This window comes from Megascapheus bottae, chromosome 14, assembly GCF_031878675.1.
Source record: "Megascapheus bottae isolate mThoBot1 chromosome 14, mThoBot2.hap1, whole genome shotgun sequence".
Taxonomy (NCBI): domain Eukaryota; kingdom Metazoa; phylum Chordata; class Mammalia; order Rodentia; family Geomyidae; genus Megascapheus; species Megascapheus bottae.
This window is the reverse complement of record NC_143522.1, coordinates 2,812,181-3,100,538: the sequence shown is the minus strand read 5'-3', so window position 1 is coordinate 3,100,538 and position 288,358 is coordinate 2,812,181. Positions and strand designations below refer to the sequence as shown.

The window sequence follows — 288,358 nt, the reverse complement described above, 5'->3', positions numbered from 1 at the left end:
GAGTGGTCAGAGATACAAAACTGAAGGAGATAACCCACTTCTTGAGACCTTTCTTTTGTCCCTAATGAATAATTTTCATAAAAAATAAAATTTAATACTTGATGGCTGTTGAGCAATACTGTATATCTAGGTGTTCAATTATACTCTAGGTCCAGAGGGACTTAAATACAATAGAGATTGGATTGAGAGGCTTATTGTTTTGGTCATAAATTGGTTATCAGTGGTTGTATTAGATTGGTCTGTAAGTACACAAAAAGAAAGAATGATAATACCAATCAAAAATTGTGAACATCTAGTGCCTGCCAGCTAGAGAGGTCTAGCTCGGTTATATCTGAAAAACTATAATCGTGTTTAGTATTAATCTTGCTCCCATTTTCAAATGGGCAGAACAAGAAACTCAAGAAAAATGTCAAATCAAGGAATAACATCCCCCACCCAATATAAACAGACAATGGAACAGTCACTGGCAAACCTAGAGGAGAGTCTTCCAAGTGCTATACAAATGCAATTGATAAACATCATTAATGAAAAATGTGAAAATATAAAGAAAGAGATAAGGGAGGAAGCCATAGCTAAACAAGAGGAAACCATAAACAAGGTGATAAGTGAAAAAGGAGAAGCCATAAAGGAGGCCATAATAAAGGTTTTTCAAAGAAAAATGGATGAATTCATAGAATCCACAAATAAAAAGATGACCGAACTCCAGCAAATGTCCAAAGAAAATAAAGCTACTGAGCTAACCACTCAAATGGAAATAAAGGAGCTAAAGAAATCCATACATGATCTAAAAGAAGAGATGCAAGGCATCAAAAATGAGCAACTAGAAGCAAGGGAGATGAAGAATAAAGTAGATAGCTTTGATAGCAGGTTAGACAATGCAGAGGAGAGAATTTCCGGGGCTGAAGATAATTTAGTTGTTATAGAGAAAGAACAGAAAATGAGTCAATCCAAATCTAGGAAATATGAGAGAGCGCTTCAGGAGGTCCAAGACACAATTAGGAAGCCTAATTTAAGGCTAATTGGTATTGAGGAGGGTCTGGAGAAAGAGGTCAATGGTACTGGAAATATACTTCAGGGAATCATCTCAGAGAATTTCCCAAATATCCAGAAGGGCAGGCCCATCCAGATACAAGAAGCTTTTAGAACCCCAAACAGACCTGACCAGAAAAGAACATCCCACCGCCACATTATAATCCGAATTGGATCAATAGAGACCAAAGAAAGTATCCTTAAAGCAGCCAGGGAGAAGGGATCAATCACCTATAAAGGCAAACCAATCAGAATAACCCCAGATTTCTCAGCAGAGATCATGCAAGCAAGAAGTGACTGGAAGTATATATATCATGCCCTTAAGTCAAATAACTACCAACCAAGAATACTGTACCCAGCTAAGCTCTCATTCATAACTGAGGGAACAATAAAAACATTCCATTCTAGGGAAAAGCTGCAACATTATGTAGCAACCAAACCAACATTACAAAAAATTCTCAAAGATGTTATACACATAGAAAACCAGCATAAATGCAATACAGAGAAAGAAATGGCACCTAAATATCATACCATCTAAGTACCACAAGAACTGTCAAGACACAGGCCCTAATGAAAGCTTTTAAAAATGGTAGGAACTAATAAATATCTCTCAATCCTAACTCTCAGTATCAATGGACTTGACTCTCCAATTAAATGGCATAGTCTGTCTAGTTGGATCAAAAAGCAAGATCCATCGTTCTGCTGTCTTCAAAAAACATCTTACCCAAAAAACATTTTTTGAAAGTGAGAGGTTGGAATAAACTCTATCAAGCTAATGGCCCCCATAAACAGGCTGGAGTTGCCATTCTCAGATCAGATAAAATAGACTTCAAACTAAAATTAGTGAGAAAAGACAAAGAAGGTTACTACATACTACTAAAGGGATCTTTCCTCCAGGAAGACATAATGATCCTAAATATCTACACACCCAATCCCGGAGCTTCAAACTTCATCAAGCAAACTTTACTTACACTGAAACCATACATAGATCGAAATACAGTGATTGTCGGTGACTTTAACACACCACTCTCACCTATGGACAGATCAACAAGGCAAAAACTCAACAGAGAAACCTTAGAATTGAACAACTATATAGACCAACTAGATCTAACAGACATCTGCAGAACATTTCACCCAGAAACACCACAATATATGTTTTTTCCAGCAGCACATGGAACATTTTCCAAAACAGACCACATCTCAGGCCATAAAACAAACCTGGACAGATTCAGAAACACTGAAATTATTCCTTGCACGCTTTCAGACCACAAAGGCATCAAATTGGAACTGAACACACATCTCCACCAACGAAACTCTCCACCCTGTAACTCATGGAGATTGAACAACACATTGTTGAATCACCAATGGGTCATCAAAGAGATCAGAACAGAAATCCAACAGTTTATGAAATTTAACAATAAGGAGCACACAAGATACCAGCTCCTTTGGGACACAGCAAAGGCAGTACTCAGAGGAAAATTTATAGCGCTGAGTGCCTACAACAACAAGTTGGAAAAATCGCAAACCAACAAGTTAATGTGTCACCTTAAGATCCTGGAAAAAGAGCAACAAACCAACCCTAATCCCAGTAGAAGGAAGCAAATTATTAAAATCAAAGCAGAATTAAATGATTTGGAATAAAAAAAAACTATAGAAAGAATCAACAAAACAAGGAGTTGGTTCTTTGAAAGAATTAACAAAATTGACAAACCCTTAGCAAATCTTACCAAAGAAAGAAGAGAGCATACTGAAATAAATAAACAAAATCGCAGACGAACATGGTAATATCATGACAGAAATTACCAAGATCCAGAGTATCATGAGGAAATACTTCTCAAACCCTTACACCAACAAATTTGAGAATCTAGAAGAAATAGCTAATATTAACATACCCACACTGAACCAAGAAGAACTAACCCAACTAAACAGGCCTATTTCAAGCACTGAAATAGAAATGGCAATAAGAGACCTTCTACTTAAGAAAAGCCCAGAGCCAGATGGATTCACAGCTGAATTCTATAAGGTCTTCAAAGCAGAGCTCACACCAATACTCCTCAAGCTCTTCAATGAAATTGAAAATGAAGGTTCTTAACCAAACTCATTCTATGAAGCCAGTATAACCCTCATCCCCAAACCAGACAGAGATTCATCAAAGAAAGAGAACTATAGACCTATTTCTTTGATGAACATCGATGCAAAACTTATCAACAAAATACTGGCCAACCGTCTACAACAACTCATCAAAAAAATTATACACTATGATCAAACTGGATTCATCACAGGGAGGCAAAGCTGGTTCAACATACGCAAATCAATTAATATAATTCAACACATCAACAGGAGCAAGGACAAAAATCACATGATTGTCTCAATAGATGCAGAAAAGGCATTTGACAAGATCCAACACCCCTATATGTTAAAAGCTCTGGAGAAACTAGGAATCCATGGAACATTCCTCAATATAATAAAGGCTGTGTATGACAAACCCACAGCTAGTATTATACTTAATGGCGAAAAGCTAAAGCCATTCCCTCTAAAATCAGGAATGAGACAAGGATACCCCCTCTCTCCACTCCTCTTAACATAGTATTAGAATTCCTAGCCAGTGCAATAAGGCAAGAAGCAAGCATAAAGGGGATCCAAGTAGGGAAAGAGGAAGTAAAACTATCCCTCATTGCAGATGACATGATTCTGTATTTAAAGAATCCTATAGACTCTACTCCCAAGCTCCTTGAGCTGATTCAAAACTTTGGAAGGGTAGCAGGGTATAAAATTAACCCTCAAAAATCAACTGCCTTCCTCTATGCCAACAGTGAGAGGAAAGAGGTAACAATCAGGAAAGCAACTCCTTTCGCAATAGCCTCAAAGAAAGTAAAGTACCTAGGAATTAGCTTAACTAAGAATGTAAAGGACCTTTTTGATGAAAATGTTAAAACCCTGAAAAAGGAAATTAAAGCAGAACTAAGGAAATGGAAAAACCTCCCATGCTCCTGGATTGGAAGAATCAAAATGGTGAAAATGACAATCTTGCCAAGGGCTATCTACAAATTCAACGCAATACCCATCAATATCCCAATGTCATTCTTTAAAGAAATAGAAGAGGCAATCCAAAATTTCATATGGAATAATAAAAGACCCCGTATAGCAAAAACACTTCTTAGCAGAAAGAACAGCGCTGGAGGAATTTCAATACAAACTTTAGACTCTATTACAGAGCTATAATTATCAAAACAGCTTGATACTGGCACAAGAACAGGCCTGAAGACCAATGAAATAGAACTGAGGACCTAGATATTGAACCACAGACCTGTGGCCGCCTAATCTTTGACAAGGGAGCCAAAAAATAGAATGGAAGAAAGATAGCCTCTTCAACAAGTGGTGCTGGCAGAACTGGTTAAGCACCTGCAGAAAACTAAAGTTGGATCCTTCTTTGTCACCTTGCACTAGAATTAACTCCAAATGGATCAAAGACCTGGAAGTAAAAGCTGACATACTGAAAACTTTACAAGAAGGAATAGGAGATACACTAGGCCTCCTTGGCACAGGTCGAAACTTTCTTAATAAGGACCAAGAATCACAACAAATCAGAGAAAGGCTGGATAAGTGGGACTGCATTAAACTGCAGAGCTTTTGTATGGCAAAGCACATAGCTAGTAAATTAATTAGGAAGCCTACAGACTGGGAGAAGATCTTCACCAACCATACAGCGGACAAAGGCCTCATATCTAAAATATATCAACAGCTCAAAAAATTAAATCACTCCAAAACTAATCTCCAAAGTAACAACCATCCCATTAAAAGATGGGCCAAAGACTTAAAGAGAGTCTTCTCTGAAGAAGAAACAAAAATGGCCTATAGACACATGAAGAAATGCTCAACATCAAAACAATGCTAAGATTCCACCTCACTCCAGTTAGAATGGACAGGATCAGGAAAACTAATAACAACAGATGCTGGAGGAGATGTGGCCAGGAGGGATCACTACTGCACTGTTGGTGGGAGTGCAAACTTGTTCAACCACTATGGAAAGCACTTTGGCAGTGCCTCAATAGGCTAAACATAGAACTATGACCCAGCAATTCCACTACTTGGCATTTACCCAACCATCCAGAATCTAGGGCATACTAAATCCACTAGCACAACAATGTTCCTTGCAGCATTATTCACCATAGAAAGATATGGAACCAACCTAGATGTCCCTCAGTTGATGAGTGGATCAACAAGATGTGGTATTTTACACAATGGAATTCTATGCTGCTGTCAGAAGAAACGACATCAGCCCATTTGTTAGGAAATGGAAAGACTTAGAAAAAATCATATTAAGTGAAATAAGCCAGACTCAAAGGAACTTAGGCTCAATGGTTTCCCTCATTTGTCATAATCAGTAGAAACCTTGGGCTCTCCAAGCAGAGATTTGCAATAGAGCAAAACCTTGATACATAAGGCCATATAGTATGAAGCTAATTGAAAGGACCTCCAGGATACTGAAACAAAAGCCATATAATGAATGATTGTTGTCCTTAATGTACTATGTTATCTCTCATCTCTTTTGCTGTCCCTTGGTTATATCATATTGTTACAGTATCTCACTTTGTTATCTGATATATTGGATATATTTGTATTTGGTTATTTGAAATTGGATAGGGAAGGGTGGAAAACCAAGATGGGGGGTTGGGGTGGAGGGTAATGGGTACCAAGACATGTGAAAGGGTATCAATGTATGTGAATTAATACACCTTCTAGCTGGCAAATATCATGTAACCCTTTTATTAATTACAATAAAAATATATTTAAAAAAAGAAAGAAAATTTATTTCAACTCCAGTAAGACCTTTAGTTCACACATGAACTCAATCTTGCACTTAAGAAAAGACATCATACCCTGCAGTCTGCCATCTGTTTCATTGTTTGAAACATGTCTAAAAGCTTTTACAATCAAATAGAAACAAAATAACTCCTATTGTGTTTGCCGGGCTAGGCAAATGGCTGATTCTGCATCAGTTTAAATGTGGCCATGTGGAAAGACAAGACAAAGAAAGTGCTGAGGAGAGTGCCTGGCTAATTCCAACTTAGTCTCCACACCTGAACACCTGTATCTGTGTCCACCTGTGTCGGGGACAACAGCAACTGCAGTGGTTGTTCAGAGCTGGCAGTGAGATATATTTTATCACTCACATTATTCAAACTGTCAGCACTGAAAATAAGCAGCAGCCTGGCTTGGCGTCACTTTCGTCATCAGTTTTGCATTTTCACCCTTGTCTGGCCTTTCCCACTATGTCACCCCTCACACAGAAAGCCAGCTACAGTAGAGAAGAGCTTAGCACAGGGAAAGTCACTCACTCATACTACACACATAAATGACTGAAAAATTGATCCAGGCCTGAGACTGGTGGCTCACACCTGTAATTCTAGCTACTCAGAAGGCTGGAATCTGAGGATCACAACTCAAAGCCAGACTATCAGGAAAGCCAGCAAAAAGCCAGAAGTGAGCTTAGTGCTGGTGGTTTTATGCTTGTAATTCTAGCTACTCAGGAGGCTGAAATCGGAGGGTCATGGTTGGGTTGGAAGCCAGCCTGGGAAGGAAAGCCTGTGAGACTCTTATCCCCAATAGACCACCTGAAAACTGGAAGTGGTGCTGTGGCTCCCAAAGTGGTAGCGTGCTAGACTTGAGGGAAAATGCTCAGGGCTAGAGCCCAGGCTCTGAGTTCAAGCCCCAGGCCCACCACCAAAAACAACAACAAAAAAAGTCAGAACTAGAGCTGTACTCAAGTAGGGGAGTACTAGCTTTGAGTAAAATAGCTAAGAGACAGTGGCCAGGCCCAGTATTTACACACACACACACACACACACACACACAAATAGGTACAGGTCAAATGAGATGATCTCATAGTCTTAGCTCCAGCCTGTTCTTAAACTGAAGCCAAGAGCTCCTGCAATGGCAGGAAGGTCGTACATTCAAGGCCAGGTGCCTCAGTGTAGCTGTTTCAGTTGAGCACTGGCCAGCTGCCCCAGAAATGAATGGCCTTTGGCCGTGCTGGCAACCAGGGCAGGAGACTTACCAGTTCAGTTGACATTCATTGTGACTGTGAGAAAGACAAGGGGGGCGGGGAGGGGGAGGGAAGCACACACTCTGCCCATGATATGTCCTCATTGCTGGAAGATGGGACGCTGCTCATTAAAATCAGAGCGCTATCCTCCAAGCACATCTTCCGCTAATTAGGCACATTAGCTTTGTGCAAGGGTGGGTATAAAATAACTTTCACCTCACTCAATTCTGATGAGCCCCACATAAGAGCCACTGTTTGCTTCCTAGAGAGGGCATTCACTAGGCGATGCAGTGAGATTGTCACAGTGGGGCTCACCTCCCAAGAAATAATGTTATAAATCACGTTTCTGTTTCTTACCTTTGTAAATGCATCAGAAAACACACGATTTACCTAACCGCTTACTCCTTGATGAATAGACATAACAAATTCCCAGACACACAGACTTGGCAATGACTGCTTTACTCCCTGAAGCGTGTTGCACTAAGCACTTCTGACACTAATGTTCATGCTTATGCAAACACATGACTGCGAGAGAAGAATGGGTCTCAGAGCTTGCCTGGGCTGCTCTGTACAATGGGAGCTGCAGCTGTCCTAAGCCTCATTAAGGCTAGTGCAGGGCCATACAGTCCTGGAGATGCACATGGGAATCCTCAGATTTGCACTCTTGCTCACACATCACACACAATCAACATCAAACAGCAGACTGCAAGTTCCTAAACAGAGAAAGACCACTGGCTCTTAATAAACCTGAAATATTTGCATCTCTGATAGTCTGTCTTCCTCCTCCTTCACTTTCTTCTCCTCTTCCTTCTTCTTTTGCTTTTCTTTCCTCTTTCTTTCCCTCTTCTTCTCCCTCCTTTGCTTTCTCCTCCTTTTCTTCTTCTTCCTTCTCCCTCTCCTTGTACTCTTCCTCTTTTTCATTATGTTCTGCCTTGTCATCCTTCTCTTTTCTCTTTTCCTCCTTTGTTCCTTTCTCTCTCTCTTTTTTTTTTTTTGCCAGTCCTGGGCTTAGAGCTCAGGGCCTGAGCACTGTCCTTTCTCAAGGCTAGAGCTCTACCATTTGTACCTCAGCATCACTTCCAAGGAATCAAACCCAGGTAGGTCTTCGTGCATGCTAGGCAAGCACTCTACCACTAGCCCAAACTCCTGGCCCCCTTTGTTCCTTTCTTTTACACACACATATTCACATTTGCACAAAAATAGCTCCATAGGAGAAGCAGCTGATTTCTAGAGAGAGCTATATTTGAGGCTATTTCTTAATCTTTTCCATTGGAGTTGGTTCCTTGGAGTGTCTACGTTCACATTAGCATTTCTGTCTGGGACTCTGAATTATGGTGTCCAAAGCAGTTTTAAAACTAAGTTTGTTACCTGGATACCCACAAATATGTGTGGTCTGTTTGCATAAATCTGAGAAAAAATCTTCTCTGTCCTTAGGAAACCAGGTCATTATGCATATTAGGAAGGGGACAGTGATCCATGCTTCCACTGGAGTTCTGAGCCATCTGGGGAACAGTGCCTGGGTAAATACTGGTGGAAGGGAGCTCAGAGTCTGTTCTTGACTGGGTGGTTTGTACCCCATTCAGTAGGAGGTAGAATTTTGTGGCTGGTGATGCAAAATTGAGCATACCATTAGCCATCCCTCAAGGCAAGCTTAAGACCACATCCCATCTGCCTACAATCACAGCAATCATTATTAAAAATCTCCCCCACATGGTACACAATATGCCACAAAATGGCCCAGCTGTTGAAGCACAGACCAGAAATAAGAAGCAAAGGAGGCAAGCGCAAAGGAAACACTGGAAGGATAACCGGATTCTGTGCCTCAAATCCTGTGCCATCTGTACCCTGAGAGAGCCAGCCCATCAGATCAGCTGAGAGATGGTCCAGACATTCCCTTCTCCTCCAGCCAGACCCAACCATTCAACTACAACAGCATCTCACATATGTCACCCTCTTTCATAGCCCACTCCCTGTAAACCACAGCCCATGAGTCAGGGTGCTCGTGTCAGGCTCAGGACCCCCAAAGGCACCACACCCATAGCATCCTGAAGAAGACTTGCCTCCAGTGTTCTTCCTATTCCTATCTACAGATGCACAAGCCAGATGTCAATTGTCAGTTTCCATCACACAAACCCCTCCAGTCAAGCTCACCGAGGTTGGCTTGCCAAAAGGGAGGAGAGAAAGACAACTGAGGCTGACAAGGCCAGCTGCCTGTGGATTGTCCTTGCTGCCGGTGCTAGGCAGGTGCTTCACCATCGTCATCTCTGCTACCCATCTCCTGTCACTTCCCAGAAGTTTGATGGAGTCTTTACGGATGGCCTAGACTCCACTTAGGGAAATGATCTAGTGTGTGTGTTTAAAATCTCTTGATGGGGACTTAGACATTTGTCCTTTTATCCAATGCTGCCGATTGATTTTCATGCATGAAATATTGAGAAATACAGAAGTTCTTTGACTACTGAGCATATGAACTTACGTTTTATCCTATCCAGATGTCAGGAGAACAAAATAGAGCAAATTCATTCTGTTTGCACGCTGCTGTCATTGTTATTGTGTTCATCATTATATTTTTGTGACCTGTCCACTCAGAGATATTACTAGTGGTTTCACTTGGGATGCATCTTGTGTTTGTGCTTCACAAAAACCATTGCTTGATTTGCAAATACCAGGTTGCTTCCAAATACATGTATACACACAGACACATGATGAATACTCTTCCTATATTAGGAACTACACATGACATTTTCTGGCACATTCAGGACCAAGACTGTACCCTTGATTTTTTTGTAGAGTGATTCATTGTTCTGCAGAACAACTCTACCAACTAAATATGATACTTGTTTGCATGTAATTTTCTGTAAAGTGATCTCTTATTGATATTTCATTTTATTCTATTTTTTGGTGGTATTGGGTTTGAACTAGGGGCCTTGCACTTGCTAGGCAAGAGCTCCACCACTACAGTTATGTTCCCACCCCTCCCATTGACACTTTAATTTGCCTTTTTCTGATTGCAAGTGATGTTGAACATCTCTCCATGCTAATTGGCTATTTGAGGATTTTTTTTGCCTAAATATTTTGTTATTTTCCCTTCTGTTTTCTAGGATTTAATGTTAATAACATTCCACTCAACTACCTATCTGTTGACTTTGTCTATGGAGTTTTTTGGTCAGAATCTCTATTTTTTTAATAGATAGAGCTATAAAATTTTCTTCTTCCTATGGGTTTCACTCTGCACTGTGTTTAAGAAATGTCTTGACTAAGCCAGACTTAAAGGAACATAGGCTCAATGGTTTCCCTCATAATCCTGTCATAATCAGTAGAAACCTTGGGCTCTCCTAGCAGAGATTTACAATAGAACAAACCTAAATACATAAGGCCATATAGTATGACGCTAAATAAAAGGACCTCCAGGATATAGAAACAAAAGCCATATGAGGAGTGATTGCTGTCCTTAATGTACTGTTATCTCTCATCTCTTTTGCTGTCCCTTGGTTATCTCATATTGTTACAATATTTTACCTTGTTATCTGATATATTGTATATATGCATATTTGGTTATTTGAAACAAGATAGGGAAAGGGGAAAACAAGAAGGGGGGCAGGGGAGGGATATGGGGACCAGGACATGAGAAAGGGTATCAATGTTTGTGAAGTCATGCACCTTCCATCTGGTGAATATAATGTAACCCTTCTATTAATTACAATAAAAATATATGAAAAAAAGAAAGCAAAAAAAAAAAGAAAAAAGAAATGTCTTCCCATCTGAGTCACCCAAATATTCACACACCCTCCCTTCTATCACTGTAGAATTCTACACTTAACATTTAAACCTTCCATCTACTTGGTGTTTCTTCTGGGGTGAGGCTGAATGGACCAAGCTTCCCTGCACTATCTACTTATCAATCTATTGCTTCCCCAGAGATTTGTCATGTGCTCGCTCTCCCCCCCCATCAATTCTCATGATTAGTGAGTCTGTATATAGTTGGGTTTTTCATTCTTTGCTCAACTTACTGAAGGTATTTTCCCCCCTCCTTTTTAAAAATCATGGCTTTGTGATTCTCGATAATGGCTAGTAAAGCAAATCTCGTTTTGTCTACCTTTTCAAAATTAGCATTTGTGAACATTAATTTTTCTATATAGATCTTAAAATTGGTTTTTAAGAGTTCCACAATTTGAAGCAGGACATTTCTTTTTACTGGAATTGCATTCTAGATTGATAGTTAAGTTTAGGAACAGCACACACACACACACACACACACACACACTTCTGTTTTAGGTTTTTTCTTCTCTATACTATTTATAGTAGTGACAATGATGATCATTTTTTTAAAATCCTGGTCCTCTTGTCATATGGAAATGGAAAGAATTCAGCAAGATCATCCCTTCAGGTTTGTTCTATCAGCTGTCCTTACTCTCTTCCCCAGGAAAGTAGGAACCTTCCCGCAGCTGCTCCAGGAGCCCTCTGCAGCTGCCCAGCCAAACCTTCTGGGGAGAAGATGAGAAAGTGCTGTAAAACAAAGGCAGGCAGGTTCACTGAGAACTTGCAACTGACTTGCAGTTCTCACTCAGAGTCTAGCCACAACCTGCCTCATTGTCTGGGACACTCAGGCCCTGTGCAGGAGCTGAACAGTGAGTGCCCAGCAGGAAGGGAAGGGTTGGTTTGTCTACAACCAGGATTCAGTCTCAGCATGTTCACGACTGTGGCCAGAGGCCATCTAAGCCCTGCCAGCCCACAACCACCAAGATAAAATATCAGTGTTCTTGATTTTCTTGTGTGATTCCAGCCACCAGAAGTAGGTTGCAGAACAGCTGATATTTTTAAATATTGAATTATCCCACGTATTTTCTGTACCATGCTATTAATTCAGGACTTTTTTTTTCTATTCACTATTGGTATTAAGATGTTCTTCATGAAATGTTTTACAGTGTTATGATTATATACTTTTCTAGATAATTAAACTTCAGCTGGGATCTGGGGACACATGCTTATAATACTAGTTTCTTAGGAGGCTGAGATCCAGAGGATCTCAGTTTGAAGCCAGCCCAGGCAAAAAAAAAATTGTTTCCAAAATAACCAGCAAAAAGTAGGGCTGGGATGGGTGTAGCTTAAGTGACATTTTCACTGAACAAGCAAGCCAAGAGAGATGGTAGCCCCTGAGTTCAAACTTTGGTAAGAAAGAAGGAGGGAGAGAAAGGGAGGGAGAAAAAGGAGAAAGAGAGTAGAGAAAGGAAAGAAGAAACACAAAAGAAAGGAAGGAAAAAAGAAAAGAAGGGAAGAGGAAAAAAAGAAGAAAAAGAGACTTACATTTATTTCCCCCAATTTTTTTTTGGTTCTTCCTATTCCTGATTATCTGCACAAACTTTGTCTTCACTTTGGTCTTGTCTTTTTCAGTTTGTCCTGTCATTTGGTTCTTCTTACTTTCCTCAGTATTCTGTTTCCCCATCCCATTTCCTTCTCCTGCAGCCACCTGGTCATCAAGTATGACCACTTAGATACCCTTTGTCTTGAGCATTTCAGAGATGTCCTCTAAAGCCATATCTGACCTGCAGCTCAGGCTGTTAATGAGGTGTATGTCTGAGAGTCCACTGTAACTTAGGTAAAAACAAAAGCCAAAGTACTGATCCTGTGTCCCAGCTTTAGGTCATGGAATGCATTCGAAATTGGATTAGTCCCAATTTGTGTCAGCTAAAGAAAAAAAAGTTGGTTCCTGGCAATTTAAAGTTAAAATAACAGCAGTCTAAATAACAGAGGTCCTTAGGATTCCATAAGATGAGAAAAGGTGAGGCAGTTGTAGGGTTGGTATTACCATTCACTGAGGACATTTTGATATGTCTTCTTTAGTATTATTTCATAACTTGCTTTCTGAGCTGCTTGATAGATGATCACCCTTGTTCCGAACATAACATTTGTACCCCACTGCACTTAATAAATGAAGGGCTGGGGCAGAGGATGCTAAAAGAATGTCCTCATATTCCTTTCTTCAATCAAGGACAAAGATCTTTCCCAAAAGCCTGCTAAAGGACTTCTCCTGCTAGCTCATGAACTGGAACACCAGGGCATAACTACTCTGATCCACAGCTGGCAAAAGGAATGGAATTGCTTGATTAGTTGGGGTGAATGCATGATTCCACCCACCCTTGGGATGGAGATATTTTCCCAACCAAACAATGTCCGCGTTTTGGTTTCAGCAAGGGACACAGGACACACACAGAATGGTATTGGATAGAAAACTAACATACTCTTGGAGTCGGTGGGAAAGATTGGAAGCAAAATGAATGATGTTCTTAAATATTAGGGCTCTGAAGTTACAAGGTTCTGGCTTATTTGTTTAGCAACATTTGGTGAATTGGATGCTGGAAATACCGTGTTGAGCAGAGTGGATTGATTAGCAAAGTATTATAAGGGATGGGCACAGGGAGTTCAAGGAGGAAATACAGAAGGCACCTGGCCTGAAGCAGGGATAGTTTTTGCACATGCTAGGAAGGAGCTAAGAGGATTGGTGGCACAGTGGAAATTTGAAATTACCAGGAAAGAGGAAGGAACCTGGAGCTGGAGGCCAGTGGCTGGGCTCCATGATTCTGGAACATCCAGTGATTAAGCCCAAATGGCCAGGTAATATCAAATGTACATCAATATTTAACCAAACCAAGGAGGAAGATTGTGTAACTAAATTACAGCAGAGATTGGAAAGGCTCTAGGAGACCCTGGGTGGGTTTAAGAACTCTATTTTCATTTGAAGCCACAAGGTCACTGACCCATAGGTATTTTTTTTCTTTTTGTTTTTAGTTCTGATACCAGGACTCAGACTCTGGACCTGCTGCTATGTCTTGGCTAGCCTTCTATCAAAGAAGCAATGCCTCCAACCCCATTTAAGGGTTGATTGTTTCTTTTCTTTTCTTTTTTCTTTTTCTTTTTGCATTTTCCCTATCTAGCCACATATCATTGTGAAAGAAAGAAGGAAAGGCCATTTTAAAGACCTGAGATTTATTCTAAATAAATGTTTGGGTAACTACAAACAGAATATATTATCCTTGCAACCAAGTTGATATGCTCCCTATTTGGTGTCTGTAATATTTCCTCTGCATTTTCTAAGGGCCATCAATATATGCAACTACTTCTCACTTCTCCCAAAAGTGTTACACTCTGGAGACCTAAAGATCACTTTTAACTCTGACTTGGCTCTCTGTGGTAAACCCTCTTCTAAACATATTCATCCAGTTTGGTTCTAGGAGAATATAACTTTCTAATCTTTACTCTCCACTAGTTAACTTTTTAACATGGGTAACAATGTTAACCACAAATAAGCTAGTATTTCTGGCACTTGCCTATAAAAAGAGGATTGGAACCAGGCCCCAATGGCTTATGCCTGTAACAATCCAAGCTATTCAGGAGGCTGAGATCTGAGGACTGCTGTTCAAAGCCAGCCTAGGCAGGAAAATCTATGAGACTCTTCTCTCTAAATAACTACCAGAAATGCCAGGAGTGGTGTGTAGCTCAAGTGGTAGAGCAATAGCCTTGAGAAAAAAAGCTCAGAGACAGAGCCCAGGCCTTGATTTTAAGCCTCAAGGCTAGCATACTACTGCTACTATTACTACTGTCTGGCTCAAGTGGTAGAGTGAGCCAAAAAGTTCAGGGTCAGTACTCAGGTCCTGAGTTTAAGCCCCAGGACTGGCATTAAAAAAAAAACAAAATAGGGGATTTGAAAAGGTCTTTAGGTTTTTCCACATCTGAAACTGTGATACAGAGGAAAGAATTCTGTCCATCATTCTGCTAAATTGGTTTTGTTCTATCAGTTAAAGGCAGCAGTCATCCTTCAAGACCTTGTGTGGTCAAGATGGATAGTTAAAACAATAAATGGTTCTAAAGGATTAACATATATAGCTACAGAGCTTTAAAATTCATAAAAGGGGGACTGGGAGTCTTGCCTAGTGGTAAAGTGCTTGCCTAGCATGCATGAAGACCTGAGTTTGATTCCTTGGTACCACATACATAGAAAAAGCCAGAAGTGGTACTGTGGCTCAAGTGGTAGAGCTCTAGCCTTGAGAAAGTCCAAGGACAGTGCTCAGGCCCTGAGTTCAAGCCAGGACTGGAAAAAAAAATCCACAAAAGGGTCTGGGGTATAGCTCAGTAGCAATGTGTTTGCCTAGCAAGTACAATGTCCTGGTTCAATCTCCAGTACCAAAAAAGAAAAACAAAAAAATACACTTAGAAAAAGAATACACAAAAGGCAAATAGAGAAATGTTACCTGTAAAAATTGAGAGCATGGGAATTTTTAAAGGCATTATAATCAATAGAAAAAATATAAAATCATTGCTCCAAATATTATTGAAATAACTCATTAAGTAGTTAGAGGGAGAAGTTAGATTCCCTGTTTCACACGACGCATCAAATAAATTTAAATGACATAAACATATAAATATTTGAAAACAAGAAAGTCAGGTGCTGATGGCTCATGCCTACAGTCCTAGGTACTTAGAAGGCTGAGATTTGAGGATCTTGGTTCAAAGCTAGCCTATGTAGTTAAATCCAAGAGATTTTTTTTTAAATCCCCAATTAACAAAAAAACTAGAAGTAGAAATGTGGCTCAAGGGGTAGAGCACCAGCCAAGCAAGAGTTCTTAGGAATCCATGGAAAGGTATAATCCAGTTTAAACTAGGCCAAATTATAAAAAAGAAAAGAGGAAAATATAATATGATCAACAAACATGAAAAGTATGTCATCTCACCAGTAATAAGTGGAATGCCAATTAAGATAAAATGAAAACACCTTTAACCAACAGAATGAGAAAGGTTTGAAAAGAACGATAATAACTAGTGTTGGTCATGGTATGAGATAATTGGTACCTTCTTACACCTTAAGAGGAATGCACATTGATTCAAAATTTCTGGAGGCAATCTAGCAAAATGATAAGAATTTATCCTAAGGAATTAGCAGGATAAATACCCATACAAGGATGCTCCCTGCTATATAATTTATCATAACATAATATTGGCAAAACTAAATATCTGCCAGAAAAGGGAAAGCTATGCAACAATTTAAAAAGATGGACAAAAACATTCTCAACATTGTGTGTGTGTGTGTGTGCTGAGGCAAGTGCAGAGCGTGAATAATCCTGTGTGACCTATGTGTACAGATGAGGCATGTGGCACGTGTGCACAGTTGTACGTGACTGTGTGATGTCTTGGGTGTGGAGCTGGCAGACACTGGTCAAGTGCTATAACCTTGAAGTTAAGTCTGAATCTGGATTCTTCAGCTAGTAATCTTAGCTAACTGTGAGCAGGCTGGGTTCCGTGATTTGTTTATGTCTGCAAGGACAAACTTCCGAAAGACAATGTTGGTTCTTGAGGCCCAAGGACGATAGGCGTGAGGGTCTGTCTCTGAGTCACTTCCACAGCTGCAGAAGAGGACTAGATAATAAGCCTGCAAGAAAGAGGCCTCTGAGAGCTCTGTCCTGCTCCGAGGGAAGTCAGAATCCACAGGAAGGCCCTCAGAAAGCCTCCTGATGGTGATTCTCAGCCAGAACACTTCCCATGTTAGTGGATTATAAAGTTTTGCTACCTTACAAACTGGTTTTTCTGTAAGAATAAAATTGGGTAAAACAGGATTTGAAACAACAGAAAGGAATCAAATAGAAGAATAGGAGAAAGTAGAAAGTAGCCTGTACTACTCAGATTCTTGGAATTTTTTGTTTCAGTTCTGTGGCAGCGGTGGAGGTACAGGTAGACACTGTCTTAGGATGTAAGATGTATTTGTTGTCACTGGCTGCATTACTTTTGTGTTTTTATTTCACAATGAGCAAATGGAGTGCACCTGAGGCAAAGTGATGTCATCTAAGGTCACAGTGAATTAGTGACAGGAACAGAATCTTTCCTTCACAGCTCATGTGCAAAAAGCCAATAGTGAGTCACTAAAAAGGACCAGAATAATAAGTTCTCTCATTCTTTAGTGGAAAATAGCATTTCCAGTTTTTAAAAACATATTACTGCTTCTCAAAACATTCACACTCCCTGTAATTTCCAAGTGAAAGATCAGAAAAGTTGACTGGGGTTTAGGATTCCTTTCTACACTGGATATGCTTGGATTCTCTGAGAGTTAAGGAGGCCAGAGAGGGAACATGAGAGTTGGTTCTTATCTGTGTGTGAAAACACTATTGTCTACAAACACTCCACATCTCAAGCTGAGCCTGCCTCCATTTCCCACCAAATACACTTGCTCAAGCTTCAGATCATTTCTATATTGTCCTTTCTCAGAGAGCAAGTTCAGACCTCTGCAAAGCATCATAAGGAGATCTCATGATAATTACATGTCTTTGTGGATTGTTGGTGTGTGTTCATCTCCTTAATTAAGCTATACGTTCATTTATTTTTTATTTTTTTCCAGCCCTGGCTTGAACTCAGGGCCTGAGCACTGCCCTTGGGTTTTCTCAAGGCTAGAGCTCTACCACTTGAGCCTCAGCATCACTTCTGGCTTTTTCTATGTATGTGGTACTGAGGAATCGAACCCCGGTCTTTGTGCATGCTAGGCAAGCACTCTACCACTAGGCCAAACTCCCTTTCAATGAGGGCAGAAAGGGACTTACCTCACATTGTGTCTATAGCACCAAGGACAGTATCTTACACATAGTGGGGGTGTTCAAGCATGGAATGCAGACTAATCAAATACATCTGCAGGGCTCTAGTGTATATATAAAAGGCATCCATTTCCCACTCATCCCTAATCAAGTGCTATATACACAGTTACAGTAGAGGTGCTAGATCGACTAGGCAAGTCTTCAGTAAATAATTTTAAGGGCGAGGAATGTAGCTCAGTAGTGGCACATTTGCCTAGCATGCTCAGGCCTTGGGTTTCTCCTTACCCCCAGGGGGCCATCAGCTCTGGCTGCTGTCAGAATGGTGTCAGAATAGCCTCTGTAGACAAGAGCCAGTGGCTCACACCTGTAATCCTAACTCTCAGGAGGCTGAGAGCTGAGGATCACAGTTTGAAGCCAGCCCAGGCAGGACAATCTGTTAGCCTCTTATCTCCGAAAAACTACTCAGAAAAAGCCAGAAGTGGAGCTGTGGCTCAAGTAGTAGAATGTTAGCTTTGAACATAAAAGCTCAGGGACAGAGCTCAGGCCCAGAGTTCCCCAGCTTCCCCACTCCCCCCCAAAAAGCAAAGCAAAGCAAAGCAAAGAAATAGCAGCCCAAGTTATGGATTTCTGTCCACAAAGCACTAATTCTAGAATATTTTTCTTTTTATAGCTGAGTATATTTCCTGACCACATCAGGCCTAGCTCACTGCAATTATCCTTGAGAGTTAATCTCTGATGTCCTTCTCATCTGCTACTTCAGAAAACACCTGATTACTCTTGGGAGTACAAAGTCAAAGTTACACTTAAAAAAAACGGGGGAGGGCTGGGAAGGTGGCTTAGTGGTAGAGTGCTTGCCTAGCAGGCATGAGGCCCTGGGTTGGATTCCTCAGTGCCACCTAAACAGAAAAAAACAAAAAAACCAACCCAGAAGTGGTGATATGTCTCAAGTGATAGAGTGTTAGATTTGAGTAAAAACTCGGGGACAATGCCTAGGCCCTGAGTTTAAGCCCCAGGACGGCAATAAAGTGGGGGGTAAGCGGGTAGAGAATATTGGGATTCAGAGTGTTCTACCACTTTAAGTAGAATCAGATTGACCTAAACACACAGATCTGTGAAAATTCCCAAGATAGCAAGTGGGGGTGGGGTGGGGTGGGAAGCAAAGGCTACGTGAGAGTTTATGCATCATGAATTCATTTAATACAGCTGTTATGAAATGAGAAAATTTTATCAAGGTATTTTCTAACCCGGTCTATAGCAGGAGATATGAGAACTTCTATGATTAATCTTCCTAAATTATTCCAGGTGGGCACTGTGTGTACCAGAAGCAATCGCTACTCAGGAAGCCAAGGCAGGAGGAGTGCTTTGAGCCCTGGAGTTCAGGATGAACCTGAGTTTGACAAGTCTCATACCAATAAGGAGAGTTATTTCAATTGTTGGTAAAATTATAGAAGTTATAGTTATTATTTTTGCCACCATTAAGAAGTATTTTCAGAGATTTGAGATAGGAACTCCTACTTGCAGCCTACTTAAGTAAGCATTTATTGTCTCCTACAAAATAATACAACTTTAAGCCAGGTACCAGTGGTTTGTTCCTGTAATGCTAGCTAGCCATTTGGGAGGTTGAGACCCAGAGGACTGAGGTTCAAAGCCAATCTGAACAGAAAAGTCCAGGAAAATATGGGACTAAATGTGTGGATTAAGTGATAGAGTGCCAGCTATGAGCAAGAAAGTAAAGGAAGAAGGCAAGACTTTGCATTCAAACCCCCCGTACTGGCACACACACACACACACACACACACACACACACACACACACACACAATTTACAACTTGGCTTGACCATTTAAAACACACTATTTGACTAGGGTAAAGTGTTGTATGTCTGTAATCCCAGTAGTCAGGAGACTGAGGCAAGAGGATTATTAGTTGGCTACCAGGGCTACATAGCAAAATCCTGTCAAAAAGATATAAAACAAAACAAATGATTTGATAAAATGAAAAAAAAATACATACCCTCTCTGTTTAAAATTTGATCTGTCATTTCCAATTAATTCTATTTTTTTTCTTGTTTCTTGTGGATTCCTCATCAGCTTCCCACTGGTGCTAGCCTGGGGAAATCTGACACAACCCCTTTAGAAACAACAGTTGCCAGAGAAATGGCTGAGAGGCAGCTATTCATTGTACTCAGTTAATAGCATTCTGGGTACTCCTGCCATTATGGGTACCAGGCTGTGTGCTCCATGCCAGGGCCAGGAGTTCACAGAAGGGAATACCCCTCCTCAACAAACAGCCTAAAGGTGTTTGCGCTGAGTGTCTGTAGGCTCACCCTGCAGGGTAGCAGGTAGGCATGCAGACTGGAGCCACGTTGCCTGCTCTGAGCTCCCAGCACCAGTGCTCAGTCTCCTCAGAGGCTTATCCCATTAGGGGTCAGGTCAGATGCTAAGAACAATAGCCAGAAATAACACAGGCTTAAACAGGGTTGCTTATTTTTGTTTCATTTAAACAAACAAGTCTGGAAGTAGGCAGTAGAAAGCTGCTACTGAGAGTGAGTTGTCAGAGCCCCAGGCTCTCTCTGTCCTTCTGCTCTGCCATCCTTAGCTGTAGCTTTCTTTTTCAAGCTTACAAGTTGGTGCCAGAGCTTTAAATCTCCTGTCTCAGCAAAATCAAAAACAAAAAGAAACCCCACAAACAAACAGGCAAGGATAAGGAGGAAGAGCAAGAAAATCCCCCATGCAAGCAACCCCAATCCTTTTCAAGACGATTAGAACATTCATCCATAAGACGGACCTCTGTTTCAATCTTAGCTGCTGAGGCTGCTTGCAAGACAGACAGGAAAGCAAACTTCTAGCTGGCCATATAGACTTATCAAGTCTGGTCAGAGTTCGCATACTGAGTAAAAAGGAACTTTAACATACTGGGAAGGCAACTAGCTGTCCCTGTTTGTAGAACAACAATAACTAATGGCACCAAATGCCAGCAGGCTAAAGAAAATGATAGTAAATGTTGTCCTCTCTTTTGAAGTCTTCCTCAGGTAAGGTCAGTCTTCCTCCCACCCCTTAGGGATCCAGAAGCACATTTTTATTCCTACATTAACAACTGGCTGCAATTTTCCATGACTATCATCCTCACTGGTAGCAAGACCTTATACATCTCCCACACCAGCTCGCTTAATAGATCCATAGTCCTCTCTCAAATAAACACATTTCCCTCTCTTTTCTTTACCTTTCATCCGGAATGAGGAATATTCCACTTCTAAATCTAAGTATCCTCCAAGGCTATAAACCTTAAATTTTTGCAAAGTCTCTAGCCTAGCTAGAGAGGGAAGAGAAGACAGGGCTGGTGTTGTACATCTGCTTTCTCCTAACCTACTATGTGGCATTAGTTTCCTCCTTTGGGAAGTGGGGATGGTATCTGTCACTATGTATATGTGAGGCAAACATGAAGAGAACATGTCCACCACCTGCCTATCATGGACTGGCCTCAGAAGACATCAGCATCCTTAGTGTTCTCCCAGCCTGAGCACGTGATCAATAGTTAACTCTTTGGGGGTCAGACTCTATGCCCCAGCGGTTGTTCATTTAGTCCTCAGGATAACCCAGAAGGAGGTGGCCTAGAGGGAGGAAGTGTTTTCCTTACTCCCATCTGGGGATCACCCAGCTCTAGGTCAAAGGCAGAGCCATAGTAATCTGGATCCCTAGGCCCTTGGCAGCCTTTGACCTCAGAATATCTGGCTGCCATCTCTTCCTACTGTTCATTGATTGGCAATCCCTCAGCATCACTCTGGGGATAGGCCAGGAGGATTCTGGGTCAACCTATCCGTGGAGATGGAACCTAGCAACTACTCGCACTCCCTAGGGAGCTCATGGAAAAGTTGAGTTTCAGAGCCTGAGAATGTCTGTGACCTCAGACCATCTGTTGTTATAAAGGGTGCCCTGCTTCATGAGAATCCTGCTAGAGAGAGGTTCAGATTTATAAAAAGAATCAGTGTGTGGGGCGGCAGGGTGGGGAATGGAGGTGGGGGTGCAGAATGATGGGTATTACATCACAATTATTCACTTCATAAAGTGACTCATTCCAGATAGTCTCAATTCAGCAGTCTTGTGCACCTACTGCAATTAATTTTTTTAAATTCCACTTATATGAAAACTTTACAAGAACTCATCTGTGAAGCCATATGATGCATAGCCATATGAAGCATACCCATACAGACCTAGGCAAGGACACTGTCCCAGACTCTGCCTGAGATGACCTGTGGCTTTGCATTTTTCATTTCCAAATTTTCCTCTGGGGAGGAATTTTTTTGAATCTCATGATAGGAAGACAATCATTGAAAAATTATTAAATTATCACAATAGAAGATAATTTTAGCTTAACCAAGAGCTTCTACCAAATACACCATCCTTTTCTTTAAGCACTGGAAAAGTACAACATTTCTTTCCCTCCTATTTTAAAAGTCACAGAGATCTGGGAATGGGCAGTTAAGAAGCTGGCCATGTGCCAAGGGCAGAATGCTAATGACATCCCGGAATTTACAGGCAGGGAAGGACGAGAGCAACTTGGAGCAGAGCTTCTAAGGCTGGCCTCAGCCGCTCCCAAGCAAGCTGTTCCAGCAAAAGCAATGAATGATGCGTCTTCTGACGAGTCTGCCTGCAACTGGGGCATAAAAACTACTGGCAAAACAGGGGCAGAAAACAGAGAAGGAGGAGACAGAGGGAGAGTAAGAGCCTATAAAATACTGGAAGAAAAAAAAGTGAAATACACAGTCTCATTCCATTTTGCAGAAATTTAAAACCATGCTTAATGTGAAACAGAATCTACAGCACGCCTGGGGCAAAAGCTACTCAGATATCACCACCAGCCTGAATTGAGAAAGAAGGAGAAATTCGAGCATTTTTACATATTTAGGAATAATCCTCTAGAGGAAAACTGGAGGCTGCCACACGTTTACATTTCAGGAACACTGGCCTGGCAAAGCGTGTCCTGACTCATGCTCCTGGACTACAGTTCTTGCTCATTGCTGGGAAATGTTGACATATCCTTCTAAAGCAATCCAATACAGAGATGGGGCCTAAGACTGCTAGAAACTCCCTCACAAATTCCTCTACATTGCCCTCTAACTACCTTCTACCTTTTAATGGGAATTGAATGCAAGACCAGATATACAGGTGCACAGGTTGCCAGATTTAAAGAGGGTCTGAGTTTGGGGGTGGGACATGGGTGTCTGAGTTTGGGGATACAAGGGGGTGTCTGAGAGTGAGCATCTTCTGCAGTTGTGTATGTAATACTCACTGAACCTCACTCTCCCCTCTACCCAATTCCACATTCGGTAACCCTCATTTTAAGCCATTTGCTTGGGCATAGGTTGTGGGTATTTTTCAGATCACCTCAGATGATTCACATAGTGAACATAGGTTGGTGGCATTTAAAGGAAGTTAACTGAAAGCTTAATAAATAATCTTAATTTTATCTTTTTTAAAGTGTATTTGTTAAGTGAAGGAAAACTTATCATTTCGGGTTAGGTTATACAGTGATTTCAGATAAAGTACAAAATGCTCAGCTAAATCTTTAGATTTAGCTGCAATGTAATGGGGGCATTCTGTATTTCTCTTCGCTCAGTGCCATCGGGCTAGTCCTACTTGATTTGCCAATGCATGCCTGGGTTGCACTGAGCCAGTTTCCAAATTTGTGTGATAGAACCCAATTTGCCATAGATGGGAAGGGTATTGTGCTACGAAAAAAGATTTCACAGTCAAAGAAGTTTGGCAAACTCGGGTGAAACCACGTTAACCAGGTTTTTCAGTTTTGTTTTGTTTTTCTGTGAAACTTCTTGGAGCCTTCTATACACAAATATGCAGTGACACCTTGATTGGAAAAAATGTGGGCTTCCCAAGATTTCACAAATGGAGGCCATCATACAAAAAAAAAAAGAATGACAGTCTAGCCATCTTATTATGGGACCCACTGCTAGGCGTTACTGAAGGGATCTCGACAGGCAAGTGCAAAGTCAGATTAATGTCTAGGCAAATAATGAGTTCCATTTTAGAAGTACAATTTTTTTTTTTTTGCCAGTCCTGGGCTTGAGCTCAGGGCTTGTGCACTGTCCTTGGACTTTCTCAAGGCTAGCACTCTACTACTTGAGCCTCAGCACCACTTCCGGCTTTTTGCTATGTATGTGGGGTACAGAGGAATTGAACCCAGGTCTTCATGTCTGCTAGGCAACCACTCTACCACTAGGCCAAACTCCCGGCCCCTAGAAGTACAACTTTGAGACAGAGAAGACTGGAAACTTCAAGCCGAGAGAGGGGTTGTATTATTTCACTGGGAATGCTATAACCAAGTACCACAGATTGAATAGCTTAAATGACAACATCAAAAAAAAATCCTTTCTTCTCTCTTTTTTTCTTTTCTATTTTCTTTTCTTCTAATTTACTTTCTTTTTTTCTTGATTGCAATGCTGGGGAGCCAGCCCAGGGCCTTGTGTGTACTAGCCAAGCACTCTGCCAACTAAGCTACATTCCCAGCGCATCAACTCCAATCTATTTTCTTTTACAATTCTGGAGTCTAGTAATCTAAGATCAGTTTCTCTTCTAGGTTTGTAGATAGCCCTGTTCCCATGTGCTCACAGTCTTCCCTCTGTGTGTTTCTGAATCTTAATCTTTTCTTACAATAACACTAATCATATTGGTTTAGGGTCCTTCCATAGGACCTCATTTGATCTTAAAAGACCCTATCTCAAAATTCTGAGTTGCATTTAGAGGTATAGAGTTGAGAGGGTTTCAGATACCATCCAGCCCATAAGAGTCTATCATAATAATCCTATAAAGAGATGTCTACATGTGAATTAAGGTGATGGTCCATGGAAATAGAAAAGAATCCTAGAAATCTCAGAAAGCCAGAACTGGAAAACCATAGTTTCTAGCTCAGAACCAGCTTTCTCATACATTTCTGTTTCTTTCTAATTATTATTCCCTGAGCCTAGAACACTCACGGAACACAAATTCTTCCTTATAATTCAGTGTTGGGTTGAGTTCATTTCAGGGAGAGAAGTGGAATGCCACCACTTGTTAAACTTTCCCCAAATATCCATTATGGGATTGTTTGCCTAATCTCTGTTATTACTTACCTCCACTCTTGGAGAGGAGGTTGAGGCATGGTGGTAGGATTGTGTGGCTTGTATACCAGATTCATTCTGCTCCAGTGGGTGGAATTACTGTGGATTCCAAGGAACACAGAGACTTGGCCAGTTTTCTTTAATTTGGGAGCAATGGCTTAGATAGATTTACTGGGGTTTTTTTTGGAGCGGGGGGGGGAGGGGAGGTATGCTCTTGGGGTCCTTTCAAGACATATGGAAGACAAGCCCCCCAAACCCTGCCTTTAACCTGTGAGTTAGTGAGAATAGCCAGTCATTTGGGGGAATGAAAATCCTAGTCAATTTTTTATAGGCTCAAGCACAAGGGCTGAGTGGTTTCAACACCTGAATATGCAGCTGAAGGGCATTTTGAGTATAAAAGAATCTACATGACATCCAGCTGATCAAAAAGGACCCTTGTGATTGCCTGTGGTGGGACCACAGACACAGGGGGGCTGTGGCCATGAAACAGCAGCCTCTGGGCTCTCTTTCTGGTCTCCTTTGGCCTGAGTACTAAAAACACCAAATGACCAGACATTATACTATGAGAGGGTGTTTTGGTAGCATCTTAAAAACCTGCAAGCACTACCACAAGCTAGGTCGCATCTTTGCTGAAGTGTGCAGAATTCCTGTTGATACAAGAATTCTCTCACTTGGAAACAATAAATTCCTTCTGGTTTCTCTATTCTTTCTCTTTAATTTAATAAGTCAATTGGGAGAATATGAATTCTTTTCCTTTCATCTCCTGGGGATTGATGTATTTTTCAGTTTTTTGAACTTCTCCACCCATTAAACAAGAATTCTAGCCAACATGCAAGCACTGCCTATAATTTTGGTCTCATTTGAGCCTTTACTCTTGTACACCTTTTTCCTATCCATATATGTTTAGAGTATACTGCTCTACAATGATGTTCCCTTGATCATTCATCTTAATATTCTGATTCTGGTGATAGAGCAAGTAGTCCCTTGAAAGGCAGAAATGAATTACTGCAGGACTCACTGCTGGCTACCACCACAAACCTAGATTATGAATGGCAGCTCGCTATTGGTCCTGGTCAGATGCACTGCCTCTTCTCCAACTGGACCTGGTCTTAAAACACTGTCTCCTTCTGTACATGCAATGCTCAAAAATTACTAGTATACTTTAGTGCTGTTATTTTTTCCTCTATATATTTATCATTAAAATTCATCTCACAAATGAAGTCCATTTCATTTTCCATTTATAGCTAATTGTTTGCAAAATTTCCCAAATCATTCCTTTCTTGTATCTCTGCTCCTTGGTAAGGTGGCTTTGCAGCTCCTTCCACAAAAAGACAGTCTTTTTCTCCTCCTAGAAGGTAAGTTGATCATGTGATGTGCTTTAATCAGAAAATGTAGCAAAAGTGATTCTGTGCCATTTCCCAGTCTATGCCTTAGTCCTGCAAGTTTCTGCTGTCTTAGAACTCTGTCCAGGTGACACATGAACAAGCTTAAGCTTGCCTGCTAGCTGGCAAAAGCCCACATGGTCAAATCAACCCTGTCATTCCTGTTGTCTCAGCCAGCAACCAGAAGCAAGGCTCCTTAGCTGACCTTTAGCTGACTATGGATGCAAGGTCAGCTATAAAGGACCCAAGACTAGAAGAATGAACAGTTGATCCACTCTAAACTACTGGTTGCAGAATCATGAGAGGTTGCTGGGGACAGATCACATCTTCATTTTCCCTGGCTCAGTACAAGGTTGAAAAACAAATGCTCAGTACTTTTAGTCTAACTAAGCTTCTCCTCTACCATGCTACCCATAAACAATCAGCTGAAACTAAAAACCCACTCTCTCATTTTACTAACCAAGATTTCATAGTTGATTCTCTTATGCTTTCTTCTGTGTAGCCAGTACAAGAAAGGGGTCTGGGGACAGTTCTGAAGCAGAACACCTGCCTAGGAGGCACAAAGCCCTGAGTTCAAACCTCAGTATATCAAAAAAAAAAAAGAAGTAGCAAGAATATGTGCAAATCTAACAGCATAATTCTGAAAACTACAAAACAGAGAATTACAAGGAGAAATGAGCAAATCGATCACCATTGAGTAATTTATGAAGGAGTGGAAAGATCTGAACAACAAAACTACTATACATAAAGAAAACAACAATTCTTATACCTGGCAGTAAACTCATAATCTTACCTTGTGCTAAAATCTCGGAGAAAGTTCCCAGAAGGATGAAAGGGTGTCGTGGACCACATTCTTGGACTACAGTACAATGAAAATTGAATTAATAAGAAATGATGTTAAAAATAACAACAAAAATAGCAACATTTCAGGGACCAGGAACATGGCCTTGTGGTAGAGTGTCTGTCTAGCATGCACGAAGACCTGGGTTTGGTTCCTCTGTACGACATACATAGAGAAAAGCCAGCAGTAATGCTGTGGCTCAAGTGGTAGAGCTCTAGCCTTCAGAAAGCCCAAGAATAGGGCTTTAGGCCCTGAGTTCAAGCCCTAGGACTGGCAAAAAAAATAGCAACATTTCAGAAAAAAATCTAGCAGAACAGCCTTTCCAGTAACTCATGGGCTAAAGAGGGATTCATGATGGAAATGATAAAATGTTTATAAGTAAATAAGAATGAAATCACCTTAAATTACAGCCTTAAAGAACATGCCTTGAAAAAATAATTCATTTAAAGGTGTTTTGGGGCTAACCAGCAAATTTGAATGAGGTCCGTACATAAAATTACACTAACATTTCTGTTATACTTAAATTCCTGACAATTAGACTTTGGAGTGAGTGAATGGTGGATGTCTTTGGTCTTAGTAAACACACATGAAACTATTTAGGGATAAAGGAATATGATGCTTGAAACTTACTTTCAAATGGGATCAAGTGACAGTGATTATGAAGATGATCAAAGTATCTGGAGAGAAAGCAAAGATGATGAAAATGTAAGTTCAGAATTGTTGAAGGCTGTAGATTTATTTTCTTCAATACTGTTCTTGCATTTTTTAATTTGAAATTATTTCAAAATTAAAAGTTCATTTAAAAATCCTGTAAGATCTTTTAAAAAATTGTTGTAAAGGTGATGGTTACAGTTAGATAAGTGAGAAAATATCCACAATTGTGGTTGCATATTGTTACTTGCTCCCTCGTTTTCTTCTGCTTCCCCTCCCCCCATGCTCTCCCCCCACACAAAGTTGTAAAGTTTGTTTTCAACTTGTGAATACCCAATAAGATCTCAATAAGACTTTACTTTAAAACCTAAATGAGTTCTATTTTTTTTTTAAAAGGACAATGTTTTGCCCTACTTCATGTTCCTTTGGCCAGTTCTATATTAGACTGGCAGGGAAAACCAGCAATCTACTGTGTGAGAAAACAGGATCTTTTACAAAGTATCTCTGTTGACCAGGATACCTTTCTTCTTGTACAGTGCATTAAACAGCATCTCACAGTTGCGACACCATTTAGTAGGAATTGCCTTGGGGATAAACATAGGCCAGTGACTACACAATGATGTCACACAATTGTTTTTAAATAACCAAACCCAAAGAAGTAACTTGCCATACATTCCAGCTAGGTCATAAAAATCATATTTAAGAGAGCTTTGGTCATAGGATTTCTCTATGGCTTTTTTTATAATGCTTTGTTTTAGCTGTTTCTTACCGTGTGCCATGATTCAAAACAGTAAAACCTAATCTCTTGTAAATGTTTCTTGGGAAGTCTGCCTCTTGACTTCAGAAGAGTTCCAAAGTGTCAACACGTTACTGAGAGATTGCTTCCAGACACTCAAATGTTATGTTGCGTGGCCTTTATGATTATGATAGAGGTTGAGAACCAGGATCCAGTGAACCTGGGTCTGAGCTTCAGGAAGTGAAGGGATAATGGCAGAAAGAGGATGGAGGAGAGAAGAGACAGGATCTACAATTGGTGTCTATGTTCAGAAAAATCTACCAGTGCCTACCTAGCCACAAGTTTTATTACCAGATAAGGGGGGGGGGAGAGGGATAAGGATGAATCATTACACAGGGGTCCCAGAAGGGCTGAGTGACGGGCAGTAACTGTGGGCACAGCAGGGGAGAGTAAAGCGTTCTTAGATGTGGGATGTAACTACTTTTCCACTGCACAGACGGAGTGGATAGATGGGAAGGGTAGATGCACTCCATAAACCTTTTCTGGCTTGTATCCTTCCTATCCATTCCAGCCCATCAGACACACATGCATGCACGCACACGTACACACACACACACACACACACACAAAACTGCTTCTGAGTTATTTGGCAAAGGCACAACCACCTTGGATGAATGGTACTTACAGCATACTGAGAGCCAGAAGGAGATGAGAAAATTATACCCCTTCTAAAAGATGGCGCTATTGAGGTTTTTAATGAGTTTTCCCATCTCTTTGGTCTCTTATGCCAGCCTGTCTGTTTTAATTAAAATTATTCAGGAAGACAAAACAGAACCAATCTGAAAAACTCACTGGCACATATAGAGGCTCAGGGGCTACCCACAAATTCCAGAGCTGTGTCTACACTCAATGAAGGTTTCACCTGGAATCCCTTTTCAACTAACCAAACTCTTAACATTGCCTCTTTCTCTAGAAGCACTTTCTAGAAGGGATGGATTGACTCAAGAATTTCTCATCTACCAGACGTCTATGTCACTACCTCTTTCTAACTACTATTGCCCCTTGATTATTGGCTTTGAAAAATCTGGATTGGATGGCAGTGAGTATCAGCTGAGCATCATCGTAAGAACTCTGAGAGAATTTCTTAGGGAATAAAAATCAGTGCTAAAAGAAAGCAACATTCAAATGTTTTTGGTGAGCTCACACTTTATGCAGGTTCCTCAAGTAATAATGACAGCCACAGGACCCCACCGAAGGATTTTACCAACACCTCCAAGAAAAACTTCCAATGTAGACGAGGGCCAGAAAATGAAGAGCTATACACCCAGGCATGTTTATAGTTGGTGGCAGCCCTAAGATAGGAAAAGACCTAGGCCCTTTCCCCCACAAAAGCATTTACCCCCTTAGCAGAATTCAGTTCATTGTGAAAAAGGACTTTCAGGGTTTGGTTCTGGCCCAAGTAATTTTCAGTGATGGAAAGACCCAGAATCTGAGCATAATCACAATTTTTTTTTCAGGCTAAAACTTAGCAAAACTGATGTTCATAGACAAGAAACAATTCCTCCAGAAGTCAGTACTGACCTCTCCTCTGCCACGTGAAGTCCAGCGTGGAGACACAGCCTGAGGAAGTGAGCACAGGCCAGGAAGGAGGGCACGTGTGGTCATAGGAACTCATGCATGGGTCCCAATACATTGCCAGCTTCCTCCACGCTGGCTGGCTTAAATTAGCCTGTCTTCACAAGTACTTAGTTTGGCATGAATGTTGTTTGTTTTTCTTTCCCCAGGGAGAATAGAGAAAAAGGTCGGAAAACATGATTCCATGTAATAACAGTTATTATAGTTTTCTGCCATTTTAAAACCTTGGACACTTCACCCACTGCACTGCACAATAAATAAGTTTCACAATAGCCTGTTCTGTGAGAAGATGATGGGGGAACTATCCTTATTTTATAAACAAGGAAAGAGAGGACAAAGAAGTCACTTAGTTCATCCAAGGCCACTCTATCAGCTGATGACAGATGGGATGGCCAGCTAGAGATTGAGGGGAGAACACACTATTTCATTTCCCAGCATTCTATAGACTAGGGTTCTGCTTCTCAGTGAACACATCCTATGACCCAAACAGACACACTGTGCTTATCTATAGGACCATAATAGACATTCTAATACACTTGGGTCAGAAAGGAAACTGCAAGACTAGGTGACTATACTTAATAATGGCTTATATTTCACAATTGCTAGAAGGGTGGATTTTGAGTAGCCTCACCACAGGGAAAAGCTAAGTATGTGAAGTGATCAATATGCTAATTAGCCTGCTTGGCTCATTCCATGATGTATAACACACGCTTATTACCTGTCAATTCAAATAAAATGAAATTTGAAAGCAGGACATCCCATAATTGTTTGTGCCTTAATATGTTCATCAAAATAATTTATACATAATACTGTATGTTTACCTATAGCTATGCATTTGCTGGATATGATTTACATATTTATCAGAATCTATTCACTGATGGAAACAGGTCTTTCCTTTGGGGAACTCTGTGTGTGTGTGTGTGTGTGTGTGTGTGTGTGTGTGTGTGTGTTGATGTTGGTCTGTCCTAGAGATCTGCCACTTGAGCCACAGCTCCACTTTCAGCTCTGTTTTGTTGTTTTTTTTTTTTTTTGTACTTACTTGGAAACAGGAGTCTCTCCTGCCCAGGCTGGCTTTGAACTGTGATCCTCAGATCTCAGCCTTCTGAGTAGCTAAGACTATAGGCGTGAGTCACCAGCACTTAGCTCCTCTGAAGAAGTCTAGGCAATATCATTTGCCTAAACAGCGAATTCAGAAAGGGAAGATTTACTGAGAGACCAAAGTGAGCCCAGAAATAAGAGGACTAATTTGGCAGCTGTCAGGACAATGAGCTTATGGGGTGGGAGGTAGGTTGAAGGGAGGCAGTTCTGTCTGCAGGAACAAAGCTGGACATGCAGGTCTCTTTTATCAATTAGATCCTCTTCCAGGGAGCCACCCATAAACCTCCTAGGAACCAACACGTCATCCTAGGAAAGGAGAACCCTATCTCTGACACAAGACTCCTTTCTAACTTCAAGTGCCTTTCCAAGGTCTGACACAGCACACAGCTTCCAGCAGCTTGTCTGAGCACTCCTGGAATTGCCTTAAAATGCACAAGGATGAGTAAGCCAGGCCCTCATTGTTGCAGAGGGCTGAGGAAAAGCCCAGCCACAACCTGCCTGTGCTGCATGATTTGTAAAGCCAGTCAAGTGAACAAGCCATTGCTTTCAGAACAAAGATTGTGGAGGATTAAGGTGTCTTTTTTGTGGGGGCAAGCCAGAGGTTGTTCATAAACCTGTTTCAACCTTCTCAGTAATTTCAAGAAATAGCAAGGTAGGAAAGCTACGTTCATTCTCCCAGGATTCTCATGGCTCAGGAAGAACAAATGTGGTTAGAAATGCTTTTAAAATCAGCAATCACTTTCAAATGCACTTTCAGAGAGGTATTGTCCATCTCCAGAAGTTGATCCTGGGAAATTCTGAAACTCAGAATGAACCCAAGAATCAATTCAAATGTTTGGGGAAATATAAGAATCCTTTCTCCCTTCCTTCCTCTCTTTCCTGAGTGAGCTGAATTAGAAGACCCTGACCACATTCCAGAAGAACACATCTGCTTGTGTTCCAAGAACTAGAAAGCTGTCCTGCATACAGCTGACCAGCCAATCGACTTTGGGCTAATCATTTAATATGAGATGGGCAAATCATAGTCAAATGTATGGTTATTGTGATACAACTGAAATGAGGGAACTTGCCTGGGCAAAGAGATACGGGGTTATAATTGGAAGGATTTATTTCCTGGGAGAAGGCAGATTACTGGTGGAAATGAAGCAGCCCAGATTCGAATGCCTGAGCAGTGAGCTTGACTAGAACCTCCCATCTTTTACTGAGCCCTCTGGGCTTCTTAGTGGGCTGTGAGGTGCACAACCTACTTTGGCTCCAAGGTGCAGAAGTGGAGTTGTCTTTGCTCACTATTGTCTTAGTACGGCAATCTTCCAGAGGCACATTTAATGTGTTCATCCCTCACTTAAAATGGCTTTGCCTTGTACTTAAAAAAAAGCCAAAGCCCCTGCCCTGGTATTAATACATTCTTCCCCATGATAATCCGCTCCTGCCAATCTCCCTGGATTTTTGCTTTCCTCATTGCCTTTATTTAGCACAAAGAACTTCAATTCCTCCAATGATCAAGTTCTTTGTATCTCAAGCATTCATTTAGTCCTCTTAGCTTTTTTTTTATGGCAGTACTTGGAAGTTTGAACTCAGTGCCTTCTTTTTCCTTCACAAGTACTCTGTGACTTAAGCCATGCCTCTAAGCCTTTGTTGTTGTAGTTATTTTTTGATAGGGTCTCACTTTGTTTGCCTAGGCTGGCTTTGGATTGGAATCCTCCTGTGTATGTCTGCTTTGTAGTTGGGATTACCACAATTGTTTGAGTTATTTGTTGAGATGAAGGTCTCACTAAATCTTTGCCTAGGTTGGCTTCAAATCACAGCTCTCCCAATCTCTGCCGCATAAGTAACTGGGATTATACGTATAAGACACCATACCAGGCTTCTGTCTTGATTTTCAAATTTGAATTTCTTTTTCAGTTTTTCCCTGTGGAGCCCTTCCTGAATTCTTCTACCAACCCTCATTAGATCAGACAAAGGCTCTTGAAGTATTCTTGGAGAAGGTTGTTCTTTTCCTTCAGGATCTTTGATCACAATTGAAAATTAGATATTTACTACTTACTTATTGGTATTAGGTATTTACTATTACTTATTGGATTAATTCCAGTTTTCCCCATTAGGTTACGAGAGGTGTTTTATTTCACTGATCATTGTACATCGAATGCCTGCAATAATGGTGTAGATACAATGGTCTCTGCGGTCTCATGGGATGAGGGTAATGTGAAGGTGTAGAAGTCTGCATTTAGACATCAACAACACTGCTAGCTCAGTCACTGCTGCAAGTCTGTTTTTAGAGAAGCATTTGTGGGTTTTCATTCGTTTTAGTTGAGAACAATGGGAAATATGAGGAGAAGTGAGGCTCAAGCTGTCCTAGTTTCTTTTGTTTAGACTATGGGTGGTGGTGGTAGGGGGTGTCTTTAACTTCATTTTCTACATGGGGAGCAGGAGATGTTGCCTCCTCTTCTCCATTTCTTGCTATGTTATACTAAAATAAGCCTTTACTAAAAAGGAAGGAAAAAAGGAAGGAGGAAGGAAGGAAGGAAGGAAGGAAGGAAGGAAGGAAGGAAGGAAGGAAGGAGGGAGGGAAGGAAGGAAGGAAGGAAGGAAGGTCTTGATTTGAATCCATTCTAGTGCCTGCCTCATGTGTGAGGAAACCCTGGAGAAAGTGAGCAAATCTATGTGCGACACCAGCTTGACAATGGCATCCAACACTAGCAGATACTTATCAAATGCACTGACAGTGGGGCTTTGTCTCTTCAATGCACAGAGAGAGAGAGAGAGAGAGAGAGAGAGAGAGAGAGAGAGAGAGAGAGAGAGAGAGAGAGAGAGAGAGAGAGAGAACCCATACTTTCAAAGCACAGCATTCATACAGAGCCAAAAATGTCCTAGTGTCAACAGTCCCAATCCTTTCTCAGTCGGCCTCAAGGTCCTGGGTCTTCCACGGATGAGCCAAAAAGCTGCCACTTACAGACCACTGTCCAGCTGGCCTAGGCCAAAGGAGAATGTGAGAGATATCTAGAGAAGCAGAGCACAGAAGGGCATTGATCTATCTGTGCAGACAGTCAAGGGTAAAACCACTAGTAAGTGAGTCCAGGGTTATACAAAGATGGAGCTGTCCTAGCTGGGTGGGCCATTCCCGAGCAGTGAATTTCCTCTGGACTCAACAGAGCCCCTTGAGCTGGGACCTTTCAGGAGATCTTCCTGATGTGGTGAATGATGTGGAGGAGGTATGACGTGAGATACCTGTACTGAAATCATTTTGGGGAATACGAGTCTCCAAAATCTCCTAATTTGTACTGTTGACTTTTGCTTGCGATTATCTTTCCTGTGACTTGAATAGATCTCCATGGAAATGTAAGATCTCCTGAGTTTCAGTGGCAGTGTCCACTTAGCTGCTGTTCACCTAAGTAGAGATTCGAGAACAGAAGGCACAAGGCATACACGCTGTAGTAGCAATTCCTTCCCACAAGGAGCCAGAGACCAGAAGAGAAGCTAAAACTTCAGGGGCTAATAGCAGCTCTTCTAAGACAAGTCATTTCCCCAGGGAAAATCTGCTGCACTGTGCTCAGGCAGAATAATAAAAGATCAAGGATGTCTCTCAGGCCACAAGCAGAGCAGCGAATACCTTGAAGTTGCTTTGCTGTTGACCCCCTTTAAAATCCAAGACAACAACAAAGTACCTATATTGCATTTTCTATCAGCTAGCTAAACACCTTCTCTTAGCCACAGAAACTGCAGTATCTGTGGAGAATAGGCAGGGAGGAACCTTCTAGAATAAGTCCTTGTGTCAGAGGTGTCCCCAACTCCCCCAAGTCCTATTTTTCCCTGAGCAGTTTTCTGCCTATCACTTCTCCTATCTTTCTCCCATTCTACTCTGGAAGTCATCCCTAGTCTATGTTCTCCTCATTTCTTATAGTTTCTGCACCTTCACTTCCAAAGGCAAAGGAAAATGATTTCGAGTGGGATATTAGAGGCTGGAAGCACTGAAGTCAAAGCTACTGACAGAGCTAAAACCAAACAGCATTCGGATCAGAGGATGGACCTGTGCCTTTCCATAAGATCAAAAAAGCCAGGTGCTGCTGGCTCACAGGTATAATCCTAGATAGATCTCAGCCGAGGTCTGAGGATTGCCGTTCAAAACCAGCTTGGGCAGGAAAGCCTGTGAGACTCTAATCAATCATCAAAAAAAGCTGAATGTGGAGGTGTTGCTTAAATGGTAGGGAAACATCCTTGCACACACACACACACACAACAACCTAAACAATCTCAAGACAGTGCTCAGGCTTTGAGTACAAGCTCCAGTACCAGCCTGTAAATAAATAAATAATAGGGAAAAAGGAGCTCTTTTGGTGAACAGATGGCTGAGACTTCCGGCGTTGTAAAGGGCTGTCTATGGGGCTAGGTGCTCTGGGTGGACAGACACCCTCTAAGCAGAGTGTTTGGAGGTATGTCTTCCACTTGCCGTGCTTCCCCACACACCCTGACCTCCAGAAAAGAACGCCAAGCACTCAAGTACTGACCATTCCCAGCAGACTTTGGCTTACATCTCTCTGTCTGCTCAATCATATGAGCAAATCCTTCCGCGATCATGTTAAAACTAGATTGTCTTTCTTATTTGCCATGTTAAAAGGAAGATTGCATTTCTTATTTGTTTATTGACAGATTTACTAGATAGTTCAGGCTGCCTCTCTGTCTCCCTCCGCGCCCCCCCCACACTTGCTATCCACCAAGCTTAGAGCCTCAGGTTTCTGTCCAGATCCTGGATTGCATTTACACTTTGAACAGCAAGAGTATAGGCTTCTGTTTACTGCCTTCCTACCCCCAGCTGGATTATGTTATTTTCTCAAAACAATGTGGTAGGAATGAGGGCCAATTACAGGCTTTTGAGTCATCCATGGTGAGCCCAGATTTCTTGCAAGTCTATTCACAAACCCCTCCCTGAAGTTTCCCATTGTGTAAGAAACCCCTTTGCCACAAAATATCACTGGCCAGCAAACCACTCCCCCCACACCCTAATTCTGAAGTGGGTGGGCAGGCAGACCTTGTGAGCTGTGCCTCCCACTTTTGCTACAGGGCACCCCACACATTTTATAATTACTTATAAGATGGGTTTCCTGATCATGTCCAAAACCAGGGGCTAGTGAGAAGGCCAGTTGAAAGAATAAAGGTGATACAAAGTACAATACCTGAAGGTGCGCAACTTTGCCAGCTACCCCTCACCTGCGGGAGGCATTGGCGAGGACTCAGCCTCCTCTCCTGTGTTTGAAAGCAATAACTGCCTGCAGGTGTAAGCAGTCTGGCAGGTGTGCCAAGTTTTCTAGGGCGAGAGCTCATAAATTTCAACAGATTCTCATAGGTAGGGTCTGGAATACTGATTTTTGTTTTCAATCAGGATTATCTTCAAGTATTTCTCATAGTGAGCCTCTCGAGTTCTAGGCTTCTGGGAACAGTAGACAACAAATGCAGGCCAGAAAGTGAAAAGGACAGAGAGGCCAAGCCTCTGAGAATCAGGAATCACATGAGGCACAAGCTGTTTAGCTACCAACCTCATTTACAAAGGAAAAGCTGAGATGGAGTCAAGTGAAGTGATTCCTTCTCAAACCCTGCACTTAGAAACTAGAACCCTGGCCTCAACAAAGAGCAGATCTGCACCTGGGGAAAAAAAAATCCCCCTTCGGTATAGCAATGGCCTGACAATGGCAAGGCATTTTACAGCCACAGTGCCAGGAGCCCAGCTGGTTATTTCTGGCTTGCTGAATGTCAGGACTCCAGGCTGCTTCTCACAGCAGCCTCTACTTGTCACAACAAATCAAGGCATTGGTTCATCAAACAGCCAAATCGGCTGCCCGAAGCGCCCTCCTGCTGGGCTAGAGCACCTGACCCAGTCCACACCCGGGCTTGGCGCACTGTGCCCACGTGCCTGAGGCATGGCTCCCACCTGAGCGTAACTGTAGCTTCCCTTGCCCGAACAGCAGCCTGTTTCCCCAGTGTCTGAGCCTCTGAGCCCTCCAACGCCTTGGATAGGACACTAAGCCTTTGCTCTGCTCTTTTCCAGATTCTTACTCTCTTTTCCTTTTTTACTCCTCCTCCTTCTCTTCCTCCCACTTCTCCCTCTCTCCTCTCTTTCCTTCTCCTCCTTCTTTGTGCTGGTCCTGGGGCTTGAACTTAGGGGGCCTGAGCACTGTTCCTGAGCATTTTTGCTCAAAGGTAGTGCTATATTTGAGTCACAGTCCCACCTCCAGCATGTACGTGTGTGTGTATGTGTGTGTGTGTGTGTGTGTGTGTGTGTGTGCATGCGTGCAGTGTGTGTTTAACTGGAGATGAGACGCTCACAGCTTTTCCTGTTAGGATTGACTTTGAGCCAATTTACCCTCCTCTCAGCCTTCTGAGTAGCTAGGATTACAAGTGTGAGCTGCCCTTGCTAGTTGTGTTTCTTAACACAACTCTCTTTTACTCCTATTCCAATTCCCTCTAAAATACAAATTGTCCAGGTTCTTTGTGCATCTCTAGAATGAACCTGTTTTTTCAGGAACCAAAGCAAACACTGGTTCCGATTGTCGCTGAAGTATTGGAGCACTTTCTGGCTAGGCTGGGGACATCCTCCACCCTCAGAAGAGGTGAAAAGCTGCTGAGGTTCTCAAGCTGTAAGCTGGTGGTTGCATTGGAGTTTGTAGGTGACAAGGGAAGAGCTGCTCTCTCCCAGGACAGGGTTGAACATAGCAGGCTGAGGAAACAGGTTCCAGAGAGAACCTGGACACTTCCTGAAAGAAGGGAGGTTGCTATTTCAGTATAGAGGTGGTGAAAATAGCTTGGATGAGTAGGAAGGAGGTAAAAAGAAAGCTGAAAGCCAGAGATCAGAAGGTAGCCTTTATCCTGAGGTGATTCAGAGCACTGGAAAGCTTAAATAGCAAAGGGACTGATCAGGACACCTAGGCCAGACTGGAGGCAGAACTCTCTTAGGCTACACCTTAGCAAAAGGTAGCAGCAGTTTAACAGGCAGGAACCATGTTCTCCTATTGAGAATTCAAATTATCCAGCTCTCTTCTGTGCTTCATCCCCACTGTGATTGATTTCATCTTCTGTATCCCATTGGCCTTGGCCTTTAGGGAAGATGCTAGGTTGACTGTACTACTACCAATATTCCCCTCTGCTTTCACTCATTTTGCTCAATGAAAAAACACACACAGAGAGTACTGGGGTTTGAAGTCAGGAGTAGACACTTGCTAGACAGGTACTCTATCACTTGAGCCACTCCATCGGTCCCTTTCTGGGTCGATTATGTTTCATATAGGGTCTTGCATTATGCCCGGGCCAGCCTGGACTGTGATCCTCTTATTTTTTCCCTTCATTACTGGGATAGCAGACACATACCACTGTGCCTAGCCATTGTGCTTCTCCCATAGTTTGAATGACAGGTATTGTACCACCAGGCTCAGTCATCGGTTGAGATGGGGAATCGTCTCTTCTTCAAGCTTGCTTTGAATTGTGATCCTCCAATCTCTGCCTCACAAGTAGCTAGGAATAGAGGCTTGAACCACCTCAACGGGCTCAGTAGCTATTTATTATGTGGTTGTTCAAGTACCAGCTGTTGTGCTAGGCACTGGAGGATACAAAAGGGAAGTGTTATGAACCTAAAGATCAACATTTGCTCAGTGGTTCTCAGACTTGCTATTGTATCAGAATTAGGTATAATTTTTTTGTGCATGCGTGCACACGTGTGTGTGTGTGTGTGTGTGTGTGTGTGTGTGTGTGTGTGTGTTCTGTAGGTCATGGGGCTTGAACTGGGCCCTGTCCCTGAGCTCTTCAGCTCAAAATTACCACCTTACCCTTGAGCCAAGCCCCACTTCCTGTTTTCTAGAGCTTAATTGGAGATAAGAGTCTCAGGTCCTTTTGTGCCCGGGGTTGGCTTTGGACCTTGATCCTCAGATCTCAGCCTCCTGAGTAACTAGGGTTACAGGCTAAGCCACCACGCCCGGCTCTCTTCTTTTTTTTTAGGCAATCAGGGCTTCACTGTAGGCTGGCTGAATCAGAATATTTGAAGGTAAGCTCTAGGAAGCCCCATTATTAAAACTACTCTAGGTTAGGTGCCAAAAAGTCAAAACCAATTATCCTTTAGGAATGTTGAACTGGAATTTTTTTGGTGACATTTTTTCCCCTGCAGAATTGGCAGGGAGAACAAAGCCAAAGTCAGGTTCCTGGACACAAGATGACCAGGAAATCTCCAGAGAAAAAGACAGGGATCTGCTTACTTGCCTTTGAAGAGTGGGGTGGGAGGTGCGGGGGGGGTGGAGATAGCTAGGATGGATGGGTCCCTGGCAGAAGATTAAAAGGTAATGGGCTGTAGTGGGTGGGCTGTACCTGACTAGAATAGAAGAAACTGTTCTTTTGTTGTTGTTGTTGTTTTTCTATCTAAGTGATATGAACTATCTAGTTAGTAAGCAAGAGACCAGATCTCTGTTTGGCTGAAACAAACCGTCTGTGTTTCAGCAGCAGCAACTTCATTTTGCTTGTCAAATAGAGATGGAAGCCATGGGAAGTAAACAATCATCGAAGTCATGTGATGGTAGCTCACACCTGCAGTTTTAGCTACACAGGAGGCTGAGATCAAAGCCAGCCTAGGCAAACAAACCTGAGAAATCTAATAGTTTCTAAATTAACTACCAAAAAGAAGAGTGCCAGGCCTTGAGGGAGAAGCTAAAGGACAGTGTAAAGGCTCTGGGTTCAAGCCCCGCCCACCCTACATGCACACACACACACACACACACACACACACACACACACACAGAGTCATTAAACATGTCTGCACAAAGTTGTAAAATTTCACCAACTTAGTCTGAATACCAAGGAAAAACTGAAATAAAAGGCATCTGTTAGTTCAGCAGGTATGGAAACGACCCTTTGAGCAACTCGGGGAAATGGCTGTACCATTGAATCCTGCCTGTAATCTCACATACTGAGTAACAGGTCATCATGGGGTTGGAGAGGATTAAATTTCAGTTGTTAACCTGATTGTTAGTGAAGACTGTTCCCAGATATTTAATTGTTAAGAATTTATTATCTGCTTGGGAAGAAAGGAATTCAATTGATATTAAATAAACACAAGACTTAGATATTTTAGACAACACTAGAAAAGATAGATGGCTTTGGGGTTATCCAAAGTGTTATGTCCTGAATACTTATCTAAACAACACACATTAAAGAACAAAGTTCTCAGAGTAACACTGATCTGTTCCTCTTTCCATTAAGGACAGGACACATAAGTATAAAATACAGTAAGTATTCTCCAACTTAGGCTTCCAGCTGCTTTTCCATTCCTGACCCCCTCCCTATCCCCCCTCTCATCCCCAGGGTCAGCAGTACTTCCCTCCCACAGAGTAACTCCCCCACGTGTGGGGGACCACCTGGGGCACCCCTGTGCTCTGCTGGGGGGTGGGGAGGAGAGATGGAGCAGGGGATCAGCATGCTTCCTGGCTTTGGACTCTTGTCTGCGCTAAGGCAGGAAATGATAAGTTTATCTCTTTCAGATTTGATTTCTCCCTACAAGTGGCTACTCATGAAACCTGGCAGTTGGGCTTTCCCTCTCTCCCAGCTTAGCTAACTCTTGCCTTGAGAGGCTCTCTCCTCTACCAGCAGCTGCAAGCAGGTACTCAAGAGGCCAGATCCATTTCTGGCAGAGGGGATGGCTCTTTCTTGCCCATGTTTCTATTTGATTTCTAAAATCGGAACTAATGCTCTCTCTCTCTCTCTCTCTCTCTCTCTCTCTGTCTCTGTCTCTCTCTCTCTCTCTCTCTCTCACACACACACACACACACACACACAGACACACACACACATACAGAGAGAGAGAAACAGAAACAGAAACAAATAGAAATTAACAGAAGCTGCACAGGACTGTGAGAAAATAAGAAGAAAGCCACATACACCAGGTCTCCTTGGCACAGGTTGAAACTTTCTTAATAAACATCTAGAAACACAACAAATTGAAGAAAGTTTGGACAAATGGGGCTGCAGTAAGCTGCTGAGCTTCTGTATGGCGAAGGACATAGCTAGCAAGTTAAATAGAAAGTCCACAGAGTGGGAGAAGATCTTCACTAGCCATACAAAAGACAAAGGCCTCATACCTAAAATACACCTATAGCTCAAAAAACCCTCAGAGAAACAACCATCCCATTAAAAGATGAGCTAAAGACTTAAAGAGACTTCTCTGAAGAGGAAATTAAAATGGCTTATAGACACATGAAGAAATGCTCAACATCTCTGGCCATAAAAGAAATGCAAATTAAAACAACTTTGAGATTCCACCTCACTCCAGTTAGAATGGCCAGGATCAAGAAATCTAATAATAACACGTGCTGGTGGGGATTGCTACTACACTGTTGGTGGGAGTGTAAACTTGTTCAACTACTATGGAAAGCAGTATGGAAGTTCCTCAAAAGACTAAACATAGAGCTCCCCTATGACCCAGCAATCCCACTCCTGGGCATTTACCCAAATGTCCACAAACAAGGACATACTAAAGCATGTCCATGGTCATTACAGCATTATTTGCCATAGCTAAGATATGGAACCAAATCAGATGCCCCTCAGTAGATGAATGAATCAAAACGATGAGGTAGTCATAGGCAGTGGAATTCTGTGCTGCCATCAGAAAGAATAATATTGCTCCATTTATAAATAAATGGAAAGACTTGGAAAAAATCATATTAAGTGAAGTAAGCTAGACCCAAAGGAACATAGTCTCCATGGCTTCCCTCATTTGTAATAATTAGTACACACCTAGAACTCTCCTAGCAGAGGATCACAATAGCTCAAAAGCTATGTACATATGATCATATAGGATGAGAATAAACAAAATGAACTCTAGGATATGGAAACAAGAGGTTTATCTTTGTGGTTGCTGTTCTCAATGTACTATGTGCACTTATTTCTTTTCTCTTCCCCCCCACCCATGGTTAATCTCATGTGGTTACTGTATCTGACTTTGTTACCTGGTGTATGGTATATATGTTTGTTTATTAGAAATAGGGAAGGGAAGGGGGGAAACAAGATGATTGGGAGGGAGTAGGGGAGGGGAAGGGGGACAAACACATGAGATGGGGTATCAATGTTCGGGACATACTGTACCTACTACCTGATGAATGTAACTGTAACTCCTCTGTACCTTACCCCAACAATAAAATAAATTAATTGTAAAAAGAAATTAAATTTTAAAAAGAAGAAAGCCACTCATCAACTGAGGGACATCTAGGTTGGTTCCATATCTTTGCTATGGTGAATAGTGCTGCAATGAACATTGTTGTGCTAGTGGATTTAGTATGTCCTTGTTTCTGGATGTCCCTCAGTTGATGAGTGGATCAACAAGTTGTGGTATTTGTACACAATGGAATTCTATGCTGCTGTCAGAAAGAATGACATCGCCCCATTTGTTAGGAAATGGAAAGACTTAGAAAAAAATCATATTAAGTGAAGTAAGCCAGACTCAAAGGAACTTAGGCTCAATGGTTTCCCTCATTCGTCATAATCAGTAGAAACCTTGGGCTCTACTAGCAGAGATCTGCAATGGAGCAAAATCTTGATACATAAGGCCATATAATGTGAAGCTAATTGAAAGGACCTCCAGGATATTGAAATAAAAGCCATATAATGAATGATTGTTGTCCTTAATGTACTATGTTGTCTCTCATCTCCTTTGCTGTCCCTTGGTTATCTCATATTGTTATAGTATCTCACTTTGTTATCTGATATATTGAATTTATTTGTATTTGGATATTTGAAATTTGATAGGGAAGGGGGGAAAACCAAGACGGGTGGGGGTGTGGGGGGGGAGGGAAATGGGTACCAAGACATGTGAAAGGGTATCAATGTATGTGAATTAATGCACCTTCTATCTGGCAAATATCATGTAACCCTTTTACTAATTACAATAAAAAATGCAAAAATAAATAAAAAATAAATAAACTCCTTTAGACTAAAAAGAAATGAAAATAAAAATAAAAAGAAGAAAGCCACAGCTCTGACCCAGATGCAAGCTCAGAGGACTGCCTAACCTCAGAGACTCAGTTTTTCCTGTTTCCTTCCCAGTGGAGAAACTACAGAGTCCTGAAAAGCAAGCGACTTGACCATGGTCACACCACCAAGCACAGACCCACCCTGGAGCCAGTCTACCTCTGGGAAACTCAGCTTTCCCCGCCCAGCTCCTGGCCAGGACCGTGGCCCACTTGCTACCCAGGACCGTGCTGAGGCCTGGCAAATCTCACTTTGTGGAGCCTGCAATCCTAAGGGGAGGAGCGACAGAAGAGGTCATTGGACTCCAGTTGGAAGGAGAAGCAGCCTGGAGGGCCCGTTAAAGTGCTGACAGATTGGCCATATCACAGAGTTTCAGATTCACGAGGCCTGGGGTGGGCTGCCACGTTCGTGTGTAATGGGTGTCACTGATGAGAAGCACTAGACCAGACTGTCACCACGAAGGCCAAAGAGAGGAAGACTGGAAACGGAGGAAAGGCTGGGGTTGGAGTGACATTATTTATCAGATCAGGAAATGAACTCCAGGAGCTTGTCCTTTGAAACTTCCTCTCTACTTTATTATATACTAAGTAACAGTTTCCTAGCTTTATTTCACTTCTCCTCTCTGCAGGGAGGAGGTGGCTCTGATCCATGGAGAGGCACAGATGTCATTTGCAGGGGCTTCCTTGGAGCTGGCATCAATTAGTAGAGTCCAGAGCAAGGTCTTCTCTCCATACTCTACATGTCTATGTCCTTGCTCAGGTCCTTACAGAGCACACAGCTGCCTGCTGTGGAAGGATTGTGGCTGTCTTACCCATCGGTCCCTTGCCTTCTCAGTGTAACCACAAGGGTGCTAGGGCCCTGACACATTACAATCGGAGATTATAAAGCTTACAGCTTCCATCCATTGACTCAGCTCATTGATGAAGGCTCCAGATTTCCTGACTCATCAGTGAATGGGAACTTGGAGGCATCAGTCAGGACTGAATATGGGTCAGCAAAGTCTAAACTGATGTTAGTTACATGCAAAGGCATAATGTTAAGCCAGCCTAGAGATGAAGCTTCTAGGAGCTACTCAGAAAGAACCCACCCTTTGCTGTTTAATAAGCTTCACTGACCAGTGAGGAAATAGAGACACACATGCTATGTTCGATGCCCAAAAGATTCCATGAGCAGAAACAACCTCAGGAGGAGCCTAGAGATAGATCAGTGAAAAGCCAGAACGTAGGAACAGTATCTCAGAGGGCTCAGGCAGAGAGAGGGGGCAGCTGGAGCTGTGACCCACCGCCTTTCCCCAGTACTGTTTCTCATTGGCTAGCAATATCTTCCCCCGGCCCCCAGTGCCCCCCCCCCAGGCAGTGTTGAACCTACAGTACAGGTGGCCCTTGTGCCCAGATAGCTGCCTGGCTATAGGACAATCTAACAGCCCTTAGCGAGCTCTTCAGGCTCTGCTGCTCTTTAGGTAAGAGCTCGACATCATGTCAAAGAAAATTCACACCATGCTATCTAGTGTGTAGATTTTTACCCAGCTTTGTTATTATAAGAGAGTTGGAAGCTATGCAGGTTTCTACCTACCTATGTATCTAGCTATCTGTTTACCTATTTTTTGTCTATTAACAGGCTGGGTGCTGTCCCTGGGCTTTTATTTCATTCAAGGCTAGTGCTCTACCATTTTGAGCCACAGCACTGCTTCCAGCTTTGTGGTGATTAACTGGAGGTAGGAGTCTCATGGACTTTCCTGCCCAGGCTGGCTTTGAACCGAGAGCTTCAAATCTTAGCCTCCTGAGTAGCTAGGATTATAGGCACAAGCCACTGGCACCCAGCTACTGTGTGGTTTTCTACAGCAAAAGCCTGAAAACATCCCCCAGAGATCCAAATGGAACCTAGAGCCTAAAGACTTCTCATCTTGATCCTTTTTCTCTGCCCTGGGAGGAGAGCAAATTTGCAGGGATCCCCTTGCTCAGTCCTTCCCAGCAGAGTCAGTACGTGTCTGGCTTTATCCTGCTCTCTCTGGAGAGGAGATGGGTGAGGCCCTGGATGCACTTTCCGAAGCCACAAGGAAAGACGGCGCTGCTGATTCATAACCAGCTGCTTCCTGGAATTGCAATGCCAGGCTGGCAATGAACAGTATTTTTCCAAGGTGATCCAGAGCTGTTACAACATTCCTGCATTTCCCCCATCAGACCTTCCAGAAAGTTACCCAAACCACACATTCCTGAGCAGTCAAACACAAGATTTCTGATACAATCTTTCCCCTATGCCTTAACAGCCCTCTGTACTGGACCTGGGGCCCAGTCACTACAGAGCCTCTGTACTGCTTCAGCCAGGGCTATGAGTCTGTCTGGCAGGATCTAGAGTCACGTGGAAGCTGCTGTGTGGCTCTACTTCAGCTGGGAAGCACCAGCTTGAGCAGATTCCCTTAACAGGATAGTCAGCTGAGAAGGGGGCACCCTGCTGTGACCTGACATTTTCACCATGACTCTTTCTCTGGTCCAGCCCCTCACTCTCCCTGGTCTGAGACAAAAAGATACCATGTCCCATCCCGAATCAGTCTTGGCGTGTGTGTGTGTGTGTGTGTGTGTGTGTGTGTGTGTGTGTGTGTAAATAAGGCACTAGTTTGGAAGTATCTCTGCTTAACCCTGGAATCTTCTTTTCTCCTTTGTATTCAGGGGACCAGGACTCTCTGCTACCTTTGAAGGGTGCTGGCTGTCATTCAGAATGGAAATCCCATTTTTTTTGTTGGGGTGGGGAATAGGGGAAGCCGGCAGTATTATCATCACTACTGTTTGAACATCTCTAATCCCCAAAAACAAAATTTGAAATATACCAGAATTCTTGACAGTTTTAGTGTCAACATGGTCATAGTTGAAAATTCTATATCCGACCTCATGTGAAGGATAACAGTCAAAACACAGGTACACTAAAACCGTATTACTTGTGGGCTGTGTATAAAATTTACTTGAAATATAAATGAACTTTGTTGTTAGACTTAAGTCCTATCTCCAAGATCTTTCTTTATGTATAAACAAATATTCCCAAATCAGGAAAAAAAAACAAATCTAAAATACTGCTGGCCTCTAGTAGTTTGGATATGGATAAGTAACTCACCCTCATTTTCCATTGATAAGGATTGGGAGGGTATAACAACCAGCCCAGAGTAAATGCATGATCAAGTTTCATATCTACATCTCCAAGCTCCAAAGCCCAGAGTCCATAGAATATACCTGACAGTTAAGTTTCTCAGGCTCTGAGCCTGAAGAATAAGTCCTTGCCTGGTACCAATGGCTCATGCCTATAATCCTAGCTATTCAGGTGGCTGAGATCTGAAGATCTGCAGTTTGAAGCAAGCTCAGGCAGGAAATTCAGTGAGAGACTGAGTTCTTCTTTAGGTTCATTAAAACTTCATTTCTGTTTCCTAACAGTTATGTGTTTTACCTCTAAGGAAAATTTTTCTTAATGCCTCTGGTTTTTCAATGAGCTCATGGAGCCTGTCCAGTAGCTTAGAATGGAGACCACAGACAACACTGCTGGTTACCTAAAAAACTGCCTTCTTCCCTCCTGTTCCTTCTCCCACAGACTTCCAGCCTCGAATTTGTTCTCCATTTGAGTTCTTTGGAAAGAATAAACTTTCTCTTGTCCCACTTGTCGCACAGGGTTAAATCACAAATTGACTAAGACTTAAACTTACAGCCACTGGTTCTATGTTCTGACTATACATTGGAACTATAGACATTGGGTATTTTAAGACCCCCTAATTACAACAGGGGCTCCAGAGCCCCTTTAACTGTGACTTAGCTCCATTTCTCATTGAGAGATTAGTCTTAGTTATGATCATGGCATATATGACTGGCTTGTGATATGAAGATGAAAGGCTGAGAAGACTCTAGAAAGGTTTTCTGCATTTAAAACAAAATACCCACTGCTGGGCACTAGTGACTGGTGATCCCAGCTCCTCAAGAGGCTGAAATCTGAGGATTGTGGCTCAAAGCCATTTTAAGCAAGAAAGTCCATTAAGACTCATCTTCATTAAAGCACACACACACACACACACACACACACACACACACACCCCTAGAAGTGGAGCTGTGGCTCATCTTAGAATACTAGCCTTGAGCAAAAAAAAAAAAAAAAAAGCTCAGAGATAATGCTCAGAACCAGAGTTGAATGCTCAGAACCAGAGTTGAAGCCCAGGACTAGAACAATGACCCAAAAAAAGTATCACCATTTCAGGGTGTTCACCTTTTCTGTTGTTGAAGGTTGTAGTCTGTAAGTACAACAAAGAAATGAATTTAGTTTCATTTTGGACATTGGCTTTACCTGCTTCTTTCTAAAGTGGCTAATATTTTGCTTTTCACTATTATCCTCATTTTATAAACAAACCCAAAGCTTTCAGAGGTTTTAACATCCACTTTTCCTCAACTCCACATGACCACAACTAGTAGAACAGATCCAGATGGAATTCAGTTCCATGATTTCCTTCCTACTTCACTATTCCCTGGTTTTATTAGAAAGCTTTCTAAAAATAATGATATCAGTAACAGTGGAAGTTCTAGTTTGTAGCACTTGCCCATTTCCATGGTATAAATAATTCTCACCACAATCTTTTTTTTTTGGCTAGTCTTGGGGCTTGAACTCAGGGCCTGAACACTGTCCTTGGGCTTTCTCAAGGCTAGTGAGTGGTCTGCCACTTGTGCCACAGCACCACTTGCAGCTTTTTTCTAGGTATGTGGTACCAAGATATTGAACCCAGGTCTTCATGCATGCTAGGCAAGCACTCTACCATAGGCCAAACTCCCACCCGCTCCACAATCATTTTTAAGTCACTACTGTGAGTTCCTTGAACAGTAGCTTGGGAGGAGAAAGTACAATGGGCTTCCATGAGCCAACACAGCAAACCACTAGAAGATAGGACTAGGATTCTTCCTTTGATGCTAAGTACGAAATAGGTCCCCTGCCCTGCGCCTCCCTGTCTCCCCCCCAACAGAGCCTCCATGCACATGTGCCTGAACTGATCTTTATTTTACTTTGGAGTTCTGTATGGTAGGAAGGGTGCCTAGGTCTTGTTGCTGAAAGGCAGAACAAGCGATGAGGAACAGGCCCTCAGGATGCTAATCCTATAAACACGAGTCCCAGAGGACTTGATCACCACCCCACGTGGGTGAGCAAAGAGAGCCTTTTACCATGTATACCATCTCCTTGCCACTGGAGCCGTGGTGCATTTTGTACACACTTTGTTGAGCCCTTTGGCAATGCTGAGCCGGATTCATGACTGTGTGTTAGAGTGAAAGCAGCAGGGGTCGGGCACATGGCCAGGGCAAACATTATGCTGAGCCATCTCCACACAGCACAGCAGTGGCAAGCCTACTAAGCCAGTTCCAGACTGGGCTAGGCCTAGTGTCCATCATTCCACACCGGCTTAGAAACTGAATATATGAAACGACGGTAAACTCCTTTGAATAGTCATACACATTTGTGTCCTTCTTTGGAAAAGCTCATTTTTATGCTAAAATAAATTTGCTGTACTCTGTTGTAGTTTGAGATGGCCAAGTCTAACCCTGGGGGTCACAGATTAGCCCCTTCCTGCTCCTGTGACAGGCACAGCAGTCAGAACAGAACAGTGTATCCGTCAGATTTCAGTGGCTACATAAAGACTAAGATAAATTTAATCACAAGAAAAAGGTTGTCTGGTCTCATGGTTTTGGGGTTTCAGTCCATGGCCACTTAGCCTGTTGATTTGGACCTATGGCAGCATAGCACCTCATGGTGGGAACACAGAGAAGCATCCTGTTCACCTCACAGCCAGTAGAAAGCAAAGAGATGGTGAATGGCTGGGGTCCCAATAGCCCCATCGGGGTGACCAACCTCTAGTGATCTAATGTCTCTGTAGTAGGCTCTAGCCCCTCAATGTCTCACCAGTGTCACTAGCACAACCCTGAGGACCAAGCCATTAACACGTGGGTCTTGGGGGAGCACTGAAGACCCAAACCATACATCTGAGTTTAGTAGTCCATGTATGTAATTCAAGAACTCAGGAGGTTGAAGCTGGAGGATCAGGAGTCCAATGCTCGTCTAAAGCTCTACCACATTGAATTACAGCCCAGCTTTCTTCTGGGTAAGTAAAGCCTTGTCCCAGAAAAAGAAAAAAAAAAAGCCAAACCATAACATGTCCACAGTCTCTGTAGCATGTGAAATGTTTGTTTTTTAAAAAGTAATTCTTAATGTACTATGGAAGTTACTTTTTTCTCTCTCTTTTTCCCTTATGGTTTATCTCATGTCATTACTGTATCTGACTTTGTTGCCCGGTATAGTGTATATACATTTATTTGTCTATTTGCTAGAGGGAAGGGAAGGGGAAAAACAAGATGATTGGGAGGTGGGAAAGGGAGACAAAAACATGACGAATGTAACTGCTAACCCCTCTATATATTATCTTGACAATAAAATACAATAAAAAATAAACTACTGGGGCTGGGAGTTTGGCCTAGTGGTAGAGTGCTTTCCTAGCATGCATGAAGACCCGGGTTCAATTCCTCAGTACCACATACAAAGAAAAAAAGCCAGAAGTGGTACAGAGGCTCAAGTGGTAAAGCTCCAGTCTTGAGAAAGTCCAAGGATAGTGCTTAGGCCCTGAGCTCAAGTCCAGGACTGGCAAAAAAAAACCCCAAAAAACAAAAAAACTACTTAAAGAAAATAAAAAATTAAAATACAATGTATGGCAGTCACAATAAGCAAATCAAGCTATGGATTTAAAATAAACAAAACAAAACAAAACAAAAAAACAATTCCCCTCTTGAATACTTGTTTGTTAAACATGACATTTGGACTATGATGTAAAAATCAATGTTAATAAATTCTTTAATAGAAAAACAAAACAAAACTAAAAAGGCATTTTTTTTGCCAGTCCTGGTTTTCGAAGGGCCTGTTCACTGGCATTGGATACTTTTTGCTCAAGGTTAGTGTTCTGCCACTTGAGCCACAGCACCACTTCTGGCTTTTTCCATGTATGTGGTACCAAGGAATCGAACCCAGGTCTTTATGCGTGCTAAGCAAGTGCTCTACCGCTAGGCACATTCCCAGCCTAAAAAGCCATTATTTCGTATTCATTCAAAATGCTCATCAAGGTTGGCTGGGAGCTCAAGGTAATCACTCAGGACCCAGCCTGGAGGAAAGGGAGCTGGATCCCACCACTGAAATATTTCAGTCTGCAAACTATAGTATACCATTCTGTCCTCAGTTCTTGAGCTACAGGGGGAAATTCTAGAAGTGTAGCATAACCTGGGCCTTGCTTAACAATGGTTTAACTTACTTTAAGAAGATAAGGAAGCAATAGGTACTCAGGAGAAACTTGTTTTTTGTTTTTTAAATCTTTTCCATGTTAGCAATCTATTCTCTTGAGATCATGGGAAGTGGTAATGAACCTTGGCTGTCAGTCAGTCACCCACGTGCTCACAACGGGAAAAACCCATGCCTGGTGGAGTGCTGTGTTGATAAGCTATAATGTTCCACAGGGGAGATGTACTAAATATACTTTGGACTCATGATATTTTCAACTTACAGTGGGGTTATTGGGAAGTCTTATCCTTCAGTGGAGAGCATCATACTTGAAGATGGTTATGATATGGGCTTGCTTTTCCCTTAACCTTCCATTCACCATGCAACCCTCAGCCCTCAGCCCCTCACCTCTGAGCATAATCAGGTTTTGTATTTCTCTCTCTCCATGGTGTCTAGAGTCAATTCTATTTTTCCAGAAACTGTCCACCCAAGGCAAAGTCCAATGAGGTTTACCTTTCCCTTGAAACATCACAGTTATAACTCTGGAGCCTAGGATTCCATCCTAATTATTATTATTATTTTGTCAGTCATAGTATCCTGCTCTTTTCTTTTCTTTTCTTTTTTTCCCCTTAAGTGTGAGGCTAATGCTGTTGTATTTTTGCAAGATCTTAAGCTCTAATTTATTGGGGACAGTAATGGCCTTGCTCACTCTTGTATCCCCATCACTTGGAAATACATCTGATCAAACCTATTTAAATATGTGGGGATATTTTTTGGTCATTCTTTTTTTTTCACTTGAATACAGAGCCTGAGCACTGTCCTTGGACTTTCTCAAGGCTAGAGCTCTACCACTTGAGCCACGGCACCACTTCTGGCTTTTTCTATGTATGTGGTACTGAGGAATCAAACCCAGGTCTTCATGCATGCTAGGCAAGCACTCAACTACTAGGCCAAACTCCCAGTCCCTTTTTTGCCATTCTTAAGGTTTGAACTCAGGGCCTGAGTGCTGTCCCAGAGTGTCTTTGTAATCAAGACTAGTAATCCTTTCTTCCTTCCTTTTTTCCTTCCTGGCTTGGCTTCCTTTCCTTTCCTTTCTTCCTTCCTGGCTTTCTTTTCTTTCTTCCTTCCTTTCCTTCCCTCTACCCCCACCACTTTCTCTTCTTTTTCTTGTACTAGGGTTTGAACTTAGGACTTCTTGCTTGTTAGACCCTTCTGTGCCTTAAGCCACATCCTTAGCCCTCCACATTCGCTCTTTACTGTGTAGTTATATTGATCCATGTCACTTTCAGTGCTATAAATGATTGTTGTAATAATTCCACTCTGTAATCTTGCTCATGTGAACTCAAAAGTCATAAATAATACCTGTGTTTACTTTGAGCTACAAGTCACTTTATCAATGAGAATTATACTTATTTTTATCTGGGAAATCATTCTTAGAAAAAGAGAGAGCCCAGTGGCATCCAGCCTTATCTGGGAAATATTCTTAAGAAAAGAGAGCCCAGTGGCATCCAGCCTTATCTTTCAGCAAGACTCTGTCCCAGTTCCTAGTGGGGTGCTTGTGTTTCCTGTGATCTTCTTGTGCTGATTTTCACTTCAAAATCCCTCTTTCTGCTGAGCACTAGTGACTCAAGCCTGTAATCCTAGCTACTTACAAGGCCGAGTTCTGTGGATTACAGTATGAAGCCAGCCTGGGCAGGAAAGTTTATGAGACTCCTATTTCCAATTAACTACCCAAAAATCAGGAAGTGGAGCTGTGGACCAAGTGGTAGAGCACTAGCCTTAGCAAACAAGCTCAGGGCCAGTGCCAGGCCCCAACTTCAAGCACCTAGACCCACAGAATCAACCAACCAAACAACCTATCTTGCCTCCCATGCAAACTCCCACCTTTCCCTTTGATGGTATGAACAAGCATGAAAAATAGGAAAGGCAACCAGATATGAGGTATTGGTGAACATATGATAATCTAATTGCTGGGCATTGAGAGAGAGTGCCCAGGTGAACCAGGGAAGGAAGGTTGTCCACAGATGGACAGGGAGGAGATTGGGGTGAGGGAGGTCAAAGGTTTGGCAGGAGTGCCTATTCTAGCAGAGGCTCATTAAAGTGCATCGCTCTGCTCACTCCCTGTTAGTCATCAGAGCCACAAGACTGGAAGAATTTAAGAGATCATCTAGGTTATTTCTGGCACTGTCAGGTCAAATGACTACTAGAACTTTCCCCGGGGTTCTAAGTTGAAATGGTTCTAAGGAAGATTCTTGTCTGACTCTCTGAAATCCACTTGAATATTTGATCATACTTGGTCTACAATGTTTAGTCCACATTCTTTTAACTAGGGTCCAAGTCCTTGAAAGAATGAACCTTCTAGCTGGGTGCAGGTGGCTCATGCCTGGAATCCTAGCTACTCAGGAGGTTGGCTCTGAGAACTGCAGTTCAAAGCCAACCCAGGCAGAAAAGTCTGTGACACTCTTATCTGCATTTAACCACCAGAAAACCAGAAGTGGTACTATGCCTCAAAGTAGTAGAGCATTATCCTTGAGCAAAAGATCTCAGGGCTAATGTCTAGGCCCAGAGTTCAAGCCCCATGACCAGGGGGAAAAAAAAGAATGAAGCTTCTATGGGGTAAAAATTGCCTTGGTGACATGAAGAAGGTACTGCAGGGTGATCAGGCAGGCCTATTGTTACGAGGACAATAGCTTTCAGCTGTGTGACTCTCTCCAGAAGAACACAGCAAACTGTGGGGGCTCTTGTTCTACTAGAGCCCTTTTCATCGATAGCTTAATCTAGGAAGGAAAGGACCTTAGGTCTATTATTGACTTCAAATTCTTAGTTATGCAAGACTTATTGAATATCTTGAACATGTGCCCCTTCTTCTCTGTGCTGTTGAATGTCCATCTTAGAGAGTGCACAGTAGGTACTGATGATGGGACAGCCGATCAGAAGGAATCAAATGCACATCCCTATTATATCCAACAGGACCAAACACTCCGTGAAAGGCTGTAGAGAAAAGCCATTTAGAACAATCATAGGTATTTCTTGGCTTCTCTTTCTGGGTGAGAATATTTTCCACCTCACAAATGATCCTTTATGCTAACCAGAGACAAACACAAAATACCTAGACACTATCTCATACTGTTACAGTATTTCACCTGGTTATCTGATATATTGTATATATGCTTATTTGGTTATTTGAAATTAGATAGGGAAGGGAGGAAAACAAGATGAGGGGCGGGGTGGGGAGGAGGGAAATGGGGACCAAGACAAGAGAAAGGGTATCAATGTTTGTGAAGTAATGCACCTTCTATCTGGTGAATATAACCCTTCTATTAATTACAATAAAATATATGAAAAAATACCTAGACATTTTTGTGAGTCTTCTGTGGAGGCTCTGAGGTCAGTTAGAAAAGTTAAAGACCTCCCCCTACACCCCGACCCCACCTTGCCAACCAGAGTTGGAGTTGTCCCAGAATCTGTATGAGATGAGCTGGTGGTGTGAAGAACCAAGGTGTACCACTCCGGCCATTTTCTGGTGAGCCTCAGACAACACTCCCAGGGCCTCTGTGTTGGGCTGCCTCGTTACCCTAAGTCAATACTGTCATGGGAAGCATCCAGGATGAGCAGGTTTGGCAGTAACCTGAGGCCGTACGGTGACAATATGTGAAATGGTCATGGCCAAATATGTGGCTGGCCTGAGACCCAATTAAGAACACTATATGGGCTGAGTACCAGTGGCTCATGCCTGGAACTTAGCTACTCAGGAGGCTGAAATCTGAAAACGGAAGTTCAAAGCCAGCTTGGAACTAACAAAAAGCCAGAAGTGGAGGAGTGCTTAAGGGGCAGAACACCATCTTTGAGTGAAAAAAGACAAGTGAGTGCAAGACCCTGATTTCAAGCCCATACAGTATAGGCATGCACATGTGTGCATGCACACGCATATAACAACAACAACAATGACAACAACAACAACGATGATAACAACAGCAGCAGCAACATGACCAGAGCTATGTTTTGGCTTTTGCTTTCCTCCATGACCAACTCACATCAGCTCTGTATCTGGGATGCACTCCCTCCTTCCTATCATTGCTGCTGTCCTAGCTAAGTCAGCCAGAGGTGACAAGCAGTTACTGAGGCATGAAGAGGGAAAGAGGGGTAAAGAAAGCACTGGAAATCACGGAAAGCTCGGAGGTGCTTACCAAAGTTCAGATGAGGTTTATGGGTGGCAGCATGGCCTAGACTATTTCCTCTTCCTGGGAAGGTCAAAGTCCTATTGCCTCACACAGGCTAGCCCAATTCCTAGAAGGGGATGGTTAATCCAGACCCTCCATATGCAAATAATGCCATTTCATTGTTGATCCCATTTCTCTGCTGGTCCCATTGCTGGGTGACTCATGCTGTTCTGCCGAGCTGGTAGTTCATCTTCTGTGCCCAACTTACTCCCAGAATTGTACCCTTTTAAAAAAATAATTTTATTTTTATTTTATTTTTTGCCAGTTACAGTGCTTGAACTCGGGGCCTGAGCACTGTCCTTGGGCTTTCTCAAGGCTAGAGCTCTACCACTTGAGCCACAGCACCACTTCCAGCTTTTTCCTGTGTATGTGGTACCAAGGAATTGAACCCGGGTCTTCCTGCGTGCTAGGCAAGCACTTTACCACTAGGCCAAACCCCCGGCCTCAGAACTCTACTCTTTTGACTGCCTGAAAATGCTACAAAGATGGAGAAAACAGAACTGGTACTAATTAAAAGATTTCACCAAGGTGGGCTAAAAAGCTTATCAGCCTGATCTCCAGACCTGTCCCTATTGCTTTAGTTATGTGATTCTGGACAAGTTACTTAGTCTTCCTGAACCTCAGTTTCTCCATCCAAAAAAGAAAGTAAATACACAAATATTTAGAACAAGGAGCTGGGCACAGTGGCATAGGTCTTTAATCCCAGCATTTAGGGGGCACCATCCTGGGTGACATAGCTAGACCCTGTCTCACCAATGGATGCCATCGTTACCAGCACTTGTAGTAAATGTGTTATTTGCAACATAGCTCAATGCAAAGGCTTGCAGTGATTCCGTCATTAGACGTTAAAGACCACATGCCTAGTTATGTTATGTGAGATGGCTTAGGAGACTGGGGTGCACAGTGTGAGGAAGAGAGTGGGAGGACTGAGGGGGTCTCAAGATTCCTTCTCCAAGAGGAAAATGGTCCTGAGGGAATGTAGGCCATAGCATGACCTCGGGTAAGCTCAGGGAACTGGAGAGTCTAGTCCGCTCAGCAGCTGCTGACTGAATGGCTTGCTGCCAGCGCAGGCCACAGGGCTTCAGGAATTGCAGGCAGGCAGCCCTGCAATCACGAAGAAGGGGTGCAAGGTTTAGCAAAATTGGGATGATGTGTGTGCAACAGAGCTGGAATGAGGGATTGGAGGTGCTTTGAGACTTAGATGAATATCCTGTATGTCCTGTTTGAAAGTAGGAAACCAAAGAAGTAGCAGAAGACAGGTGCTGGTGGTCCATGCCCGAAATCCTAGCTACTTAGGAGGTTGAGATCTGAGGATCACAGTTCAAAGCCAGCCTGGGGGTGAGGTGGGGTGGGGGAAGTCCATGAGACTTCCTCTCCAATGAACCAGCAAAAAACTGGAAGTGGAGATGTGGTGTGGCTTAAGTGGTAGAATACCAGCCTTGAACGAAAAAGCCATGTAGAGCACAAGGCCCTGATTTTAAGTCCCAGTATGGGGGAAAGGGGAAAGAGACAACAGTATCAGAAATCCTGTTATATCAAAATAATTTGATGACCGATTTTGGAACCGTTTTGAGAAATGATTGTCATTGGTTATCGGTTTATTAAAAACAATGTTTTAGGTCTTGTCGATGGCTCTGATCATGTGGCTTGTAAAGAACAAAGAAGCATACTCTATTTTGTGATGGACTGTAGTGTTCACACTGCCAATAGTATAAGAGAGCAGGAGAATGAACTGCCTAACTTCTAGAGAAGTTATGAAGAGCCAATGAAGTTCCACAGACCGTACTGTCTGTGAAGAGCTAAGTGCTAAACAAATCTGCAAGCTGTTTCCTGAGCTGACCTAGTCATTCCAAAACGAATGTTCACTTTTGACTGCCAAAAGCAAAAACAACAACAACAAATGCACAACAGCACAGGCTGTCAAAGTGGCTCTATAATCCCTCCCTCTTAACTGTACCTGGGAAGATGTATTCTGGCCAACTAAGATTGGTGATGTGCACACTTCTAAGGAGAGTTAATGAAGTAGCAAGCGTCTTCTCTCTTTCTTCCCTTACTATGGTGACCTTCAGAAATACACTTTCTGTTTGGGTTTTGTTTCTTTTTTAAAAACATATTTTTTTTTCTACTGGGGATCAAACCAGTATGTTGCGCTTGCTAGACAAGAACTTTGCCACTGAGCTGCGTCCTAGTCCCAGAGATACACTTCCTAAATGGTCGAGTTAGAAGAAGACAGAGGAGGGCAATGGACATACACTCTATGTGAATGAGAAATAATAAACATACAGGCCAAAGACCTTGAGGGTTAGTCTGTTGCAACATTACCCAGAGGGTCACTGCCCCTATTCAGAACAGAAGCATTGGCTAAGACAGGCTCTGTGTGTCTACTTCAGGGTCATAAGAAGCTAACGTCAAATCCTCCTCTCAGGAGTTTGCCCTTAGTCAAGGGATCATCCACTATGTTTAAAGCCATGAATGAATGAATGAATGAATGGAGGCATGCCCCCACCTTCAAAGCTTTAATTCTGATGCGAAATCTACTCTCCTAGTGGTGAAGAAAACACATCCTTCCAAATAAAGTCTTTTGTTACAAAATGCATTTATTTCCAGCCAGATAAAATTCTCCAATTGCATACATGGTTATACATGGTAAGGTCTGTCCTTTCTCTAGCACTGTTTACAAGAGATCCATTCCTAATCATTGAAGTGTATATCAAACAGACTTCTTTGTCTCTGAACACATAAATAAACTATGAATGGCTAAGCTACACAACAGGTCCTGGACAGGGATGGCGTGCGATTTTTTTCACCAAAGAGCTGGGAACGACATAGACAGCAATCGGACTCCACAGGTCCGGCAGCTTGTGGCATGCACCATAATCTCTTCTGCTGGCTGTGCTGCTGTGGTGGTGATTCTTCTGTGAAAACTAGAGAGGATGCGTAGACAGAGAAGGCTGGCATGTACAATGTGGAGAGGCATTTCACAGAATGCAAACACCGTTCAGGTAAATAAATGAGTGTAACCCAGAGCCACAGAAAGCTTCGTGAAGGCACCTCTAACTGCTGATGTAACTGGGGTGTAATGACGCATTATGGATACTCCACCGATGCTCAATAAATATCTAGTCAATGAAAGTCAAGAAGAGTAAGCTATGGTAACTGTCTTGATGCCCAATTCTGGGATTTAAGTTGGGAGATGGCTTTTCAAGTGTCAGTTTGTTGTTGTTTCTTCAGTACAAATGATTTGATTTGGAAAACCATTCGTTTTCTCAGAAAGACCTTTAACTTCTTCATTAGTATTGAGAGTCTTGTTGCGACTGTGACATGGTTCATTGGCTTCAAGAAGAGCATGAAATGGCCCACAGAAAGTCTTGATTGTTTCTAAAAGGAAAAAGCCTATTTGGCTCAGGATTTCTACAAACAGCTTTATTCTTCCTATGTCTTCTTCTTTTGGCTCATATCAATAGCTCGTCTGACACAGCCATGGAAACTTATAGGTTGTGTGGTACATGTCTTTATAAAATCTTACTTCGGGATCAGCAACTTCCAGTACCATGGGTCTCTTGAGACTTAAAATCCTTGATCTCTTGATATCCTGTCTTTTGTAGAGTTGTGAACATTTGATCCTGGAAGGTCAAGTTGGTGTTGTTCTAAGGCGGATAGTGAGGAGTTCCCACAATGGAAATTCCTGGAGAGTCTCAATTCCCTTCTAATGCTTATTCCATCTCTCACTCCTCATAAGGCTATGGTTGCAATTCTGGAGACACATAGGAAAAGTTTCTAAACTCATCCTGGTTAATCATCGGAAGGTGTCCCTCAGCAATTGGCGTTAAAACAGGCTCTTCTTTGATAAAGTCAGGGTCAAAATTACTGACATCTTCTCGAGATTTCTGTGGAGAAAAGGAAACATGATCAGATTCCATGCACTTGAGGCTTACTCATCTTGCAAGGGACTATTCCTGCAATTTTCAGAGAACAGCTCTGCCACTTGTTTGATAGTTATGATCCTTATAATTTAACAGTGCTTTACAGCAAGTGTATTGCATTGTGTCTTATTAGGATATTTGGTAACCACCACAGATTCACTCATCCTATAGAAATCTTGCCAAGTAGGCCTATTTGGACTAGGAGGCTAAGGAATTAATTTGGTCACCCAAACTGGCTGGATCGCTCACCCTTTATTCTCCATCTCACCAAGATGCCACTTGGCAACAGCCAAGTGAGGGACATATGAGCTCAGATTTGTCAACAGGAGGTTAAGGTCACACTCGCTTCATCTGTGCCCTGATACAATTCTATATCTGTGAAGAACTCTTCTTGAAAGACTCCCAAGCTCAGAGGAAAACTGCACGTCAATCCATTCAGCACTCTGATGCTACCTGACTGGGCTGGCCTCTAGACAGGACCATGAGTTCCAGCCTAAAAGCCAAGTTCTCTTCAGTCCCAGAGGAGCTGGAAAGGTTTGTCCATTGAAGGAAATGGCTTTATCTTTGGCTACTTGGTGTTCGAATCTTCGGAGATTAAACCATCTGTTTGGAAAAGTTGTTTATTGTACATCTGAAGAGATCGTTTTCCACTAGTGTTAGACTTCTTAGTTTTCTTACCTGATTCACTGATATTTTCTTCCACCTTTGGACCATTCCTCCTTCCTGAAACTCTTGGTTTATTGCCAGCCTCCCTTCTCTGGCTTTCTGCTCTAGATCTTCTGACCCACAGATGAACAGGAACTTAAGCTAGGAACCATGAGCCAGAGTGCCCTGCTCACCTGTATGGGCTTGGAGAGGCAACCCTTGGTATTTCACCCAAAAGTCTCTATGTGTTTGGGTCTCACTTCTACTTTGTAGCATTATAGCAGACTGGGATTCTTCAAGAAAAATGGCAAAGCTCAGTGCAGGAATACTTCCCACACTCTCTACTTTCTTGGGATTTCTCAAAGGCACAAGTAGTATCCTCAGAATCATGAGGAAATTGGCTAGGAACAATGACATTGATTAGCCAGCTCTCTGGGGGTGATTTGGAACATTCCATGCATCCTTGAGAGATTTAAATTCAAGTTAAGACAGAGCCAGCCAAAGAAAGAGAAAAGTTTATGGAAAGTATCCTGGGTGCTGGGAACTGGTGGCTCAAGCTTGTAATCCTAACTACTCAGAAGGCTGAGATCTGAGGATTGCCATTCAAAGCCAGCCTGGACAGAAAAGTCTCCATGAGACATTTACCTCCAATTAACCACTCAAAAGCCAGAAGTGAAGCTGGGTTTCAAAGTGGTAGAGCCACTAGCTTTGAGCAAAAGAGCTCAGGGACAAAATCCAGGCCATGAGTTCAAGTTTTATAATCAATCAAAAAAAAAAAAAAGTAACCTGGGCACATACAGAGAGATGTTATCTCAAGGGGCAAAGAGCCCAGCTTCTCCAGATGACCTTCTAGTCCCTCAAGGGTGACCAGTTGCCCAGTGGTCTTTGGCTATCTGAAGAAAGGAGACAGTCTACTGGAATGGTCTTGACACTTACGATTCTGGGTCGGAAAGGCGGTTCTACCTGTCGATGGTTCAGTTGGGTCCAGTCGATTTCCTTAAAGAAAGGATGTCTCAAGATAGCATGTTCACCTCCCTGCATGAGGCTGCCCAGACGCATGGTGGGGTTCTTTGTCATGAACTAGGAGAGAGCAAGAGAGAGTGTCAATCATTCATGCATACACAGCAGCAGTGGGACAAGTTGGAGGGTGCCAGCCCTGGCGGGGGTGTTCTGGTCGATCTGACTTAGCTAGTTGGATTTTCCACCCAGGGGAGCTCAGCCCTCACAAATGCAGTGGCCCATGTGGACTAATGGTCTTTCCTACTTCCATTGCAGACATGGCTACTACAAGAAGGCTGGCGGGTCCATGCTCCTTTTCTATACACACAGTGTGGCTTTTTCTTTCCTCTTTGAAGAAAAGAAGCTCTTTATGATATAGCGTGCCTGTGTCTACTGCTGCAGTCGTGGACAGCGAGCTTCTTATGAATGGGGCTACTTTTATGGACAGCTGTGCCATTTTTTTTTAAGAGAGAGAGAGAGAGAGAGTTGTCCAGCTGGCTAGGATTCCTGCTCTCTCACAAGACCACAGGGAGAAGAGTGAGTCATTGTTTTTGAGTACCTATGTGAAGATGCAGAAAGGGTGGAGAAAAAAACTGAAAAGTTCTGTGTTCTGGCTCTAAGAAAAGCAAAGTTGGTTATTTGGCTTTCTTCAGCAAAGATCCCACAGGCGTGGATGAAAACTTTTATTTTCTCCTAGATGACCCACTTTCATTTTGAAGTAGGTCTTACTGAATGATAATTTGTTGTTTCATAAAACTCAAGTATTAAGCAATTCCACACATTCAAGCCATGTAGGTATATAAATGCTTTCTTCCTATCAATCAGGAAATTCCTTGGTGCTCAGCTCCTATGAAAGTATTTTGGGCAAACTGTTATCTCAAAATGGCCTTTTTACTTTTATTTAAAAAAACACTTTCCATATAGAAAAATTCACTTTTCATGGCCAGAATATAGTTTTTTATTTTGCTAGTCCTAGGCTTAAGCTCAGGGCCTGAGCACTGTCCTTGGATTTTTCTCAGGGCTAGAACTCTACCACTTGAGCCTCAGCACCACTTCTGGCTTTTTTCTATGTATATGGTATGGAGGAATTGAACCAGGTCTTCAGCTCTGAGAATACAGGTTTTATTTCAAAGATGTTATAACTAATTTACTTTTCCACTTCAAAAAATGCCTTGGATAAAACCATTTTTAAACTTTTTTTTTTTTTTTTGCCAGTCCTGGAGCTTGAACTCAGGGCCTGAGCACTGTCCTTGGACTTTCTCAAGGCTAGAGCTCTACCACTTGAGCTTCGGCACCACTTCCGGCTTTTTTGTATGCATGTGTTACCAAGGAATCGAACTGGGTCTTTGTGCATGCTAGGCAAGCACTTTAACCACTAGGCCAAACTCCTGGCCCCATTTTTAAACTTTTTATTTAAATCTTTTTTTTTTTTTTGGCCAGTCCTGGGCCTTGAACTCAGGGTCTGAGCACTGTCCTTGGACTTTCTCAAGGCTAGAGCTCTACCACTTGAGCCTCAGCACCACTTCTGGCTTTTTTCTATGTATGTGGTACCGAGGAATCGAACCTGGGTCTTCCTGCATGCAGGCAAGCACTCAACCACTAGGCCAAACTTCCAGCCCCTAAAACAGATTTATTGACAATTAATGACAGACAGCCTTTCCCAAATTTATATTCCTACTGCTTACGATCTCCCAGGATAAACTTTTAGTTCAGTACAAAGGAGAAAATGCTTATAAAACAGAATGAGATTTTCTCCATGGGAGAGTCAGCAGAATGTAGCAGTTGTGATTCTAATACAAATGACAATATTGGAAAAAACAAAAACAAAAGCATTGCCGCATCTATTTGCTCTCCCCCAAACAGTTAAAGTTACGTACAAGACAAAAGGTACAGAAGTCAAAAACAGTGACAAAGAAAGAAAACAATAACAACAACAAAGAAAAACAGCCCAAACCCCAAACCAAAACCCAAATAACAAAACCCACAATTTTCTATGATCATATGCACATAGCTTTTGACTCATTGTGATCCTCTCCTTTGGTCTCCCTGTGGGAATGTTTAGAGCCCTGTTTAATTTATTATGTCCAGGTATCATTTCTTGTCTTTTACCATCTATTACCCACTAGATAGTATGTTGAAAATAAACTACACAACTTGGCGGGGGGCGTGGTTAGGAGGAAAAACTTTGTGGAAACAAGGGATGAGGTGTACGCATTACCTGAGTTATATAACTGTGACTCTTCTGTACATTACCTTTACAACATAAAAAATGAATTTATTATTTTTTAAAAAAGAATCCAATGTATATACGATAAAACTAAGAAGAGTGAGGGAAGGGGTGAATCAGGGAGGGATGGATGAGAATGTCAAAAGTGGTGTCACTGATCAAGATGTGCTGTCTTCATAAACTGCTCTGTTAAATGACAACTCCTTTGTTCAACTACCTAAAGATAATGAAAAAGAAAAAAAAACTAAAAAGATAAACAAAAACTCTGAAGATAGGGATGACAGAACAGTCCCAGATGGCTTGTGGGAAATTTCCTGATCTGTCATTGATGGGAATAGAAGACATCTTGTGAATGGTTGGATACAACTTCAGCTGGGCCGGGGGAACAGTGCAGGGCTTTTTATGCCAGGGTGGCAAAAGCCCTGTTGTCTGAGAGACTTTGACCATTCTTTCCTGTCCTGGCAGTGAATCTAAGCATCCACCGGGCACCATGGCAGAGGCACTGCCCATGGACAAGCTGACAATATCCCAGTGGTTCCTCCTCTGAACTCTACATCCTTGGAATTGGGGACAGAGATTAACCCTTTCACTAACCTGATACTTTCTCTTAGGAGTTTTGATTATCCTTTTGGATAACAAAGTAGTTTTGTTTTGATTTTTCAATATATTGGCATAGGCTTCGAGGGGAAGGCTGAGGATATATGTGTGGGTATTTAGATCCATCAAAAGCCTACATTTTATTTAGTCTACACAAATGTGCAAAAGTATTTTCAATTACTTATCAAACATTTAAAAGCTAAGAAATGTCATGTCGCATGAAAGTCGGGCTTTCCAACCTTTTTGGGAAAATGGCGTATTCTAGAACATTAGGCTTGTGTTCCTTCTTCATAGGAACGGCCTGGGGCCGTTCAGGGGCTGCTCAGGAACTCTGCCATCAGCCACACTCTTGCCATTCCTTGTTGTCTGATAGCTGGCTGGTACAGCTTTCTGACGTTTATGCTTCTAACCACTGCCATAGAGAGAAAGCCAGAGTGGCAGCAGATGGGGCCATGAAGATGATGAAGGATGAATACTGGGGAGTGGGACTCCCTGAGAGGTGCTAAGAGAACAGAGTTTGGGGGCTGCAGGCACAGGACTCCCTGATACCCCCCTCATTGCTGGAAGGGCTGTATGTGTGGAGAGGGAACAGCATAATGCTTTTGCAGAAAACCTTCTCAACTGCTTATGTCCATAATGAGACACAAATGCCAGCTAACTACACACTGCTGTTTACAGCACTTCTGTTCATCCTCGTCTAAGGCTGCTATTCAGATTTGCTCACCTCATCTGGCCTTCTCCCTGACTGTGGTCCAAACCAGAAAGTCATCCCCAAGGAAAACATGACTGCACGAAGGATTCTGCACACGTTTACCAGAGGAAGCAGAGAGTCTCCTAGGTCTATAAGAGCACTTTGGAGAGTGGGTAAAAGGCCCTGGGTGAAAAGTCTGACTCTACTTCAAGTGGAAGTCCCACCCTGCAGGGCAGAAGAGGGTATTTCCATAGGAGAACCTGCTCTCAAGGATTTGTTTTCTATTTTTCTTTGGGCTAGTACTGTGGCTAGAATTCAGGGCCCTGATGCTTTATCATTCAAGGCTAGCTTGAGCCATAGTTCTACTTCTGGCTTTTTGGGTGTTTAATTGCAGATAAGAATATCATGGACTTTTCGATCTGGGCTGGCTTTGAACAATGATCCTCAGATCTCAGCACCCTGAGTAGCTAGGATTACAGGCGTCAGCTACTGGTCCCCACCCTCACAGGTTCCTTTTGCATTCTCCTACTTCTACAGTTCTCATGAAAATGGAATGAAAGGTGCAGCTCCTAAAGAAAATAGAGGCCTACCTGGATCAGAGAAGCGGTTGCTCAGGAAAAGACATTAAGCCGCGTTCCCTCCGACGGGCAATTTTAAAGTATGAAAATGTAGGTTGGACTTGCTCTAGCTGGTCTTCAAACCACTCCTCTAAACCATGAATAAATGCCTAAAGTTTACAGTGGTCTACCCACATATGGTCAGGGTCCACTATTCTACTCTTTGTGCTTGCATATTAGCTCCAACACTGAGGGGCTATGTGGCCTTAGGGCACGTAACTTCTCTGAGCCTCAAAACCTCAGCTATGAAAGAAAGACTTTTCTTGTACTTAACAGACCATGGTGAGTCCATGAGAAAAATTAATGTAACATGCCCAGCACAAAGAAAGACCTCAAGAAACAGTACTGCTAATAGTATCTTTTTAAATTCGCATGTAGGTCCATCTTGTTCTACCCCACAGCTCTGAGAGAAAGAGAATAAAACCTGATGTCAGCCTTTACCCTGAGGCTTATCTGGTGTCCCTGTTGCTCTACCTTGTAGCCAGGAAAAGACAAAACAAGATCTGCTTGCTCTTAGTCTCAGACCCAACCAGAGAGCAGGTGGAATAACCCTTAGAAAAACCAACTTCCTGACAGTAACCGTTCCTAAGAGCATCTTAAAATAAAAGAAGGAACACACAGGCTCTGTCCTCCTGTGCTACTGACAGAAGGGAGACAGAGCTGGGTGCTGTGGCTCATACCTGTAATCCTAGCTACTCAGGAGGCTGAGATCTGAGGACCAAGGTTCTAAGTCAGCAGCAGGTAGGAAAGTCCCTGAGACTCTTTAATTAACTACTATAAAACTAGAAGTGGAGGTGTGGCTCAAGTAGCAGAGCACCAGCCTTGAGCAAAAGCACTAAAGGGCCTAGCGTATGCATGCACGTGTGTAACAGAGCACTTCCGTGCCAATCCATGTGAGATGTAGGGACGTTCCTGACTTGTGGGCTCTACTACTCCGCTGTAACACAGGAGACTTGGGTTTTCAGTCATTGGATGTTCCAGATGATAGAGTTGAAACTCACCCAGTGTATTTGTGGGTCTGGAGATAACAGGATCCAAATGTACTTTGAAACTCATTAAAATGTATGCCCTGGTAAAAAGGATTTTTCTTTCCTTTTCAAAATGTGTCTGATTTCATAAGAGGGGACTGGTTATATAAATAGAGCAATTAGTCTTATAACGTTTTCTTCCAGGAGTCAGAAAACACTGCATTTTTTACCTCACAGTTAAGATTCAACTATTGGCTTCTTCTTTCCTTCCTTTTCAGATATGAGACAAAAGGTAGACAGTTAGCAGCTCACACTGCCAAACCAAGAAGGAAAGGAAAGGAAAGGAAGCCACAGGACATTCTGTCAGTGTTCCAGGGAGGCCACCCAAATGAGAAAGAGGCATTATATGGCTATAAAGAGAGTCCTAGGGAGGAGGGTGGAGAAATAGGTCAAGTCACAGAATGGAGCGTGGGTCTCTGGCATGATGGTCAAGCACGCCATGGTGCATGGTCAAGCTTGCCATGTCCTCTCTGGGGCTAACAAAATGAATCTATGTGCATGCTACAGGTGCATCTATGTACACACACATGTTTTTGCTATCACAAAAGGGTCCTTGCATCACCCTTCCCTTCTCTCCCCTCCTTTCCTCTCCCCTTCCCTTCTTTCCCTGCTTCCCCTTCCATACTGAACTTGAATTCAGGGACTCATGTTCTTGCCCATTAATTTCTTCACTAAAGGTTGGTACTCTCCTACTTGAGTCACACTCTCACTTCCTGCTTTTTTCCTGTCTGTTTGGGCTTTGAACCTTGATCCTCGGGTCTCAGTTCCTGAGTAGTTAGGAATTACTAGTATGGGCTCATGAGACTTTCTTTTCTTCACTTCTAAGGAGGTAGAAAAAAATAATAGTGCCTGAGAAATGCACCCAGAACAGGTGCTAAGAGAAGGGGGAGAAAAGTGATGGCTTGGGAAGAGCCTGTAAGTCTTTCCATTCAGTCACTTGACTTTACTTCCAACAACTGAGGGTCCACTGGGGATGACAGAAGGATGCTGCTAATATTTACAAATGCCTGAAGAGCTGTCAGCCAGAAGCAGAACCAATAAAAGTAAGCCATCATATGAAAAAAAATCTTTTTTTTGGTGGGGTGCTGATCTTTGGGCTTGAATTCAGGTCCTGGACACTATCCTTGAGATTTTATTTGCTCAAAGCTAGTGCTTTGCCACTGAAGCCACAGCCCTACTTCAGGTTTTTGGTGATTAATTGGAGATAAGAGTCTCACAAACTTTCCTGCCCAGGCTAACTTCATGCTGTTATCCTCAGATCTTAGCCTCCTGAATAGCTAGGATTGTAGGCATGCGCCACTGATGCCTGGCAGAAAAAGATCATTAAAAAATTTTTTTTGCCAGTCCTGGGCTTAAGCTCAGGGCCTGAGGATTGTCCTTGGATTTTTCTCAAGGCTAGAAGTCTACCACTTGAGCCTCAGCACCACTTCTGGTGTTTTCTAAGTATGTGGTACCAAGGAATCGAACCCGGGTCTTCGTGCATGCTAGGCAAACACTCTACCACTAGGCCAAACTCCCGGCCCATCATTTAAATTTTTTTAAATTATTCAATTCCTTTCCTAAGAGGAACATGATTTTTTTTTTCTGGAAATGTTTGGAGCAGAATCCAACTGGCCTGTCTGACATCAGGTGTTCTCCACAGTCATTATAATTCCATTTTTCAGCCTTCCTCTCCTTTTTTCTTTCATCATTAAAACTTTGGAAGGAAGCTGATACTCTGGAGACGGCTGCACCTGTCTCAGTAATAGTTATCATGGCTTTTTGGATGGGAAGTATAAAAATCAAATGAAACTTGTTCCAGCTGATATTGCTGGATTAGGTACCAAATAAGTGAGCAAGTGAGTATATTTGAAAACATTAGTGGGCCAATGTCTTACCAAGAAGGTAGCAAACAATCTATACCAAAATATTGTTTTATCTTTAGATACACTCTATACAATGTTTTTCTTTTAATTCCTACCAATAAAACCCAGCACAAAAAGTGCCCTGTGCTCTTGCTGTTCCCACCATGGGTCAGAAGAGTGGATGGCTGTTGGTATTTTCCAACCTGATGATGACTGGCAGCCAGCCACTTCTTCCTGGATACAAGCTCAGTCCCTTTTGTAATGCTGCCAATGTGCTGTCCCTCCTGGGTTTTGTAAACATTATTGCTTTTCTGGAATTCCGAGCCATTCCAGTAGCTTAACTCAGTACATCTGACAGTTCTACTTAAAACAGGTAAAGGTCCATGGCAGCTGGAAGATGGAAGCCTGGCTCATGCATCTAAGACAACACTAATCCCTTTGTTAATCAATGTAGTGTTGGTCCTGGAACCTGGTCCAGGCAGTTTTGTTAAAGGAACAGGAAGTTCCTGCTTGTTGCCATTTCTCTACCTATGCCCAAGCCATACCAATACTGCCTATCCTATGTTACCCACCAAATATTACTATTAAAAAGGAGTGTAACTCTGGAAAGTTGTATGGAGTTTTTGCAAAAGACTAAACATAGGCTCTCCTAGGATCCAGAAATTCCACTCCTGAGCATTTACCCAAATGTCCATGCTAAAGCTACCAGCACAACCATGTTCATTAAACCAACCCAGATGGTCTCAGTAGATGAATGAATCAAGATGTGATACACACACACACACACACACACACACACACACACACACACACACACACACACACACACACACTGGAATTCTATGCTTCCATCAGAAAGAATGACATTGCTCCAGTCCTAAGGAAATGGAAAGACCTGGAAAAATTATATTAAGTGAAGCAAGCTAGACCCAAAGAAAAGTAGGTTGCATGGTTTCCCTCATTTGTAATAACTAGAATATGTCTATGATATTCTTAACAGGGTATCCACAGGGCGTCCCAATAGCCCACTGCTCAGTGCGCAGGACCATACATAATGAAGCCTATCAACATGAACTCCACGAATTGGAAATAAGAGGTTCTCATTATGTCCTATATGCAGTTACTACATTTTCTTTCTGTTTCAGTTTTCTGTACCCATTGTCTTTTTTTTTTTTTTTGCCAGTCCTGGGCTTGAGCTCAGGGCCTGAGCACTGTCCTTGGACTTTCTCAAGGTTAGAGCTCTACCACTTGAGCCTCAGCACCAATTCTGGCTTTTTTCTATGTATGTGGTACTGAGGAATTGAACCTGGGTCTTCGTGCATGCTAGGCAAGCACTCTACCACTAAGCCAAACTCCCAGCCCCCCATTGTCTTTTATATAAGTTTATCTGACCTGTGTAAGGGGAAGGGAATCACAGAATCAGCAGGAGAAATGATGAACTAATGCAACAAAGACACTCACTTGACACTATGTTGGAAATGAACTATACAACTTGTAGGGGAAGAGAGTAGGGAAGGGTAAGCAGGAGAAAATGAGGGAGAGGTAATACTGTTTAGAAAGAAATGTACTTATTGCCTTACCTATATAATCCTTATTTGTCACCTTTACAATAAACATATTGCAAGAGAGGGTATTTCCAGAGGCACATTATACCATATCCTTTATTTCTTCTTTTTTTCTCCTCCTCCTCCTCCTCCTCCTTCCTCTCCCTTTTCCTCTTCTCCTTCTTTGACTCAGTACTTTACAGTTTCACTCATTGGCTAGTTAGTACTCTTCCAACTGGGCCATGCCTCCAACCCCCTCTAAATCTTGATGAAAAGGTCAGCAGCCTTCTTTATTCTAGGTACATATCTCTGATATCCATGCTAAGCCTAAAGATCAATTGCCAAGAAAAATTATAGATCTTTGATAGTTGACAAGGAAAATGTGTGTGTATGTGTGTGTGTGTGTGTGTGTGTGTTAATGTATTAGTTTTGTCCACAAGAGTTCATCCTAACTTACAAAAGTTTTCTATGTTCTGGGTGCTGGTAGGTTACTCCTGTAATCCTAGCTACTCAGGAAGCTGAGATATGAGGATCATGGTTTGATTTTCAAGCCAGCCCAAGGCAAGACTGTCCATGAGACTCTACCTTCAAGTAACAACCAGAAAACTGAGAGTGATGTTGTGGTTCAAAGTGGTAGAGTGGTAGCCTTGAGCAAAAGAGCTCAGGAACAGTGCCCAGAACCTGAGTTCAAGCCCTATGACAAGAAAGGAAAGAGAGAGGGAGAGAGGGAGGGAGGAAAGGAAGAAGGGAGGGAGGGAGGAAGGAAGAAAGGAAGGAAGGAAGGAAGGAAGAAAAGGAGGGAAAGGGCAAGGGAGAAAAGGAGAGAAGAAGGAAAGGAAAGGAAAGGAAAGGAGAGAAAGAAAGAAAGAAAGAAAGAAAGAAAGAAAGAAAGAAAGAAAGAAAAGAAAAGAAAAGAAAAGAAAGGAGGGAAAGAAGGCTCTTCTGGAGAGGGAAGGAAAGGATGGCATCATCCAAAAAGAAATGTACTCATTGTCTGACTTACAGAATGGTAACGCCTCTGGTATATCACCTTTATAATAACATTTTTTTAGAATTACTTAATAAGAAAAGCTCTTCTGATAGACAGATATTGGTTAGCAAAGCTTCACACAGAGAATGTTTCTGATTATTTTATAAAAACTTTGACCTATTTATGCTTCTACCTGGACAGCTGGAGATGACTATTAAAGAGACCTGTGGTATGAGGCTCATTAAAAAGAAAAAGAAAAGAAGAAAAAGAAATGTGCCAAACTGCTGCCTGAAAATATAACGCCAGGCCCTCTATTCTTAAGGAAACTTAAAATCTAGTGAAAGGGAAAGAACAGAACAATAACGTTAATACAAATGTATGATTAAAATAAAACCTACCCAATTCCAAGTCTCTGAAAAGGTCACTGTGCTTCTGTTCTGCCAACAGCAGCCTTGACATGAAAGTCAATGGTTCACCCATTAGGAGCTCCAGTGAGATGGGGTGGCCACCCCCTCTCCTCCTGTGCCAATGCTAGTCCTGGCAATGGGCTGTCAGGCTGCATGTCAACTACTCCTCTTCTTATTAAAGGGCTTTTTGATAACTTTTTTTGGTAACAGCATTTGGCACAGCAGCTCTGATGATGTGGAGATGGGTGTTCTGCGTGACTCGGGTCCCTTTTTTGTCTTCTTGCTCAGCAGCTTCCTGGCTGTCCCCCTTCTGGCTACTCTCTTGGGCCTTCTAACCTCTACGGAGAGGGAAGTGGGACAGAGAAAGGGTAGCAGCCAGAGCTCCCTGACACCCAAGTACGCTCACTCACAGCACAGAGGATCCCATAATTGACTGCGGCTTCCATCTTTGGGCACAGAGGCAAGCTGGGATCCTGCGAACAATGCCCAGAGAATGAAATCTGTTGGTGTGATGACAGGCCTACACGTGAATACACACACACTTGAATTTCTGTAAAGCGCAGGGAAACAAAAGCACTTTACAAGGCTCCAAGTCAATGCCAAGTTTACAGTTCCTCCGGAGTGGAGGAAGGTGGCTCAGGAGAATGCAGCAAGCTCCTTTCAGCACTTGGCTCAGCAGCTGCCTTTGTGAGCTCTGGGACGAGGGCGTTGACTGCACCTGAGTCAGCTCAGAGCCTGGTGACTGCTCGCAGGTGCTGAGTCAGTACAGGTGCTGGCCTCGGAGACAGGCAATGATGTCCCCAACCTTCCTTTCAGAAGCTAAATAAAATCAATCATCAAGAGCTTGATGGAAACATATTTCATTTAGGACATGGTTATCAACATTTTGGCAGAATTTAATGTCCATCTAGGAAACCTGGTAACATGAGAACAACACAACTTGTATTTACTTCAAGAGCAATACTAGAAATCTTAAAACAAGAAAAATCCTTTTGAGATCAACAATATGGAAAGCCTGTTATCTATTTTTTTTGCTTCAAAATGTGTGCCTTTGAATATCTTTTATTGGGGTTCTCTACTGAAGCTATTGCCAGGTTTATCATTAATTCTCTGAAAGGGGGTGTTTATTTTTGGTGTTAGTACTGAGATTTGAACTTGGAGCGTGGATGCTTTCTCATAGCTTTTATACTCAAGGCTGGTGCTCTACCACTTGAACCACCACACCTCCATTTCTTGCTTCTTTGATGGGAAACTCAATATAAGCATCTTTTGGACTTTCCTGCCTGGCCTGGCTTTGAACCTTGATCCTCAGATCTTAGTCTCTTGAGTGTGAGATACTAACATCCAGCTCTCTGCGAGTTTTGACAGATACATGTAAGTTCAGATGAAAAGAACAAATGGCAAGAAAGAAAATAGTTTTCCCATAGGTTGACTATTTTCCCATGTAGGATTTGGGAATTTCCTTTCAAGTATATGTCCTGAGCTAAAAACTGTATGTTCCCAACTACCAGGGAATCTGCTGATTCTGGGTCCCATGGGAAGTCCCTCCACAAGTCAGTCCTTTGTCCTCTATCCATGTCTGCATGTAATTTGGGCAGACCCATGAGAAAAGAGCTCAAATGACCACAACCTTGAAGGTGGTGATGATAGAGATGGCAGCAGGAAAGGTCTGGCAGGAAGACAGGTGTAGGAAAATAATGCCAGATCAAGGAGTCAGGAGAGCCTGTCTGTCTCGCTCGCTCGCTGTCTCAGGGACACTGGGAAGGGACACTCCCTTTCCTACCCAGAATTAAAGAGATTCACCTACAGGACTACACATCCTCAGTAGTGCACTGAGGTCTATCACACCTGTGACCCTAATACATAGGGTGTAAATGGGGTGTAAAGAGTTTCCACTGTTCTGAAATGGAGGAGGAGGGGGGTGGAGAGGAGGGAGGGAGGGAGGAAGAGGGAGGAGGAGGAGGAGCAACTTCCATTTTAGAAAAAAAGAGGGAAATTTTAATTTTCCAAAGGGAAAAATTAAGTCATGTAAAATATCAGTAGAGACCGACTCTAAGAATGGACCTGACCACTATATATTACACACATACACACACACACATATATACTAATCATCAGGGAATGTCTGACAGCCAGAGCAAGCTGACACAGAATGGTGAGAAGACAGGAGAGGGAGTGGGAATCCTGCTGGGCAGACAAGCATCCCACACAGTCACAAGAGCAGCAGTGAGGGTGGAATGTACCCTGGGAGACTCATTTGTTCTCTGTTCTACCTGGTAGAGATATTTTGTTGGGGTAACTGAGCTATTGTCTTGGGAGCTAAAAGACTTCTTGGGAATCCATAGATACTTCTCAGGGATATGGAAGAAATGAATGTACAATAACTCCTTGGCTCATTTTATCTATAGCACAACAACAACAACTAAAAGAGATTCGTGATGTCAGTTTTGCTTGCTGGGCTCCGCAGGAGACTGTTTTGGTCACTCATTCCATTTGCTCTTTCTGCAGAGGGTAGTAGTAAAAGCCATTCATAAAACTAGTGCGTGAAGGCTGAGCTCACGTTTCTTCCCAGGCTCCTTCCCAGGCTAGAGATGTTTCTTGCCCTTACACACTGAACTTATACGAGACACTCATTCATGTCGGTGCTTAAGTGTCTCTATTACATGAATTTACAGACAAGCAAGTAGAGAGGACAGGAACATGGACTCTGCGCCCAGAACTCTATTTTGATATAATTGCCATGTGGGTAGACTTTGCCTGTTCTTTCCTCCAACGTGGAGAAAAGCATTTCATCAGCCTATGTTGGTCTACTCTTCCTGCCATCACAGAGTGATCTTTTAAATGTGGAAAATGATCTGATCACTCATGCTTGCTTGAAATGCTTCAAAGACTTGTCTTGGTACTTCAAGGTCCAAACTTCTTCCCACGTCTGCCATGTCCTTGCTACTTCTTCATCCTTCTATCTGGCATTCCTCCTTGGCTGGGACTCTTCAGCTACCCTACCACTGAGTGATTCAAAGGAGCTTCTCTTTCTCAGAACCTTTGCATGCCTTAATCCTGACCATTTTCTCATCAGCTTATTTTACCTTAGAAGTCATCTCAAAGGCCAGACATTTGTGGCTCATGCCTATAATCTTAGTTCTTCAGGAGGCTGAGATCCTATACTGGTTGTTTGAACCCTAGGCAGAGAAATCAGACAGACATATTCCCATCTCCAATTAACCAGCAAAAGATTGAAGGGGAAGTATGCCTCAAGCGGTAGAGCATTAGCCTTGAGAGAAAAAGCTAAGCAAGAACATGAGATCCTGAGTCCAAGCCCCAGTACCAACATACAACATACACACACACACACACACACATACACACACACACACGTGCACACACGCATGCGCGTGCACAATGTCATCTGAGGATGGCTTCCTTTGACAGCCCAAGTAAACTTAGCTAAACTTACCTCTGTCTGTTACGTTTCTTTCTCTTCTTCCTCCTCCTCCTCTTCCTTCCCCCACCCTTCCCCATCTTCTCTTGCTCATTTTTCTTTTGACAATACTAAAGTTTGCACTCAGGGCCTTGTGCTTGCTATGATTTGAGACATGCCTCTAGTGAAACTGACTCAAAACTGACTGGATCTTCTAAACTGCTTTCTCTTTTTGGTATCAAATTGTCAGTTCTAAAAGTGCTCTGACTCTGTTTTGCTCATCATCAGTGTCAAGTCCCTTACACAGAAGCTGGATGGTACATATGTGGAAAACACACATACCTCAGTATGTACAGATGGACACATAGATCAATGCCTTTCTCTCGATTTACACCTAATATATTTTTGGTTTAGACTGAAAACTCTTGGACCAAAACTCCCAACCCAACCAAACCAACCCAAACCACTTCTCTCAGGAATAAAACTCTATACCAGTCTTGTGAATATTTAAGCAGTTAATAAGTCTGATGGTGTTACTGAACTATCCATGGATAGGGTGTGAATAATCACACCTCCAAGCATATTGTGAAAGTACTTCTCATAATTTAACAATCCGAATAGCATACCCTTCTGCTGTGCCATCTCTTTTGACAGTGCTTGCATGAATGTTGCCTCATTTGATGTGGAGACAGAAACTTGGACATCACCACTGCTCTCCAGACTGAAAGCTAGCTGCTCAGGGCTCTTGACCCTGTGTGCATAACTTTCTAACATGTGAAGTCCCTCTGCCTCCATGGGCCCAAATGTCAGTGATTTGGACAAGATATTTTTAAGGATTTCTCACTGTGTAAGCCTGTATCTATGTTTCTAACAGTTCTATGGAATGAAGAACAAAAACATGTGATTATGGTCCAATCTTAACATACAAGACTTTTTTTTTTTTACTGTGTTTAGAACTACACACAGTGCCAACAAAGGGATCCAACTATTCAACAAAAGAAACTCTTGAAGTCTAACCACTGGTGGTCCCAAAATTCAAGCCTATGCTGGTAAAGAAAGCAATGTAATTCTACCTGGCATGAGACAACAAAATAAAAGGTTCAGGGTCCTTAAAAATGCCTCCTCTAACCAAACCCCTCACACGAATTTATTCTCCCCAAGCCTTGTTTTGTTTTGTTTTTCTGCTTTTTGGTCAAGGGCCAATTGTTCCCACCTTGTTGGCATGAAGGTTGCTACAGGAAACAGCTCCAGGGTGACTCGCACTCTATAACCACCGACTTAATTTCACTGGAAGCAAAACCCGCCAACACATTTATACAATCTGAAGTCATTGCTTTCCATTTCCCTACTTGCTCCTCCTCATACCTCAGAGCTGTCCCACCCCATCTTCCTTACTCTTTGCGCCCCTCACCGGGTCCAAACAACCCCCAGGTTCACCGTGATCATCTCCAGCTCCCTATCCAAATTTCAGACCTATTCCATCATCTGCCATGTGGATCTGACTTCCACAAACATCTGGGCCCATTCAAGTTCACCTGCTTTCAGTTCAGGTTTCACTGGTTTCCCAGCCTGTATGCAACACCACAATGGTATACAACTAAGAGCTTCAGTTCTTGGAAATATGCATACAGCCTTTGAAGCATTACAGTTATTTCCTCCACCTGGAATGTTCTTCTCACCCTTGTTCAGACTCTTAAAGCTCATCCGCCTCATCCATCCCTTAATGACCAGCTGAAATGCCATGTCCTTTGTCTTATCCTTTTGCCACCTTCCCTGTTCTTGCCTCCAGAAAGAAATAGTAAGTTCTTGAAAGCTGATTCCTCCTTGCTGGTAGGTAAGGTTTCCATTCACTGGTTCTCATTCTTACTCGACTCTGGCAACAGAAAAAAGCCAGGTCTCTCCCCTCAGCATTCTTAGCACTTAGCACAAGCCTACCAAAGACAGATGTCTGACAAGCATTTACTGAACGGAAAGAAATATAGGTTCTGATTTTGTATTAGCCTAGCACATACATGTTTTTCTTAGGTCAACAGAATGATCATTATTTTTGACATTATGACATCCTTCAAGCTACTCATTATTATCCTAAACATTGTGTCATATTTTGTTGACCATTAAGTAGGGGAGCTATAAGAACAGTAAGTACTCTGAGCTTCCTCCGTGGCTAAGGTTTCTGGGATGGCTAAGGTTCTAGGGGGTTGAAGATACTTCTTCATGGGAGGTACAAAAAATATGGGGGATGGATAGAAGTTGCCTTTTTTACTACAGCAATGTATGCACAGAAAACAGCATTTTAAACTAATTTTTAGTATGCAGATCAGGAGTGGTAAGAACATTCGCACTAAGGCACCACCACCTGTATCTACCTCCAAAATTCTTCTTTCCAAAGGGAAGATCTATACTCATTTATTACACACAAGCTCTCAGAGCTCAGTGCTGGTGCCTCCTGCCTGTAATCCTCGCTACTCAGGAGGCTGAGATCTGACACCATGGTTTGAAGCTAGCCTAGGAAGGGAAGTCCATGCGACTCAACTCCAATTAGCTACTAAAAAGCCAAAGTGAAAGTGGGGCTCAAGTGGCAGGGAGCCAGCCTTCAGCAGAAAAGAGCTGAGTGAAACAGCCTAGGTCCTGAGCTCTAGCCCCAGAACTGGCATCCTTTCCCTCTCCCCCAACAACAACAACGACAAACCCCACAAGCTTCTTCCTCATCTTCTTCCAGTTCTTGACAGTCATGACCCTTCTGTCCTGTCTGTGATTTTGACTACTTTATGTGGAATCATACAATGCTTTTGCTTTTTCTTTGGCTTACTCCACTTTAACTTTCATCCCTATTGTATGATATATGAGAACTTATTTCCTTTTGAAGGCTGACTAATATTCCACTGTATGGAAATGTTTTGCAATCATCCATTGATAGACATTTGGGCTGCTTCCACCCTTTAATATTATGGACAATTCTGCAATGAACATGGGTGTGCCAGTGTCTATTTTAGAGTTTCTGCTCACAATTCTTTTGAGTATATATCCAGGAGACTTGCCAGATCATTTGATAATTTATGTTCAATTCTTTTAAGGAACAACCTTTATGTTAGTTTTCACAGTGGCTGCACTAGTTTACCTCCTTATCAGCAGGGCAGAAAAGTTCCATTTTACTTAAGCAATATGCTTCCTGGCCTCTGGGGAGGCACAATTTCTTTGTGCCTCTTATGTTCTTCATCTACCACATGAGAGAGTCAGAATAGACAATCTGTAAAGTCTTTCTCAGCTGTTAAAGGACAACTGTGACTCGAGATGAGATGGTAGCCAAGGAGCAGTCTCGATGGTTCAGGAAGCATGAGTGATACCGGGACTCTTCTCCATGGTGGCAAAGGAATAGCTTTCCTACAGAAAAGCAAGGAGTTTAGAAATCCTCTCATGCCCACAGCTTTCCTCATGAATGGGGTTCATTGCCTGAGCATGTGCCCTCTGCTGACACACATTCCCCCATGAGAGCTTGCCTCACCTGCACTGACTACAGACAGGGTAAGTACCCAACAGCACAGGCAAGGCAGCTGAGGCATAGCAGAATTTGTCTTTTATTCAGTTATACAGCCAGCCAGTGAGAGCTTGGATCTGCCCGCAGAGGTAGGGCTGTGTCCAGACGCAGGTTCTTAACCAGCCAGGAAGACTCACGGGTCGTCTACTGCTCCTTTTCTTCCATCCCAATTCCATTTAAGTGCCTTGGCCCGCTGCAAGCGCTAACTCCATGTCCTCCATCTACTCCATCTATAGCACTTAGGCTCCTTACTTTCATGTATGAACTGTCGGGGCCGGGAGTTTGGCCTAGTGGTAGAGTGCTTGCCTAGCAGGCATGAAGATCCGGGTTCAATTCCTCGGTACCCCACATACATAGCAAAAAGCCGGAAGTGGTGCTGAGGCTCAAGTGGTAGAGTGCTAGCCTTGAGAAAGTCCAAGGACAGTGCTCAGGCCCTGAGCTCAAGCCCAGGACTGGCAAAAAAACAAACAAACAAACAACAAAAAAAGTATGAACTGTCCCAGAATCCCCTCAGTGAAAAAAATTTTTTCCTAGTAATTTTCTCAGACAGCTTTCCAGGGATTTTTAGAAAAATCATTTTGAAGGCATATTCCTTGAAGGAGTAAGAATATAGGTGCGTGTGTGTGTGTGTGTGTATGTGTGTAAATCCTTGACAATCTATAGCCCGGATTTTAATGACTTCTCTTTGATAAGCAAGGTCACTGAAATTCAAAGGGAAGAAATTCATTAACAATATTCAACCCAGATGTAACAGGGCTGAGTAGCAGGCCTGGCGCCCTGAGCCAAACCATGCACTTTCCAATATGGATGGCCATGGAGAAAAATTCAAGTTCTATGTAGGAAAATCACTACCAGATCCATGCCACATAATGACCTTGGGTGCTGACCTGGCATCAGAAAGGAGCAGAAAAATATGGGACCTGGGAGTTTCCCAGGTGTGGAGCTGCAAGCTAAGGGTCTCTCTAGATGAGGCACAGGAAGCTGTTTTCTCTCCTAACAAAGACTGTCCAGGATGCTACTGGATAACCCAGTGCTAGTTACCAGACATGCTCACTGTATTGTCACACTGAAGATCCAGCTTCAAGTAACTGAGTTTATCTGGTAAAGAAGAAATTGTTTTCCTAATTTGACGTAAATCTTAAACCTTGTACAGTACCTGCTCTAGATTCTACAAAGCTTGGCTAAGGGTGTGTGTGTGTGTGTGTGTGCGTGCGTGTGCGTGTGTGTGTGTGTGTGTGTGTGTGTGTGTGTGTGTGTGTTAGGGGTGGATGGAACATCTACTCTCAGATTTAGCTGGGAAGGACTCTCTCAAAATAACTCTGTAGTATTAGCATGAGGTTAGCACTTCCAAAAATATGTACAAAAATGAAGAGAAAAAAATGTAAGAGGCCTTTAATTCAGATAGAGATGAAATCTCTTCAGATTTATATAGACCTGCTTGCAAAACGTGTGGTGCTGTTTATCAGATCAACACCAGTCCAGACTGTTAGTCCCTAAAGAACATCCACCCTTTGTGAGGCATAAGACACTTTGCCAGCTTTTATGTTTCCAAAGGCTGGTTTTTATGCAGCAAGGTTGATAACACATTTGTTTACAGCATGGACTAACAATCTTTTCTTTTTTATCATGAACTCTGTGGTCCCTCTTTTTAACTATTAAACATGCCAAATCACTGAGGGTCACAGGACAAAACATAGGTTCGGCCACAGGTAGCAAATATTTTACCAAATTCAGCTTTTGTTTCACAGCACTGGAAAAGACAGAACTTTAGGAAAGTAAGTAAAACCAATATTTACCTAGGATAAGATCTATGGGATGAAATTCCATAAAATCACATAGAGAATAGCCAACAGAGAATGTGTTGCCCAATTTTTATTCTAATAAATGGATTTTTAAAGACCATCTGCATACTATAGTGACACTGTATGGTGTGTGTGTAAGTAAAACAATATTGGTGCTCGTATTCAAGGCCTGGGTGCATCCCTTCAGCTTTTCCACTCAAGGCTGGTGCTGTATCACTTAATAAGGCCACTCTGGCTTCTTGGTGGTTAACTGGAGATAGGAGTCTTACAGACTTTCTTGCCTGGGCTGGCTATGAAACATGATCTTCAGATCTCAGCTTCCTGAATATGTAGGATTATAGGCCTAAGCACCCAGAGCCCAGCAGCTACATGGTTTTTGAACAGAACAAGTACAAAACTGACTCAAATTATATAGACTTCTTAATTCTGAATATAATGGCATTAACTCCATGTTGCTTTCTCATCTTAAAGTATGGTATGCGGTCAAGTGATTTGAATGCATTTTAAAAATGGAAAAAAAAGATGGGTCAGGTGTCAGTGGCTTACGCCTATGTTACCTATTAAGGAGGCTGAGATTTGAGGATCACAATTCAAAGCCAGCCTAGGCAAGAAAGTCTATGAGACTCTTACCTCCAACTAACCACTAAAAAGCTGAAGTGAAGCTGTGGTCAAGTTGTAGAGCACTTGAACAAAAATAGATCCAAGATAGCACCTAGGCCCTGAATTCAAGGCCAAGGACTAGCAAAACAAACAAACAAATAAGGATTTCTCATTATGACAATTATACAGGATCCTGAGCATCTGTCTTGCATAACAGAATATCATAGTGGCTAGAAAGGTCTGGAAAAGCCTCCTCCTCTGGGAACAGCGAGGGAAAGTCACCTTGGTCCTCATCCTTGGACATGGTGAATGGAAGCACAAGTGATATTCAAGTGATGGCATTCACTTAAACCCGATGTCCTGGTGTCACATCTGCAAAGGAGGAGCCTCACTTATAAACTCAAGACCTAGTGCTAGAATACAAAACTACTTGAAGGAGAAGTGCTAGAAATACTTGATTGCTGGCAAGCAAAACTATCAACTTACAATGTACTTGGCCCAGAAGTAAGTACTGCAGAAGAGAGGGGGAAACAATTGGATGTTTTAGATTGAAACACAAACTTTGGTTAGCATGAATAGATTACAAGTTGGAGACAATCAGAAAAGACACAAGAATCCATGTAGAATTCAGGGAGGGGAAAAGCTGGCTAGACAAGGCAAACTTACGGACTTGAGGATCCCTGTGGCTTCTTCATGCAGCCAGGTAGGGTAGACCACTTCATCATTCAGTATGGCCTCAAAGAGGTCATCTTCGTTCTCCGCCTCAAAGGGTGCATGGCCACACAGCATCTCATAGAGCAGCACGCCCATGGCCCACCAGTCAACAGCTGGCCCGTACAGCATCTCCTGGAGGATCTATGCAAATGAGGGCACTGTGAGCGGGGCTGCATGTATCTGCTCCACAAAGGCTCTCCTCGTGACCAGAGGAGATGATGGATCACAGAAAAAAATATGAAGCCTCCTGCGTTGGCATGCTAGCTTTACTCTATCTTTATAGACTGGCTTCTTCTAAGTGATAAAGCATTTACAATCTGCCCAGGCCATGGGAATGGCACATGCAGATTCAGAATAGCAATATCTTTGCAAATCTACCAATGCAGCCAGGTGCTGGTTGGTGGTTGACAACTGTCATCCTAGCTAAGATTCAAGCCTCATGGTTCAAAGCCAGCCTGAGGCAGAAAAGTCCATGAGACTTCTAGCTCCAATTAACCAACAAAAATGCTAGACTTGAGGCATGGCTCAAATGTTGAAGCACCCACCTTCAGAAAAAAGAGGACAGATGAGACCCTGAGTTTAAGACCAATTACCAGCACCAAAAAATAAAAAGAGGAAGGAAGGAAGGAAGGAAGGAAGGAAGGAAGGAAGGAAGGAAGGAAGGAAGGAAGGGTGGGAGGGAGGAAGGAAGGAAGGAAGGGTGGGAGGGAGGGAGAATGCCAGTGAGAGAGGGAGGGAAGGAGAAGGAAGGAAGGAGAGGGAGGGGAGGGGGGAAGAGAGAGAGAGAGAGAGAGAGAGAGAGAGAGAGAGAGAGAGAGAGAGAGAGAGAGAGAGAGAGAGAGCGCGCAAACTATTAATGCAGAGGGAGGAAGAGACTCAGGAGTTTTTTTTTTTAGATATGCTAAATGAAGATGACATTAAATCACTACATAGAGACAAGAAGGAAAATAAATTAGGTTGCCATGAATGGAATACACTTTGTCTTCATTTAAGCAAAGCCTAAAGCAACTGTAAAATCTATTATTTTTAAGTCAAATTTTTATTTACATGAACCTTGGACATTTTCAGCCCGTTCTCCCAGTGAGCCATGACGTCTGGAGGCGTTTGCGCTCCATGCTGCACAAAAACACCCATGGCAATTGCGGTCTGTGCTCGGCAGGCATACTCACCTCTGGAGCAATGTAGTCAGGTGTGCCACAGAACGTGGCTGTGGTGACTCCATTACAGATCCCCTCCTTACACATTCCAAAGTCTGCCAGCTTACAGTGACCTTCATGGTCCAAAAGCACATTGTCCAGTTTCAGATCTCTGCAAGAAACCAAGGTTGGCACGTGATTAGGGCAGCCAGGCCCCACACCTCCCACTCGGGGAACAGGATGGTATGATCAGAGCAATTGCAGTCACCTGCCTTTCTATGCGTACTTCAGAAAGAAAAACATCTCTGGATTATATAGATTTTTTGTAGGCTTAGGACTTAGGCCGCACAAAAATGGGGTCCTTAAATGGACTAATTCTATAAAAAAAAACAAACATAGTTTTGTGTGTGTGTGTGTGTGTGTGTGTGTGTGTGTGTGTGTGTGTGCGCACCAATACTGGGGCTTGAACTCAGGGCTCTAGGCTCTCCTTTGGCTTTTTTGCTTAAAGCTGGCACTTTACCACTGGATCCATACCTCCACTTCTGGATTTTTGGTAGTTAACTGGGCTGCCTTTGAATTGTTATTCTCAGATCTGAGAATTAATTAAGATTACAGGTATGAGCCATTAGTGCTCAGCTAAAAATGTAGCTCTTTTTTAGAAGCTAAGGGGAGGATGAATATAATTCTCCAAGGCTTTCCATGTACTGTAAGAACATCATCACCCCCCCCATCAGAATTCTCTCAGTTATCATTTATGGAACAACTGGCTACCGTGTGACAGGGTCTATGACAGACAAACAAAAATAAAATAACCTTTCTCTACAACAAACTTAAAAGAAGTTGAGGCCACAGACGGTAAGCTCCATGAAGGCAGGCAGGGATCAGGCTGATTTTGTTCACCATTATGCCTCAATTATGTATGCAAACAAAGAGAAAGAGAGAGAGAACACCAACTGTTATATGGTATCAGCAATATAATTCAAGTACTAGGAGACAAACATAAAGGAGCAATTACTCGTTTCTAGTGGAAGGAGAGAAGGACAGCTTCACAGCATAAACTGAGTGAGGTCTGAAAGCATGCTGGAATGGGCTACACAGGAGGGCTGACAAGGAAGCATGAAAAATCTCTGGCTGGAGAGGAAGAAGAAGTCCTTCAAGTTGTTCAATTCCTCAGTGTGGCACTTAGGGTCGTATCAAGTTATAAACTTGGACAACTCCAGGCTGGTCTCTGTCCAGCCTGGATCAAGTTGCAGTCCAAGGAATTAAGAGGTTCCCAGCAGAACAGAAAAAGATTGGCTAGGAGCAGCTAAAAGTGTCAGGGAGATGTTGAGACTTGAATTTGGCAGCGATGGATAGAGTGGAAAGTCAGGGTCAGAGTAAGGAGAGAGGAGGAGAGCTTCTAAAATCATAAAACCGGCAACAGGCCTTCTTTTCTGTGAGGATGATCAGGGGGGAGATGGATGACATCTCCTGGGTTCTGTCTTAAAGCAATGGTTTTAGTGGGAATGTTAATAAGCAGGAGAAAGGGACACAGGAGTAAGAATAGGGTGTGTGTGAGTACACCCAGGGTCCGGTGGAAACCTGGTACAGGATGAGGGTTCTAGGGCAAACAAAGACACTTTCTTAACCTCTCTGAGCTAGATCACTGGAGGGAAGTGAATTTCCAGTGTAACAGTCCGCTAAAAAGCCCGCTGTGCAGACAAGAACATGGCTCCATGGGCCGGGAGTTTGGCCTAGTGGTAGAGTGCTTGCCTAGCATGCATGAAGACCCGGGTTTAGTTCCTTGGTACCATGTACATAGAAAAAAGCTAGAAGTGGTGCTGTGGCTCAAGTGATAGAGCTCTAACCTTGAGAAAGCCCAAGACAGTGCTCTGGCCTTGAGTTCAAGGCCCAGGACTGGCAAAATAAACAAAAAGCAAAGGAAAAAAAAAAAGGCTCCACACCCACCATCTCTGAGTTTTCTTACTCAACGCTAGCACTCTACTCTTTGAGTCATAGCTCTATTTCTGGCTTTTGAGTGGTCTGTGCCTAGCTTTTTCAATGAAAGATGTGTTCAGACGGAAACAGGTAGTTTGTCCACAGGAAGGAGGCTGCACATCAGGCAGGGGCATCAGGAGACTTGGAGATTACCCTTGCTGCCAAGTAAGTGAGGCAGCCCTGGATCCGGGCCGCCTGGTGGGCAGAGATGGTGGCCGCCTCACCGTGGCCTCCCCAGCGTCTGCAGTCAGGTCTCCCCGAAGTGTCCTGTGTACAGTGGGCTGTGCCAGAGCAACCATAGGTCTAGTTTTTGTTTCGGAGCTGAGAAGGAAAGGTCACTGGCCTTCCGGGCCCCAGGGAAAGGGCTGGTCTCTGTCCAGCCTGGATCATGTTGCAGTCCAGTGAGGTAAGGACAGAACTGGCACAACTGGCTCCTGCACCAATCCCTCCTTGTGAATTGACACAGCCTGGCCATGCAGGTCTTATGATAGTGGTCACTGGGAAACAGCTGAGGTTGAAATGAAGCCCTGTTTTCCAGGAATCGCTGATAAATACGGAGAATGCCGTGGGGCTCTGCTCCAGAGCGCCCTCTCCAGTGCTATCCGGGACCCACATATACTGAACACCGGGGCATTCCTCTCAGCAAAACAAACCGTCTCCAGGCCAAATCCTCCTCACACAGCCCTGTGCAACCACACACACACACACACACCGCACAGCAGTATGCTGACCCTTATGAGGTTGGCTTTATCAACATTACATCCCAATTCAGCTCTCCAGGCTTGCTTTTGCCTGAGCCTACAGCACCCTTGCTCACATTTCCACATGAGGTTACTGAGTTTCTGAACTTTTTGGAAGCCATTATGCCTGCCTGCTGAAGTCTTCTTGGGCAAAGGAAACGAGTTCTAACAGAGACTCACTCACAAAGGGCAGCAGAGCTGATCTGCAATTGCTCAAGAAAGCTTGAGACATCCCAGGGAAGAGGTTTGAGTCCTTGTTACTCAGCTGCTGGGATGAGTGGCAGGAATTGTTCAGGGAGAGGAAGAAGTGCTTGCTCATCAGTTTGTCAGTCATCTATCACAGGTCCCTCTGTAGAAAGTCCTAGAACAAGCTCTCAGGAGACACACCTGAACAGCGCAGGGGATGTGACTCACCCTGGTCAAACGACACCTCAGGTCAGGAAGGCAGGTTGGACCAACTTCTCGGGCTAATTTTAGACATTCTCAGAACAGCTCACTTTCCAAGGGAAATGTCAGAGTGAGCTACCTACCAGGCACCCATTCTATTTGGTCAAAATTCACACATCAGGGACCCAAGAGGATTCAGTATAATTCCGGACTATCAGTTCAAGCCCTAAGCCCAAATATCTCACAGCCCCTGTGAAGTCTTCCCTGGACATTCCAGTGTCAGTTCTGCCTCTCTAGCACGGGTTTAATATCCCTACGACAAACCCCTGTCACTGGATTCTAGAAGGTTCCGGCATGCATCTGTCTTCCCCTGAGTAGGAGCTGAGCCTTATTCCTTTCTAGCTACAGTTCTGTACTGAAGAAGGGTCTTGGCCAGAGATAAATGGATGAACCCAAGGTGTACCTATCTACTGGGATTCTCTGGCTAATTCTGAATGTGTCTTAATTTCAAGGGAAGGAAGGAAGTCTCATAAAACTCAGTAGAATCCTTGTTCCAGAGTAATTAAACTTATACAAAGGAATATGCATCACTGTTGAAATTGATTCCAGAGGGAGAATAAGAAACCTGAATGGAAGTTGAAACTCTCTTTTTTGAGAGGCCAGAGAGAGGAAAATGATTCAGGAAGGGTATCCCTAGGGTCAAAAAGGACTAAGCAGAATGCTTTTACTTCTTAGCTTATATCCAAATGACAGAGCTAAACATGGAAAGGGTTAATCAAACAAATCTAAAGGTTATTGAACCTCATGAAGTTGTGGTCAGCTTCCATTTTAAGAGTAAGCCATACCTTTACTGGGAAAAAATAACCAAAACACAACAACTAATTGTCAGTGCTGGTGGCTCAAGCTTGTAATTCAAGCTACTCAGAAGGCTGAGATCTGAGGCTGAGATCATGCTTTGAAGCCAGTCTAGGCAGGACAGTCTGTAAGATTCTTATCCCCAATTAATCACCAAAAGTGTACAAATGGAACTGTGGTACAAGTAGTAGAGTGCCAGCCTTGAGAGAAAAAAAAGCTAAGGGACAGAGCCCAGTAACAGTTCAAGCTCTAGTAACACACACACACACACACACACACACACACACACACACACACACACACACACACACACACACAATTATTCAGTGACTCCTGACTAACTTGAAATGTGCAGAGGTCAGTTTTTGGCTTTGGAGTTTCTTAGCATTGTATGCCAACAAATAACTCAGCAACCAAACTTAACAAGGCTACACAATGAAGATTACAAGTTCATACAGGGCCGGGGCTCAGATCCTAAAATGCCAAAAACACAATTACGAGCTCACCAGTCATTAGCTCACTGAGTACTGGTATTTAATAGCTAAAGCTTTTGTCGTGCCAGCAAAAGAAGGAGAGACAGAGCTATTTTATCCACTGGGTGCCTGAAAGGTGCTTTGTTCATGCTGGGTAAGCAGGGTTATTTAAAATGCCCACAGTAGTTTCAGAGACAATTCCCAAGTGGCCAAGGACAAAGAAGATTCAGAAATTGGATTTATTTTGTTTCCACTCTGAGCGGTCCTGAGAGTAATAAAATAGAATGGCATGCGATCTTCTGCTTAGATCCCTAGATTCAGTTGTCTCTCCAAAGAAATAAAGAAATGTGAGTTGGAACTGGCTAGTTGGATAAGCACGAATCTAGAAGGTTAGTCACATTCAGTCACTATTTTTAATGTCTTTTTAAAAATGATTTGTGAAGGAAATTTCAAACATGCACATACAGAGAATGACAGGACTGATCACCCAGCCCCAGCAACTGGCGGTGAAGGCTCACTCTAGTTACATCTCCAAACTCCCATCGTGACCCATCCTTTTTTCCAGATTATTTTGAAACCACTCCAAGACATGAAGTCATCTCATCTATATTCTATTATCTGAATCTAAATGGCAATGGTTCTTTAATTCAATATAACTTCAATACCAGCAATCATAAAATGATACTTAGCATAACTGCCAGTATATTACTTTTTTTAATGGTCTATTGCTTATTTGGGATGTGTGTGTGTATGTGTGTGTGTGTGTGTGTGTGTGTGTGCACGTGCACATGCATATGTGTGTGTGTATGCATATGTGTGTGTGTGTGTGTGTGTGTGTGTGTGTGTATGCCTTGAGAGGCAGTAGCTAACATATTCAATACTTTTAAAATGCCAAGTGATTTATATATAATGTCTTAGTTTATGTTTTATGCATGTCACAATGAATTATATCATCAGAATTCTGCCAAAACACTCTTTCTTCCCTCTGGCTAACAAATGGGGAAGAAATTTGGTGGGGTTTGTGTGCTGTCCTTGGGAGCGTAGCTATAGGGGAGCACTTAGCAACTATTTCTTAAAATATTTAGAAGATGGTTTGCTGTTCTCCTCTAAGGATCAGAGGCTGGCATGTGGTCTTAACAGGTTGTCTTTGTCAAGAGAATGGATCTGGAGTAGGATTTTTTAAAAATTTAAACAAATCTAGTTAGGACTGGCCCATGCATGGGCTGCTCATAAAATCTGAACTAGCTTCATCATTTAAAGCAAGACGATTACTGGTAAAAATAATTTTGAAAAGTCAATGAAAGAGCAAAAGCCTAACATTTAGGCCTATCATACATAAGTGTCACAAGAACAGTAGTATCACCGGGATTCATTAAACATAACATATTACCCATGTAACAAATCTGAGCATTGCCTATGAGCTTGGCAATACACAAGGGCCTCAAGATATAACAAGCAAAGGAGGCATCATTCTTTTTTTTTTTTCTTATAAAGCGCTCACTTTTTATTGAGACTTATGGTGACAGAAAACAAAATAAAACCAAATGCTGCAGAGTGGCTCTGGTCTAGGAATGCTTCTGGCTTACTGCTGGTTAGTTGTGTGCTGTGTTGGCTGAGATAAGGATTCACCTCCTCCTTGGAGAATGTAGTACAATGCTGCATTGCTTCCTCTTCATTTGTCCAATGGCTGCTGGGGGAGAGACATCTGTCTACCTATCTCTTTATGGCACTATTTGAACCACCCAAGATGCACAGGAACTTCCATTCTTTTGATGTAGGATTCCCTTGTCCTAGAGAAATGTTCATGATTTTATATTATATTAGTTTTCAAGTATGGCTCATTCTTGATGTACTGAAAGTTATCATAACTTTGAATTTCTAATCCATGGGGGGGGAACTACTTTACTTCCAAGTTATTTTCTGGAGTAACTATGATGAAATATGAAGATTCATAGTTTCTCTTAATAAGGTTTGTTTATCTGAGGAAAACATCTTAGTCCCCTGTGAAGAGAAAACCATTTTGTGTTTATTAATCTTTCTAAGTATAATTTTTAATCATTTATTTTACATTTTTCACTCAGGTTAGAAACTTAATAATTCTATGAAAAAATACTTTGACATTACTGTGGTACTGAATACAAAGCAAATATATTCCAGAATTAATTGTTGAAGAAACACTTCGTTCATATATTATATATATATTTTTAAACATAGGCATTTTTTAATACTTTTTTTTTCAAAAAAATTTTTTTACATATATAAAAAAAATTTTGAGGCATCATTCTTATTCTTCTGTTTTAGCCAGTCCTGGGGCTTGTTGAACTTAGGACCTGGGCACTGTCCTTGAACTTTCTCAAGGCTAGTGCTCTACCACTTGAGCTACAGCACCACTTCCACCACTTTCTGTGTATGTGAAACCAAGGAATCGAACCCAGGGCTCTGGTGCATGCTAGGCAAGCACTCTACCATTAGGTCACACTCCAGGCCCCTCATTCTTATTCTTAGGCTGGTTTATGACAGATGAGTAAGGCAATCAGACCACTGCACAACAAAATTTCTCATTATGAACTGTGAAAAAAAATATGGGAGAGCCTGACCTAAGTGTTGAGGGAAGAGTTCCCAGGAAAATGACACTGGAGCTGAGTTATGAAGGTTATTATGCAGAAGTGGGGAGGGAGGGAGGGAGCAGGGGGGTGAGGGAAAGGAGGAAGAGAGAGAGAAAGAGGAGAGAGAGAAAGAGGAGAGAGAGGAGGGACAGAAGAGAGGGGAGAGAGAAAAGAGAGGAGAAAGAGAAAAAAATAAGGAAATAAGAGCAAAGAAGAGAACTCTAGGAAGAGGGACTAGAGGTAGAGATGTTTAGTACAGTAGAAAAATGAAGCCTAGCGCAGCAGTTGGGGAGTTAACTACTGGAGTATCTAAGTATATAAGTTGTAGTGGCCTGGACTAGGGCATGAGCTGTCAGGTACAGAGAACTGAGTGGGTGGATCCAGAACTCCCGGGGTGGGGAGTACAGGGCTTTAGTCATGGAAATATGCACAGGATAAAGGGAAGGAGATGTCTGCAGTTCTGGCTCATGAAATTTACTTTGGACATGTCAGGCTATTTTTTTCAGACTTGCAAGTGAAGATGTTTAATGTGCAGCTGAATACACATGGCTGGAAGTGGAGGGAAGGCAGAGCGGAGAAATAAATTTAAGAGTTATTGCCTGGGTGTGGATGAGTTCACTTGAGGAGAGGGATGAAAAAGGCAAGAGTCTACCAAGACCACGAGCACTCATAACAAAAGCAGCCTAGCATCAGAAGCAGAGCTGAAGACTAAGGAAAGAGGGCCAACTCTGCCTACTGGATCTTCTATAAGGAGTCATGTTGGATGTTTAATTTAAACAGATCAGTCAACTTCGTATTTTCTTACCAGTGCCAAGTGGATTCCTCTTAAACTTTTAGTCTTGTTTCTTGACAAAATGCTCTTGTGTCAACACACCCATTTTATTTTGCAAAGGTGCTTTTTTATTATTCCTGCACCATACACAGTGATAAAATTTGGAAAACCAAGCTCACTTATATGTTAACAGAGGAATGGCTAAATGAATCATAACATTTCTGTGACAGAATCTTGTGGTAGTTGCCAAAATTGAATAAAGATAAACATTGTAGGAAAAAGTTTGTAATGGAATTTTTATGTCTTTTTGGAATTGATTTCCTTTCTGGTTTGCATTTTTTTCTAGTCTATTCACATGGTATTCATTTTAAAACTTATATTATTAAGAAGCTCATGATATATTGGAGTAATAATCTGGTTATATTTATAGTAAATATAATTTCCTAATTTTTTCAAGTCTTTTATGCTAACTTCTGTATTTTGGATAGTCAATTCGAAGTCTTCCATTTATAGCTTGGATTTTATGATTTATTTTTCAGCTGGTACAATTCTTAGTGAAAGAACAGGACACAATCCTGTATCCTTTTAATTATATTACAATGGTAAAGGATAGATAGAAGAAAGACAGGAGAGAAAAGTAGAAAGGATATAAACTGTGTCTGAGTGATGTTTATATGTGGTTTTTCTTATATTTCCTAAACTTACCAGAATCACATATTACTTTGCTATAGATGAGTAAGCCATTTAAATGTATGCTTCCATATCCTAGCTTTAGTCTTGTTCTCTTGGTTTCTATATCATTTAAGTCATTATCGCCAAGAAAGATATGGACCCTTTGGTAAGAATAATAAAGATTTCTCCTGGAAAGAAGGCTGGAAGGGAATGCTAAAAATCACCTTACTTGCTGAGAGAAGCTGCGTGCTGATAGTGCTCAGAGTCCTGAGCCTATTGCTTATTTTTTTAACCACTGATACTACCTGCATCTGCTACATACATAACTGTGGGGGAGCATTTATATTCTCCATGGTCCCACAATACACCCTGAAGCCTGACCTGTGTAAGAAAATGCAGCCCCTGAGAAGGAAATGGGACTCCTGGCTATGAAGTGAGGTCTGCCTACTACTTCTCATGAAAGTGACAAATGACATGATATCTTAGGGAACTGGTTGGCTGGAACATCTGCTTAAGAACAAGAGGACACAGGAGATACAAATGTTCATCATTATGACTGGAATGCAGTTACTTGTTTTCTGTGTGTGTGTGTGTGTGTGTGTGTGTGTGTGTGTGTGTGTGTGTATGCACACACACACTGTCCTAGGGCTTGAACTTGCACTCTACTTTTTTTTCTACTCAAAACTGGAGCTCTACCACTTCAGCCACCACACCTCCATTTCTGGCTCTTTTTGCTGGTTAATTGGAGACAAGAATTTCATGGACTTTCCTACAGAGGCTGGCTTTGAACCTTAATCCTCAAATCTCAGTCTCCTTAGTAGCTAGGATTCTAGATGTGAACCACCAGCACCTGGCAAGTTACTCATCTTCTAATGACTGAAATGTTTTCAGTCAATAGTTTTCAACCCAGCGCTAGGGCTCCCTCGCCCTTCCCCCTGACCCAACCCACATCCTCATACCACCAACCCAACAGTTAATAGGGGATAGGGAATGATAAAGATGACTTCAGTGTGTGCCTAGTTATTACATCCCCTTTAACACCCCTTTAAAACAGAGCCAGGAGTGCACAGGCTAATTCCCACGGACCCAGCATTGGTCCGCATGTGGTCCTGGGTGTTTGATGCCCTCAATATTCAGGCAGCGTGTCCCCCACTCCCCAAAGTGTTTACAGTGAGCAAAAGGACTGAGAGATTTCCCCTCACTTTATCCTGGTAGGAAAAAAAGAAAGAAAGAAAAAGGAACATATCAAATAATCCTCAATGACTTTCTGGACAAGGGCAAGAGGAAATGAGTTTTATTAACAACTACCTTGTACGGGTCACATGTTTCCTTAGAATCATCAAATACATGAACCACAAAGGTGATAGTTGAGACTTACAACCCTAAAAGAACTTCAACATCTCCTACCACCCAATCACTCTGCCCCCACCCCGGCAGGGCTGAAGTTCCCAAACTGAAGCAGTACAAATGTATTCAGTATCTCCTTACAGTACTGGCATTTGGTCTTTGCCAAGAAAATCTCTTCCACTGATTCTCCCTGCCAACAACAAAAAAAGCTTTTTACAGGCTACCTAGTAGCATTCATTTTGCAGATTTCATACAACCAAGACAAGCAGCAAGGTGGTTCAGAAGATTCCAGACAAAGAAGACATTTAGGAGGTCTGGGGCCCTCCATCACTTCCTAGCATAAGATCTACAGACCTCTTGACTGTTGGGCCAGGCTCTGACAACACAGACAGGAGACGGGGGCTAACAGCACACCTTGAATGTGCTAGTCCAGTGGGGATAACGTGAGTTCGGTTTATAAACTGAACCTGCAGTCTCCTCCCACAGAGAGCCAAGCGCTGCTGGCTTCCTGGCCAAAAATAACCCAAGGAAGAAATGGAGATTTCCTTACAATCAGTCAGTCACTCAAGAGCAAGAAAATACACACAGGACCAAAGAGCTGTGGGAATTCTGAGAGCCTGCAAGCGAGGGGGTGGACAGGCACAACCTTCTGGCTGCCCACAGGGTAGGCACATGAAGAAGATGGGATGACTTCCATTGAGGTAGAAGCTGATCATGGTTTCCAAGATCACAGCTAAAAGTAGCTGTGTAGTGGGGGAGAGAAAGGGCCAGACTGGGAAGATGGAGTCTTTCCGGCTTATGTTGGACAAGTGGCACCAATATGCCGGTCAGATTGGGCCAGACTGGGAAGATGGAGTCTTTCCGGCTTATGTTGGACAAGTGGCACCAATATGCCGGTCAGATTCTTAGTGTGAAAGTCTACTCTATCATATTGTAAATATCAAATACACACAATGAAGTTTTATTCGCATGTGTGTGCATGCATGCACTTGAGGCTTGAACTCAGGGTCCTGCCCCTGAGCTTTTGTGCTCAAGGATAACATTCTACCATTTGAGCCACAGCTCCACTTCTGGCTTTTTGGTGGTTAACTGTGGCAAAGAGTCTCAGACTTCCCTTGCATGGGCTGGCTTCTAACTGATCTTCAGATGTCAGCCTCCTAAGTAGCTAGGATTACAGGTAAGAGCCACTGGTGTCCTGGCTCTGTGTGTGTGTGTGTGTGTGTGTGTGTGTGTGTGTGTGTGTGTGTGTGTGTGTGTATGTGTACGTGTGTAGGATCTTGCACTCTTGCTTGGCTTTTGCTGCTCAAGATTGCTGTCCAACCACTTGAGCCAAGCCTCCATTTCCAGCTTATTTTTTTTCTGGTTAGTTGTCAATAATTGTCTCTTGGATTTGTTTGCCTGAGATAGCACCCAACCACAATCCTCAGAACTCAGTCTCCTGAGTAGCCAGGATTATAGATATGAGCCACTGGCACCTGCTTAATAAAATTAATCTTTTTAACAAGTACATAAAGTGAAGTGTAACAAGACATCTTGGCTAGTCTTCACTATTCTTTCTAGAGATGCACAGACCCTGTGAGCACTGAGGCTGGTTCCTGGAGGCTCTTCAATTGATAGCAGACAGTAATGACCTTGCTTTGCCAGGATAAGAAATGTTCTTTTGCTTGGAAAAAGCAAGTATAGTGAATTGAAGCATATGTCCTCATATAGTACAAAGAGGGGTGTGAGAACTATAGGGAGGTTACTCCGTCACCAAGGAGGGTGTTTACAGGACCAGGTCCTGGAGAGGATGTGCATGCAGGCTGCTTTTGGCAGTCCGTACACACAGGGGCCTTTGCTAGCATTAGTCATGCCTTGTGCAATATTGGAAAGGAGCAAAGATGGCCTCCCAACTTGAACCAGAACTATAATTGCTTCAACACATTTCATCTCGTTACCTCTCATCTAAACCAAAGTGTCTGGGAAATGCACAAAGACATCAGTAATTCAAGACTACTTCCAAGTTCATGGAGTTAATTTTTGGATCACAGTGAGAATTCCTTTGCTTTATGGTTTTTCTTTATTATTATTATTATTACAAATGACATTACAAAGTATAGTTTAGTTTGAGGACTATTTTTTTTCCCAGTCCTGGGCCTGAGCACTGTCTTTGGACTTTCTCAAGGCTAGAGCTCTACCACTTGAGCCTCAGCACCACTTCCGGCGTTTTTCTATGTATGTGGTCCTGAGGAATGGAACCTGAGTTTTCGTGAATACTAGGCAAGCACTCTACCACTAGGTCAAACTCCCGGCCCCAGGATTGTTTTTTTTGTTTTGTTTTGTTTTTTGTTTTATTAACATCCAAATAAGAAAAAAAGGACTATTCTAGCAAACTATCCTATCATACTGTCCTATGAAAGATATTTTCAAAGAAAATTTCTTCTTTGAAAATATTATCCTTTCATGTATTATCATTACTGTTTAGACTACCCCAATTACCTATATCCTGGCTAGACTACAAATTTCAGGGTCAGGCATAGAACATTTTTCAGATTATCTCTGGAGTTCTGATCCCAGTCCAGACACAGGACAGAAATACATATCTGAGTCTATTTTCAGACACCTGCACTGCTTTCTTTTACTATTGCCTCTACCACTGAGTTTTGCAACCAAGATCCCAATTTTCCACAAGCAGCCATTTAGCCCTTCCTTCTTTTTGTTTATCTTTTTGCCAGTCCTAGGGCTTGAACCCAGGGCCTGGGCACTGTCCCTGAGCCTCTGTGTTCAAGGCTAGCCCTCTACCACTTGAACCACAGTGCCACTTCCAGTTTTTTCTGTGTCTGAGGTACCAAGGAATTGAACCTAAGGCTTCATGCATGCTAGGCAAGCTCTCTAACACTAGGCCATGCTAGGTCCAGGAGCATTTTTTTCCTGCCTAAATGCAGAATAATTGTGAACCAATAAACAAAGGCAATTTGTTTGGTAAATTACCCTAGCACTTTGGTTTCTCTATGTTCAATATCAAGGTTGCAATGAGTTAGATCTTAATCTGAATAGTCAACGATGTTATATTTCATTTTGTAAGTAAGCTATATGGCAACGTTATGTGTCATATGTACATTACAGATGAAATTAAGAGACCGTTCACAAATACAGGGTTTAATAAGACAAAATATTTTACTATTTCCTAAGATTCCAGGGTAACAAAGAGATGATTTGAAATGGTAACAAATCCAGAAGGACCAACTGTAGAGCAAATGCAGATTCCTGGGCAAGAATGGCGCCACAGACAGGTCAAGAACACAATCACACACTGCAGCATGAGAGTTTGGGGGAAGGGGCCTAAGATTCAGTTGGTGGAATGAAGTGTGGTTTGTAATTAAAATTCTAGACTAGTGAGGTGAGAATCAGAGTGGCACTAATTCTGCAGAGTGTACCAATATCCTGCTGAAAAGAAAAATGAAAACTTTGCCTCAACTTCTAGATGTCAGCTGGCAGTTTACACCTTTGAGGCGGACGGAGAAAGGATTATGACTATTGACTTCAGGGCATTTTTGGCTCCATATGAATGCTGTGTTTTAAAAGCAAGATTTTTTTTTCCAATGAATTGAGGAGACAAAGCCCTACTGTCAGCATATTCCAGAAATGATTAAACCCTGTTAGCCACAATCCACAATCTTTTTTTTTTTTTTATCATGGGTCTTGAACTCTGGGTCTGGGCACTGTTCCTGAGCTCTTCAGCTCAAGGTTAGTACCATGCTGAGCCACAGTGCCTCTTCTGATTTCCGGGTAATTAATTGGAGATAAGAGTCTCGTGGATTTCCACACCTAGGCTGGCTTTGAATCTCGATCCTCAGAACTCAGCTTCCTGAGTAGTTAGGATTACAGGTATGAGCCATTGTGCCTGGCCAGCCACAATACTTCTGTCTACATCACCCATCTTTACTGAGACCGAAGTGTAAAGCATTAAGGTAAAGGAATTAAGATCTCTGGTCTGAGCCAGGTCATCGCTGTGAGAGACGTTGAATTTCACTCAATTATTCTGAAATGGCCAATGCCAGCTAATTTATCACCAGGTGATCAGTTCTATTAGGCAGAGTAAGTTTTAGAAAAACAAAAGAAATCCCAACATTTTTGCTATCCCAACATTTCTGCAGCTGGAGTTTATTCCTATTCTATAGAAATAAAATTCTCCAGAAAAGACTTTCCAGGAAGTATATTTCTGCATACTTTCCATATTTGTAGTCAGCAATGTGATCAAGTAAAATTTGACTAGTCAGCCTGTTGCCATTGTATGCCCTTTTCCTGCATTATTATTATTATTATTATTATTATTATTATTATTCAGTACTGGTGCTTGAACTTAAGGCCTGAACACTGTCCTTGAGCTTTCTCAAGGCTAGTACTCTATCACTTAAGCCACAGCACCACTTTCAGTTTTGTCTGTGTATGTGATACTGAGGAATTGAACCCAGGGCTTCGTGAATACTAGGCAAGCACTCTACACTAGGACACACCTCTTGCCTACCTGTCTAATTATTTAGGGACTAAACTCAACAGCAGACACCTGTTGAACACACTCATTGCCACAACAAATCTCAGATCCTGCAAGATCACCTTTTAGGAGATGTTTTCATTTCTTTAAATTTTTTCTAGTCTCGGGCTTGAGCTCAGGGCCTGAACACACTATAATTAGGTTTTCTCAAGGCTAGAGCTCTACCACTCGAGTCACAGCACCACTTTTAGCTTTATTTTTCTATGTATGTGGTACCAAGGAATTGAACCTAGGTCTTCATGCATGCTAGGCAAGTACTCTACCACTAGGCCAAACTCCCAGACTTCATTTCTTTACTGTTATAAATAATGCTTCAAAAAAAATTAAGCCATCATTTGGACATCTTCAACTCTTTATATTTTTATCATGAGTTTTTTTTTTAACAAATGAGCAACCAACTCCAAGTGCCATGCTTGCATTTATGAATTCAGATGGACACAACTGTACAAGGGTTTGCCTTTCTTTCTCAGAAGAATCCAGTGAAAACGATGGGGTCACCAGAAGGGGGAAGACAGAGAACACAGACTCCAAAATTTTCTCTTGGCTGTTGCCATATTATTCTTAGTTTCTCCAATATTTGCATGTGTAATGTGTACTGTGTGAAACCCCAGTGAGGCTGGAGGAGAGAGTGTGCGGGGACTATTAGGACAGAGAGTAAGTTCTGGCAAGTGCTGGGCCATTGGCCCTATCATGAAGCTTCCATTGTTTATTAGGGTCCTCTGTCTTAGAAGATGGCCCCAAACCAGGAAGAAGTGGTAAGAACACCTTCCATATCTGACTTTTTTTTTTTTTGCCAGTCCTGGGCTTGGGCTCAGGGTCTGAGCACTGTCCTTGGACTTTCTCAAGGCTAGAGCTCTACCACTTGAACCTCAGCACCACTTCCGGCTTTTTGCTATGTATGTGGTACCGAGGAATCGAACCCGAGTCTTCATGCATGCTAGGCAAGCACTTTACCACTAGGCCAAACTCCCAGCCCTCCTTCCATATCTGAAAGGAAATTGTTTCAGCCATCTATCCAACTAGATTGCTCTTTCTCCAGCTCTCAGTCTAGTCTCTACAGTTAACCTAAGAAAATTTGGCTTGTAGGTAAAACAACCAATGAGTAATGTGCGTGCCTGATGAGTAACCAACCCTACAGCAATGTGGTATTATAAACCAGACAAGACAAATCACCCCTGTGCCTCTTGCATGAAATCTAAAGGTCAGTTCAGGAAGAAAAGAAATGCTGAGAATCTTAAAGTCCTTCATCAACCTGAAAAGCTCATTGTGTGTGTGTGTGTGTGTGTGTGTGTGTGTGTGTGTGTGTGTGTGTGTGTGAAGGTGCATGCATGTGTTGAAGGCATCTCATGGAAAACTCCAGAGTCCAAGGGGCTGGGAGTTTGGCCTAGTGGTAGATTGCAGTCAAAAGGGATGGAATATTACCCAGGAACCCATTTAAAAGATCAGATAATCCCTTAAATTCAAACCAAAGTGCAAGATTCTCATCATACAGAATTAGTTTCTTTTTGGAAATGTTGGGAAGAATTTTCCCTAGAAATCAGCTGGTTCCCTGAATTTTCCAGGGAAGAGAGCTTGGGAAGAGTTCCAGAACTCTCTTGTGTTCTATGCCTAGATTCCATTATAAGAGCCTGTAATTCTCTTCCCCCCACCCTCTCTCTGCTTTAGATCTCTTTTATATGATTTTCAGTCCATTTTCAGGATATGGTATATGAAATCCATGCCCAAGAATGTCTTCCCTGAGAGCTTTGAGTCCTCCAAGCCAGGAATTTAAAGTTCACAGAGAATACTGGAGCATACATGGCTCAGATTCAGAACGAGTGATTAGAGAAGGGAAGTATACTTTTCATTCAAATTTAGAAGTAGAGAGAAAAATGACTAATATTCAAGAGATGAAAAGCAAATTATTTTTAAAAGTAAAACATTCAGACTGTCTAATTTAGGAAATGTACAAGCAGTCATGTTCCACCCACTCAGATAAGCCCTTTCATTAAAAGGTTTTATGGTCATTCCAAGCAATGTTTCCTACTCAAGCTTGAAGCCTACTGACACACAAGTGTATGTGGAATTTTTTATCTGGGTTAAGTGGCACATTCCTAGCCAGGAAGGTGGTACTAATCCTCTTCATGTAATTTTCCATCAATGCAAAAGACAGGACAGGATTGCATGTGCATTATGCAACCCAGGACAGGACCTCAGCCATGACAGTTCTGCGTGGGCAGATACAATTTCTCTTCTGCAAGAGGCATTTCTCCTGTGGTAGTGACACGCCTAAGGAAGGTTGTGTGGGCCTTTGCAGTTTGTCAAGCCAAAGTGCAAACCATTGTCCTGGGGTTGTCCTTCCTTACATGGCTCTTGACCCAGCTTGGCATGCAGAAGGAAGGACTCAAAGCCATCACTGAGATTCTTCCTGCTCAGGGCTGGGATATATCTTAACCTGACTGATGAGCCGGCTATGACAAAAGAGTGAGCCCTAGGGAATGACCTTTCCTACAGACAGAGGGCATGGCTTCCCCTCCCAGTGGCCCACTGATACCAGTACTCGGAGGACACTCGGAGGACAGTCACCTGCCTAGTGCTGGCTCTTGGGGACACAGTCAGGTTTGCTAATTTAACCAAATGGAAGCAGTTAACTAGCTGGTGGCGGATACCAGGGCAAAGGCAGCTTGTCTGTGAAAGGGATGGATGGGTACCTGGGGCAGAGGCTCCACCTGAGTCATTCAACCAGAGGCGGGACGGGAGAGCTCCCCACAGTAACCAGGTTTTCAGACAAGTTGGAGGCAACTCAACACAAGCCTATTTAAGTCTCTAACCACTTCTAAGTGTCTCCTTTGCAGTGTCCTCCTCCTCCAATTTCCCTGGAAGGGTGGGTGGTTCCCTGCGCTTCTGTTCCTGGCCCTTGTGTAGGTTTACTTCTAATATTCCTAACCAGACCATCTGGCGCCATTTGTGCACATTAGGAAAAGGCACTCCTTCTCAAGACAGAAGTGCCATCTGCCAGGAGATTCAGAGTCATTAAGCAAATCCACCCGGAATCCAAAGGTGGTACTCCCCAGGCCATTCTGGTGTGATCTGCCCAACAGTGCAGGGCACCCTGCCTGGTTTTTACCAGAGTAGCTGAATCCTGTGAGTCCACGTGTTACCCTAAACAGAGGGCTCCCCAATGTCGATCTCAACCCTGGTACTTTTGCATGAGTTACTTCTAACCGCTTTTCGAGTGTGGCTTCTAGGTATGTTTCAACCTTTCAAACCCAAGAGAATGGAAGTTAATTTTGCCCAGCTGCCATCTTTACTCAGTGAAAGCTTATAAGTTCTTCTGTGGAAATCTTGGAATAATCCTTAATACCTTCTCCTTGGCCTCCCAACTATTATATCAGAGGTCCTTCACTTCAGCTTTTTTTTCCTCTATGCTGTCACTCCCACCTCCGCCCCTTCCTCTTCTCTTTCCATGGTTCCTGGATTACTTCAAGCTGTGATGGTTTCATCTGAAGTCTGACATCTGGGTTTGTTCCTTGGCAGAAAAGTGTTACATTTACTTCCTTGGTCTCCTTTTCTTCTCTCCTCTCTCTCCTTCCTCTCTTCATTCTCTCTCAAAAATGGCTTCTACTGATAAGTCAATAAAACCAAAACCTTCTAGCCCAGGTTCAAAATCTAGTCCATGCTCTGACGTCAGCTGTCATCTCTGTCTTGTTCCTTTCCAGGCTACGGTCCTAGTCCTACAGGGTCGTTACAATTCCAGCACTCAGGACCTTTCCCAGTCTCTGCTTCTACTGGTCTGTCTCCCTAGTATGCACCCTGTGTCAATGTTAATGTAAAACCTATGATCCTGTGAGACAGGCTCAAAGGCCATCTCTTCTCCAGAGCTGCCTCCCCTACCCCTTTATCAAGTCTGCCTTGATGGTGCTCTCATTGTATTCTTTGCTTTACTTTGGGCTTTTATGGCATTATTGTCTATTTTGTGTGTGTTTGGAACCCCTAACAGCCAAATCTCTCAGAGCCAGAGTCTATTGTATTTGTCTTTTGATTTTCAGAGGCCAATACCATGCGAAGTTGGTGCTCAGGGCCCGTGGAACCTGACACCTTACACGTGAAGTTCCTTTTATCAAACACATGGCACACTGGACCATGGCCTAGCCTGAGTGTGTGTAAGGTCCCAGCCAAGCAAGGGCAAAGGAGTACAGTGCAGTACTCATTCAAGTCAACCACAGAGGAAGGGCCCTGTCCAAACCAGAAGCGTTAAACCACACACATATTTGTGCCATCGTTCCTGGAAACTGTGCTCAGGCACCATGGAGGAGGAGCCAGAGGGCTCAGGGGGCTCTCTTCTGGATCCTCTTCTATACAGCTGTCTAGATCCTTCCATGGCCCAGTCCACCACCCACACTAAGACTGCATTACAGGGGGATAGGGATGTAGCTCAGTGGTAGAACACTTACCTAGCATGTACAGTGCGGGGTTTCAATCTCCACCACATGGCTGGGAGAGGGAAGGAATACCCAAACCAAGAATGCACTACAGGAATCCATTACTAATCAGGATAACTCTTCATAGTTCTTGGGAAAGCAACAATGGCAACAGAAAAAATCCTTGGCTGTTTAGACAGATTCGAGATACATTTACAAGAAGTCTGGGGGGCAAGAAGTCTGGGGGGCGAGGGAGGGAAGACCAGTTACAATAGAGCCTCATTTACAATACTAGTATAGGGGCACATGAGCAAGATAAACTGAACCACTTTATCAGCGTCTTCATCTTTACCCTCTGTAACACTAAGACACCAAACCAAATCTTATCTGAGATCAGATTCCCCAGTTTCTAGGAAAGACATGACTCTTGGCACAAATCTCTGGCACTGGGGGCTGGGAAGGGATGGGCCCACTTGGCTTCTCTGAGGCAGAGGGAAATAGGGAAATCTACACAGTACAGACCTCAGCATTCGCCTCAAAACTGCTTTTAAATCCTTCTGTTGTCTTTCACTTTACCAACTGTCCAGGCTGTTAGAAAAATGAAGGAGAAAGGAACAGGTTGGATTCTCCCTCTTGACAGGCAAGGGGCAACAAACCTTGGGATCAGAGGTTGTACAAGGAGGTGGGGTTGGAGTTAGGCTTTGATGGGTTCTGAGCAAGGAGACAGAAGTTATAGAAAAGCTATTAGGGCTGGGAGGTGGGGACTTTTGGTTGGACCCACAATGGAATGTTTAAGGCTAGGCTTAGGTCGGATTGCCCTGCCTGCACATTAAGCACGTCCACGCATACCTGGGGTTTTGTTGACGTCCGTCTGTATCTGGGATAATAGGGTGAGGGTTGGTCCTTCACATCCCATCTTTAGATACATAAATGGATTGAGCCAAGAGGACAGAGGCAAGTCCTTCACAGGCATCTTCTAGTTCTCTTTCCATGTCTTTATGAGGGCCCTCAATAACAGTTACCAAGCCACTCACCATTACTGTGCCTAGGGAGGAAATATTTCCTCTACCATTACCTAGAGCAGAACAAACCTTCAACCTGAGTGCTGTCTTGATTCTAAGACCTCAAATGCCTCCAAAACTGGAAGTTCTTTAAAAATGACCAAAAGGAAAATCTAGCAGCAGCCAGTAATGCTATTTTCAATGAATCAAATGTTATCAGTATTTGTCATCTTACTCACACCACCCACTTATATGAAAGTTTTGTTGGTTTTTTTAGATTCCATGTACAAGTGAGACCATGCAATATTTGTCCTTCTGTATCTCTTATTCTATTGAATATAATATTCCCCAGATCCATCTACACCATTGTGAATGACTAGACTTCCTTCTTTTTAAAAGCCGAGGAACAGTGCATTATAAATCTTCATCCATTTGTCTGTTCATAAGACATTCAGATTATTTCCAAATTTTGGCTGAAATGCACACAGGCATGTGGATGTCTTAGTCTATCTTCTGTTGCTAGAATAAAATAGTGAAGGCTGGATAAAGGAAGATGTAGCTGTTGGTTCTGGAGACTGAAGATCCAAAGTTGAGCAGACATATCTGGAAAGGGCCTTGTGCTATAACATGGCATGGCAGAAAAATGGTGCTTCCCAGAAGAGACAACACACGGTGGGAAGGTGGCCAGTCCCTTCAGAACTGTTTCCTTGGATGTTCTAATTATCTCTTAAACTCCCACCACCTTTCAGTGTTCTCATGCTGGGAACCAAATTTCAACATGAAACTTGGAGTGTGTAAACCACTGCAGTAGATGTCTTTTCAAGACCTCGATTTCAGCTCTTTGTACACAGGGGCTTTGCCCATCATGTGGCAGAACTGATTTAAATATTTAAAGGATCATGTGTATTGATTTGATCAGTGAGTTCATTGATTTCTATTCCTACCGGCAGTATATAAAATTTCTCATTCTCCACATCCTTGCCAGCATGTGCTGTTTCTTAATTTTTGATATAAATCATCCTGATGGGTGTGAGATGATAGCTTATGGTTTCATTTTGCATTTCCTGATGAGCAGTGAGCACTTTTTCACATATCTGCTGGCCATCAGTATGCCTTCTTCCAAAAAACATCTATGCCGGCCTTTTCATCATTTTAATTAATAAGTGCTTCTCTTTTATTTGTTTCTGCTACTAAGTTGTAGGCATTTCTTATATAATCTTGTTATTAACCCCTCATCAGACACATGGCCTAGAAGTATTTTCTACCATTTTTCATGTTGTGCCTTGCTTTCTTTTGCAGAAGGCTTTTGGTTTGATACTGCCTCCTCTATTTAGTTTTGTTTTGGATACATGTACTATGAGTGTCAAAGGAAAGGTAACTTTAGCAGGAAAGTTTGGGGGACATTTATTTTCACCTCTAAAATGCATACTGTGTGATAGTTCATTTGAAGACATTTTTGTGAAAGGTCACTGCCCGTAGATACACACACACACACACATTTTTACTGTATTAAAATTAAGCTATTTCATTAAATACCTACTTAGAAAGATCAATTGTGTGGCCAAAAGGAAGAAGAAGCAATGTTTCCTTTTTTTCTTTTTTTAATCTGAGAATAAGGAACTAAAGAGTGGTGGATTGAAATCTTCCTCTACCATTCAGGGAAATTTTGGAAGATGGTGATGCCTGCATCTCTAAAAATTTGCTGACACTAAAAACAACAGCCATGAGGATAAATTTCACTCCATTATGATTGGAAAATGTACAGGATATGATTTTAATTTTTTCCCTTATGGCCACTTTTATTTGTTTCTACGTATTTTTATTGTAATTAATAGAAGGGTTACATTATATTCACCAGATAGAAGGTACATTACTTCACAAACATTGATACCCTTTCTCATGTCTTGGTCCCCATTTCCCTCCCCCCACCTCCACCCCTTATTTTGTTTTCCTCCCTTCCCTATCCAATTTCAAACAACCAAATACGCATATATACAATATATCAGATAACCAGGTGAAATACTGTAACAATATGAGATAACCATTTGTTAAGGCCTGATTTTGCCTTTTGTGTAGTCTCTTCTAGAGAAAGTTCCATAAACTGATGAGACAATGTACAATCTTAAACTGTCCAATGAAATGATCTATATATGTCAGTTAAGTTCACTCAATCAGTCATGTAGTTTAACTGTATCTGTTGGTACTGCAAAGCAATAAACAAAAAGACATAAAAAAGTTTTCTGGCACTGAAGAGGAAGGAGCTTTCTGGGGATGGCAGGGGTGAGGGTGGACTAGGGAAAAAATGTAAGATGAGCTTTCTGGTGCGGGCTCACTCAAGATACACAGGAGTTTGAACTTGGATCAGAAATATTGTAGGCTAGGTGGAGCACACATCCATCGATGAGAGTGGATAATACCATCATGAATCCTGCTCCACATGGACGCTGTCCATGTCCCCACAAATTCAAAGCCTGGGCCAGTGAACTTACTCAGGAGTGTCATCACAGCAGAAATTCCATGAGGAAAGACAACATTCCTGATGTCTGTCCAAACATTCAGATATTCCAGTGGCTTTCCATGAGTACAACTGATCTGTCAACCAATCTGCAGAAGGATAACTCACTGTTTCCAAAGTGAGACGAGAAAGCTCACTGTGGTTAGAAAAGTCTAACACTGCCCCCATTTTCTACAGAAGCAGAAAACTGGACCGGGCAGTGAGTAAAAGACACCTGTGGGGTTTAAGCAGCTGAGTTAATAGCCAGAATCAAATATAGTCTGTGGACATTCTTGCTGGTCAGACCCTGGGCTCTTCTTGCCTGCTTGCCTGCCTGCCTTTTCTTCCTGCCTTCCTTCCTTCTTTTTCTTCCTTCCTTCTTATTACTTTCTTCCTTTTTACCTTCCTTTCCTCCTTCCTTTCTTCTTTCCTCCTTCTTTCTTACCTCCTTCCTTCCTTTCTTCCCTCCCTCCCTTCTTCCCTTAGTTATGAAGATATATAAGTTCTATGTGATTAGACTGTATGACTGAAAGGTCACCATGAGTTCTCACTCTAAAAGTGAGTTTGAGATTCTGGTTAACATATGGCTAGAGACAGAGTCTGAATGTTTGTACCCCCCACATTTACACATTGAAATCTAGTCCCGAACATGGGAGCATTTGGAAGTGGGAACTTTGGGAGATGATGAGGCATGAGGACTGCCCTGTGAATGGGTTTAACATCCTTCCAAAAGGCCACAAAGAGCTCTCTGGCATGCTGTTCCCATGGAGTGTGAAGAAGGCTCCACCAGGCAACTGATCTGCTTTGTCTCATACTTCTCACCCTTTCAAGTTATGAGAAATCTGATTTCTGTTGTTTACCAGTCAGCCTACCATATTCTGTCATAAGTAGTCTTAAAAGACTAAGAAAGAATTTGTAGATAGGAGAAATTTCCCACCACTTATAATTAGTTTAGCTTTGTCATGCATTTATGAGAGGATTCATGTTTATTATAAGCAGGGAGCTGGCCTATCTTGGGCACCATTCTCATATTCTTAGGCACAAAGCATTTGTGGGGCGGGGGGAGGTGAAATGAACAAATGAATGCCTGAATGGATGAATCAATAAATGATTGTGGGCTCATAAAGTTCTAATTATAAACAAATGTACACCTCATATAAATATAGTCAAGCCTTTTAAATCATGAATTGAAAATACTTGAGGAGCACAGTATGGCCTATAACGAACATGCACAAACTTTTTTTTGTCATGACTCCCTTCAAAACTACAGTGTAGTGTGATTTTCAAGTATATGGGAGAACATGCATAGTTTATATGCAAATACTATTTCATTATTATAAGACAAACAAGCATCCATAGATTTTGATGTCCCCATGGGATAAAGGATTAAGAAAAGTTACTGAGGAATAAATATGTACTTGAGTATCAGATAAAAGATGTAAATGATAGAACTTATGGAAAGGTAATTCCCTCTAATGTGCCTTTGACGCTAAATAACTGATGCAGAAAAAAAAAACTGAAAAGGCTTAGGAACAAAATTCCAATTCCTGGGCTAAAGGACACTAATGCATTGAAGAATACTGAGGACAGGTGCATTCTAGAGGACTTCCCCCATATGGTAGACATGCCCTGTCACCTTTGCTTCCATCAGCTCACAGGAAGAGAGGAATGAAGTTACTGTCCCAGGTGGCATCCAGGGAGGGAGGGCTATGCAGGGAAATGGTGGGAGTGTACTAGAGCTTCTCTGGGCAAACTACAAGATAGGTTCTGACTTCCTTGTCCATCAGGCCAGTAGCTAATATATAATTATTCTTATTCTGCTAAACAGTGTGTGTGCATGTGTGCATGCACGCACGCGCGTATGTGTTGTTACTGGGGCTGGGGCTTAAACTCAGAGCCTGGGCACTGTCCCTTAGCTTTTTCACTCAAGACTGGTGCTCTGCCACTTAAGCCACAGTTCCCCTTCCAGATTTGTACTGATTAACTGGAGATGAGAGTTATATAGACTGTTCTACCTGAGCTGCCTTCCTTGGAACTGTGATCCTCAGATCTCTGAGGATCAGGATTCTGAGTATCCAGGATTAATAAGTGTGAGCCATTGGCTCCCACTGTTATATTTTTCCCCCATAGCAGGACATTTTTTTTAAAATCTCCACACTGTTCACCTTACACTCTGATGAGTTTTTTTTTAATCTTACAAAGTACAGGATCATATGCTCCAGATCAGTTTTGTCTTGTAGAGATAACCCAAAGTTTCAAATGCAAGGACTGTCTCAGACCCCAGTGGTAGAGCATGGGTGAAACCAGGGTTCCTAGCACACAAACCACAGAAACAAAACCACAAAGTGTATCACCAGCACTCCATTTAGATGACATATTAAATGAGCTATTGTGAAAATACCTTCACTCTACCTCCTTCTCATAAAAACTGAACATAAACACATAACAGACATGCAAAGAGGCAGGCCCAGCAGCCTGTGTGGTGTAGGTTGGATGTATAGTGCCTGTTACCCAGCCCCAGGGCCAGGCAGGGCCCCCACGGCTCCATTACACTCAGCCATTCTGCCTGTAAAACACTTCAGTTTTTTTTTCCAACCCTGCTGCCAAAGCTGCGATGCTGGGAGATGCTGGGAACCTGGCTTGAGAAGGCCCCACTTCATATTTTACAGGAACAGGCTGGGAGAACACAATTTTCCTTCTTAAATGGCAGCAGGTCACAGCCAGCTCTCAGGCTCCAAAGAGCAGCTAAGAGTGGACACTGGAAACAAAGATGCACAGATTCCTCCAGACTGTCAACACCTTCCGAGCATGGTGCCAGGCCTAGACTCACTCCCCGCCGCCCCCCCCCCGCCACTTATTTCCGGTTTTGTTATTTTTTAACCTCCTAAGTTACTCAGTCAGATTATTACAGGAAAAAAAGAATCATGCAAATAAAATCAGTCCCAGGGAAACCCAGCTACAGCCTAGGATAGGTTTGAATCTGTCTGTTGGCAGAGCTGAAAGAAAAACCTCAGTGCTCCTTTCACTAGCACTGGGTTCTCTTCTTTGCTGTAATACAAGCCAACCCGAGAGGATCATTTGTCAGGTTTACTTTTTTTTTTTCTTTGCCAGTCCTGGGACTTGAACTCAAGGCATGGGCACTGTCCTTGAGCTTTCTCAAGGCTAGCACACTGCCATTTGAATGACAGCACCACTTCCAGCCTTTTCTGCATATGTAGTACTGAGGAATCGAATGGAGGATTTTGTGCATACTAAGCAATCACACTACCTCTAGGACAGGCTCCCAGTCCCTCAGATTTACTTCTATCAACAATTTCCTAGCTTTGGAAATGAATTTCACTGCCAGTGTATTTTTCCCAAATCCAATCCTCTATGTAGGAGTTGGTTGTTGTTGTTTTTTTTTTGCCAGTCATGGGGCTTGCACTCAGGGCCTGAGCACTGTCCTTGGACTTTTCTCTACCACTTGAGCCACTGCACCACTTCCAACTCTTTTTCTATGTATGTGGAACCAAGGAATCGAACCGGGGCCTTCCTGCATGCTAGGCAAGCACTCTATTACTAAGCCAAACTCCCGGCCAGGAGTTTTTTTTTTTTTTCTTTTTTTCTTTTTTTTTTTTTTTTTGCCAGTCCTGGGCTTGAGCTCAGGGCCTGAGCACTGTCCTTGGACTTTCTCAAGGCTAAAGCTCTACCACTTGAGCCTCAGCACCACGCCCGGCTTTTTTCTATGTATGTGGTGCCGAGGAGTTGAACCCGGGTCTTTGTGCATGCTAGGCAAGCACTCTACCACTAGGCCAAACTCCCGCCCCCCCCCCCTTTTTTTTTTAAAGCCTGTCTCCCTTCCCTTTCCGCCTTCCCTTCCTCTTCTCCTTTCTCTTGCTTTCCTCCCTCTTCTCTTCTTTAATTTCAAAAATCACCACAAGACCTATGAATCCCTCAGGAGCACTCCTGATGACAAGACTTGTTTCTCTAAAAAGTGGCTTTCATGATTCACTGTCATCTGCCTCCTTTCATGCTCAGTCCCATTTCTTTGTCAAAGGAGTGTTAAAATCCTCATTGGGTGAGCTTGGGAGGAGCAAATACTTCCCTGCTGACTCTAACTTGAGATTTCATCCCTTCTGTTGCCTCATCGCAGAACCTGGGGTGGGTGGGTGCTCCAACTCCCCAGCCTGTTCTCGGAAGCTGCTTTTTGATGTTTCACCTTTCAGAGCTTGGGTCAAAACTGTTTCTGAAAGTTTTGTAAAGAAAGGTATTTGACAATTCCCTGGTGAATCAACAATGTCATCCTAGCTACTCAGGAGGCTGAGATCTGAGGATTACAGGAAAGTCCATGAGACTCTCACCTTCAATTAACTAGAAAACTGGAATTAGTGCTGTGGTTCAAGTGGTAGAGCGCTAGGGATAGCACCCAGGCCCAGAATTCAAGCCCTACTACGGACCAAAACAACAACAACAACAAACAATGGTTCGTGTGATCACTTTAGATCCAGTGTGGAAGAGATATCCTTTGGAGGCTAGGTCACTAAAGTATGCTTCCATAAGCCTGTTGCATGATCAAGAAAAATTGGCACCAAGAGATAGCAAAAGTTTACAGACCTTGAAATCTTACTACCTGCGGCTTTGAGGGCGGGAAAAAAAGGATGTCTCACCCAAAATCTATAAGGGTTTAAGATCTCATCTCAAGAAGAATGTCTGGGGCTGGGAGTTTGACTTAGTGGTAGAGTGCTTGCCTAGCACGCCTGAAGACCTGGGTTTGATTCCGTATACATGGAAAAAGCTGGAAGTGGTGCTGTGGCTCAAGTGGTAGAAGTCTAGTCTTGAGGAAAGCCCAAGGACAGTGCTCAGGCCCTGAGCACAAGCCCAGGACTGGCAAAAAGGAAAAAAAAAAAAAGGAAGAATGTGTGTTCTATAGTATAGACCCCCAATGCTTTTTTCTTCCCCCTACGTATGTGGTACCAAGGAATCAAATACCAATCTTTGTGCATGCTAGGCAAGCACTTCGCCACTAGGCCAAACTCCTAGCCCTCCATTGCTTTTTTCAACAGGAAATACTCAAACACAGAGCCTGTGACTATACAGACAAGGATGTAGGTTGAGAAAGGCACCAGAGCTGAGAGACGGGGTTATGAGGACTCAGCTTTCAATGGCATCATTTCTTTTAGAGAGCCTAAAGTTTGCCCCCTTTGTCATGGATGTGCAGTGACTTGAATTTTAGTATTAAAGGAAAATGGTGCTGCTCTTCAATCAATTCAACATTACGGACCGCCTGCCACTTATCCCCTTTGAATTCTTCTGCACAAATACTGGCTCGGTTTGCTAGAAGGACAACAAAACAAATATCATTATGCCCCATGCCAAATAAAAATGAATGAGAAAGAAAAAGCTAGGATGTAGCCTTAATGTAGCTGCCCCAAATGAAAGGAAAACCTTGAGCTTCTTATTTTGGTTTTTGTTGTTGCTACTGTTACCACTGTTTTTTGGTTTGAACTCAGTGTCTCGTGTTTGCTATTTCTATTTTTCCAGCTAGAAATACTATTTTTTTTTTACCCAGGGACAGCTTAGACAATGATCCTCTTCCCTATGGTTCCTACCCAGCTGGGTTTAATGACATCAACTACTGTCCCTAGCTTGTTTGTTGAGAGTCTGGATAACTTTTGTCCAGCCTTACCCTTGAACCAAGATCCTCTTGACTTTTACCTCCTGAGTAGCTGAGATTACAGATGGGGACTATAATGACTGTTGAGACTCTCCTGGGCATATCTCTTTCTGTCTGCCTGCACCCACTCATGTATTTATTTCTTCTTCTACCACCCCTTTTTTTGGGGGGGGGGAATGGTGTTGATACTGGGGCTTGAACTGAGGCCTAGCACTCTTGCTTGACTTCTTCACTTGCTCAAGTATGAAACTCTACCAATTCTAGCTTTTTAGTTTGTTAGAGATATGCATCACACCCGTTTTTCTGTTCAGACTGGCTTTGAACTGAGATCCTTGGATTTCAACCTCCTGAGTAATTAGGATTACAGTCATGAGCCATCATCCCAAGTCTTTACGTAACGACTTTGCAACAAATCCGTCTACCTCTTAAGTGGGCTCACTTTTAAGTTTCTTCCCTGAAAACACACACACACACACACACACACACACACAAACACACACATGTATATACATGCACATACTATGTGCACATATACACATATATATGTATATATATTAATAACTTACTAAATAGGATGTGGAGCACTAACTGATTTGGGATACTAAGACAAGCCACACAAAAACTATTTTCACAATAAGCATATGTGATAGGTGAACTCTTATCCTAAGATTGCAGATCATGAAATTAAGGCTTAAAGAAATTAGTGTTAATGCAGTATCACAGTTAGATCCCAAAGTCTTTCTAGAAAGTCAGTAGTATCTCAGTCAACTCTGTTCTATGAAGCAATCAAAAAACCAATGTAGAACATGGTAATGGAAACATAAACATAACTATGTATACATAAAAACCTATGACTCTATAGACATAATGTTTTATTTCATAAACTAATATGTATCTATGACATGCAAACCCTTAGCCTAATTTTGGTTAAGTTCTAAAAACTAAGTGCCAGTGATTGTATATAGAGATTCTCTTCCTGAACACTTGTTTGTTAAACTTGTCATTTGAAATATGATGTAAAAATCAATGTTAATAAATTATTTAATAAAAAAACAGATAGGCAAGGTTTTTGAAACTGATAAATTCACATTTAAAAAAACCAATGTAGACAGCCATTGTCTCAGACACAAACCTGGCCTGAGATGGCACAGGTGCCTCTAAACCAATGTCTTTAGAAGTGATTTCTTTGTCTCCCTTCTTTCCACACTTTTGCTCATCTTTAGCAAGTCACACTGAGTGACCTGAGTGGGTAACTGCCTACTTCTTCATTGTAGACTGGACACAGAGAGCCCTCTAGCCTGAGAATTATGACTACTTGCTCTAATTTTTATGTAGACAGACCAGCTATAGCAGCACTCACAAATGCAGGTGGGGATTCAATTCTCTTAAGATTTGCACAAAAGGAAATTTTGAACACATACTCTTTTGTGATAATTACACCATCAATTAACTGCCACACCACGCTTCCTACCCTAGACATAGCATTAGCAATATGCAATTAAACACAAAGGGCTAGCTGGGTGACATAACCTGAGCTATATAAAAGCATGATTCCTACTGGTAACCATCTGCTATTTAAGATGGATGTGATTTTATGAGAAAAATGTATGCTGGGTACTGGCATCTTAGCCTTTAATCCTATACTCAGGAGGCTGAGATCTGAGATCACTGTTCAAAGCCAGTCAGAGCAGAAAAGTCCATAAGACTCTCATCTCCAATTATCCAGCAAAAAATCAGAAATGGATATGTGGCTCAAGTGTTAAGAGCACCAGCCTTGAGTAAAAAAGCCAAGAGAGCACCCAGGCCTGAGTTTAAACCCAGTAGTGGCACGTGCACACACACACAAAAGATACATGTCACCTGAATATCAATCCAAATATTTAGAATGCAAATAACTTCTCAGAAATCAATAACTGTGAAAACAGCAAGATTAAGCAATACTGGGTTGACAGAACTTCCTTTTTTGACAGGCTAAACTAGCCTGAGAAACTTATACTGCTTATAAAGTTTGCAAATCTCCCTCTCCCTTTTCTTACCCCCCCCCAATGCTATGCCCCAAATGAAAGATTTTCTTGTAGAAGATTTGCGAACTTTCAGTCTACCCTTTAAAGGTAACTAGTCAATGTGAAAACTACACAGAGATTTGGTTTGAGTCATTTGGAGGAGACATTTCCAGCACTCACTGATGCCTCAAGAGTGAGGGAAATAAGTTCCTTTCTGCTCAGAGAGCGTGTAAGTATGGAAAAACTGCTCAGTGGGTTGTCCGCCATGTTTTGAAAGAGGAGGTGTGTGTGTGTGTGTGTGTGTGTGTGTGTGTGTGTGTGTGTGTATATATATATATATATATATATATATATATATATATATATATCTTTGAGCTCCTTTCTAACCTTGACTTCTAGACTTTTTATCTGCAGGAGAAAGTAAATTTTGATGCAGGTGCCAAAAATGATTCAAGGGGTAATTACACAGTTAGAGGGTACTTTAGTGTGAGCTTTCTGAGGACTGACGGGGTGGCTAGGCAGCCAAACTGCCCTTTTCCTGTTCTCAGCATTGTGCTCATGCCTTTTTTGAGCCAGTCCTCCATCGGCCTATCTGGTTTCACTAACTTCTTGCAGCTAAATCTGGAAACTCATCATGGATGACCACCTTTGCCAAACAGTAAGAGGGTACTTGTACAATTTATATTCCTACATAGGACTGTTATTTCATGGTAAAATTTGACACTTGCAGACAAAGGGAGGAAGAACAATCCTCCAATTTTAAGTGTATGTTGTACACTATTTCTTAAAAGGTAACACTGCATTCGACTCAGTGATTTCTGCAACTGAATTAATACTGGGATCCAGGAGATGGATTTGGTCTCAAAACCAATGCCTGTGATTCAAGGAGTCCCAAGAATGCCAAGGCCATGGTCTGCTCTTCCACTGGGTGAATGTCTTCCAGTGGGTGATGTCTTCAGGACTAAAATCATTTCTGGGTAAACATTGTACTATCAAACTAAAGTACGTTCCCTAATGTGGCTGAAAACACTAAGCAACTGAATATGCATATGAAGGAACCAATCTTTGTGTCCTCCCCAAATCCTCATCTGTAATGTGAGGATATTTGGAGATGGAGCCTCTAGGAGATAATTCATTAATTCATTATCATGAGATGACAATGAATTTGGGACTTCTATAGAACTGGGACTCATAGATAAGGCATGGTACCAACCTGAAGGACGAGGCTGGACAGAACCTGGATGCCTGTGTTTATTAACATGTTGAAAAACCACAATACATGTATGAGAGTGTGAGACTACTTTCTAAAGTAACATTTTTAATTTTTTTTGCCAGTTCTGGGCCTTGAACTCAGGGCCTAAGCACTGTTCTTGTACTTTCTCAAGGCTAGAGCTCTACCACTTGAGGCACAGCACCACTTCTGGCCTTTTTTTTTTCCTATGAATGTGGTACCAAGGAATGGATCGAGTCTTCATGCATGCAAGGCAAATACTCTACCACTAGATCAAACTCCCAGGCCCTAAAATAGCATTCTTAATGAACACAAAGACAACACCTATTCAGGATAGAACCACATGTGGTAATTTATGTATTTGTTTCTTTCTTCATTTTTGGTGGGACTGGGGTTTGAACTCACAACCTTGTACTTACTTGCTACACAGACTCTCTACTACTTGGGCCACATCCTTAGCCAATGGAGATCCATTTGTAAAGTATTCAAAAGAAAGTAAAATCTACCTATGAGAGTTGATGTTTCACCCCTTCATAGAAATGGTTCCTTTCAGCAGTGAACCTAACTCGAATGAAGGGTTTGTTTTGGAGAATGATTCTAAATACAAGCATTGTACTTACAAACTCCATGCGGGGGGGGGGGGACATCCTTTCCTAAGACACGTGGACACCACAGAGCAATGATTCACAGGACCCTCGATACTTCTAGTGTGGTTATCTACATCCCATCTCATCAGACAAAAATCACTGCAAGTCTGAGGCAAAGTGCTGAGGACTAATTCAAATGGGTGCCAGGAAACTCCCTTGGGATAAGTGAAATATTGTACATATTATCTACAATATTCATTACACAATTGTGTATATGTTTGCTAACATGGATCGGATTGTGCTCTTAAGATCAGCGTACTATCAAGATAACGACTTTATCTACCATTAAGACTAGTGCTTTGATGTTCACACCAATCGTGGTAGCAGACAAATGTCCATAAAGTGAACACTTCCTGAGCGTGTGCCACCTACAAGACCTGAACTACAGGCTTTACACATGCCTCCCAGTTCAATGTAGCCAGTTCAATGTAGTAACTACCCTCAGGATGGCATGTCTAGGATCTTTATTTTATCAGTGAAGAAGCTGAGGTTCAGCTAAGGTAAGACACTTGTGAAGACATCTAGGAAGTGGTACACCCAAGACTGAGATTCAGTTCCAACCAACCCTGGAGCCCTGGCTTTTCTCCAGGATACCAGCCTTAGAAGTTGTATAGACTCTGCTGTCTATCTCTGGGGATCTCCTCCAGAGGAAGACTCAAAGGGGGATCAACATGCGAGCTTCAGTATTAGCGATTGTAAATCAACTTAAGTAGCGTAGCTCAGATCCATATGCTAGACTACTCAGAACCACTTTATACTGGATTTAAATGATCACGGATGTAACTTCATGATAGGGAAATGGTCATGATACGGCAATGGTCACGATACAGTAAGTGAAAAAATAGACTAAAGAAACAAGCCGGGCACCTGTGGCTCACACCTCTCATCCTAAGGTACTCAAGAGGCTGAGATCTAAGGAAGGTGCTTAGAAGCAGCCTACACAAGAAAGTCACTGATCTCCAATTAACCACCCCAAACCCAGAAGTGGAGCAACAGGTCAAGTGGTAAAGTGCTAGCCTTGAGCACAAAAGCTCAGGGGACACCGCTCAGGTCTTGAGTTCAAGCCCCAGTCCACACACACACACACACACACAAGTATAAAACAAAAGCATGTGGTTAAGTCATTGTATCATTGTGTAAAAATAAAAGAATAGACACATTACACAAACTGAAAAAGCTACGTCAGTAGGTGCTATTATTTTATAGTTACTACCTCATAGGTCCAGCTCATTGCTGGGCCTGAGTGTTGTTCTGCTCTGTATGATTATACAGACCAATTTTAAAGTAAACACACTAAAAGACTTCAAGGAAATACTTCTGAAGGAAGACAGTTTTGTTGTTGTTGTGTATGCATGTGTGTGTACATGCGTATGCTAGTATAGGACTTGAACTCAGGGACGGGTGCTGTCCACTAATTCAAGGTTGGTGCTCTACTACTTGAGCCACAGCTCCACTTCTGTTTTTTTGCTGGTTAGTTGGAGGTGAGTCTCATGGACTTGCCTGCCAACTATGGCTTCAAATAGCTATCTTCAGCTCTATGCCTCCACGAATAGCTAGGATTACAGGTATGAGCCACCAGTTCTGGCCTTATCGTTTCTTTATCAAGCCTTTTGAATTGTTTTGTTTTGTTTAGATTAGAATTTAAGCTATCTAGTTAAATTAAAATATAAGAAAAAAATTTAAAAATGAACTTAAGCTAATGGAGATCTATTTCTTGCATGCTCCTTGCTCTTAGAGCTGTGCCTGGCATATAGAAGAACTCAACAAACAAACCTGAAGGTCTAGTACAGAACTTGTCTCTTTTTTATTTCTCAGGAGTCTAAGAGAAAGCTTAGTGTTGGGCAGGTACTTCATAAACATTTGTTGAGCTACACACTTCAATCATTTTTATAAAAAAGCAGTATTCATCTATCTGGTACACAAAGATCTCTTGGCTGTGTTTTTATTGCCTGGCAGATAAATCCAAGGTTTTTTGTAACCAGAATGAAGAAACAGGTTGCTGGCTCAATTTAGCGTGATGAACAAAACTGGTGAATTGATCTCATTAGCCAGGGAAATCCATGAGCATATTTATCAATTAGTTTCACTGCTTTCATTGATGTTAAAGGCCAAACCCCAAGGTGGTGTGCCCAGATCATGACTTTGATTTAATATGTGCAGTACAGAAAAACAATGAAAGTTTTCCAGGCCTTTATCTGGTATTAATCTGGGTCCTCTGAGAAACTTCATTACTGAGATTAATCTCCCAAGGTACACACATCTCAACTTCCCCTCAAGTGAACTTCAAAAACTTTGGTGTCCACAGAAAAACTCAAAGCTAAACTCAAAGTGAGTTCAGCTGCTTTACCCCAATAGCAGAGAATTACCTCAGGGGGTTAATGATGAACAGGTAAGTGTATCAAACATTGAAATAGAAAGAAAATAGAAATAGAAGATTTCAAAGATGGGATCTGGCTTCCCGGGGCCTGTCCTACTGTGTGAGCTCGTCCTGCCATATGACCCAAATTAGTAGTTATGTTCTGGTCATGACATATGGCGATTTAGTTCCAGCCATCCTCTTCCTCAGGCTTCAGGTTCCTTCCGACTCCTGCCCACGGCTCATCTCCACGGACCAGATCTCACAAACCTGAACGCAGCATTCCTAAAACTCTTCTCTTTTGGGAGCTTTTTCTTGAACTCTCAAGCTCTTTCCAGCTAACACTACCATCTGACCTCCTAACCAAATACCTAGGACTGACTCACACCGGTATCCAGTCACCAACCTGTTCACTCTAGTCCCTAACACTTCTTACAGTGTCTCTTCAGCCTGGCCACACTGCCTTTGGTTCAGGTCTCCATTATTTTCTCACCTGGGACCCTGGAACTACCTTAAATGGACCCCACCCCACCCTGCTGCTACTGGCTACCCACCAGGCACTGGCCCACATTTACTGCTCTCCCCCAAACATGTACAATAGAAGCCTACCCTATCGTGTAGTGCTCAAAATCCTTCACATTGTCCTTCACCTCCCAAAGCTCAAGCTTCCTGGAAGAGAATTTGTGTACAGTGCCCACAGCTTCATAGCATGTAACAATTACCTCTTTCCTTAATAACGGAATCCTGATTTATAGTTGGAACATGGCCACTTGTAATATTACCTATTAAGACCTCACTGAAGCCGACATAGCCAGGCAACTACATTCTGGAGACTTCCATGGTAAATAAGATGTGAAATTTCCAAATTGTCGATTAAGGGCAGCTGACTGTTGGAAAGAGTGCCTTGGCCCTTCTTGGTACTTGGAACTGGAATTAAATGATTCTCAGAGTTTCATAAACATTGTAGAACAGGAGGTAGCCATGAAGGTTGAGTGACACAAGACAGAATTTTTTTTTCCAGTCCTGGGGCTTGAACTCAGGGCCTGAACACTGTCCTTGGGCTTTCCTTAAGGCTAGAGCTCTACCACTTGAGCCACAGCACCATTTCTGGCTTTTTCTATGTATGTGGTACTGAGGCATCAAACCCAGGTCTTTGTGCATGCTAGGCAAACACTAGGCCAAACTCCCAGCCCCAAGACAGAAATTCTTTTTTTTTTTTTTGCCAGTCCTGGGCTTGAGCTCAGGGCCTGAGCACTGTCCTTGGACTTTCTCAAGGCTAGAGCTCTACCACTTGAGCCTCAGCACCACTTCTGGCTTTTTTCTATGTATGTGGTACTGAGGAATCGAACCCGGGTCTTCATGCATGCTAGGCAAGCACTTTAACCACTAGGCAAAACTCCCGGCCCCTAGACAGAAATTCTTGATCCCAGACTACTTCATCTACTCAGAGTCCTTTCATGGCAGAGCTGCACTGCTTGCCTCTCTTCCTCTCCCTCTCCCTCCCACTCTCGCTGGTGCTCTCTTCTCTCTCTCTCTCTCTCTCTCTCTCTCTCTCTCTCTCTCTCTCTCTCTCTCTCTCTCTCTCTCTCTGTCTCTCTCTCTCTCTGTCTCTCTCTCTCTCTCTTTCTCTCTCTCTCTATGTGTGTGTGTGTGTGCATGCATGCGTGCACACATGTGTGCGTGCGTATACACACGAGCGCACAGGTATGTGTGAAAACTGGGGCTTGAACTCAGGTCCTGGGTGTTTTCCTTTAGCCTTTTTGCTTAAGGCTGGCATTCTACACGAGCCATAGCTACACTTCCAGCTTTTTGGTAGTTAAGTAGAAATAAGAGTCACAAGGACTTCTCTGCAAGCTGGACTTGAAGCATGATTCTCATATCTCAGCCCCCCTCAGTAGCTAGGATTACAGACATGAGCCACCAGTGCTGGGCTCTATGTTTCTATCTGGCTAATCCTCTGATATGTTCACATTTCTTCTACCCCCCCATACCTCGCCGCCTTATCTTCCACCATTCCTCAGGCTTTGGGCTTTAAACTACATTTCATGGGTTTCCAATCTATACACTCAGTCACCAAGAACGCTTTGCTCAAGTTTGTACCTCCCCAGCCCCAAACACTCTCCTTATCTATGTTCAGGTTTTAGCTATTTGCTCAGGTATCACCTCCTCCTGGAAGTTGGCCTGGATATTTTTATGTTAAGTGGCCATTCTTTGAGTAACTCCTGTTTAGAAATCCATGTGCTATTTATTACTTGTCTGTGAACCATCTCTCTCACACCACAGGAAGAGCCTGAAATGACAGACACCCCACATTCACTCGCTTTGTATCTACATCCCTAACACAAAACCTGGCACAAATTGTAGTGCAGCTACCGTATTTTGGCCTCAACTGAATTTTCCTCATCAAGGAAACAGCTTAAATGCCTAACTAAGCTATTTTGTCACCAGTTTAAGTTGAAGATTTTAAAAGTTGCATGTTTTCATGGGTTTAGTGTCCTAGAGATAGACAGCAGACTGCAGATGAGTCATTCTAAGAAAACATCTACTGTGCATGGTGTTTCGGATCTGAACTTCCTCATCTGTAAAAGAGAACTTGGCCTTAGGTAACCTTTGAAGTCTTATCTGTCCTTGAACTTGCCAGGCTTCTGCAACTGCTGCCTCCCTCACCCCCTCCATGTTCATCTCTTCCTCCTTACTACCCTCTCATTTCAGAAGTCATTTCCTCGGAACAACATTGCATCTTTCCTCAGCCAGATCAATTGCCCTACAGGGAGATGCATTACACTGGTGTTCTGTTCTTTACAGGCCGCAATTCCTGCTTCTAGAATCCCTTGACTGAAAGGTTTCTCCCTAGCTAGACCCCTCCTCATCACCGGGACGTATTCTGGGTGTTTATCATTGTATCCGTGTGTTAGGCAGAGTTGATCCAAGGAGCTCTTGTAAGTGGGCTCTGAGGGCTGTGCATGGGAACGGAAAAGGCTGAAAATTTCCCTGTGGAAAATGGACAAAAACATTTGGGGAAAATGTCAAGATGGGAAGCTCATTAGAGAGTTCCTTGAACTCTAATTCTTGAAGATGGAGTCAGGAAGCCAGGTACCATGCCTCTAATCCTATCTACTCAGGAAGCTGAGATCTGAGGATCAAGGTTGAAAAACAGCTTAGATAGATAAGTCCAAGAGATTCTTATGTCAAATTAACCAGCAAAAAGCTAGAAACTGAGATGTAGCTCAAGTGTTAAAGCAACAGCCAGGAGCAAAAACGCCAAGCAAGAGCAAGTGTCTCTTGAGTTCAAGCTTCATTTTACACACACACACACACACACACACACACACACACACACACACACACACTATAAAGGAGTCCAGAATGGTGATCACTTCCTAGTGACAATGGGAGAATAGTTCCTGACTGAGGCTACCATTGGCAGAGTACAGAAGAGAGAAGACAGGAATGTGACTTGCATAAATCCAGGGAAGGGCTCCGAGCCAAAATTTGAGGTGAATGTTACTCATGCACTGAGTATTTCCATGGCTGGCACTTCCTGAATAAACTAGGTCTATAAAAATAACAAATGACAGTTTGTACCTGTTGTTTCAGTAAGCAGATCAAAAAATTGTAAGCCTGCTTCTTAGAGCAGTAAGAATGATATCGGCAGGTGACAAAGAGAAAAAAAAGCTCCACAATTACAGTATCATGCTTACCTAAAAGGAAGGAATTTTCTTATTACTGTGAATAGGGAAAAAACACATACATGTGGAATTGAATTCAAATATAGGGGGATCAGAGTAACATTTCAAAATTCTTGCGTCAAATGGAAGGTATTTGGGAAGTATGTTAATAAGTATACTGATAAGAATAGCTTAGTGGCTGGAGTTTGGCCTAGTGGTAGAGTGCTTGCCTAGCATGCACGAAGACCCAGGTTCGATTCCTCAGTACCACATACATAGAAAAAGCCAGGAGTGCTGCTGCTGTGGCTCACGTGGTAGAGCTCTAGCCTTGTGAAAGCCCAGGGACAGTGCTCAGGCCCTGAGTTTAAGGCCTAGGACTGGCAAAAAAAAAAAAAAGTTACTTAGGACTAGTGTGGCACAGTGGCCTTAACAATTACAGAGGCAGAGATTGGGGAATCATGTTTTAAGGCCAGCCAGTTCATAAGACTCCATCTCAACCAAAGGTGAGGCACAGAAATATATAACTTTCATCCCTAGTGATATGGGGAGCAAAAGTAGGAAGATCATAGCCCAGGCCATCCATACAGTAAAACCCTAACCCACCCCCCCCAAAAAAAACAACACAGAATAGAGGTTGACTCAAGTGGGAAAGCATACACCACTGAGGGAGATTTTACCAAAACAGAAAAACCAAACACACACAACCTCATGAGAAATGAAGAGAAGGGAGGTTGTGGGAGATGGGAATTGCATGTTACAATCAAATTTTCCAGAAGGGAGAGACCTGGGAACAACATGACTCCAGTGTATTACCTCTCCCCACACTCATCCATCACACAACGGAATCCTTCACCAAGGAAGCAATGCTTCCTTGCTATCACATGGTGGAGGTGACTTTGCTATCAGCTCACTGGGAATCTGGAGCTGATGGGGTACCCACCTCACATGCAACACTTGAACAAAGCAGCACACGATTGGAGAGAATGGTACCATCACACACATCTAGCCCCGTGATCATATTGTAGAGCGATATTATAAAGCTCCCCAAAGTTGAAATCTAACAGTCAGAATCAAATGAAATAAGAGATTCTTCTATAGATTGAAGAAGTCAAAAGTGATTTTTGGAAGAAGTTAACCTGTTCTGGTAGTGTAAGGGTGGCAGGCAGGCTGCCAGTAGTTGCATAGTATCTTGGTTCCACACCTGGACCCTGGGCAGAGAAACACCACAGGTGGCACTCAGAGCTGGATGACCATTCATGCAGCCTGCCAGAGACTTGCACAGGGCACCCAGTGTTCAGAATCATGCACTGGCAAATGTATGTTGTGATGGACTGTGTGTTCAAGTGTAACTTTTTGTTGTTGTTGTGGGTCTTGAAGCTTCAACGAGGGGCCTGGATGCTGTCCCTGAGCTCTTTTGCTTAAGGCTAGTGCTCTACTATTTTGAGCTATAACACTACTTCTGACTTTTTGGGTGGTTAATTGGAGATAAGAATCTCATGGACTTTCCTATCCTGGCTGGCTTTGAACTGTGATCCTCAGATCTCAGCTAGGATTATAGATGTGAGCCACTGGAGACCTGCTTTCAAGTGTAACAATTAATCCAGGTCTCTCTATTAACGCTTCAAAATATGGCTGATGTCTTCCACACTGTCAGAAATGGCAAAACAAATGGGGGCTGCTTGGCTTTAAAGTTGAAATGTCAGTGATGGCCCTGAATTCTCCGCTGCCACAGTCCATGAGACGCTGTCTGCAATGCTGACAGCAGGTACACACCTTTATGTGTCCCTAACCTTTCTGTAGGGTTTGGTCTTGGGAAATGGTTCAATCTACCACGTGCTAGTAGCTCATCCCTATCATCCTAGCTCCTATGGAAGCTAAGATCTGAGGGTGGATGTTCAAAGCCAGCCCAGGTAGGAACATTTGACTCTTATTTCCACTTAATCAGCAAAAGGCATAAGTGATGGTATGGTTCAAGAAGTAAAGTAGCAGCCTTAACTGAAAAAAGCCAACTAAGAGCACAAGGATCTGTTTAAGTTTAACCTCCTGTAATAGCACAAACAAAAACAACTCGCAAACAAGCAACAGTTCTGCTTAGATAGAGCAGCAGTGTCCTCTGGAGACCACCTGAGCTCTGCTGAGTGCTGCCTCGGGACACACATGATAAATGAGGCTGTCTGAGACACCCAGGCTTCTCACTGGATTCCTATATCAAATTCACACGTCCATGACCCACACGTGCCCTTGACAGTGTGTGAATTCCAAGGGTTGGCTTTCAGAGCCTCACCCCGAACACTGATCCCAGCCAGCAGCCTGGATGGAATGGAATGACCCAGCGAAATAAATCCACTCCACAAAAATAGCATTTGAAGTAATCCCAATGAAACAAGCTCCCTTCCAAGTCAGCCCCAACAGTGAGAATCTGCACATGAGTTTCATGGCCAAGAGAAACAAAAATCACTACCCAGAATGGAGCCATAGATAACAGGCACTGAAGGAAAACTTCATGTTGGGTGGACACAGCTTATGACATGAGCTAGTGCCTGTGTTCTGCACTTTAAGCCAGATGGCACAAGAGAAACAGAGGAGGTGATAGGTACCCCCCATGAAACCCTGCTTACATTCTTGCATTAACACAGCATGCTGCTTATATCAAGCTCCTGAGGAATCAAGAAACTTGAGTTTAGGCCAAACTGCTTTCCCCCCATTTGGCCCATTTTCATGATTTAATGCTGTCCTTTAGGGGGGCTCTCAATCTTCCCAACATCTCTGAGAAGACAGTGGTTAAACACTTGGCTCGTGCCAGGCATCCGTGGCTCACACCTGTAATCCTAGCTATTCAGGAGATTGAGATCTGGGTATCACGGTTCAAAGCCAGCTGGGGCAGCAAAGTCCCCGAGACTCTTAAGTACAATTAACAATACCAAAAACCTGGAAATGGAGCTATAGCTCAAGTGGTAGTATGCTAGCCTTGAGCATAAATGCTCAGGGACAGAGCCTAGGCCAAATTCAAGCTCCAGGACTGGCAAAAAAAAAAAAAAAAAAAAAACAACATGGCCTAAACTCTGGCTTTACTACCAGCTAGTGGCCAGGTTGTTAAGCTAGACTTCGAGCCTATTCAAATTAGTCTATATTGTCATCAAAGACTTCATCAGGAAATGGAATCAAATAGTATTTGGATGGTGCTAGGAGTGACAAAAACCACCCAGCAGGACATGGTGGCTCATCAGCAGGTTCCCCTAAGCTCCTGACTGACCAGGCCACCTCATCAGACTTGATGTGTCACCAGTCAGTGCAGAAAGTTCAGAGTGGCTGTAGAACCTCAAAGCAGAATGAATTCATTTCTCCAATCCACTTCGACGGTTAAAATGGTAAAAGGAAAAGCACGTGTTGAGAAGTGCACAGATTTTGGCTACAGCAGGCCTATGGCAAACCCAGGCTCTGCCAATCCACCAGTCACTTCCCCTGAGCTTCTCAGCCTAGTCTGTGACTATCAACTAGGGAGAATTCATTATGTTTTTTTTTTTCTTCTTTGTTTAGTTTGTGCTTTGTTTAGTTTGTGCTTTGTTTACACTTCTTCTAATGGATACTGAAACAAAAGACTTTCAGTGATCAGAATGAGGTAGTCTGGATCTCCCAGGAGAGGTGCTAAGGGTAGGGAGAGGGAGCAGCATAGTGTGGCTACATCTACTCACCGGTAGATGATGCCCTTCTCGTGCAGGAACATGAGTGCTGAAATGATCTCAGCCGCATAGAAGCGAGCTCGGGCTTCATCGAAACGACGGGACTTCTGAATGTGGAACATCAGGTCACCTCCGTTCACAAACTCCATCACAAAAAAAAGGCGATCCTGGATGCAAGCATGCAGAACAGCCGTTAGCCAACTGTGTGCTGTGCTGCCTCAGAGTTTTCCAGGGGAGGATTTTCTTTTCTGGTTTTTTTTTTTCTACTTCCCCCTCCCCCCCAATGACTGTGCCAGTCCTGGGCCTTGAGCTCAGGGCCTGAGCATTGTCTTTGGGCTTTCCTCAAGGCTAGAGCTCTACCACTTGAGCCGCAGCACCACTTCTGGCTTTTTTTTTTTTTTTTAATATATGTGGTACTGAGGAATCAAACCCAGGTCTTCGTGCATGCTAGGCAAGCACTCTATCACTAGGCCAAACTCCTGGCCTTTCTTTTCTTTTTTATTGTTATTCTGAAGGTAATATACAGAAGGGTTGCAGTTACATCTGTCAGGTAAAGACTACATTTTGGGGGGATAAGGTCACCCCTTCTCTCATGCTCTCCCAGTCTTTCTATCCCATATAGTCTCTTTTATCCATCTCTAGTCTGATACATAGTGATTATATGTTTTTAAATGAAAACTTTTTTTATGAATAGGAACAGGGCACAAGTGAGGCCTTAATTTAAAAAAAAAAACTAAGGAAAAAATTGAGAGGGTCCTAAGGTCATGGAACACCTGTCTAGTAAGTGCAGGACCTGGAGTTCAAACTCTAGTCTCTCCTCCTCCCTCTCTGTCACACACACACACACACACACACACACACACACACACACACACACACACACAGTGACCTATGTGATGTAATGGGGCTGTGCACAGTAAGACTGCCTAATGACAGAAATATACACGTCTCAAATAAAAAGTGATGACTCAGATGGGCTCACTATCATGCTACTGAATAGACTGAGATCTCTGAATCTCAGTTCAAAGCCAACCTAAGCAGGAATGTCTGTGAGACTCATCTCCATTTAACCATCACAGAAGCCAGAAGAAGAGCTGTTGCTCAAGTGGTAGAGTTCTTCCCATAAACAAATAAGTTAAAGGACAGTACCCAGGACCTGAGTTCAAGCTTTAGAACCAGTACCAAAGTAACGACAACAAACCTGTGATGACTCTTAGGAAGAAGGCGTAAAAGGTTTTGATTCAAGAACATCTAAAAACCACTTGTGTCCTCCTTTCCTTTCCTGCCTCCCACTAGTGGCTGGAAGTCTGGTTAGCAGGTGTTCAGGAAGGGGCGGGAACCACTGACACTAAACACTAAACCACCAGAAGCAGATTCTGACACAAACAGCCCGATGCACAAAACACATTGTGCTGAAAATGTTCATAAAGTCAGCTAAACAAGCAAGCCTACAGAGGCAGGGGCCTTTGCTCATCTGAATTGGGGTAGGGGAAGTGACAGAGCCGGTGACCTATGAACCAAGGCCATAGGCTTAGTTAGTACTGTCTGCGGGTGAACTTCTGGAGATAAGTATGGGGACGAGGCCGTGTGTAACGCAGAGCCTGGCTTCATTTCTCCAGTCTTGGCTAGGTGAGAGTTCCAGAGTGACAGCTCACTTGCCATTTTATCTGTGGGGTGAGCGTGCAGATCACTATCAGAAGGCAGTGTGATCTGTAACTTCCTAGTTCCAATTATAAAAGAAAAAAATTACTGCCCCTGTATTTATCATCTAGAACTCTCTCTTTCTCTACCAATGAGAGTCATGAAAAGGAACAGCAAAATCCATAAACATATAAGACAACACAGCTCCTCAGGGTGACCAATGGAAGCCAACCCCAAGTTCACAAATACAACAATGAGCTGCATGACCCAGCTTATTCCTTTGAGTGTGACTGACAGGGGAGTGGCAGAGCAAGGCACAACTAACTCTGATGAGCAATGACTGTCCCTGCTTTCCTCCACGTTAGCAGATGGGTGGGGCATTGGGTAAACTGGGCTGCAGACACCTCCCCAAGCACAGGAAGTCGCTGTGACATCCAGGGACTCCCTTGGGGATGGGGGTGGGGGGTCTAAGGTGCTAAAGGCACCCCTGTAACTCAGCAAGCAGGTCAGCCTTATGTACTTGTGTTGACCAGCCTGTTGACCTTCTCCATGGGTGACTGGCAGCCTCACAGATTTCAACTCTGCAGAACACCTGGATGATGGAACCTGGGTCAGTAGGTCAGTATTCCTAAGCTGCGGGTCAATTAACATCCTTGAGGAGAGTTCCGGAGGCAGTAGGCATGTAGAGATAAGGGAATTCCAAAGGAAATCTCACTGTTACCACCTCCCACACACACAATCATGTTCATATCTGAAGTTTATAAAACCCAGACCCAGGCTAAAATCCAGACCCAGGCTAACCTCCAGATCCAAGACTGACAATGCTACACTTTGGTCTTGTTCTCTCCCTTCCATCTTTACCCCATCCATTGCCCCACAGGCAGAAAGCAAGATAACACACAAGATCTGGCACAAAGACAGCAAGGGGACAGAACGTTAAGGTTTAGAACTGAGAAAATAATTCTTCTTATTTCTAACCTCCTGCATGTCATCACCTAAAACACAGAGTATAATTCACAGGCTTGAGATTACAATCAACTCTTTTGTGTGTGGACTGGGTGCCTGTACTGAGGTTTGAACTCAGTACTTGGCCCTCTCACTTGGCTTTTCTGTTCAAGGCTGGAGCTCTTCCACTTGAGCTACATCTCCACTCCTGACTTTTTGGTAATTTGGGCATAAGAGTCTCAGACTTTCCTGCCCATGCTGGCTTCAAATCATGATCTTCAGATCTCAGCCTCCTGGAAGAATAGGAATGAACAAGTAGCACTCAGCTACCATCAAATCTTCAAGCAGGCAGAAAGAGAAAACAAGCTAGTAGAAATGCAAGAAGGTTTAGTTCTTCAAAGTCCATCCTATCAAAGACCTTAGGTAATATTACAAGGTACAAAAAAACAAACACTGTTTATCATATAACAAAAAAAAGTGTGTGCACATGCACAAGTGCATACACAGGGGTATGCACTGGTCCTAGGGTTTGCTCTCAGGCCTTTGACCTGTTCCCAAGGTTTTTATGCTTGTCAAGGATAGCTAGTATCTGCCAGTTGAGACACAGCTCCATTTCTGGCTTTTTGGTGATTAATTGAAGAATCCCATAGACTTTACTGACCAGGCTGGCTTTGAACCTTGATCTTGATATCTTAGCTTTCTCAGTAGCTAGGATTACAGATGTGAGCCTTATCGTGGATAAATTTATATGTTTACTACATTAATACAATATTTATTTAACATTAAGGCCTTCATATAAAGTTAGCCTTATTTTTGGCTACAAGGGAAGGAAATCCTCTATTTAACTTGCATTTCTGTTCATCCTATTTTAAAATGCCCAGTGTAGAGCAGGGACAAGGGAAAGATAGGCAGGAATTTCTCCAAGATTTTTCTTGTAGAGAGGGAGATAGATGACAAGAATCTCCAGTATTTAGAAAAGAGGATCTGTCCAGGGAAGTGGCTCAGCAGTAAAGCATCGCCTAGCAAGTCTGAGTCTCTGAGTTCAAATTCCAGTAAACCATGTCCATAGAAATGCACTTGAGCCAGGCACCAGTGGTTTTATGCCTGTAATCTTAGCTACTCAGGAGGCTGAGATCTGAGGATCGCAGTGCAAAGTGAGTCCCAGCACAGAAGTCCGTGAGACTCTTTTTTTCCAACGAACCACCAGAAAACTGGAAGTGTCACTGGAGCTCAAAGTGGTAGAGCACTAGTCTTGAGTAAAAAAGCTCAGGGGCAGCACCAAGGCCCTGAGTTCAAGCGCCATGACGGACAAAGAAAGAAATGTGCTTATTACCTGACTTAGGAAATGGTAACCCCTTTGTATAACATCTTAATAATAACAAAAATTATACATAAAAACAAGATAGAAAAGAAGACCCATTGTTTATGAAATGGTAGGAGAGGGGAAGGGTGAGGGTGAGAGAGGAGATGCCACCAGAAATTACACTGGACTAAGCACATCACTGGGCCCCTTCTGCCAAGTGTGCAGTGAACAGCAGCTGATCAGGGGCTCCAACGAAGGTACTTTTAGGTTAAAAAAAGAATGGTGATAAGTGTTACATGCAGAATAGTTTCACTTAGAACCAAAGAGCAAATATACATAGAAAGGATTAAGAAAAAAATCACAAGTTTCCCACAGGGCAGACGTCAGTGTGGGTCCTAATAGCTCCATTCTTTATGTTTTCACTAGTTCACAAGATTTCTATGAGTGCCTGTGACTCTTACCATGAAAAGCAAAACAAAATCACCTCTCTCTCTTTTTTTCTGTCCTGCAAGATTGAAGAGAAGACACAAGAAAATGTAGTTTTAAAACTGCCTTTCAGGGTTGTGACTCACGCAGGCAGATGTCCACATCCTGACGTCCAGTATTAAGGGACTACCTTTCTCCTCCAGGGCTTTCCTGCCAGACTGTCTGGCTCGTTGGAATGGTGATGGGGTGTTCATACGCCTCTTGTGTCTCTTCTCAACAAGGACAAACTCAGCGGGCAGACACTGTGCCCGGCCCTGGCCTCAATCCCAGCATCCTGAGCCGATGAGACTACACTGCTCACTTACATGCGGACCCCAGTGCCATGGTGGGGTCCCCTCATTGGGCCCCTCCCTGGCAGCCTGGAGGCTGGGGTGGGATTTGACAACAATTGTGAAGGCTCATGAGTCAGGGCGGAGGGAGGAGGAGGTGGACAAGCAGTCTCTAATGTGGAAGGGGCAGAGCTCAGGGGCTCTCACAGAGGACAGGTTGCCAGCTGCTGAGACTTGTGGTGTGAAGTCTCACGGTGTGCGCTGATTTCATAAGCAAGCATTTGGAGAGAAACCTGAAGGCTAGTTAGGTCACTCCCAACTGTGAATGGTGGGGCTTCGGCTTCCATTTGTGAATGTGATCACTCACTATGGGGTTTTGCAGCCCAGTGCCTGGGGCACTGCCAGGTGGCAGCTATGGGGTCCAGGAAGTTTTAGGACGTGCCACATATAAAAAAACAGAAGCTATAAATCACTACTCCATCTGGAATGAGGTCTAGCAAGCTCCAGGGCAGTGTCCACCTTGGATGGATGTGTTTTGCAAAGCAGAGACCGCATGTGAACTAATGAGATGGAAGCTGTTACCTCTCACCCCCGACTCCACTCATCACCTGAGCTACTTGAGACCTAGCACTGCTCATTCCTCACCACTCACTGAACCCTTTCTCACCAACTCAAAGCAACTGGAGGAAGTATTTTTGAGGGGAATCTGGCATTAGGGAGATATGGTGTGCTGGATTACAGTTGCCATGAGTCACTTCTAGGGTGGGGAGCACTTCCTAAATCCCACTTTAGGCAAAGATGGCAAAGGGGATTTTTTTTCTGTAGGTGAAATCTGCACACATAAGCATTTTGGTTCTTTCTATAAGTCTAAAGTTCCCGAAAGCTGCGCCTGAACATCTTCGGTGTTTCCCCTGATGCTTTGGCTCCTGGCAGGTCCAGGAGGCAGACTGAAGCTCAGTTCTAAAGCCAAACCACCCCACCACCAAGCTCTTTGTCTCCCTTGAGCCTTTCTTTGGTCTCTGATTCAACTAACCACAAAGGCCAGTCATTAACATGGGGTGATGGACATAGAGGAATAAAAGCCAGGCAGAAATCCCTTTGTCCTCACCCTGAGGCCTGGTGTTAAGTTACCAACCCAGAGGTCAACGAGATAGTACTGGTAAGAATAGAATATCTGTCATCACCTGTCCAGCTTCCATGAACCTGCTGTAGCTTGGGCCAACTTTCTGCCCTGGCTCCCAGCCCAAAGGGGATTAAAAAACAAACAAACAACAAACTCCCCAAGTGGATGGTGGCTCTCAGTAGCAAGAACTCCTCAAAACTGTTCTTGAGAGCTAAAACTTGACCAGCAGCTCCAAGAGGCAAAGTTAGAGACTATACCTGGGGTGCACGAAGGGTTATACCATTCTGGCACAAGTGGCAAGATGACACTCTCTAATGACACAGGATGTGGGGTGACAGAGCCAGACTCTTTGGTAAATGTGGGTCCCTCAGAAAACTCCTCCAGTAGGTCACATGGGTGAAAGCAGAGCCTTTTGGACCCAACTAGGCTTCTCAAAGTCTTACCCAAGGTGAGCAACCAGGTTTGTAATTTAGTTGGTGCCCTGAGCAAGAACTGAGAAAAGAGGAGTTATGAAGATGAGAAATGCCTTGCCCTGTGAAAGATTGGTGGAAGGGCAAAGAAGTAGGTGGGTGAGTAGATCCCATATCTTTCCAGTGTTAGCTCCCAGCTCCAGAGAGGCCTGGCCAATTTCTCTCATTAGGTTTCATGAGGTGTATGTGCACGCACACACACACGCACACACACACGTGCGCGGACACACACACGTATACATACTACCTATATATGTATACAAAATGTGTCTATGTATATATACATATGTATATACATATTCTCTCTCCCTGCCCTTGCCCTCTCTGACCTCTTCCCCTCTCCCCTTTCAAATCTGAGAGACTTTTACCTCTGACTAACGAAAAGCTAGATATGGAGATGTGGCTCAAGTTGTAAGAGTGCCAGCCTTGTGCAAAAAGTTAAGTGAGAGTAGGAGACCCCAAGTTCAAACTCCACTACTATCTCCCAAACAACACGACATCATCAACAAACAAACAAAACGCAGAACCAGCGTCTGCAATTGCTCAGAACCTGTGGTGTAGGACAAGGATGTGTGGATGGTGGTGGCTTTCTTGACCTTCCATTTCTGGAAGCACTTGCTAGGCAAGGGGTGGCAAAACTAGGTTGGTAACTAAAATCAAGCTTTCAGTTCCCTAATATTGAATGATAACTCATACTCATGATTTTAAGGACTTTATAATGTTCTTTTATAGTATTATGCACTCTCCCGTGGACTATAAAATCTTATTGTGACTTCATATAGTAGTTATCCTCCCTTCTACAGATGTGTGTCATTCACATGACAAAACTGAATATGCAATGTCTGTTCAAGATGAGACAACAGCTGGGCACCAGTAGCTCATACCTGTAATCCTAGTTACTCAGGAGGCTGAGATCTGAGGATTTCAGTTCAAAGCCATCCTGGATAGGAAAGTCCTTGAGATTCTTACCTCCAACTAACTAGCAAAAAGCTAGAAGTAATGTCACAGCTCAAGAGGTAGAGTGCTAGCCTTGAGCAAAAATAGCTGAGACAGCACCCAGGCTCTGAGATCAAGTCCCAGGATTGGCATCAAAAAGAGAGAGAAAAAAAAATCATTTGCAGTGTGCTGCTAAACACGGCAAGGGAGAGGCCATCTCCGGGAAAAGACAGCATTGTGTTGAATTTCTCCGAAGTGCCCTTTGCTTTATTATGTTTCTCTGACGAAGCCATAGGCAGAGTGAATGGGGCACTCACATCAACAGGAAACCATTACTGACGTCAAAGAGGTCACCGTAGAAAAGTGCCCCCCACCATGAGGAAATCAGATTGCACCACAACTGAACTGGCAACCACATTAAGTACAATCACGGTGTCGGCAAGGAAGAAGTCTAACAGCTTCACCTTTTAACTTCCCTTTCAGCACAGCCCAGATGTTAGAAGCCAAATTCAGCCACCTAGCAGCCCTGGGTGCAGCCCAGGGGCAGGATGCATCCTGTCTGAGGCAGAGGTCGGCCTTGGGGAATTCCAAGCCTGGAGAGATTGCACAGCTTCTCCTTTCAAAGATGAAGCATCTTCCTGGTAAACGGAATTTTTTTTTTTTTTGTAGTTTTGAGGTTTGAACTCGGGTCCTTTTGCTCCCACTTGGCTTTCTTTTGCTCAAAGCTAATGCTCTATCACTTGAGCCACTTCTCTTTCTGGCTATTTTGGTGGTTAATTGAACATAAGAGTCTCATGACTCTTAAGTTGGCTTCTAGCTGTGATTCTCAGATCCCAGCCACTTAAGGAGCTAGGATTACAGGCGTGAACAACCAGCACCTGGCTTAAATGGAAAACCCTGAAGCATCTCCCCTAACAAACCCCAGCACGACTTTACTAGTATGTGTACCAGAACGGAGAAACAAAAGGAGCCGTTTAACACACCGGCAAGCATCCAGGCCAGGCTGTTCTTTAAGGTCTTTATGATTAGGGCAGAGTAAGGTTCCAGCACAGCCCTCCGTTCCTGCAGAATTCTCTTTTGGAATCACTGGCCCCCACACCTTGTCCAGTTATTGCGCAGGAACTAACAGCAAGAGATCATTTGTGTTTCCTTCAACAAATTTTAGCTGCCGCTTCAGAGAAACTGGAGGAAATTTGACCATTTTACGTTAGTCAAATGCAAAGAAGAAAATTCCCTTGGACATAATTAAACCAGTTTGTGAGGATGGCCACAGGTTGAAGAACCACAGCTGGAAAGCTGCAAGAAAGAAATTTGCAAAAAAAAAAAATTAACTACATTTAATTTAGGTCCTCCTAAATATACTTAATATTCTGCTGCCTGTTTAAAGAAAGAGAAAAGAGATGAAGCACATATCCTCCTCTTCTACGACCATATATTTCTTGAAATAATTAGTCATCTGGGCCATGATTTTTAACAGTTGCATAATATTCCTATTGCCATTTCTATGAAGTCTAATTAAGTTAATGGAAGCTAATTCAGTTTCCATGACTTCTAATTAAGTTAATGGAAATTAAAGGACATGGTATTAATAGCATAGTTTCTATACGTGATAACAATCACTTTTATTAGCCTGGAAAGGCAGCCATCTCTGCGGGCAGATGATTGCTCACTAAGTTGTGGTGTTTTAATTTTGATTGACTAATTAATTCTTTATAGACATCACTAATCTTTGAAGTGCCCCCTAGTGGTAGGAAAGACTTTTTCATGACGGATAAGCTTAAATTTTGTGAGCACTTTAAGAAGCTAAAATTCATCACTCCCTCTGATCTGTGGATACACTGAAGATTTTATATTTATATATATATATATGTATATATATATATCTTGTGGGATGAAACTCTGGGTTACAGCTGTATGATTAACCATTTTATCCAATTAGAAGTGTAGAGACTCTGACCAAGTCCATTACATATCGGCCTTGAGAAGGGCCTTCTCTGCTCAAAGTATTTGGTGATGCTCCCATTTGGAAGCTCGTTCCACATGGTATGTACAGCTTTTTCCCGTGCAGCCGCAACAAGCTCTTCTCTGGCTCTCTGGCTGGGAACAAAATCTGCCCATGCAGATGACTCACCACACAACCTCTTCCGAAATCATTGTGCAATCTGGACTAGAAATTGCTCTTCACTGTTCACAGAGGAAGAAAGATACAGATCTTCCTGCCAAAGTACAGCAACTACAGTAAAAGAGACTTGGCTCTAAAAGATGGGGAGCAGAGCAAGTAGAAGAGAAGCTGTGCTGAGGGGGGGAAGTATTGGGGTGGGGTGGGGGGGAGGTTGTGTTAACACTGCAGGGAAGCTGCATTTGATTGAATGGGAACTGGATGAACCCTACAAACTCAAAGATGAGGCTGGAGACTAGGAAGGGGACACCAAGTTGGGCCTGGTGGTACACACCTGTAATCCCAGCACTCAGAAGGCTAGACAGGAGTATCCTAATGTCCAGACCAGTCTACCTTTACAGTGAGACCCTAGTTTCCAAAAGAGGAAAATCAAACCAAAACAGAAGATGGTGACACTCTGGCCAGATCTAACAGACATAAAAGTCGGGGAACTGACTTCTTGGCACTTCACTTTTCCTCCTGACCCTTCTCGTGAATTCCCCCCCACCATTCTCTGCAGAATTCGTTCTCTAGCACTGTGCTTGTCCTCGCTTCAAACTCTGATCAGAGGCTGTTGTATTAGTTTCTTCCAGACTGGGAGGGTGGTGCGGAAAGGACTACTGCCATCTGAGCAGTGTTTCTGACAAACATCTTGCCCGCAGTCTCCCCCAAAAGGCAACACATTCCCTTCCTTCCATGCGTCCCAGGCCCTCCCTGCAGTTTCTGCTCACTGCCCAGCATCTGTCTGTCCTCTGCCTGCCTGCCTCTGGCTGATGGGGCAGAAGGTGGGTCAGCAGGCCATAGCTGCAGCTTCCTCCCCAGATCTGCCGCTTTGCTTCCTCCCTTTTGCAAAGAGAGGCCTCAGGGCCTCTTCCCTGGCTAGAACTCTTTGGCTAGACCTTTTTGCCTCCATCCTTGAGTGAATCTACGCTCCTTAGCCAGGGACCCCAATCCTGTCTCTGGTCCTTTGGGGTTTCCTGAGCTCGTTACATAACCCCGTGACTTTGTACTGCTGTTCCTTCTGGGGGAGAGGTGGCGGGAAAAGGGGGCTGTCCCCTCTTTTGTGACCAATTCCCCCTATTCATCCGCAAAACAGAATTCAGATGGCTAGTCCTCCGGGAAGCCCTCCAACCTCCCCAGGGACCAATTACAGCTTTTCCCTATCACATGGGGTTATAATCACAACCTTTGACTGTATGCAATTAAAGGGCAGGCCTGCTTTTTGTTCTCTTGTGTATTTCCAATCCCTGGCATATAATTTGTGTCCTGTAAACATTTTTCATAAAAATATTACATATGTTCAGTATTAATTATCATTCAGCAAAGAAATAGTGTCTGGGATGTCGAAATATTTCAAGGCCATTTAGTTTTTCTATTTGAAACTAAAATGACTTTTCTAGATTAAAAAAAAAGTAGCAAGTTTTTTTTTTTCCCTCCCAAAGCACACTCACACTTCCACTAGCACGTATTTCCACACTGGTTGGGAAATATCTCTTAAAGCTTTGATTATCTGTTTGTAAAATCCAGCCATTTGCACCACACACAAGCTAGGACTCAGGAACAGGTCACCATGTGAGCCCCCCTGCTGACCATATGTTTTATAACATACCACAGATACAGTGCTTTGCCAGTAGAGTGAATAATGATTAACTATGTCAAACAAAGCCTAGCATTTCCAAGGCTTGTTTTTGTTATTGTTGTGGCACTGCAGTTCAAAGTGGTAGAGAGCTAGCTTTGAGCAACAAAGCTCAGAGACAGCACCCAGGCCCCAAATTCAAGCCCCACCATGGAAAAAAAAAATGTTTTAAGCCAAGGGAGATTCTTCCTCCTTCCTCCTAGTGAACAATGAGGCAATACCCAGAAACATTCCTGATGGTCAAAACATAATTCACATCCACTGAGTTGAACTGTGCATAGGACAGCCATTTCCTCAGGAGGAAAGAATTGTCCAAGCTAAGTGTAGTGGCCTCTGCCTATAAGCCCAGCTATTCAGAAGGCAGAAACAAGAAGATGGAAAGTTCAAGGACAATCTGAGAAAAGTTAGTGAGACTCTATCCCAAAAACAACATGCAAAGCCAGGCACAGTGACTCACAACCATAACCCTGGCAAAACAAAACCAGAAATAAGGGGAAAAAAATCACAGTTCAAAGTCAACCTAGGGGGGAAAATTAGCCAGACCTTCATCTCAATAAGCCAGCTGAGATGGTGGCACACACCCGTAATTCTATGCATGCAGGAGGCACAGGCAGGAGGATTAAGGCCTAAAGATGGTCCCAGGCAAAAGTGAGACCCTGTCTGAAAAAGAACTAAAACAAAACAAAGAGCTAAGGCCTAGCATAAGTGGTGGAATGCCTGCCTACCATGTGTGAGGTACTGAGTTCAATCCCCAGTACTCCTTCACACGTACAGAAAGGATTATACAACTGTGTCAGAAGTGACCACAATACACTCAATCACACAATAAGGGTTTTCTTTCAACCTGTTTTTATTTGATGGCTTTACTGCTAACTCAAACACTCACCAGCATTCCAGAAAGGACGTGGTGTGTTGGAGAAAGTTGAGGCAGTATGGATGAAGTTCTAGAGAACGGAAAGCCTTTGGAGCTGGGCACATAGCCCAGAAATGGGGGGATAACAGTATGCCAGTTGGGGAGCCCAGCAATCGAGCAGGCCCCACATTCTAGGGGCTGGAAGGCTTCTCCCCCTCTGTTTAGATAGGGCATGGTACAGAACATGGCTTGACTATGTGAAGTGTTGTATGGGACACTAAACCATTAAGTGACTCTTTCTAAATCACAACAGGGGGCAGTGGACAGGACCTGGAAACAAGTCTCCCCCCCCACAGGACCCCCATGGGTGGCCCGGGGGCAGGATGGGGGAGGGGGATACCACTGCAGCCCTCCCATGGGGTCCAGGCTCTGGGAGCTACAGCAGAGGGCAGGAGAGGAGATCCTGGAAAGGATTGGTGGAGTTGGTCATGTAGGGGTGGGGTCTTTCCAGTCAGCCTTCTGCACTGAGCCTCTGGATCCTGTAGGTCACCCGGGATGTAAGAAGAGAGTACGAGTGGCATTCAAACACAGCTTCAAGCCTAGTCCCCTGGACTCCCAAGGAGATGGCTGCCCTGATGGAAATCCAGGCACTGCCCCAGCCATGTTCCCAAGCTGAGTCTGCCCTGGGATAGGGTGTGTGAGGGCAAGGCCTCCCCTCCCCTCAAAATGGGGATGGAAAGTTGAACCCAAGCCCCAGGGCACTCCTGCACTTTTATTGGCCCAAGGCACAATCGCTTTCCTGTCCCAGCTCTATGCAATTCTCTCTAGACCTTCAGTTTTGCTCACTTGGTGCTGACAGGGCTCTTTCTACACAGAAGCAGCCCTGGGTAGGTATGTGGCCTGGGCAGAGGGACATCACTAAGCAGGAGCATCCAGCGGTGAAGTCATCATAGACAAGTCAGTTCTTGCAAAACTAGAACGCATTACCATCTCGGATTTCCATTCATGGGGGTCAGGTTTTAGATGTTTCTGTCTTTAGAGTGGAGTGTATCCCCATCCCTCAGTCTATCATGGTCATGGGTTCTGGTCTTGCTGGGACATCAGGGACAGTCAAGGCAGAAGGGAAAACTGTTACTTCATCAGTGTTCACGTTCTCTCCCCTGTAAGGGAAGGGGGAAAGAACAGCTTCTAGGCTCAGCCTGTGTGCTTCCAGATGAATGTAGTTTTCCCCAGATGTGTGGCAGGGAGGCCACCACTGACCCCTTGGATAGGCCCCAAGGGTTTCCATGAAGGGCACTGTGGAGGGGAGGGTTTCTCTAACTTGATGGGTTGTACTCAGCAAAAACCACAGGCAAGAAACAGCCAGCTCCAAAAGCTATACAGGGCCAATGTCTGACCCTGGCCAAGAATCAGTTACGTCAAAAAAAAAAAAATCACACACAGCTCCACCAACTCTCCTAGCCCATGTAGACATGTGACTGGTTGTTTGACCTCTGGGTTCTCAGTGGCAACAACAGCCAGCGACAAGTTCAGTTAAATGGAACAATCTCAAGGTCAGCTGTCCCACACCAAGGGTCTTATTCATCCTACTCAAAAAACTGGCTTGAACTTTAGGCTCCTTCTCGCCATTCAATATTGAAGCCCTGTTTAAAGACAAGATATTCCAGGCCTGAGAGACTGAGAGGACAGAAGCAAAGATCTCAGAGACTCCCCTTGAGTCTGAAGTCTAGAGACAGCCACAGGACTCTGCCTCCGGGACTTTCACCTGCCAAGGAGGCGGGTCTAACATCTACCTGTCCTGCAGCCAGATCTGGTCTGGCTGTGGATACATGGCCACAGTTAATAACCTAAAGGAAGATGGAGCCCTCGTAATAAGCCAAGAACACGAAGAGACAGGAAACACTATGTTCTGGCTCTTTGCTATTTCCATCTAAGCCAGAGGCAAACTATAACAGATGACCCATAAATAAACCAAATGTTATTTGTAATATTCATTGACCAGGGAAAGGAGGAAACCCAGTTTCAAACTAATATAAAGAAACATCCTTGAGGCTTCATAAAGGGTCTCAAATGAACTTTCATCCCTATCCACCGTCATTATTATTCTCAGATGTGCATACTGCTAAAAGAAGAAATTTCTTGCAATAGTGTATGTGTATGTATGTAGTATAATAGTTATATATTACATATATGTGTATATATCACATTATATACACAGAAAAGTGTATTCTTGTGTGTATATATTCATATACACATATACATGCAAATGTACTCACAACACATAGAGATTTATATAGATTTGCATACATGTATTTAATTAACTGGGCAACCTGGTCATGAATCCACATGCTGGCTTGTTTGCTGTGTAATCTAGGGTAAGTTGTTTAATCTCATTGAATCTCAGTTTCCAAACCTTTACTTTGAGGAGACAAAGATCTACGTGCTCCTGTCTAGTTTGAGTTACCATTCACCAACTACTTATGAGACGCCTGGGTGCTGTGTGCACCCAGAAATGGAAGCCAGGCTGTCAATGACTGCTGTTTCATCCTTCAGGCATTCCTTCTAGATCCAGGCTCTCAGACTCCAGCAGAACCTAATAGGCCTCCTACCCTCCCATCTCTGCCCTTCTCCTCTCCTAACAGTCATGAGGCCGCATTCCCTTGTCACAGGATGTCAGGGAAACTCAGAGCACAAAGGGGTAATGACACCACAGTGGGCCAGTGTGCACCCCTGCCCCCTCCTCCCTCCAGGCAGCGGCTGGCAGCAGCTCAGGATACACAGGCCTGGCTGGGCTGCCAGATGCTGGTAGTCACATGACGAGGAAAAGCCAGTGAGGGAGCTGGAGCCAGGTCCTGGGCTGTGGGAGAGGCTGAGGCATTTCTGGGGGATTGAGGTGGAGGGGCTTATCTGGAAAGACAAGCAGGCTGTCTGACAAGCTAGATTTGGAATTCAGAGCTCTGTACTACAGTTCCAGGTCTACTGACTGACTGAGGAAGTGCTGAGAAATGAAATCTGGAGATCCCAAGACTGCCGTTCGTCCTGCGTCCCTTCCCCTAAACACACTCCTTTGTCATATGTAGGGAAGCACTTGACGCTGAGCTACACTGGAGAAAACCACAGAGGAAAGACCTCCCTTACCCTGACCAAGTAACTGTGCCCTCATTACACAGATGGCATTTTAGTCACAAGATGCCTGGACACTTTATAATTCGAAAATAGGGCTTCAGAGCAGGGCACGGGTGGCTCACATCTGTATTCCTATACTCCGAAGCTAAGATGTGAGGATGGAGGTTGGATGCTAGCCAGAGCACGAAAGTCTATGGGACTCTTATCCCCAATCAGCAGAAAGCTAAAAGTGGAGCTGTGGCTCGAGTAGTAGAGCACCAGCCTTAAGAAAAAAAAAAAAAAAGAAGAAGAAGAAAGAAACAAGCAAGACTGGAGCCCTATGTTCAGGCCCCAGGACCTTTACAAAGCATAACCAGAGTTTCACCTGTGTGGAGCCAAGTTTGAGGAACGGCTGCTGGGCTCTGCAGGCTGACAAGAAGGGTATTTTCAGTGTTCTCCATCCCGTCCTACGAACTTGCAGGCCTAGTGGAACACCAGCAGAGAGAGCACCAGCATCAGGCCTCTTGCCCTCACCAGGGTGCGTCTGTGGTCTGCTGCCCACCTCAGCACAGCAGAGGTAAAAAGAACTCCAGGAAGTCCCAGAGGCCTGGAGTGAAGAGCTCCCGGGGTACAGGCGCAGAGCACAGCCTGGGGCCTGGCACTGCCAGGCAGTGGGCTCTGGTAGTGCCTTGTGGCTTCCTAGTGGGACCTTTGCTCCCATAAAGTGGGCCTCTGAATGAAGAGGCTGGAAATGAAGTAACATACATGTATGCGTATGTATTCGCGCTACGCTAGACTATCTGCAATAAAACCAATAGACCCAAGAATATGAACATTTTTCTGAGTCTTGAGGGAGATGATGAAAATATTGGAAATTGGCCCTGGAGTTTGGCCTAGTTAAAGTGCTTGCCTAGCATGCATGAAGACCCGGGTTCGATTCCTCGGTACCACATACATAGAAAAAAGCTGGAAGTGGTGCTGAGGCTCAAGTGGTAGAGCTCTAGCCTTGAGAAAGTCCAAGGACAGTGCTCAGGCCCAGACCTCAAGCCCAGGACTGACAAAAAAAAAAATTGGAAATTACAAGGCTCAGGAATGTACAAGAATATCAATTGAGCTCTATATTTGTAAGCAATACATGCTTACAATCTATGAGTTGGCAAACCTATATAGTAACTTGATACACTGTCTGATAGTTGGAATGTTTGTCATTTTAACAGAGCTCTGAAACCCTTGCCTTGGGGGTGTTTACTGTCGCCTTTACCTGAAGTTTGTATTGGCCTGTAGGAAGGCGTGTGTGTGTGTGTGTGTGTGTGTGTGTGTGTGTGTGTGTGTGTGTGTGTGTGTGTGTGTGTTGGGGGGGTAGTCATTACAAAGAGCTTTTCTCAGTATGCAAAGCCTTTCTGCCCTCGCTCACTTGTCCCTCTCACAGATCCTGCCTTTGCGTTTCCTGAGGAGAACTTCAAAGTTACAAGGAACTTTAGGACTGATTCAAGTCACTGGGGTGGAAGGAAACCAAGTCAGAACAGAATTGGGGTCATCTGGTCCCTGGGCCATGCTGCCTCCTGACCTGTACATCAGCACAGTGACCCCAGGGACTCCCTGGCAGGTTGCACAGGGCTAGGGTGGCATTGCTGCTGCAAGAGCTTCCCAAGGAAGCTGGGGAGGGACTCCACCTCCTCTAGAACCGTCCACACAGATTAACATCTCATTTCAGAAGCAGGACCTGGATGGACCTGAGGGGCCTGTAGGATCAGGTAGCCAAGAACTCATTTTATGGAACAGCTCACATTTTCTAGGGTGTGTGTGTGTGTGTGTGTGTGTGTGTGTGTGTGTGTGTGTGTTGCTACTAAGATGCAAATTCAAGGCTTGAGTACTATCCCTGAACTTTTTCTGCTCAAGAACAGCACTTTATCACTTGAGCCACAGCTCTGCTTCCAGCTTTTTTCTTGATAATTAGGGGGAAAAAAAAGTCTCATCAACGTTCCTACTCAGGTTGGCTTTGAACCGCCATCCTTAGACCTCGGCCTTCTGAATAGCTAGGATTGCACGCATGAGCCATTAGCACCCCACTCCACATTCCCTCTTCTTTTCTTTTTCTTTTTTGGGTCTTGGGGCTTGAACTCTGGGCCTCCGTGCTGCTCCTGAGCTTTTCAGCTCAAGGCTACTGCCCTACCCCTGGGCCTGGCACTGTCCCTGACTTCTTCAGCTCAAGGCTACCACCCTACCCTTGAGCCAAGCCCCATTTCCCATTTTCTAGAGGTTAATTGGAGATAAGAGTCTCAGGTCCTTTTGTGCCCAGGCTGGCTTTGAACCTTAATCCTTAGATTTTAGCCTCCTGAGTAGCCAGGATTATAGGCATGAGCCACTGTTCCTGGCTTCCCTCTTCTTTATAGATCACTTTACAATAGTGTGAATGGGGATGGTAGCTGAGAATCTCTTACAGATGAACAGTTAACAGAATGCCACAATTCCACATATGCTACAGCATCTGATACTGGGAGAAGCAAAACCTCAGCATGAGAAAAACTCGCTTGGTTTTTTTCTTTTTCCTTGTTGGCTCCCACCACTTTTCTTATCTAAAATTATAGGTGGAGAATTCCCTTTATCCTTTGTTTTGGAAACATGTACTATATATAATACCTCAATGGCACCTTCCTGGGTTTATTTCTCTGAGGGCAAAATAAAAAATCACTTGGCAGTAACGACTGCCCTCTTGTGGACAAACACCAAACTTCCACTAGAAAAAAAATAAATAAGGACATCAGCTGCAAAGCACGGTCAATCCCAGGTGGCCTTTAAAATGTTAGCAGAGTGTATAACTTGTGCACATTCCTGGGCAGTTAGGTATTGCAGATAGCACAGCCATTGGACCGCTCATGTTCGAGGCTGTAACACTATCTAGTTGTGGGTGAGCTCTGTATCTCCAGACACGGAATCAGGAAGATTTCCTTTTGTAGGTAAAATGGCCTGGAGTCGGGTTTGAGACTTTTTGCTTTGCTTCATCAGCAGTGACTTGGATAGCACCATCAACCAGCGAACCAAAGGCCATAGGAAAATCAACTGATCTTCAGCCCCTGTGCTGGCAAGGTGAAATGCATGGTGACAGGACTCTGCCACTTGATTCACAGTGCTCGCAGTGGCGTTTGGGAAGCTGGAGCTGCAATCCAGTCCCGGGTGGAATCCTCTCCGAGTGACCCTTCTCAAGCTCTGTGCTACAACTCACCCTCCCCCCTGCAAGAAAGGAGGACGGGGTTGAACGCTAGCAAAGTGCAGTGCACAGGAAGTAATGTGCAGGATGCAGGTCACAGCGCAGGATGTGGATAACTCAAGCTCCAGAGGAATGGAGGACCTCAAAGAGGAGAAACCGAAAAACAAGGGTGAGGGGGATGAACAGCACATACTCCAGGCCTCAGGAATCAGGGACTGCTGAGTAGGAAGGGGAGCCTTAAGCAGCCTGGACCAGGAAGGGAGGAAAGGGAGGAACGGGAGGAGAGGGATGGGAAGGAGGGGAGGGAGGGGAGGGAGGAGAGTAGAGACGCATGGACAATGAGCTACCTTCCCAGCCCTCTGTTGCTAGGCAGCCAGAAGAGTCCACATCACTCATCCCCTTCAGAACATCCCTCCCCCTGCCTTTGTTCCAGGAGCCCCAGCTCTGTCCACCTCCAGGCCGCACATGTACTCTGCCCACTGCTGATTTGAACACAGTGCTCAGATTACAGGCACGCAAGTTAGAACTTCAAAGGTACTATTTTAAAAAAAAGTCTTCAGAAATGACTGACAGCCTGTGTAATAATGGGAAGGTCAAGGCCAAGAAACACTGCATAACCAGTGCTTTCAGTCCCAGTGGGCTCAGCAGTCACAATGCTTTATAATCCACTTTACCACTGTAGAACCACATTTCTTGATGGCTCGATTTTCTCATCTGTAAAATGGGGTGACCATGCACTGATTTCATGGGGTAGCTACAAGGATTAGGTAAGATGACAAACATAAAGCATTCAGAACAATGACTGGAAGACAGGCAAGATGTTAGCTCTTTTTAGCCCAGATGGAGGAGAGGGTTAATTGGAATCAACCCAAATTTTACATGGATATATATACAGTGGAGTATTATTCAGCCATAAAAAAAGGGAATTTATGTTTTGGAAAATGAAACTCGGATGAGTACATTAAGCAAAGCAACCTAGACTGCAAAAGTCCAAGATCTAAGGTCTTTCCTCATAAGTCTTTTTAAATGGGGGACAGGAATGTAAGACAGGTTCTGTTTGGAGCTTGGGAAAGGAGAGGATGTGGGGGTGAGAACCTGAGCTAATTCTTTACACCAGAGTGTGAAAAGGGAACAATGAGCCTATTGAAGTTGTGTTGAAAAGGGAGGGAGGAGGATGAGAAGTAATGGAGGGGTGAATTTGATCCAGGTACATTGTATGCCTATAGGAGATACCGCAGTGCACCCTCTTTGTCTAGTAAACACAGGCTAGTAAATGGAAAAGAAAAACAATGCACAACCCCCCTGACCAAGAGATACAGGCCGTCATTATATACCTTAGAGAAACCCTGGAATACATAAGGAACAACAATTTAAAAAAAAAAAACAAAAGGAGAGAAAAACTCATTGCAAAATAAATTGAAATTAAATACGAGATGCCCTAGATATAGCCACAGAGAACAGGTGCTCAAGAAACTATCGCCAATATGCAATATTCCATTAAAAAAATGAAGGAAAGAACTATGGTCAAGGTTTACTAATATTTGTGGGGTTTTTTGTTTTTGTTTTTTTGCCAGTCCTGTGCTTGAGCTCAGGGCCTGAGCACTGTCCTTGGACTTTCTCAAGGCTAGAGCTCCACCACTTGAGCTTTAGCACCACTTCCGGATTTTTTCTATGTATATGGTACGGAGGAATTGAACCCGGGCCTCCGTTCATGCCAGGCAAGCACTCTACCACTAGGCCAAACTCCTGGCCCTAATATTTGTGTTTCTTTTTCTTTCTTCCCTCCCTCCCTCCCTCCCTCCCTCCCTTCCCCTCTCTCTCTCTTTCTCTTTCTCCCTCTCTCTCTCTCTCTCTCTCTCTCTCTCTCTCTCTCTCTCTCTCTCTCTCTCCTTCTTTCCTTTCTTTTTCTTTCTTTCTTTCTTTGGTCTTGAACTTAATGCCTGGGTGCTGTCCCTGAGCTCTTTTGTTCAATGCTAGTGCTCTACCACTTGTTTTACAGCACCACTTCTGGTTTTCTGGTAGTTAATTAGAGACAAGAACCCCACAAGCACGAAAACAAGGTGGAGCAAAGAGTGGAAAAACAACAATAGCACTTACGAGACACGATGTGGAAAATAAACTATATTTTTTGGTTTGGGGCGGGTAGGAAAACTAGGAGAGAGCAAGGGAAGGGGAGACGGTGCAGAAAGAATTGTACTCATTACTTGATTCATGAAACTCCTCTCCATATCAACTCGACAAGAACAACAAGAAAATAATTAAAAAAAAAAAAAAGAGTCTCACAGACTTTCCTGCCTGGGCTGGCTTCAAACCATGACCCTCAGATCTTGGCCTCCTGAGTGGCTATGACTAGGTGCGTGTCACCAAGGCCTGCCTCTCCTTTCTTCCTTTCCTTCCCTTTCTTTTCCTTTCTGTTTCTTTTCTTTCTTTCTGGTACTGACATTGGAATTCAGGTCTCATGCTTGCCAGGCAAGCACTCTACTCCTGCTTTTTTTACTGGTTACTTTTGAAATGGGCTTCTCTCCAACATTTCTGCTCAGGTTGACCTTGAACTGCTGTCCTTCTGCCCTTAGCCTCTGTGTAGCTAGGATAACAGGCATGAGCTGCTTCAATGGGCTGCAGCAGTTATTTGGAGAGAGGTTCCCACTTCCTGCTTACACAGTCCACTCACGTGGACTATGCTCTCCCTGTGTTTTTCTTCCCACTCACCTAGGACCACAGGTGCGTGCAGTCACCCCTAGCTTCTGTGGAGATGGAGTCTCACAGAGTTTTCTGCCCACACTGGCCTCTCCCGGTGCTTGCCCTAATCTCAGCTTCTTAGTATAGGATGACGGGTATGCACCGCTCTGTGCAGCTGTGGAGTGGTGCCTCACAAACCTGTCTCTGACCACAGTCCTCTCAGTGTCAGGTAGCTAGGATTACATGTGTGAGACACCACACCTGACTGTAGTGTGTGTGTGTGTGTGTGTGTGTTTTAAAGACAAATGTGTATGCATGTAAGTGGTATGTTTATATGTATAAAAAGCCTGAACAGCTACACATGAAACTAATAAAACTCATTTTCTTTCAGGTAAAGCCTATCAATAAATGGAGGATGCTTTTGTTGGTTAGTGCAAGTAACTAGTTTTTATAGTTTAAAAATATAACCACTTGGGGCTGGGAGTGTGGCCTAGTGGTACAGTGCTTGCCTAGCATGCACAAAGCCCTGGGTTCTATTCCTTGGTACCACATACACAGAAAACGCCGGAAGTGATGGTGTGGCTCAAGAGGTAGAGAGCTAGCTGTGAGAAATACCAACAATAGTGCTCAGGCTCTGAGTTCATGCCCAAGGACTGGTTAAAAAAAAAAAAAAAAAAATATATATATATATCATACAACCACTCATCCTTCTGATTCATACATCCCCTGACTTTCCAGTGCCCCTAGGAATAGAGTTCAAAGTTCTTAACTCAACCTGAATGACTTGACAAGTGACAATTTCTTTTCCCTCCCAGACTTCCTTGTTGCAAAGTTCATTAACCCAAACCTAGGCAGGTCTACTCCTGGTAAGGGGAAAGCAACAGCGCCCCCTGCTGCTAAGTGAAAGTGGAAAGCATACAGATGCAGCAAATGTCCGGAGAAGACATACTCATTGTCACTGGGTGACAAGCCCAACCCTAGCATTGCCACTACTGGCCTTCCACTGTAGGAAATAACCCAGGCACAGCTTGTACCACTGAGCTCAATCCTTCCAGGTGGTTTGAACTATGGTTGCTTAAGTGTTCTACTGATTGCAACCCAAAGCATTCCTCACTGCTTTCATGATTGCTTTCCCACCAAAGCAGATGCATTCAAGTTCCATATCTAGACTATGGTATCAAGCACAGTGTCTTTCATTGGGTCCAGAAGCAATGCACAAGGACATCAAATCAAGGCATCCTTTCTGTGTCCATTCAGATCTCTTAAAGTCTTGTGTCAGTTCCCAACCAGGTCAGAATTGAGGAGCAGATACCTGACCAAATTCACCAGGGTCATTGGCCAGTGCCACTTGCTGTTGTCTTAGATGTCTGTCACTGTCACTCCACTACAAGACACAGACTTGGGAAGATCTTTTCTCCTTTAGGATTCACAGAGCAGTGTGAAGGAATGGGTGCATTAGTTCCTATTTTTCTCAGAGATGGTCCCAAGTCTGCCATCTGAACTACCTTGGAAAGCTGTTTCCCAAATAAATTTCTAGTTTATGAAATTATCAACTCTTTCTTCGTGTGGTCCTGAGATTTGAACTCGGGGCCTGAGCACTGTCCCTGAGATCCTTTTGCTCAAGGCTAGCACTTGAGCCACAGCACCACTTCTGTCTTTTATTTATTTTTGGTAGTTTATTTTGGGTGGTTTATTTGGTAGTTTCTTAGTAGTTTATTTGGAGTCTCACAGACTTTCTTGCAGAGACCAGCTTTGAACCGCGATCCTCAGATCTCAGCTTCTTGAGTTGCTAGGATCACAGGCGTGAGCCACCTAGCCACCTGAGTTGCTAGGATTACTGGCTCTTATTTGAACTTTAAAACAGGCAGGAGCTTTTGGTGACAGGGATGGGAATCATACTCACTGGGGTCTGGAAGCAGCAGAACAACTGGGTGAGGAAGGGGTGGTTGCGGGCCAGAGACAGGATCCTTTTCTCCGTCATTGTGCACTCAACGTCGTCATCCTGCAGGATCACGTCCTTCTTCAGCACCTTCACAGCATAGAGCTCCCCTGTGTCCTTTATCCTTGCGAGCATCACCTAGGACGAAGCAGGAGGGAGACGAGGGATGTCCTGAGTGGTGGGTACACATAAGAAATATGGGTGTGTATACATACATACACTCAGACAATATATACAGAATGCGCTCTCCAATCTAGGTAGTCAAAGCCAAGACTCACCTTCCCAAAACTCCCCTTCCCTAACACTCGGATAAACTCAAAGTTGTGGATGCCAAGTCGGCTGGAAGAATTCATTCCGACCCCATTTCCTTCTTTGGTGCCCTCCTTCCCCTGTCGCCTTAGGGTTGACCTGGAAACGAGTTTCTGTAAAGGGAAAGAGGAGTGAACTGAGTCAGGTATTGTATAAACAGGAAGCATAGATGGACAGAGAGAATTTCCTAGCCAGGACCCCATCTAGCCTGCTTCTAGCAGGTGCATGGAGATCAGCTCAGTTCAGTAAATGAGCAAGGTTCTGTAGTATTAAGCTACTTCGGGGCCAGTGGTGCTGGCACATGTCTGCAATCCCAGCATCCCAGAGGTGAAGGCAGCAGGAAGAGCTTGGTTTCAAGGCCACTATGGGCTACATAGCCAGTTCCAGTACAGCCTAGGCAATGAAGCAAAACTCTGTCTCATAAAACCAAGCTCAGAGCTGGGAGCTGGTGGTTCACATCTGTAATCCTAGCTACTCAGGAGGCTGAGATCTGAGGATCATGGTTCAAAGCCAGCCTGGGCACAAAAGTCCATGAAATTCATCTCCATTTAACCACCAGAAAACCGGAAGTAGCACTATGGCTCAAGTAGTAGAGCCCCATTCTTCAGCTGAAGAGCTCAGGGGACAATACCCAGGCCCGGAGTTCAAGCCCCATGACTGACAGGAAAAAAAAAACAACAAAAAAAACAAAAAACTAAGTTCAGTGATATAGCACTTTTGCCTAGTATGGGCATAAAGTGCTAGGTTTGATCCCTAGCACCACAAGAAAACAATTTTGTATTACTTTATTGTTGTTTTAGAGGCAATATACAGCGGGGTTACCTTTATGTATATATCAGATAATAAGCACTATTTTCTTTCTTATTTATTTTTTGTCAGGAAAAAGTACAGTTACATTCGTCAAGTAGTAGGTGCATTACTTCTCACATATTGATGCCCCTTTTCATGTTTTTGTCCTCATTTCTCTTCTCCTACCCCTCCCAAGCATCTTGTTTTCCCCTTCCCCTTCCTATTTCAAATATATATATATATATATACACTAATATACTAGGTAACAAAGTCAGATACAGTACCAATATGAGATTAACCATAAGGGCAAAAAAAAAGAGAAAAGAAATAACATAGTACATTAAGAACAACAATCACACAAGATCAAGCTCTTGTTTCCACTGCTAGGAGAGTTTTAGATATGCACTAATTACTACAAATGAGGGAAAACCACTGAGCCTAAAGCATTATTTCCTTTCTTTTGCATAGTATCATCTGCTTCCTCATTCTCTCCCATTCACGCCCTCCCATCTCTACCCACAAGTCGCGTGGTTCACTTTCAACAATCTCCAGTGCAGCTGGTGTGCTCCACTTGCTGCATGTTTTCACCTATTTTCCACTAATTCTGTGCCCTCCCCGATCCTCCCTCAGATATATATATATATATATATATATATATATACCATATACATATGTGCATACCATATATGAGGTAAAGAATAAGTCATCAGAAAATGAAAAAACAAATTAAGAAAAGGTCCTTTGTTTACTTTGGAGTTCATTTTGGTATTTATATTATTTTATATACATATGAAGAGGTGATTTTTATCCTAAGACTATCCTCTTGAGGTCTCACTGTATATAGATATCTAGAATCCTGTATAATTTGTCATGTCCCATTGCATTTTAAATCTAACTTCCAAATATCAAGGAAAACATGAGCCATTTGTCTTTCTGATCTTGGCTTACCTCACTTAACATGATTTGCTCTATCTATTCTATCAGTTTCCCTGCAATTGACATTAATTTATCCTAGTGGCTATGTAAAATTCCATTGCATATAGATATCACACTTTTTGGATCCATTCATTTATAGTGGGACATGTGGGTTGCTTCCATATCTTGGTTACTGTGAATAGTGCAGCAATGAACATGGCTGTGCAGGTGTCCTTATCATATCCTGGTTCATGATGCTCAGGATAGATGCCTAGTAATGGTACGGCTGGGTCATAGGGAAGGTCTATGTTTAGGTTTTTCAGGAACCTCCAGACTGCTTTCCCAAGTGGTTGTACTAGCTTACGATCCCACCAGCAGTGCAGTAGGGTCCCTCTTTCTCCACATCCCCACTAGCATTTGTTATTGCCTGAATTCAGAATATTGGGCATTCTGACTGGGATAAGGTGCTATTTCAGGGTTATTTTTATTTGCATTTCCTCTACAGCCAGGGATGATGAGCATTTCCTCGTGTGTTTCTTTGCCATTTTTACCTCATCTTCTGAGAAGTCCCTCTGTAGCTCCCTTGCCCATTTAGTGATTGGTTTATTAGGTTTAGGAAGGATTCATTTCTTTTTTTTTTTTTTTTGCCAGTCCTAGGCTTGAGCTCAGAGCCTGAGCACTGTCCTTGGATTTTCTCAAGGCTAGAGCTCTACCACTTGAGCCTCAGCACCACTTCCGACTTTTTTCTATGTATGTGGTACCGAGGAATCGAACCCGGGTCTTCATGCATGCTAGGCAAGCACTTTAACCACTAGGCCAAACTCCCGGCCCAGGATTCATTTCTTGACCTCCCTATATCTTTGGAATATTAGGCCTTTGTCTGATATATTGCTGTTAAAGATCTTTTCTCAAAGGGTATCAGTGTTTGTGAAGTAATGCACCTTCTATCTGGTGAATATAATGTAACCCTTCTATTAATTACAATAAAAATTATATAAAAAAGATCTTTTCTCAATTGGTTAGCTGTCTTTCTAGTTTATTAGCTATGTCTTTAGCTTTGCAGAAACTTATTTTAATGTAGTCCCATTTATCGAGTTTCTCTCCAATCTGTTGTGCCCCTGGGACTCTGTTCAGGAAATTCCTGACTGTTCCTGTAAGTTCTAATGTCTCTTCTTCTCTGTGTTGCCATAGTTCCAGAGTTCCAGGTCTGATGTTGAGGTCTTTAATCCCTTTTGAGTCGATGTTACTGCAGGGTGGCAAGCAGGGCCCCATTTTTAGTTTTCTGCATGTGGCTGCCCAGTTTTCCCAGCACCAATAGTTGAAGAAGCTATGTTTATTCCTTTGTCGAGTATCAGCTTACTGTGAATACACAGTTTTATTTCTGGGTCTTCTAATATGTTCCATTGATCGTTGAGTCTATTTTTGTGCTGATATCAAGTTGTTTTTGTTGTTATGGCTTTGTAGTAGAATTTGAGGTCTGATATTGTGATACAGCATGCATTGCTTCATTTGCCTAGAGTTGGTCTTTTGTTGTTCCATATGAATTTTTGAATTGTTTTCTCAATTTCAGTAAATTCAGTAAAGAACACCATTGTTGGGGATTTCACTGAACTCGTATATGGTTTTGGCAGTATGGTCCTTTTCTACCTATTCTACCAGCTGCCTATTCTACCCATTTTCTAACTATCCAATGGAAGGTATTGCCATTTCCTGGTGTTCTTTTTGATTGCTTTCTTTAGATTGTTAGTTTTCATGAAATAGATCCTTTACATATTTGGTTAGGTTAATTCATAATTTTCTTTTGAGTCTACTGAAAATGGGTTGTTTTCATGATTTCCCTGTCTGCTTATACATTGTTGGCATACCAAAAGGTTACTGTTTGGTTTTCTTTTTCTTGCCAGTTCAGGGCCTGGGCACTGTCCTTGGACACTTTTTGCTCAAGGCTAGCACTCTACCACTTGAACCAGAGCACCACTTCTGGAGTTTTCTGTGTATGTGGTTCCGGGGAATTGAATCCAGGGCTTCATGCATGATAGATGAGCACTCTACCACTAGGCCAAACTCCCAGCTTCTTCTTTCTTCTTTCTTTCTTTCCTTTTCCTCCTCCTCCTCCTTCTCCTCCTCCTCCTCCTCCTCCTCCTCCTCTTCTCCCTCCTCCTCCTCCTCCTCTTCTCCCTCCTCCTCCTCCTCCTCCTCTCCCTCCTCCTCCTCTCCCTCCTCCTCCTCTCCCTCCTCTCCCTCCTCCTTCTCCTCCTCCTCCTCTTCCTCCTTCTTCTTTTTGGCAAATTCCAGGATTGGGCTCAGGGCCTGAGCACTGTCCTGGTGTCTTGGGGTTTTCTCAAGGCTAGAGCTCTACCACTCGAGCCTCAGCACCACTTCTGGCTTTTTTCTATGCATGTGGTACCGAGGAACTGAAGCTGGGTCTTCAAGCATGCTAAGCAAGCACTTCACCACTAGCCAAACTCCTGGTTACTGTTTTTTGTGGGTTAATTTTGTATTCTGCTACCTTGCTAAAATGATCAATTAGCTCTAGGAGTCTGGTAATAGAGTATTTTTGGGTCCTTCAGATATAAGATTATGTCATCTGCAAATAGGGATAGTTTAACTTCTTCTTTCCTTATGTGAACCTTTTCATGTCCTTTTCTTGCCTTATTGCTCTAAGAATTCCATAACTAGTTGAAGAGGTGTGGAGCGAGTGGGCATCCTTGCCTTGTTCCTGATTTTAGAGGAAATGGTTTTAGTTATTCTCCACTTAGTATGATATTGGCTGTTCATCTGTCATAAATAGCTTTTATTGTCTTAAGAAATGTTTCCTCTCTTCCTAGAAAACATGTTTTTAACTCTGCCCTCAGTATCAGCTTCTGGTCTGTCCTTAGGATTGTAAAATACATCTAAACGAGGCAGTTGCAGGTAAAAGTTTGGAAGTTTGGAACCTTAGGTAGGTTCTGCTTTTCAGCTTCCCATGAGGCAGTCACATTCTTGGAGCGCCATCTGGTGTCCATATCATGTATCACATGTCTATGTGAGAACCAAGTGGCATGACACATAGGAAATGAAGCCATTATTTTCTTTTACAAAATTTTACATTACAAAGAGAAATAAAAAAGAAACATTATCCAAAATTATGAAGGATAAAATTTTTAAATATTTTAAATCTTACAGACATGTTTCATACTTGGCTAATAACATTTTTATTTAAAAATTAAATCATGTTTATTCCCATTATCTCTAATTACCTTTTGAGAACATGAGAGTGTTGCTGTTGGTCGGCTGTTTTTTGGTGTTGTGGATGGAGCCCAGGTAAATACATATTAGACAAGTGTTTATTGAGCTACTCACTCCACCAGCCTGAAAACATGCATTTTTAATGGATGTTCAATAGTCCACTTTATGTATACATTATCATCTGTGTGCTTCTCTACTTGCCGCTGGAAATCTGGGTCATCTACTTTTCAGTGCAATAACACCCTAGTGAATATACTTACACGCAAATCTTCAAAATAATAATTATAATGTCATTTTCAGGGAAATGGATGGACCTAAATGTTAATTGAGGTAAGTCAAGCTCAGAGAGACAAAGGGTGTGTGTTTTCTCTCATATGCTTCCTCCGGATCTAAAATACATCACGGCATGATGAATTAATTATATAGAACTCTGGGCATCCACACACAGTGAGATCAAAGGACAAAATTCTTAGGGGAGAAACACAAAGACATAATAGCTGTATGCCTCTGATCACATAAAATATCACATCAAAATGCACTCCAGAAAATGGAAAACAATGTAACTATGAGTTTGAGTTCTAAAAGCACCTGCCCGGGTTGAAAGAACTGCTGTGTTCCCAAGCTAGTGACTGAGCAAGCTATTTCCCAACCTGCTGATTGAGGAGGCTATGGAATCTGCCATAGGACTTACAATGAGGAATAAAAAAAAAATAAAGCATTTGGATAGGTGCCAGACACAGGGTTGTCCCATTTATCATCTCTTCTGAACCCTGGATCTTGCTCTCTAAGCTTGATTTTCCCACTTAAAATTGGTGCTCTATCACTTGAGCCCTATCTCTATTTCTGGCCTTTTGGCTTGTTAATTGTAGACAGAGTCTCTCCCATTTGTCTGCTTGGACTGGCTTTAACCTGGATCCTTGAGATCTCAGCCTTCTGGTTATAGGCATAATCACCTAAGATAGCTCTTGGGAAATGAAGTTGCTCAGGACAAAGTGTGAACTGAGAAGACATTTTCCACACACGTCTCCCACAGCATAATGGACACTTTGGTATTGTGGCCTTGAACAGAAAGTAAATGTGGCCGCTCAGATCCTGTGCATCCCCTACAGGGCTAGGGTGACTTTTGCAGACACCCACCATGCTACCACTAGAATGGAGCTTCTGATGGATCCAGCTTAAAAAGAAAAGCTCACCCGAGGTGACTTCTAAGCAATGCAGTTAAGAGACCCGCTGTGCAACAGCCTCAGGCTTCAAGGGATTTTCCTCACTGAGCCCATGAAACTGGGACAGCAGGGTATAAAATGGATCACTGTTAAGGTCTACTGGCTTTCATAGCTCCTCCTCTAAATCTCCCTTTGTAAGATTTCCAAGATAGAAAAGCAATACACGCTTAAATTTCAGTTTCTCCACTTATACATGTCTCTTGATTGGGCTTAAAAATAATCCAAAGTAATGTTTCTTAGTCCTTATTAACCAATCCTTTTTCTTTAAAATGGTTCTCTGTTGCGAATGCTGTATTGTGAAATCACAGGTAAATTTGGGTTTCCCAGTATGAACTACAGTAACATGAAAGATACCTAGTTCAGGCTTGGTACTGTAGCTCATGCCTATAACTTTACCTACTCAGGAAGCTGAGATGTGAGAATCATGATTCAAAGCCAGCTGGGGCAGGAAAGCTTATGAGACTCTTTAACATTTAAAAGCCAGAAGTGGAACTGTGACTCAAGTAGGAGAGCACCTACCACATTGTGCTTCATTTTAGAAGCCTTGACACAAGCTGAACTCCTTTCTCTCTCCTCTCAGGAACAATAGTCATATAGATTAGAACCCTCCTTCACCATTTTATATCCTGCCTGCCTATCCACAAGTAGACAGACTGGGACTTTACCAGCTCCTTCCTGAAATCAGGAAATACACTGTCTATATAGATTTCTCCCCCAGTAGGTGGGAGCCTTTCAAGAAAATAGAAATGAGGTGGTAAGTACCAATATTCCCTAAGTTATCAAGAATCACAGTGATTACACTTCCTCCTCTAAGCACCTAGGGATTATTTAACAGTTAAGTCTAGAATTTTCCTGGCCATGATATCAAGCTACATCTTATAGCATTCACAGCTGTGCAGTCCCAGCTCTCTACAGATGCCAGGAAGGCAGGAAGAATAATTGACCTGGGAGGGCACCAAAGCTGTCATGGACAATACCAGGTGGCGATCACATCCAGGGCAACTGATCCAGTTCTGCCTACTCCTGAGAGCCTGGAGCAAGGAATTCCCATCACTTGCCAACTGGTAAATAACTCACAGTCCATAAATAAAAATGGCACTGGAACCTGAACTCGGGGCCTGGGCACCACCCCTGGGTTTTGGGCTCAAGGTTAGTAGTGCTCTACCACTTGAGTCACAGGTCCATTTCAGATTTTTAAGTGGCTAATTAGAAATAAGAGTCTCAGGGACTTTCCTGCCTGGGCTGGCTTTGAACCATGATTCTCAGACCTCAGCCTCCTGTGTGGCTTGGTGATATGCGTGAGCCACCGATGTCTAGTAAGATCAACTTCTTTTGAGGCAAGAAAGCTGAGGTTTAATTGGTACCTGTACTGCCCTGTTCATCACACAGAATTCTAGATTCTAAGCTTTGTAGCAGGCTAGAATAATGGGAAGGCAATCTCCTGTGTGTGATAGATTTTGCATGCTTGTTATTTTATTTATTTTTTATTGTAATGTATAGAGGGGTTACATTTACATTTGCCAGATAGTAGGTGCATTACTTCTAACACACTGAAACCCCTTCTCACGTTTTTGTCCCCATTTCTCCTGCCCCCATTATTTTTTTATCAGATACACAGACTCTTGTAGAACTTCTTTTTTTTTTTTTTTCCAAGCCAGTCCAAGGCTTGAACTAAGGTCCTGGGTGCTGTCCCTGAGCCTCGGTGTGCTCAAGGGTAGCACTCTACTACTTCAGCCACAGTGTCACTTCTGGGTTTTTCTGAGTAGTTTATTGGAGGCAAGGGTTTCACAGACCTTTCTGCCCAGTCTTACTTAAAACCCTGATCCTCATATCTTAGCCTGCCGAGTACCTAGGCTTATCAGCATGTGTCATCAGCTCTGGGCTACAATTTTTTTTTAACTACAATAAGGCTATGTATACACTAGGGATTCAAACATTGGAGCTATCTTATGCTCTTATTTGGGGTCACCATATCTGAATAAATTTTTAAATTACAACAGGTTAAAAAAAGAAACCAAGTCTCACCGAAGTTGGAGAAATATTTCCAGGTTGGAGACCCATTCCTGCCAAGGTCTTTGCGAGCTCCACCGCGTTTACACCACAGTTAGGGGCCACGTTTGCCTGACATCGAATATGTACATTCATTTTACATACTAGAAGAGAAGGAAAACAGAATTCACAGATAGAAACTAATCAGACATTACACACTGCAAGACATAACTACCAACCTCAGAGATTACAACCAGGGAATTAAACAGGCTGAACAATGTCATCTCATGAGACAAAACTCACACTTCAAACAATTCCTGACATTTCATCTATTTCTCTTGTGTACAGAAGCAGACATCCTGGTACTCAAAAAATATTTTATTCTATATTTTTTTCCATGACTTGATGAACCACATTTACTGAAACTACATATAATAGTCATTGCCGACTTAACACAATCCAATCTAAAGATGAAAGAAGGTTTCATCATGAGAATCACGGGGGATGACAAGCCAGCAGTGTGCACGCTGCAGAGAGCTCATTGTTGAAACTGGGGGAAGATGGTGTTTCTGAGAGTCAGGGCTCTGAATTTCTCCCTTTCTGAGAACCGCAGTGGTTGGGCTGAATGCCTAGCACGGAGGCATGCGTGCTGGGGGTTTGTGGTTCTCAGTGTTTGCAGCTTGTGGTTCCAGCTAAGCTTCAGGGGAAGAAAAAGGTAGCCTTTCAAGTACTTGAGCTCAAGTTATACAGTGGGTAGAAGAAGTGAACGAAGCAAGCTATGTTTCTTGTGTTCAGGAAGCGGTTTCCGGGCAGTGATGGCTCCAAGGTTTAAAAAGCAGAAATTCAAATTCAGGCCCCCTTTAATGGGAGAACACAGCAGCAGGGCAGAGAACATCGCTGTTTCACAGATGCATGTCTCTGTGAGGGCTTCACAAGTCCTGAATTTCTGCCATTTAGGAATGCTTCCCAAAGAGAGATTGTGTAAAAGACTGTGACATCTAGAAGAAAGGAACCCTGAAACTTTAAGCTTCATTAGCTTCATGGGGAACTGATCCTTTAAAACCAGAAAAGTGACTTCTGTGCTGGACAATCTAACTCAACTGAGACTATCAAGTTGAGATCAAGGACCACAGGAACCAGAAATCCTAACAGCTAGAACTGCTGATTTGGTACCACAGTAAAAAACAAACAAACAAACAAAAAAATAAAACAAAAAAACCCCAAAGTGATCCTGGTGTCCCTGGGTCATGCCCATTTTGATCCTAGCTACTCAGGAAGCTGAGATCTGAGAATTACTATTTCAAGTCAGTCTGACTCTGAAGGACTGTGAGACTCATCTCCAGTAAACCATCAAAAAATAGTAAGTAGAGCTGTGGATCAAATGGTGCAGGGCCAGCCCTGAGCAAAAAAGCTAAGAGATGTACCCATGCCCTGAGTTCTAGGCCCAACATAGGTACACATGTATGAGCATGCGCACGCATGCACACGTATCGGGATGCTAGCTAGCCAGGTCACTGGAGTTGACTTCATGGGGATCAGATACATTTCTCTTCCCATGCCTGACAAGAGATATATAAAATGAGGAAAGAGATTGATATATCCATATATGTAAGAGTATCAGCCCCAGGTGCAATTCTAACCTGCCATAATGACATAATGACAATATGCCATAATGGCATTATGGCATGGTGGGATCCCAGAACATTAATGTCTCTTCCTGGGGCTTGAACTCAGGGCCTGGGTACTACCCTAAACTTCTCTTGAGGCTAATTCACTACAGCCACAGTGCTACTTTGGGCTTTTTCTGTGTATGTGGTACTGAGGAATGGAACCCAGGGCTTCATGTATGTTAGGCAAGCACTCTACCACCAAGCCACCTTCCCAGCCCAGTGTCTCACTTTTACACTGAAGTCCCTGTCGCATTATCCCCCAGAGCAGGGAGCCACAGTGATCGCAGAAAGTCGGCACTTTGTAGTTGTGGATGTTGAACTTGTGTGGGATGTTGATTCCGAACCTCTGGTCAGCAATCTGGGAGAGAAGGGAAAAAACAAACAAACGACAACAATAACAAAAAAAAAAACCCCGACAAGAGCTGAGACTTCATATCAATACTTGCTGTCAAACCCATAATCAGAGCCCTCCAAGTACACCTGAGTTGGCTGTGATTTTAGTGTACTCAGCTCTTGTTAATCATTCATAATGCTTATTTCCCTTTTTTCTTTCTTTGTGAGTTGCATCATACAATTTTCACACGTGTATATTTTCATGCATGCCAGTCCTGGGGCTTAAACTCAAGGCCTGGGCATTGTTCTTGAACTTCTTTTACCCAAGGCTACTGTTCTACCACTTTGAGCTATAGCTCCATTTCCAGTTGTCATGTAGTTAATGGAAGCACTGCTAGATAGGCAAGCGCTTTGCTACTGAGCTACAACCCAGCCTTGTATGCTGACTTTGCTTCCTTTCCGCATATGCCAAAGAGTAGTCCTCTTTAAGTCTTTGAGAAGACTCCATAGTGATTTCTATGCTGACATGGCTAATACATCTTGCCACCAACAGGGTAAAAAGTTCTTTTCCCTCTAACCCCTATGCAGCATGTGTTCTTTACTTGATGACTGTCTCTCTCACTAGACTGAGAAAATATTTCCTTTTTTTTTGCCAGTCCTGGGGTTGAGCTCAGGGCCTGAGCACTGTCTTTGGACTTTCTCAAGGCTAGAGCTCTACCACATGAGCCTCAGCACCACTTCCAGCTTTTTCTATATATGTGGTACCAAGGAATCGAACCCGGGTCTTCATGCATGCTAGGTATGCACTTTAACCACAAGGCCAAACTCCCGGCCCCTATTTCCTTATTTTTTTTCTTTTCTTTTTGCAATGCTAGGATTAAACTCAGGGCCTTGTACTGTCCGAGAAAGTGCTCCACCACAAAGCTACAACCCCAGGCTCTTCTTAGCACATTTTCTTTTTTTCTGTTTATTTATTATTATTTCTTTTTCCAGTCCTGGGACTTGAAGTCAGGGCCTGAGCACTGTCCTTGTGCTTTCTCAAGGCTAGGGCTCTACCACTTGAGCCACAGCACTATTTCTGGCTTTTTTTTTTTTTTTTCTGTATATGTGGTACCGAGGAATTGAATTCCAGCCTTCATACAAGCACTCTATCACTAGGCCAAACTCCTGGCCCCCTTAGCACATTTTCTAATAAACAGGACATGTACAAATGTGGGGTGCTTATGTGGGAGATAAATGGAGGCTAAGATTTTTAATTTATCTTTTCTTTCTTTTTTTTTCTGTTGGTCATGGGACTTATACTTTGGGCCTGGACTTTGTTCCTGAGCTCTTCAGCTCAAGGCTATGGCCCTATCCCTTGAGCTACAATGCCACTTCTGGTTTTCTGGTGGTTAATTGAAGATAAAGAGTCTCACAGGCTTTAGTGCCCTGGCTGGCTGTGAACCCTGATCTTCAGATCTCAGCCCTCTGAGTAGTTAGGATTACAGGTGTGAGCCACTGTGTCTGCCTTAATTTATCTTTAGTATCTAAGCCATGGGTGTTTCTCTGCCAACCTCTTCACATCCATGTCTATTTCCTAGAACTTCAGACTTCAAATTTAAAATGAATTTTTCATACATTATATATATAAATTGCTCTAGACAGTGTGTTACAGATGAATGAAAAAAGCAGTCAGAAGACATGGAACCATGGCAGAAAGTCATTCCAAAGTTTTGTGAAAGCAACCATTCTGCCCTTCTGGCCTCTGCCTGACATTTGCCCTCCGACTGAGTACAAATCTCCCATATTGTCTCCTGCAAATAAGTACACATATGCTGTGTGGTCTGCCTCACAATTAGAAGCAGCAGCCAGAGAGCTATCCATATGAAGGAGCAGGGCAAATTATTACTCCTCTAAACACTTTTATGACCCAGTGCTGGTGGCTCATGCCTCTAATCCTAGCCTCTCAGGAGGCTGAGATCTAAGTATCACAGTCCAAAGCCAACCCAGGCGGAAAAGTACACTAGAATCTCTAATTAGCCAGCAAAAAGCCAGAGGAAGAAGCATGGCTCAGGTGGCCAGGCTTGAGCAAAAGAGCCAAGCAAGACCATGAGGTCCTAAGTTCATGTCACATTACTGGCACAAAAGTCTCCTTCATGTTCGGGAGAGAGAGAGCGAGAGAGCAAGAGCGACATTGCTGAATTCACAGAAATAGTTTCTAATAAAGTCTAGACTTGGCGTTCAACAGAGGCTGGGTAATACCAAGGTCAGAGCTTTCTCCTCATTAGTAGACTTGATCCACAGAGCTAATGTCCAGTTGACTACTGAAGGGATTCTCACAATGCAGCTCATGAATGCTCAGGAAAACCTATGGGCTTCTTTTCTTCAATTAACCAGCAAAAAGATGAGAAATGGAACTGTGGTTCAAGTGGGAGAGTGTTAGCTTTGAGCAACAAAGCTAAGAAATGGTGTCGGGGCCCCTAGTTGAAGCATCAGTACCAAGCACACAAAAAACGGGGAAAAGGGGCTGGGAGTTTGGCCTAGTCGTAGAGTACTTGCCTAGCATTCACAAAGACCTGGGTTCGATTCCTCGGTACCACATACATTAAAAAAAAAAAGCCAGAAGTGGTGCTGTGGCTCAAGTGGTAGAGTTCTAGCCTTGAGAAAGTCCAAGGACAGTGCTCAGGCCCTGAGTTCAAGCGACAGGACTGGCAAAAAAAAAAAGGGGCGGGGCGGGGAAAGTGAGGTGGGAGGAAAAGAGGGAGAGAGAGAGAGAGAGAGAGATACATATGTATAAATGAGCAAGTGTGAACAGAGCAGGTGCTTAGTGCAGGCAAGCATCCTCTTACCTTTGAATCCACTTTGTTAATGTTGTTTTGGCAAGTGCAAGCTGTAACAATTAGATGATGGCAGCGTTTATGGACGACGCAGGTGCACACTAGGAAATTAAATCCAGCAATTACGCATTTATCAGAGGCACTGAATCCAACTGATAGCAGCAGAGTCCACATGAAGACTGTGCCATGCCAACACAACTTGAGTCGGATGTGCTGGCAGCCAGCACTACCACCCTTCCTATTTCCTTTGTCACCACCCTAATGAAGACCTCTGCAAGTGTTTAAATCCCAAGTCATCCACCCATCTCTTTCTCTCTGACTTTATTCCACCCTAGGGAGAATTGGTTTCACAGTGAAAATCTGGTCACTTCTGCTCCATGACTAAAAATGATCAATGGTGTCATATTGCCTATGAAAAGTATTTCAATTTCTCAGATGGCTTTCAGGCCCTCCAGAGGCTATCCCAAGTCTCTAGTCATCTTTCTTCTATGGGACCTATTTGTGCCAATAAAAGTAAACAAGATGATTTTTCCTAAAACAAGCCTACGCACCATGGATGCTTTCTCTAGTTCTAAGATATCCTTGCCTACTGACGACAGCCTTATGACAAGTCATAGCTAAGAAATGCCTCTGCCTTCTGGGTAGACTGACAGACACACTCTCCTCCTCCACTCATCTCCCACAGCCCTTACCCTGCCCTCCTCATCTCAAACCTTCCACACAAAGCACATAGTGTCTTGTGCAGACACACAATAAATGTTTGCTTGGGTGGCTCCATCGATTGACTACTTAGAACTTTTTTTTTACAGCAAGAACTTAATATTAATTAAATAAATTCAATCAATTCACATATGACAATTCAGAATTATAGAACATAAAAATGATTCATACAGATAAAATAGCAACATACAAAGAGAAATACCATCCTACATAGAGTAGCCTAGTATTTATAAAACTAGAATAGTCAGACCTAAACATCCTATTTAGATACTCTTAAGAAGAATTTTTTTTAAGTAGTATTTTTTTTCTCTCATTTCACAGATAGAATTGAGCTTATCCTTTAAGGAAGAACCCATGCAATGAAACAGTGAGAAAATGTTTATCATTTAAAGATCTTTTAAGACATGTGGCAGGTTTTAGGATTAAGCACATAGAGATAAGTTGACATGTCAGCCAACAGCCCTGTACCCTAAAACAAATCTAGCTTTCCTTTCATTGAGCTTGAGCTCTTAGGATAATAACATTGAATGAGGGCAGGGAGTTGGGCTTCGTGAATTTACTGTTCACAAAGAAAAATCTTATTTTTCCTGGTTAGCCTGACTATAGATTTATCAATTTTATCGATCTTTTTGAAGAATTAACAGTTGGTTTTATGGGTTTAATCTACTGTTTTTCTGTTTTCAATTATACTGATTTTTGTCTGATTTTATTTTTTCTTTAGTTTGCCTGAGGCTTAAATTCTCGGTAGAAATGGATTAATTTTATTATTTCTTTTCTTGTAATGCATGCATTTAATGCTATAAATGTTCATCTGAGTACTATTTCTGTATATCACATGGATTCTGATAAATTATACTTCAGTACAATTTGGTTCAAGGCCAGGAGTTTGGCCTAGTGGTAGAGAGCCTGGTGAGCATGCATGAAGACCCAGGTTTGATTCCTCCATACCACATACATAGAAAAAAGTTGGAAGTGGTGCTGTGGCTAAAGTGGTAGAGAGTGCCCAGGCCCTGAGTTCCAGGCCTACGACTGGTAATTTTTTTTAATTTGGTTCAAGGTATCTCTATCCCAAGATTTTCCTTTAATGTTCTCTCGAGTTTTGTTTGACTTGTGTGTTAATTAGAATACGTTATTTAGGCTTCAAATACTTAAACATTTTTCAACTATCTGTTATTGGTTCCAAGTTTAATTGCATAACAGCCTAAGAATATGCTTTTCATGCAGTTTTATTCTTTATATTAAAGGTGATTTTGAGGCCCTGTTAGTAAACATTTCTTATAAGCTTGAAAAGAACATGTAATCTGCTGTTTTTGTATATTGTATTCTATAAGTATCACTTTGATCAATTACAGTAGTGTGGTTGAGGACAATTATATCCCTAGTGATTTTCTGCCAGCAGAATCTAACAACATATTATAGTCTTCAATGCTATAACTGTGGACTTGTTTATTTCTATCAGTTTTGTCTTACGAATTTGGCATCTATTGTTAAGCACATGCATGTAATATGTGATATGTGTGTATGTGTGTATTTATACACATATGTAAATTGTGCTATTGGGCACTTAGTTTGCTTGCATAAAGCAGGCACTCTTAGCATGTAAACAAGTTGAAGGCCATGCAGTCAACTAAACCTTGAACTCAGGGTCTGGGCACTGTCCCTGAGCTTTTTCTCAAGGCCAGCTCTCCTCTCAGCATTTTGGTAGTTCACTGGAAAGCAAAGTCTCATGAACATCCTGTCCCAGATGACTTTTGAACAATGATCCTCAGATCTTAGCCTCCTAAACAGCTAGGATTACAAGCATGAGCCAATGGTGCCTGGCATGTTGGTAAATCTTTTGGGAGGACTGGCTCTGTTGTTACACAATACCTCTTCTCTCACTGATAATTTTCCTGGTCTAAAATATCTATCCTTTTGCTTTTCAACAGAGAAGCAATTTGGAAATTGGCTTCGATGCTGTAAGCAGACAACATGAAGGCAGCATTGTGGGTACTTCTCACGCGTCCTGACAATTCAATGTGATTAATAAAATTTTATCTTCTTTACTTATTTCTAGTATTTTTTTTTCATGTTTCTGAGAAGATAAACTTTAACCAATAAAACCTTTCTGGGAATCTTGACTTTAGAAATAATCATCCATTCTACCCTATCTAAAATACAGCTGAAACCTAACCAAAACTAGAGTTATAACCACATGGATGTCCCCTCTGAATTATAGAGATTTATAAAATACTATGTTAAAAAGATGCATCCGGAAGTGGGAGAAAAACATGGGAAAAGGTAACAATGTTCAAGAAGTAATATACCCACTACCTGATGAATGTAACTGCAACTCCTGTGTATATCACCCCAATAATGAAATAAAATTTGCAGGAAAGATGCATCCTGTTGTCTCTTGGTATAATTACTTTTAGTGTAAGAATCAGATTTAATAGGAATGTGAACATATTTTCTTACCTTGGCATTGATAACCTTGTTTCCCAAACACTCCCCTATTCAAGGCAATAGGAGAAAAAAATACCATCAGTCAAATATAATTACAATCCTTAAAACATTGTTTTTCATTCTCTGGTCACTTGTAAAAAACACAGTTGCGAGATGGGTGTGCATGGCTATGTGTGGAAGAGTGTGATTATCCTCTTTCCATACATAGTAAATGTGTCTAATGCTGCCATAAATTAAAGATAACTATTGCTTCAATTTATTTTATGCTATAGTGTCATCACATGTTGATTTGTTCTATGTATTTTATTTCTCCTAGAATCCCTAAAATTTCCCCAATTCCCTACAGCTTCTCAATCAGTTTACAGCATATCTGATGATAGTATAGGATTACACAAGGGCTATTACCCTGCACTACATACGAGGCAGCAGAAGACTACCGGGCACTTGCATAAAGCAGGCACTTATACCATGAACTTTGCCTTCAATTATGATTTTTGCTCATTATATTTGAAATAGGGTCTTGATTTCTGCCCAGAAAAGCACTGGGGCATGACCCATGGTATAGCATGAAAGTGTATGCCACCATACCCAGATTTTCATTGAGAAGGGGGTCTCCTGAACTTTTTCTTACCCAAACTGTCCCCGAACCCTAATCTTAACAATCTCAGCCTCTCAAGTAGCTAGGATTACAGGTATGAACCACTGGTGCCTCACAAGGTCTCACATTTTTGCCCAGGACCAGTTTTACACTGTGTTCTATTGACCAATACCTCTCACAGATATGAGCTGGCATACCTGGCCTAATTTATTATTTCTTTCTTGGTTGATTATAGCTTCTACGCTTTATGTTTTTTTTTTAAAACCAGGTCTTTATTCATCAAGACCTTTATCAAATGGAATTAAAAAAAAGAAATAATAATCTAAAACTTGGATTTGCATATTATTTCAATGTCTTTGACAATAGGGATTAAGATTCCTGGGTCACCATGGTAGGAGGCCAGATCCTAAAATAATTTTTAATAATCATGTTTTGTTCAGAACCCCATAACCATAAGAAGCTCTAATAGAGGCTGGGGGTGGGGAGGCATGGGGAGGAGGGAGTGTCTTACCAGATAAACTCTCTGCAGTGGGAGCAGTAGGTAGGCTGCCTCAGGTACGTGGCCATAAACTTGTGCCCATTGATCTGGTGGACTCGCCTTCGCATAGCCCTTTGGCGCTTCCTGGTAAAATGTTTGAAGATCCGATCTCTCTGGAGAGTGGCTGGATATTAAAAGAAAGGAAAAGAAGAAAATTATGTAACATATCTACACACACTATTGAGAGTCTGACCGTTCAAATACTCAATTCCAAAAGTCTGGGGAGGGGCCGGGAGTTTGGCCTAATGGTAGAGTGCTTGCCTAGCATGCACAGTACTCTGGGTTCGATTCCTCAGTACCACATACACCGAAAAAAGCCAGAAGTGGCATTGGGGCTCAAGTGGTAGAGCGTTGGCCTTGAGGAAAGCCCAAGGACAATGCTCAGGCCCTGAGTTCAAGCCCCAGGACGGGCAAAAAAAAAAAAAAAAGGTCTGAGGAAACAAGTATGCTGGCTCACTGAATGACCTGAGAGGACTTTTCCTTTTTCGTGCCAGTACTCAGGAATTCACATTCTTGCTTGGCTTTTCCTACTCACGTCTGGTGCTCTATCACTTGAGCTACAGCTCTACATCCAGCTTTTAGTTGGCTAATTAGGAGGAAAGAGTTTTACAGTCTTTTCTTGGGCCCAGGTTCGTTTCTAGCCTCCATCCTCAGATTTCAGTCTCTGGAGTAGCTAGGATTTTAGGTGTGAGTGCTGGCACCCAGTTTGACTCTCAGCTCACAAGGGCAGGCCTATTTGAATTTCTAAGATGGCATTCATTACCGGATTACAATTGGCACCTTGGGCTAACAAGGCACTGACCATGAGTATCCCAGCATGTGACATCAACATGGCCTCCTAGTCTGTCTAAATGTCTGGGACATCAGGCCCAGCTCTGGGCTGCAATAACTGCTGGTGAGTCAGTTTCCTGTCATCTTACCCTTCATGTCTAATGCCTTCTTTATAAGCTGGGTGAGGGAACTGAGTCCAGGCAAAAGCAATCTGCATAGAACCACCTTGGTTAGCCTGGACTAGTGGAAATACCCTAGGATGGCTGCCAAACTCCTAACATCTTTATTCAAAGTACTGGCTCCCTATCGGAAGAATCTGAAAGCTGTGCTCTAAAGATGGTAAATTACAGCGTCCATCTCATTATATGACTTTCCTCAAGGTATGCAGAAACTTGGGATAAATCAAAGAAAGAATCACTAATGTTTTCAAATAAATCAATGATTCACAAGAAATTTAAGGAATCCTGCAGGAATGGTTCACTAATAAATTCAGAATATTGAAGAAACAAAAGATTGCTTTTCCCTTAATTTTTTGACATAGGATAACGGTACAACTTTATGGGGTACACTCATGGTGAACTCATCAACTTAGGATCTGTAGTTTATCCATCATTGCAAACATTTATCATTCATGATGAGACCCTTCAGAATCCTCTCTTCTAGCTATTTTGAATCAGATGATATGACATTATTAACTATAATCATCCTCCATATAAAAGAGTGCCAGAGTGTCTTTCTCTGTGTGTGAATTTGCATTGTTTCTAAAATAAGACAGGCACTAGGGTCTCATGTCTGTAATACTAGCTATTCAAAGGGCTAAGATCTGGAGACTGAGGTTCAAAGCCATCACAGGCAGACAAATCCCTAAGACTCTTGTCTCTAATTAACCAGCAAAAAGCCAGGAGTAGAGCTGTGATTCAAGTGGTAGAGTACCAGCCTTGAGCAAAAGATAGTTAACCCAAGAAGGAGAGGTCCTGAGTTCAAGCCCCAGTATGGGCACAAAAGAAATCTAAAACAATCATAAATATATGTTAAGGAATAAAATATAGAAAAAGATATTACAAAAATATATGATACACTGAGTTCCAGTGGTACACCTATAATCCTAGCTACTCAGGAGACTGAGATCTGAGGATTGAGGTTCAAAGCCAGCCTGGGCACAAAAATTGATGAGCAATCCAGTTATAAGTGGGGTTGAGGATGTGTAGAAAGTCATTTACAAAACTATAAAAACAGGCTGGGAGTTTGGCCTAGTGGTTAAAGTGCTTGCCTAGCATGCATGAAGACCCAGGTTTGATTCCTAGGTACCACAGACATAGAAAAAAGCCAGAAGTGGTGCTGAGGCTCAAGTGGTAGAGCTCTAGCCTTGAGAAAGTCCAAGGACAGTGCTCAGGCCCTGAGCTCAAGCCCAGGACTGGCAAAAAAAAAAAAAAAACTATAAAAACAAATGCCCATTAAACATGTCAAAACATTTGACTCTATCCAGTATGGACATTTAAGATCCAGCAGCTGAATCATATTCTGCGTTTCAAATGAACAAATATTAAAATCACAATATCCATTGCGACAATTACTGGAAAGAGGATAACCTGGCTCCCGGGTCTCAGTTGTTATAGCCTCTTCCAATCTACAGGTGGCGCTGGCCTCCTAGGATTTCCCAGATACCATTAATAAGGTAACACATTTCGAGGGCACAGCACAAAACAAACTACCCAGTAGTAAACACTGTCACTGTTTCAAAAATAATTCTCTTAGAAAGCAATTTGATAAGACCTGTCCAAGTTTTAAGTGAGCATTTCCTTTCATTCAGCAATCAGCCTGAAGCATGTAAGCAGGAATGTACATGCTACCTAAATGTCAATTGCTATGTTCTTGTAGAAGTAAGAAGGAGGGGCAGCTAGGCACAATGGCATATCTATAAGAAAAGAGGATTGTTTGAGCACAGGAGTTGAAGGCCAACCTGGGCGACTGAAATAAAGGGAGGACTGTTAGGGAGAGGGGAGGGAAGAGAAAGATAAAGCAGAGGAAGAGGGAGAGAGAGACGACAGAGGAGGAGGAGCAGGAGGAGGAGGAAGAAGAGGAGGAGGAGGAGGAGGAGGAGGAGGAGGAGGAGGAGGAGGAGGAGGTGGGGACATTAGCTGGGTACCAACAGCTCATGCCTGTAATCCTAGCTACTCACTAGGCTTAGATCTGGGGATCACAGTTCAAAGCCAGCCTAGGCAGAAAAGTTCATGAAACTCTGATCGCAAATAAACTACAAAAAGAAAGCTGGAAGCGGAGGGATGGCTCAAGTGGTAGAATGCTAGCTATAAAAAAAAGTTCAGAGATAGTGCCCAAGCCCTGAGTTCAAATCCAAGGAATGGCAAATTAAAAAAAAAAAAAGAGAGAGTTATAATAATGAAAAGGATGGGGCCGGGAGTTTGGCCTAGTGGTAAGAGTGCTTGCCTAGAATGCACAAAGTCCTAGGTTTGATTCCTCAGTACCACATACATAGAAAAAGCTGGAAGTGGTGCTGAGGCTCAAGGGGCAGAGTGCTAGCCTTGGGAAAAGCTCGGCCCTGAGTCAAGCCCAATGACTAGTAAAAAAAAAAAAAAAAAAATGAAAAGGAGTAAAAAAAAAATGGAGGGAAACTATTAGTAAATAGGGAGACCAGTAGTAGGAGTGTGGATAGTGAGAAATAAATATATCAATGTATGAAAACATCAGGATAAAACTCACTATTTTGTATAATACATACCAAAATATTATTTTAAAAAAGATAACATCTGGGCTGGATGCATGAAGACCTGGGTTCGATTCCTCGGTACCACATATAGAAAAAAGCCGGAAGTGGTGCTGAGGCTCAAGTGGTAGAGCTCTAGCTTTGAGAAAGTCCAAGGACAGTGCTCAGGCCCTGAGCTCAAGCCCAGGACTGGCAAAAAAAAAAAAAAAAAAAAAAAAAAAAAAAAAGATAACATCTTCACTAGAAATCCCAAAGAAAAGAATGCAGAAATAAATAAAAAACTAACATGGCTAAGGAACCAATAGTTTAAATGGTACCTGTCTCACTTTACGCAGTCTTTGGCAAACCACCCCATCGTTTTTATTTTCAGGGTTGCCATGTGTCTCAAGATGATAAAGCATATCCATCCTCAGCTTGATGGGCATGGCATCACAATCAATATTCCTGACAGGTTCAGAGCACCTTGAGCCAAGATCCCAGAAGAACAGAACTCACATTCTACATTGCCTTCCTCCACCCCACTTCCAAACTTCATTTACTATCCCCAAAGTAAACAGGGCTTCCTGTTCCTTGGCTGGCAAGTGACAGCAGCAGACTCTAAAGGTATCACCTGGGATCTAGCCTATGTGATCACCAGTACTGACTGAAACAAGACCTGCACTGAATTACTCAACACTTTCCATATGCACATGCAAATTACAGTGTCCCTAGGGGTCCAATTACCAAGCACTTACTTATTTAATCCTCCAGTTCCGCAAAGAGTAGTCAAAAGGTCAACTCTTTGGGGTTGTAGTATTTCATACAGTGAATCTTATTCCTTCCCCTCTCACCCTCCCCCCCAGTAACCATTGCAAGAGCAGTAGCAAGATCTAGGTATACCTGAGCCCCTGCCTTTTGTCCCTGGAGTATTATTTGTCCCTCTCCCCCACTAATTAGACTTACCTTTACCCTATCTGCTTCACACCCTAAGTATGACCCCCCCCAACCTCCCTCCTCTCCCCACCTCACCCTTCTATGTCCTCCCCGACCCTCAGTGAAATATGCTTACCTGTTCCCAAAGTGCACTCTACCCTTTTCCCTTGCTCCTCAACGTGGGGGGTGGGGGTAGAGGAGGGGAGGAGGATGTTGTGTATTTGACCTGGGTCCCCAAGCACTGCCCACAGGCCTTACACATGGGTGTAGACTCCAATGGAACCTCACCTTTCCCTGTATTCTTTGGAGCCTCTGTTTGAAAAGCAAATCTACCTGGTGGGACATCCCTGTCATCCCAACACTTGGAGGTTGAGGTAAAGGGGGCTGGCTGAGTTCAAAGCCAGCCTGAACACACTACGTAGCACAGAAATGGAGGGACAATGGGTGGACAAATACAGCAGTGATACTCCCTAAACACTACGATGAAAATGAACAATACAACTTGTGGATGGCAACGGGGGAAAACTGGGAAAGAATGAGGGAAAGGGTGACATTGTCCGAGAAGAAATGCACTTACTACCTCACTTCTGTAACTGTAACCCCTCTGTACATCACCTTTACAATGACAATAAAAATCAAAATATTAAAAATGAATAAACTCATTCATGACCATATTTATACAAATCTGGAAATTTATGGTATGTGAATACATACCACACACACACACACACACACACACACACACACACACACACACACACGCTGTGGACTGAACCCCATCTCACCACTTCTTCAATTCACAGGGCTCCTATTTACTCAGGCCTGACTTAAAAGGAGCTCAGAGTCCAGGCACTGGTGGATTACGCCTGTAATCCTAGGTGCTCAGGAGGTTAAGATCGGAAGGTCAGAGTTGGCAAGGCCAGTTTCACTATGCAACTCAACTCCAATTAACCACTGGAAAACTGGAAGTGGTGCTGGGGCTCAAAGTGGTAGAGTGGGAATCTTAAGCAAAATTGCTCAGGGGCAGTGTCCAGGCCCCCTGAGTTCCCATACCACTACTGACCTAAACAAACAAACAAACAAAGCTAAACTAAACTAATAACAATGCTGCTGCTGCTGCTGCTGATGAAACCAGGCACCAGTGACTAACATCTAGTTACTCAGGAAGCTGAGATTTGAGGACTGTGTTTAGAAGCCTGCCCAGACAGAAAAGCCCATGAGACTTCTATTTCCAGTTAGCCACTAAAAAGCTGAAAGTGGAGCTATGGCTCAAGTAGCAGAGTGTTAATCTTGAACAAAAGAGCTCAGGGACAGTGCTAAGGCCTTGAGTTCAAGCCTCAGGACTGGCACACTGACACACTAGCACGTGTGCGCGCGTGCGCACACACACACACTCACGTGCATGTGCACACACAAATACTAGATTAATCCTATTGTGCCTTATACCACACACAGACCTTGCAAAACCTTTCAGCTCTCATTTTATATAAGTGTGTAGCCAACAGTTGTATCACAATTTCTGCTGCTTGGCTCCTGAGATGCTCAGTTCCCCCCCCCCCCCCCACTCGCCCAAGTAAATAGGAAGCTGGCTTGATGCCTAACAGGGAAATTCACATTCCAGTCTCCAGAGCTCCACAGCCCTGCTGGATGTCTCTGGGAGTTGCTTTTGACAACAGGTCGCAGAGCAGCTATGTTAAATGTAATAAAAACTGTCCTTCAGTCAAGTTCTACATCATAAAACCTGACTGTCATCACACACTTGCTTGACAACTTTAGAAAGAGTAAGGTTTCACTTGCTAAAAATGGTGCTAGACTGAACCCAGGGCTCATCACAGGAGGCTTTGCAGGAAGGAATGCCACTCTGCCATCCCTAAGCCAGGACTGTGCTAGCTTCCCCTCCAAAATGGCAAAAGTGACACCCTCTACTCTTTTGTGCTACCTATCTGAATTTAAGGTTTCATATTCTAGCATTGCAAGTACTTTCTGCAACATTCTGAAATGGAAGCAGTACATGGATCGCAGTTCTAATTTTTTTTTTTAACTTGCCAGTCCAGGGGCTTGAACTCAGGGCCTGAGCACTATCCTTCAACTTTCTCAAGGCTAGAGCTCTACCACTTGAATCCTAGCACCACTTCCGGCTTTTTCTATGTATGTGGCACCGAGGAATCAAACCTGGGATTTTGTGCATGTTAGGTAAGCAATCTACCACTAGGCCAATCTCGTGGCCTCCAAATTAAATTAGAGAGAGAAAGGAAGAGAGAATGGAAGACACAGCACTTTTTAATGTTCAGAAGTACTGACTTTAACTGCAGGAGGGAAAATGCTTCAGTGTAAAATGCATTTAGCTCTCTTAAACTGACCTTGCCTGACAGCAAAGGCACTGCAGCCGTGGGGCACAGTGTGGCTGATCTTCCAGGCTGCACTGAGGAGCTCAACAGCCTTTCTGCACCACAGGCAGTGAGTAGGGGGTAGCTGGAGCTCTGGAAGCTGAAGTTGGAGATGAGTTCTGCTTCTTTCTCTTAAGGAAGCTGGGGGACATGGGACATATTGTTTAGCCCCCAGTGCCTCAGTCTCTCCCAGATGTATCACAATCGGAAAAGTCCCTATCACAACTTCACCATACCACAGGGCTGTAGAAATACAAAAATGTTTAATTCAGTTGCCTAACTGTGAGAGAGAGGAAAGAACACCTGGGAAATCAATGCCTATGCAAGGGAAATGACATGCACTCGTAGCTAGCTGCTGTCAGAGGGAACCTCAGGCTCTTCTGTTCTTGTTTTCATCTGAGGGCAGCAGGAGTTATGCCACAGCCACAGGGCACTGACCATATTCTGGATCCACTTTGGTCTCCTATAATCCCTAGAAAGTGTTTTTTGTTTTTTTTTTTTTAATGTCTGGAAATAAACAGGAAAGGCAAGTGAGGTCAAACAGGCACCAACAGGATTGAGGACACCAGGCCCTGTTTACTACTCTTGAATTTCTGAGAAATACTTATCAAGTTGCTTTGTTATTTGACACACATGGCAAAGTGAGGCTGTGAAAAAAAATAAAAAGAAAGAAATCAGGAAAACTTTAGAGTTAACCAAAAGTTACTAGTCAAGAAAGGGCCAGGAAATACCATGTTTATTTATGCCTGAAAAAAAAAACGGGCTTATGTAGTAAGCGGGTTCTGCTTAACATCAGCAACCATTCTGAGAAAGCCACCACCTGATCCCAGAGCTTTTGTAGACAGAATGATGCAGAAAAATGTCAGCATGGGTAGTCTCTGTGGGAGTCAACAACAAGCTACACAGGAAGACTAAGGATTCAGCAAATCAATCCAAATCTTCAAAGAGTCTATAGCAAGCACGTCCCTGCCACCTGTGTGTGGGAGCAGAAGGTGGGTGCTGAGTGAACAGGGCATCGCAAGAGATGCTGGTCCTCTGTCCAATTAGGGAAGACTTCAGAAAGGGGCGGGGACTAGCAGGAGTTTGGGGAGAGGAAGGATGTTGTGGTGAAACCAGGATCAGGGGATTGCTGCTAGTACCATGGCCAAGATGGCAGCAAAGCACATGGCACTTAAAAATCTCTGCAGAAGCCTACGAGTGCCATCCATGTAAGCACCCATTTTCCTTTGGTAAGAGTTTAACTATGGGCCAGGAGTTTGGCCTGGTGGTAGAGTGCTTGCCTAGCATGCACGAAGACCCGGGTTCAGTTCCTCGGTACCACATACGTAGAAAAAAGCTGGAAGTGGCACTGAGGCTCAAGTGGTAGAGCTCTAGATTTGAGAAAGTCCAAGGACAGTGCTCAGGCCCAGACCTCAAGCCTAGGACTGGACAAAAAAAAAAAAAAAGAGTTTAACTACATGATTTACAGTGATTTCCAAATTCAGAGTGATTTAGTATTAGGAGTCCTGGCTGAACAGGAGCCATTTCTCCAAGGGTCTGGATCCCTCTGGGGAAGCTCAAATGTAACGAGCACCCATCATCTTGTGTATAGATAGAGGTTATCATCAGCAAAAACGGGAGAAGATGTTTATTTCTGCACTGATCTTGTTGAGTAGGACTCAACAGGAGAGCTTCTTAACACGTACTTCCTTCCCCATCAGATTGGCCTCCCGTTCGGCAGAGGTGAAGGGAAACAATTAACATGGCATCCAAGTTACTTCAAGAGCCATGGAAAACCGCTCATCACACTGGTGGGAGAAGAACAGCCTAATTTCCTACCTACCTTTCCTCATCTACATTGGTGTATAACAAAAGAGGGATAAGCTGCAGCTTGAGTGTTAGAGAACTAGTCTTGGGGGGTCAGGGAGGGGGGGAGAAAGAAAACAAGCTAATGGACAGTAACCAAGCCCTGAGTTCAAGCCACAGGATGGGCACATGCACACACACACACACACACACACACACACACACACACACACATATACAATATCCTTGGTGAATCAATACCACTAGTTTTTAAGGTGATGAGGAAAGTTCATCAGATTTGGGTAGGTCATTTAGGGTACATCATCAACATCATTACTCTTAGTCTTCTATCTGTCACCCCCACACTGAAGTTAGATCATGTATCTTGGGTTTATATGCTTAAAAGTATAAATACTTTTTGAACTATCTAGAATTATTTTTCTTTTTTTTGAGATGGACTTTCTTACTACTAATATAACCATGTTTTGTGTACATACTAAGTATCAAGAATTTTTTCTTTTTTTGATGAAATTTCTTATTACTAATATAGATAATCTTTTTGTGAATATATTAAATCTTTTTTTTTCCTTCTGAGAACTTTGTATCTTTTGCTAGTTCTTCGATAAGTTATCTGTCTTATCCTATTTTGTCTTATTTTATCTTATTTAAAAGGATATACATGTACATCTAATTTTTCAAAGTAGACATATTCTTTTAAATTTAAGAAAAAATTTCTATAAGAAATTTTCTGTATATCCTTCATTGCTAAATTCGGGTAGAAAATGGTCCACTCAGGGCTCCTGTCACCATGACAAATTTTTAAGTGTGACCTGAGGGAACAATACAGTTTTTAGAAGCAAAAACAGCTCTTTTGCTCTTTGGTCACACTTTTCTTTCTCTCTCATATATATATATAATATATATATATTATATATATATTATATACATATATGGGGAAACACAAATAGCACAGAAAATTATAATGTAATATGAAAAAACTTCTTGTCAGTATTCAGGGGTGGAGAATAGTGTTGAACTCAGGGCCTATCTAGGCCAGTGCTCTACTGCTGAGCCGTGCCACCAGCCCATTTTGGGGGAGGTATTTTTGAGATAGGGTATTGCTTCCTACTTGGGCTGCAATTCACCAATTTTAGGCTTCCTGTCATAATGAGGATGACAGGGGTGCCTTACTACACCCAACTCTCAGCAGAGGAGTCACACAAAGTTTTCTGTCTGGACTGACCTCAAACTGTGATCTCCTCAATAGTTAAGATTACAAGTATGAAACACCAGCTCCTTGCTAAAAAAAGTTTCTTGTTAAGAAAATCATCCTAAATCTGACTATACAAATAGTCACAGAAAACCTTGGTGACGATATCAAATACATACAGAACACAGACACATGGTCTTAAGTTGTCAATGTTGTATGTGATGGTTTGATAACTACTTTTTACCCAAAACCTCTTTCCATGTCTTCTTTCACATTTTTTACATGACCCTTTTTGTTCCGAGTGTTCTGATAGCAGGAGGAGATCCTCCCGTGAAAGTAGAACCTCTAGGCTAGAAATCTCTGTTTTTCTCTTTCACTGAAGACAAAGGGTCTGCTGCTCTATCCTCTACCCCCCACTCCAGCCTCTCCACCTAGGCTGGTCTTCCTTCCTCACAAAGGAAAAAAAAAAGATCCCTATACAAACAACCTGTCCAACCAAAATCTTTTTCCAGATAAACATGTGTTTCCTGCTGAGAACTAAAAGAATCCTGCTCTTTAGTTTGGCTTATTACATTCCAACCCCAATTCCCCCCCCCTCTTTTTTTTCCTTTTTCCACTTGTGGATTTCTAAGGTCTTGTCTAAGCTTTCATGTGCTGGGTTGGTGAATTTCCAGAAGCCTTACAAGAAATAAGTGATGGGGAAGCCATCACTGCTTTCCAATGTTGCCCTATCACTGGAGCAAGCTATGCAGCCTGCTTCATGATTGTTGACTGCTCACTGCAGACAGACTCATCCCACTTGACACAGGCTGGGTGTGGGTGGTTGTGAGTATTCAGGCTTTGATAATCTAGTAAATAACTCCAAATGTACAACAGCTCAACAAATTACACAGATTCCCACTGAAAATGAGAAGTAACAAACCTCTAGACTCAAGACTGTCATTCAGTTTCATAAATCATTTCTGAGGCCAGGAGTTACATAGATCAAGATGCACTGTATTCCTAGACTGCTTGGTTGGATGACAACTCCATTGTACAGCTACTTAAAAATAATAAAAAAATATGATCTACTGAATTAGTTTGGATCATGATGTAGTAATAGGGGTTCTTTTCTGATCTGGTCCATTGGGTGCTCTAAAGGTAATCATTCACCACAAACACCTTTACTAAATAAACTTCAAGAATGTGCTTCTAACAAACCATTTCCCCTACTATGGCTGTGTCACGTTTCACTCTTGCAAATGATATAAAAAAAATTCTAATGCTCCACTGTCTGAAAATGTCTGCTGGTTAGTCTTTTAGCCTCTATGGGATTATCTTATTGTGATCTTTGCATTGTCCTAGTGCTTACTGATCATTTATATTTCTTTTTTTTTTTAAAGAAACATGTCTGCTTGAATATGTTGTTTTTTTAATTGAATTTTGACTTTCTTTTATAACTTTTGAGGGAAGGGTTTAGGAACTGTTTTTCCTAGAAGTGGTACCTCTACCACTGATTCCATAAAATTTATCTGTGAACTCCTTGCCCAAAACTGAGTCCAGATTAAAGGTAATAAAGAAGGTTGCAGACAGATTAGGGGTTATGTTAACTCTTCAGCCATATTTCAGAAGAGAGACATAAAATCTATGCTTGTGGGTTTTGTAACTTTTTTACTGTCAGCTTTGGGGGTTGAACTCTGGGCCTGGGCACTGCTTCTGAGCTCTTCAGCTCAAGGCTAATACCTTACCACTCAAGGCATAGCACCATTTTCTGTTTTCTGGTAGTTAATTGGAGATAAGAGTCTCATGACATTTGTGCCTGGGCTGGCTTTGAGCTGTGACTGTCAGATCTCAACCTCCTGAGTAGCTAGGATTATAGGCATGAGCCACCAGCACCCGGCTCTTGTAATTTTTTTTTTTTGCCAGTCCTGGGCTTGAACTCAGTGCCTGAGCACTGTCCTTGGATTTTCTCAAGGCTAGAGCTCTACCACTTGAGCGTCAGCACCACTTCCAGCTTTTTTCTGTGTATGTGGTACCGAGGAATCGAACCCGGGTCTTCATGCATGCTAGGCAAGCACTTTAACCACTAGGCCAAACTCCTGGCCAAGAGTGCCAGTCTTTTTTTTTTTTTTGCCAGTTCTGGGCTTGAGCTCAGGGCCTGAGCCCTGTCCTTGGACTTTTCTCAAGGCTAGAGCCCTACCACTTGAGCCTCAGCACCATTTCTGGCTTCTTTTTCTATGTATGTGGTACCGAGGAATCAAACCCGGGTCTTCGTGCATGCTAGGCAAGCACTTTAACCACTAGGCCAAACTCCTGGCCCTCTTGTAATTTTTTTGTATTAAGTAGCTGTACAAGGGGCTTCAATTTCAGGAGTCAGGTTATGAGTACAATGCATCTCAAGCTGTGTCACCCCCTCCATCGTTCTGCTTGTGTTTCTAAAACCACAATTCTATGGCAACTCTAGAAACTCATGTTTGGGCCAAGTCTTTGTGCCATTTCTAGCTAAGTACTCTAATACAGCTAAAGGTTAACATTCTCAAGTTTTAAAATAATCCCTCTTACACAGATTCTTCTTCCTTCCTATTCACGATTCCTAGCATCAATACACAGGTCAATCTTTCCATTTGGTCTTAGTATCTGCCACTGTCTGCAGTCTGATTTTACAGTGTTCATGGGACACACAACCCAGATTCCCTGAGGGTCTCTAAGCCTTTGCCATGGGCTGATGGCATCTCTTGGTTTGGAAGTAGGTATTTAACCATTATATAGACTCCAGGTTAAAACAACAACAACCATAAAAACAACCCTATCGCAAATCTATCTCTGATCACAAAGGTCAAAAACAAGAGAATGGGCAAATGCCATCTCAGTGAAAAGTACTTATCATGGGTTGGTGGGCCTTTTTCCCTTGAGAAGGAGACTTGACCCAATTTGCCAGAATTCTATCCGAGCTGTTGCTCACAGCTGGCACACTGGGTCTTCACTGGGGCCACAGTTGTTCTGGGGAAGCAGGCCCCAAACTCCCTGTGCTTTTTCTGGCCTTCATGCCACTCTTTCTTACAAGTATAGGAGTCAGTTTCACATGATTTGTGAGGGATTTGGTGACTGGTGCTTTCCTCCTATTCCCTACATCAACTGGAACTTCATGCAAAAGCATAATGAGTGTCTAAACAACTAAGAGGTAATTCTTCTTGCCATAATTTGGTTTGCTTTCAAGTTTTTTACATTCAAGTTTTACCATGTGGCCTTGAATATCAAATATATAATAGTGAGATATAAGAAATAGCATTCTGAATTCCTTAAACATATCACCAAAAATGGCAAGAAAAAGAAAAACAAAATATAACACCGGAGGCAACAGCCTAATAAAAAGGGAAAAAATCTATAGATATTGAAAATCCATTTTCTCTTCCAAAAAGACATTTTAAAATCATAGAGAAAAATAAAACTTAAGTATAAAAAAAACATTTTAACCAACTTTATAGATTGGGCACAGTGGCTCATACCTGTAATCCCAGTTACTCAAGAAATGAATATCAGAACTGTAGCTGAAGGCCAGTCTAGGGCGAAAGCTAGCAGGGCTTCCATCCCAACCAGCAGCTTAGTATGGTGATGTATGCCTATCATTCCAGCTACACAGGAAATATAAAACAGGAGGCTCATGGTCCAGACAAGCCTAGAAAAATGCAAGGTTCTATCCCGCAAACAACTAAAGCTAATAGGGCCGGGGGGTGTGGCTCACCTGGCACAGCTTCTATCCAGCAAATGGGAAGCTCTGGATTCAATTTTCAACATCACAAAAACAACAATAACAAATATGTGTGTGGGGGGGCAATCAAGGAATCTCAGAGGCATACCAGAGGGCCATATTTTCTGTGATGGATAGACACAGCGATTTTTCATTTTTCCAAATTAAGTCCTCCAGCGGCAGGATAGCTGGTGCTTTGGTGTGAAATCATAGCTCCACTTGGACAGAGAAATAAATGCACCAGATAGTAAACAACTTGTTTTGGCTGACAGCAGCAGCACTGTGTGCTTCAGTCAGAAGAAAAGAGCAGGTTCTGCTCTTCTGAGCATCTGAAAGGACTAGTACAGCAATAAAAGCTTAGGGAACACATGCTTGCTTCCCCAGTGCAAATGCCACTCAGTCTGCTCACTGCTGAAACCGTCACTCAGGAGAGAAGAAAAAGACCTACTTCTCTCATAAAACTCTGCTTTCTTATTGCTGGATGATAAAATGGTTCAGCGAACACATAGACAAGTAATTGGCTCTGTGCTGCTACTATTTAACTAAATGATTTTGAGCAGAAACTATTTTAAGAATAGGCTCAGCCTGGTGCTGCTGGCTCGTGCCTATAATCCTAGCAACTTGGGAGATCTGAAGATTGTGGTTCAAAGCCAGCCAAGGCACAAAAGTCCATGTGACTCTTATCTCTGATCAATCACCAGAAAACTGGAAGTGGCACTGTGGCTCAAGTGGCAGAGTGCCTTGAGCTGAAGAGCTCAGGGACAGCCCTCAGGCCAAGAGTTCAAGCCTCATGACCATAAATAAATAAATAAATAAATAAAATGGCTCTCACCTTTCATTTAAATGGACAAAAAGAACTGCCAGACACCAGTGGCTTGTGTTTGTCTATGATTCTAACTACTCAGGAAGCAGAAATTTGTCTCGAGAATCAAAGTTCAAAGCCAGCCCTAGCAGAAAAGTAGATGAGACGCCATCACCAACAAACTAGAAAAGTGTTCGGGTGGAGGCATGGCTCAAGTAGTAGGGTATCATGTATGTATGAGCAAGCTGGGCAAGCATGCAACCCTGAGTTCAAACTCAGTTTAGCCAAAACACATAAGCAAAAATCCTACATGAATAATAGACAACCGTCTGTTCTCATGCCAGATGAAAAGAAAGTCCCCTGGATTAAAGAAGTGATATCTCATTAGAACAGTCTCACTTGAGCAAAGACACGTGAGCAGTGTGGACCGAGTGCTTTCCTGGAGATCATGTGTCTGTTGGTGGGAGTTATCTGAATGAATAACGAAGGCACACATGGTGCTGATTTCGTAGAAGGAGTTGGCAGATGCACTACACAACAGGCACCATGACAGCTTGGCGGGTCCTGAGCACCCAACAGGCAGGAACACTTAAACATTCCTCCGAATGACACAGCCAAGTGAAACTTCCCAGGCTGCTCCTCGGCTGCTCTCTATGGACTGAGGAATCAAGCATGGCTGGCACTCTCCACACAAGAAGAGCACCAGGATCAGAGGAGCAGATGGAAATCACCTGAGATTTAAACAACTTAGGATTTAATTAAGCAAATAGATCTGGGGTGGTATCTCCATCCTTTCATTTCAAACTTCCCGAACCTGGCCAGGCATTCTCTTTTATACCAATACCATTGTCCCCTAAACAAATATGTATTCTGGTCTAACTCATCTCCTCACCTCTCCCAGCCAGTTCCGGCGGAGCCTCTGCATACATCACTCTTTCACCTGGAATGGCTTCTCACTTTCCTGGAGCTAAACTCACACCAGGGGAAAAAAAAAAAAAAAAAAGCCCTTCCTTTCCAGAGAAACCTGCACAAGCTCTAGCTGTCTTCCTCCATCCCATAATCTCACATATTTGTGCTTACATATTCAATGGCCTGTGTGTCTTTGCCTTCAAGTATACCCAAAATTTTACAGTTTTGCATCCTCCCATGATCTATTGTAATTTCACCCACTGAAATTAGTAGTGTATTGTTACCCATCACGCTTATGTGCCATTGAGAAGGATGACATGCAAGTTCAAGACACCTTGTCCTCATTGCTGGTTCTCTAGGATGCTGTGGTTCAGTGGGATAGCCTGCTTCTCAAAGGCGCTCTCAGTGATGCTGTGAAATAGCCTGACCCTGGATCACCTGTGAGTTTTAATACAGGCTCCTACATATCCTCACATATAAATTCATGCAACTTTCTACAAACATGGGCAATGCTGCAAGTTTCTACCAGGCACCCTCTTAAGAAATAATATAAGTGTGAATATGAGAAAGTGTGTGGGTATCTGTGTGTGTGCCAACACATGCTTGTGTGTGCATAATGATGTGGAAAACTAGGGTGATTGCAATGCTTCTGCTTGTTAAATGACAAAGATTGCCGGGCTCTACCCCACACTGAGCCATCGTAACTGAGGTAGGAACCAGGAATCTGTGTTCTAAACCCTGAGAATGAAGGACACACACTTAAACAAAAGCAATTGTTGTCTAATCTCTAATACATATGACCAAGGTCCTAGGTGCAGAGAAAGGAGTCTCCTGAGTAAACCAGAATCTGGAGCTCTTGCAGCAAGGTGAGACCTGAACTCAATCTAAAGCCTGAGCAGTAGGGTATGAGGAGGAAAGGAAGTACACGGACAGGCCTTTTCCTGCAGTCCACACCCTGCCCAGCTCCTACCTAAAAGCCATTAATGGCTGGTGGCCTTTAGGCTTTATATCATCTTCACAACTGCACACAGTGGCAACTGATGCTGCATACCACCACAAATTCATCACTCATCCATCCCTGCCAGGTGTGGAGTCCACATCTGCTCCCACCACATCTTCTCTGCCTTTATTCTTTTCTTCACATACAACTAACATTTACAGGCTTTAGGGACCCCCAGTGCCTTCAAGCCATGGTGGGACTGCCATCCTTTTCTGTCATGAAGGACTAAGATTGGAACTCTGAACATGTCGCATTGTTCACATCCTACGAAGGCCAGAAAGATATAGCCTCCCCAGAGCTGAGAATATAGGGATGGGTGGATGGATGGGTGGATGGATGGGTTAATACTTGCATAAACTTTACAGAAACCTTTAAGTCTTTTGCTATTGCTGGACAACAGCATATAAGCAAGATGATTAGGAATAAGATCATTTTTTTTCCTGTCCTGGAGTTTGAACTCTGGGCCTAGGCACTATCCCTGAGCTTCTTTTGCTCAAGGCTAACATTACCAATTGAACCATAGTGCCACTTCTGGCTTTTTCTGCGTAGTTTTTTCTGAGATAAGAGTCTCACTGACTTTCCTGAACCAATATCCTCAGATCCCAGCCTAGACTAATTTGTGAGAATTAGACAAAAAAAAACAACATACTAACAACAACTTGTACATATATTGTACTTGATCTTAGGCAAAAGGCTAGGAAGTAATCATTATACATTACAAAGTTAAGGATAAATATAAGATTATATTCTATAATTCCTAAGCCATTAAACTTAAACAATTTTATACCTCTATTTAATTTCATATCTCTATTGTATTACATCTTTGAAGATAAAAAAATATCCAATATATGGAGTTCAGGAAATAGTCACTTTTTAGGGAGTCCTAGAGAATAAAAAAACCTTGGGAACTCCATTTCCAAACAAACCAATTATATACCAGAGTCATTCATTAACCTATCCACAGATAATGTCTACTATGAACTAACATCGCCCCTTGGCAACCTTTATTGACCCTCATTTTCAGTGCAATGGTTTGTGTGTTTATCTGATAGCAAATAATCCATACTAGCGATATAAGCAAATAAATGGATTTCAAATCTCAAGCAAGGTTTGTTTGTTTTTTTAATCTTTGCACAATCTTCCTCTGTCACCGAACAGAGGGGGCTGACCCTTCACTCACGTTTCAGCCCCAGATATCTGAGTGAGCTCCTCTTTGCAAGCCTCAGGGAGACTACATTTCAAGGCAAACATCACCCAGCCCCTCTTTTCCATATTGTCCATATCCAAGTACACACACAACTACATGGAATACCTCCACAATACTGTTTAGCATACATATGGGTTAGAAACAAGCACTGGGATTGTAGCTCGGTAGTCAAGTGCTGGCCTAGCATGCAAAGGCCCTGGATTCTATCTCCAGAATAAGGAGGGGAGTGGGGGAAGATGGATCCAATTTTAGCTTGTTGCTTTGTTTAGAATAGGATCTCAAAAATTACAATGTGAAGCTGAGTGATGGTGGCTCACACCTGTAATCCTAGCTACTCAGCAGGCTGAGATCTAAGGATTGCTGTTCAAGGTCAACCCAGGCAGGAAAATCTGTAAGACTCTTATCTCCAATTAGCCACTGGAAAACCAAAGTGGAGCTGTGGCTCAAAGTGACAGAAACATTAGCCTGCAGCACAAAAACTCGAGATCCGTGCCCAGGCCTTGTGTTCAAGCCCCAAGACTGAGACCCTTCTCCTGAAAAAAAAAAAAAAAAAATTTACAACGTGCCCTTCTCTACCTCCGTGTATCTGTGTAACACAGAGCTCCCCGTACACCGGCAGGGACTCGGGGCAGAACTCTCAAGGTGGAGGTCTATTGCACTACTAACACATGACTTCCTTTTTTATTTTTATATTTAACTTTTGGGGGCTGGAACTGCTAAATTCAGGACCTTGCATTCTTGCTCAGGGTGTGTGTGTGTGTGTGTGTGTGTGTGTGTGTGTGTGTGTGTGTGTGTGTGTGTTGCTTAAAGCTACCACTTGAGTTACATTTCACTTACGGCTTTTTGCTGGGCAATCAAAGATTAGAGCCTCTCAGATCTGTTTTCCCAGGCTGGCTTCAAATCGTGATCCTCAGATCCTCCTTAGGATGACAGGCATGAGAGGCATGAGCCCCCAGTTCCCAGTACTTCCTTCCTTCTTAGAAAACAACCTCAAAGATGGCACTGACTTGTATAATATGTCTGGAGACCTTTGTGACTGTCCCAATTGGGGGATACAATTGGACATTGCTACCAGTATATAGGGAAGGGGCAAAAGCCAGGACAACTGCAAAGCTTCCTTCAGTGCACAGCACAGCCTCTCTCCAAATGAATCCTCTGGATTCCAAACCTGCTGAGACTAAGAAACCCCATGGTATCTGGATTCTGCAGGAAATTTCATGTGGGAAAGAGGGGGAAAAAAGGTATTTTGTTGCTTAAAAATAAATACAAACATCTGTTCTAGGACATTTGCCTGGACACAAACTAATCAAGAAAGCAAATCTTTTGCGTGTGTGTTGTGCTTCAAAGGTCTAAAATAATACAGCTTCTCACACCAGACATTCGCTTTTAAATTTGAATCAAAGGCCACTGTTAGCTGTTGAAGGAGAGAGAGAGAGAGAGAGAGAGAGAGAGAGAGAGAGAGAGAGAGAGAGAGAGAGAGAGAGAGAGAGTGTCTTTATTATTTTTTTTCCTACTCCACCCAGGTTGGGAATCTAGAGCCCTATACCTAGTTACTTAGTAGGACACAGCAGCAGGACTCCTACTGAGCCAAGAGAGACTCTAAACTATCTCAAGCAAGCAGGAAAGCCAGAAGCACAGTGTTTGTCCTGATGGAAAGCCATGGGGGTTGGCTTCATAGAGATCAACTCTCCATCAGTCAGGCAAAGAGCCAGAGGTTAAATATATTGCTTCTTGTAGGAAGGAAAGCAAACAATGGATTCTTCATTTGAAGCTACAATGGGAATTTAGGAAGGAGCACAGCATAATTCCCAAGATGGAAAATGGCCCTGGCTTCAGCAGGGATGTCCTTGTTCTCTTAGGACAGACTCCAGATTTTTCAACCATTGCCCGTGAACTCTCTGTTTACTAGTTCCAATGCAAAACTCAGGGACTAATGAAAATTGTTTGATGCCAAGAAAAAGAAGAAGAATTCTGATTGTAGGGGAGGAGGGGTCAAAGGAATGAATATGGTTAGAGGAGTCATCATAAAGGTGTCCTGCTAATCTGAGATTCTAAGCTGCCTGTCATCAAAAGGCACCAGTGGCCCCATGCTTAAACTAATCCTTGTAGATTTACACAGATCCATGGCACATCTCTGTAACTCTGTTTCATCTTCTAGCAGAAGTCCCCCTCCCCCAACATCCTGCCACATTAATCATGCCACAACATGATGAAATGTATTTAGATGACCTTCCTCTCAAGACTGTGATATTTTGAATGTATAAGTTGTATCACATTTGCCTTTTTTTCTTTTATCACCAGGATGCAGGCTAGTACTAGCCCATAGGAAACATAATACTGAATAAATGAACTTGACCTAGCAGACAAAAAAAATGTTTCAAAACATAGTCTACCAGAAGTCTGCAAGGCAGGCCCAACCTCCTCACACTATACGTGCCAGGTACAGTGCATGAACACAAGCCCAGAGCTCATTTCAGTAAACACAGCCAAGAACAGGATAGATCTGTACAGATGTTAGATCTTTCTCCAGGAACCATTCCATATGTAAAACAATCAGGGTGAAGAAATTCAATAAACAGTTGGCCTTTGAGGTGGCAAAAGACACACTCTCCCTTTTCAAGTTTAATCAGCAGGTCAGATGGCCTTGACTTTGCCCTCTCAGCAAAGAGACAGGTCTGGTGTGGTTTCTTCCTCAGCTTTGAAAAGCATCTATAAAAAAAAAAAAAAAAAAAAAAAAAAAAAAAAAAAACCATGCACAAACTAACTGGGGACATAACACATTTCTGGTCCAGATGCTTTCACTAAGACCCTCACGTCCTTCCTATAAGAGTCTACCACTCTATAGGCCACCTCTCCTCCTCTTTCTTCCTCTCTCCTTTCTTCTGTAAAGAAAACAGGTTTCTGGGACCATTCCTAAGGTATGGGTCTAGGACTTCAAAGGTCCATGCAGCCAGAATGCACCAAGCAGTAAGTAGGCTGAAGAGTCACTCTATCACCTAACAATTACATCAAATTTCTATATGCTTTTATAATTTTAATATAATTAAAAGTTTTGCTGATTTTTTTTTAAATGTAAGTTTAATTACACTAACAGTCGAGATGCAAAGCAAAACCCCAAGGACAGGCTCTGGGAAATGGCCCTCTTTCTCAAAGGACTCAAAACCACCTATCAACCCATGGAGTCCATTTCCTCCCCCAGTGTGCTTCACCAACAGCTCTAGAGATGAGACGAATTCAGCTCATTGATCAGGAGACATCTGGAAAGGCTGCCGAACAAGGGGAAGTACGTTCTATTCAGTAAAACCATGTGGGATTTACAATTCCAGAAGAAAGTAGCGAAGAAACCCTGAGGGGGATCTGGTCTCTGGAGCAAACACAGTCCCAATCAGAGACTAATAAAGGGGATTAAAAAGAAAGCCCCTTGTATTCAAGACCCTAGCCTCTCCTTTTTTTGGTATGAAGGACAGGATAGGAGCAAGACAAAATTTCAGAGGTCCTACGTACAACCCTTATACATGTCATAGGGGAAGAGAGTTCCTAGAATTTTAAAAGTATAACAGGATGTTGGGTGGGAATTTTCCTGTTGTCCCAGCTGAAGACAAAAGGCACTAAGTATCCTACAATCTTAAGTTCTAGGAACCATCTCCTGTACTTTCCTGGAGACAAGGCTTGTTCATTTTCTCAGTCAGAGCCTGGAGAAGGTGCAGTGCTTCAAGCGAGACTTGAAGGAAGAGGAGGAGGAGGAGGAGGAGCAGCAGTAGGAGGAGGGGGAGGAGGGGATTATAAATATGTTCTCCAAGAACCATTGGAGTCACAATGATAAACACAAAAATAAGAAATTGTCTCAACAAGGTGAAATTTACTTCTACCTAGAAGGGTGTGCCATCAGTCAAAAATTTGGCAAGCAAGTAAACAGAGAAGGCAGTCTACTCCCCTATTTATCCTACCACAGGAGGCCCTGCCCCTCTACTCAGATTGACTGAGCTCAGGTTCACAATCTGCCTATGATTAGCTAAGTATGAATAGGGGAAACTGTTTTTACATAAAGTGATTTGAAATAAGATTAACAGTATACAAGTAAGCACAAAATATACCCACACCCTCTACTATTTCTTGCACAGTCTGGGGCATGTTGGAATTCCACCTTGAAAAGAAACCAGTTTAAGACCAAAAAATCCTTTCTTATCCCAAAACAGTCCTTTTTTTCCTTACCAAAAGCCAAGCCACCAGGACAAAGCAGGAACTTTTAAGCAATTCACTTTGATAGAAAAGACAGTTTTTCTCATAGATAGGAAAGAGAATACACAGAGGAAGGAAGGAGGGATGAGAAGGCTGAGTCTATAGATAAGACCTCACATTCTTCTTGACTCCTTGCAGCTATTCCAAGGAAGGAAGAGGAAATCTCCATGGAGCTTGAGGTTATACTTTTCCAAGTAGGTAAGATTCAATATTCAATTCTAATATGAGAATATCCTAAAGCTGAAATTCAGTAGCCTAGGTATCTGTTAACAACAGAATGACTAAACAAAATTAAGTAAATATAGAGAATGGAATATTATCTGCACTTTTAAAAGAATAAAATTCAAACATATATTAACATCCAGCTGACTCTGAAGAGAAATAAGCGAGACACGAAAGAATAAATACTATAGGATCTCACCTACATGAAGTACTTGTGTAGTCAAATTCCTTCCTAGAGATCAGAAATAGATAGATAGCATGGTATTTCCTGGCCAGTGGAGGGAGAAAGAATGAGGAATTAGTGTCTAATGTGTTCAGAGATCCAGTTTTGCAACATAAATTCAGGAGACAGATGATGTAACCGTTGCACAATAGAATGTATTTTAATAGCACTTTACCACTTTATTATATATTTATAAATGGTTAGGATGGTAATTTTAATATTATCTGCAATTTACTATTAATTGAAAACATTTTTTAAGGTGAAGGTAACAGAAAAGTCATGGAACTGGACCCGTATGAGTGGACCAGGGTGGGAGGCCTCTGCCCCTCCACCCCAAGGAAGATTCTACATAAAGTCAATGCTGGTAAGATTCCTCTAGGCAGGCACTGGTGGCTCACACCTACAATCCTAATTACTCAGGAGGCTAGGATCTGAGGACTGCTGTTCAAAGACAGCCTGAGCAGGAAAAAAACCCAACAAACCATGAGACTCTTATCTCCAATTAACCACCAAAAACTGGAAGTGGAACTGTGGGTCAAAGTGGTAGAGCACTAGCCTTGAGCAAATAGAGCTCAAGGACAGTGCCCAAGCCCTGAGTTCAAGCGCCACGGACCCACCACCACCACCAAAAATCCTCTAAACATCCCAATGACAGTCCCCATGAGACAGATAACATATGCTCATCTTTTAATGAAAATGGCTAACCATTTTCCCCAGTTCTCCCTCTCGAAGTCTTTGAAAACAGCGCCTCTGAAATGATAACATGCTGTCAAAATGGGAGAAGGGGTGCTGGAGCTGCTTGTTGAAATGGGAAATGGGAGGAATCACTCCTCATCTCACCTCCTCTCTGCCTTATTAATATACCCTCACACATTCCTCATGTTGGGGTGAGGGGTGCAAGAGTGCATACAACAACACATCGACCTCAAACTGGTATTGATTTCATTGGAAAGACAAAATTGGTAGGTCAGAAAATATATGGGGTTCAAGCTTGAGTGTCTCAAAAAGAAGAGATGGCAGAAATGGAATGGGAGATAGTGCTGATATGGGAGATAAGAAAATGATGAGAAGGGAAAGATAATCATGGAACCAGGAAGTGAAGAAGAACTGAAAGTAATAACTTGAATTTCTCCCTGAAGGGGAAAAGCCCTTGAGAATGAGGTCCCATGTTTAAAACACAGAAAGAAGAATAAAAGCCCATGAAGAAAATAGATAGTCAGAGAGACAGAGCAGGATCCAAAGAGGATATTGCCTAGCAATCTGGGGGAACTTTCATTCATCACCTTCTACATTCATGTTCAACTGAATGTGGAAACAGAGATGTTTGCTAATTCAAAGAATGAAGAAATTCCAGCATGTGACTGGACACAGACATGGACACAGGTTTACAGACATGGATGGAGATGTAATACCATCAGCAGGGTGAAATCCCAGACCAAAACCCATCACTAGTTTGTAAGTAACAGTGGTACTGGACAGAAATCTAGTACCTGGAGAACAAGAACCAAATTAATGGAAGGCAGAGAAGCACTAAGACACAAAGGTTCAGGGATGTGAGGGATGGTCAGATTTCAGAGCATGGGAAGCAAACAGTGTAGGGAGAAGGATGATAGTGTCTCACAATTATAACCTTGGCTGCTCAGGAGGGTGAGGTCTAAGGATCTGGACTCAAAGCCATTTGAGGCAGGAAAGTTCATGAGACTCTTAGCTCCAACCAACCAAATAGGAGACAAAAGTGGAGCTGTGGCTTAAGTGGTAGTGACTCAGCACTAAAGGATAGTGTCTGGGCCCCAAGTTTCAAGCACCAGTACCAGCACAAAGCAAGAGAGAGAGGGTGGGGGAAGAGAAATCAGTGCAAGAAGAATACTTCAACTTTGGATGGGTATCTGTGGAAACACCACTAGGTCTAGCAGCGCTGAAGCAGCACCAAAGGATAGCTGGCATGCAGATGCACAGGAAGACCAGAAAGCCAAGGAGCTCTGGATATCACTGACTTGACTTCACAGTTGGTGCCCCCAACAGTCTTGGCTAGAGAGGAGTGTATGGATCAGAAGGAACTGAGAAGTAAGTAGTAGGGGCCACACAGTTTTGGTGCGAGTAATAGAAGCATTGGCTCACTCCATGTTTGAGATCCAAACTAGGACATTTTATAAAGAGCACCCCTCATTTCCAAAATTTACCTCTGCACAGCTCTGCCTGGCATGCTTTATGACACTCAGGAACACAGCAGTTCTCTGGGTTTGGGATTCGCTGGATATATTTGCCAGTGTATCAAGTGCAACATGATCAAAACAGTAAGAGAGCTGGCCCTGATCTAAATTTATCTCTAGCTCCATAACTAGAAGAAAGGTCAATCACATGGTGTACAGGTAACACGTCTTCGAAATAGGCAAGGCAAACTCTGGGTCAAAGGGGGAAAAAAGCATCCAAGAATACAATGGGGCCTACAGGAGTAACTCAGACATAATAATCCCCTCACCACACTCCGCAGGCCAGAAATCCAGTATCTAATGCTAGATTCCACTCATCTTCACAAAACCCCTACATGAAAAGAGCCTTAGGCATTCTTTGATGAAGACTGTCAGTTTGCTCAAAAGCAGCTGAAGCTCTATCAGCCTGTAGAACTTATAATACTTTGCATCCTGGCAGCATACACACAGCAGATGAAAAAGATTAACTCAAATTCACTCAAAAGTTAATCAGCTATGTCTCAGTGCATGTATCCTTTCATATATAATACAATTTTAATTATGCCTCCAAAATGCACAAGATGTATGTTAATGAATCACCCAGTACTGGATTTTTAAATTGATTTTCACTTGGATCCAGCCCCCTGTTTAACTTAAGAAGGGCCTGGGTAGTGGTAAAGCCCTAAACAAAACAAGCCGGCAAGCAAACAAAATCAGCTTGTAGACTCAAGCAGGAGATGCTACCTGGTAATTCAAGGACAACCAAGCCTGTAAAGTTAAACCCACACAAGTGAGTACATACTTTAACTTAGAAATGAGGACTAATTTAATAATTTAATAAACTCCATTTTCTTGTGAATAAATAACAAAGAAGATGGCCACTCTCAGTTCTTGGGCAGTTCTTGGGCAGGTCACACATTATGACTAAATCTTTCTCTTCAGTGTAGGGAAAAAAGGTAAAGGCAAATACCAGTACTGCTATCTGATGACAGCAAAGTAATGTTGGCCCAGTACTAAATACTTAGTCCTTGAGAGATTGATATTGATAGAAGCAGCATAGGTAATCTATACTTTTTTGTATTATTATTCTCTTGAAAATGATTAAAAGGTTTTAATATCTCAATTTTAAGTACAATGCATGTTGGTCAGTGTCAGCCTTTCCATCATTCTCCCCTCATTTGCTTTCTTTTCTTTTTATTCTCCCCTCTCTCTCAATCCCATCCATACCAACAAGTTACCTATGCAGTTCCATGTTCACATACGTCCAGTGATATTATGACTGTATTCTCCTTCCTTTTCTTTCTCTCTCTACTCATTTGTTTGCTTCCTGTCCCCTTAACCTTCCCCAGAACTTAGAAATACGTTGTCAACATAAACCTAGTCATCTTATCAGAGCTATGGGAAGAAGGTCCACAGTGACTTCTTCAGGCCAAACCAACAAAAAAGAAGCATCAGGGCCTGGAGTTTGGCCTAGTGGTTAAAGTGCTTGCCTAGCATGCACGAAGACCCAGGTTCGATTCCTCAGTACCACATACATAGAAAAAAGCCGGAAGTGGTGCTGAGGCTCAAGTGGTAGAGCTCTAGTCTTGAGAAAGTCCAAGGACAGTGCTCAGGCCCTGAGCTCAAGCCCAGGACTGGAAAAAAAAAAAAGAAGCATCATCATAGGGCTGGTTTTCTGACACCCAAAGAGCCATTCTCTGGGGCTACAGTTCTCTGCTCTAACACTTATGCTACTATCTCACCAACATAAACTGCCCAAGGCAAGGGGCGTCCCTACACAAACAGTATGGTTTCCATCATCACCACCACCACCAGCACCCATGGCACCAGCAGGCCTCAGGAAGTAGCATCAACAGCATGAAATCATCCAGGCATTAGCTGGATCTCTGAGGAAGATCTTGGGCAAAGATGTAGCATTGCAGCTGGTAGGGGCTGATTGAGAAATAGAAGCACCGTAAGTAGAAAACTGCCAAAGCAGAGCATGGTCTTCTCACTGAAGTGTCTATCCTTCCTGAACCTTCTCCACCCACTGTGACATATATCCTGTCACATTCAGTTGCTGCCTAGAATTTGAAACAATAGCTGAGACACAGGGCTTATGTAATCACATTATTTTCCAGTGCCTTTGAGATGATTCATCACTAAGTACCTAGAAATAAATGGGGTATGGATTTCCTTAACAGTGGGTGGGTACATAAGCTACATGAGGCCCTAATACACCCTGTGGCTGTGTGCTTCTGTGCATAGTCTCATGTAACCTTCATTGCAAAGCTGGGGTTGACACTGGGAGCCCCGTGTTTTATACAGAAACCCATGCTGTTACTCAGCTAGTGATGACAGATGGCAGAACCCATCCATCTAATTGAAAGCTGATCCCCTAACCCCACCCACATAGCCACAGCAGCAAGAGACCCCCAAGAGCCAGTACCAGGATCCTATTAACAACAGTTAATACTGACAGCAGAAATGAAGCTGTCGGTTGAAAATCTGGCTTATTTTCTGGAGTAAAACAAAGAAATGAAGACATTTTTCTCTCAACTCTTTCCTTCCAAAGTGCCAAGAACAGTGAGACTGTGCTACCTGGAAAGAGGGCGCTGCTGAGTAAGATGGGATGCTGGGTAGTGCAGGGAAGGAATTTTCATGAGATTCAAGGTGAGAACATGTTTTCAGTTTGGGTTCTGGCAAGGAAGGGATCTTCATCACTGAATACTTAAAAGTCCCACTGTAGGAAATGCACAGCACCCAGTAAATACATGGAACCAATACTCAGATACAAGAATGGCAAACAGAAGCTGGAGATGGACACATGCATGTATGGAATCAGAGGGGAAATCAAAGGAAGGGGCTCAAGCCTATAATCCTAACTACTCAGGAGGCTGAGATCTGAGGATTATGGTTCAAAGCCAGCCCAGGAAGGAAATTTCTGTGAGACTTATCTCCAATTAATCACCAAAAAGTTGGGTGTGAAGTTGTTGCTCAAGTGTTAAGAGCACCAGCCTTGAGCAATAAAGCTAAGGGACACAGCTCAAGCACTGAATTCAAACTCTAGTACCCACATGTGTGTGTACACACACACATGTGTGTACACACACACACACACACACACACACACACACACACACACACGAGGATTCTGGGGATGTGCCTCCCTGGAGAACATGGTTCTGTCTGAAGAGTTCAAGTTGGGGAACTTTGAAAGCATTGTGCTACAGTGTAGGAAAAACAGGTCTGCAAGTTGACTTTGTAATCTCTGATAGACACAGGGCCACACTGGTGACTTGTAAATTATTCCCTTCTCTGACTAAAACCACCCTGCCTCTTGCCTACTATGAAAATGGCTGCTATTCTGAGTACCAGACATAGCCCATAATACCACTGACAGTAAAAATCAACTCCAGATCCAAAATTGAAATCTTGTAGTTGATGCTGCAGGTCATGAAACAGACTAATAAATGCTCCAGTCACAGCAATGCCTGGACAAAGCAAATCCCAGGCACTGGGTCCCATCCATCAATGGAGAAGGAGACATCTTCACAGATGTAGTCATGCATGCATGCCTGCCTGCCAATGGAATCACCAATGATATCTCCCCCCCAAAAATTGTGAAAATAACTTGCCTTGGAACAGTATGGAGAAACTCCTCATGAAATGCAAGCTGCTCTCATGCTTTCAAATCAGTCAAAGAAGCATAACTGAATTATCACTCTTACTTCTAAGAATCAGAACCAAAGTGCCACTGTAACATAAACATGGATAAATATGGGATAAAAGAAACTGACTTTCATTATGTCTGTTTTTTGTTTTGGTTTTTTTTTTTTTTTTTTTTTTTTTTCCAGTCCTGGGCTTGAGCTCAGAGCCTGAGCAATGTCCTTGGGTTTTCTCAAGGCTAGAGCCACTCAAGCCTCAACACCACTTCTGACTTTTTTTCTATTTAAATGGTATTGGGGAATTGAACCCAGGCCTTCGTGCATGCTAGGCAAGCACTCTACAAGTAGGCCAAACTCCTGGCCCCATTATGTCTGTTGTTTTTTAAAGACAGAGTACCAATCAAACCTTTCTACAGATGTATACTATTTAAAAATTAGGAGATCTCATTCTAATTGGAACCACTTCAGATTTTCTCTTCCTGGTCCCAGTTATCTCAAGGACCCAGCAAGTGCCTGTCACTTGTCTGTAGCCTGACAGGGGACAGGCAGAAGAGCTAGTATTCCTTCTGACTGGTTTTCAAGGCTGGTCTGTGTCCACATTAACAATGAATGTTTGCAGACATTAACAAAAGACCGTGAGGCTCTTATTTTCATTTTTTTGTTCCTCCGAATAATATTAAAATTGTAACCTGACTCTTGTCATAGCATTTTTAAAGGCTCTTAAAAGAATACATTGGTTTTTAGTCAACTGTTTCAGGACAAAACCAAATAATATGATCCTCTATTTTTCTTGTGTTCTTTTTCTATTAGTATACCTACTAATCACCAAACTTGACCTTAATCAAATCAGAGATGTTTAGGATACAACCAGGATGTCCCAATTTGGCTAAACACTAGAATCAGCCAGGATGGGTGTCAGGAATCTACTGGCTTGGCCTCTTCCAGATTCTGGTTCGATTTTGGGCCTGAGAATATAATTTTCAAATATCTCTCAGGCACCTCAGCTACTCCAGAACTGAGCTACTTCTTGCTATTTCATCTGTTTACAAAGCTTCTGTTCTGAGTACTCAGTATGACAAATCTAAGGACTCAGATAATGGAAGCATGTGCATTTACACAACTCCTGAAGTTTCACTGGAAGTTAGGAAGAATTCAACTCTGCCTGGCAGGAGAGGCAAAGACAGGGTGATTGCAGTTGAAGGCTGGCCTGCCAAGACAGTTAGCAAGACTGTAAACAGGGCCATCTACACATGAGGTCGAAGATAACGGTGTGAAGCTTGCTTAGGCAAAGTCATGAGCCTCAATATGAAAAACTAAAAGCGGAAGAGCTAGTGGCCTGGCTCTAGAATGCCATCAAATGTTAGGCCCTCAATATCACCCCCCTCAAAAAAATTCATCTTCCAAAAACCAAGTCTGGGGTTGGGGATTTAGCTCAGTGGAAGAGCCCTTGCCTGGCAAGTACAAGGCCCTGAGTTCGGTCCTCAGCTCTGGAAAAAAAAAAAAGTGTAACAAAAACCAAGTCTACTCACAATGAGCTTCAGTGTATTTATCACTCCAGATTTTCAGTAGAAAAATGCATCGTGATGTCTATTACAACAGCCACAAAGAGTAAATTGTACTGTTTGCAGGAAAATGGGTGGAACTAGAGATCTTGTTAAGCAAAAGAAACCAGACAGGGAAAGACAAATATCACATGTTCTCTCTGACATTAAATGAATGACAGGAATGCAAAACAGGCTCTGTTGAGGGCAATTATCAGTAGGAGGAGGGAGGTGAAAGGAGAAGGTATAGAGGGGTGATTGCATTGGATATATACTATAAACAGGTATGAAAATAGACCAATAAAGACTGCTAAAATTGGTTTAACAAGAGAAGAGGGGAACAAGGGAAGGTGATAGGGTGAATTAGAACAGACTACCTCATATGCATATATAGAAACATCGAAATGAAACCTCTGAGCAATATCTGTATACACACATACACATAACACACACATATCCCAAATGATGGTTCACATAAATTCAAGAACAAAGACTCCAGTCTAACCTTTCTGACTCTTGTTTTACAAGGGCAAACTACACCAATAAGAGAAGTTTATCTCTCTCTGTCTCTGTCTCTGTCTCTCCCTCTCTCGTGCACGCTCTCACATTCTTGCTCTCTTGCTCTCTCTCTCTCATTCTGCCAGTACAGGGCCTGGGCTTTTTCCCTTAAGACTGCATTCTACCACTTGAACCACAAATTCACTTCTAGCTTTTTGATAGTTAATTGGAAATAAGACTCTCAGAGACTTTCTTGCCCACAAATCATGGGCAGGTCATGGGCAAGAGCCATCATCCTCAGATATCAGCCTCTTGAGTAGCTAGGATTATAGGTGTGAGTCGCTAGTGTCCAGGTAAGAGTAGTTTTAAGTACACAGTTTAATAATAATTTTTAACCAGAATTAAATTACAGCTAATTAGACTTAGCAGTGCAGGAACTTGCTACTTACCTGCAGACAGTCAAGCTGAACTTTGAGTGCTCATTAAGCTATGTAATAGAACAATAAGACACTATGAAGGAATTCATACAACTTTGGAAAGCCTTCATGATGAACTTGGAATTGTTTTTGTGTTTGCAATGTACATTAAGTCATTGTAAATGGCTGGAATATTATTTTTGCTCTTTGGGTCAGGTACCAAAGACTTTCAAAAAGACACAATCAATCAAGTGCCAAGCAGCACCAAACAGAAGTGAACTTTGCTTAAATGACACAGATACATTCTCAGAAGCAGAAATGACATTAACTTGAGCTGGTGCCAATAACCATGACCAGCAACTCCTCTCCCTTCAGCTACACTGCTCAGTCACATTCCCCTCCCTAAGGTAGTTCTAACTCAGAACCATGCTCTTTCTTCTCACCTTTCTACTCTGTTCTCTGGCTCTGCACACCGCCTTGAGGCCTACTTCCTCCCTCTTCCTTCAGACAAGGCTCAAATGGTACCTCCTCAAAGAAGCCCTCCCCAACCAACAGCACACATACACAACCCCCCTTCCATTCCCACACTTGGCCTGACTTTTGCCATACTATTAACCTCCCAACAGTTTATGGCTAATGGCTATGTCTTTACACACACAACAAATTTCTCAGTTCTGTAAGAATAAACCAGTGTCATAGTGCATACACATGAGTGAATACATAGATCCACTGCATAATTGTATACATAAATACATGTGGATGGATGGATGAAAAAACCATTCTCCTGATCTACCAGATTAAAGTAATTAATAATCATGTAGAAGAACTGCTTAGTTTAGCCTATTTTATAACCATGTATCAACTCATAAGGTAACAGATGTTTCTCTCCTAAGTAAAGTGAGAATTAAATACCTAGGTATTGCCTCATGCACACCAAGAATGTGTCTGCAACCCTAGGCCACTGTTCTCAGCGTGCTTCCTCTTTTCAGCTTCAGGCAGGGAACCCAGAATAGAAATCGCAAACAGCAGGAGAAGGTAAGGAAAAGAAGGGAACAAGCACATCTATTCACCTCCTACCTACCACTGACATAGGGTACGTTTCAGGGAGAACTTAGGAAAGAGAACATCAGTACAAGTGGACTGCAAAATGGACCCTCAGCTGTCCTTGTTCATTTGAAGAGAAAAAGTAAGAGCGAAGGACCTGCCGGAAATAACATTAAAGGAAAATTAAAAGAAATGCTGGAGCAATTAATTTTTCTATCAAAAAATTAAATCATTTCTGTTTCATTCAAATTTCCTTTCAGTTGAGAGAATACCTTATCAGTACAATTTCAATAGTAATATAGAAAGAATGAGGTTGGTGGGGGGAACCTTAAAAAATATTGTTAAGACTTTGTGTTTTCCAAAAACTGATTTCAAAGGAGGATGCTAGTTAATAAGTGGGTGTCCTGTGCGGTAGGTCTTCTGATCTTTGAGTTTTGGAGGTTCAGCTTTTAGTATGTACAGCTGTTGCTGTACATGTAAAGGCTTGGTTTTCCCCAAGCTAAATGAGATTTAGCTTGTAGGTATCTCTAGCAGACAACTTAGAGACTATTAGAGGCTTCAGGGTTGTTATGGTGTCACTTCCAAACCTTATCTTGATGGAATGAGTTTATAACTACAACTAGCTGGGGAAAAAAAATACAATGTCACAGCCAAAAATATTCAAGGGGTCAGGAGTTTAGCCTAGTGGTAGAGTGCTTGCCTAGCATGCTCAAAGACCCAGGTTCAATTCCTTGGTACCACATACATAGAAAAAGGTGGAAGTGCTGCTGTAGCTCAAGTGGTAGAGTTCTAGCCCTGAGAAAGCCCAAGGACAGAGCTCAGGCTCTGACTTCAAGCCCCAAAACTGGCAAAAATAATAAAAATAAAATAAAATAAAAATATTCAAATAAGCCAGGCATGGTAGCTCACACCTTTAACTCTAGCTACTCAGGAGGATGAGATCTGAGGATCCCAGTTTGAAGCCAGCCTGGACAGTAAAGTCCAAGAGACTTTTATCTCCAATTAACCACTAGAAAACGGGAAGTGGGGCTGTGGCTCAAGGGTAGGGGCGGTAGCCTTAAGCTGAAGAGCTCAGGGACAACACCCAGGCCCAGAGTTCAAGCCCTATGATGCACAAAAATAAATTAAAATAAAATCACAGTTTTGAAAAATGACTTAATTATTTCTGCTATCCACATCACCTAAATGTTATCAATACAACCAATATCAATTGTACAAATATTTATTAGTTCTTTTCCCATTATGCTGACTAAATGGCAGGAGCTTTGAAGAAAGGGAGGAAAAATTAACGAAGAAATTACCAAAGACCTAGTGATAGTCTTTTAAAAACCACTGAGGATGAACAGAGTTGGTGGCTCATGTCTGTAATCCTAGCTGCTCAGGAGGCTGAGAGCTGAAGGTGGAGGACAGAAGCCAGCCTGAGTAGATACATCCAATTTAACCAGCAACAAACTAGATGCAAAGGTGTACTTCAAGTGCTACAGTGTTGAACTTTGAGTAGAAAAGGCCAAGCAAAAGTGAAATGGATTCAGTACTGGAAACAAAAACTATAATGATTACTGTGCATTTTCAGGTCAGATTCCTGTTAGGGGTCTGAAGTTTTACCTGCTATTCTTTTGCATCACTGAGGAAAATGTCCATATAGTTAAGGCCAAAAGCATCAAAGTATTTATCACAAGGAAAATGTATTTGAACTGGAGAGCTGCCATAAAATGTCTTTTGGGCTACTCTCAGCAGTTGCAAGCTCACAAGTGGAAAACCAGCTTAAAAAATTCTCAGCCAACAGCTTTTCCATGTTTATCCATAGTGAAGTACAAGAGGTAGGTCAAGTTAAGGCAATCCTGAATGCCTAACAGAGCTAGAGTACCATCTTAAGCTCAAGTCATTTATTTTTACTTTCTTCTTAGTTCCCTATAGCTTCAGATTTACATCAAGAGAGCCCTCCGACAGCAGTAAAACCTGTACAACTCAAACTGGATCTGCCCAGAGCTCCTGTACAAAGCATGTCTGAAAAGACTACATCTTTTCCAGGTCAATATCAATGTCAGGCTTAAGGAAAAAGAACAAAAGGGAATTCTTGCAAAAAGACATCAATCCAAAAGAAATTAAGAGTCAAACTAATGTGCCAGTGTCTCACATCTGTAATCCTAGCTACTTACAAGGCCAAGATCTGATGATTATGGCTCAAAGTCAGTCCAGAAAGACATATCCATGGGATCCATGAGGCTCTTATCTCCACTTAATCAGTAAAAAGCCAGAAATGGAGCTGTGGCTCAAGTGTAGAGTGCTAGCTTTATGGTGGGGAAGGTAGGATTAAACCACCATGGAGGACAGCTTTCTTCCAAAGTGAAATAAAGAGAAAACACTTACAGTGCCTGCTTCTGGGGGAGGGGAGTTGATATGTACCCCCAAATTCATGCATTAGAAACACGGCCCAGTACAGCGGTGTTGGAAGAGCTCTTAACTTATAAGGAGACTGTTACATCACAGCAGTGGCTTGTTATTAAGTTCAGCCCCCTTTCACCATCTCTCTCCCGTCCAGGTTAGAATGCAGAATGGAGGTCCCCAACACATATAACCAATCACTTGATCTTAGCATTCCCAGGCCCCCAGAACGAGAAGCCAAACACATTTGTGCTCATGAGCAACTGCCTGATCGTATTCTGCTAAAGCAGCAAAAAAATAAAAATAAAATGGCCTCAAAGACTTCTCTAGAGTATGGCTGGCTTGGGAAGAGCTTGGACCTCACACGCCAATCTGAGCTTGTTTCTGGGCACAGGCACTTGCTCTTCAGAGGACCACAGCAAATCCTTGTCTTTGGGCCTGACTCAGCAGTTGCGTACTGGGAACCACAACAGCCTCAGGAGTTTGTTATGGGAATAATATGAAAATAATATCTGGCATTACTGGCATGCAAAGAGGCACACAATTACTAGGCCATTGCTTTGAGAAAGAAAATAAAACAAGGACCGCTATTGCTACTGGCTAAGCAGAGTCTGGTCCTCAAAAGGCATTCAGCAATGCAGTGACATTAGAGGAAAGAAGAATAGAGGAGGACAAGGGGAAATAAGTCTCCATTCTCTAAAAATAATTTCTTTCCACTTCATTTGCTGTCACTCCTGTTTCTTTTTTGGTTTGGTGTGTTGCTGTTGTTGTTGCTGTTAGGCTTGATACTCAGGGCCTGGATGCTGTTCCTGAGCTAGCTCAAGGCTAGCTTTCTACCACTCGAGACACAATGCCACTTTTGGCTTTTCTCATGAGGACTTTTTCTGCCCAGTTTGGCTTTTAACCACGATCCTCAGATCTCAGCCTCTGAAGTAGCTAGGATTACAGGCGTGAGCCCCTGCACCCCACTTAGTTTCTATTTCATCTTGCTTCAACCTGCTGGTCAGGTTCAACGGCAGGCAGAGGGCAGTGCTAGGATCTGTAAAAAATCACAGTGGCCACTCACTGTTCAGGATAATTTATCAAAGAAACAAATTTGATGCTGCAATTATTTCAAAACAAGCCAACAACTTGTCACAGGGCTTGAAACAGGAATGAAGAGAATTGTAAATGAACGAGCAGCCAAGGCAGCTATGCTCCCTTTAAAATAATGGACATTAAATATCTTCGATACATCGTTGCAGCTTTTAATTAATAATGTATACTTCATCTGTCTTCTTGGCCCTCATGGCTCTAATGATTTAGCAGAGAATATCATTGTTGAAAACAGTTTGACAACAGGAAATGTAAGCTGCTGACAAGACACAGATACAGAATCTGATTCTATACCACAAGGTACTCTCTACTAGCCAGAATAAATAGCTGCTGAAGCTCAGATACCTTTTAATGTCATTCTCCAGAGAAATATACATCAGTTTCAAATAAAGGATTAATAATTCCAGCTACTCAGGAGGTGGAGATTTAAAGATCACAGTTCAAAGGTAGCCAGGATAGGAAAGTGAGACTTTTTTTTTTTGCCAGTTCTAGGGCTTGAACTCAGGACCTGAGCACTGTTCTTGGGCTTTCTCCAAGTTATTGCTTTACCACTTGAGCCACAGCACCACTTCAGGTGTTTTCTATGCATGTGGTACCAAGAAATTAAACCAAGGAATCTTCGCGCACGCTAGGTGGGCACTCTATCACTAGGCCAAATTCCTAGACCAAAAATGAGACTTTTATCTCCAACAAACCACCAAAAAATCTGGAAGTGGAGGTGTGGTTCAAATGGTAGAGCATCAGCCTTGCTCAAAAAATACTAAGGGACAGTGGCCAAGTCCTGAGCTCAATCAGCATCAGCATTAAATAAAAAACAAAAGTCCAAAAGAGGGCCGGGAGTTTGGCCTAGTGGTAGAGTGCTTGCCTAGCATGCACGAAGACCCGGGTTCCATTCCTCGGTACCACATACATAGCAAAAAGCCAGAAGTGGTGCTGAGGCTCAAGTGGTAGAGCTCTAGCCTTGAGAAAACCCAAGGACAGTGCTCAGGCCCTGAGCTCAAGCCCAGGACTGGCAAAAAAAAAAAAAAAGTCCAAAAGAAGGGTGATTTGAGATTTTAGCAAAAGCAAAAGACTTCTTTCTTGATAAGCCTTAAATCCACAAAGAACCAGTGCCTTGTGAGTTTTGCTTTTGATTGAGAGAGCACAAAGGAAGGAGTGAATTGTCCAAAAAGAAATGTACTCGGCCGGGAGTGTGGCCTAGTGGTTAAAGTTCTTGCCTGGCATGCACAAAGACCCGGGTTCGATTCCTCGGTACCACATACATAGCAAAAAGCCGGAAGTGGTGCTGAGGCTCAAGTGGTAGAGCTCTAGCCTTGAGAAAGTCCAAGGACAGGACTCAGGCCCTAAGCTCAAGCCCAGGACTGGCAAAAAAAAAGAAAAAAAAAAAAGAAAAAAAGAAATGTACTCACAGTCTGATGCTAGTAGCCTTTGCCTATAATCCTAGCTACCCTGGAGGCTGACATCTGAGGATCACAGTTTGAAGACAGCCTGGGCAGCAAGAGTCTGTGTGACTCTTATCTCAAACAAAATACTCAAGAATCCAGAAGTAGGGCTGGCAGTTTGGCCTAGTGGTAGAGTGCTTGCCTAGGGTGCGTTAAGAGCCGGGTTCGATTCCTCAGTACCACATACATAAAAAAAAGCCAGAAGTGGTGCTGAGGCTCAAGTGGTAGAGCTCTAGCCTTGAGAAAGTCTAAGAACAATGTTCAGGCCCTGAGCTCAAGCCCAGGACTGGCCAAAAATAGTCCAGAAGTAGAGCTCAAGTGGTAGAATATTAACCTTAAACAAAATAACTCAGGGACAGCATCTAGGTCCTGAGTTCAAGCTCTAGGTCTGACATAAAAATAAATGTATTTATTGCTTGACTTATGAAATGGTAATCCCTCTGTATATCACTTTTATAATAGTCATATAAGTATTTCAGAATAAAAAGAACTAGTTCCCCCAAATACAATACAGAATAGCTTCTCATTTGCTGTTCATTTAGGACCCTTGTCTTACTATCTGTATAAAGATACTTCTATTTATTGATTCTCTAGATTTACTTGATTGGCTTAGAAAACAATCTTCACATGAAGCTCTGCAACTGTATAACATTATGTAATTGTTAGTAGGAGAACATTACTTGTCATTTATTATGTGTGAGATCTTTGTGATGGAAAGACAGAATTATCTTACTCATCCCTTCCTACCTGCAGTTTTTGACTCATAGCTTAGTATTTATTTAGCATTAAAAAAAACTTTCTGAACTACTTTAGACTTTTAAAACTTTGTCCTTACCTTTTCATGACACATAAAAATTGAAGATCCAGGGTAAAACTGCAATCCCACTGTTCCTACCCCCCAACATGTATTTAAAATTACAGCATCATTTTGTGTGTGGGTGTGGGTGTGGGTGTGTGTATATGTGTGTATTCACTTGTGTGTGTGTGTGTGTGTGTGTGTGTGTGTGTGTGTGTTCCAGTTCAGTCTTTTACATCATGACTTGTTTACTACCACTTGAGCCACACCTACAGTCAGGTCTTTTTATGGCTAGCTGGAGATGGAGTCTCACAGATGTGCTGGCTTTGAACCTTGATCTTCAGATCTCAGCCCCCTAAGTAGCTAGGGTTACAAGTGTGAGCCACCAGTTCCCTACTTACAGTGCCATTATTATGTATCTCAGATTCTGGTTCATGTTTAAGAAATAGGTACTTGCAAAATTAGTCATTCTTGTTGGGGGCCAAGTAACGCCATGTCTAATAACTTTCTGCTGAGACTTGTAGTAGGGATAAAACATGTGGACCTCTTTGTCCTGTCTACCTTGTATACTGATAGGCTCCCTCACCCAATATAAGGAGGAGGGATTTAGGGAATAAAGAGAGAGAGATCTTCCTGCCTTGATGAAGCTGCGTGGCGTGTCTGCTCCAGGGTAAGAAGGCTGGGTGCGGGAGGACACTGGGCCCCTTCCTCTCAAGGCTTGGCCTGGTCAGGGTGTGTCTTTCCCCATCCCCCTACTATTAGAGGGGGACCGGGGACAAAGGACCCTGACAATTATATTTGAAAAAGTCTGTGAAACTTATTTACAATTAACCAACAAAAAGCTGGAAGTAAAGGTGTGACTCAAATGGTAGGGTGCTAGCTCTGAGCAAAAAAGCTCAGGGATAACACCCAGCCCCCGAGTTAAGCTCTAGGACTGGCACCAAAAAAAATTTCAATGCAAAATATGCAAAATAAGAATGAATAGTACAGTGAGTCCACATGTAACATGTAATTGCTACACAGCTTCAATAATCAAATCACAGATAGATTTCCTCTTTTGCCATCCTTGCTGTCTGCCTCTGGATAATTCTGAAGTTCAGATCTTGTATCATTTCATTATATTTCAGAATGTACTTCTCTTGTTTTAAGTAGCCATACCACTACAATCACATACTTAAGTAATATTAACCATTTCGTAAAACTCCCAGCTATCTAATCATTGCTTCTGCTTTTCAACCCCTGGGAATTATTGATATCAAACTGTGTTTGAACTGGAATAAATCATGCACCTCACATTTAAAATGTTAAAGTAATGGAGGCGCAGCTCAAGTGGTAGAGCACCTGCCTAGCAAGTGCAAGGTCTTGAGTTCAAATCCTCGTACAAAGAAGAAGAAAGAAGATGAAGATGGAGATGGAGGAAGTGATAGGAGAAAGAGGAGGTGGAAGAAGTGGCCAGGTTTAGTGACTCACATCTATAATCCCAGCTACTAAAGAAGCCTGAGATCTGAGGATCTCAGCCAAGGCATCAAAGTCCAGGAGGTTTCATCTTCAAAATAGTCAGTAGTGAGACAGTGTAGAGGCATGGCTCAAATGATAGAACTCTAGTAGAGTACATGTAAGGCCCTGAGTTCAAATCCAAGAACCAGATCAAACAAAAAGGAAAAAAGAAGAAATGAAAAATGGTTAAATTGTCTGTTTTTTAAAAAATTAATTTGTCTATCTTCTCTTAGTCAAAGATATCAAGTCCCTCTTCCTGTAAAATGTTCTCACCATCCTGATTTTGCTGATTACATCCCATGGTGTCATTTAAATTGCCCCTCTATCCCCTGCATGTCCTTTTAGCAAGTGACTTGGTATTCCAAGTACCAACACAATTCCCTTAAACTTTACTCTCCATACCTTAAAATCATATACTGTATTTTTCTATTTTTCCTTTCTTTCCTTCTCCCCGACTCCTCTTTTATGCCTGGCCTAAAACTTGAGCTCAGAGACTCAGCCCTGTCCCAGAGCCATTTTGTTTAAGGCTGTCACTCTACTACTTGAGCCACAGCTCCATTTTGGCTTCTTTGGTAGTTAGTTGGAGATAATGGTCTCACAGACTTTCCTGATGTGACTAGCTTCAAATCTCGATCCTCAGACCTCGGCCTCCTGAATAGCAAAAAATTATAGGTGTGAGCCACTAATACCTGGCTTTTTTTTTTTCATTTTATTTTTTATTATCGAGTTAATGTCTAGAGGGGTTACAGTTACATTCGCCAGATAGTAGGTGCATTACTTCTCAAACATTGATACCCCTTCTTATGTATTTTGTCCCCATTTCCCTTCCCCCCGCCCCTTTCCAATCATCTTGTTTTCCCCCTTCCCTTTCCAATTTCAAATAAACAAATACACATACAATATACTAAATAACAAAGTCAGAATCAGTAACAATATGAGATTAACCAAAGGGCAACAAAGGAGAAAAGAAATAACAGTACATTAAGAACAACAATCACTCAAGATAAAGCTCTATCCTAGAGAAACTTTCATTTAGTCTCATCCTATATGACCTTATGTACCTAGGTTTTGCACTATTGTAATCTACTGACAGGAGAGTCCTAGATGTGTACTAATTAATACAAATGAGGGAAACCACTGAGCCTCTGTTCCTTTGGGTCTGGCTTACTTCACTTAATATGATTTTTTCCAAGTCTTTCTTTTTCCTTACAAATGAGACAATGTCATTCTTTCTGATGGCAGCATAGAATTCCATTGCATCACATTATATTAAAAGCATTGCCAGTCCTGGGCCTTGAACTCAGGGGATACCTGGCTTTAAACTGCATTTCTTAGCAGTACAACCCAGTGACACGTTCCTGACCATTCTCAAGTGAAGGAATATAATATTTGAATTTTTCTCTATTGTTTCTCTTTCAATTACTGTAATTAGGCTTCATGCATTTCCATAAATTCCCTTTATTGTAATCTCCCCCCCCACTCTGTTCTTCTAAGTAAAAACTAATCCAACACAGTGACAATCAAAATGACAGGATCTACAGACTTCACTAAAAATCTAGGTGTTTCACTGCTGCCGTAAATCTCAGCTTGATTAGACTGCTGATCCTGTTGTTAGCTCCAGAAAGGCTAGTCAGAAGGAGTAAAAATCAACAATAAATAGCATCTTCAAAATTATGTGTGCATGTAGGGAATTCTGAACCTGATTGAGAGTGTTTTCTCAAGATACACAGTCTTTGGGGGCCTCAGCTCCAGACTTGAGCTCTGAATAAGATTTCCACAAAGTGACAATGGATTGTTGGTCCTCGTGTGTGTGTGTGTGTGTGTATGTGTGTGTGTGTGTGTGTGTGTGTGTGTGTGTGTGTTGGGGGTTCTGAAATACTGAACTCAGGGCCTCATGCTGGCAAGCCAAGTTCTCAACCCATGAGTCAACCCCCCCGCATCCTTTTTTTTTTTTTTTTCGGCAATCGTGCGGCTTGAACTCATGGCCTGGACACTGTTCTTGGGCTTTCTCAAGGCTAGATCTCTACCATTTGAGCCATAGCACCACTTCTGGCTTTTTCTGTGTATGTGGTACCCATGAACCCGGGGGTTCATGCATGCTAGGCAAGCACTAGGCCACACTCCCGGCCCCCTGTCCTTTTTAATTGTTAGTTTTATAGATAGGTTCTTCTACTTTTGCCTAAGATGGCTTTGGACCATAGCCCTGCTACCTCAGCCTCCCGAGTGACTGGCATTTGGATCTCCTACTTCAGTGAAGAATCTTCACTCTAGGTTTCTGAGTAGTTTTTTGGTTTCCTTACCTCAGCATTAAACATAAACCTGTCTCATCAAACTTTGAAGAAACTGCTGTTGCCAAAAAAAGCAATTCTTGCTTCCCAATGTCTTTATATTCTATTCACTCTTCAATCTTCATTATCCAAGTGTTTTGTGCCAATTTGGAAACTGTTATCATGAGCTGGGAAGCCATCCCTGGCACACAGTAAGCACACAAGCATTATTGCTTTGGTAATAAATACATTAGCAAAAAGTACTCAGTAAATAAATCTTCAATAGACTTGGAAATGGCTGGACCCAATATATACTATGTGCCAAAGACCTTGAATAGTGCATCTCACAAAGCAAGACTGCTGGTTAAGCCTGCTTCTCTAACTCTTCTCACTGGGCCCCTTTATCCATGTGCCTAGGCCCAAGCTCCAAACACATTCTTTCCACTTTCTCCTAGTCATCACACTTAGATTTCCTACAATGTTCCCCAAATCTACTTTTCCACAGCTATGGAAGTGATGATCTTCCACTCCTGCTTTTACCCTTTACACAATCTGAGCCTCAGCAGAGATCCTTTAGGACAGCTGATGGATGTAGATTTTCTATCACACATCTCTCAAAGCTACATACTCTTCTCTAGGCCCTCATAGAACAACCCAACCTGGGCCCTGGTCATATTTCTCTGTGATAAGCTCACCACCTCCTGATGGTTCTCCACACTCATACCTCCTCTCATGATTTCACACCCTCTCCCTACCCTTGAACCTACTGATACCACATCACATCTCCTTCCTATCTGGGTCAAATCCTTCCCAGGCACCCCATCACTTCTATTCACCTAGAACTAGTATGACCAGGAAATGTACTGTCCCACCTGGCACCCTCCTGAGAACAAGGGATGGCGCTGTGAATAGAGGTGCTGATAGAAATAAGGAACAGATTGTCCTGTGCAAACCCACATGTCTGAGTCCCTTCGTGCTGTTTCTATCATAGTCTTCCATCATGTGCAATACTGGTGTCATGTTATGGCTAGAAGTAATCTAAAGTGGCTGCCAAGAGCCAGGCTTAGTAAGGGGCATGTTCATGGAGCCAGGCTCCTACCACAGCCGTACAAGATATGCTGACAGTGGGCTTTACTGTCTGTGGGAGGTATGTAGGTATGTATGTGGAGGGGGGAGGGAATCTGTACTCTGAGGCAAAAGCTATGTGTAGGCTCAGGCTGAGTCCTAGTCTAAGATACAAATGGAAGAGAGACAGAGAAGATAGATACGGTCTCCTAATACATATCTTTCATATAGGCACTACTGCTCAAGTCTTAGTACTAAGGTACTTTTCATGAATAAAACAGTTCTGGCATCTCCTAAAATATGCATATACACCCCAGTAAGGGCAGAATTCAAAGATAGGAATTGTTATTACTGTAATATGAAGTAGTTCATGAATTCACTGTCTTCCTTATCAGCAACTATTACTAGACAAGGAGATCGGTGGGCATTTATACCTGAGTTAGAGAGCATGAAGGGCTAGCTAGTTAAAGGGAAGGTGGAATTACCAAGGATGAACTCAGCCTACTTCATGTGCAAGGTGAACTCTGAAAGAGATACAACTGGAGTGGCCTAGTAAGAATTCACTTCCCAGTGACATGGCAGGGTCTTCTTATCACTACAACTAAGAAGTAAAAACAATGTAAGCTGGACACTGGTAGCTCATGCCTATAATCCTAGCTACTCAGGAGGCTAAGACCTGAAGGTGACAGTTCAAAGCCAGTTCAAGCAGAAGAGTCTCATGGTCTTTTATGTCCAATTAACTAGCAAAAAGCTAAAGTGGAGGTATGGCTCAAGTGGTAGATACCAGCTGAGCAAAAAAGCCAAGTGAGAGCATGCAGCTCTTAGCGCAAGCCCCAGCATCAGCACAAAAAGATACGAGGAAAAAAGTGACAATATTCCAGTGTACTCCAATGTTAGCACAATTATAGAAGATGTAACTCATTAACATTTAGCGTAGAGAGGTGACTCTCACCAGCCCTGCAATCTGGCTTCCTTTCCCACTGCCATATTTCTTTCTCCTACAGCTGACCCACACTTCAGGGGCATTGGGAGAAAGTTCTCTTAATGATTTAATCTAATATTACATTAATTTTATTTGACTGAGCTAGGGCCAAATTATTTGCTAGATCCTCCCTTTCACCACAAATAAAATTTGGCTTGACTAAAAAGAATGGCATTGGCGTGTATATGGTGAGGGATAGAATTCAGTGGCCATGAATGAGGCAGAGATTTTCCTGAGGGAAAAGAATAAAATAGAAATTATGAAGAAGAGAAGATATGATCCTCAATTTTCTCTCATGGATATTTAGTGACAAACAACCAAAAACCTGAAATAGAACTTATTTGTCAAGATTCAAAAACATAATGAAACAAAACAAAACAGGCAGGTATAGGTGGCTCATGCCTGGAATCCTAGCTACTCAGGAGGCTGAGATCTGAGGATTGTGGTTCCAAGTAAGTTTAGGCAGAACAGTCCCTGTGAGACTCTAATCTCAAGAATACGACACCTTAAAAGAAAAGGCTATGGGATACCATTCACATATGAGTGCATACATAACTAAATAAATACCTATGTACAAACATACATACGTACAATATTTCAAATGCATTTAACCTGGTACTCTCCACAAATGACCAATGGCTTTTTATAACCATTCCGCCCAACCTAAGCCAGTCATTTTTAAGCATCTTTTGCTTTTCAAAAGATGCCCTTTTGAATTTCCATCCCAGAAACTCCTCTGAAGGTATGAATTGATATTATTTCATTCAGAAACCCCTCAAATTCATTCTTACCTTCACTGAAACTTCCAGTCAGGGTTATTACCACAAATACTTTGCCTTCTGGTTCCAGATCCACCTAGAAAGAGAAGGAAAATATGTGATATATTTTAATATTAAAATATATTTTACAGAGAAGTCTAAATGCAGCCATTACTAATCAAATTGAAATCTTTCATTAAACAAGAGAGGGGTATGGGAACAGGTAAAGACTGAAGACATTATAAAGGTTGAAAAGCACATCTAGAAACAAACTATGTTCTCAGAGCTTCTATCCTGGTGAATTTTATTCTTTTCCCTTGCTGACTCTCAAAGCTCTTACATACTTGCTTTAAAAAAAAAAAGATTTTATTAACACTGATTTTTACATCATATTTCAAATGTCATGTTAACAAACAAGTATTCAAGAAGGGAATCTCTATATACAATCACTGGCACATAGATTTTAGAACATAATTAAAATTAGATTGAGGGTTTGTATATCATAGAAACATATTAATCTATATAATCTACATATGTCTATAGAGTATATATCCCATCATAGATTTTTTTTCTTTGCCAGTCCTGGGCTTAAGCTCAGGGCATGAACACTGTCCTTGGACTTTCTCAAGGATAGAGCTCTACCACTTGAGCCTCAGCACCACTTCCGGCTTTTTTCTATATATGTGGTACTGAGGATTAGAACGCAGGTCTTCGTGCATGCTAGGCAAGCACTCTACCACTAGGCCAAACCCCCGGCCCCCCATCATAGATTTTTATATCTATGTGGTTATGTTTATATCTCCAAGACCATGTCCATAACCTTGGGCACCCAATATTGAGTCATCTTGCTCTATTTGGATCTAATATCAACATATCAAGGAGGCCATGTGACTTTTGTTCCTTTGGTCTTGACTTATCTCACTCAACATGATTTGCTCTAGTTTCCTAGTAAATGCCATTATTTTATCTTGTCTGTTGGCTATCTAGAATGCCATTGTATATATGTACCACATTTTTGTATTCATTCATCTGAAACTAGGGCATCTGGGTTATTTCCATCATTTGGCTATTGTGAATGGTGCAGAGATGAACATGGCTGAGTGGTGTTCTTAACATATCCTGGGTTATGATGCTCAGGGTAGATGCCCAGGAGTGGTACAGCGGGATGGTAGGGAAGGTCTGTTTTGGAGGGGGGGGGTGTTTATTTGTTTGTTTTTTTATTGTGTTTTGGTTGTTTGTTGTGGATCATGAGGCTTGAACTCTGCCTGGGTGCTGTCCCTGAGCTCTTCAGCTCAAGGCTTCTTAGTATCCTACCCCTGGCCTTGGGCATCGTACCTGAGCTTTTCAGCTCAAGACTACCGCCCTACCCTTGGGCCAAACCCCACATCCTGTTTCCTAGAGGTTAATTGGAGATAAGAGTCTCAGGTTCTTTTGTGCTGCGCTTGCTTTGAACCTTAATCCTCAGATCTCAGCCTCCAGAGTAGCTAGGATTACATACGTGAGCCACTGCACCCTCCCTATTTTCAGTTTTTTAAAGAAACCTCCAAACTGCCTTCCACAATGGTTGTACTAGTTTATATTCCCACCAGCAGAGCGGTAGGGTTCCTCTTTCTCCACAACCACTCCACTTACTGTTTTTTGTTTTGTTTTGTTTTTTGCCAGTCATGGGGCTTGAACTAAGGGCCTGAATACCATCCTTGGACTTTTTCTCAAGACCAGAGCTCTACAACTTGAGCCACAGCACCACTTCCAGCTTTTTCCTATGTATGTGGTACCAAGGAATCGAACCTGGGCCTTTGTGTATGCTAGGCAAGCACTCTACCACTAAACCAAACTCCTGGCCCTTACTGACTGCTTTTGAAAAATTTATTTCTGGTGTACATTTCCCATAAGAATGGCCTTTTATTAAACCATGGGTGAGTATATAAAATAGAAACAATAGCCATATCCAAGGTAATAAATAAAAATAAGGCTCTATAAGTCTTTAGTCTTATGGAGTCAAAAGTACAGAGTTGCAGCTGTTGGCTCATGTGTATCATCCTAGCTACTCAGGAGGTTGAAATTCAAGGATCACAATTCAAAGCCAGTCCCAAGTCCGTGAGACTCTTATCTCCAATAAACTACCAAATAAACAAATAATAAAACCAGGAGGTGGAGTTGCGGCTCAAGTGGTAGAGTGCTAGCCTGAGCCCCAGCACTGACTCCAAAAAAAACCAAAAGTCCCTAATATCCCACTAATGACTGATACGTTTCCACTCATAATTGACCAGTCTTAAGAAGCAGAAAGGAAAGAAGCTTAAGAGCTTGGCCTTCACCATCCTTCTTTACTGTTATTTTGTTTTGTTTGTTCTCAGAAGAGAACTCACTATATAGCTGAGATTCCCTCAGAATTAATTATGTAACCAGAGTGGCCTCAAATTCAACATCCTCCTGTCTCATCCTCCCAAATGCTGTCATTACAGACATGTATCACCACTCCAGGCATATTCTCTTCTAGAGTATCAACATCCCTTGAAGTTGTGGGTCAGCTGACATAAAAGATAGGCAAATTATCTACTGTAGGAAGGCTTCTCACCTGGCCCCATCTAAAGTACCCAAGGCACACAGCCTGGTTCCCATGAAGACTTACACAGCAGGACACCCAGCATGGAAGAGTGCCCTGAAAACTTGCCCAGATCCACATCAGGGCTCTAAAAAAAAAAAAAAAAAGTCACCAAATTTGACTCAGATTCAGGCTCCCTCTCTGCCTTTGAGAATCAGAAGACTCTTGTGTATACATGGATGGCCATTTGGGAACAGGATAGTATATTTACAACAAGCTGCAAGTCCATGGGGTAGCTGAAAGTGCCCACACTAAACTAGGTCCCTAGTTCTAGTTTAACTGAATAGCTGGCACAAGATCCAGTGAAGTCTTTCAGACCTGCCTTCTCATGCTCCTCTGAGAGTCTGGGCTGCCAGCATGAAGCATGTCTGGCCTTATTCCTCACTCTTTATAGTACCATCTATTATTTTTATACTGCCTAAAGGTAGGTGAAGCTCATTTCACCAAAATGCATTGGTCATCATACTTTTTTTTTTTAATCCTAGCGAGGTACTAACCTCTCCCAACTCTGCTTACCTCCCAAGATCAAGTGAGACAGGATAAGCAGAAGGGTGATGGCGCCTTTAGCAGTGGTTTTTTTTTTTTTTTTAATTTATTATTTTTTTTGCCAGCCCTGGGGCTAGAACTCAGGGCCTGAACACTGTCCTTGGGCTTTCTCAAGGTTAGAGCTCTATCACTTGAGACACAGTACCACTTCTGGCTTTTTTTTTTTTCTATGTATGTGGTACCAAGGAATCGAACCCAGTCTTTGTGCATGCTAGGCAAGCACTCTATCACTAGGCCAAACTCCTGGCCTCAGCATGTTTTTTATTCCTATTACACACTCCAATGATATTTTTTTTATTTTATTTTGTTTTTTGTGCCAGTATTGGGACTTGAACGCCAGGTCTCATGCTCTCAGTTGACTTTTTCACTCAAAGCTGACACTCTACCACGTAAGCCATAGCTCTACTTCTGACTTTTCAGTGGTTAATTGAAAGATAAGAGTCTAATTAACTTTTTCTGCCCAGGCTGGCTTTAAACTTGGATCCTCTGATCTCAGCCTCCTAAGAAGCTAGGATTGTAGATGTGAGCCACTGATACCTGGCCAACTACATATACTTAAAAAAGAAAAATGAGAGCCAGGAGTTTGGCCTAGTGGTAGAGTGCTTGCCTAGCATGCACAAAGACCTGGGTTCGATTCCTCAGTACCACATACATAGAAAAAGCTCATGTGGGGCTCACGTGGTAGAGTTCTAGCCTTGAGAAAGTCCAAGGACAATGCTCAAGCCCTGAGCTCAAACCCAGGACTGGCAAAAAAAAAAAAAAAAGAAAACATGGAAAAGGAAAAGATGGCTGGGTGATGGTGGCTCATGCCTGGAACCCTAGCTACTTACCAAGATCTGAGGATTGCTGTTAGAAGCCAGACAGGGCAGAAAAGTCCCTGTGAGACTCTACTCTCATTTCCAATTAACTACTAAAAACCAGAAGTAAAGCTATGGCTCAAATTAGTAGACTACTAGCCTCGAGCACAAAAGCTTAGCAACAGAGCCCAGGGCCTGAGTTCAAGCCTCATGAGTGACTAAAACATTAAAAACCTAAAAGAAAGCTGGGCTCCGTAGCTACTCGGGAGGCTGAAATATGAGGATCTCCATTCAAAGCCAGCCCAGGCCATCAGACTCTTATCTCCAACTAATCACTAGAAAACTGGAAGTGGTACTGTGGCTCAAGGAGCAGGGTGGTAGCCTTGAGCTGAAGAGCTCAAGGACAATGCCCAGGCCAACGGGTATAGTGGTAGCCTTGAGCTGAAAAGCTCAGGGACAGCACCCAGGCCAAAGTTCAAGCCCCACGATCAGAATAAATAAATAAAATAAAATAAAATAAAAAGATAAAGATGGGGACTGGAAGCATACCCTAGTAGTAGAGTAACTGCCTAGCATGCATGAAGCCGTGGGTTCGATTCTTCGATACCACATACATAGAAAAAGCCAGAGCAGTGCTGTGGCTCAAGGGATAGAGTTCTAGCCTTGAGAAAGCCCAAGGACAGTGCTCAGGCCCTGAGTTCAAGCCCCAGGACTGCCAACAACAACAACAACAAAAAAAAGATAAAGATAGCTGTTTTGTATAGGTTCCAAAAGCTTTATCTATCTACCCTAGCAACTTGTGCTTATATTTCTACCTTCTTCTGCATGAAATCTACTCCCAGTGAATCTACCATGCTGTCAATCACCCCCATATTCACATCAACTACTTGCATTATGGAGGAATGCCAACTGACAATATCCTTTTCACTGCCTTGACACCCCTTTCGAACCTCAATAGAACAGATCTGAAAATAGAGCTCTCCCGAGAGATGACTAAACAGGATGTCAGTTTCTAATTGTCTCTACTCTCTGCCTTGACTTGCTGCAAGTCAAAAACATGTTATTTTTAAAAGCCACTCCCTCATCTTCAATATAAAGGCCTGGCAGAGAACATACATACACACACACACACACACACACACACACACACACACACACACACACACACACAACCTCAACATAAACTGTTGTTGGCGTGGGAGCAGCTGCTACCAGCCTGCGGACAGACAATCAGGCCGCCTCTGTCAAACTGTCTCTACCAGCTCCCTCCAACTCTGCCCGGAGGGGCCACAAACATGGCCTTCCCCGACTAACGGTCCAGGAGCTGCTCTAGCGAATAGCAGGAGAGGCCACCACCCAGAATCAAAGATGCTCATAAGCTGTGTTCCCTCATTACTCACCTGATGGGCCAGCCAGACTCAAATATCATCTTTCAGTGTTAACTCTGAATGGTTCAAGATTGATATGTAAATGCTAAAATTGTAAAAACTCTTAAAAAAAAACTTGAAGGTAAATTTTCCTGACCTCGGATGAGGTTATCATTCTTTACACAGTATCAAAACACAAGTGAGTTTAAAACAACAACAATAAATTAAACTACAGAAAAAATTTTTAAACTTCTGCCAGGCACCAGGCACTTATGTTTGTGATCCTAGCTACTCAGGAGGCTGAGATCTGAGGATCACAGTTCAGACCAGTGAAGAAAAGTCCATGAGACTCTTATCTTCAACTAACCACCCAAAAGCCAGAATAAGATCTGTGGCTCAAGAGATAGAGTGGTAGCCCTGAGGAAAAAAAACGCTAAAGGACAGCTCCCAGGCCCCAGTTCAAGACCCAGAACTAGCACAAAAAGACAAATTAAAACTTTTGTACTACACCTAGTAATGTCCAAGTGAAAAAAACACACTATAGTATAGAAGTAAATATTAATAAGGCATAGATCTGGTAAAGGGTTTGTACATACAAGAATTATAATACATAAGAATTCTTATACTCAATAGTAGAAAGACAACCCCATCAAAGGATTTGAATAGACACGTGCCCCAAAACATACATAAATGACCAATATGCTCATGAAAAATGTTCATCCTCAGTAGCCACGAAGAAAATACAAGACATGCAATCTGATAGCACTTCACACCCAGGAGAATGTCACACAGACAGACAAGAACGATAGAGCTGGAATCTCACCAACACCTGTTAAGATTTTGTTGTTGTTGCATTGGTTGTGGGGTTTGAAATCAGGGCCTACCTAGGCACTGCCCTTGACCAGCTTTTGCTCAAGGCTAGCACTCTACCGCTTTGAGCACAGATCTACTTCTGGTATTTAGGTGGTTAGTTGGAGATAAGAGTCTCACAGACTTTCCTGCCTGGGCTGGCTTGGAACCTCAAAACTCAGATCTCAGCCTCCCGAGTTAGTATTTTTTAAAATAGCTGTGTTTTTTTTTTTTTAAATAGCTGTTCTAACTGGAATGAGATAAATGTCTCAGTATGGTTTGGACTTATAATTCCCTGATGATCAGTGATACTAAGCATTTTTTAATTTGTGCATCCTCTTATAAGAACTCTCTATTGGTGGGCACTGGTGGCTCATACCTGTAATCCTAGCTACTCAGGAGGCTGAGATCTGAGGACCTCAGGGCTCTCTTGCCCTTTGTCCACCATCATGCAACCCTCTCCCAAGTGTCCCCTCTCACCAACTTTGCCCATCAAAGCCTTGAGGATTTCATGGGGCTTTCACGATAAAAGTCAACCAGCTCAGCCAGGTTTCCAGGGGCAGCTGGGCTCCCTTGGGGTGCCTCCCCACAAATCCACCCAAACCTCCTATTCCAAATTCCATTCTGTGAACCTGTTCTTCTAGCCAGGCCTGACACCTCCCCCCTCTACCTGGCCACACCCTTGCTAGTGTGTACACTGTCTGGGAAAGCCTCTGTCTCTTCACCTTACCCTTCAATCCTTCCCTCACACCTTCCCTAAAGGCCTCTCAGGATCAGAGCCATGATCCAGGTGATCAAGATTTCCCAAGGCAGTTCTCTGGGGCTCTCCCCAAAGGGTCTAGCAGAGGTCCTTGAACCAAGGATCTCAACAATTTTGGTCTAATGATCAAAACAGGAAGATCATTTGACCCCCTCAATTTTTTTGCCTGAAATAGCACATATCTATATCTAGAGTTACAGATATATATATATATATATATATATGATTTATTACAGGATAAAATTCAATGTGACAACAGAACTCCACAATGGCTCTGGGGAATAGCAATGTAATATGGCCACCAATGGCTCAGTGCTTGGGAATTACAGTTTTCTTGATGCACCCATTGGGCTCCATCCCACATCTCCTCCCCTCCCCATTTCTCCATCCCCCGCTTAGGTTCAGCATTTTGCAGGAATTGGTCAGGACAGTTACATCCCTGGCTCATCCCCTGCACAAAAATGAAGGTGTTTTGTAGTTCTAATGCTCCATGCATCATTCTAAGCAGACTTGGACAGAAGCCTGTACACAGGACTCCAGGGAAACACTCACTTAATTAACTGGAAATAATTTACAACCATTTCCCTTCACAAAAAGCATTAGGATTGATCACAGACAGGAAACTCAAGCTACTCAATATTCATCTCAGCTTAGACTAAACAGAGGGCTCTAGCATGGTGAAAGAAAATAAAATTCCTTGATTTGGGCAAAGGAAGGCGGTCACCTAGTCTCTGTAGCTAGGCGGCACATTTCCCTGGCTTAGAATTCGAAGTATTACAGTAGGGATGGATAAGGAAGGAACAGAAAATTTTGATAAGGCACTTTGTGATTCTCTTCAGCTGAACCCACTAGTTTAAGCTAACAGTTCTAGATTTTGTTTGTGTGTGTGTGTGTGTGTGTGTGTGTGTGTGTGTGTGTGTGTGTGTGGTGTGTGTGTGTGTGTGTCTATTTTGGTACTTGAACTTAACTCAGGACCCATCACTCTCACCAGCTTTTTTATTCACAGCTGGCACTCTTGCACTTGAGCCACACTTCCATTTTTTGCTGGTTAACTGGAGATAGAGTCTCTCAGATTTGTCTGCCTGGATTGGCTTCAAATTACTATTCTCAAACCTCAAGCTCCAGAGCAGCTAAGATTCTACACATGGGCCACTAGCACCTGGTGTGCAACACATTCTTTCATGTGGAAAACAACGGCAGGATCTTGAACTCTGACAGCATGTTACCAAATGCTTGACCAACATCACTGCTTACCATCACTACCTGTAAGGGTGAAGCCATTTCATAGATGAAGGAGAAGAGGCTCAGTGAGGGTACAAAATTGGCCAAGATTGCACAAGGAGTGCAATATCCCTCTCCAGCCTTCCTCAGGGCTGTCAGGACTGTAAATACATTCTGCCAGTTGCCTGCCTTTGGGTACAAGGACAACAAATCACCATCTCCTTGGGAGCCTCGGCAGGTTCATGTCACAGAACCTGAGGGTGCTAGCTCACTGCCCACAGGACTTGGTCTGCTCACTGCCAAGACCTAGGATGTCACTCAGAAGAGCTCCTGATGGGGTATGAGGTAGTTGTACTAAACAAGCAAGTTTATCCAGGGACTGGTGAAATGTAGCAGACAGTTTGGTTAGTCAACAGCACATGCTGTAGATGCATGAGGTGTCCCGTGAGTGGGAGGAGTTTCAGGGGGAAAGGAGGAAGACCAAACACAGGATACCAGCAGCCTATCTATGTGTTGAAAGCATTCTAAGAGGTATCATAGATTAAAAGTACAAGAAAAATGATACAAAAAAAAACTGAAGAAAAAGTAGGGCTCATTCATTCTTACTGACTTCATATGAAAGCAAACACGAACACCATTTTAGTGATTTAACTCTTAGACCTGCTAAATCTGGACCTGGGGGAATAGGGGAGCCCCAAGCTACAGTCACAATGTTGTCAACTCCTGCTTGCCATTTGGACAGTCAGCTGGCCTTTGTACTCAAAAATGAGAGGGAGACTAAGTTTAAACCTTCAAGTCTTTTCCCTACCTAATGTTCTATGATTCTCACTTGGAAACTTTCTGAGCTCACCAAAACCACGTGAACACCACCAATGAACTACTTTGAAAATACCTACTTCAGACTCATCATAAGTCTTGCTCATTAGCAGCTAAAGATATCCACAGTCATCATATTTAAATTGAGATCATTCCAGCTCAGAGCCCATTTTCCCCTATGTTCTGGCACAAAAGGTGTTATTTTCTAGAAGAAGTAAAACTTTTATAATAAAATTATTTAAAGTTCTTCTGTTCAACATAAAAAAATCAGGACTAGTACAAACTGGATACTTCCAAGGATGAAAATTGTTTGACTCTGCCTAAAAGAAGACTAGAGGGGTGTGTGTGTGTGTGTAACTAAAATACCTAAGTGACTGAAAACACAAATTAAGTGAATGGCCTTAAACTTTTCTACTAACCATTCTACTAGAATTCCTTTCCCTAAATCTCACAGGTTTAAAAAAGCCTTTAAGAAAATAATTTTTTAAAACTTTCAATAAAATAATTTTTCCTTGGGTTGGGAGTCTTGCCTCATGGTAAGAGTGCATGAAGACCCAAGTTCAATTCCTCAGTACCACATACATAGAAAAAATAAAGTCGAAAGTGGAGCTATGGCTCAAGTGGTAGAGCTCTAGCCTTGAGGAAAAAAAAAAAAGCCCAAGGATAGTGCTCAGGCCCTGAGTTCAAGTCCCACGACTGGCAAAATAAACAAATAAACAAACATTATTCCTTTTTGCCTTGTCCTATTATAACATATTTAAAGTTCTCAAATTTTTTAAATGGATATAAATAACCTCAAAATTATTCAGCACTATTGATTCTCCTCAAACATTTGTAATGGAGGCCAAAGGAAAAAGCCTCCACAAAACTAAAACAAAGAAGGAGTGGAAAGTCCATATTGAAAGCACATAAAATATTTCAAAATGCTTCATAGACTTGCCTAATAGCTCATTTCTCTAAGTCCTCTCAAAAAGACTGATTCTAATGGCACATTAGAAAATAAAGCAAGGAAAAGCAACTATCCCAACAGGGATTTCATAACATCTCCATTTTGGTCTTCTGGAGGAAAGAGAAGATAGAAACAACAACAAAAAAGACATGCATTGCCTATAAATTGAAGTGGCAGCTTTCCAGATGGACAGGGGAAGAGCAGATACTCATGAATTATGGAGGACCTGGCAGAAGGTTACATATAGTTAAAAGCAGGCTATGCTGTGAGTCAGGTCAAAAGTGGGACTGGAGAGGAAAGTGCATACAATTGGTGAAGCCTAAATCATGTGAAGCCACTACAGGCTTCCACTAACAAAGTTCCAGCATCCTACTTACTACATGCCAGACCTTACAGATGGCATGTAAGGTTCAGTGGCAGAGCAGATGGGGGAAGGGGGATAGAAACACACAGAATGGGGTGGCAGATGGCCTTTATCATTGCCAGACGTGAGATACAAAGAGAGAGACAACTGTTAGTACCATGCACAGAGACAGGGACTTCTGGAGAATAAGCAGATCTGAAGGGAAGACAGAGTTCAATGGTTCATTACCCATGTCAACTGAGTGGGCTAGATATTCAAGTAGAGAGGGAAGGAGAGCAGCAAGATACAAATTATAACCCAGTGACACCCCAACTGAAAAGGTACACAGCAACATCAACAGCACAACTCAGATCAAGAGAAGGAACAATCACTGCTAGATTCAGCAAAGCTCTTCCTGGGAAGTAGCACCTGCCTTGAGACACAAAAGCAACTTTCCCTGCATAGAAGGCAAGGCAAGACCATTCCGAGCTAGGATCTCATTGTCAGAAGCCAGGGTTGCACACTAGAGTAGGGCTGGAGAAGTGTCCACACAGGGAGAGAGAAGGTGGGAGGCTAAACAGTAGGAAAGCATTTTTACCTCATGATAAGGGTTCTTCTCATATGAAATGATGGTGGTTAATAGGTTAAAGGAGATAGAAGTTAACAGGTAGAAGGGGGTTTTTCGTTACTAGACCAGTGCACAGGAAGGCAGCTATGGTCTAAAAACACGAAAGGTTTCAGAAGAATGCAATCAGTGGGAAGTTAACAATCATTTCAAGTGAGCAAACAATAGCCATTGAAAGGGGGCATTAGGCCTGGGACCATTGGCTATGCCTATAATTCCAGCTACTCATGGGGCTGAAATCTGAGTAGTACAGTTCACAACTAGTCCAGGCAGGAAAGTCCAGGAGATTCTCATCTCCAGATAACTACCAAAATACTGAAAGTGGAGCTGTGGCTCAAGTACCAGCTTTGGGCAGAAAAGACAATGCCAAGGTTATGAGTTCAAGCCCTAGTACCAGCACAAAAAAGGAAGGAAGGAAAGAAGAAATGAAAGGAAGAAGGATGGGATAGAGGGAGGGAGGAAAGGAGGGGTCTGGGATATAGCTTAGTGTTGGAGTGCTTGCTTAGTATGTTCAATCTTATTCTAAAGACAGAGATATTATATCATATGGTATGTGTGATAGGGCAATATTCCTCAAAAGACCACCAATATGCCAGTGTCCCATCGGATTATAATCAATTACAGAAATTCCTCTGGTGTGGGAGTATATCAGTGGTTACGATGTCATAAAACAACATATTTATTTGTGGGGATGTTGGGGTAAACAAATTTACAGTACTGCCAGTCATCTATAACTATAGTACATACGATTATACACCCTAATATGTGATCATCAACAACTCTATTACTGGCTTGCGCATTTACTATAATACATTACTTATTTAAATGTAAGTGTACCATAGAAGATGTCTCACACATCTTCTGATATTGGGGTCTCTTGTGGACATGAGGCTATATTCAGGCCTATACCACCTAGGTTTGTGATCTATGGTGAAATTGCCTAGCAACTCATTTCTCAGAAATTATTCCCATCATTAAACAACAGACGGTTGTAGTTGTGACAGAGATCTTGTGACCCACAAACCCCAAAATATTTACTGTTTGCCCTTTACAGAATAAAACTGCCAATCTTGATTGCTATTAATCAGCCAGGGAGTTCAGAAGGAAAGAATATGTTTGAGAAGGAAGGAAATGAGGTTAAATTTGGACACAAAGGCACCCAAATAGAAACATCTGGCAAGAAGTTGGAAATAGACAGATTGTGAAGATAAGACCTGGGTGATTACTTTCTCAAACAGTAATCTTAAGAGTCAGGAAATTTTCAAGAAAGAGCCCCAGTAAGGAAAATTAAGTTCCTTGAGGAGCTAGAAGGAAAGGAAGAACCAGAGAAGAGGAAATCTGAGAAGTGAGAGGGCTCAACCAAATGTAGTCATGGGTAATGGAGGAAGCAGCTTCAACAAAGGGAAGAAGCCATGTGCTAAAGACATTTGCTGGAAGGAGTTGAGGACTTGGAGGCCCAAGCAACGAAACCCAGAAGGAAAAGGTAGACTTTTATAAAAACCCACTGCAACCCTAGCAGCTCTGCAGGAAAGATGTCCTTATACTAAGTAGTGCCCATCCCTCCTCACTGAAAGTTAAATTTTACACAAAAAGAGCTGTCACTCAATTGCAAGAACACTAGCCTTGAGCAAAAGAAAAGCTCAGGGACATTGCTCAGGCCCTGAGTTAAGCCCTAAGACCAGCACATGCACAAAAAATAAAAGTTTAATTCTACCTCTAGAATTTCTCTGCCAAGCCAGATACTGGGAGCTCATGCCAGTAACCCTAGCCACTCAGGAAGCCAATGGTGGTTCAAAGCTAGTCTGGTGAGAAAAGGTTGTGAGATTTTTATCTCCAATTAACTACCACCAAGAAGCTAGAAATGGAGCTGCAGCTCAAGCAGTAGAGTGCTAGCCTGGAGTAGACAATATCAGGGACAGGACCCAGGCACTACTGCAAGCCCCAGGACTAGCAAGTGTGTTCACAAATGCATAGACGTGTGCATAAAGTATAGATTTTGTGGGGTAGATATTCAAGTAGAAATATTGGACAAGAAGAGAGATGATGAGACCTGAAAGTTAAAACCAAGCAAAGCTGGGCTAGGAATTTAGCCTAGTGGTAAAGTGCTTGCCTAGCATGCACGAAGACCCAGGTTTGATTCCTCAGTACCACATACATAGAAAAAAAGCCGGAAGTGGTACTGTGGCTCAAGTGGTAGAATGCTAGCCTTGAGAAAGCCCAAGGACAATGCCCAGGCTCTGAGTTCAAGGCCCAGGACTGGAAAAAAAAACAAAGCTGAAGGCATTGTTGTTGGCATTATTTGAAGAACTAAGGAGACATTACACAATTCAAAGAACTAAGTGTCAGAGACCAAAGCCATGTCATAAGAATGGGAGGGAGCAAAACCAGCCAGAGAAAGGCGAGTGTCCAGAAAGGTGCATGCCCCTTCTGAGGCACTTGGGTCCCTGAGAAGCTTCAGACAATTTTTCCCTTTACCTTCATCTCTTTCCCTTTATCTTCTTTGAAAAGTCTAGCATATTATTCTCATCACCTGGCACCATCATCTAGAGATAAGTGACTTCATGAGTACTTGCAGGCAGAACTAGGATTCACGTTATGAGTGCAAGCACCATTATTCACCATCCAGTGACTAGACTCTTCATGTATTGCTTACCTTTTAATAAACCTGGTGAATTGATATTTACTACACAAGAAGTTTCATAAAGGTCACCTGCCTCATTCTCTCACTTCTTACAAAGTCAACTTTGGCCTATTCTTAAAAACTAGTTTCATAATCACAGCTGCAACCCAACGAGTTTTTCAACCAGGTGACCAACTGACAGCAGACAAATTTTTGAACACTGACTGGAAACAAAACTAGACTTGTATCAGATGCAGCTGGTTGGAACACTTTCAACAGGCCTCTGAATCCAAATGATGACTTGAGGCCATTAACGTGGGGGATATTTTTTAGGCAAGTAGAATTATTCTGCATGGTCCTATGATTCTGCAATCAATAGACCAATACCCTGGCCTATCAAAATCTGTAACATCTCACAGGGCACTGAACCACAATAATGTAATTAAAATAAAATTCAAGGCACCAAGAGCTCCTAGAAAGGAATATATAAGGCAGACCACAAATGAGAATCAAGTGTATGACAATGTATGAAGTAATGCCACTGAAAAGAATGAGGGGAGGAAGTATGGCTGAAGTAACTTTGGAAATAAATGGCATCTCAGACTTGAGGCTGAAGGAACTTCACATGAGTACAAACTATAACTGATAAAGTTGTTTCTCACTGGGGGGATGGTTAATGACCCATGCAGTCCTATACTGCAGTTGGAGGTACCATTATGCATTTATCACATTTAACACAATATAGATGGATCCATATAGAAATACGTTATCACTAGGTGCATATATGGAGTTAATCTATATACATCTATATTCTTTTTCTATCAGCTGAGAGAACCTAAAAGCAATGGCATTACAATAGCACCTGGACACTTATATGACTCAACCTTGGCTCCTAATATACTTTTCCAATAAAAGAAACTGGGGTTCCTTGGAGAAACAGTTGCTTTTAGGGAAAAGAAAGAAAGGGGGGGGAGGGAAGGGAGGGGGAGGGGAAGGAAAGGAGGAGGGGAAGGGAAGGAGGGGGAAAGGAAGGGAGGGGGAAAGGAAGGGAGGGGAAGGGAGGGGAAAGGAAGGGAAGGGAGGGAAGGAAGGGAAGTCAGGCAGAGAGGCAGAGAGGCAGGCAAGAAGGAAAAGAACTGTCTCTCCATTCCCCTGTATTGATGAAGATACAGGCCCCATCCTAGGCCCTGCAACCCAGCATCCAGTGGAAAGACCCCTAATGTTGAGTCTCCACATCCACTGATGCTTGGCACACTGTGGGTTGTGCTGGCCTGTCATGCTTCTTACCACCTCCATCCTGCTCTTTTCCTTCAACCGCCAGAAGGGCGGTCACAGTTCCCTTTTCTACATTGGTGTATCAAGGTCCTTTGTTTTAGAAGGCCTGTAGACTGAATACCTCTTCTCTGAAATGCTTACAGACTCTGGAACAGTTTCACATACTTAATGAGGTGTCATGGGGTTGGGACCCAAGACTAAACATGAAATTCATTCATGCTTCATATACACCTTGAACACACAGCCTGGAGGTGAACTTACACAAGATATTGAGTTTTTTACTTATGACCCATCAGGAAGTCAAGCACAGAATTTTCCACTTGTGGCATAGTGTTGGCACTCAAAAAAGTTTCAAATTTGAAAGAATCTCAGAAGCTAGAGCAGGGATGTACACATACCTGTGTGTATAACTATTTCCACTTATGCATTATTATCTATGCATTGGACATTCAAAAAAATTCTGCAATGGAAGGGATGACATTGCTCACGATGTATTGTACTCAAGAATTGATTGATATATTGAGCTGAAAAAAAATTTGTTTTTTTGTTGACAGCTTTATTTTTATCTTCTTAAATGGTTTTCAGTTTCTTGGTTATTGCTATTAATAATCCAAAATTTCTAGAGAACTACTCCCATAGCTAATATCTTTAACAGTACCAATGACACAATAGCTTACAACTGATTAAAAAAAAAAAACACTGAAATCCTATTTATCATTATGTACTACATTCTGCAAAATAGGGTCTGCTTACAGAAATGTATAGGGGTAAAATTATGATAAACACATAAAAATCAAAATGGGGAAAATGACATGGGAGATCAAAGCTGAGAGCCAGGCCTGTTAACTCATGCCTGTAATCCTAGCTACTCAGGAGCCACCAGCATCCAGCCACAATTAAGATTTAACCGGTTTAAATTCAATTAAATGTGAACTATAAATTTGAAAGTGAAAATCTAAAAGAAAGCCAAAAGGGAACCAGTATCACTAGCATAATTCAACCATAGCTGTCATGAAAACACTGCAGTTTCTCGGAACAGTTTCCAAAAGCCCTATGAGATGGAGAAACTGTTTTGGGCCAGGTGTGGAGTAAACACCTACAATCTCAGTTACTTCAGAGCACAGAGTTGGAAGATCAAGATCCCGAGCTGGCGCCAGGCAGGTACCTTAAGGCTCTCTCTGGAGAACACCAAAGCAAAAGAGGGTTGGAGGTTTGGCTCAGGTGGTAGAGGACCCTAAGTTTAAACCTCACTATTAAAAAAAAAAATGGTGTTTTTGGTGTGGAAGTTCTTCAAACACAAGTTCCTGGCCAACAGCAGATGTATCACCTAGAAACTTGGTGGGAGAGGAGAGGACACAGGCCTTCAGTCAGGAATTCTGGATGGGGTTGAGCCCTAGGTTTGAACAAATCCTGCAGGTGATGTTCATGCAGACTGAACTTTGCAAACTACACCTTCACTCAGCTTACTTCAAGTTGTCACAACCCTGCTAGAAGACACCCTAATGCTCAGCCAATGGAGCATTTCCCTCCATAAATCCTCATGAATTCTTCAAGGTAAGGAGGACAAAGCTCTACAGCCTGAAACCATGGAACCCTGTAGACAGCTTGGGTGAATAAAGGAAAAACAGGCAGCCAGATCTCCCAGGGGCTAGCATGGATTGGGTGGCTTGCTGGACAATTACTAAATAAATGAATAATAAATACATGCATGAGTGACAACCCTGCCACCAATTTCCAGTAAGAACCCAGCTTTGTCAACCGTGTTTCTGAGTGCCTATAAATCAGATAGAGTGTATAAACCAAATACAGTATATCATTTTCTTTTCTGTATTTTGGTTTTGTTTTTCTAGTCCTGGGGCTTGAATTCAGGGCCTGGGCACTGTCCCTGAGCTCTTTTGCTCAAGACTAATACTCTGCCATTTTAACCTACAGCACCACTTCTGGTTTGTGTTGTAGTAATTAGAGATGAGTCTCTTGAGGACTTTTCTGCCGGGATGGCTTTGAAGTGCAATTCTCAGATCTCAGTCTCCTGAGTGGCTAGAATTATGAGCATGAGTCACTGGCACCCAGCAAGTGTGTCAAATGTGTCATTTTCAAAGGCTAAAAAAAACCCCAAACCAACTTAATGAATTCATGTGATAAGAAAAAAATGCATTTATAATAAAAAAATCTTTGTTTTGAATTTTTTAGAAATATAAAAAAATTGGCACAAGAATTCAAACTTCCAATCAGGAGCTATAGCCTATAGTACACTATTCAGGAGGTTGAGATATGAGGAACATGGTTCAAAGCCAGCCTAAACATAGAGGTCTATGAAACTCTTATTTCTAATTAATGAGTGAAAACTCAGAAATAAAGGTATGGCTCAAGTGGTAGAGTCGGAGAGCATCAACCTTGAATAAAAACAACCAAGCTAAAGCATGCGGCCCTGAGTTTAAGCCTTAGTGCCAACATAAAAAATAAAAATAATTCAGCTGGGCGTGGTGGCTCATGCCTGTAATCCTACTGTAATCCTAGCCAGTCAGGAGGTTGAGATCTGAGGATCAAGGTTCAAAGCACTAAAGAAAAGCCCAGGCACTAAAGAATGGGCACTAAAGAATCTGAGACTCTTTTTTTTTATATATTTTTATTGTAATTAATAAAAGGGTTACATGATATTTGCCAGATAGAAGGTGAATTAATTCACTTACATTGATACCCTTTCACATGTCTTGGTACCCATTACCCTCCCCCCACCCCCGTCTTGGTTTTCCCCCCTTCCCTATCAAATTTCAAATAACCAAATACAAATAAATCCAATGTATCAGATAACAAAGTGAAATACTGTAACAATATGAGATACCCAAGGGACAGCAAAGGAGATGAGAGATAACATAGTACATTAAGGACAACAATCATTCGTTATATGGCTTTTGTTTCAATATCCTGGAGGTCCTTTCAATTAGCTTCATACTATATGGCCTTATGTATCAAGATTTTGCTCTATTGCAGATCTCTGCTAGGAGAGCCCAAGGTTTCTACTGATATGACAAATGAGGGAAACCATTGAGCCTAAGTTCCTTTGAGTCTGGCTTACTTCACTTAATAGGATTTTTTCTAAGTCTTTCCATTTCCTAACAACCTGAGACTCTTATCTCCAATTAATCACTAGAAAATGGGATGAAGGTCTGTGGCTCCAGGGATAGGGCAGTAGCCTTGAGCTAAAGAGCTCAGGGACAGCACCTGGGCCCAGAGTTCAAGCCCCATGACCCACAAAAAAAAAAAAAAAAAAAAAGTCAAACTTCTACAGCACTCACAGTCTTTCAAGTCTATCAGCTCTTTTAGCTTGGGTCAGGTAAGAGGAAGTCATTAGCCCCAGCCCTGTGTTTACAGATGAGGAATACTGACACAAACCTCAAGAGCTGCCAAGGGATCCTTCATCCGCAAGCCTTCCATCAAGAGACCCTGTCCCTCCTTTGTCTTTTCATCAGTGAATGCTGAGCAGTAGTGATTTAGGACCAGTCCTGCCTCCAAAGATTCTTCTTAAAACTCAGCCTAGAAGCTGTCTCAAGAGTGTGTGAAAGTCCCCCACAGGTAGCAGCAGCTAAGCACAGTACCTTCTCCCCTCGAGGCAAAATCATCCGGGGTGACGGTTTCTCTTTCTGGCACAACTGCAGGTAATTTGGGGATGTGCTGGCAATAGGCAGGGTGGTGCTGGGAATCCGCCGCGGGTGTTGGGATAAGAGGCTGCTGTGACTACCCTGACAGCCCACAGGCATCATGGGAGGTATAATTCCCACAAATGCAATGGCTCTCAGCTTCTCTGGGTCAAAGGTTCCTCTGATTTTTCTCCTTAGAAATATCCTAATTTTGCATACCATTTTCAGAGGCTCCTCCAAGGACTCCCAAGTTAGAAGTCTACTGTTTACTTCTGTGTTACAAGAAAGTCACAAGTAGGGCACAAATGTCCCATTAGATGATCACATTCCTTCTATGATTCCAGACCACAGGAAAACGAACAAGGCCAGATGAAGGAGTGGGTTCCAACATTCATTCACCTAGTAAACAGTTACCAGGTACCTACTGTGTGGCTAGACACTACACTGGGTACTAGGGAAAAGAGAGAGAGATTTGGGGAAGAGAATAACACCAAGGGCACCTGTGCCCAGATCCACTCACCTTGACCTTGCTCAAGACGATTTCAACTTCAAGTACATCAGGCCTGACCTCTCTGTCTCTCTCTGTCACTCTTTCTCACATACACACTCACGCACATACAACCGATGTACAAGTAATATCTCATATTCATTAAAAATTAAAGTAAAATTAGGTAAGGGTGGTTATAGGTCCCTTACAGAACTCCTAGCTGCCCCTCCATGAATGTAATTCATGTTATTACTTCTTCCTTCTTTCCTTCCTGTCTCCCTTCCCTCTTCCTTTTTTCCTTCCCCCCTCTCTCTTTTCCTACACTAGTATGAACCTTCTGTTTTGTCTAAGCTTTAGATCTCTATAGTCTACCAAAGAAAAAAAAACTGGCCAGTTCCAGAAGCAAAGGAATGTGGAAACACTCAGGAAGAGATTACTCTCTTTCTGAAACCAAATGTTGAGTGCATCTTTAGAGGAGGGAAGAAACCAGCAGGAAAAGACTAAACAGAGAGCTACTCTCTACAGGTTCAAGGCTGGGGAGACCACAGGTTCTCTGGGCTAGTTTCCAGGGGCTTAGTGATGCTAAATGGACACTGACTGTTCAAGAAAGAGTCAAACTAATTACACAATTTGAGTAAAGCTTTAGTGCTTAATGAGTTCCATTCATATTCCCCCAAAGCAATTAACAGTAAGATTGAAATCCCTATACTCAGGAAATTCATGAACTCTGAGGCCCTTGCTTCCAAAGTGTTGGGTACAACACTGGGTTTACCCGAAATAGGCATCAGCCAAGCTGCAACTTAATTTCCACTGAACTTCCTTAAGGAGGGTAGTCTAACAGAACAGGTCAAGTTATGATATATTTTCCTCCTAAATTCGGATCCTGCTCCTCTCCTGTTTTGCTTCTTATTAACCATGCTATTTTTTCAAGGAAATAAGGAAATTTTTTTAAAAGGACGCACAGCCATAGAAAAAACTTTTCCAAAGCAGTCATTTGTCTAATAATTAAAATTTCTTTAGAACTTGTCAAATGTCTGCTCAATAGGAAATAGGGCTACAGAGGTTGGCAGAGAAATCTATGACAACAGGTAATTTTCTGAATCTTACTTGGTAAAAACTTGAACAATAGAAATGATAACCTAGATACGTAAATGTTTTATATATACATATATATATAAATTTTTAAAAGATGTATAAGTGCTGGTGGCTCATACCTATAATCCTAGCTAGTCAGGAAGTTGAGATCTCAGGATCAGGGTTTCAAGCTGGCAGGAGCAGAAAAGTCCATGAGACTCTTATCTCAAATGAATCACCAAAAATCTAGAAGCAGAGTTACATGCTGTGGAATGCCAGCCTTGAGTCCAAAAAGCCAAGTGAAAGAGCACAAGGCCTTGAGTTCAAGGCCCAGTACCAGCAATAACCTAGTTGAATAATTAGACGTGCAATGCCTACCTCCTGCACACAGTGGAAGGACTGGGCCTTATTTGCAAAAGAGTTTTGTGGTCAGGTTCTCATCTTCTGGTAGCCTGGGAGAGATACACACCACTCCCTTCTACAGATTGGGAAATTCAAGTAAATGGTGAGATAGAAGAAGGATTTAGCCATATACTCAGGATCCCATCTCTGCATAAGCCCTTTTTTTCGTGCCAGTCTTGAGGCTTGAACTCAGGACCTGAGCACTGTCCTTAGGCTTTCTCACGGCTAGTGCTCTACCATGTGAGCCACAGTACAAGTTCTGGCTTTTTTTTCTATGCATGTACTACTGAGGAATCAAATCCGGGTCTTCGTGCATGCTAGTCAAGCACTCTACCACTAGGCCATACTCCTGGCCTTCTTTTGATACTTTTATCATTACTGCTTTACAGCCCAGTCTAAAAGGACTCCTGTCTGAAGAAGTCCTACAGGAGCTATTATTGCCTCAACAGCAATGTTCTGCTCATTCATCCAGGGCTCCCCTGCTTCTTTTTTTTTTTTTTTTTTTTTTTTTGTGCCAGTCCTGGGCTTGAGCTCAGGGCCTGAGCACTGTCCTTGGACTTTCTCAAGGCTAGAGCTCTACCACTTGAGCCTCAGCACCACTTCCGGCTTTTTTCTATATATGTGGTACCGAGGAATCGAACCCGGGTCTTCATGCATGCTAGGCAAGCACTTTAACCACTAGGCCAAACTCCCGGCCCCCCCCTGCTTCTTTAATACTGCCTTCCATTCGACTTAAAGCTCTCGAGAAGGCAAGAATCAAGACCTCTTCCTCCCAAGTCCTTATCACCTAACTCGCAGTAGAAAATCACAAAATGCATGTGAAAGTGACATGTTTGGATCTTCCCCCACATCATGAAATCAACTACATAAATATAAAGAGTTGAAAGTGAAACCTTAGATGCAAATACATCTGATTTATTCCCATATATAATTCAAGTGCATGTAGTTCAGCCTCAACTCTTGTTTTCCCTAAATACTAAATGGATTTTGTAATTTTTCAATGCTTCTGTGTGTGTGTGTGTGTGTGTGTGTGTGTGTGTGTGTGTGTGTGTGGCTTGAACTCAGAACCTAGGTACTATCCCTAAACTCAATGCTGGAACTCTACCACTTGAGCCACAGTGCCACTTCCGGCTTGTTGCAGGTTAATTGAAGATAAAAGTCTCTTGGACTTGTCTGCCAAGGCTGGCTTCCACAATCCTCAGATCCATCTCCCAAGTAGCTACGATTACAGGTGTGAGCTGCTAGCAGCCAGCTTCAGTATTTCTTGTTAACAATCCACTTTGTTACCCAGTGAAATATGTGGAATAATACTCCTCCCTACCTCTCCTCCAGAAACTAACAAACTAAAAACTGACTGTAAATAGGTCACTCAGAATGCCAAACTAAAGAGCCAACACAATAAAATGGCTTTGAGAAGTGCAAATACACCGAGTATTATCATATATCATATTCATGATCAAAGCTTTTCCTTAGTTCCTACTGAAAAGGACAATTCAATCTGTCCACACCTAACCAAAGGGCAACAAAACCACCACAGACATCCTCAGAGATTCTGTGCTACCACCCTACCCTACCCCCGAAGAGACTGCCCTTGGGTCTATCCCAACACACCCCTCTAAAATACCCAAATAAAACTTACTACTCTACACTTTTAGTCTAGTGCTGAAATGTGCCAGCAGGACAAAAAGTTCATTTCCAGAAGCTTCCCCAGGGGTTGTCCTCCACTCTTTCACTCTTCCTGACCATTACCACCACCCACCCCCACAACCACACTCTAGAACTTCTCAACTTCTCAGTCCTAAAATCTACACCGCATTACAGCCTCTTGTCCTCTTCTAATTACACTTCATTTTTTTTGTCCTAAATTTAGAGTCCTCCAAGTCCATGAGCCTCTTCCTCTTAGCCTCTTAGATTTCAAAGATCTTAGATCTCTTCTGGCCATATTTCCTTCCTATGCTTAGCACAAGCACCACCACCCTTACACACATTTACACAAGCCTCACACCTTGCTCTCCTGCTACATCTAACTTGCCAAACTCCACCCTGGCTTTATCTGCTACCTGTGCTCCCACAAACAAGTGTGGGCTATCACCCTAGGGGGTCACTAGAAGTCTGCAGTTTTCAATCTCAGTGGGGCTTCAATGTGCCTTCACATCTACTTTCCCCAAATAATCTCATCTCTCAGGTCCCTTAGGGACTAGACTATTCTAATCTCCAATCTCCTCCAGATTCTGACCCATTCTCTCTGGCTGCCTACTTCAGCAAGCATGAAGGATGACCAAAGGTTAGCTATTTTGACTACAAACTTCTTAGAAGTCTCAGCTTCCCACTTCTGAGACGGGACAGGTGTTACCTACAGACCCATTTTTGTTGTTGTTGGTGGTGGTGGTATGTACGCATATGCACTTGTGCCAGTACTACAGCTTGAACTTTGGGCCTGACGCTCTCCCTTAGCTTTTTCGCTCCCACTTGAACAATATCTCTACTTCCAGTTTTGGGTGTTAAGTGAAAATGAGACATTTCTGTCTGGGGTGGTTTTGAACAGTAATCCTCAGATCTCAGCCTCCTGAGTAGCTAGTAGTATAGACTTAAGCCACCAGATCCAGCTCAGACTCATTCTTCAGTCTTCTCTCATCCAATCCTCCCACTAATCCACTAATCTTCTGTCCACTTCCTTCTTCATTCTATGTCCTTCGGCATAAAGCTACACTCCATGCTTCTAACCACTGCCTCTGTGTAGATGATTCTCAAATTCCTATCCCAGTCACCCATCTGCCCAGAGCACCAGACTCACTTTCAGTTGCCAGACAGACATTTCAAAAATTAGTCTATTCTTTTAGATTCCCAATATCCTTAATGGCATCAGAACCTCAAGGATCATTTCCACCTCTTCTGTCTTATTCATTCCTCACAGCCCATTGATCAAAGTCACATCAGCTTTTCCTCCTGGGTACTTCTCAGACTTATCTGCCCTCTATACATGTTGTGTGTGTGTGTGTGTGTGTGCGCGCATATATATATATGTATATATGCACACATACACATATGTGTGTGTATCTGAATGTGTCCTGATCCTCATCTGAGACTCAGGCCAGCTGATCTCTCCAGAAAGCCTCATCCTCACTGCCTCTCTTTGCATGGAGCAAGAGACCATGCTATGCCATCTCCAAGCTCCACATCCTGGTACCTATCACCCTGCAGTGTACTGATATCACCTGTGCCCCTGTCTCTCCTGTTTTGTATGATCTGCTTCTTCAAAGCTGATGTTACTCCTTACTTGTCTGTGTACCTCTGGGATTGGATGAAAAAGGAGTATCAACACACTATGTAGCTTCATTAGAGTGTACTCATCTGGTAACACAGGCCAACACAGAAATGAGAAGAAAAGAAACTTCAGTATCTGCTGTTATGCCCATAACAGAACAATCGATTACTTCTCCCACTCCTCTTCGGCAGAGTCACACAAAACATGACTCTTACATATCTGTAATCGTGCATGGGAACAACCACAACTGAGCAGTCTACCCCCAGACACTCTAAAGATCAATCTACTGTCTCTTGTAGGCTGGATTGTAACCAGTAAATGATATCACAAAAGTCAGCGTAGCTGTTCAAATCAGCAAGAATTTATGAATTATCTTTTAAATAGTTTCCTCACTTCCTTCTACTTCTTCAACTTCTGTATACAATATAACAATTTGTCTTAAAAAAGGAATTTGCTATTAAAATAGGTCCTTTGAGGGCCCAGAGCGTGGCCTGGTGGTAGAGTGCTGGCCTAGCATGCACAAAGCCCTGGGTTTGATTCCTCAATACCACATACACAGAAAAAGCCAGAAGTGGTGCTGTGGTTCAAGGGTAGAGCGCTGGCCTTGAGAAAGCCCAAGGACATTGCCCAGGCTCTGAGTTTAAACCCCAAGACTGGCCCACTTTATTTTATTTTTTGATTAACTGCCCAGTAACAAATTCTGAACTTGTCTCATTGACTGCACAAAATCCTTTCTTCCTCATAGTTTTATAACATGGAGAAGCTATGCAGGGCAAAACTTAAATAAATGACTAAATACAATCATACATATGATTAACGTGTGGAATTCATATTAGTCTTTAAAGGTCTTTCTGAATACGAGTCAACCTCCTTCAGTTTTTGTATTCCACACATGGGAACTTCTTTTGTTTGGCCAGGAAAACATTGCTATTCCCATTTTCTAAGCTATAAAATTAAGGTTCAGAAATTTAAAGAACTTGTCTAAGAACTTAGTATGGGTTCCCATTTCTGGTGTATCTGCTTCAAACTCCAATTATATAACCCTAGGTCTCCTGTGTTTTCTCAAAAGTAGATGAGAAGGACAAAAAAAAAGAAAAAAAAAGCCTGTAATTGTGACTAAGAAACAAAGTTGAAAGCATTAGAAAAGTCCACAAATAATTAACTCTCTGAAATTCTAACGTTTCACTGGTAAAACCCAAAGGTCTCCTTGGCAAAAGAGATACATAATTGTTCCGAGAAGTCCTCTGCCTACACTGTAACAACCATTGTAACTGTTATCTAGGATAAACATCTCCTGTTCTCCATCCATTCACAAATGTGTCCCCACAACACTCCAACTCATAGGTCCTCCATCCCTTTCTCCAATAATTCCACAAAGAGAGAGAAATGGGGAGGTACATACACATGCACATACACACACACACACACACACACACACACATACATGTATATGTACACATACATATAACACCAGAGACAGACAGACAGAGAAAGTGAGGAAGATCTCAATTAAGGTTAAAAAAAAATCTAAGAATTAGCCACTATTCTGGAAGAAGAGCTCACTGCTACATGAGCTCTTACAAATACACTCTCCAAAAATCACTGGAGTCACAATGATAAAATTGAGAATAAAGAATTGTCTTAACAAGGTGAATTTTACTTGTACTAGAAGAGTGTGCCACCAGCCAAAAATATGGCAAACAAGCACACAGAGCAGGCAGTCTGCTCCAATATTCATTCCTAATGCTGTAGGTCCTGCCCCTCTGCTCATACTGGGTGAGTTCAGGTTCACAATCTGCTCTTGATTAGCTAGTTTGAAAGGGTATTTACATAAGGTGACTATGAAATAAGATTAACAGTACACAAGTAATCTCAAAATATACCACACTATGTAATAAACAGTCTGGGGCATGTCTTTAATTTCATCTAAAAAAGAAGCCAATTTGGGGGCCAGAAGTTTGGCCTAGCGGTAGAGTGCTTGCCTAGCATACACAAAATTCCAGGTTCGTTTCCTTGGTACCACATACATAGAAAAAAACCAGAAATGGTGCTATGGCTCAAATGGTAGAGCACTAGCCTTGAGAAAACCCAAGGACAGTGCTCAGGCTCTGAGTTCAAGCCCAGGACTGGCAAAGAAAGGGAGGGAGGGAGGGAGGAGGGAGGGAGGGAGGGAGGGAGGGAGAACCTTTTATTTCAAAAACACTTTCTTATCCCAAAGAAGTTCCTCTTCTTCTTCACCAGGCCAAAGCAAGAACTTTTAAGCAACACTGCAATAGAGTTTTCCTCACACAGGGAGCCAAAGAGTTCCTCATTATCTAAAAAATATCCCAGCCAAACACTGGTGGCTCACATCTACAATTCTGACGGTCATGGTTCTAAGCCAGCGGGAAAGTTCACTATCTCCTACAAACCAGGTGAAAGCCAGGAGTGGAGCTGTGACTCAAGTAGTGACGTCTTGAGCAAAAAAAAGGCAAACATGAGCAAGAGGCCATGTACTGGCACCCTCATACACATACATACATGCATTACATACATAGATACATACATACATACATACCATTAAACTAACTTCAATTCAAAGGATCCACCTGAAACAAGCTTCAGAAGCCATCTTTGTGAGAATCAACTCTGGTCTCCTGAGCTGGGTCACCACCAGTCACACACCATTTTCCCATGAATGGCAACCATAGGTAAATCTTTCTGTGTCAGATAAACTGAACTAAGTATCTCATTTTTGTTCTGACATTCCAGTCCTTCCTATTCTTGCGAGGTACTCTTACCCAAGGTATTCACTATAAAAACTAGCTACTCCACAATGAAAGACTCTAGTGAGTCCCCTGGTGTTATTAAGACAGGTGGACTTCCCAATGTGGTTTGAACCTATCCTTACCTCAGGTCTCTGGCAGCCTAGTGGATAAGAAAATGGAAGACTTGCCTTTCTTTTAAATTTAATTTCAATGTATTTTTATATGCAACAACACAAATGATTTGTCTTTTGGCCAAAGAAAACACACATGGCTTTAAGAATGTAAATACTGAGTCCCAGGATACATTTTAGCCTTTTCCAGTTTTTATGATAATCTGAAGCAGAGAAAAACAGTCCAATTACTCAACTCACATTCTTCCCTTTCCCCTTTGAGTTGCATAAGAAAACATTTCCCGACAGACAATATTATGTGGTAAATGTCTGTTATTTTCTGGATGCTGTTGTCCCTAAAGATGGTCCAATAATAAAGTGACATAATGCCATATTCACTTTGTAAAATGATATGGGTTACATGATGTTCCCAGTAAAAATCCTTTGTGTACCGGTCCTGGGGCTTGAACTCAGGGCCTGAGCACTGTCCTTGGTCTTTTCAAGACTTTCTCAGACTCTGAAGTCATGAGATTATAAATGTGTACCACCATCATGTCTGTCTGGCCTATTATATTTCATTTTAATTCAAACTTAATGGACACACATGGTCAGCAGCCACTGCATTGGGCAGTACAAGTTATGAAATGTGCAAAGGCTTTTTAGTGTTCAACCTTTCAAATAGAAAGAAAGCTAGGACTCAGAATAGCCTCTCAGTCTACTTTATACCTCCAAGCATTGCTATCTCAGAGAACCCAATCTCCATTATCACATAAAGTGTTTTACCACAGTGTAACACACCTGAGTGTCTCCCACCAGAGAAGTTTGTATGCACATAGAATATGTTAACACTGCTATAGATTCTAAAATGGTAGTGTTATGGGGGATAGGAATCTGGCCCATACTGTATTTTATTGTGATACTCTTGAGTTGACACTTCCCTGTAGGGCTCTAGGACTGGAGACTTACGGGCTGGGAAGATGTCTCCTTTACCTGTAGCTTAACTGCTTGAACTTGAATGGCTTGAACTGCTGATACCTGGCCCTGCCCTAGAACTCCACGCAAACAGGAAACTAAGGTCATTTCAAGGTTTGCCCATTCTTAAATTCAACCACTCATTTACAAATATTTGGGGAGCACCTACTACATGTCAAACATGAAAGCTGGGCTTTTAATAAAGCATGAAGTTGAAGGATGGTTCCTGCCCTTGGGGATCCAGGTTGGAAGGAAAGGCACATAACTAAGTAAGAATCTGATATGGTAAACACCAGTGAGCCCAGAGAATGACAGAACTCTACCAAAGGTTACCTAATCAACCCTGGGAGATGAGGGAGGAAGGGAGGAGCTAAAAGATCAATGAGGCAAAAGCAGGAAGGGAGCATGGCTAATGAAGGTGGGAAGCAGCCTAAAGAGCCTGGTGTGCACAGGGCCATGGCATCAACTGTTGCTCAAGTAGAAAATCGGAGTCAGGGAGTGGTGAGAAGCTGAAATGCCATCTAGGACCAGGAGAGCTGGGTATGCCATGGTGAAGCAGCTTGGTGTTTGCTCTGTATCTGGTGAGACATCACAGAGCTTCTACAAGGCAGAACTAGAGCGAGACATGGGGAGAGGCTGCCTGATAGCTCATAGGAGGAGAGATTTCCAGGAACTAAAAGAAGGCAGGAGACTGCAGCTTCATCTTGGAGAGCAATGATGAGTGCCTGCATACAGGCGATCGTGAATGGAATCAAGAGAAGAAAACACTCGGGAATTTCCAGAACTAGGAAGTAAACCATAATTAGACATCAGTCACACTGGGTGACTCGATGGATGTAAATGCTAAAGGAAAGAGGCCTCAAGGATGACTCCCCCGTTTCCAGCTCAGATGACTTGATGAAAGGAGAGCACCACCATTGTTAATAACCATCGTTATTACAGACCCTGTGCAAATGCATTAAGGACTACCTCAGAAGAACCTTCTAAGGTCCCTGTTATTTTGTCTCCATTGTAAAACAAAGAGACTTGAGAATTAAAGGACTGGTTCAAGGAAGGATCAGGGCTACAATTCAAACCGACTTCTGTCTGACCCCAAAGCCCAAATCTGAACCACTACGTGCTACAGTCTCCAATCAGAAAAGAAAAGAGAGGACTGGAGAGCTTAAGGATACGTTCACCATAGCCAGAGAATGGGATCATTGGCACAGTGATGGTGAGTGACCAAGAACCAGTAAGCAGAGGAAGCTCGGAAGCCAGGAGAGTTACTCCACTAGAACAAATCTCCAAAATAAGGGGTATGTATGTGGACATGTAACAGTGAAAGCTCCTCCTGTTTAAGCTAATTAAAAGCAAAACCAACCAACCAAACAAACAAAAAAGAGTCTGGGGCTTATAGTCCTCACAACCCAGGAGGTGGAGATCTGAGAATCATAATTCAAAGCCAGCCTAGGCAGGAAAGTCTATAAGACTCTTAAATCCAATTAGCTAGCCAGGAATGGAAGCATGGCTCAAGTGGTAGAATGCCAGCTTTAAGCAAAAAAAGCAAAAAGACAGCACCCACGCCCTGAGTTCAAGTCCCAGTACAGGCACAAATAAAGGAAGAGAGAGGGAAGGAGAGGGAGGGAAGGAGGGTAAGGGTGGGGAGGGCAAAGGAGGAAGGGAGGAAGAGAAAAGAAATGATGCTCACTAAGGAGATAAAAGGCAAAGAAACAAAGAATACAGAAGCACTATCATTTCACAAGTCATAGACATCCAAGACAGGACATAGGCTACTTTGAACACACGAAGGAGGGAAAAAAAAGATGAGGACTACTGTTCATTCAATGGGGCTGAGTATGGGTCATTAGTAGGTATGAAAAATACAAAAATGGGAAAAATGGAAATCATTATGCAGCCAAGGCCAGAGACAACAACACAAAAGTGGAAAGTCAGCAAATGAACAAAGAAGGGACACTGACTGATAGACCAAGGTCTAGGGGAAGGGTAAGACAGATGGGAGAGGAAGGATCTGGAGAAACCAGGTGCAGATGACTGTGATGATTCAGGCAGCAGACAGGAAGTTACAATTCCTCCTAATCAACTCAAGATGGTTTGTTTGTTTGTTTGTTTTTTAGATTTTTGTTTTTTAATTTTTGGTGCTGGTCCTGAACTCAGGGCCTGAGCCTAATCCCTGAGTTCTTTTGCTCAAAGGTAGTGCTCTACCACTGAACCACAGCTCCATGTTCAGCTTTTTGGTGGTCAATTGGAGATAAGAGTCTCATAGACTTTCCTTCTCAGGCTGTCTTTGAACCACAATCGTCAGCCCTCAGACTCCCGAGTAGCTAGGATTACAAGTATGAGTCACTGGCATCTGGCTCATTCTCAAGTTTCTTATCTGACACATTCTCAAGTTTCTTAATAAGGACAGCTGCAAAGTCCTCTGAAGACTGAAAGAATGGAAAGGCTATAAGGAGAACAGTAACTGAATGGAGTCACTACTCCATAGAACACAAGAACACAAGAGAAAGGACCAACAAACACCTTTGTGCAGTATACTAGTACATCAGGCCAACACCCAGAACAGCTTAGAAGACCAAGGAAGGAGGAGATAGTCTTGACTTGAGCATGGGCCTGGAAGGCTATTGGCCAGAGATGCAGATATGTCACATAGTCAACATTCAGATGACTATTCATTCTCTACGAAGTCCACTCTCCACTGCTTGTCCAATGTTATCTCCACTCCATGTTTGGGAATAGCCATAATCACAAAGAATTAAGGAAGGTAAGTCCCCACCCCCACTTCCACACTCACCAAAGATCTTCCCAAATAACACAATAAATGATCAAAATATCACTTTTGCAGTAGTTAAATCCTTGGATACTATCTAGGTCTATAAACTGAGACAACAAAACATGTCAGAAGCCAAGTCATCAGTAGCTGCTAAAAAGCCTTTAGTCTATTGGCCTGCAGATTCCACAGAAATTTGGTATAGAAGAATCCTGGTTCTTGTCAGGTACCAGTTAACTCATATCTATAACCCTAGTTACTCGGGAAGGAGATCTGAGAATCATGGTTTGAAGCCAGACTGGGTAGAAAAGTCTATGAGACTCTTATCTCCAATGAACTAGCAACAAGCCAGATGGGATGCTATGGCTCAACTGGTAGCATTTCAGCCTTCAGTGGAAAAAGGCTAAGGGACAATGATCAGGCCCTGAGTTCAAACCCCAGTCCACACACACACACACACACACACACACACACACACACACACACACACACACAGCCTACTTCTTTAAACTCATTGAGGTTTCACCAGGTAGTAGTGGGCTCAAGGTGATGCAGAAGGCTGAAAAACTAGAAGATCACAGTTCCAGGATAGCCCAGGCTATAGTCTGGGAGACTCCATCTTTAACTAGCAAAAAGCTGTGCTGGAGATGTGACAAACACGGCAGGGAACTGATCTTCAACCAGACCTCTAATCTGTTGAGTCCAGGATGAAGTATAAGGAGAATGTTAGAGATCACAACTAATCTGGAAGTGATGTGAACGTAATGGGTACCCATTCTCTCCCCTTGATGAAATCCAGAGGACATCCACTTGGGCTAGCAACAAGGGATTCCAAACCTCTCAGCCCCAGAAACAACCCAGGGTGTAAGACCAGACGGCCTGACCAATAGAGCCGTAAGATAGATCCCTCTCCTGTTCCCAGCTCCACCCCCACGCTGCCCTCCCACTTCCTCTTTCACCCAGCCTGAGTTGTCATCTTTCCATGAAAGTATGCCAAGCGCTCAGAGAGTCTGACTGGCAGTTCCTGCTCTTCAGGTTCTCTGGATGCTTTAAAAGGGTGGCAGCATGGCACAGAAAGACGACCTCCTCCCAAGCTGTCTGCCGGCCTTCCAAGCCAGTGAGTCATCTGTAGTTTCTATCATGTATGAGAAGATCTATGATTAAAGGAGACTTGATTTGAGTCTCAGGGACCTGACGGTGCCTCTCTTGAAAGTGACCCTTCCCAACTCAGACTGTAAGCATTGATGGCTCATCAGAAATTTATCCCAGGTTTCAGGTTGGTGACAATGTAGAAGTGGCAAAATAAATAAATAAATAAATAAATAAATAAATAAATAAATAAAAATATGCCAGTACTAACAAATTTGGCCCTAAATTTTGACCCTTCCAAGAACTGAATTTAAAAATCACCCAGGAAGCTACTCCTAAGTCAAGCAATAGTTGTCCAGAGGTTTCCATCTTTACCATGAGACTATTGAAATCTTCTTTTAAAAGTATCCCAAGTATGCCGGGTGCAGTGGTTCATGCCTGTAATCCTAGCTACTCAGGAGGATGAGATAGGAGGATCATGGTTCAAAGCCATCCCAAGCACTAAAGACCAAGGGACTCTTTAATTAATCACCAAAAAAGGGGAAGTGGGGCTGTGGCTCAAGAGCTCAGGGACAGCACCCAGGCCAACTTCAAGCCCCAAGATCCACCAAAAAAAAGTATTCTGACTGTTTCATGGGGTGCCAGTGCCTCAAGCCTGTAATCCTAGCTATTCAGGAAGCCGAGTTCTGACACTTGAGGTTTGAAGCTGGCCAGGGTAGAAAAATCCCTGTGAGACTCTTAACTCCAATTAACCACTTAGAAACTGGAAGTGCTGCTGTGGCTCAAGTGGTAGAGCACTAGACTTAAGCACAGAGGCTCAGAGATGGAGTCCAGGCCATCAGTTCAAGGCTCATAACCAACCTGCCCCACCAAAAAAAATTAATCAGAGTATGTTTTTAGAAAAATAGGATAATTATCCTCTTTTGCAAAAAAAAAAAAAATAGATCTTCTAAAGTTGTTTACCAAAGATGTTACACACCTTCTTCCTTCCTTATGAATCCATAGTAAAGCCTGTTAGAGATCACACCTACCCTGCCTTCAACATGTCAAGTTTTCAAAATGTCATGAAGACCAGAAAAGGTCCAACTATCCAGATAAGCTCAGCAAAAAAAAAAAAAAAAAAGAGTGGCTGAAAAATCAGGCTTGTCAAATAATAATGAAAAGAGAACCCAGATGTCAAAAACAAGTACAAGGTGGCCATTCCTGGCTCAGTATGATCTATACAGAAGCCTAATAGGTATGTCAGAAAAGAAGTTAAGATGAGGCCTGGGAAGTAGCTCTGTGGCTCAAGTGGTGGAATGCTAGCCTTAACTACAGAGAGACTCAGGGACAGAGCTCAGGCCTTGAGTTCAAGACCCCGGACCAGCACACACACACACACACACACACACACACACACACACACACACACACACAAAGCCATTTTGAGGCTGGGAATGTGGCTTAGTGGTAGAGTGCTTGACTAGCATTCTTGAAGCCCTGGGTTTGACTCCTCAGTACCACGTAAACAGGAAAAGCTGGAGTGGTGCTGTGGCTCAAATGGCAGAGTGCTAGCCTTGGGCAAAAGTAGCTCAGGGACAGTGCCCAGGCCCTGACTTCAAGCCCCAGGACTGGCCAAAAAAAAAAAATGAGGCTCTTTGGATAAAGTCTGAACAAATGCAGCAACAGCACTCACTGAACACCATGTTGAAAATAAACTAGACAACTTGTGGGTGGGATGGGAGGGAAAAGATAACATTGTCCAAAAAGAAATGTGCTCATCACCTGACCTATATAACCATGTCCTCTCTGTACATCACCGTTATAATAACAACTTTTTTTTAATTTAAAGGAAAAAAAAAAAGGACAAGGCCCTCCCTTCCTGACTGCAGAACATATGGGCCCAGGAAAGCTGAATGTGTTATATAACATGTTAGAATTGAACTTGCTTCTAGGAGATTCAATTGTAAAAGAGAAATCGAAATAACCAAGAGGAAAAACAAAACACTTTTTTTTTGTCCCTCTGTGCCAGTACTGGGAGTTGAACTGTCCATTAACTTTTTCACTCAAGGCTGATGCTCGACAACTTGAGCCACATCTCCACTTTTGGCCTTTTGCTGTTTGATTGCTATTACGGTTGACTCTTTTCAATATATAAATGTATGTTTTTAGAAAAATTGGAAGGTCAGTTTGGATTGCTTAAATATTGGATGACTATCCTCTTTTGTAAAAAGTTCATCATTTGATCCAGCAGGTACATTAGAATATACCTAAGAAAAATGGATCTTCGGGGGCCGGGAGTTTGGCCTAGTGGTTAAAGTGCTTGCCTAGCATGCATGCAGACCTGGGTTCGATTCCTCGGTACCACATACATAGAAAAAAGCCAGAAGTGGTGCTGAGGCTCAAGTGGTAGAGCTCTAGCCTTGAGAAAATCCAAGGACAGTGCTCAGGCCCTGAGCTCAAGTCCCACGACTGGCAAAAAAAAAAAAAAAGAAAAATGGATCTTCTAGCCAGGCGCCAGTGGCTCACACTGATAATCCTAGCTACTCAGGAGGCCAAGATCTGAGGATCGTGGTTCAAAGCCAGCCCAGGCATGAAAGTCCATCAGACTTGTATCTCCAACTAACCACCAGAAAACTGGAAGTGGTGCTGCGGCTCAATGGTAGAGTGCTAGCCTTGAGATGAAGAGCTCAGGGGCAGTACCCAGGCCCAGAGTCAAGCTCCACATTGACAAAAGAGAGAGAGAGAGAGAGAGAGAGAGAGAGAGAGAGAGAGAGAGAGAGAGAGAGAGAGAGAGAGAAGAGAGAGAGAGAGAGAGGGGGGGGGGAAAGAAAGAAAAAGAAAAATAGATCTTCTAAAGTTGTTTACCAAAGTTTTGTTACAAGCCTTCTTCCTTCCTAATGAATCCATATTAAAGCCTGTCAGAGATCACACCTTCCCTACCTTCAAAGCTTTCAGAATTATTCCAGCCATTCTGACCAGCTCTTGTTTATTCCAGGTCCTTTAAGACGCTTACCATTGACCTCAAGAGCACCTTACATTGACAGACAGCCTTACAGTGTAATAAAGTGATCTCCCGTCCACTGCTTCTTCTGTGTGACCTTATCACATCGTGCTGCATGGAACCTCCATGAGAAAATTGCTCTTCATTTCCCACATGGTACTTAAGGAATGTCCTTTTCTCTGCTGAGGTTTCAATTCTGCTGTATATTCTTTTGTTCCTGATAGCATCATCTAGAAAAACTAATTGTGTGTGTGTGTGTGTGCATGTGTGTGTGTGTGTGTGTGTGTGTGGTGTATGTCTATATGTATGTATATGTGAAACAGAATCACATTACAGAAGTTTGACAAATCGAATGAGGCGTAGTCTCAATGTCCTAATGGATACACCACTAGAAATTTCCTAAATTGTGTTTTCAGCTTTTTTTTATAAGCATACCCTTCATTATTCCTGATTATAAAATGATACGTTGTTACACTTGTGGGTGATTTCCACCCACAAAAACTGTCTATGAATTAATGCAACCCATTCCATAGTTTTTTCTTTAGTGACACAGGTCCTTGGCTTCTTGCCAACATTCCTGATATTCAGCAAGGCACCATGACTCTCGTCTACAATCCTAGCTCATCTGAGAATCACAGTTCAAAGCCAATCCAGGGAGAATTATCTGTGACACTCTTTTCCCCAATTAACTATATTCTGATATTCAAAAGATATAGAAAACAAAATGTATTTGAGGTCTGTCCACTGTAAAGGTCTCCTCTGCACTGATATGAGGGAAATCACAATTTGTGTTTATCTCACTCATCTCACAGGCCTCTCTACTTACCTACAGAGGCATTCCTGTGTCTGATTACAGGGGTTAACTTCAGGCCCCTGCTATTATTGAGCAGTAAATGCAATTAGTACAAAGCTCCATGTGAAACAGAAAATCCAGAATTCAGAAACAAACCTGAAAATGACAGTTGCAAAGAAAAGATGGCAATTTGCACTGACATTACTTTCATTTTCATTTTTATTTCAGAAATGAGTCAGACCTTGCACACTTTTCTGCAAGATTTTTTTTTTTTTGCCAGTCCTGGGCTTGAGCTCAGGGCCTGAGCACTGTCCTTGGACTAGAGCTCTACCACTTGAGCATCGGCACCATTTCAGGCTTTTTTTTTTTTCCCCCTATGTCTGTGGTACCGAGGAATTGAACCTGGGTCTTCGTGCATGCTAGGCAAGCATTCTACCACTAGGCCAAACTCCTGGCCCAATGCAAGTAGATTTTTTTTTTAACCCCATTTATTTAGAACATCAACTCACAGTTTTCTTTAACAGCCATGTGGGCCCAAGTCAAGAGGACAAGACCAGAAGATGAGAAGAATTCCCAACTGAAGAAAAGGTTACCAAGGCAAAATAATTCAAAACTCAGACTCTCAAAGATAACTAGAAGGAAGTGTACACGTGTAGACCCCATAGAGTTCGGAGGTTAAAAGGACCTTACAGATCAATGTCCTGGGCCTTTTGTCAGGAGATCACAGCATGAGGAAGAAGGAACCCTTCATGTACTGTTGGTGGGAATGCAATTGAGTGCAGTCACTATGGAAATGAATAAGGAGGTTCCTCAAAACTTTGAAAAGAGAACTATTATGTGATTCTGCTATACCCCTTCTGGGTATCTACCCAATATCATTAAAGTCTGCATACAATGGAGATACCCGATACTGATCTCAGTGTTTACCGCAGCACTGTTCACAATAGCCAAGTTATGGATTCAGTCTTGAGGAACACAAAGGCACAATGCATTCTACATGCCCCTGATAGTATAAAATGGCATTTATCAAAATGAGCTCCTGGAAATCAAAACAAGAGATTGTTTTTCTTTGTTAAGAAAAAGAAAGAAAATGCGGTACATATATCTAATGGAGCATCATTCAGGCATGAAGAAACTAAAGAAAGATTATGTTACGTGAAGTAGGACAGATGCAGAAAGACAAATAAAATACCATGTTTTCTCTAATATGCAGAATTTAGATCCAAAAAGAAATCTTTAAAGGACATGAACACACTGAGGGCCTATTGGGAGAGAAAACCCGTGGGACGTGTGAAATGTGGGGGGAGCATAATTGAAGTACATTATAAGCATTTAACAGGTCATAATGAAAGGCACTTCAAGCCAGGCATCAGCAGCTCACATCTGTAATCCTAACTACAAGAGGCTGAGATCTGAAGATTGCAGTGTGAAGCCTGTACAGGCAGGAAAGTCTGAGACTCTCGTCTCCCACTAGCAGTAAAAAGCCAGAAGCAGAGCTACAGCTCAAGTGGTTGAGTTTCAGTCTTGAGTGGAGAAAGGCTAAGGAACAAACACCCAGACCCTAGTTCAAATCCTGTACTGGCACAAAAAAAGAAAGCCACTTAAACATTTGTATTTTAAAAGGGAGAACAGGGCTTGGGAGGAATTTAAAGTAACAGAGGGGTGAATCTGCTCAAAGATTGTATGCACGCATGGAAGTAACACCACAAGGAAAGCCCTCACACTTCATAACCAAGTCTCTTCCCGTAGCCCTGCTCCAAGCAGCCTTCAAACTTCACAGCAAGCACTTCCTAGCTTCATCACCCAGCTGAAAGGGGAGTGAGAAACCATCACACATTACTAAGACTTCAAGAGCATCTGACGTTCAGAGTTGAGTCACATTTTCCTTACTCTGTGCCACAGGGATACCATTTCTTTATTAATCTTGTCTTGTCATTTTGGGAGCTCACCTTGTATGGGAGGCCAATGAGTCTCTTCCAAGACCTCTCTATTCCTACCTGTGCCTCCCCGTGGCTCTTAGTTCACACAGCTATGACCCTCAAACAAACAAGTATGTATCTGCATATGTACGATACATCCCAGTGGCCTGTGCATCCAAATCCAGAAAGTAGAAAAGCAAGGGGAGAAGAAAGATTAGTGCTACCAGCAGTCAGTGTTCCTGTCCCTGCTCTCCTCCCAGGTCTGACCCCATCTGCCACTCCCACTGTGTCCCCTTGCCCTGAGCTTTCCCACTCAGAATAGAGAGTGGCTGAATGCCACTCTACAGACCGTTAGCCAGAAACACCATCTGGGAGAATGAAGATTTATAAATACAGTCTTCTAGAATCTCGTGTCCTCACCCTTTCCCCCAAGACCAAGGAAATAAATCAGTGAAGTGGTTCTCTCACAGCACCCCCAGTGCTAAAGCTCGACCTGTTCCTTAGGGGAAATCAATAGCTAGCATAAGCTTCTTAGAGGAATACCACTGGGATATCTCTGCAGCTTCCTAAATGTGCAGCGCTGTTGTTGTGTGAATCGACTGACAGACTCAAACCACTATCCTGAGATCCCACCATGCACGAAGCAAAGCCGGCTTCATCCAAGGGACAGGAAGAGGAAGCAGCAGGGCCGACTCATATCCTTGGCTGAGGCTACGTGAGACAAACTGGCTCAAAAATAACCTACAATCCCGCCACAGAGACTTTGCCGGCCGTGATCCCAAAGCACTGTGAGAGCCAAGTCAGCAAGGTTAGAGAGGAATTTATATCATCAGTCCAGCTTAGATGAGATTTGAAGCTAGAAGGAGGCCTTTTGCACTTGATTGTATTGGTGGTCTGAAATTGTTTTTTGGTTATTATTTTTTGTCCTATTTTACAGAGATTTGAACTGAGAGCCCTGTACTTGCTAGGCAGGTGCTCTACCACTTGAGCCAGGAGTCTAGCCTAAGAGAAGACCTTATAAAAGACCAAAATGTCGGGCCGGGAACGTGGCCTAGTGGTAGCATGCAACTAGCATTTCCATTTCCTGGAAACACATACACAGAAATAGTTTTGTGGCCCAACTGGCACAGTGCTAGCCTTGAACAAAAAGTGTCCAAGGACAGTGCCCAGGCCCTGAGTTCAAGCCCCAGAACTGGCAAAAAAAAAGGGGGGGGGGCCAAAATGTGTATGAGTCCCTATCTTGCAAAAGAAGTCTTGCAATTCTTCCTTTGCCTTTCTAGGTATTGGGTCAAACACTGTGAAGTTTGCTGAGCTCCTTGGTTTGGACAGAGAACGTATATCAGCCCTCCAGGATGACAGACGGGGGATGTTTCAGATCTCCAAGAGGCTTTGGGGATGAGGGGTGCTGCTCTCATTTCAAGACTCCTCCATCCCACTCACCATTCTGAGAGACAATAAGCCGTTCTTCGCGTCTAGAGCAGTGAGGAGTAGGGAGACAGGCAGAAGCACCAACCTTATGTAAGAAAAGAAGGTCTGTCTTTCTATAAAAATTCCATGGAACTAAGTATCTGTTAGTTATCAATGCTTCTGTAACAATTGTGGCTGGGAGCTGGGGGGGGGGTGGAAACAGGTTTGGGAAATGCACATGCTGGTCATCTGCCCAGTGGCATAGACTGGTATCTCAGCCTCAGCCTGGCCAGCACTGGAGGAGTGAGGAGGTGGAGGGAAAGTGCAGACCAGAGTGACCAGAAGTAAAGCATGACACCAACTGGCTCCTGGCCAGCCCTTCACCCCTCAAATCTGAGAAGCTAGTTCATATATCCCTAGAAAAGAGATTTCATCTCTCCCAGCTCCCATTTCCACAGCTATAAGGTGGGGATAGTAATAGCTACCTTCTCAGGACTGGCAAGCGTGTAGGATAATAAATGTGGAAGGCCGGCACATAGTAGATGCTCAATTAATGTGGGACGCAGCCTATGAATGTGAAGAGGTCCCAGCTCTGCTTCTGAAGTCACCAGCTGTGCAACTTCCTATACTTTATGCTTCCTCAACAGCAAAGCCAGCCATGACCTCAAGAATTACTGCAGAAGTCAAATTAGAAAATGCCTGGGGAAGGAAAGAAGAGAAACACTTGTACCCTGAAAAGGGCTAAGCAAACAAACTTTTCCTTAGAGGCCACAAGTACCGACTCTAACAGGTATACCCTGATCCCCACCCTCATTTATCAATTTCTCAAGAAGATCCCATAAAAACTGAGTCCCAGCTTCTGCAGGAAACACTTCTATATCCACCAACAAACACTAGCAGCCAGGCGCCTATGGCTCTAGCCTTTAAGTGAACCACTTAGAGGCCAACCTGAGCAGGAAAGTGTCTCAAACTCTTATCTATTAACCACCAAAAAAAAAAAACAACCTGTAGCTCCAGTGAGTAGTAGAGCACTAGATTTGTGTGCAAAAAGTCCAGGGGTAGCACCTAAAATCTGAGTTTACACCCCAGGACCAGTTTAAAACAAAAAAAACTACTAGTACATACTAACTGGGCACCTACAATAGACCAAGTGCTGTACCAGGAGCTGTGGCTGCTGGGAAACTGCATGAAGCTTGGTGGGGGGTGGGGGGTGGGCAGGGAGGGGCTAGAGAACTAGTTGTAAATAATTCCGTGTAAGTGCTATAAGACAGATGCGCCTGCTGGTATGGAAACATAAAATAGAGGGGTGGAAAGATGGAAGAGTGACCCCAACTGAACCTGCAGGACTCAGGGGGAAAGGCTACTGAAAGTGGCCTTTGGTGACTGTGACAGGTGAGCAAGAAGAGGAAAAAGGTCAATCACCCAAGTGACAAGCTTGGCTAGCTAACATTAAGAGCATGCTAATAAATTTGCTGCCCTTTTATGGGCTCTAATAAAGCCCTAAGGAAGCTTCTCCTCATCTTAATACACACTAGGCACAGACACATGGCTTGCTAAATCCAAGCCCCAACATCAGAGGACAAGGAAAAGCTTTTGTCTCCCTCCCTTGCCAAGCAAACCCAGTACCACATATGTCCAAATGGCTCCTGTCTGCCAGCCAGTCCTTTCCTCTAGTCATTCAACATCCTCCAGGAAGACCACATGCCCTCGGAGCATTATAAACTAGTGTGAACCACTGACCACACACCTGGACCATATGGGCATCCAGTCTCTCCATGGCACTGTGCTCTCTGGCTGTGACCCACACAGGCAGATATACCCTTCTTCCAGGAAACAGTAACAGCCAGCTGTCAATCAGGAGTGGGGGAAGAAGGTTGGTTTGGACAAAGCTGGCAGGTTAGCCAGTAAAGTGAAGTGAACCAAGACTGTATTGAAAAGAGTCATGGAAAAACCCAGGCCTTCCCTATGGGTTCCTCATCTCTCTTTCCAGGCCTTCTCGCTTACTCTCCTGCCTCACTGCCTCTTTCATGAGGTGCTATTTCATTACTTTCTCTGAAAATTCTGAGCCACTCCCTCCCCCGACCTCTCTATTCTCTCTTTCTCCCCAGTACTGGAGCTTGAACACAGGGCCTCATGTTTTTGCTTGACTTTTTAACCAAGGCCGGAACTCTACCATTCGAGCTATACCTCTACTTCTGGCTTTTTGGTGGTTAATTGGAGATAAGGGCATCTCAGATTTGTCTGTCCAGGCTGGCCTCCAACCTCCATCCTCAGATCTCAGCTTCCCTGTGTAGTCAGGATTACAGGTGAGAGCCATTGGCATCCAGCCTCCTCTCCTCTTTTCTATTTTGTTTAACATCCGTGCATCCTCCCTCATTGACAGGATGAAAGTAATATATATCCACCTCAGCCTGGCCAATAGAAATTTCTAATTCGGTGCACTGCTCATAACATTAAGCTTCTAGTGTGAAAATCAGAGACAAGCGTGAAGAGCTGAGTTCTGAGGACCTATCCCTGGGGCTCACACCAGGTGCCTCACCTCCTATCCTAGACTTGATACTGCCACCACTTAGGAGTCATTGAATCTAAACCACAACACAAACGTCAATAAAATTGGGATTTAGGAATAAACTACAGATGCTCTGTATTAGCTCCATAAACAGCTCTGCCAAGCACAGCAAGGCAAGAGAGACTTTGGGTGACAATTACCTGTGGATCCTGGGGTAACACAGGTAAAGATAGCTAAAGGGAACTCAGAATGGAAAGATGAATAAGGAAAACTATACTGCTTAGCAAAAGCCTGAGCTGACCTATGGTAAGACTCTCTACTGAGCCTTGGAGAGGATCAGAGTAGAAGGAGGCTGACATTTGAGGATTACTGTTCAAAGCCAGCCTGAGCAGGAAAGCCTGTAAGACTTTTATCTCCAATTAACCTCCAAAAAGCCTGGATTAGATGTGTAGGAGAGTAACAACCTTGAGCAGAAAAAGCTAAGGGACAGTGTTCAGGCCCTGAGTTCAAGCCCCAGTGCTGGCACAAAGTAAAAACGTAATCACAAATCCATCAGCATTCCCTCTTTATCTTGGCATAAATCAGACCCCTTTAGATAAGCAGCCAGACAATACTTTCTCCTGAATTCTCAGGGTTTCTCTCTCCACTAGTTCCCATTCTTCACCATTACACCCCAACTTCAAAGAGACACAGGCAATCACCAGCCAACCGATCATAAGGCAAAAAGGGCAGCCAAAGAAAATAGGCAAATTCCTTAGCCACTCCTAAACAATGCTTTCAAAAGGACTAGTGAGAACATTGACATCATTGGCTAACACTGAACTGAAAAGATACATGAAGAAAACTGTAATACTCAGGAGAATAAGTCCTTTATATCTTTCTCTTCATAGTGGCTGTTTGGTCACAAGGGCACGTGTAGACTTGACATCCATCCCACATTAATAGAACGTGTTCACCAAAAAGAGAGCTGGAAAGCATTTGCTCATCTTTTACCTGGTCCTGGCAGCTCTGTGGCTGTATAATTCTGTATAGAGACCATGCTATATACACAGATTAAACTGTCACAAGCATGTTCATGTACCCGCTTTCCTTAGAATAAAGAGGGCTAAGAACTTGTCCTCAAGTCCAGTATAAATAACCTCAGACAGGGAATAATAATTATCCCAATGAACTTGGATCAGTGCTAGGGTAAGTCCTGAGTATGTCCGCAGTGTGTACGCACACAAGCACACATACACACACACACACACACACACACACACACACACACACACACACACGGTGAAATTCTTGGCAAAGTAAATTTTGACTTAAATGAGAGAGAGGAGGTATTGGGGGTGGGGATGGGGAGGAGGCCTTCAGTCTAGGGAAATTCCACCCTACCTCAAGATACTGTTAGGGTCCCCCTACCATCCACGTGGTAGCTTGCACTCATAATTCCATCACAACTTTCTACAGGACATCACTATCTAAGTAATGATAATCACAATCAATGTTAAGAAGGTAGCTAGCTCAGTTCTGAGACGAGGGCAACCCCTGAGCCCCTGAGAAAGCCAACAGAATTTGTTATCCTGTGGCCATGTTATGCCCCACTCCTTAAATTGCTAAGGAATAGGCCAGTTGCAGGTGGCTCACATCTACAATTCTATGTACTCAGGAGGCTCAGACCTAAGGATCATGGGTCAAAGCTAGCTTAAATAGGAATGTCTGCGAAACTCTTATCTCCAATTAACCACACACACACACACACACACACACACACACACACACACACACACACACACACACACACACACTGCTGAGAAATTCTGGGTGCCACCCTGAGGAGCCTTTTTTGACTAGGGAAGACCTGTCAGCCACCTGTCACCTGTTGCAGAAGCACAGCTAGTGTATGTAAGGTATTCTTCCTATCCAGGCCCCTGTGAAAGCTAACCCTCGAATCATTCCCAGGATGCTTTATCAAAATGAAAAGGCACAGAATCCTAAAGGGTAAGCACCCAGGTTACTCATTTTGCCTCTACCACCTGGGACAGTGTAATGCAACCTACTAGCTCTGTGTAGGTTCAAAGTTTAGCCCCACAACTTCCTTGGGCTGGGTATCTTATCCTTTCTGGGTCTCAGCTGCCTCAAGAAGAGAGAGATAATAATCTATATATCACAAAGGAATTCTGAGGATTAGCTGAGTTAATGCATGTGAAGCACTTAAACCTGACACCTAATTAATCCTTCCAGAAAATCCACTACTACGGTGCATTACCCCCAACCCCACTCTGCTCCACTCATCATTTCTTTGTGACCCTGCCACAGAACTGCAAGGGGTAGGGACAGGGTGAGCTGGATCTCAAGATGCAGGATGGTTCCTTCCTCTTCAGTATGCTCAATTCACAATGATTTCCAAAACCCTGTGGTTGGTCAGCCTGGCCTCCTTATACAAAGACTAAAAGATGGTTTCTCCAGATAGGAAAGGGATATAGACGAGGCTTCTCTCTTTTTAATTGCAGTCTTAAAACTTAAATACACTGGGTGCCGGTGTCTCAGGCCTATCGTCCTGGCTACTCAAGAGATGCTAAAGACTGTGGATCAAAACTAGCCTAGGCTGGAAAGCACACATGCATGCACAAAACTTTACAGTATGGAAAAACAAAATATGCTTGAATATGGAAGAGTTTAGAGAAGGCTTGGGAATGCCTGTCCTCTGCTACTCTCAAAGGGATGACAATGACAGGGCCTGTGATATCAGCACCTCAAGACAGGCTTACTAGACAGGGTTTGAGAAGGTCCATCATCTCTGAACACCTCAGGACCTGCTACCCCAAGAAATAGTGGAATGAAGGAAATGAAACGTTAGGAGATTTACTAGAAAAGGGAACTGAGGGCAAATGAGCACAGAGCATACTGTTAGGGCAGGGACAGAAAGAAGCCCTCGCAGTAGGACCTACAGTAAGGCCACCCTCTCAAATGGGAGACTGAAAAATTAACATGTGACATTTGGCACTCTGAATCTGGCCTCATACACTCAACTGGGAGTCTAGAGCCATTGCTGATTTTAAACAAATAAACAAATCCCTTGTCCTGGGTGACCTCTTAAGTTCCTTCAGTTTAGGGATCTGGCAAACTAGATCTGCTGGAAACAAAAGGCAGGAACTTCTACACACACACCAGGATTCTTCCAATGAAGATGAGCAGGTCCAGGGTAACGTGAACACCTACTTCATTCACAGGCAAACCTGTGGACTACAGACCCAAGTGTTGTCCCGGCTGTGCTGCAGCTGTTGGCTCAACAGATCTGAAAAGCACAGCTCATGCCTATAATACTAGACACTCAGGAGGCTCAAATCTGAGGATCAAGATTCAAAGCCAGCGGGAGCACAAAAAGACCTGAGACTCTTATCTCCAAATAACTTCTAGAAAATGGAAAATGGGGCTTGGCTCAAGGGTAGGGTGGTAGCTTTGAGCTGAAGAGCTCGGGGACAGTATCCAGGCCAAGTTCAAATCTCAAGACCTACAAAAAAAAAAGAAAGAAAGAAAGGGAGGGAGGGAGAGAGGAAAAGAGAAAGAGATGGAAAAATATGGGAAGAAAGGTAAGAAAGAGGTTCAACTCCCAACTAAAAACCTACCTGTGGTGTGCCACCCTTATTTTTTAAGAACACAAAGGATCTCTAGGCCTGCCTCCATTTCCATCACAGGACAACCCTGTGCAAACTGCCTAAGAAACATCCTAACTCATCTTTGAACCCTGGTTCCTAGGGGCTCGGTGGCACTAGGTCTCTCTCATTTATTTCCCTTTCTTGTGAAATTGGATGACTTCAGAATTCTCAGAGCTAAGGGAACTTTCAGAGATCACCAGGTTCACTGCCATTGCAAAACCAAGCTATAACTCGTTCTTTACAAACACATGAGTAAGGCGTGCCCTTCAAGGGACAGCTCCATGGTGTGCTGCTGACACACTGCTAGTACTTGGAAATGAGGAAGGGGCCTTGCTGAAAGTTTCACCCTTGAGAAAATTGCTATCCAAAGGAGCTGCCATTACAAAACACAAGTCCTGAGCCGGGAGTTTGGCCTAGTGGTAGAGTGCTTGCCAAGCATGCACGAAGACCAGGGTTCGATTCCTCGGTACCACATACATAGAAAAAAGCCAAAAATGGTGCTGAGGCTCAAGTGGTAGAGCTTTAGCCTTGAGAAAGTCCAAGGACAGTGCTCAGGCCCTGAGCTCAAGCCCAGGACTGACCAAAAAAAAAAAAAAAACAACACAAGTCCTGGGAAGCAAAATGGTCCATTAGAGGTCCAGTTCCCCAGTAAAAGCCAATATCACACTGTGCTTCTCCCTGGAGGACGCCTGTTCTGAATAATCCACAGTCATTGGCCTGCCAAATGCAATTCCACTCATTTCAGCTTAACCAAGTTATAGACGAACCAAGTCACAGACTCTTGAAATGTCTTTGTTCTCCTACCTATTTTTAAAATATTACTCAAAACATGGCTTATTTATGAAAACACTAGATTTCATTTCTCATGTAAGATTTTTTTTTTAACCTCAACAAGAACTAGGCACTGGTGGATCACACCTTCGATCCTTGTGACTTGGGTGATTGAGATCTGAGGATCACAATGCAAAGGTAGCCTAGGCAGGTAAAGTCTATGAGACTCTGATTTCTAATTAACTACGCAAAAAGAGGCAGAAGTGGTGCCGTGGCTCCAATTGTAGAGTGCTGGTCTTGAGAAAGCCCAAGAACAGTGCTCAGGCCCTGAGCTCAAGCCCAGGACTGGCAAGGAAGGGAGGAAGGAAGGAAGGAGGAAAGAAGGGAAGAGAAAGAGAGAGAGAAAGAGAGGAAAAGAAAAGAGGGAGGGAGAGAGGGAGGGAGGGAAAGGAAGGAAGGAAGGGGCAAGAGGGAAAGAAGGGGAGGGAGAGGGAGGGAGAGAGAGGGAGGGAGGGAGGGAGAGAGAAAGAGGGAGAGAGGGAGGGAGGGAGGGAGAGAGAGAGAGTGAGAAAGAAAGAAAGAAAGAAAGAAAGAAAGAAAGAAAGAAAGAAAGAAAGAAAGAAAGAAAGGAAAGAAAGAAAGAAAGAAAGAAAGAAAGAAAGAAAGAAAGAAAGAAAGAAAGAAAGGAAGGAAGGAAGGAAGAAAGGAAGTAAGGAAGGAAGAAAGGAAAGAAAACGACTACACCATCATACTGTTCTCAGATCTCAGTGTTGCTGATCTGCAGAGAAACACCTTTCTGAATGTTAGTCTTTAATAGCTGTTGAGACCCCCCTCCTTTTCAGCCCTCAAGTCATAATCTGGTTAGTCTGGTTTGGTGAACCTTAGTGTTAAAATACCATTGTGGACCAAAACCCGCTGGAAAATTTTCAATGAGGGATGGAAAGATCTGTTATATATTTTGACGAGGCCTGAGACACATCCGCCCTTGTGGGCTGTGAGCACAGCCACAACACCGACAATGACAAAGGGCACAGTTCCTGTGGAAACACTTACGGTGTGGCTCTTCTGGTGGAAACGGGCTTTGAAAAAACAAAGGCTTCAACCCAAGAGTACACAGCAATGGAGACCAATGGAAAGGCAGGTCTGGACCCAATCATTTGGCATCTGAACCAAATGAAGCCTTCACTTCCGGTGGAGGCAGATAAGTATCTGTAATTAGGAGAGGATAACACCAGACTGTTCCAACTATTCTGGCACCTTCATATATTCAGGCAGGTGTCCATTACTAACACATATCATAGATAAGTCTTCAGACCTCTTCCCCAGGTAGTGGGGAAAACAAAGTCTAACCACAATAATTTCCATTTTGATGAGCATCATCGTATTATATGCTAATAAGTATTATATGCTCCAGCTTCTCCCTTGGTCTGTTTGCATCTAATTGCTAGCTGAGGCCTTAACAGGACATTCCCTTCACCTGAAAATGCATTTGACATTGCTGGCCAATAGCTGGACACCCAGACCTCACTCTGCCCCTCTCAGAAGATAGCTCAGTTATACCAGAGGACTTCTGTCATCTTCAGAAAAAAAAAAAAAACACCCTTTCTCACTCCTCTCCTGAGGTCATTCAACTCAATCTTTAATTATTGAGCAGCTTCCAGGGATTCTTAGCAATGGCATATTCTAGATATATTTACTTTAATAATGGATTTTAAGGTATATTTATTCTTTAATAATGGATTTTTAACGTTTATTTATTCTAAGAAGTACTTAAGTTAGTCAGCCACCAGTGGCTCATGTCTGTAATCCTAGCTACTCAGGAGACTACGATCTAAGGATCTTATCAACTGGGGCAGGAAACTCCATGAGACTCTTATGTCTAGTTAACCACCAAAAAGTCAAAAGTGGAGATGTGGCTCAAATGTTAGGCCCTGAGTCCACGCACACGCGCACACGCGTGCACACACACACACACACACACACACACACAGAAGAAGATGAAAAAGAAGGAGGAGGAGGAGGAAGAAAAGGAGAAAGAGGAAGAAGAGGAGAAGGAGGAAGAAGAGGAGGAGGAGGAAGAAGAGGAGGAGAAGAAGGAAGAGGAAGAAGAGGAAGAGGAGGAGGAGCAGGAAGAACAGGAGCAGGAGCAGCAGCACTTATCTGGTGAAAAAATGACCATACAAGTAAAATTCTCAGGGAAAAAATGCAAATTCCCAAAATGAAAAGAAGAGTTGGTACCATCTTAAACCTGGTTAATACTCCATTCCCCTGAAGATGTACCTTGAGCATCACACCTCCCTCAGGAAACCTTCCCAGAATGCCTCGCTCACAATCCCATCTCTAACAGCCTATACACATTTCTTTCCTGAACTGTCTGTGAGAGAGCTATGCTGTCCCTTCACCACAGGACTAGCTCTTTGAACTTTCCAATCCCCAGCCCACCTCTGACACCCTTTCTGATCCTAGCTAGTGCTGGATGAGCACTGAGAACAGAAGTGTCCATGTGTGCTGATGTGCACATGTACACACTCAGGCCTGTGGCTGTGTCTGCACTTACACAGAGCAGGAGACTTTTTTTTCTATAGGACCTCCTTTACCCCTATCCTTTCTAACGTGATTTAAAAAAAATCTTTTCTCACATTATATAACAGATGGTCGGAGGGTGTGTTCGACTGAGCCTGGGAAGGCGAAATGCTCAGGGAGTATTGGGGGCTGTTTGTATAAGAAGGTGTCCAGAGGACAGGAGAGGATGAAGGAAGGCATGGAAACGGAAAGCCTATCCCATAGAACACAGAGGGGACCCCACCCAGTAGTGGAAGATCAGATCTGAAGAGAAAGTCAGCCCATCCCAATACAGCTAGCCACGGGAAGCAGGTGGGAAGGGGGGCGTTTCTGCCAGTGGGAGCTGACTTTTGACCCCTGCGAGCTTCAGCCCTTCCTCAGTTATGACTCTTCTTCCCTCCAGAGAAGAACTTGACAAAGAGGAGAGAAACTACTTCTCTGGGATGGTAGGGACTCTCTCCGACTCTTATCATCAGAGGCTTTCCAAAACAGCAGCCCAAGTAGAAGCATAGTAAGAAAGGGATGGGTCCTGTGGAAGAATAAGGCGTGGCTGTGAGTGAGGGGCTCGTGAGTGAGAAATGTCACTGTCTCCAATCTTCCAGGCAGTGTCTTCCTGTTGAGTGAAGCACAGCTGTCCCTTTATAATCTGCCTTCAAAGTGATCATGGAAAGGCTCATGTCATATCTTCAGAGGAATCCATAATTTTTTTGTTTCAGAATCACAATTATTCCTGTTGTAAAGCAAAATTCTAGCCAGGCACTGGTAGCTCGTGCCTACAATCCTAGCTACTCAAAAGGCTGAGATCAGCGAATCACGGTTGGAAGTCAGCCAGGGGCAAGAAAAATCCATGAGTTTTTATTTAATCTCCAATTAACCTCCAAAAAGCCAACAAGTAGCGTTGTGGGTTAAATGGTAGAAAGCCAGCCTTGAGGAAAAAAAAAAAATAAAGGACAACATCCCAGCAGCCACAACCTCAGAAAGGTCCAATAAACAAATAAACACATAAAGCAAAATGAACATGAACAAATTCTATAGGATTAACTAATAGCTGTAGAATCAATAGCTACCCAACCAATTCATAGGGAAAATATACACTGGCGTCCTAGGAAGGCATTTATTTCTCATTTCTCCAGAATAGGCTATTGTAATAAAAATGAGTTTCAATGGCAACAGACATTTGAAGGTCATAGTTATACCTCACATTAGTTGATGGCCTTGCAGATGTCCTTTTCTTAGGACAGGCAGGCTGTCACTAAAACATCCTGAACTTCCTGTATACAATCTCCCTTTTTCCTGTTTTGAAATTTAAGTCTTATGGCCTAAACTATAAGTGTTATTTGGGGAACCAAGGTGTTGGCTAGACTTCTCACGTGGGGATTCACACTTAAACAATCAACTGAGGGAAACCATTCCACTCTATTCATTCTCTCTAGAATGCCTGAGGCTTGCCTGGAGCACACACACACACACACACAATGCCTTGGTGTATCTGAACTAGGAAATTTCTAAAGGAAAACCTTCTAGCCACAGGAGTATCAGTGACAGTGCAAGAATTGTGAGTCAGGGTCCAGACAGGAGAACAATGAGTTCCTTCCTTCCACGAATGTTTCCTGAATCCCTATCATGTGCAGGGCACGACACTGGCTGCAGACTGAGGGGCCCTGGAGCACACAGGGATCAGATCACCAGCCAAAGTAAGGGCAGACACCCACAAACACATTCTCATTCACCCCCAGATATCTGCGCCGCAGGGCCCCAGCCAATCAATATAACCACAGTCCAGATACAGGATGTGCATGATAAGAAGGCAGGAGGCCCAGCAGAGTGTCTCAAAACAATACTTTCTCTGCACCGTGTGCTAGCAAAGACTTCACAACAAGGCTGTGTTCCACATCAAATGCAAACCCCACGGTGCCTTACTTACTGTGCAGCAAACCAGACATCAATTCTGAAATTTTAAGTATACACAGCTCAGGAACATCTAGCTTAAAATCAACATCAAGGACCCAAAATGAGTGTTCAGTCAAGAGGCAAAAACACAAATAATCATCTTTCAAATGCCTCCCTATAGGACAACAGGGATGTTGGGTTTTCTACAAACCAGGTCATAATTGCTGATATTCTTGACTCCATCCATATCCACATTCAAATGATGAACTTTTATGTTTTATTGGTTGATTACCAGTCCTGGGGCTTGAACTCAGGGCCTGAGCACTCTCCTTCGGCTTTTTCCTCAAGGCTAGCACTCTGCCACTTGAGCCACAGCACCACTACCGACTTTTTTCTATGTATGTGGTACCGAGGAATTAAACCTGGGTCTTGGTGCATGCAAGGCAAGCACTCTACCACTAGGCCAAACTCCAGGCCCCAAATGATGAACTTTTAAATTACAATATAGAATGATTACACTAACAAATTCCATTTCAAGATCTTCCATCAATTAATTTGGGCCAGCATTGTAGCTCTAGACTCCTTCTGAATTTATTTTATTTTTTTCTTTGGCCAGTCCTGGGCTTGAGCTCAGAGCCTGAGGGCTGTCCTTGGATTTTTCTCAAGGCTAGAACTCTACCACTTGAGCCTCAGCACCACTTCTGTCTTTTTTTTTCTAAGTATGTGGTATCAAGGGATCAAACCCGGGTCTTCGTGCATGCTAGGCAAGCATGCTATTACTAGGCCAAACTCCCAGTCCCTCTGAATTTATTTTTGCATAGTCCTTACCAGTCTGAGTCCTTATGATGCCCAGATAAGGAAGCTATCTTCTCTTCTACCAGTAGTGACAAGTATCCTATCGATTTATATCCTAGAATCTGAAGGAAAAGGCAAATATAATAAGAAACCTATACTTCATGACTCCTTCTAATTGGACAATTCTAGGAGAATTTGTATATGTGTATGTGCCAGTGCTGGAGGTTAAATTTCGGGACCTGGGCACTGTGTCCACTTGTAGCTTTTTGTTGATTCATCAGGCATAAGAGTTTAATTTTTTCTGCCCCAGCTGGTTTTGACCCTTGACAGATCTCAGCCTCCTATGTAGCTAGGATTACAAGTGTACGCTACCAGCACCAACCTCAGAAATGTTCATGTTTTCAAAGTCAGTTTCAGAAAAGGGCTGGGCTTCACTTAAAGACTGAGGGTAGAGTGGCAGTAGCGCTGATAAATAATTTTGCTGAGCCAGGATGTGTCATATCTATGCTAAATGGCTTTCCCTGAGTCCCCACTGTATTCTCATATAACTCCATGGGGCAGACACTGCTGGGGATATGGCAGCTGAGCCTTGCAAGGGTTAAATGTAATGGGGGGGGAAGGGGGAACAGGATTGGATGGCTAACTGAAATCTAATCAACACACTATGATGCATTGATAATTATGATAGTTGTCCAATAAATATTCCTCAAAGCCAATATTTGTGTACTAATAGTATCATACTAAATGGCTGTTGAAGGGAAGGCAGGAAGGCAGGTACTAGTGTGCCTCACACTTGTAATCCTAGCGATTCAGGAGGCTAAGATCTAAAGATCATGGTTCAAAATCAGCCTGGGCAGAAAAATCCACAAGACTTTTTTTCCAGTTAGCCAGGAAAGAACTAGAAGTGAAGCTGTGCCTCAAGTTGCGAGTGGCAGAGTAGAGGGAAAAAAAAAAGTCAAGTAACAGCATGATGTCCTGAGCTTATGCCTCAGTAAGAGCACAAAGAAAGAATTTTAAGCAATATTTAGCTGGGTGCCAGTGGCTCACAACTGTGATCCTACCTGCTCAAAGGCTGAAATCATTGGACTACAGTTTGAAGCCAGCCTAAGCAGAAAAGCTTATGAGACTCTTACCTCCAATAAACTACTCAGAAAAAAATGGAGACGTGGTGCTATGGTTCAAGTGGTAGAGTACTAATTTTGAGGTGAACGAGGCTCAGAGACAGTGCCCATATCTCAAGTTCAAGTCCTAGGACCAGTAAAAACAAACAAACAAACAAACAATTCTCAGGGAGACATCCAAATTATTAAGTTGAGATATCACGATTTAGATCCTACAGCCATAGTCAACAGAGCCAATGAACTTTCAGAGGTAAGCAAAGATCAACTATATCAATTTATCCTCATCGAGGGTCTTACATTCCTTGGATTGATGGTATCATGCTTACTAATTCTCACTCATACAGTTATCATTTTGTAAAAACAACAACACTGACAGTGCTATCGACTGTGCCACTCAAACACCCTATCCCACTAAATTATTAAAACTTTCCATGAATACTTATGAATCACAGAAAACATATTTCAGAAATTCAAAAATAAACTTCAGTCTGCTTCCTTTCCCAATCCTGTCTTTAGAAATCACAGTGCTGAAGCGGGAAGGAGATAAATGGATGTCACTGTGATATCATTTAAAGGGTACCCCAAGATTACACCCTAGCAATCCTGGGAAGTTTCCCCACCATCATCTCCCTAAAGTGGTAATGTCCAAAAAGAGACCTGGGAAGTAACTTTCCTTAGCGAGTATGACTCTTTCTCAGAAGAACATTGTCAATGGACTCATTTCCTCAGGAAATTACAACCTACTGAAGTAAGCCAGGCATGGTGATGCAGCCCTGTCATTCCAGATATTCAGGAGGCAGAGACAGAAGGGTCATCACCTGAGGTTAAGAGCAGACAAAAAGTTAAGTAAGACCCTATCTCAAAAACAAGCTAGGCATGGCAGTTCACATTTGTAACCCCAGCTACTCGATAGGGAAGAGGACTGTGGTTGATCTGAGCAAAAGCATGAGACCCTACTTTTAAAAAAAATGACGTAAAAGCAAACAGGCTAGGAGAATGGTTCCAGGAGTAGATTTTCTGAATTTTAAAAAAGAAAAGAAATCTGCCATTCCTTGAGGACCTATTTTGTGGTGCACATGTTTAATGTATGGCCTCTAAGGTTGACATCAAGCCTAAAGGTAGCTAGCTAATGTTAGCACTATTTCATGGAGGTGGGGGACTCAGATGAAGGGTGTTCACTGGTCATACATCTGTGAACCAGCAGAGCTGGGACTCCAAGCCTACCCAGTTTATACCATCCTGGATTTGTTTTCCCATATGCCAAGCTCATCTAGGCTCTCAGTGCCTTTGCCTGAGCTATCCCCCTTCTTCCCAGAATCAGGGAGGGGGTAATATTGGGGTACCCTTTAAATGATATCACAGAGGCATCCTTTCCCTAATTATTTCCATTATTTGCTTCTTATCACGGAGTCATGGCCTGTCTGGGCCTTTTTGTACAGCTACATGCCTTGCTGACACATCATCTAGGGTTTTTTTGGGGCGGGTCCTGGTTTTGAACTCAGGGCCTGGGCACTATCCCTGAGCTTTTATGCTCAAGACTAGAGCTCCACTCTGCTCTGTTTCCATTATCAACAGCAGCTAGCCTATGAGTCATGGAAATGAACTGGAATTCAATAGAAGACCAGAAAAATTGCTGAGTGAAAATTGACGCAAACCATCATAAGGAGAATATCTGAATGTTAAGAAGAACGTGGCATCAGATCCTTTTGTCCTGGACTCTCAGAGCTCCGATACCATGATGTTCCTTAAGGCTTAAAAAAGGGCAAATGGCTAGGTGCTGGAAGCTCATTCCTGTAATCATACCTACTCAGTAGACTCAGAGTTGAGATGACAGTTTGAAGCCAGCCCAGGCAGGAAATTCCTTGAGACTCTTATCTCCCATAAACTACAGGAAGGGGGAACGCGGAAGTAGAACGGTGGCTCAAATGTAGTCTTGGGGGGGGGGGAGGAAAAAAACCTCAAGGACAGCACCCAGGCCCTGAGTTCAAGCCACAGGACTGTCACATAATAAAGGAAAAAGGAAATGTTTTAAGAAGTTTATGGAATAGACAAACCTGATCTCATGTTACAGGGGGAAAGTTTATATTTTCAGAAGATATCAAGCCACGGTCACTCAAACTGTCCCAGTTCGTTTTGTCTTTTTTTTCTTTTAACTTTTCGTCTATTGCAAACCTCAAAGAACCCTCACAAAAAAACACAGGCTTTTGAAAATACCCAAATAACACAACCAAACAGACCTGAAAATGGGTCATCTTCTGGTGGATTTCACCTGAAGCCAGAACTGAGAACACTTTAAAAAAAAAAAAAAACGGTGGGGGGGGGGGGGGGGTGCTGGGAGTTTGGCCTAGTGGTAGAGTGCTTGCCTAGCATGCATGAAGACTCGGGTTCGATTCCTCTGTACCACATACATAAAAAAAAAAAAAGCCGGAAGTGGTGCTGAGGCTCAAGTGGTAGAGCTCTAGCCTTGAGAAAATCCAAGGACAGTGCCCAGGCCCTGAGCTCAAGCCCAGGACTGGCAAAAAAAAAAAAAAAAAAAAAAGAACAACTTGGTCCTTCAAGTTTATACTTCCTCCTCCCACCCTCTCAACCTCTCTCTATTCTAGTCCTGGGGCTTCAACTCAGGGCCTGAGCACTATCTCTGAGCTTTTATGCTCAAGGCTAGTGCTCTACCACTTAAGAAACAGCTCAACTTCTGGCTTTTTGGGTGGTTCATTTGTGATAAGCATCACACAGACTTTCCTGCCTGGGCTGGCTTTGAATCACAATCCTCAGATCTTAGCCTTCTGAGTAGTCAGGATTACAGGTGTGAGCCACAGGTACCCAGCCACTATACCATATTTGAATGCAACATGAGAGATGCAGAGACTGTGCTGAGTACAAGAAATAAAACCAACTTACAAATCCAAGAGCAGCTTTGGTTTAGACACTGGGTGTGGAATAAGGGATGCAGGATCAGATACAGGGCAGGCTCATATGCAACCCAAAAGACTTGTTTAACCAATGCAAGTATGAGGTGCTCACATTAACCATGAGTCTACTCTCAGTTGTGTTCTTCACTTCTTACCACAAGCACAAACAGAACACCACCAGTAACCTCTAAGCACTTCTCACTCTGTGAGCTCAAAGTTGTGTAATGGTAACCAAAGGAATTTTCGAGACGGTAGCATGTGACCTAGGCACAAATGGTGGTTCTTAGATTAAGCGGTCTTTCCAGTACAAAGGCCCCATGTGCTTTACTAACTGCTGTGTAACTTACTGGCATTACAGAAACATGCTGTCATACAAACCTTAATAAAGTTCCCCCACATACATCATGATTCGCAACAAGAACTTCCTGTCTTATACAACTCTTCCTTATAGCACGTAAGCTCTACAATAGCCAATAGCCCTGGGCTCATTCCTCCATCTCATTAAAACATCTCTCCTCCGAGTGATTTCCTGCATTTGTCATCACCTCGGGTGGATATACAGACTGGGGGCCTGAAACACTTGGGAACTACAAAGCTTTAATTACCACCTAGTAAGAGAACAGCTTCTAGCAAAAGCTCTGGAACTCTCAGCCTTTCTCTAATACCAGGGAATAGGGACATAACTACTCACCATGTTCTCACACAACAACGAGTGCATTAGTGTAAATTAAGAAATAAAATGGCACTGCTTGCAATGAGAAGTCACCATTTTGTTTATGGCTGTTTCTAAGCCAAGGAACCAATGCCAACATCACTGTCAACACTGGACAAGTCACTTCAAAATGAGCTAAATCTTTTCCAAACCCCAGCAATTTAAATTTGAACCAATTTAATTCTCAGGAGTTACTATCTTTGATAAGGCATAATTCATTTTGACTGCTTACAGACAAACCAGTTATTCCAAAGGGCAGGGATGATGTAATGCTTAGAACATGGAGACTGAGGCTTCAGCAATGGAAGGGTCTTCAGAGAACCCCCCTCCTAATATAAAACCCAGGAACTGAGACTCTCCAACCAAGAGGCTTGCCTAGATCCCAGATGAAACTACTCATGTGAATTGAGCGTAGCCGTCACACAGTGCTACAATTTATATACAAGAAACACAAAAGAGGTACTTGCCAAACATGTTCAGGGTCCTGGGCTTGATCCCCAGACCTACCCACTCCTGCAGTAAGATAAAATGCCGTAAGAATCTGAGAACCAGTGGCTCGTGCCTATAATCCTAGTTATCAGGAGGCTGAGATCTGAGGGCCTCAGTTCAAAGACAGCCCAGGGCAGGAAAGTCTGTGATTTTTTTTTTTTTTGGTTGGTGGTGGGGCTTGAACTCTGAGCACTGTCCCTGAGCTCTTCAACTCAAGGCTAGCACTCTGCCACATGGAGCCACAGCGTCACTTCCTGTTTTCTGGTAGCTAATTGGAGAGAAAAGAGTCTCACGGACTTTCATGCCCAAGTTGGCTTTGAACCGTGACCCTCAAATCTCAGCCTCCTGACAGTCTGTGATATCTCCAATTAGCCTCTACAAAAGAAAGAAGTAGCTCAAGTGGTAGAGTGCTAGCCTTGAGTAAAAAAAAACAAAACAAAACAAGAGACAGCACTCAGGCACACTGAATGAATGAATGAATGAATGAATGCAGAGAGAGCCTTTTACTGGAGTAGTTAATTCTGTTATTATCATACTAATTTATGATATTAGTAGATTCTATTAATATTATACCAATAGTTAATACCATTAATTTGCAGTAAAAGTTAACTCCCCATTTAGCTACTCAAAATCCATCTTTCTCAGAAATTACAAGAATAATATATATGTCAATAGCTATCTAAATAAATGTACATTGAAACTACTATATGTATAAATGAATACATTTCTAGATAAACTTAAAGTGGATCTGGCTGGGTACCCAGGGCTCATGCCTGTAATCCTGACTTTACAGGAGGCTGAGATCTGAAGATTGTGATTCCAAGCCAGCCCAGGCAGGATATCTATCAGACTCATCTTCAATTAACCACCCAAAAGCAGAACTGTAGGTCAAGTAGTAGAACTCTAGCATTGAGTGGAAATACTCAGAGACAGCACCCAGGCATTGAGTTCAAGCCCCAAGACCAACACAACTAAATAAAGCATATCTACATTTTTACAGTCATAATATTTGATATTAAATACCAGAGGCAGTGTGTCACACACATTTCCTGTGAGCCAGAGCCACAGCAATGCTTGGGCTGAAGCTCTGGTTCCTACATTCTGAAGTCAAAGGCTGGAGCTATGGTGTTACAAAGTCAAAAAGACATTCAGGACCAAGAAAATGATGAGTCAAAGGGTTGCTTTCCTAACAGGGAATGGTGGGGTCTGGGGCAAACTAGAAGGCCATATCACTTAAGTAACTTCTATTGCAAATAACTTCTGTTGCAATGTTAAACCCACTGTGACAAATGAACGTACCCAAAGATTGTCTGGGGGCCAGAGCATTGCTAGATTTTTGGTTGTGGAGTTCTGAACTAGATAATCTTCCTGCTCAACATCTCTTCTGTTATGATCCATACAAAACTGAGATACCTGATGGTCCAAATATGGCGTTCATTACTTTCTTCAAAGTACCGGTCAATTATCTGTTCATAGGCATCAAAAAAACTTCCTTCTTTCCCAATCTTTCCAAAAATGGAAATGCCTCTGTGGGTCAGGCATCTACCTTTCCAGAAGCACCTGCATGCTGTGTTTCTCTGGAGAATATCATCAGGTCAGAAGTTCCAATCCTTCTTTTCAGAAAACATTCTTCCATCCCTCAAGTGAAGCCAGCTGTGGTTATCTATGAGCGAGCCTTAAAAAATCAGCTATCTTGCTGGTAGCTCATACCTGCAATCCTAACTACTCAAGTAGCTGAGATCTGAGCACTGCAATTCAAAGCCAGCCCAGGCAGACAAATCTGAGATTTTTCATTTCAATTAACCAGAAAAAGGCCAGAAGTGGATGCATAGCTCAAGTGGTAAAACTCCATCCTTGAGCAAAAAGCTAAAGGAGGGCACCAGGTCCTGAGTTCAAGCCCCGGTACCAGAAAAAAGAATCTGTCTTCCTTCCCTCCAGGAAGGAAAATGGTCCTGCTTTCCCAAATCAGTTGTTTACTAGCATCTGACCACTTTTGTAATTTCCAGGATACTTTTGTTCATTCTTATCCCTAAACAATGTCCCTCTTGGAAATACAGCGTCTAGGAAGAAATGGGCGAGTCTGTTTGATCCACTTATCCAGGTCCACAGTACAAGATCAAGGGTGGAAGAGTGCTGACTAGAATTTCAGATAAAAAGGAGGAATAGACCTAGGCAAGGTAATTCTAACTCCTTAGGAGGCTGAGATCAGGACATGTCGTGGTTCAAGAGCAGCCCAAGCGAAATGGCCACAAGTTCCCATCTCCAGGAATATAAGCTGAGCAGGATGGTTCGGATCTGTCATGACAGATGCCAGATCTCAATCCAAGTTACCTGGGCGCAAATGTGAGGCTTTATTTAAAAAATAAAAGCCCCAAAGAATTGACTTACCAACAATTACTCTATAATGAAGCACAGACGAGAATTAGCAAAGAGAAGCACCGCATCTAAGGAACTGAAAAATATTCATTATAACCCCAACATGGAGTTCAGACCAGGGAGAGGGGGGAAACTGAGGCAAGAGTATGGAAAGCTTTCTATGCCAACTGAAAGACCTTGGGCTTCATGCAGAGTTGCAAGAAAACAAAGGGATTATAGGTAGAAGAGTGACACTCAGTTTTGATGATACAGTAATGACACATCTCCTTCCAGCTTTTTTGCTGATTAATAGGAGAAGTCTCTTAGATTTGCCCGTCTAGGCTGGCTTTGAACTGGGATCCTCATGTCTCAGCTTCCTGAATAGCTAGGATTACAGACCACGAGGCACTAGGGAACTGGCCGATTCAATTGTTTTATAAAACAAAATGAAGCTGGGAAAGTCAAGGTACCTACCACACTCTATGTAAACTACCCACCTCATAAAAATGCACTGAGCTCTTACCACACCACTAATCACATTCCAGCCCTCTCTAGATACCCAAAAGAGTTACATAAGATAATGAGATCCATGCCCCACCAACCTCACTGCTCTGGAAGGCTGGAATGCAACCTTTAAGTGCACATTGACTGCTTCTGCCTCAAACTCAGTATTAGGCTCAAAAAAGAATTTAACATGTATTATAGGCTTAAAATAATAGTAATTCTTTTTTTTTTTTTTTTTTTTTGCCGGTCCTGGGCTTGAGCTCAGGGCCTAAGCACTGTCTTGGGCTTTCTCAAGGCTAGAGCTCTACCACTTGAGCCTCAGCACCACTTCCAGCTTTTTTTTTCTATGTATATGGTACCAAGGAATTGAACCCAGGTCTTTGTGCATTCTAGGCAGGTACTCTACCACTAGGCCAAACTCCCAGCCCAATAGTAATTCTTTTTAAAAGCTGGGACTTTTCCTAGCTTTCAATCCATTATTATAATCAAAGGGCAGAAAAATCTCAGTCTTTCAAGCACATATTGGTATGTCATGGATTGATTTAGAAGGGAAATTCTGGGTCACCAGCTCTGGCCCTTGTCTGTTTCCATGGGTGCTTCCTCTTTCTCTTTGCAATAAAGTTCTCTTCTGTTTGAAAATTAAAGTAAATAATAAAAAAATAAGAGAAATTCTGTGAATATGGTCATTTCCAATCATTTCATTTTGGGGGAAGTGGGGAGGTTTTGAAAGCAGGGCCTCAATAAAGTATTTAAGCAAAGACATTCCCAAAGGTACATATACCCTTGCTTGCCCCCTGGGTCACATACAATATCATTCTATTAAAAATATTCAGTGCCATGTACCAGACATCACTCACAGTACTGACAGTCACAGCAGTGACTGGGGGGCGAGGGAGGGGTTCTGGTGTGTATACTTCAAATGCAGAAAGCACACTAAGGAAACCGATTCACAAAATAATTTTAGATCTCGGTGACTACAATGAAAAATGACAAGCTAACATAGTCAATGTGTGTTTGTTGGTACAGGGGTTTGAACTCAGGGCCTGGATGATCTTTTAGCTTTTTCTGCTCAAGGCTGCCACTCTACCACTTGAGCCACAGCTCCACTTCTGGCTTTTTTGGTGGCTAACTGGAGATATGAATCTCATGGACTCTCCTTCGCTGGGTTGGCTGTGCACAATCCTCAGGTCTCAGCTTCCCGAGTAGCTATAGCTACAGATGTGAAGCACCAGCACACAGCTAGGAAAATGTTCTTGATGAGGAAAACATCCGAGCCACAGCCTGCACTATGAGAAGCAGCCAGGGCCATTGCTGAAAATTTCCTCTCAGAACAAAACCGAAGATACTACATACATAACAATACAGTTCACGTACGCTGGACTAAACCTCTGGAGAGATCCTAAAATATGTTTTCCCTCTAAAATCCTGAAAGTTAATCAGTCACTGTCAGACACTCCTTACCAAGTGGCTTAGAAAAAAAAACAGGGTGGGGGGAATCAATTCTGAGAATGAATAACTGCCTCACAAAGTACCAAAAAAGAATGAACCAGTAGATAAGAGAATCTGAAGGAATTTTGATGCTGGAAACTCGGGTTCCTGAATCCAAGAATCAAGAGGAAAGATAATCAACCAAGGCCGAGGTGGGACCTGCCTGCTTTACCTGACAGGACTACAAAGCAGGTATCTTGCTGAGAAACTGAAGGAAAGCAGCTCTCCAGGGCTGCAGAGAACAGAATGTCTTGGAGGGTTGAACAGGAAAATAGCCTGGGATCCCGCCAAGCAGGTCCTTCCTTCCTGAGGGGGCGCCAAGGTCTTTCCATGACGCAGCCTCTCGCCCCTCCTGTCCCCTCGGCCCCACCACCATGTCCCCAAGGCTCAGCATTAAGTATGAGGCAATAGTCCTATTTGGAAAGTCAGTGAATCTGAAGCAAATATACGAAAGAAGTAAAGTTTGAACTTAGGGAGACTTCAGTCTTCAAAGTCCAAGAAATTATGCAAAATAAACAAGTTCTACAAGAAGCAGAAAGAAAGAGATCATTTAAAAAATTGAATGGTGTTCAAACTCAGAAGCTAATTTAATAAGTGTTTCATTTGGGGTTTTGTTTTTGTCTGATAAATATTTTCTGCATTAGAGAGGCAATGCAGCCAGGTCCCACTGGCTCACATTGAAAATCCTAGTTTCTCAGGAGGTTGAGGTCTGAAGATCATGGTTCAAAGCCAGCCCAGGAGGGAAAGTCCATGAGAATCTTGTCACCAATTAATCACCCAAAAAGCAGAAAGTGGAGGTGTGATTCAAGTTGGTAAAAAACTAGCCTTGAGTAGAAAAACTCAGAAACAGCTCCCAAACTGAATTCAAGCCCTAGGATTGGTGGCAGGATGAGGAGGAGGAGGAGGAGGAGAAAGAGAAAGAGGAGGAGGAGGAGGAGGAGGGGAAGAGGGAGGGGGAGGGGAGAGGAGGAGGAGGAGAAGAGAGTCATCTTTTTTACTAGTATCCTATATTTACTATTATTTAGCATTTTTAGTAAAATAAGATAAATCCTTATCATTTTTCTCTACAGCTGTCTTAACATATAATTGTCACATGATAACATGCATATACACAAAGTGAACTACTAGACAGGTTGGACTATTTGTCTGAAACCATCATCATAATCAAAAGAAGAATATTACTCTCCCATCCCCTTATCTCCTGATGCCTCCTTTGTAATTTCTCCTTATCCCCAGACAACCACTGAAGTGCTTCCTGTCACCACAGGCTGGTCCTTACTTCCTAGAATTTTACATGAGCAAAATCACAGAGTAGGTATTTCTTTTCTTGGAGTAGGGAGTACTGTCTGGCCTTTTTCACTCATTATAGTTACTTCGCAATTCATTCATGTTTATGTTATGTTATTGTGAGCGAGTGTTCCATGCTATGGATAACTGATGGTTCATTTAAGCATTCCTCCAGTTTGTGGACATTTGAGTTTAACTCAAGAGCTAGATCACAAGTAAAGCTTCCATGATCATTCATGGATGAGTCTTAATGTGAACAGTTCCATCTCTCTTGATAAGTACTTCCAGGTAGACAAGTCATAGGATAAGAATACAGTTGAATGGTTAAGCAACTGTGCAACTAATTTCCAGCATGACCTTAGCGGTTGATATTCTGCTGTTCCTAAGCTGCATATGGCTCCTCTTCCTCATCAAGTCTCATGGCTAGTTTTCTTCATTTTAGATTCCACAGTGGATGCATGCTGATACTGCTTTTTAATTTCCATTTAAATTCCCTTAACTAATGATCTGGAGCACATTATAATGTGCTTTTTGACATGAAGTCCTATTCTAATATTTGACCCATATTTAACTGGGGTATTTTTCTCATTACTATTGAAGTGTGTGTGTGTGTGTGTGTGTGCATGCACGCGCACATGTGTGCACCCGTGCACAAAGACACACAAGGACAGTGGCTTGAACTCAGGGTTTCCCACTCTTGCTCAGCCTTTTTGGCTCAAGGCTGGCACTTACTCCCGTAAGCCACACCTCCACTTGAGGATTTGGGGTGGTTAACTTAAGGTAAGTGTCTCACAGGCTTTCCTGTCCAGGCTGGCTTCAAACTGCACTACTCAGATCTCATCCTCGTGAATAGCTAGGATTACAGGTGAGAGCCACAGGTGCCTGGCAAAGTTTGTAACTTCAAATTCAATTACATTAATAGATACAAAGCTACTCAAGTTATTTAGGGAATTTTGGTAGTATCTTTCAAGGAATTTGTTCCTTTGATCTAAATTGTGCAGTTTACTGATATAAAAACTGTTTATAATACACCCTTGTTATTCTTTTTGAAGAGTAGCAGCAGTATCTATATTAGGGTATCCCTTCTCATTCCTAACATTTGTGATCTGACTTGACCCTCCTCTCCTCCCGTTGGTCATTTTGCGTTGGATTTTATAGATTTTCATTGTACAACTTTTCAAAAATCCAGCTTTTGGATATGTTGATTTTCCTTTTCACTTATTTCTTTCTTTTGTTTTTTTTTTTTTTGTTGTTGTTGTTTTCTTTTTTGATGTATATGGTACTGAGGAATCAAACCTGGGCCTTCGTGGGTGCTAGGCAAGCACTCTACTACTAGGCCAAACTCCTAGCCCCACTGATTTCTATATTTTTTTTTTTGGCCAATCCTGGGCTTGAGCTCAGGGCTTGTGCACTGTCCTTGGACTTTCTCAAGGCTAGCACTCTACCACTTGAGCCTCAGCACCACTTCCAGCTTTTTGCTATGTATGTGGGGTATTGAGGAATCGAACCCAGGTCTTTGTGCATGCTAGGCAAGCACTCTACTACTAGGCCAAACTCCCAGCCCCTAATTTGTTTATATAATCTCTTTCTCTCTGCTTTCTTTGGTTCAATTTACTCTTCAAGTTTAAGATAGAAATTCAGGACTTTTGTTTGCAGTTTTCCTTTCTAATTTAAGTATTTAATATGATGTTTATATTTAAGAAAAGTCTTCAGCTGTATTTAACCACCTTCTTGTGTTTATGTATACTGCACAAAGTAATATTTACATAGTCAATAAAGAAAAATGTTAATGTCTATTCCATAAGCATTGTGCCTGGGAAGTAAGGCGACTGGTCTATGCCTCTCCTAGATAATTTCTCCTGATTGTTTCCCTAGATAAGAAAGTTTGCTTCTTGATGTTTCCCTAGACAGTTGGTTTCTCGATTAGGTTTAAGTGTCCTCGTCTGGTTTGCTTTGCTCATGTATAACGTTTCTGTTGGTTTTGGGTGGTTTGGGCCTATATAAGTTTTGTGCTAGCTGCATTTGGGGCTGCTGGTCTTTGAGATACAGGCCCACTAGCAGTCCTCCAGTTCTCCAATAAAGACTCATAAGTCGGTCTTTTAAGTGGTGGCTTCTGTGCTTTTCACAACTGAGTTTCCTTAGAACACTTATTAGTAGGGCTATATTGCATAAATTTACCTAACCCCTTCTCCCATGAGTCTTAGCTAAGTATACCAATAAACCTATACTATAACCTAATGTTGATAACCTAGATAAAACTCAGAAAAAAAAAACCTTAAGCAAGGAAGCATAACAAGTTATTGGTATATTCTAATGATTAAAAAAATTGCAGTCCGGGCCGGGAGTTTGGCCTAGTGGTTAAAGTGCTTGCCTAGCATGCATGAAGACCCGGGTTCGATTCCTCAGTACCACATACATAGAAAAAAAAAAAAAAAGCTGGAAGTGGCGCTAAGGCTCAAGTGGTAGAGCTCTAGCCTTGAGAAAACCCAAGGACAGTGCTCAGGCCCTGAGCTCAAGCCCAGGACTGGCAAAAAAAAAAAAAAAAAAAAAAAAAAAAATTGCAGTCCTAGGGCTTGAACTTAGGGCCTGAGCTCTGTCCTTAGGCTTTCTCAAGGCTAGAGCTCTACCACTTGAGACACAACACCATTTCCAGCTTTTTCTACGTATGTGTTACCGAGGAATCGCACCTGGGTCTTCATGCATGCTAGGCAAGCACTCTACCACTAGGCCAAACTCTCAGCACTATGTTCTTTTTGTTTGTTTTTGTCCATTGTGGGACTTGAACTCTGGGCCTGGGCATTGTCTTTAGCTCAAGGCTGCATCCCTTCCTCTTGAGCCACCATACCACTTCTGGTTTTCTGGTAGTTAACTGAAGATCAGAGTCTCACGGACTTTAGTGTCTGGTCTGGCATGGAACCTAGATCCTCAGATCTCAGCCTCCTGAATATTTAGGGTTACAGGTGTGAGCCACTGCTGCCAGCATTATTCTGTTTTATAATAAACCTAAAGAGAGATCTTCTTGTTCTGAGGATTGAGGTTCAAAGCCAGCCCAGGAACTAAAGAACATGAGACTCTTATCTTCAATTAATCACCAGAAAATGGGAAGTGGGGCTGTGGCTCCAAGAGTAGGGTCTTAGCCTTGAGCTGAAGAGCTCAGGGACAACGCCCAGGTGGAGAGTTCAAGCCCCATGACCAACAAAAAAATAAGAGTAAGAGATCTTCTTGTGACCTAGCAAAAGTTAAGTTGCTACATTTGGTAAAGACAGCAATTGTAGTTCCACTAGAAAGACACAAATTTATCATGGAATAAGTCCAATTTCTCCACTAACTATCTGGATAAACTACACACCTAATATAATATGGCAAAGATAAGTATTTCTATAATCCTCAATTTCAAATGTACCTTTTTATCTGTAAAGAATAATTTTAAAAATAAGCATTCCATATATTTCCAAGCATTATTTTAAGATTTTTCTTTTCTTACTTGGTATGTATGGCTAATGCCTGCCTGTAATTCTAGCTACTCAGGGGGCTCAGATCTGAGGATCATGATTTGAAGCCAGCCTAGTCAGGAGACTTTTATCTCCAATTAATTTCAAAAAAGCCAGAAGTGAAGCTGTGGATCAAGGGGTAGAATGCCAGCCTTACGCAAAACAGCTAAGAGCACCCAAGCCTGGAGATCGAGCCCATTACTGGCATGCGTAGATAAGACACATGCATGCATGCATGCATACACACATACATACATAAACACACACATACAGAGAGATTTTCTTATCAAAAAGAAAAACAACACTTGATCATTCTACCATCTCTTCTTCAGTTTCAAAATACTCATGATATACAAATGCATATATACATGACTTACCCTATCCTACACAACAATCTTGTTTTCCAAAACACCACCAGTGGGTTATATTAAACACCCAAGTATAATTTGAACAATCATGGATTTACAAATGTTGAGTCCCATATAAATCTTTATTGACTCAGTAAATATCAATACGGCAGATAAACAGTTCTGTTCACCCCACCTGGTCAGGTGACCTGCCATCAATCTACACGTAAGCTTCTTCCTCACGGCTTGGCTTTCATTGACGCTCTAAACCAAATGTTTGAATTCACCTGAGGAACCCGCAAGTACCGATGCCAAGTACCCTGCCCACAGCCAGAGTCCTACCTGCAGTCCTTAAAAGTGGGGATCTTTTAAGTGTTCCTAGATAATTCAATTGTTCACACCAGGTGTGAAAGGGCCAATCTAGGACCTCCAGCCAAACATGCCCGTCATGATGGTTAATCAATATCACCTTACTTAGAATGTAGGCTCTCCAGAACTTTGACCCATCTAATTCTTAAATTAGACACTAAGTCAATAATCCTATTTGCATTCCTACATGCACTTCTTGTTCATATAGGATTATAGTTTATCTAGGATAAATCATAATTCTGGAAATGTTATTTTAGTCATTCCTTTCTAGTTCTAAATTCCACAAATAAACTGGGACAAGAAATTGACTCCACATAATTGAATGATTAAGGTTACACCATCTTGGCAGTCTTTCCCCTCAATTTAAAAGAAAGGCTTAGCTCCACAAACTGCCTGTGATTTTACGTAATACATGGGAAAACGATCCATTTCCCCAACGTATGAAATACCTAAATGACTCTTTGGCATTATCCATTCGACTCCAGCACTTCAAGTTAATCTCACAGATTTCTAATACTGGGATTCACACGTTAACTTCTAAACTGGCTTCCAAAACTTAAACCATTAGGAAATTCTTCAGAGCCTTCAAAGCATGTGCTCCATTTTGCCAAACCAGACTAGTTCATTATAATTATCATTTCATCTTCAGATGGTAACCCCTGCACCCCCAAGTGAGCGCACACAGAAACAAAAGCATGTTGGCCCTGTGTACAGCGTGCTAGGGATTTTATTTACAGCAGAAATTTTGTCTCACGGGAACTATGGGAAAAGCAGAGGCCGGAGAGAAGTTTCTCGCCTTGACATGTCCATAGCCGAAACGCATCAGCAGGTGGGGAGGTGAGGGAGGGCACCAACCATCCAGCTGCCTCTTCCCAGACCAATAGTGGCCCGAACGCAGATCCAAGTCTCCCCAGCTAGACCACCTGAAGCTAGTTGCAAAACACAGCTACACCTCAAAAACAGCTACACAACAAAACCCTACCCCAGCGTGCCAACTCAGACACTCCGATCCCTGCCGGTGAAAGCTTCTATACCTCTGGGATGTAAGGAGTGTGCATGCTCTAACACGTGTGCACGTCTGCGAGGCCCAACCAACCTGGATCCATAAACACTATGAATAATACTCGCGAGAATGTGAGGGCTTTCTCCCAAGAAGCGCTTGCAGCACTTTTCTCAAATCATGTCACTTTCCCACCTCCCCTTCTGGCCTTTTCTGAACGTTAACCCCCGCGTGCTCAGAGTTGGCACGTCCAACGCAGTCTCGTGCCGAGAGGGAAAGAGGGGAGCGACACCCCCCCCCCCAGCCCCTACTCAGCCTCCCGGCTAGGCAAAGCCTGGGTCTGGAAAGGGGACCCCGGGCAGGCTGGCATCCTGGAGACACACCTGCGCCTGCCCGCGCGCTCACACCCACCGCGGTGCGTCACCGGGCCTGCGGCGACCTGGGATCGGACAGAGTCTGGAGGGAATTCCCTCCGCCGCGGAGTCCTGGGAACGCGGGAACCCGTGCAAGTGTAGAGGAGAATGAAAGGTTAGAGAGACGCGATCGGCGGGACCCAGAGAGGAGAGAGCGATCGCCGAGACTCACCCAGCCCTCGAAGGTGTCCGAGGTGCCGGCCGTGCGTAACAGCTCCTGGAACTGCAGGGTGCAGTTGGCCACGAAGTGGTCGTAGCCCAGGGGCGTCTCGTGGAAGACCGCCAGCTCCAGGGAGCCGCCGTCCGTGACGTTGGCGCAGAACTCCTCGTTGTACGTGGGTTTGTTGGTCTTCTGCTTGGTGCTCGTCTGGCCCACGCGCACCTGGTCCACGCTCACGGTCAGGTAGGGGTCCAGCAGCTGGTGTCCCTTCTTGAAGAGTGAGTGGCGCAAGGACCAGCGGGTGGGCTGCAGCCCCACGGCCTCGCCGACGCGGACCCTCAAATAGCCATTGAACTTCATGGTGCCGGACGACGACATGCCGGCGGCGCCGCTGCCCGGACCCCCGGGGCGCCGCGCGGACTCGCACTGGAGAGCAGGTGGCCCGGGCTCAGGGCAGCCCTCGTGGCCGGCGTGGGGGCAGCTCCGGGGGAAAGCGGCGCCCGAGTCCCCCTGCACCGGCCATTCTGCCGTCTCCGCGGGACCTTCCCCTCCCCTCCTTCCCTCCCACTCTTCCTCTCGAGGTGGAAAGGAGGGGAGCCGGGCTCCGAGCGCCCCCGAGGGCGGAGGAAACCCGGTCGGCCCTCTGGACCTCCGCGCGGGGCTCCCCGGGGGCTCGCGTGGGGCTCGCCCCTTCTCCAGGGCCGGGAAGCTCGTCTCTCTCCGGAGAGCCGGAGCGACCCGTCCGGTTAGCCCCAGCCCGGAGCGTCTCCTCCCCGCCTCCTCCTCCGGCTTCTCCTCCTCCCCCGCCTCCGCGGGCTCTCGCTCTCCCACACCCCGCGAGCTGCGAACCAGGAAGCCGCCACCGCCGCCTCCCCGGCTGGGTCCTCGCTCCCGCCGGGATCCAGAATCCGAGTTGTCCGCAGCCCCGCGTGCGGGATCCCCGGCCCGGAGGACTCCGGGGGGCGTGGCACGATCCTGGCCCGCCCCGCCGGCGGGGGTGGGCGGCCCCGGTGCGCGCGCTCCCGCCCTGGCGCGCTGCACGCGCACGGCTCCTTGCCTGGACCACCCAGGCTCCAGACAGAACCAAGAGAAACAAAACAAAAGGCGAGGATTTGTGGCTCACACCTGAGACACCAAGATCTGGCTGGAAGGCCAGAAGGACGCGTCGGTGTCCTGACGGGGACAGAACCCTGGCCAGAGGCGGGTGAATGGAGGGGAGGTTCCTTTTTTTCCTAAGCTTTACAGGGATGGCTCATCCCACATTCAGCCTGGACCCAGCCTGTTTGTGGGCCTTTCCTGCAGAAGATAATTACATAGTTGTTTTGTTTGGGTAATAGGGGCAATAGTAATGATGGAAATCCTGCCCTCCTCCTTCCTCGGAGAGGTGTGTCCTCTTCCCGAAAGAGCTAGAAAGGTCGGTTCTTCTGGAGAACAGACTTGGAGCAGATGGAGTAAGTCTTCCTCCGAAGGAGAAGTCCCTGCCCCGCCCAGCCCTGCATGGCAGAGTAGAAAATGTTCAAACCCACTAGGTATTGCTGGTGCTTTCCACCAGTGGCTTCTGTAGTCTTGGTCTATGGGAAGATCTTTTGGTCTTCTGTCAGCGACCTCATACTACCTTTCTGACGGCCAGACACCATCAGTGTGTCTTCCACAAAGTCCTGGCCCTTCGCAAGACACCATGTCTTGCCGAGTCATTCTCTTGGAGCGGCTCCTAGGGTCCTAATGGGGGCTCTGAATAGATCCCCAACAATTTCACACTAGTGAATGGAGGCCTTCTAGGTAATTAACTGCACACTATAGAGTAGAAACAACTGGGAACAACGAGGACGGTGGGAGAGAGCCAAGAGCCTTAGAAACAGGAAAGGTTCCTGAAAGAACAGGGCAGGCACTCCTCCTGTCATGCTTAAAACACCTTAGCTTCAGGCCAGGATTGTAGAGTTTGCTCACAAACATCTAGAGAGTGACTGTCTAGCCCTGGTGACCCTGGGGGAGTAGTCAAGTCCATAATTTGGGCCAACTCCAGTGCCACTTTCTCCCAAGTGCTGGATTCTACCTTTAAGAACCACTTGGGGCCAGGTGCAGTGCAGTGGCTCACGCCTGTAATCCTAGCTACCCAGGAGGTTGAGATCTGAGGATCATGGCTCAAAGCCAGCCTGGGCACTAAAGGACCTGAGACTCTTATCTCTAATTAATCACTAGAAAATGAAGTGGGGCTGTGGCTCAAGAGGTATGGTGGTAGCCTTGAGCTGAAGAGCTCAGGGACAGCACCCAGGCCCAGAGTCCAAGCCCCATGAAACACACACACACACCACCACACCACCACCACTACCATTGGAAGATGTGCTACTGTTGGGCTTTGGCAGTAAAAGAAGACTACGTCAAAATGATACACAGAGCTGCCCTGGGTTGGAGTGAGAGGGACAGCAGACACTCCATCTTCACCCTATTGGATGAAGAGCAATGGGTAGGACAGCTAGGGTGCCTGTCCACCTGGAGATTATAGTCCTAAAAGAAGGAAAAACTATAACTAGAAGATGATACATGTGGCAGGCACAGGGAAGAAGGCTGAGGTGCCAGAAACCAATGGCGTATGGACAGGGTAGTCTTCTGAAGACAGGAAGTGGAAGAACCAGATCAAAGTACCTCAGAGAAGGGATGGTTGGAGTTGATTGGGAGCAAAGAGAACTCTGTGGCTAGAGGTAAGAAAGGTAAGGGTGAGGTTCAAAGCCAGCTGGGGCACAAGAGACAGAGAGACTCTTATGTCCAATCAATCACTAGAAAATGGGAAGTGGTGCTGTGGCTCCAGGGATAAGGTGGTAGCCTTGATCTGAAAAGCTCAGGGACAGTGCCCAGGCCCAGAGCTCAAGCCCCATGACCCACAAGAAAAAAAAAAAAGGAAAAAGGAAAAAAGAGAAAAAAAAAGAAAGAAAGAAAGAAAGAAAGAAAGGCAAGGCAGGGGCCTGGTAATCGTAGCCACTCAGGAGGTTGAGATCTAAGGATCATGGTTTAAAGCCATCCTGGGCAAGAAAATCCTGAGATTCTTATCTCTAATTAACCTCCAAAGGCAGAAATGGAACTGTGTGGCTCAAGCCAGCCTTGAGTGATGAAACTAAGGAACAGTGCCCAAGACCTGAGTTCAAGCCCTAGTACTGACAACAACAGTAAAAAAAAAAAATCCCTGATGAATATAATGTAACCCTTCTGTTAATTACAATAAAAATATATGGAAAAAAACCCAAAAGCAAGCCTAAAAGATGGGCACAATGACATCACTAGGAAGTCATGGGCATTATCTATGGATAACTGGAAGCCTCACAAGACAGTTAAACTGAGCCAGGACAGGAGATGTGTGCTTTAAGATCTCTCTGGGGTGGTGCCCGTAGATGGGATAAAAAGGAAATAATAATGGACCTGGGGAGACAAGTTAGGAGATGGGTGCCAAAGCTGAAATGCGAGAAGAAAGCATGAGAGACTGGGACTTAGGTGATGGAGATGGAGATGAAGACAAATCAATGGATTTGAGAATTGTTGGGGAGGGGGAATGGACAGGTATTGAGGATGGATTGAAGGGAAGGAAAATGAGGAGAAAGGGACTATGGAGAATGACTTGCAGAATGTGGCTTGAGCAGCTGTGTACATTGGGGAGCCATTGGGAAGTTAAACACTGCAGGAGAAAAAGATTTGTAAGAGGAGATGAAGAGTTCAATTTGAAACTTGTCAGTTTTGATGTATGTTTGCTACCGTTAAGCAGAAATTGGAACAAGGTAATTGGCTAAGGTGGTTGTGACACTCAGAGGGACAGTCTGGGCTAGAGACATAAATGCCATAGCCAAGATTGGTAGGTAAATAGGTAGGTAGACAGACAGACAGGCTGTTAGGCTAGCAGACAGACAGACAGAGAAACTAGAATACTGAATGAAATTCTGTTGTATGGAAAGATAGGAAAAGACTACGGCATGAGAAAAATGAGCCAGAAAAGAACCTTCCAGAAGTTCTAACATTTATCTGTGGAGGAGAAGCAGGCAAAGTGGTTGAGAAGTAGCACATAGAAAGGAAGGAGGAAAATCAAGAGGATGTGGTGTCTAGGCATTGAGAAAACGTGTTTAGCAGGAAAGAATCCTCACCTTGTTGATGGGCATGAGATTAAGTCAATCATGGATGAAAACCCAGCCAGGTATATTAGTAATGAACCAGCCACGGGTAATCTCTCAGCATTTCTGTAGAGGGTTGTAGGTGAAGACCATTCAGAGTAGGTTGAGGTGAAAAGTAAAGGAGTGGAGAGAGGGAGAGCATAAGCTCTTTGGAGAGATTTGGTTAGAATGGGAGAGAGAGAATGCTAAAGAACAAGGAACCCTTGGAAAAGGACCGTTTCATACTGGGTAGCAAAACAAGAGGATGTGCACCCCATTCTGAGAATGCAGGAGGAATTCTGCCCAGCTCACAGATGAAGGATTGGGCCTTGGTTCCAAAAACAGTATTGATGGGGGGCATCATGGCACACCTGTAGTCCCAGCTACTTGGGAGTGTTAGGAGAATCATTTGAGCATGTGAGTTAAAGACAGAGGTAGCCAGACTCAGCTCAAAAAGAGAAGAAAGAAGCCAGGTACTGGTGGCACACACCTATAATCCTAGTTACTCAAGAGGCTGAGATCTGAGAATCTTAGTTCAAATCCAGACAGGAAAGGCCATGAGACTCTTGGCCCTATGGCTTAAAGTGGTGGTGCACTAGCCTTGAGCTACAAAGCTCAAGGTCAGTGCCTAGGCCCTGAGTTTGACCCCTCCACCAACCAAAAAAAAAAGGAAAGGTAAGGAAAGAGAGGGAGCGAAGGGGAGAGAGAGGAAGGAGAAAGAAGAAGGAAAAGGAGGAAGAAGGAGAAGAAAGAAGTCAAAATAATCATATAATCATAGTAATAATAATTTTTAATATAATGAGCAGATAGAGGAGGAAGGGGGGAAGGAAGAAGAAAAAGAGGAAGAAGAGGAGGAATTGTAATTTATGTTTATGGCACTTAGCACCATGTCCAAAATTGCCTGTCTGAAGTCACATACTGAAGTGAGAAATTGAATCCCCAAAGGCCACAGGCAAAAGCTGTGGCCAAGTTGTCCAGCTATTTACTAGCATTTTCAGTCTCACATTGTTTCTTCCCTTTCCCCTCCCATCACCCACAGGTTTTGTTTTGCTTCTGCGCCTTCATCCTCATGTTCTCTTCCCACACCTGGCTTTCGCCAGGCAAGCAGGACAGTTAGACAGCAGAAGGTCGCAGGTTCCCAGCTTCAGAGAGGACTTTCTATGGCAGCATCTTTAAATCAATCTGTGGGGTAGACAAGTGGCTCCTGGGGGGGGACACTACAGAAGCACAAAAATCCCTGTAGGAAAGGCTCAGCTGTCACTATCACTTCACCTATGTAACAGCTTTTATCCAGAGCTGGCTGTGACATGGAAGGCAGGCAGGAGAACAAAGAAGTCCTTTCTCTCTACACATCCCAACTGATGGACCAGTAGCTTGTGGGCAATATATTAGAGCAACAATTTCATTGCAGCTATGTCTATTCTGAGCTGCTTTAACATCTATTGTATGGATTCTTCTATTGACGATAGGTTGTTTTTTTTTTAATGTCACCATTGTTGTCTTTTGATCTAGTCACAATGTAACATTGGACTCTCTTCATACAATCCTTGATACATTATCTAAATGCTTTTTGATTAATGGGTTGCTTGGTTGGCTGACTCACTGCCATTGTTCTGATTTCTTAAGGTACATTTCACCTGATACTCACTCCCCTTTAAAACAGCATTAGAGAGAATGACAGGAGGGGCGACATTGATCAAGATGCAATGTACTTTAAAACTGACTTATTAAATTGAAACTCTTTATACAACTCCTTAAAGGTAATATTAAAAAAAAAACAAAAAACATTTTAGCCAGGGCTGGGAGTTTGGCCTACTGGTAGAGTGCTTGCCTCGTATGCACGAAGACCTGGGTTTGATTCCTTGGTACCACATATATAGAAAAAAAGCCAGAAGTGGTGCTGATGCTCAAGTGGTAGAGTTCTAGCCTTGAGAAAGTCCAAGGACAGTGTTCAGGCCATGACCTCAAGCCCAGGACTGGTAAAAACAAAACAAAACAACAACAAAAAACATTTTAGCCAAATGTCATTGGTTCATATCTGTAATTCTGGATATCTGAGGATTGTGGTTCAAAGCCAATCCAGGCAGGAATGTCTATGAGACTCATATCCCCAATTCACCATCAAAAAGCCATAAGTAGAGCATGGCTAGAGCCCTAGCCTTGAGCAGGAAAGCTCAGGGATAGTGCCTAGGCCCTGTGTTCAATGCCCAGGACTGGAAAAATAAAATTATGTATTTTTCTTAATAGTCAAAAAAAATCACATTTGAAAACTGAAGTAAAATACAAATATGCATTTATAGATATAATGATGCTTATCAAAGTAAACTCCAAAAAATGGAAACAAGAGGGGTTTTTTTTGTTTGTTTTTGTTTTTGCCAGTCTTGGGCTTGGGCTCAGGGCCTGAGCACTGTCCTTGGACTTTCTCAAGGCTTGAGTCTCAGCACCACTTCCAGCTTTTTTCTATGTATGTGGTACCAAGGAATCAAACCCAGGTATTTGTGCATGCTAGGCAAGCACTCTACCACTAGGCCAAACTCCCGGCCCCTGTTTGTTTGTTTTTTATCAGTTGTGGAGCTTGGACTGCAGGCCTGGACACTGTCCCTGAGCTCTTCAGCTCAAGGCTGCTGCCCTACCCCTAGAGCCTCAGCACCACTTTCCGTTTTCTAGTGGTTAATTGGAAATAAGAGTCTCACAGTCTTTAGCGCCTGGATTGGCTTTGAACCTAGATCCTCAGCTCTCGGCCCCTTGAGTAGCTAGGATTACAAAAGTGAGCCACTGTGCCTGGCTAAGGTTTTGGGGTTTTTATTGTTGTTGTTGCTGCTGCTTTGTTTTGGTTTTTTTGTGGCTTGAACTCTGGGCCTGGGTTCTCTTCAGCTCAAGGCTACCACCTGGGCCTGGGTGCTGTCCCTGGGCTCTTCAGCTCAAGGCTACCGCCCTACCTTTAAGCCACAGCCCCACTTCCCATTTTCTAGTGATTAATTGGAGATAAGAGTCTCATGGCTTTGTAGTGCCCAGGCTGGCTTTGAACCAAGATCCTCAGATATCAGCTCTGAGTAGTTTGAGCCACGCCCAGCTCAGCTGAAGTTTTATTTTACTTTTTGTGGTTCTCTTTCTTTCTTTCTTTCTTTCTTTCTTTCTTTCTTTCTTTCTTTCTTTCTTTCTGCTTTTCCCTTTTGTTGCTGTTTTTGATTTCTGTACCTTTTGTCTTATATGTAAGTTTATCTGATTTGATGAGGAGAAGGTGAACTAATTCAGCAGTGATAACTAGACACTGTTAGAAATGAACTATACAACTTGGTGGGGGACAGGGGAAAAACTAGGAAAACATGAGGGAGGAGGTTACCCTGTTCAAAAAGAAATGTACTCATTACCTAACTTATGTAACTCTAACCCCTCTGTACATCACCTTTACAATAAAAAAAAAAAGGAAAGAAAGAAATATAAACTAGGTGCTAGTTGTCCATGCCTGTGATCCTAGCTACTGAGGATCTCAGTTCAAAGCCAACCCAGGCACAAAAGTCTGTGAGACTTTATCTTCAATTAACCACCAGAAAACCAGAAGTGGCACTGTGGCTCAAGTGGTAGAGCTAGCCTGAGCTGAAGAGCTCAGAGACAGCGCCCAGTCCCAAAGTTCAAGCCCCACAATGGATAAATATATATATATATATATATATGTGCTATAAGTTATACCATATATATATGCATATGTGTGTATGTGTATATACCAAATAATGAAGACTGAAATGCAGAACAGGTGAATAAAGACTATGCTTGGAGTGCTGTGCCTACAAGCAAATAATAACTGAACTTATCTTAAGGGCTGTGAGCCTAAACTAATTCACGCAGATGATTTAATCAATGCCAGGCATGCGGTGCATTTTGGCAATTATAGTGGATGCCATGATGCATAATTTATCAATTGGCCACCAGAACTGTATCAAGTCACCTGGCAAACAGTGTTTATTCACCCTCATAAATATCATTAGTACTTCTGTTTTACAATAAAAAGAACCAATAGTCAAATTGCATATGTGCTTAACAAGCATGAGGTTCTGACTTTAAACCCCATTCATGAAGGAAGAAACAAAAAAGGAGGAAAAAGAAGGAAGGAAGGGAGGGAAGGAGGGAAAAGAAGAAAGTTTGGGTATATAAATTGGATCACATAGTTTTTATATAGATAAGCTAAGTTTGGGCACATTATTGATTGAAAATCACTGCCTTGAGCTGTGTACATATATACAGAAGGTGGTGATTCTCAGTATGCAGGAGACAGGATCATAGCGGTGCTGTTCTATAGCCACGTCTATCTATACAAAGGTCCATGGAAACAAAGGGCTTCCATGTCCTAATTTATGGGTAGTCCAAAAAGAGCAACAAATATTCCTGTTTCATAGAAGCAATAACATTTCTCAGAAGAGAAGAACAACTCTAGTCTACATATATATACTCTAGGATACATGCATTAGGCAGAATAAGTTAAATTTTTTAAAAAAAAAGAAAAGCAAAAGAGCCACACTAGAGACATGATTGGAAAGCTTCTGCACTTCACAGTGGAAAGGGAAGCACTTACAATGACTTCAAGAAGCAGCTGAGGCACTGTCTGGGGCAGGGGAATGGGACCAGAGATGAGAGCAAGGGAGGGCTGAGGTTAGCCATGGGGTTCTGACACACCAGTCACCTGGGGTGCCAGAGGGATAAACAGCTCATGATGATAGAGGAAACTAGGAGAGGAAGTCTGAAGGGAAGAAGCCTCAAAGGCCAGACAGACCTGATAGACAAGTATAGCTTCCTACACGCTCAGGTGTCTGTAAAGGAAGGGCCTTAAATTACTATTTGCTTCAAAGCCCACTTAAGTAAGACTGATGCCAGGGATTGATATGGGAACAGAAAAGCAAGCATCGAAGTAGTACTTCCATAGAAAGCAATCAAATTGGAAACATTTGGTACTGACGATTGCCTGGGCAGGACCTAGAGATCAAGAGCAATGGCTCCATAAACAATCTGCCACTGTTTCCTCCCAGGAAAATCCAGGAAGGTTAAATATTTTATGTGCCCATGAGAACAAAGACAAGTCTCTTCTGTAATGGTGTGTTGTTTGTTTGTTTTTTTTAAAAAAAAAAACCAAAACAAAACATAATTCAACCAACTGAATCTACCCATATTAAAATACCACCATTTGAAATCTTTCATATTACATAATATCTTTCTAATAATCACTCTAGAGCCTTGGAAATCCTTGAAACCATTCGGAGAAATATAATGATAAAAGTCTGGTTATTTAAGAAGCATATTTTATATGCAATAAAAAGGAAACAATAAGCATAATGTAGAGGAGCAAATGTCTCTGTATTCACTTCTGTAATACTAACTTGAAGTTAAAGCATGTCACAGGGTGAAAGCAATAAAATCTTCTTAAAATAGTCAAAAAGTCTGTAATTCTGCAGAACTTGCTATATGATTCTTCATGTTAGTATCTTTCTTGGCATTAAAAATAAAAAGTATTACTTATCCTAATGCTGGTGGCTCATTCCTGTAATCCTAACTACTCAGAAACTGAGATCTGAGGATCACAGTTCGAAGCTAGTCCAGGCAGAAAAGTTCTTGAGACTCTTATCTACAATTAAACAGACACACACACACACACACACACACACACACACACACACACACAAGCATTACTGAAAGAAGCAAGTGGATATGGTTTACAATAGTAATCATGTTAGCTAAACCTATTATATAGGTTTAGGCTAATATATAGCCAATAGTCAGGTTGTTCCATTAACTTTTCTCATTCTGTCTTGGCCCATTAACAGATCAAGTGGTCATTAACTACAAGTATCCACCAAGTTGTGAGATGGTAAGGAAAATGTCTATTTGCTATGCTCTCATCTGTCTCTTCAACCTTTTCTGAGTTTTCTCTCTGTCTTGATGTTTGGGGGTTCATACAATGATTACTAACTCCATTCTGTTTACACCTAGACTTTTCAAGGTCCTCTGGAATTACCTTGAGGTCGTTTGTAAGAAATTCCACACCCTCTTCAGTCTCTGAATCAAGTAAGTCATTTCGTAGTGAAAATATTTAACATATGAAGTATTTATTGTGTATTCAAATGACCTCAATACTAATATCACTTAAGCGTCCTTAGGTATCATTTTTTTAAAATAACTGCAGCTAGAGAAAGCCTCACTTAAAAGTGAGTAATTTAACAGGATATAGCCATGAGTACTTATACCAAGAGCCATTATAGATTATACATTATTATTATTATTATTAGGAAAAAAGCAGTTATAAAGCTGGGTGCCATTGGTTCATGCTTAAAAATGTTAGCTCTACAGGAGATGGAGTTCTGAGAATCGGGGTTAGGAGCCAATTCAGTGAGACAAAAATGAGAGACTCTTATGTCCAATGAACCAGCAAAAGAACTACAAGTGGAGGTGTGGTTAATGTGGTAAAGCACCAGCCTTGAAAGTCAAAGTTAAGAGAAAACACCACACTTGCACTCATTGGGATCCTATGTGGCATGCAATGTGCTTGTATATGTTCTGTAGGTGTGTAAAGTTGAAAGGACATAGCCCCATCTGTGAGCAGTGCTTGTCACAGGGCACAAACAGAGAGACTTTTGGAGACAGGCCAAGCCACCTCCACCCAAATCTTATCCCTGCCCTTGCTAAGCATGGACTCAGGTTCTGCCCTCACTTTTCCTATCTATTACACAAATTATTCCATTCAAAGCACTTAGAAGAATGGGTAAGCTATTTTGTGTTCACGATATTGGTGATTTTCCTTCTTTCCTTTTATCTGCATATTGTCTGTTGGATTTTTCCAGTCCTGGGGCTTGAACTCAGGCCTAGGCACTGTCCCTGAGCTTCTTTTGCTTACCACTAGCACTCTACCACGTGGGCTACAGTGCCACTTCCAGCCTTTTCTGTTTATGTGGTACTGAGGAATCAAATCCAGGGCTTCATGCATGCTAGGCAAGCACTCTACCACTAAGCCACATTCCCAGCCCTTATTTCTATATTGTGATTTTTCTATAATGAAGTTTTCTGTAGTGAGTATACACAACATTCTTGAACTCATATTTATAATTTTTTTCAACTATACCTTATATCACAACAAGAGTGTGAAGATTTCAAAATTTAATCATTTCCTGTCATCTTTCTGTGAAACTTAAATATTTTCTTGGTGTTTGTGCAACTGAAAGCACAGTTTTACCTGGGGCCCCAAAGAGTTTATACTATAGTTTAAAGGCTCTTTGGCCTTGAAATCCTAGTACAGTCTAAAAATGGCTTTTTTTTTTTTCACCTCAACCCCATCTTTTTCTTAGAAGAACAAAATTTTCACTTTTTATAAAACTCATTGTCATCATTACTACATTAAAATCCCCCCAAATCTCCTGCCCCTTCTTTTAAAACTTTGAATAAAGAAAGTTAGCAGTTATTTATCCTAAACACTGAAAGAGCAAAGTAGGAAAATTCAGCAACTGCTTATTTTCAGTACTAATGTCATTAGGCTGGACACAACTCAGCAATCCAACACTTTTCTAGCAAAGAAGAGGCCCTGATTTAATCTCCAGCACTGTGACAACAGCAAAAAATAAATAAATTTAATGAAATCTCATTATGCAGTGGATGTAATGTTAGCTATAAATGCTAGTACATACTATCAGGACAATTGAGACTTTCTGACAATTCCCTTTGAGGTGACAAAAGAGAGTGAATTGGCATTTTTGGCAAAACAAGCCCATGTGATTATTCTGAATTCAAGTTTAAGAACCTTAGGCATAAGAGACAGGCAGCAGCATTCCAAGGCTCGGGTTTTCATCTTCCAAAATTGTTAGTTGACTTTGGTGTTGAATGAAATGAGAACTGAACTTCAAGCACATTGCAAAGGCACACAGCCCGGTGTAAATGTTTTCAGTTTTGCCTCACAGTGATGCTCATGCTCTTTCCACAATCTTTCCACTTGCACCCTGGGTGAAGAAGGGGTGATCAAAACCAGCCACAGACACACTGCCTTGAAGAACCCTTCCAATCAGAGGGAGAACTTGTGTGTATGTGTATGTGTGTGTGTGTGTGCGCGCACGTGTGCACGCATGCACATGCATGTGCAGGCATGCACGCATACATATGTGCCGATTCCGGGGCATGAACTCAAAGCCTGGGCACTGTCCAGGAGCTTCTGTTCTCGCAGCTAGCCCTCTTTTGCTTGAGCCATGGCTCCACTCCCAGCTTTTTGGTAATTTATCGGAGAAAGCATTTCAGAGACTTTCCTGCTTGGGCTGACTTTGAGCCATAATCCTCAGATCTCAACCTTCTGAGTAGCGAGGGTTAAAAGCATGAGCCACCAATGCTTGAGTTCTAAAGGGGAAACTTCTGACACATCCTCTTAATATAAACACCACCAGCACTTAGTAAAAGAAAAAAGAGAGAGAGATGAGAGAGCAAGTAGGAGAAGAAAGGGAGAAGCTTAGGAGCAAAATGGGCATGGAAATGAGAAAACCTTGAAGAGAACTAAGATGAAACTTGGGCTTTATACTGGAGAAAGGAAGCCAACAAAGGAATTTTACACATTTCCCTGGGTAACTCTTTTTATTTTTTTTTTCTTGAGTCTGAACAACTGAAATCAGGAAACACCTGGGCTTGTTAACATTAGTTAGGAAATGACTTTAAAAACTTGGACTGGCTTGGAGATGACTGGTGGCAGGCAGTGATATCACTCCAGCATCTATGTTTCCATACGAATACACAAGCTATTTCTCTTGCATTTAGTCCATTTTTATAAATTATCTGGCAGTTATCCACATGTTTTTTGTTCTCATTTAAAATTATCTGAGGATTTTCATTACACTAAGATAAAAGCAAATACATGATATTAGCATTTTATATAGGAGACAAAAAAAATCGGTATTACACTCAGAAGATTGGTCTGGGTCTGACAGCTCAGGGCTGTAATCCTAACTATTCAGAATGCTGAGATGTAAGGATAGTAGCTCCAAGGTAGGCCAAACAACAAGGTCTATAGACTTCAACTAGCCACCATAAAGCCAAATTAAAAAATAAAATGCTGGACCAGGAGTATGGCCTAGTGGTAGAGTGCTTACCTAGCATGCACCAAGCTCTGGGTTCAATTCCCCAATGCCACATACACAGAAAAAGCCAGAAGTGGTGCTGTGGCTCAAGTGGTAGAGTGCTGGCCTTGAGAAAGCTAAAAGCCAGTGCCCAAGCCCTGAGTTCAAGTCCCAGAAATGGCAAAAAAAAAAGCCACCAAAAAGCTGAAGTAGAACAGTGGCTCAAGTGGTAGAGCATTAACCTTGAGCATAAAAGTCCAGGGTCAGAATCCAGTCCCTGAGTTCAAACCCTAGAACTAATATTATTTTTTTTTTAAAAAGTGTGTGTGCATGTGTGCATGTGCGTGTGTATGTGTGTGTGTGTGTATGTGTGTGTGTGGCAGGGGAAGGGGTTAGAAAATAAAAACAAAACAAAAACCACAGGAAAGTAGAAAAAGTTGATGATAGTAGAAGACAGGCTAGAGCTGTCTAGAGCAAACCTTACGTGGAACAGGAATTAGAAGTTGGGTATTTGCCAAGTTATTTATTGCCCTTTCCCTGAGTCTTCAGAATGTGGGGCACAACACTGACAGAGCCTGTTCTACTTTCAAGTAAATGGCTCACTCAGTAGGCCTTATCACCAATCAATTTATATAAACACCATAATCATTTATTACTACTTTGATATACTTTGTGAAACAATAAAATAAAGTATATAATGCAGTATATAATGCAACCAGATCAGCTTTCTTAGAAATAGAGTGAATGCCAAACAAATTTGTTTCTGGATTCTTCCTGTAATTGGTCTGTTAAATTATAAACAGAAAAAGGTTTTTTTGTTGCTCTAAAGTTTTGTGTCCCTGAACTAAGTTGGTATAGTTTATTTTCTTTTCCAGTTTTACTGTAGCTAGCTTTCAAACCAGAAGCATACTAGAATTGGCTCTACCCAAGTTTTATGTTAAACTCTGGACAAATGAGTGTTTGATTAACACTGTAGTAAGTTTTATAGCTGTAGTTTATGTTAATTGCTAACATTATAATAATCATTAGAATGCATAAATAGTAATTATAATAACTTAAGTGAATGTCAATAAACTAATGAGGGGTG

At 42.8% G+C, this 288,358-nt stretch overlaps 1 protein-coding gene across 1 annotated transcript; it reads right to left on the bottom strand.

Annotated features, from left to right (window-relative positions):
* Nucleotides 1-57,165: 57,165 nt before the first annotated feature.
* On the bottom strand, nt 57,166-274,590 carry Prkch (protein kinase C eta). Its single transcript, XM_090344237.1, has 14 exons — nt 274,083-274,590; nt 206,862-206,925; nt 163,064-163,214; nt 161,967-162,001; nt 158,802-158,890; nt 155,869-155,998; nt 154,007-154,134; nt 145,799-145,942; nt 145,485-145,658; nt 122,782-122,936; nt 81,307-81,445; nt 80,090-80,278; nt 60,081-60,224; nt 57,166-58,463 (listed from the first exon to the last, which is right to left on the bottom strand). The coding sequence occupies exons 1-14, from the start codon at nt 274,446-274,448 to the stop codon at nt 58,317-58,319; spliced, it is 2,055 nt and encodes a 684-aa protein (XP_090200363.1). The 5' UTR covers nt 274,449-274,590; the 3' UTR covers nt 57,166-58,316.
* Nucleotides 274,591-288,358: the final 13,768 nt, after the last annotated feature.

Excerpts from the sequence above, each read along its gene's own strand:
- Prkch (XM_090344237.1), bottom strand. The coding sequence starts at position 274,448 with ATGTCGTCGTCCGGCACCATGAAGTTCAATGGCTATTTGAGGGTCCGC. Across the intron at positions 206,926-274,082 it reads CGGACACCTTCGAGGGCTGG|GTGGATCTGGAACCAGAAGG; the intron begins GTGAGTCTCGGC and ends TTCTCTTTCTAG. Across the intron at positions 154,135-155,868 it reads ACAGGGACTTCAGTGTAAAA|TATGTAAAATGAATGTACAT; the intron begins GTGAGACACTGG and ends CTTCTCTTCTAG.